At 41.6% G+C, this 288,358-nt stretch overlaps 1 protein-coding gene across 1 annotated transcript; it reads right to left on the bottom strand.

Annotated features, from left to right (window-relative positions):
* Positions 1 to 68,987: 68,987 nt before the first annotated feature.
* Positions 68,988 to 281,585, bottom strand: TMEM47 (transmembrane protein 47). The gene is made up of 3 exons (XM_073664713.1): positions 280,816 to 281,585; positions 162,357 to 162,497; positions 68,988 to 72,831 (listed from the first exon to the last, which is right to left on the bottom strand). The coding sequence occupies exons 1-3, from the start codon at positions 281,033 to 281,035 to the stop codon at positions 72,653 to 72,655; spliced, it is 540 nt and encodes a 179-aa protein (XP_073520814.1). The 5' UTR covers positions 281,036 to 281,585; the 3' UTR covers positions 68,988 to 72,652.
* Positions 281,586 to 288,358: the final 6,773 nt, after the last annotated feature.

Below are 288,358 nucleotides of genomic sequence, written 5' to 3'. Positions count from 1 at the left end.
TTTTCAAAATGTTTGCCAAAGTTCTGATATTTTTACAAATAAATGCTAAAAAGATTGTCCTAAATTTACCACTTATATAAAGTACAATGTGTCCCGTAAAAACAATTTCACTGTGATATGCTGAAGGATTCCAGAGTTATTACCACATAAAGTGACACTGATCAGATTGAAAAAATTTGGCCTGGTCATTAAGGTCAAAATTGGCTTGGTCCCTAAAGGTAAATTTTATGTTCTTTTCTGTGTGTGTTTTTTTAAATTTACTGTAGGGACTGACAAGAGACAATGAGGACCCTTGACATGAGTGGCGAGCCCGCATATTTTGGCCAAAATATCAACCAATACCACATGCATTTTATACATCTTTTTCATCTTTATTGCTCACGTTTTATCTTCTGTGTATTAAGAATTAAATATCAAAGTCTTGCTCTTATTTTAACACTCAAGGTGTTTTTTTTCCTTGAAGCATAAATAAAAAAATAGTCCATTGATGAAATTAGAACCATTTCACATTTTGACAATAAAAAGAAGATAAAAGCCGGTTTGAGAAATATGGATATAGTAATTTCCATTTTATGTACAGCACTGTACAAAAGTTTTAGGCAGGTGTGGAAAAAATGCTACAAAGTAAGAATGCTTTTTTAAAACCAAAGAAAATTGAAGTTTTACTAGTTTATTTTTATCAATTAGTAAAATGCAAAGGGAATGATGTAAAGAGAATTTTAAATCAAATCAATATTTTTCTTCAGATAGTATTAAAAGGGTTTTCCCACGAACAAAAACATTTTTTAATCAATACATCTTGGAGTAATAATAAGTTCCACAATTTGATGCATTTAAATAAAATACTCCTGTGCTGAGATAATCTTATATATGTGCCCCTGCTGTGTACTGTGTAATGGTTGTGTCTCATTGTGCAGGAATAGAGTCTGATCATACCACAGCTCCTGGACAGAGGAGGAAGTTAAAACGTATGCAGACGTTACAGCATGGGATCACAGCTTATTCATTTTGTGAGGTAAAGCATTTCCCTGCCTGTTTTTAAACAATGTTTTACCTCAAAGAAAGTATCAGCTGCGATCCCATGCTGCAATGTCTATATACTCCTTTGCGTCCTCCCCTGCCCAGGAGATGTGGTATGATCAGACCATGTTTCAGCATGGTTAGACACAGCCATTACATAATACATAGCAGGGGCACATTTTAAGATTATCTCAGCACAGGAACATTTTATTTAAACACATCCAATTGTGGAAATTATTATTATTCCAAGGTCTATTGATTAAAATGAACTTTTGTTCATGGGACAACCCCTTTAAGTATTCTAGGCACAGGGATTTTGTAGGATTGAAGTCAGGGATATGAGTAACCAATTATGCAAACATAATTTTTCTATGTAGTTTGAAACACAGTAATTAACTGAAACAGAAACAGATGTGTAGGAGACTAAAAACTGGATGAGAAACAGCCAAACTGTGATACAAAGATGGGATTGTGGAAGAAGGTCTCATGACACAAGACATTCTCCATGACAAGACTGAGTACAGTGACAAGACACAAGTTAGTTTTACTGTATCAGCAAGTTCTCTTTCAGGTAAAGATTTCAACGCAGATTGGAGTTTCAGGATGTGTTTTTAATGCGCATTTGAAAAAAAAAACATTAAATGGTCAACCTTGAGGACAGTGATGTAGTGGTCGGGGAAGAACATTTACTGTAGCAGATAAAAGACACATCAATTTTGCTTACCTTGAAAATCAGAAAATATCCTGCAGTGCCATCAGCTCCAATCTATCAGCAAATGTCCTTCATGAAAAAATTGTGGCCAAAAAAGCTATACCTTCAAGATGGAAAAAAGGTAAAGCAAGTCAACAATGCACAAAAACATAGGAACTGATGAGCATAAAAATGGCAAAAAACACTCTGGACTTTGAAATATTTGGCAGTAACAGAAGGCAGTTTGTTCATTAAAGGATTGAAAAACAGTATACTAATGAGTGTCTACAGACAGCAGTGAAGCATAGTGAAGGTTACTTGAACAACTATAAATACACAGCCAATGACATTAAGAACTATCTTCTGCATAAAGAAGAACAAGAAGTCCTGGAAGTGATGACATGGCCCCCACAGAGCCCTGATTTCAAGATCACCAAGTCTATCTGGGATTACATGGAGAGATAGAAAGATTGGCGCAGGCCTACATTTTCTGAAGATCTGGGATTTGTTCTCTATGATGTTTTGAACAATGTTCCTTCAGAATTTCTTCAAAAACTCTGTGCAAGTGTGCCTTGAAGAATTAATTCTGTTTTGAAGGCAAAGGGTGGTTGCAACCAAATATTTACTTGATTTAGATTTCTCTTTTGTTCCTTTATTTAGCATTTTATTTATAGTTAAAAGTAAACTATTAATGCTTCTATTTCTTCTAACATCAATGAAAAGATTCTGTAAAACTTTAAATGATTGGATTTGTATGTTGTCTAATGTGAGAATGGTAATATGGCAACTGTGGTAATCACCTAAATTTTTTTGTTTCTTCTTCTCTAGGGCTATTTAGTTTAACAAGTAAATGAATATATTATTTGATTTATTCCAACATGTAAATATTCTGTATAACTGGGATGACAGGAACTTGAGATGTGCTTAGAGATGAGTGGGTCAATCCAAGGAGGATGAAATTTGAGAATAATTTCCCGAAATCTGCGGTTTCATGTGCATTCAAACATTTTGAGATTCGATTAAAAAAGATAAATAAATAACATGCTCGAAACCATTTTCCACACTGGGGAAGCATCAGAGGGTAGGCAAACATAATTTTGCGTTACCGGGCGGGCCTCCCATAATGCCCTATGGAAATGGCATCAAGGAGATTATCATACCTTGTACAGTGAAGGTCAGTATCTGGGCCACCTGAGATCTCCAATTCCCAGTGGAGCACAGTTGTTTTCCATCTTCAGAGTAACTTGGTAATTCTCACTCTCTACTGTACAGTGTAAGCTCTTATGATCAGCAGGGTCTTCTCTCTCTCTCCTCTCCTCTACTTGTATTTTACATGCAATTACAAGCATGGTATTGAGATCCACGCAAATTTATTCGCCACAAATCAAATTTGGGGGAAATTTTGTCGAAGATAGCAAATTCGAATTTCAAAAGATCTGATAATCTCTAGATGTACTTATTCACAGCAAAGCATTAAACATGTCTCATACTTGACTTTCTCTAATTTAGGAACCTTTATAGCATTTTACACAATGTGAATTCTGGCACCCTCTGACACTTGACTCATGCCTATCTATGGTTGCTGCTCAATACACTTATGGGTGCAGCGAGAAGTGGTCATGCACAGGCAGAAGCCAGGTATCGGAGTGTGCCTGCAGTGTGCCATAACTGTAGAAAAAAAGACATGAACTTCACATCTAAAAACCATACTTTGATCTATTGCTGCTAAACAAAAAATTACAAAACTGAACATGAGGTTCTTAGTTTGAATTTCTTTAGAAGAGTGCTACCGCAGCCACATTGTCTGCACTCCCTCACTGTCACTATGAGAGCACCTCCAAACTCAACTAATGTTAGAGCACAGATGCAGACAGGAGACACAGCCTTCGCTCTTGGATTTGGAAACATGTCAATCACTATAAGATACCGAATTTATTATGCAAATAGGAAGGCGTGGCAGTACACCAAGGCATAGGTCATACCAAGGGTACACAGAAGTGCCCTGAGTTGCATATCAAATAAAATTTGATTTTTAATTAAATATTAAGTTAAGCTAAACATGCCTATTATGATTTAAATAGGTGCTGGCCCCCCTATATAAATGTTTAAGAGGTTTTATTGCTATTTTGGGGGTGACAGATGCCCTTTTTTTTCTACGTGATATACTGCATCACATAGGGTTCATTATCTAGACCTTCCCTGTTTCTTCTGCTTCCCTTTGTGGAGATGTAGTCATCTGAATAGCTTCCTAGACAACTTGTGATCATTAAAATGGTTCAATAAAATAAATATAATAACACATTTCATGTATATTTAGAGGGATCTAGAATTCTGAACTTAATCCTGAATGCATGATTGTGTGCACGATCATAATGCTTTTATCATTACCACTCTCTTTCAGTCAAGCATAAATCTCAATTTTTCTCTTTTTGCTTTCCTATTTTAGATATGATCTAAAAGATGTTTTTATGTCATCCTACCCAGTAAAAATAGTAATGATTCTGTATGTATAATACAGTAATGTACATAGATACAGTACAATAATGTATACAGCTCTTTATACAGTATATACCAGTTTGACATCCCTGCGGATATATGATGTCACAATGAACTGCAAAATTACCTCAATGAACAGTCCTGTGGGCCAGTGAAAATCCATACCAACTCAGGTTTTGAAAGCTGAAATATCAAGATATAAGGAGAGGAGAATTAATACTGCTAACTTTTTGAACACATTATTTATCTTTTATTGTCTGTTGTTGCCTAGATGTTAGCTTGTAAATCCAAACCCAACCTTAACCTATAAAAAAAGAAGACTCTTGGAATGATATGCTGCAAAAATGGAATGCCATGCAAAAACACAAAGGGCTCTCTAGACCTAACAGGAAATTGTTTTATGATGGCACAGGATGATCCCTGAAAGAGAAGGTGACTTTGTGTCCTCCACAGGAAATTGCAAAGTCCTAATTTTTGGCCACTGGAGTACCACTATGATAGAGCATGGTATGGACATCTAGAATGATCTTTGCACTGATTTTAACAAAATATTAATAAAAAGTGCCACAAATAGCTACAGTGGAGGAAGAAATATTTCTAATTTAGCTTTACTGCACTCCAAAAGACCTATGGGGAGGGCATAGATGTAGGCTTAAAGGGAATCTGTCACCAGGTTTTGCAACCCAATCTGAGATCAGCATAATGTAGGGGCAGAGACTTTTTCGAGTCTAACAATGTGTCACTTACTGGGTTGCTTGCTGTCATTTTGATAAAATCAGTTTTATCTGCCGCAGATCTTCCAGTTCCCTGAGTGCTGTTTTTTTTTTTTACCCAGCCCACACCACTAATTAACAGCTTTCTGTGTACACTGTGCATTGAGAGAAAGCTGCAAAACTGTGCTGGGGTTATACAGAGCTCATGAATATGGCATGGCAGCAGGTTTACTAATCCTATAATGATATTCTCCTGTTGATAAACAGTGATTTTATAAAAAAAAATGCAGTAAGCAACCCAGTGAGTGACATATCCCTGAAACTCAGCATCTCTGTCTCTACAACATGCTGCTCTAAGATTACGTGGCAAGAACCTAGTGAGAGTTTCCTTTTAAAATGGCACCTTCATGCCTTTGATTAACGCATAAATTGTGCTAGGTGGGCTTAATCTGTATATATAGGTTTCAATAATTGTATAATTTGTGGTTCCTAATATATTTTTCCCAATAGTGCAAAAAATATCCTCTGAATAGAGAATTACATTACATAGTTTTCCTGATAAGAGCAGTTATAGGTTATTTTAACAAAGTTTCAAATATTAAAGCTATTTTACTAATAGTAGTGTATGAGGAGATTGTACTATTTGTAACTTCTGAAATAAGAGATTTGACTTACAGTAAGATTTGACATAACCAGAAAGAATAAAAGCGACATTTTAATCACTGATTAGCTCTTATTGCAGGGGAAAGCAGATGGCTAGTCTTCATTTCTTCTGCAATGACTCTACCCAAGAAATGACCCATTAAACAACTCTCATTGATTTCAATGTGATCTCTGGGTAATACAGGAACAAGACAGGAACTCCAGATGTAGACAAAGTTTGCAGAACCTCTTGCTCTGCTCAATTAACCTCCATTATGATTATTTTGGGCTGTCTTTGGGCAAGACTAAAAGTCCATTACTTTTGCTTTGGAGCACAACTAACCTACACTGAAATGGCCCAGGATTAGAGTTTACTCAAATACCATCCAATTAAACAAGTTAGAGGCCAGTGAACCCTTGAATACAGCAGTAAAGACCTTATAGCAAATGGAAAAGATAGATAAAATATCAATGTCAGTGCAAGTACAGTTTGTGAAGACAACCAAGAGCAGCAAGAATGATACTTGCCATTTTCTTATTATTCCTCTGTGATAATTCAAATCTATTAAACGCTAAGATGCCATCATCTATTCTGAGTTTGGCACTTCAAGGGGTTTTACAGAGCGAGAGGGCTCCGTGATTTTCCTTGGTCAGCCAAGTACCGAATTAATTCTGCTTTAGTTTGTTGTTGCATGCAGAAGCATCTGACATAATACAGACAGCAATAGAATAGTAGCAATAGCAATGTATTACTAAATAAAAGGATCACTGAGTCAAATCCCCTAGTAAGACACAAAGAAATGTAAAAAATATCAAATAATATGTATCTGTATGTCTGCAACAAAGCATTAAATGATACCTCTGTTCCAGCTCTTTTACACCACTAAGCAGATATTTACACCAAGCCTACATACATATTTAGTCAGTGCTTAAAAGGAATCTGTCAGTAAGTTTAACCCCCACAATCCGCATATATGGTCATGCAGGTCTCTGAAATATAAATTCCTCAACACCTTTATATTTTCTATCTTTTGCTGCATTCCTAAGAAATTAACATTGTAATTAGTGATGAGTGAGTATGTTCTGTTAACCCTTTCAGCGAGCATGCTCGGGTGCTCGCCAAGTATCTTCAGCGTGCTCGGGTGTTATGTTTCAGTCACTCCGTGTTCATGATTTGTGACTGTTTGACATGTGAAGAATGCCTAAGAAACAGGCATTCCTCACATGTATTAAAGCTGTCAAACAGTCGCAAATCGTGAGCATGGAGTGACTGAAACATAACACCCGAGAACGCTGAAGATACTTGGAAAACACCCGCGCATGCTCATAAATCTCGAGTAACGAGCATGCTCGCTCATCACCAATTGTAATCTGTACATATGTGAGGTGTTTAGTGGTCTGGGCATGAAAGAGCACTTCCCGAACCTCTGCCCCCCAAGGTTGTTTCCGTTGTCCAGCACAAGCCTATAGCTTCTTTGATAGCTCGCTGTCTGTGTGATGTCAGGTGCCATGCAAGGAAATAAAAAAATAGTCATTAATCAAGCTTAAGAGGCTGGTGCTAGGTGAGGAAACATCCTCATGAGAGAGAGGCTCAATATGTGCTTTACCATCCACAGAACAGTTAATGCCTCATTTGCATATGAATGAAAATGCTAAATTCTCATAAATATAGCAACAATAAATATAAATGGATTTAACTTTCAAAAACCTGCATGCTCATATAGTTGGTTGTAGGGGCTTGATCATAGTGACCCTTGCTTATTGCTCAGATGCTGTCCTTTTTGTTTCCACATTGTTGCTTCCTCTACCCCTTCACCAAGCTTTGTCTTTTTTTTCCTCACTCTTCATTTAATCGGTGACATGGCTCTATGTGTTAGTCCTCCCTTTCTCTTTCATATTTTATATGTTATCCTTCTGTCTGGTTTTAATCCCGTCCTACACATAATCTTAATTCATGTTTGAGAAATTTTCCATTACTGGTATTTCTAATGCTTAATTTTTTATAGTTAAGCACACTGTCTCTGTTTCCATATTTGTCCTATCAACTCTTTATGGTAGTATTTCTTGTACTTTGCACACATTGTTTTTTACTTTCTCTTTCTTTCTGTCTTCCAGGCCTCCCTTTGAATGTTTTGAATTTGAACGCCAAACCCTCAGAGCGGGCCTTTTCTTTTTCTTTTTTCTCTTTTTCTTGTATCCAAGGCCTCCTTTTGAATTTGACCCCCCAACCCACCCCTCAGTGGGTTGGTTGATAGTAAGACCATGGGCCTGTACACTGATGTAATATCCCAGATGGAGGGGTTAGCAGTGCAGTGAAAAGCAGCTCCTCTCAAACCAGACCCCTGATAATGTCTCTCTGTCTGCAGTCTGAGGTGAGGGGCATGGTGGGAGTGTGGAGGGGGCATGGCCTGCTCCCTGCTAGTAGCCCTGCAGTGAAGGAGACAATATCAGGGGGCTGGCTGCTACTAGAAGTCAGGGGGTCATGCCCCCGCTATGCCCCCTCACCTCAGACTGCAGACAGGGAGACATTATCTGGGTGCTGGTGTACAGGAGCCGCTTTTCACTGCACTGCTCACCCCTTTGTCTGGGCCATTATAGCAGTATGCAGCTTCATGCTGTTACTATTAGACAGTCTCCTGATAATATCCATTTCTCTGTAAAGAACAGGGGGTATGGCCATACCCCCTCTTCTCAGGCGGGCTGTTACTCACAGCGGGGAGCTGAACATTGGTGTGTGACGTATTGTCCCAGATGGGAGCGAGAAGCAGTGAGGAGTAGCGCCTGTCAAACTGAATTGCAAGTGTTCTAAAGATAATAAAAGTGCAATATGTATCTCATCTTTATAGTTTATGAGGACAGGGACAGTACATTTTTTGTATCCCTGGAGTACCCCTTTAATGTCTTGATGCGCTCTGTAGATTTTGGGCCTATCCAGTTAACAAGCAAGTCCAGTTTTTCCTTGTCTGTGAGGTTAAGATCTTGGATTACAGTTTGAAAGGTTGACTTTCAGGTTCTATAATTTTTGGCATGGTCGTCAAACTTTAAGTGGCTGTGATGTATCAGGACGAAATGATGTGGCATAAAGGTCAAGCTGCGGTTTAGTCTCTTGAGGGTCTGCTGGCTTTGGCCTAAATTGTGGGTTAGTGTTGGAAGTTACCTTGTCAGTAGTAGGTGGTGACATTGCCTTGCAGATAAATCAATGTGGTATATTGGAGGTGGTGCTGGTACAGATGGTAAGTGTCTTAGTATGTAGTTAGTAGTGCTATCAGCTGGATCTTTCACTTCTCCTGGAATGAGGCAGACCATATGAGCATCTTGACCTAGTGCTTGTTCAAGGACTTTCATTTGGCTTCTGCTTCTTCCCTTTCTGCTTGGAGTATTTTTAATTGGGCCTTCATCTCTGCTTCCTGACTTTTTAATTGGGCTTTCATCTTTTCTTCCTGCCTTTTAATTGGGCTTCCATCTTGCTTTTTTGGGCTTCCATTTCTGCTTTCTGGCTTTTCCTTTTGGTTTATATCTCCGCTTCCTTCCTAGCAAAGGAGCATCTAACTATAGCTTCCTCTGAATTTGCATGCATTTTCAGTAGCTTGTCAGACAATGTTGACTTCCTAGAGTGAGATGATCTGGAAGATTGAGATATGATTTTGGTGGAACTTGTATGATGTGACCTAACCTCTTGGAGGTGTGTGATGCACACTTCTGCTTTATACTGGGAATCTCATACTAATGCAGTGTTTTCATGGAGTAGAGTCTCCCTTTCAGCTAGCTCTGCTGTGGCATCATCCATGTCAGAGTTACTCAGGAATGCAATGTACTTTGCAGTCGCTCGTAACGATCATAAGCGGCAGATAAGCTATTCAACATTGCAATTAAATCTTCTGTGTCACTATTAGAGCGTGGAAGTGCTGCTAAAAAGTGTTCAGCTCTGTACCATAAATCATCTAGGTTGTCGAGGAATTAATTTATGATTGTCTCTAAATTCTCTCTGACCTTTGGTGTTGGTTTAGTTACACATTTGGGACGTATGCCATGTTCTGCGTTAAGTGTAGAGCTTGTTCCCAATGCATCTGTGTTGTTAGGAACATGATGCATTTGCCTCACAGAGGGATCCACTGAGCTTTTCATGGACATTGCTTAGCTAAGATGGCGGACAGCTCTTGGCTTGCTAGAAGACTTTGCATATGCACACAGACACTGTAGATTTAGGTCTCCTGTTACTATTCTGCCACTGAGGTATATAGGTGAGATGCGTCTGAAGAATGTGACCACAGATCTCTGTACAAGCAACGGTATATAGGTTACTCGCTGTCATCTTTTCACTAGACTGACAAGCTGCTTGTGGATAATCCAGGAATAAAGATGTCTTTAGGTAGTTTATTCACAGTACCTTGACAAATGATGATGCTGAGATGTCTAGGGAAGATGAAGGGATGAGGATGAGGTAGAAGATGGAAGTTGGAAAATAGAGGTAACAGGAGAATCCTGTTTCCAGCTCCGATGCATGCTTCTAAAGCTGCAATACATGCATTACACGTCATAGGTTGTGTTACCCTCTTTGGTGTGGGCTGCGCCGATGAACCTACACCTTTTCTGGCACATGACAGCTGATCTGATCAGCTGGCATACGCCCCTAACAACCGTGGGTGGAATCGCGATCCACCCGCGGCGGTTAACTAGTTAAATTGCAATAATCAGAGAACAAGACTCAAGGTATAAAAACTATGCACACCCACAAAATAGAAAGGATATATCAAAAAATCTTTATTAATCAAAATGTAACAAATGACCACAGACACAAAAAATATTTAACAGCATTTAAAAGTAGGCAAAGTATTGCACTACACAATTGCAGAAAAAAAGGGGGGGGGGGTATTAGTGTGGTAACCCAAAACAATAAATCCCCTTTAGGTTGCAGGTATATTGAACATCATTTGTCATATCCCAAAGTACAAAGCAAACATAGCTGTCAAAATTGCCATGACATCTATATTATTTACAAGATAACACACAAAAGTATAAATAATGGTAAAAGTCTCCCTGTGTAGTCATATCATGAAATGATATGTGCTAAGGGAATGAATTCGGATAGTTACCTGCCGGCATTGAAGACCCTACGCGTTGCGCTGCTGGACCGTAGCTTCGTCAGGGGTAAACTGTCAGTGGGCACATATGCTTTTAAGTACTGTGTCCAATTTAGTGTGACCTTTTACAGGTGAGAGCCCATGGCATAGTATGATTTCGGCGTCAGAGTAGGACGCCGGTCGACCGCTTCCTGTATCAGATGCGTTCCCAGGCAATGCTTTGCATACTTTTAAATGCTTTTAAATATTTTTTGTGCCTGTAGTCATTTGTTAAATTGTGATTAATAAAGATTTTTTGATATATCCTTTCTATTTTGTGGGTGTGCATAGTTTTTATACCTTGAGTCTTGTTCTCTTATTATTGCAATTTAATCTCGCCAGGTTACTGTAGCACCCCGCCCACCTCCCTTTCTCATTTTTGAAAGGTTAACTAGTTGACTCGAGCAAACCGGATGTGCATCTTAGCTACGCCCATCGGCACCAGTGTCACATGACCACGGATCGCCGATGGGATGGCATGATAACCAAGGGACTGCAGGAGACCCCTGTGGTTGTCATTGCCGAACAGCAATGAGCATTTTTGTTACACAAAGCAGGGCTGCTGCCTTGCTATATGTAACCCAAGCGATCAGAAGATCACAGCTTCTAGTCTCCTATGGAGACTATTAAAGGAAGTAAAAAGTAAAAAAAATAGTTTTTAAAAATATTTAAAAAATGTAAAAAATATAAAAGTTCATATCACCCCCCTTTTACCCCATTCAAAATAAAACAATTAAAACAATAAAAAATAGACATATTTTGTATTGCCGCATTCAGAATCGCCCGATTAGTGATGAGCGAATATGTTCTATTAACCCTTTCGGCGAGTACGCTCGGGCCGAGCTCCGAGTATTTATAGCTGCTTAGTGATATGTTTGAATTGCTCCTGTGTGCATGATTTGCAACTGTTTGACAGTTTTATTACATGTGAGGAATGTGTAAGAAATAGACATTTCTCACATGTAATAAAACTGTCAAACAGTTGCAAATCATGCTCACAGGAGCGATTCAACCATATCACCGAGCAGCTATAAATACTCGGAGCTCGGCCCGAGCATACTCGGCGAAAGGGTTAATAGAACATACTCGCTCAACATTACGCCCGATCTATCAAGATATAAAAAGAACTAATCCATTTGGTAAATGGCGCAACGGGGAATAAAAACCATAATGGCTGGTCAGTTTTATCATTTAGTGAACATGGTAAAAAAATAAAAATAATTGTGGAATTGCACTTTTTGGGCAATTTTACAGCACTTTTTTTTCCCGCTTTCCAATACACTGTATGGTAAAACCAATGGTGTATTTCAAAAGTACAACTCGTTCCACAAAAAACAAGCCCCACCTGGCCATATTGATGAAAAAATAAAGTTATGGCTCTGGGAAGAAAGGGAGCAAAGAACAGAAATGCAAAAACGGAAAAACCCATGGTCCTTATGGGGTTAATAAGCATAATAATGCAATTAAGACATTATAAGTATGTCCTAGTGATATTTGTAAGCTCTGCAAAGATGGCTGGACAGAACTTTTACAGTCATGTTGTACTTGTACATAAAGAAACAACTCCATATAACAGTGTATTTCGACATATATAAGAGGTAAAATAAAAGTCAAGAGATTTTTTTCCTACAAAATTATTGCAATTAATGAAAAATTATTTCAATAAGCACACTCTTTAAAACACTTTTTTAAAATAAATGTCACATACAAAAATAAACAGCCTTATTTGGTATCCCTGTAATTGTAAGACCCCATACAAACAGGTTATTTATGGGGATTGGTAAATGGTATAAACATGCTGTGATTTTTATTTTTTATCCATCAAATCTGTCAAAAAAATTTAACACAACATGCTTAGCAAAATTGGTAAAATGGCACTTAAAAATGAAAACTCGTCTCACAAAAAAAACCTTATATAGTAAAAGATATGCACAAATAAAAAAAGTATGGTTTTACAACTATGAATGAATGAATAAAAAAAATCTGAACAAGCACATCACAAAAATGCAATTGTGTATGTATATTTTGTATGTATATATTAATTTCATTTATGCTTATTTGCATGTTATGTTTATATGTGTGCATATGCTTGCTTAATGCTTACATTTGTGTATATTTTGTATTAGCATGTGAACATATTATAATAGTGTACCAAATGCAAATATTTATGTAAAAATTACTTGATGGATGGAGGTGGCGCAAGTCCTGCACATTAGCCCTGCTCTGATTCACTATGAAAAAACAAAACAGTGGAATTGCTAACTCTGTGATATTTTGATTGACTATAAAAGTCTAAGTGTAGAAATAATGGGATCTGACACAGGGCACCATGTTCCAGAGCTAAAAATAGGGAGGAGATGGAACTGAGTAGAGAGCAAAATATTCCTATAAACTGTAAGGTTCTCTAGTGATCTTTATTTTCCACCACATTTCTATGAATATCAATCCCTACGTAAACATTTTAATGTGAATAGAATATTCTTGCTCATAAACTAATGCACTTATTGTCCAGGCAAGAAGAACTATGAATATTTAAATAGGTGCTGAATAGAAATGAGTGAATCTTTTAAAATTAGAATTTGACAAAATTGACAAATTTTCCCCAAAAATTTGTTTTGCCACAAATCTCATTCTCAAAAATCTCAAAAATTCGATTAGTCTTATTAATCTCCAAGTGAGCTCAACTTACCTGGCTAGAAAAAAAATGAATCATAACTGGTGGTAACCAACAGCTGTATTCAGGTGACATGTAAGACTCTAATATTGGACTACTGCAACAAGGAAGTGTGCAAAAAATATATTTTTTACAACATGCACACTTTGTCAGCTAAACAGTAGCATTTTAGTTTCTGGAATGTGGAGATTTTTCTTTTGTCTTTTAAAATAAATGATGGCTTCTCCATCTCACAAGCACACTTTCTCTGACACACAAGCTTTCTGGCAGAATCAAAATTAGGACAGGTGGGTATTAAATTAGCATTCTTGTTTTCAGTGTGTTAAAAATAAAAAAAAAGTTGTTGTAAGATGCTGTTACTGCAGTATATCACAGATCCATCAATGCATAGTCACACTGACTATGCAGGTACAGAACCTGCATAGTCACACTGACTATGCAGGTACAGAACCTCCTTATTAGAGATGAGCGTTGTTCTACTCGAACTGTTCGCCAATCTCAAATTCGAGCTGTTTTGGGCGGTGTTCGAGCCGTTCGGCGAACACGAACAATTTGAGAAAAATTCGGCTGTTCGAGGTTATGTTCGATAACTGTTCGTGCACCAAAATCATAACTGGATTTTTTCTCAGTAATGATGAAAATTAATGTTAATACGCAGTTTGAGTGTACAGCGGGGTGGGGGGAGGGGCAGGGGATGGATCTCTGCAGGAACAATGAAGATCTCCATTTTTTTTTCTCTTTCCCGCATTTGCAGTGGGGAGGTGCAATCTGTCAGCCTATCAGCAGCGCACACACGGAGCGAAGAGCTTTTTTTCACACAAGCAAGGGCATGTGTCATTGGCAGTGTATGTCACATGTCCTTGCCCTATAAGACCAAGCCATTTTCCCCGTCGCCACCATTTTCTCACTGCTGCAGCTGCATGTTAGACGGCACCGCTGTTGCTGTGTGCGCTATACCTTGTTAATTTCAAGCCAATTTGCGCACAAATCTACAGATAGCTTGGGAGTAGGGAATAGTTGTGATTGCAGTCCTTTTAAGGACTAGGTTACAGCATTTCCTACGACTTTTATCAGGCAGGTCTGTGCTCTTAAATAGATAGATTGTGGGAGTAAAGACTAATTGTAATTGGAGTCCTTTTCAGGACTAGGTTACATCAGTTCCTATCAGTTTTTGCCAGGCAGGTCTGTGCCAGTGCTGTGCAAGTTTTTGTCACAGCATTTGGCTGAATCTAGCAAAACTAATCCTTTTTGGCCTATTGCAGAGTGTGTTAGTCAGTGGAGAAGCCTATCTGTGTTGCAAGATATACCACCTGTGTATAGAATACCAATTTTTTTACTGCATGTAGTGAAGTAAAATCTTTTGGGCATAGCATCATTCTATTAGTCCATCTATACTGACCTCCATCAGGTTGCAAATTGAATATAATTTTTTTCTGCATCTAGCTCTGAAAAAATATTGGGCTTCTAGCTGTGTGTGGGACTTGTTCTATTAATCCATCTATACAGACCTCCATCAGGTTGCAAACTGAATATATTTTTTTCTGCATCTACCTCTGAAAAAATATTGGGCTTCTAGCTGTGTGTGGGACTTGTTCTATTAATCCATCTTTACAGACCTCCATCAGGTTGCAAACTGAATATATTTTTTTCTGCATCTACCTCTGAAAAAATATTGGGCTTCTAGCTGTGTGTGGGACTTGTTCTATTAATCGATCTATACAGACCTCCATCAGGTTGCAAACTGAATATATTTTTTTCTGCATCTACCTCTGAAAAAATATTGGGCTTCTAGCTGTGTGTGGGACTTGTTGTATTAGTCCATCTATACTGACCTCCATCAGGTTGCAAACTGAATATATTTTTTTCTGCATCTACCTCTGAAAAAATATTGGGCTTCTAGCTGTGTGTGGGACTTGTTCTATTAATCCATCTATACAGACCTCCATCAGGTTGCAAACTGAATATATTTTTTCTGCATCTACCTCTGAAAAAATATTGGGCTTCTAGCTGTGTGTGGGACTTGTTCTATTAATCCATCTATACAGACCTCCATCAGGTTGCAAACTGAATATATTTTTTTCTGCATCTACCTCTGAAAAAATATTGGGCTTCTAGCTGTGTGTGGGACTTGTTCTATTAATCCATCTATACAGACCTCCATCAGGTTGCAAACTGAATATAATTTTTTTCTGCATCTACCTCTGAAAAAATATTTGGGTTTCTAGCTGTGTGTGGGACTTGTTCTATTAGTCCATCTATACTGACCTCCATAAGGTTGCAAACTGAATATAATTTTTTTCTGCATCTACCTCTGAAAAAATATTTGGCCTTCTAGCTGTGTGTGGGACTTGTTCTATTAGTCCATCTATACTGACCTTCATCAGGTTGCAAATTGAATATAATATTTTTCTGCATCTAGCTCTGAAAAAAATGTTTGGCCTTCTAGCAGTGTGTGGGACTTGTTCTATTAGTCCATCTATACTGACCTCCATCAGGTTGCAAACTGAATATAATTTTTTTCTGCATCTACCTCTGAAAAAATATTTGGGCTTCTAGCTGTGTGTGGGACTTGTTCTATTAGTCCATCTATACTGACCTCCATAAGGTTGCAAACTGAATATAATTTTTTTCTGCATCTACCTCTGAAAAAATATTGGGCTTCTAGCTGTGTGTGGGACTTGTTGTATTAGTCCATCTATACTGACCTCCATCAGGTTGCAAACTGAATATATTTTTTTCTGCATCTACCTCTGAAAAAATATTGGGCTTCTAGCTGTGTGTGGGACTTGTTCTATTAATCCATCTATACAGACCTCCATCAGGTTGCAAACTGAATATATTTTTTTCTGCATCTACCTCTGAAAAAAATATTGGGCTTCTAGCTGTGTGTGGGACTTGTTCTATTAATCCATCTATACAGACCTCCATCAGGTTGCAAACTGAATATATTTTTTTCTGCATCTACCTCTGAAAAAATATTGGGCTTCTAGCTGTGTGTGGGACTTGTTCTATTAATCCATCTATACAGACCTCCATCAGGTTGCAAACTGAATATAATTTTTTTCTGCATCTACCTCTGAAAAAATATTTGGGCTTCTAGCTCTGTGTGGGACTTGTTCTATTAGCCCATCTATACTGACCTCCATAAGGTTGCAAACTGAATATAATTTTTTTCTGCATCTACCTCTGAAAAAATATTTGGGCTTCTAGCTGTGTGTGGGACTTGTTCTATTAGTCCATCTATACTGACCTCCATAAGGTTGCAAACTGAATATAATTTTTTTCTGCATCTACCTCTGAAAAAATATTTGGCCTTCTAGCTGTGTGTGAGACTTGTTCTATTAGTCCATCTATACTGACCTTCATCAGGTTGCAAATTGAATATAATATTTTTCTGCATCTAGCTCTGAAAAAAATGTTTGGCCTTCTAGCAGTGTGTGGGACTTGTTCTATTAGTCCATCTATACTGACCTCCATCAGGTTGCAAACTGAATATAATTTTTTTCTGCATCTACCTCTGAAAAAATATTTGGTCTTCTAGCTGTGTGTGGGACTTGTTCTATTAGTCCATCTATACTGACCTCCATAAGGTTGCAAACTGAATATAATTTTTTTCTGCATCTACCTCTGAAAAAATATTGGGCTTCTAGCTGTGTGTGGGACTTGTTGTATTAGTCCATCTATGCTGACCTCCATCAGGTTGCAAACTGAATATATTTTTTCTGCATCTACCTCTGAAAAAATATTGGGCTTCTAGCTGTGTGTGGGACTTGTTCCATTAATCCATCTATACAGACCTCCATCAGGTTGCAAACTGAATATATTTTTTTCTGCATCTACCTCTGAAAAAATATTGGGCTTCTAGCTGTGTGTGGGACTTGTTCTATTAATCCATCTATACAGACCTCCATCAGGTTGCAAACTGAATATATTTTTTTCTGCATCTACCTCTGAAAAAAATATTGGGCTTCTAGCTGTGTGTGGGACTTGTTCTATTAATCCATCTATACAGACCTCCATCAGGTTGCAAACTGAATATAATTTTTTTCTGCATCTACCTCTGAAAAAATATTTGGGCTTCTAGCTCTGTGTGGGACTTGTTCTATTAGCCCATCTATACTGAACTCCATAAGGTTGCAAACTGAATATAATTTTTTTCTGCATCTACCTCTGAAAAAATATTTGGGCTTCTAGCTGTGTGTGGGACTTGTTCTATTAGTCCATCTATACTGACCTCCATAAGGTTGCAAACTGAATATAATTTTTTTCTGCATCTACCTCTGAAAAAATATTTGGCCTTCTAGCTGTGTGTGAGACTTGTTCTATTAGTCCATCTATACTGACCTTCATCAGGTTGCAAATGGAATATAATATTTTTCTGCATCTAGCTCTGAAAAAAATGTTTGGCCTTCTAGCAGTGTGTGGGACTTGTTCTATTAGTCCATCTATACTGACCTCCATCAGGTTGCAAACTGAATATAATTTTTTTCTGCATCTACCTCTGAAAAAATATTTGGGCTTCTAGCTGTGTGTGGGACTTGTTCTATTAGTCCATCTATACTGACCTCCATAAGGTTGCAAACTGAATATAATTTTTTTCTGCATCTACCTCTGAAAAAATATTGGGCTTCTAGCTGTGTGTGGGACTTGTTGTATTAGTCCATCTATACTGACCTCCATCAGGTTGCAAACTGAATATATTTTTTTCTGCATCTACCTCTGAAAAAATATTGGGCTTCTAGCTGTGTGTGGGACTTGTTCTATTAATCCATCTATACAGACCTCCATCAGGTTGCAAACTGAATATATTTTTTTCTGCATCTACCTCTGAAAAAATATTGGGCTTCTAGCTGTGTGTGGGACTTGTTCTATTAATCCATCTATACAGACCTCCATCAGGTTGCAAACTGAATATATTTTTTTCTGCATCTAGCTCTGAAAAAAATATTGGGCTTCTAGCTGTGTGTGGGACTTGTTCTATTAATCCATCTATACAGACCTCCATCAGGTTGCAAACTGAATATATTTTTTTCTGCATCTACCTCTGAAAAAATATTGGGCTTCTAGCTGTGTGTGGGACTTGTTCTATTAATCCATCTATACAGACCTCCATCAGGTTGCAAACTGAATATAATTTTTTTCTTCATCTACCTCTGAAAAAATATTTGGGCTTCTAGCTCTTTGTGGGACTTGTTCTATTAGCCCATCTATACTGACCTCCATAAGTTTGCAAACTGAATATAATTTTTTTCTGCATCTACCTCTGAAAAAATATTTGGGCTTCTAGCTGTGTGTGGGACTTGTTCTATTAGTCCATCTATACTGACCTCCATAAGGTTGCAAACTGAATATAATTTTTTTCTGCATCTACCTCTGAAAAAATATTTGGCCTTCTAGCTGTGTGTGAGACTTGTTCTATTAGTCCATCTATACTGACCTTCATCAGGTTGCAAATTGAATATAATATTTTTCTGCATCTAGCTCTGAAAAAAATGTTTGGCCTTCTAGCAGTGTGTGGGACTTGTTCTATTAGTCCATCTATACTGACCTCCATCAGGTTGCAAACTGAATATAATTTTTTTCTGCATCTACCTCTGAAAAAATATTTGGGCTTCTAGCTGTGTGTGGGACTTGTTCTATTAGTCCATCTATACTGACCTCCATAAGGTTGCATACTGAATATAATTTTTTTCTGCATCTACCTCTGAAAAAATATTTGGACTTCTAGCTGTGTGTGGGACTTGTTCTATTAGTCCATCTATACTGACCTCCATAAGGTTGCAAATTGAATATAATATTTTTCTGCATCTAGCTCTGAAAAAATGTTTGGCCTTCTAGCAGTGTGTGGGACTTGTTCTATTAGTCCATCTATACTGACCTCCATCAGGTTGCAAACTGAATATATTTTTTTCTGCATCTACCTCTGAAAAAATATTGGGCTTCTAGCTGTGTGTGGGACTTGTTCTATTAATCCATCTATACTGACGTCCATCAGGTTGCAAACTGAATATAATTTTTTTCTGCATCTACCTCTGAAAAAATATTTGGGCTTCTAGCTGTGTGTGGGACTTGTTCTATTTGTCCATCTATACTGACCTCCATAAGGTTGCAAACTGAATATAATTTTTTCTGCATCTACCTCTGAAAAAATATTTGGCCTTCTAGCTGTGTGTGGGACTTTTTCTATTAGTCCATCTATACTGACCTCCATCAGGTTGCAATTGAATATAATATTTTTCTGCATCTAGCTCTGAAAAAATGTTTGGCCTTCTAGCAGTGTGTGGTACTTGTTCTATTAGTCCATCTATACTGACCTCCATCAGGTTGCAAACTGAATATATTTTTTTCTGCATCTACCTCTGAAAAAATATTGGGCTTCTAGCTGTGTGTGGGACTTGTTCTATTAATCCATCTATACAGACCTCCATCAGGTTGCAAACTGAATATATTTTTTTCTGCATCTACCTCTGAAAAAATATTGGGCTTCTAGCTGTGTGTGGGACTTGTTCTATTAATCCATCTATACAGACCTCCATCAGGTTGCAAACTGAATATATTTTTTTCTGCATCTACCTCTGAAAAAATATTGGGCTTCTAGCTGTGTGTGGAACTTGTTCTATTAATCCATCTATACAGACCTCCATCAGGTTGCAAACTGAATATAATTTTTTTCTGCATCTACCTCTGAAAAAATATTTGGGCTTCTAGCTGTGTGTGGGACTTGTTCTATTAGTCCATCTATACTGACCTCCATAAGGTTGCAAACTGAATATAATTTTTTTCTGCATCTACCTCTGAAAAAATATTTGGGCTTCTAGCTGTGTGTGGGACTTGTTCTATTAGTCCATCTATACTGACCTCCATCAGGTTGCAAACTGAATATAATTTTTTTCTGCATCTAACTCTGAAAAAATATTTGGCCTTCTAGCAGTGTGTGGGTCTCATTGTATTAGGCCATCTATACCAAGCTCCACCAGCTTTTCAATTAATAATAATTTTTCGCTGCATCTAGCCCTGAAAATAATTTTTCTTCCCAATAGTGGTAGCAATAGAAATATGGGGCGCGCTCCTGGCTTACAAAAATATACGCTTCATAACAAAAAACACCAGCTTAGCGCACTGCATTAATAAGATGGCATCATCGTCTCTCCCAGTGCTAGGCCTACTACCCAGGCTAGCATTCCTGTGCCTAAAACACAATGTATGGGTCCGCGCTAGCCACTATGCTGAGGGGTCTAAAGCTGCTGCTAACGCTTTGTAACAATTCAATTGGCAGATTTTCACAGAGCTCTTCCACAACGCCCACCCATCGTGACAACAGTTGCCCACCTTACCTATGGGATCTAGTGGCGAATAGTTGATGCCATTAATCAGAGCGTCAGTTGCCCCGTCGACGTGGCAAGCATACGGTAAGGCATGGGAAGAGTGGACACGACTAGTAGCAGGCAGACGGGTTGACCAATGTGAACAAGCCAGATCACAAGTCACCATAGAATTTCTCCACCAGCTAATGATGAGGGGCATATCAGGGGCGTCAGCGCAGCGGTGTCTGACCGGAGTAGCATTTCACTTCCAACTACTGAATTGGGGAGATGTGACAAAGATTCATCATCAGACAATCCATAAAAGGGTGGAAAAGGGGTCAGCCAAGTCAGGAGTGTAGACGTCCCGTCCCGTGTCACTAAAACTGATTTCTCACATCATATCCCTAACACCATTAACATGACACTCACAATTTGAAGCAACACTACTGTCTACTGCATTTGTGATCGCCTTCTTCGGGGCGCTATGCATAAGCGAATTAGTCCCTCAATCCAAAATTAGCACCAGTGGAGGCTTATTACACCAGGACGTAGTCATAGGCAATAATGCAATACGTCTACGCATACACAAATCAAAAATGGTTCCAGCGAGCAGGGGCACTTGGGTACTTCTACAACCCACAAACGGTACACTGAGTCGGGTAACAATAGTAAAACCATATCTAACCATCAGATCACAAAGTAATTTGTTCCTATCACACATTGATGGGACGCCATTATCAAGATACCAGTTCCAAGCTATATTTAATAAATGCATAACATCGGCAGGGAACCACCCCAAAGATTACGGGACACACTCATTCCGCATAGGCGCGGCCACAGAAGCAGCAAGAGCAGGACTTTCAGAAACGGAAGTTCAGAGGATAGAGAGATGGTGATCCACGTGTTTGGCAAGATACATAAGACTGGACTTGTTATCCTAACGTGGTTTGTTTCTTTTACAGGTGACGCTAAGCCAGCAGTGTGGGTGATAGGCCACTCGTATATATATTGGGCAGATTAAAGGGCGAAAGTCCGCCCAGGCGGGAGGAAATTAGAGTTTCATAACACATATTTCAACTGGAGAGGTATTAGAGGCCTGCTATGGCCACAGGTACTAATGGAGGTAATCAAGGTAGGGAGAGAGGCAAGATGTCTGGTCATCTTAGTTATACAGGCCGGGGGAAACAACCTAGGTCATCACAAGAGCGCATAACTAATGGCAATAATGAAACTAGACACTGAGCGCTTCAGAGAATTTTTCACAAAACTAGCTATAGTATGGTCAGAGATTGTGCCGATAGCGGTATGGCAAGGTGCGCGAGACATCACGGCCATCGAACGGACAAGGCGGGTAATAAATATTCGGATGGCAAAATTTAGAAGAGACAGAGGCGGTGTAGTGGTACGACACCGACAACTGGAAGGAGATAAAGCAGGCCTCATACGGCCCGACGGTGTTCACTTAATGGATATTGGACTGGACATATTCCTGTCAGGACTCCAGGACGGAGTGGAACAAGCGTTAAGAGTGATGGGTGGGGGTCAGAGTCCTGCATACGAGTACGCAGGATCCTCCGTGGCCTGGAAATAGAAAGGACATGTTGGAGAGTTACACTTGTTGGCCAAGTTGCCGGAGTGGAGACCCAGGGCATGCTGCAACAAGCTGAATTATTTTAGAAATAAAATGTCTTTCTAATGGAATGAGTATAAAGAGTTAATAAAGCTGTGACCGATCCTCACCCATCCAGTTGTAAGAGTTACATTATTGTATTGTCAAGGAAAGGGGGGCGGTAGGGGGGCTGAGCGTCTGGGTTTGGTTGGGGGTCCCCACAGTCTACCTAGGCTAGATGCATTTAAAAATTCTTATTAGATACACAGGCGGTGCAGCTTGCTTCGCAGCTGGGCTACTACGCCCAAAGTATTGCCTAGGCTAGATGCAGTTAAAAATTCTACGCTGACTAGCAGACACTGAAGATTTGGAGCAGACCTCTGAGTAAACAGCTCTTCAGACTCAATCATCTGTGTTACCCCAAGCCATAGTGTATGTAGTTTCTTACAGTTAAAAGGGGGGGGGGCGACCCAACCCACCTGGAATTGACGATGCCAACGTCACGTAAGACACAGCAAGGGGACTCCAAAAAGAGTTTCCATTTTTTCCCAAAATTGTGGCACAGACACCACTTAACCCTAGAACGCATACCTGGGGCCTCGCAGTCCCGCCCTGTTAATTGTTTTCTATTTTCTGCAAGATTACTTTAGTTAGAATTTTGAAACTCTAGGTATTCTTCATGTATATAGTTGTTTGTCATTTGAGTTTGAGTTATTCAATGTTATTTGCACACGGGCCTAAAAGGCCCCAGGTATATGAAAGTGTAGATTTTTATGGTCATGCGTTCTAGGGTTAAGTGGCATCAATTGTCCCACAGTTGCTTAAAACGGTTGGTGAGGTGATATTACCAAATCCTCAAGCTTTTAGCCTCCCAAGGATAACACAGGATTAGAAAAGTCCTTGCGAATCCATGATTTGTTCATCTTTATGAACGTGAGTCTGTCTACATTCTCAGTGGACAGCCGCGTGCGCTTATCTGTCAGCACACCATCAGCAGCGCTGAACACACGTTCAGAGAGAACACTGGCTGCAGGGCATGACAAGATCTCCAAGGCGTGAGTGGCGAGCTCCGGCCATTTTTCCAGATTGGAATACCAAAATGAGCAAGGGTCCAGTGACACAGTCATGGCTTCGATGTTCACTTGGAGATACTCCTGCACCATCCTCTCTAGGCATTGACTATGTGTCAGACTTCTTGTCTCCTGTGGCCTTGCAAAGGATGGTCTAAAAAAGTGGTGAAACGATTTCACAAAATTGCTGTTACCAGCAGATACTGTGTTACTGTTACGGTTTGAGTGATGAAGACTCGACAGTCCCGCGGTTGGCAAGTTAAAACTGTGAGATTCACTTCGTGCGCCACTGGTGTTTTGTGGAAAAGCACATGTAAGATTCTGCAACAGCATCTGCAGATACTCCTGCATGCGTCAATCCCTTTTTATGGCAGGAATTATTTCGGCAAATTTACTTTTGTACCGGGGATCTAAGAGTGTGGCAACCCAGTAGTCGAGATTACTTCGAATTCTGCAATCTGAGGGTCATGTTGCAGGTAGTGCAGCAAGAAGGCACTCATGTGTCTTGCGCATCCAGGAGGACCAAGTCCTTGTTGTGTTGGTAGCGAGGTAAGAATCATGCTTCTTTCCTCTGCCCTCTCCCCCCAACCTCGCACAACAGAAATGTGATCAAGGTCTCCCACATCTGATGAGTCTTCCATGCCCATCGCCAGTTCATCCTCCACTTCTTCCTCGGCTCCTGCACCTTCCTCAACAGTTTGGCTGCTACCATGCGCCCTGTTTAATCCCTCTCCCCCACCCTCCCATGCCTGCCTCCTTGGTGCTGCCAACCGTCTGGACCTCTTGTCCGACCACCTGACTCTGAATTCTGTTTAATGTGTGCTCCAGCATGTAAATCACCGGAATAGTTATGCTGATAATGGCATCGTCGTCAGCACTAAACATCTTCGTCGCCATTTCAAAACTGTGTAGAAAGGTGTGTGGCGCCCCTGAGGGTGCAGTCACCACAGAGTTACTGCATCTCACCCAGAGGTGTGGTATCTCACCCTCAGGTAAGGAAGGCGTATGACTCGGGACCCTAACACCTGCATCCAACACATACCCGCAGTGGGGTTAGGGCGAGATTGCTCCTAAGGGAGAGCACAGTACCAGGTCCCTAGCTGGTGGGAGGATCCTATGTAGTGGGTGCTTAGGGGAGCAGCTTAGGGGAGCACATGACAGGGAGAGTATAAATAGGAAGCCATCTTAGAAAGAGCAAGCCAGTCAGAGGAGAAAAAGTGACAGGAGCAGAGGCTCGGCATGAGCTCTGCTCCGGAGGCGGGCCTAGCCTGGGAGGCCCAGGACTGAAGGAGAGAAGAGAGGAGTGGGAGCAGGAAGGCTCCAGGAACCGAAGGGACCCTAGGGCTACGGGCCGTGCAGAAGGCCACCTGTACTCCCGCTGCTACCAGGAGGTAGAGGGGTCAGGCCAGATAAGGGGAACCGGTCCCTCAACTAGAGGAGAAACAGCAAGGCTCAACTAGAAACTGGAGGCTGCAGCATTTCATGTACTGCAGGCAAAAGTCCACACCAGTCTCACTAAGAAGGTAGCCACATAGGACCCAGGGGACGGAACACAAGTAGCCCGCCAAGGCCCGAGGATACCGGATAGAAGTGTCACTGGGTGTGAGGTGCAGGGAGAAGGCCAGAGAAAGGACACACAGAAGGGGGTCCTGCTAAGTACTCCGGAGCTATCTGGGGGTGGACTGAGCCCCTCACTGAGTACGCACAGCACGACGGGTGAGATAGCTCTGGTACCTGTAATCTGGACTGCAACAACTGTGAGTAAAGATCTTGGGACTGCATCACACGGACTCTGTGTTCATTACTGACTCCCTGCACTACAACCACCATCATCCACCCACACTACCCTGAAGCTACACTCTTCCTGTGGTGAGTAATAATACCATTGCAGCAAAACCACCAGCTTCAGAGGACTGTTCCGCAGCGGCGGCCCCTTTGGCCGCACTCCACAGGTGGCGTAGTCGGACATTATAAAATCCATATATACAAATTACCATTGGATTGACCGCCCTGGGTCACGGACCGGGTCACCGCCACAGTGACTACAACCCCCAGCGTCTACCGGCCCGGCTCCGGGTACCCCACGGCCCAGGGGGCGAGTCAACTTCATAGGTCCCTGATCTGAGACCACTCCTGCTGTGTGATTTGCCCCACCTCTGGATCTCGTTGGCCCAGGCTATACGTCAGAAACTATTGCACCAGGGCTTGTCGGTGCTGCCACAGTCGCTGCAACATGTGCAGAGTTGAATTCCACCGTGTCGGCACATCGCATTTCAGCCGGTGAACTGGCAGGCCCAACGACTTCTGTAGAGATGTAAGTCGTTGAGCTGCGAGATGCGAACGGCGGAAGTGAGCACACAGCGACCGTGCCCTCTGCAGAAGGCCATCTAGTCCGGGATAGTGGGCTAAAAATTTATGGACAACCAGGTTCAACACGTGAGCCATACAAGGCACGTGTGTAACATTGCCCCGGCGAAGGGCCGCACCCAGGTTTGCAGCATTGTCGCACACGGCCTTCCCTGGTTGCAGGTCCAGTGGAGACAACCATTCATGAAACTGGGTCTCCAGAGCTGACCACAAGTCCTCAGCTGTGTGACTCACATTTCCCAGACATTTCAAAGTAAACACTGATGCCGTTGAGCCCTGCTGCCAGCATAGTAAGGAGGTGCGCAGTTAGAAAGCAGGTGGCAATACCAGACAGGCTTTGGGTGCAGGTGGAGGACCGAGAGGAGGTTGAGGAGGCAGAAGCAGTGGAGGAACTTCTAGATAAAGAGGATTGACGTACAACTCGCGGGGACGGCAAGACTTGGACAGCGGCCCCTTGTCCTGCTGTCACCATAGTTACCCAGTGCCCTGTCAGCGACATGTAACGCCCCTGTCCATGCCTACTCGTCCAAGTGTCTGTGGTGAAATGCACCCTGTCACACACAGAGTTTCTCAAAGAAGCGGTGATGTTGTGTGCGACATGCTGGTGGAGCGCAGGCACACCTTTCTTTGAGAAGTAGTGCCGACTGGTCATCTGGTACTGGGGCACTGCGACGGACATAAGGTCTCAAAAATCCACTGTGTCCTCCAGGTGGAAAGGCAGCATTTCTGTAGCCAACAGCTTGCAGATGGTGAAATTCAACCTCTTAGCTTTCTCATGGCTAGGAGGAAATGGTCTTTTACTTGTCCACATCTGAGGGACCGAGGGCTGGCTGTTGTGCTTTGACGGGGTTGAGTAGGGTGTCCCTGGCAAACTGCCGGTCTGTGAGGAAGATGCAGGCGGACATGTTAGGTTGCCTTGATCCAAAGGTGGTGCTCTCGATGTCAGAGAGCTCTCAACACCAGCAGGTGTTTCCACTTCCCAATGAACTGACGACCTGCCAATCACACTGGCTGTTGCAGGTAAAGAGGTGGCAGGTCTGCGTCCAAAACCATGTGTGACTGCTGTCCCCCCAGTCACAGAGGATGAAGAGGCCGCGGATGCACAAGATGGGGCAGACGGTGGTTGGCCCAGCCTGCTAGGCCGCATTGTAGCACAGTGAGCTTCCCACTGCAACTTATGCTTCATATCCATGTGACGGTACATGCATGAAGTACTCAAACTATGGATTTTTTGGCCTCTACTTAGCTTTTGGTGACAAATATTACAGATAACATGAGTTGGGTCATCCTTATCGATCTGAATAAATGCCCAGGCTATGCAAGGCTTAGAGCCCATGCGACCTGAAGAGCCACTACGACTTGTGGTCAGAGGTGGAGTTGTGGTTGAGGATGCAGTTGTTGACGTGCTTCCAGTACTCCGTCTCTGTCCAGGAAGGCGCAACCTAACCTCGTCGTCAATAGCATCTGTGACGCCCCGCTGCGCTTGGTATCACAGATCCTAGAAGAGTGTATTGATGGAATCCTCCACAAGAGGCCCCCATAAACATTCACACATCTCCACCTTCCACCTCAGACCAGCAGAGGGAGCCCGTTAGGGATATAAATAGGGAAGGTGGAGCTAGGCAGTTCAGTTCCTCTGAAGAGTTCCTGCAGTAGAGAAGCCTAAGAGAGGTCAGTCTGCAGTGGAGTTCAGTCTAGTCTAGAGAACTCAGTTAATAGTTCAGCAGTGGAGCACGAGGCTCCTGCTAGCTAGATTCAGGGAGCCCAGATAGAGCTTAAGGTGTGCCGGCGTCATAAGATCGGTGAAGCGCGGCAAGCTGCCGTTAGAGTGTATAGCCTATTGAGGGCCCGAGTAGGCCGAAGGCGAGTGGCGAGTTAGTACATAAGGGGCAGAGGAGCTTAACCAGCTCACCCCGAAGCATTTACCGGACACCGGATCCGAGCTTACCGGGATCTCTATGACCCAGTAAGGCATAACCGGAATCCATGGAGAACTACAAGTCCCAGGATCGCTAAGGTGCTGATACGTAACAGAGCCAGGAGACGCTTAGGCCCCGCATACTGGGAGCGTGAACTTCAAGAGAAGGCCCTACCACAAGGTCAGCCAGCGCAGGACAGAGACAAAGTTAGGCCTAGCTCCAGGCAGGTCAGAAAGTTACTGCGCATAGGCAAGAAACAGGAGGCCCTACACCCGCTCATTGGGGAGGATCCTGATATGCACCCTTCACCCTACAGTGCTCCAGGATGTGCCTGAATTTCCTCCAGTAAAAGGTACTGAAGTGACTACCGTGTCCGTTTCCGTTCTTGCTCTGACCCAGCTGTCTCTCGCCTGTCCTGCATTCCCCCTGCATACGCTGCCCTGAGACCTAGCTCCACCTGTGGGGAGCTATACCATCGAGCTGCCTTATCACGGGCCTCAGTGGACTGCTGCAGCGCTGGTGCATCTCACCAGATACCACAGGTGGTGTCACAAACTCTTATAAAATTAACAATTATCCACCCTTTTAAAGAGTGACCCCAGGGTACGGGCCAGGGAGCCGACAACCACGACATCCCAAAGGCCAGGCAAAGGCCCGGGTGACCTCATCGACTGGCTGACTGTGGGTTGACAGTAAGTGGGATCTCCAACCTTGTCATCATCACCCTGTGTGTTATCACACCCGTCGTCCTCAAAGCCAACCTCTTCCTGCCCTGACCGAAAAGTCAAGTTGTCGCTCCAATCAGGTATTTGAGTCTCGTCATCGTCTTCATCATTGTCTCCACCAACAGGAGTTACAGTTTGGGAACGAGGGTCTACATTTTGCTCAGAACCTTCTTCATCTGGTCCTGGATCCGACTTATAAAGATTCTGGGCATCAGTGCAGATCATTTCCTCGTCTGGATTAACAGAAGCTCTGGAGCAGACCTCCGTTTCCCAGGCTATAGTATGAGTAAACAGCTGTGCAGACTCAACCATCTGTGTTACCCCATACTCAGACGGGCAGCTGGAGACTTGGGAGCTGTGAGGAAGCAAGTGCGATTGGGGTGACACCTCTGAGGACTGGAGTATTTGTGATGTTGAAGTTGAGGTGGAGGAGAGCCCACTTGAAGGAGCACTTGATATCCGCTGAAGCACCTGCTGTTTTTGTGCCTCATCTGGAATTTGTAGCGATGGGCGTGTCCGTAACAAAGGGATCGTATCACATTGTCCACGAAAAGAAGTCGACATGTTAGTTTGGCTGGAAGATGGTCTTTCTTCTGCAGATGTTACTCCCCCCCCACCGCGGGGGGCTCGACCCACCAGCGGACAGGCACCAGTATTAGGAGAGGGGGGCTGGCCGTCAGGGTCCACCGCGGCTCTGGCACAAACCCGGCGACACGGAGGTGGCACGGGCAGGAACGGACTGGCCGTGTCGGCTTCTCACTTTTTGGATTTTAGAAGGGCATGACATGCCTATATCTGTGTCTCCCCCTCCTTTTACTCCTCCACCTCTTTTATTTTCGCATGACTATATGTACTTGTCACTTTTCCATGTGTTAGTTATGTCTTCTGAGCAGTTTGTCAGCTTTTGGACACCTTTGAAGGTGTTTTCTATGTGTTTCTATGTGTTCTTGTTTGCCTGCCATTGGTTTTAACGGTGTTCGAAGGTGTTCAATGAACAGTTCGACGAACAGTTCGGCGAACACACGGGTGTTCGACGAACCGAACCGAACTCGAACACTACGGGGGTGGCTCAACACTACTCCTTATCACTTGAATCTTTGGATTATTATTATACACAAACTGCCACTCTCATTTTAATGAGCTCCAGCATTGCAATCATATTCAAGCCTTTTTCTATCCAAGAAACCTATAATAGAATGTAGGAAATGTATGAAATAATAAATAGTGCAATGAAGCACCAGTTCAAAGCAGACATGAACCAATGAAACCTATGTGTAATGAGCTGTGTTCTCTGACCGCTTATCCCTAGGTTGTAAAATCCTAAAATGGTGCTGCTTAGCCTACTCGCATCTTTTATGATGGCTGTGATAGTTGCCCCCTGATTGGCTGTGCTAGACTATTTTATGTGATAGCTGCAAGGCATTATGGGGAAGCGCACTCTCAGACTACTGAACTCTTCTGGAGCATGTGAAATAGCACTGGTCAATTTTTTTTTTTTCGATTCTCGCAAATCGAAACGCAAATAGTTTGAATTTGCGGGGCCTGCGAACTTCAGGAAATTCAACTCGAAGTCAATGTATAGTGGATCATTCCATTCATCTCTAGTGCTGAACAAGCAAACAATGTTAATAACATCACCAAAAAAAGTAAAAGTGACGTAAAATCAACAATAAAAACCTGTCTGTAGTTGCTTTCTGATTTACTAAAATATACGTTTTAATTGTATTTCCAATTAAAGCCTAGAGATAATCAACTTTAATTAGAACATGGCATATTGGATAACTATTTGAGAACAGACATTTGGTTTATACTGCGTCGCAGCAAGAACTAATGATTATTATTGATTTGAAGTAAAAAACTATAGAACAATCTGTAGCTTATCAGCTGTTACCAGCCGAGAAAGATGTGGGTGGTCATTGCAATTAATAAGATTTAATCAGTTTCTGGTACATACAGCAGCTTAATATTTGTGTCAAAGTATAAGTGGTTGAAGTACTTGAACCAATTAATGTCTAACGTTCAATGCATTTTATTATTTTATCCTGTCATATAGGCAAACTACTTAATGACCTTCGTTTATAATCCTGATTAGAGTGCCAAAGAAGGAACATTGGCCAAACAAGGCTTCCCCAAATATAAATATCAAATTGACAGGGGTTGCAGAAACCGGACCTGAGAGGTTAATAATTATTAGTGTTGAGCGAGTATGTTCTGTTCCGAGTATGCTCGGGCCGAGCTCCGAGTATTTACAGCTGCTTGGTGATATGGTTGAATCGCTCCCGTGTGCATGATTTGCAACTCTTTGACAGCTTTATTACATGTGAGGAATGTGTAAGAAATAGACATTCCTCACATGTAATAAAGCTGTCAAACTGTTGCAAATCATGCTCATGGGAGCGATTCAACCATATCACCGAGCAGCTGTAAATACTCGGAGCTCGGCCCGAGCATACTCGGTGAAAGGGTTAATAGAACATACTTGCTCAACACTAATAATTATGTCTTTTTCTAGATCGCATCAATCCACTGCAAATCAAGTTCATGTCAAATTTTGTGATAGTTGCAGATCCCAGCAAATTTGAGAAATTTGCGACTCGATTCATGTGACTTGCTAAAAAAATGCCCTTCTCAATTTCACACAAAGTATAAATTTGCATAAGTCACAGAAGACTGACATCACCTAAGGAAATCTGAGGCTTCCCCATGATGCAGCTATTACATTACATGGTCATGCCCAGCCAATTTGGGGGATCTATCACAGCCACTATATAAAATTAGAAAATAAAAAGCAGAAATACTGGCACTGCTAACATACCCTTCAGGAATGCATTTAGGCAATCATTAATTGTGGATTGCCAGATATCGTGGTACTCAGTTTGAGATGAAGCAGTACAAAATTGTGAGCAAAAGAGCATGAAAAATTGAATAAGAGGTGCAAACAGCTTACTTACCTCCTTATGTCTCCTCTCCTCATGTGACGACCACAATAAAGTGCTGCTTTTTCACATACCAGTGGTGAGTGCCGCTCTTATTCAATTTTTCATGCCTTTTTGCCCATAACTATATAAAATTTAAAATTAGGTAGGGAAAGCAGTGGTCATTTTAAGGGTTTACAGTTGATGTCTAGGAGGTCAGAGCATATGTTAAGGATCCGGGTGGTGGAACCTCTGTGCTTTGATGCAAGGAGGGACCAGATGGGCCTAACTAGGTGCCTACTCGGACTGACCTAGGTCACACGGCGGCTTAGTCGACTCCGTGAACCAAGGAGGGACCGGGCAGGTGGACCAGGTGCTACTCTGGGACCGACCTTGTGTGAGAGCAGGTGACCCCCACGGATCAGATGACAGGAGCTGACCGGTACAGCGGAAGAGCACGGCAGGTAGGCTGGTGGGTAATCCGAGTAGATAAACAGGCGGGTACAGCAGATAGCCAGACAGGTACTCCGGGTAAACGAGCAGGCGGGTAAGGCAGATAGCCAGGCAGGTACTCTGGGTAAACAAGCAGGCGGGTATGGCAGGTAACTTGGCAAGTGCTCCGGGTAGGCAGGCAGGCGGGCACGGCAGGTAATCTGGCAGGTGCTCCGGGTAAGCAGGCTGGCAGGCACGGCAGGTAACTGGCAGTCTGGAGGACACGGCTGATAGACAGGAGGTGCTTAATATAGGGGCAGTCCTGCGGCCATTGGCCGGGGACTCTTTAGACGGCGCGCATGGCCCCTTTAAGAGGGAGCGCGCGCCCTAAGCATAGTGCCCCAGGAGCTGCGCGCAGTGCGCACCTTAGCAGCGGGAGAACAGGAAGACGCCGGACCGAGACCGCGGCGGTGAGGGGAACGGCGTCTCTGCCCGGCAAGAGGCAAAGACGCCAATGCTACAGCATACATCTCATCATTACAGATTGGGAGAAAAAGGCCTAAAACATAGTTCTATAGAACATAGAAAATGTGAGAGGTAATCTCACTCTGATCGGGAGATTCAGAAACTGCAGAATCTGTGGGACTGTGAATTGATAGATCTGTTATATACTTCAGTAAAGCACCTAAGTGACATTATTTCTTCATTATTTATGCACTACAAGCAAGGAGGGAAGTTTAAGTCCCCTTAGTCCTAATTTTCCTATTGAAGGGAAAAAAAAAGAAACCAAGGCTTGTCTGTTAGAAAAAATGTGTTTAGCCACATCTTTTTTGCATTTGTTATACATTTCTTGTTGGAGTTTTTTTTTTAAACTAAAGAAAATTCCTAACATTCCAGTGTATGTGTTTTAAAAAGTTTCACATTTTTTTCACACTTGTATTAATAGTCTAGTACTACACTTATACACACCACAACATACAATGGCCTGTTGCAGGTGCTGTATTCTGGTACTTAACGCCCTACTATTCCTAAAAGGGATGTGACATTTATTTATTTATTTTTTTAAGTATACATTTTACTTGTACCTATTTTCCAAGTCCAATTGAGCAAATCTGTATCCTATACCCTACAATAATGCGGTGTGCTGATGCTGCATGTTCCTTTCGTATACCTACCTAGCAACATAGCTTTATTTCAGTTTAAAAATTTTTTTTTATAAAGAGGGAGATTAAAAAAGAAAAAAAAGAAAGAAGTTATGGTTTTGCATATCAGTTTTATTAGCCCGATTTAACAACCGTACCCAACACAATAATGCTAAGGGCTGTTGCTGCTTCTTCATTTCCGCACATGTACCTGGTTACAACATTTTGGTAAGGTGGGGGGTAACAAAGTTTATGATTAGGATAATTAAATAAAAATATGAATATACATTTTTATCTTTACCTGTTTCACTAGTTTTGCAACTGTATACCCCACAACTATACTGTGGGCTGTTTTTACATTTGGATGCCTGCTACGTACCTAGCAATGTTTTATACATTGTTCATTTTGGCAAGTGGGATTTAATTTGCTTAGCATAATATCTAAAAAGAAATTACACTAAATGAAGACATTTGACTAAGCAGTAGAGATGAGCGTTGTTCTACTCGAACTGTTCGCCAATCTCAAATTCGAGCTGTTTTGGGCGGTGTTCGAGCCGGTCGGCGAACACGAACAATTTGAGAAAAATTCGGCTGTTCGAGGTTATGTTCGATAACTGTTCGTGCACCAAAATCATAACTGGATTTTTTCTCAGTAATGATGAAAATTAATGTTAATACGCAGTTTGAGTGTACAGCGGGGCGGGGGGAGGGGCAGGGGATGGATCTCTGCAGGAACAATGAAGATCTCCATTTTTTTTTCTCTTTCCCGCATTTGCAGTGGGGAGGTGCAATCTGTCAGCCTATCAGCAGCGCACACACGGAGCGAAGTGCTTTTTTTCACACAAGCAAGGGCATGTGTGATTGGCAGTGTATGTCACATGTCCTTGCCCTATAAGACCAAGCCATTTTCCCCGTCGCCACCATTTTCTCACTGCTGCAGCTGCGTGTTAGACGGCACCGCTGTTGCTGTGTGCGCTATACCTTGTTAATTTCAAGCCAATTTTCACACAAATATACAGATAGCTTGGGAGTAGGGAATAGTTGTGATTAGTCCTTTTAAGGACTAGGTTACAGCATTTCCTACGACTTTTATCAAGCAGGTCTGTGCTCTTAAATAGATAGATTGTGGGAGTAAAGACTAATTGTAATTGGAGTCCTTTTCAGGACTAGGTTACATCAGTTCCTATCAGTTTTTGCCAGGCAGGTCTGTGCCAGTGCTGTGCAAGTTTTTTTCACAGCATTTGGCTGAATCTAGCAAAGCTAATCCTTTTTGGCCTATTGCAGAGTGTGTTAGTCAGTGGAGTAGCCTATCTGTGTTGCAAGATATACCACCTGTGTATAGAATACCAATTTTTTTACTGCACCTAGTGAAGTAAAATCTTTTGGGCATAGCATCATTCTATTAGTCCATCTATACTGACCTCCATCAGGTTGCAAACTGAATATAATTTTTTTCTGCATCTAGCTCTGAAAAAATATTTGGGCTTCTAGCAGTGTGTGGGACTTGGTCTATTAGTCCATCTATACTGACCTCCATCAGGTTGCAAATTAAAAATAATTTTTTTCTTCATTTAGCTCTGAAAAAATATTTGGGCTTCTAGCAGTGTGTGGGACTTGTTCTATTAGTCCTTCTATACTGACCTCCAGCAGGTTGCAAATTGAATATAATTTTTTTCTGCATCTAGCTCTGAAAAAATATTTGGGCTTCTAGCGGTGTGTGGGACTTGGTCTATTAGTCCATCTATACTGACCTCCATCAGGTTGCAAATTAAAAATAATTTTTTTCTGCATCTAGCTCTGAAAAAATATTTGGGCTTCTAGCAGTGTGTGGGACTTGGTCTATTAGTCCATCTATACTGACCTCCATCAGGTTGCAAATTAAAAATAATTTTTTTCTTCATTTATCTCTGAAAAAATATTTGGGCTTCTAGCAGCGTGTGGGACTTGTTCTATTAGTCCATCTATACTGACCTCCATCAGGTTGCAAATTAAAAATAATTTTTTTCTGCATCTAGCTCTGAAAAAATATTTGGGCTTCTAGCAGTGTGTGGGACTTGGTCTATTAGTCCATCTATACTGACCTCCATCAGGTTGCAAATTAAAAATAATTTTTTTCTGCATCTAGCTCTGAAAAAATATTTGGGCTTCTAGCAGTGTGTGGGACTTGGTCTATTAGTCCATCTATACTGACCTCCATCAGGTTGCAAATTGAATAAAAAAAATTTCTGCATCTAGCTCTGAAAAAATATTTGGGCTTCTAGCGGTGTGTGGGACTTGGTCTATTAGTCCATCTATACTGACCTCCATCAGGTTGCAAATTAAAAATAATTTTTTTCTGCGTCTAGCTCTGAAAAAATATTTGGGCTTCTAGCAGTGTGTGGGACTTGGTCTATTAGTCCATCTATACTGACCTCCATCAGGTTGCAAATTAAAAATAATTTTTTTCTTCATTTAGCTCTGAAAAAATATTTGGGCTTCTAGCAGTGTGTGGGACTTGTTCTATTAGTCCTTCTATACTGACCTCCAGCAGATTGCAAATTGAATATAATTTTTTTCTGCATCTAGCTCTGAAAAAATATTTGGGCTTCTAGCGGTGTGTGGGACTTGGTCTATTAGTCCATCTATACTGACCTCCATCAGGTTGCAAATTAAAAATAATTTTTTTCTGCATCTAGCTCTGAAAAAATATTTGGGCTTCTAGCAGTGTGTGGGACTTGGTCTATTAGTCCATCTATACTGACCTCCATCAGGTTGCAAATTAAAAATAATTTTTTTCTTCATTTAGCTCTGAAAAAATATTTGGGCTTCTAGCAGTGTGTGGGACTTGTTCTATTAGTCCTTCTATACTGACCTCCAGCAGGTTGCAAATTGAATATAATTTTTTTCTGCATCTAGCTCTGAAAAATATTTGGGCTTCTAGCGGTGTGTGGGACTTGGTCTATTAGTCCATCTATACTGACCTCCATCAGGTTGCAAATTAAAAATAATTTTTTTCTGCATCTAGCTCTGAAAAAATATTTGGGCTTCTAGCAGTGTGTGGGACTTGGTCTATTAGTCCATCTATACTGACCTCCATCAGGTTGCAAATTAAAAATAATTTTTTTCTTCATTTATCTCTGAAAAAATATTTGGGCTTCTAGCAGCGTGTGGGACTTGTTCTATTAGTCCATCTATACTGACCTCCATCAGGTTGCAAATTAAAAATAATTTTTTTCTGCATCTAGCTCTGAAAAAATATTTGGGCTTCTAGCAGTGTGTGGGACTTGGTCTATTAGTCCATCTATACTGACCTCCATCAGGTTGCAAATTAAAAATAATTTTTTTCTTCATTTAGCTCTGAAAAAATATTTGGGCTTCTAGCAGTGTGTGGGACTTGTTCTATTAGTCCTTCTATACTGACCTCCAGCAGGTTGCAAATTGAATATAATTTTTTCTGCATCTAGCTCTGAAAAAATATTTGGGCTTCTAGCGGTGTGTGGGACTTGGTCTATTAGTCCATCTATACTGACCTCCATCAGGTTGCAAATTAAAAATAATTTTTTTCTGCATCTAGCTCTGAAAAAATATTTGGGCTTCTAGCAGTGTGTGGGACTTGGTCTATTAGTCCATCTATACTGACCTCCATCAGGTTGCAAATTGAATAAAAAAAATTTCTGCATCTAGCTCTGAAAAAATATTTGGGCTTCTAGCGGTGTGTGGGACTTGGTCTATTAGTCCATCTATACTGACCTCCATCAGGTTGCAAATTAAAAATAATTTTTTTCTGCATCTAACCCAGCCAATAGTTTTGGCCTAATACCACAGTTTGGCCACTCAGCTCTGCTCGGTTACCATCCATTGTTTTTTTGTGCAAACAACTCCAGAGTTGTGAATTAGTTAACCACCAAAATGAGTGGAAAAAGGCCTGCTGCTGGTGGAAAGGGGAATAGGCGTGTTGGGAAGGGGAAAAAAGTTTGTGTCCGTGGGGTAGGTGCAGAAGAAAGACCATCTTCCAGCCAAACTAAAATGTCTACTTCTTTTAGCGGACAATGTGATAAGATCCCTTTCTTACGGCCACGCCAATCGCTACAAATTCCAGATGAGGCACAAAAACAGCAGGTGCTTCAACGGATATCAAGTGCTCCTTTAAGTGGGCTCTCCTCCACATCAACTTCAACATCACAAATACTCCAGTCCTCAAAGGTGTCACCCAAATCGCACTTGCTTCCTCACAGCTCCCAAATCTCCAGCTGCCCGTCTGAGTATGAGGTAGAACAGATGGTTGAGTCTGCAGAGCTGTTTACTCATACTATAGCCTGGGAATCAGAGGTCGACTCCAGCGCTTCTGTGAATCCAGACGAGGAAATGATCTGCACTAATGCCCAGAATCTTTATGAGTCGGATCCAGGACCAGACGCAGAAGGTTCTGACCATAATGTAGACCCTCATTCCCAAACTGTAACTCCTGTTGGTGGAGACAATGAGGAAGACGATGATAAGACTCAAATACCTGATTGGAGCGACAAGTTTAGTTTTTTGTCAGGGCAGGAACAGGTTGGCTCTGAGGACGACGGGTGTGATAACGCACAGGGTGATGATGATGAGGTCGGAGATCCCACTTACTGTCAACCCACAGTCAGCCAAGAGATGAGGTCAGCAGAGGAGGTGGAGGAAGATGCTAGTGACGACGAGGTCAGGTTGCGCCTTCCTGGACAGAGACGTAGTACTGGAAGCACGTCAACAACTGCATCCTCAAACACAACTCTGCCTCTCACCACAAGTCGTGGTGGCTCTTCAGGTCGCATGGGTGCTAAGCCTTGCATAGCCTGGGCATTTTTTCAGATCGATAAAGATGACCCAACTCGTGTTATCTGTAACATTTGTCAGCAAAAGCTAAGTAGAGGCCAAAAAATACATAGTTTGAGTACTTCATGCATGAACCGGCACATGGACATGAAGCATAAGTTGCAGTGGGAAGCTCAGTGTGCTACAATGCGGCCTAGCCGGCCGGGCCAACCGCCGTCTGCCATATCTTGTGCATCCGCGGCCTCTTCATCCTCTGTGACTGGGGGGACAGCAGTCACACCTGTTTTGGGGCGCAGACCTGCCACCTCTTTACCCGCAACAGCCAGCGTGATTGGCAGGTCATCATTTTCTTTGGAGGTGGTAACACCAGCTGGTCTTGAGCGCTGTCCGACATCGATAGCACCACCTTTGGATCAAGGCAACCTAACATGTCCGCCTGCATCTTCCTCACAGACCGGCAGTTTGCCGGGGACACCCTTATCAACCCCGTCTAAGCACAATAGCCAGCCCTCGGTCCCTCAGATGTGGACAAGTAAAAGACCATTTCCTCCTAGCCATGAGAAAGCTAAGAGGTTGAATTTCACCATCTGCAAGCTCTTGGCTACAGAAATGCTGCCTTTCCGCCTGGTGGACACAGAGGATTTTCGAGACCTTATGTCCGTCGCAGTGCCCCAGTACCAGATGCCCAGTCGGCACTACTTCTCAAAGAAAGGTGTGCCTGCGCTCCACCAGCATGTCGCACACAACATCACCGCTTCTTTGAGAAACTCTGTGTGTGACAGGGTGCATTTCACCACAGACACTTGGACGAGTAGGCATGGACAGGGGCGTTACATGTCGCTGACTGGGCACTGGGTAACTATGGTGACAACAGGACAAGGGGCTGCTGTCCAAGTCTTGCCGTCCCCACGAGTTGTGCGTCAATCCTCTTTATGTCAAAGTTCCTCCACTGCTTCTGCCTCCTCAACCTCCTCTCGGTCTTCCACCTGCACCCAAAGCCTGTCTGGTCATGCCACAAGCTTTCTAACTGCGCAGAAGGGATCCTGCACACCTCCTTACTATGCTGGCAGTAGGGCTCAACGTCATCAGGCGGTTTTTACATTGAAATGTCTGGGAAATGTGAGTCACACAGCTGAGGAGTTGTGGTCAGCTCTGGAGAACCAATTTCATGAATGGTTGTCTCCACTGGACCTGAAACCAGGGAAGGCCGTGTGCGACAATGCTGCAAACCTGAGTGCGGCCCTTCGCCGGGGCAATGTCACACACGTGCCTTGTATGGCTCACGTGTTGAACCTGGTTGTCCAGCAATTTTTAGCCCACTATCCCAGACTAGATGGCCTTCTGCAGAGGGCACGGTCGCTGTGTGCTCACTTCCGCCGTTCGCATCCCGCAGCTCAGCGACTTACATCTCTACAGAAGTCGTTGGGCCTGCCACTTCACCGGCTAAAATGCGATGTGCCTACCCGGTGGAATTCAACTCTGCACATGTTGCAGCGACTGTGGCAGCACCGACAAGCCCTGGTGCAATACGTTCTGACGTATAGCCTGGGCCAACGAGATTCAGAGGTGGGGCAAATCATGCTGGAGGAGTGGTCTCAGATCAGGGACCTATGCACCCTTCTGCACAGTTTTGAAATGGCGACGAAGATGTTTAGTGCTGACGATGCCATTATCAGCATGACTATTCCGGTGATTTACATGCTGGAGCACATGTTAAACAGAATTCGGAGTCAGGTGGTGGCACAAGAGGAGGTGGAGGAAGTAGAGGAGGAGGAGTTGTATGCGGAAGGGCTAACATCTGCAAGGTACAGACGGTCGGCAGCACCAAGGCGGCAGGCATGTGAGGGTGGGGGAGATGATTTTACCAGGGCGCATGGTAGCAGCCAAACTAGTGAGGAAGGTGCAGGAGCCCAGGAAGAAGTGGAGGACGAACTGATGGAAGACTCATCAGATGAGGGAGACCTTGATCACATTTCTGTTGTGCGAGGTTGGGGGGAGAGGACAGAGGAAGGAAGCATGATTGTTACCTCGCCACCAACACAACAGGGACTTGGTGCTCCTGGATGCGCAACACACATGAGTGCCTTCTTGCTGCACTACCTGCAACATGACCCTCGAATTGTGAGAATTAGAAATAATCCTGACTACTGGGTTGCCACACTGTTAGATCCCCGGTACAAAAGTAAATTTGTAGAAATTATTCCTGCCATAGAAAGGGATGCACGCATGCAGAAGTATCAGCAGAGACTGTTGCAGAATCTTACATGTGCTTTTCAACAAAATACCAGTGGTGCACGTAGTGAATCTCACAGTTCCAACTTGCCAACCGTGGGACCGTCAAGTGTTCAGCACTCAAACCGTAACAGAACCACAGTATCTGCTGGTAACATCAATTTTGCGGAATCATTTCACCACTTTTTTAGCCCATCCTTTGCAAGGCCACAGGAGACAAGAAGTCTGACACATAGTCAACGCCTAGAGACGATGGTACAGGAGTATCTCCAAGTAAACATTGAAGCCACGACTGTGTCACTGGACCCTTGCTCTTTTTGGGCTTCCAATCTGGATAAATGGCCGGAGCTAGCCACTTACGCCTTGGAGATCTTGTCATGCCCCGCAGCCAGCGTTCTGTCTGAACGTGTGTTCAGCGCTGCTGGTGGTGTGCTGACAGATAAGCGCACGCGGCTCTCCACTGATAATGTAGACAGACTCACGTTCATAAAGATGAACAAATCATGGATCCGAAACGACTTTTCTACCCCTGTGTCATCCTGAGGAGAGTAAAAGCTTGATGATTGGTTAAAATCACCCTACCAACCGTTTTAAGCTTTCAAATTACTAATCATGTTTATCTGTATCTTGACTGGAAAATAATTTGGGCTTTGTAGCAGTGTGCAGCACTGATCCTATTAGGTCATCTATAATAAGCTTCACCAGATTTAAAATTAAAAATAATTTTTAGCTGCATCTAGCCCGGAAAATAATTTTGGGGCTCTGAGATGCGCAAGACACATAATTGCCTTCTTGCTGCACTACCTGCAGCATGACCCTCATATTGTCAGAATTCGAAGTAATCATGACTACTGGGTTGCCACACTCTTAGATCCCCCAAACTTTTCGATCAACCTTTTCATTTTAATAAAGACCAAAAAAATGGTCATTTTTGAAATTATAAGCATTAGCAGGTTGTTAGAAACTGAAATCAAACAGTTTTCAACTCAAAACTTTATTCTAGGTGATGTTACATTTTCACATAGGACCCCTTGTTCGAAAGGAGCTTCTGAACTCTCTCGTCCATTGAATTTGTCAGGTTTTGGATGGTTTCTGCTTCAATTGTTTTGCATGAGGACAGAACACCCTCCCAGAGCTGTTGCTTAGATGTGAACTGCCTCCCGCCATCATAGACACTCCTTTTAATGATGCTCCAAAGGTTCTGAATGGGGTAGAGGTCAGGGGAGCATGGGGGTCACACCATAAGTTTGTCCCCTTTTATGCCCATATCAGCCAGAGATGCAGATGTTTTATGTGCAGCATGAGATGGTGCATTATCATGCAGAAAAATGATCTTGCTGTGAAATACACGGTTCTTCTTCTTGAACCATGGCAGGAAGTGCTGTTTGAGAAAATCCACATACATTATGGAGTTCATCTTTAGCGCCTTCAGGGATCCTAAAGGGGCCGACAATCTCTCTCCCCATGATTCCAGCCCAAAACATTACTCCACCTCCTCCTTGTTGGCGCTGTAGCCGTGTTTGCGTGGGGTGTCCATCAATCAGCCATCCTGCACTCCATTCATCTGGACCATCAAGCGCTGCACGGCACTCATCCGTGAACAAAACAGTTTTGAAATCAGTCTTCATGTAATGTTTGGCCCACTGGAGCCGTTTCTGCTTGTGTGAAGTGGATAGAGGAGGTCGACAGGATGGCGTATGCACAGCTGCAAACCTCTGAAGGACCCTGCATCTTGTTGTTCGGGGGACGTTGGAGGCACAAGCAGCTTCAAAAACTTGTCTGCTGCTATGACAAGGCTTTTTTGCCGCTGCTCTTTCAACCTGACGTAATTGCCTGTAGGAAAGAGTCCTCAATTTGCCCTTATCAGCACGCACACGTGTGTACTGTGAATCAGCTACATACTTCTTGATTGCCAAGACACTTCATCCTGATCATCGCACAATGTTGATTGTAGTCATGCCTTGACCTAAACACTCCACAATTTGTTGCTTTTCAGCAGCCGACACATCCTTTTTCTTTCCCATTTTGGCAGAAAATGTAGGCTGCTTAATAATGTGAGAGAGCCTTCTTAAGTAGTCTTGCCTTTCATTGGACACACCTGCCAAACTAATTAGCACAGGTGTCTGCAATTGCTTACAGTGATATAAAGAGCCCTGACACACATCACCATCAATGAGTTTAACTGACAAACAAACAAATTCTTCCCTTATCACTCCTAAACACTTTTTGCATAATAATTTGGAACGCGGTGTACATGTGCTTTTCCACAAAACACCAGTGGTTCACGTAGTGAATCTTACAGTTCTAACTTGCCAACCGTGGTCTGTATGGAATTGTTCAATAAAGGGCCCAAAATTAAGATAACATAGATGGGAGAGGTCTCTATGAATAGGAATTCCTAAGTATTTGATACCCTGTGAGGGCCAGGCAAAGGGAAAGTTGGACTGGATGGAATCCTATATGGATTTAGGGAGGGAGACATCGAGGGCCTCAGACTTCACTGCATTGATTTTAAAATTTTACCATGTAACAAAGTGATCTATTTCAGCCATAACAGCAGGGATGGATATATGTGATTGAGTGATATATACTAGGACATCATCAGCAAATAGAGAGCACTTGTACTCGGTGCCTCCCACCTCAATCCACCTAATATTGGGGTTATGGCGAATTGATGAGAGCAGGTGCTCCGTCACTAGGATGTATAAGAGAGGGGACAGAGGACATCCCTGCCTTGTCCCATTGGTGATTGTGAAAGGTGATGAAAATGTTCTGACGCACCCCCTGGGCCTTGGGACACCCGGAGCCGGACCCTTTTTGGTGGATGCTGGTGGTTGTAGTCTTCTTGGCGGCGATCCGGTTCCGTGGCTCAGGGCGGTCAAACCAGTGGCGGAACTATTTATGTGGTTTTGATGTTTAAATGTCCGACTACGCCACCCGTGGATTGCGGTCAGAGTGAACCGCCGCTACAGGGCAGACCGCTAAGGCTGGTGTTGTGGGTGCAGCAGAGCATAGCATAACTCCCCACGGGAGGAGTATAGCCTCAGGGCAGTGTATGCGGAGGATGGGGGTGATGGTGCAGGGCAGCAGCAGTAACGACACGGAGTCAGTGATGCAGTTCAGGGCATTTACTCACAGTTCTTATTATCCAGACCACGTCTGCAGGTAACGGCTGCCCACGTCGTACTGTGCTCACCAGGTGAGGGGCTCAGACAACTCCCAGATAACTTTGGAGCGCTTCACAGGACCCCCTTTGTGTGTCCTTTGTCTGGCCTTTCTTACCAACACTTCTGTCCGGCTGCCTCGGGCCTCCTCTTGGTAAACTTGGCGCCAGTTTCCCTGACCCTATGTGGTGCCTTCCTAGCGGGTGGAGCAAGGGGCTGCGCCACATAAAATGTCAGAGCCTCTGGTTTCTAGCTGAGGGTCGTTTCCTGCCTCCACTAGTTCGGGGACCGGTCTCCCCCTTTGGCCTGACCCCTCCACGCAGGTGGATTCGGGCGTGCGGTGGCGACTCGCCCGTCCGCACCCCTGGGATCCCTTCATTCCTCGTTCCTGGAGCCTTCTCCGCTCCTCTTCCTTCCTTCTCCCTCTTCCAGGCCTGGGCCTCTGTTACTAGGCCCGCCTCCGGAGCAGAGCTCATGCAGAGCCCCTGCTCCCTGCCACTTCTGCTCAGACTTCTCTGCACTGAACTAAGATGGTGCCCACCTTTTATACTCCCTTCTCAATGCACCCAGGAACTGCTTCCTCCCTGCTCCTGCACTGCAGGGTTCCCCTTCCTCAGTGTTCCCTCCCCCCACTCCAGCCAGGGACAGGGACTGTCGTGCCCATCTCAGGGGCATACTGGTCGCCCTGCCCCACGGCAATGTGGTGTAATTCATGCAGGTGTCGGGTCCTGATCCACACTCCATCCTTATCTGAGAGTGAGATATCACACCTCTGGGTGAGGTGCAATACGTCTGTAGCAACCGAGCCCTCGGTGCTACAGTTCCATTTATCTTCAGCCTAGGTGACGTATTGTGATACAGGGCCGTGATTTTGGCTATAAAAGGGTCCCCTAGACCCATACCCCAAGCTTTTTAAGAGAATCATATATGGCGTGCCAGGAGACTCTATGGAATGCTTTCTCAGCATCCAACAAGAGTATCTACTTACAAATTTTTAACTGCATCTAGCCCAGGAAATACTTTGTGCCTAGTAGCAGTGTCTGCTAGTCAGCGGATTATCCCGGCTGTTAAGCAAGCTACACCACCTGTAGTTTGGACACTTAATTTTTTCAAAGGAAATGCTTCGGGACCAAGGGATACTCAGTGAAGAACATCAGGAGGCACCCCAAGGCATAGGGGCTGCGACTGGCACTAGGATGCCTTGCGGTGGACAGCCGAGCTCGATCCTTATAAAAGCTTTTTAACTGCAGCAGCTTTAGTGGACGCTACTGGAGCTGGAATTACGCGGCTGCTGGCATGAGACTTGCCCTCCAATAGATCCTTGTAAATGGATTTAAAGTGTATTCATTCAAATTAGAGGGACAATTTAAATTAAAAAGCTTAGAGCTGCCTCCACCACAGGGGGGCTCTCTCGACCCACCAGCGGACAGGCACCAGTATTTGGAGAGGGGGGCTGGCCGTCAGGGTTCACCGCGGCTCTGGCACAAACCCGGCGACACGGAGGTGGCACGGGCAGGAGCGGACTGGCCGTCTCGGCTTCTCACTTTTTGGATTTTAGAAGGGCATGACATGCCTATATCTGTGTCTCCCCCTCCTTTTACTCCTCCACCTCTTTTCTTTTCGCATGACTATATGTACTTGTCACTTTTCCATGTGTTAGTTGTGTCTTCTGAGCAGTTTGTCAGCTTTTGGACACCTTTGAAGGTGTTTTCTATGTGTTTCTATGTGTTTTTGTTTGCCTGCCATTGGTTTTAACGGTGTTCGAAGGTGTTCGACGAACAGTTCGACGAACAGTTCGGCGAACACACGGGTGTTCGACGAACCGAACCGAACTCGAACACTACGGGGGTGGCTCAACACTACTAAGCAGGTCTATTTTGGTGTAAATTTTTAAGTTTGCAAATTGGGCATGTACACGCCACACTGACACTACAGCTGTTGCTGCATTAGGTTTCTGGTCCGTCATGTGCTCACTGTATAACATTTCTTTAGATTACTTTGTTTTTTCAGATTTGGAAATGTTTGATTAAACTTTATACTTTTATCCAAAATGTATGGTAAATGAAAAAGTGGCACTGGCAATGGACATGGTAGTGTGATAGAAAACAAGTTCCAATATCAAAGCTAAATATGATGGAGCTACTAGCATAATCACCAGCACTGCTGGCACCGGCCAACACTGGCAATAGTAGTACCAAATGCAGGTCACAACTAGCCTCATTTGCCTCTGGCAAGTGTACTATTGGGGAGAAAGTGCAGAGAGTGTATTGGAATATATGTCACATTGCTCATCTCAGTCACAACAGGATGATTAATTTCTGACAACAACACAGTCAGCTTGAGTCAGTGTTCTGTTTAGTCCACCTTCTCCACCATAACATTTAATATTTCACATTGCTAAATTTCAATTCTGCTAATGACACCTGTAATTCTTCCGCCCCTTAGTCCTCTAAGCCACAGCACCTTGGGGTCAAAAGTAAATATTTCACTAGAACAACTTCTTGCAATTGATTTATTTGGAAAAGATGAACAATTAGCATTTGTACTCCGATGACATGGAGTCAGAGAAGTTTGAGAAGATTCAAGTGCCTAGCGTTGTTGCTGGCTCTGCAAGCCTTGATGATATAGGGCAATGGCAGTGGTAATGGCCTTCTGAGCCTGGGCAAACCTCAGAGTGGGGATCAGGTAGGGGAGGGGTGGGGACAAGGACCTCAGAACATTTTTTATAGAGAGGTAACTGTTGGTCTAGTGAGAGATAATAATTCTGTGGTAGACAAGACCAAGGAGCCATGTAGGGGTGAAGTATATGTAGAGTTTGCTCGCCTCTGCAATACACACCAGAAGCCACATAAGGCTAAAAGGTCTTTTGCCGATAATATTGCTACTTCTGTTGTTGGCTCAGGAGCAGGTGATGTCACATATGCTTTTGGTGAAGGAGACTTAACAGCTACTGAAAGCTTGGTGAGTCATATATATTGGCATTACGGGTGCAGGAATTCTTTTGCAAGTTGTCAACTGAGGAGTAGTGTTGAGCCACCCCCGTAGTGTTCGAGTTCGGTTCGGTTCGTCGAACACCCGTGTGTTCGCCGAACTGTTCGTCGAACTGTTCGTCGAACACCTTCGAACACCGTTAAAACCAATGGCAGGCAAACAAAAACACATAGAAACACATAGAAAACACCTTCAAAGTTGTCCAAAAGCTGACAAACTGCTCAGAAGACACAACTAACACATGGAAAAGTGACAAGTACATATAGCCATGCGAAAAGAAAAGAGGTGGAGGAGTAAAAGGAGGGGGAGACACAAATATAGGCATGTCATGCCCTTCTAAAATCCAAAAAGTGAGAAGCCGACACGTTCAGTCCGCTCCTGCCCGTGCCACCTCCGTGTCGCCGGGTTTGTGCCAGAGCCGCGGTGAACCCTGACGGCCAGCCCCCCTCTCCCAATACTGGTGCCTGTCCGCTGGTGGGTCGAGCGAGCCCCCCTGTGGTGGAGGCAGCTCTAAGCTTTTTAATTTAAATTGTCTCTCTAATTTGAATGAATACACTTTAAATCCATTTACAAGGATCTATTGGAGGGCAAGTCTCATGCCAGCAGCCGCGTAATTCCAGCTCCAGTAGCGTCCACTAAAGCTGCTGCAGTTAAAAAGCTTTTATAAGGATCGAGCTCGGCTGTCCACCGCAAGGCATCCTACTGCCAGTCCCAGCCCCTATGCCTTGGGGTGCCTCCTGATGCTCTTCACTGAGTATCCCATGGTCCCGAAGCATTTCCTTTGAAAAAATTAAGTGTCCAAACTACAGGTGGTGTAGCTTGCTTAACAGCCGGGATAATCCGCTGACTAGCAGACACTGCTACTAGGCACAAAGTATTTCCTGGGCTAGATGCAGTTAAAAATTTGTAATTAGATACTCTCGTTGGATGCTGAGAAAGCATTCCATAGAGTCTCCTGGCACGCCATATATGATTCTCTTAAAAAGCTTGGGGTAGGGGTCTAGGGGACCCTTTTATAGCCAAAATCACGGCCCTGTATCACAATACGTCACCTAGGCTGAAGATAAATGGAACTGTAGCACCCTGAGGGCTCGGTTGCTACAGAGGTATTGCACCTCACCCAGAGGTGTGATATCTCACTCTCAGGTATGGATGGAGTGTGGATCAGGACCCGACACCTGCATGCATTACACCACATTGCCGTGGGGCAGGGCGACCAATATGCCTCTGAGATGGGCACGACAGTCCCTGTCCCTGGCTGGAGTGGGGGGAGGGAACACTGAGGAAGGGGAACCCTGTAGTGCAGGAGCAGGGAGGAAGCAGTTCCTGGGTGCATTGAGAAGGGAGTATAAAAGGTGGGCACCATCTTAGTTCAGTGCAGAGAAGTCTGAGCAGAAGTGGCAGGGAGCAGGGGCTCTGCATGAGCTCTGCTCCGGAGGCGGTCCTAGTAACAGAGGCCCAGGCCTGGAAGAGGGAGAAGGAAGGAAGAGGAGCGGAGAAGGCTCCAGGAACGAGGAATGAAGGGATCCCAGGGGTGCGGACGGGCGAGTCGCCACCGCACGCCCGAATCCACCTGCGTGGAGGGGTCAGGCCAAAGGGGGAGACCGGTCCCCGAAACTAGTGGAGGCAGGAAACGACCCTCAGCTAGAAAGCGGAGGCTCTGACATTTTATGTGGCGCAGCCCCTCGCTACACCCGCTAGGAAGGCACCACATAGGGTCAGGGAAACTGGCGCCAAGTTTACCAAGAGGAGGCCCGAGGCAGCCGGACAGAAGGGTTGGTAAGAAAGGCCAGACAAAGGACACACAAAGGGGGTCCTGTGAAGCGCTCCAAAGTTATCTGGGAGTTGTCTGAGCCCTTCACCTGGTGAGCACAGTACGACGTGGGCAGCCGTTACCTGCAGACGTGGTCTGGATAATAAGAACTGTGAGTAAAGGCCCTGGACTGCATCACTGACTCCATGTCATTACTGCTGCTGCCCTGCACCATCACCCCCATCCTCCGCATACACTGCCCTGAGGCTATACTCCTCCCGTGGGGAGTTATGCTATGCTCTGCTGCACCCACAACACCAGCCTCAGCGGTCTGCACTGCAGCGGCGGTTCACTCTGACCGCAATCCACGGGTGGCGTAGTCGGACATTTAAACATCAAAACCACATAAATAGTTCCACCACTGGTTTGACCACCCTGAGCCACGGAACCGGGTCGCCGCCACGAAGACTACAACCACCAGCATCCACCAAAAAGGGTCCGGCTCCGGGTGTCCCAAGGCCCAGGGGGTGCATCAGAACATTTTCATCACCTTTCACAATCACCAATGGGACAAGGCAGGGATGTCCTCTGTCCCCTCTCTTATACATCCTAGTGTCGGAGCACCTGCTCTCATCAATTCGCCATAACCCCAATATTAGGTGGATTGAGGTGGGAGGCACCGAGTACAAGTGCTCTCTATTTGCTGATGATGTCCTAGTATATATCACTCAATCACATATATCCATCCATGCTGTTATGGCTGAAATAGATCACTTTGTTACATGGTCAAATTTTAAAATCAATGCAGCGAAGTCTGAGGCCCTCGATGTCTCCCTCCCCAAATCCATATAGGATTCCATCCAGTCCAACTTTCCCTTTGCCTGGCCCTCACAGGGTATCAAATACTTAGGAATTCCTATTCATAGAGACCTCTCCCATCTATGTTATCTTAATTTTGGGCCCTTTATTGAACAACTCCATACAGACCACGGTTGGCAAGTTAGAACTGTAAGATTCACTACGTGAACCACTGGTGTTTTGTGGAAAAGCACATGTACACTGTGTTCCAAATTATTATGCAAAAGGTGTTTAGGAGTGATAAGGGAAGAATTTGTTTGTTTGTCAGTTAAACTCATTGATGGTGATGTGTGTCAGGGCTCTTTATATCACTGTAAGCAATTGCAGACACCTGTGCTAATTAGTTTGGCAGGTGTGTCCAATGAAAGGCAAGACTACTTAAGAAGGCTGTCTCACATTATTAAGCAGCCTACATTTTCTGCCAAAATGGGAAAGAAAAAGGATGTGTCGGCTGCTGAGAAGCAACAAATTGTGGAGTGTTTAGGTCAAGGCATGACTACAATCAACATTGTGCGATGATCAGGATGAAGTGTCTTGGCAATCAAGAAGTATGTAGCTGATTCACAGTACACACGTGTGCGTGCTGATAAGGGCAAATTGAGGACTCTTTCCTACAGGCAATTACGTCAGGTTAAAAGAGTAGCGGCAAAAAAGCCTTGTCATAGCAGCAGACAAGTTTTTGAAGCTGCTGGTGCCTCCAACGTCCCCCGAACAACAAGATGCAGGGTCCTTCAGAGGTTTGCAGCTGTGCATACGCCATCCTGTCGACCTCCTCTATCCACTTCACACAAGCAGAAACGGCTCCAGTGGGCTAAACATTACATGAAGACTGATTTCAAAACTGTTTTATTCACGGATGAGTGGCGTGCAACGCTCGATGGTCCAGATGGATGGAGTGGAGGATGGCTGGTTGATGGACAACCCACGCAAACACGGCTACAGCGCCAACAAGGAGGAGGTGGAGTAATGTTTTGGGCTGGAGTCATGGGGAGAGAGATTGTCGGCCCCTTTAGGATCCCTGAAGGCGCTAAAGATGAACTCCATAATGTATGTGGATTTTCTCAAACAGCACTTCCTGCCATGGTTCAAGAAGAAGAACCGTGTATTTCACAGCAAGATCATTTTTTGCATGATAATGCACCATCTCATGCTGCACATAAAACATCTGCATCTCTGGCTGATATGGGCATAAAAGGGGACAAACTTATGGTGTGACCCCCATGCTCCCCTGACCTCTACCCCATTCAGAACCTCTGGAGCATCATCAAAAGGAGTGTCTATGATGGCGGGAGGCAGTTCACATCTAAGCAACACCTCTGGGAGGGTATTCTGTCCTCATGCAAAACAATTGAAGCAGAAACCATCCAAAACCTGACAAATTCAATGGACGAGAGAGTTCAGAAGCTCCTTTCGAACAAGGGGTCCTATGTGAAAATGAAACATCACCTAGAATAAAGTTTTGAGTTGAAAACTGTTTGATTTCAGTTTCTAATAACCTGCTAATGCTTATAATTTCAAAAATGACCATTTTTTTGGTCTTTATTAAAATGAAAAGGTTGATCGAAAAGTTTGGGGGATCTAAGAGTGTGGCAACCCAGTAGTCATGATTACTTCGAATTCTGACAATATGAGGGTCATGTTGCAGGTAGTGCAGCAAGAAGGCACTTATGTGTCTTGCGCATCTCGGAGCCCCAAAATTATTTTCCGGGCTAGATGCAGCTAAAAATTATTATTAATTTTAAATCTGGTGGAGCTTAGTATAGATGGCCTAATAGGATCAGTGCTGCACACTGCTACAAAGCTCAAATTATTTTCCAGCCAAGATACAGATAAACATGATTAGTAATTTTAAATCTGGTGGAGCTTATTATAGATGGCCTAATAGAATCAGTGCTGCACACTGCTACAAAGCCCAAATTATTTTCCAGCCAAGATACAGATAAACATGATTAGTAATTTGAAAGCTTAAAACGGTTGGTAGGGTGATTTTAACCAATCATTAAGCTTTTACTCTCCCCAGGATGACACGGGGGTAGAAAAGTCATTTCGGATCCATGATTTGTTCATCTTTATGAACGTGAGTCTGTCTACATTATCAGTGGAGAGCCGCGTGCGCTTATCTGTCAGCACACCACCAGCAGTGCTGAACACACGTTCAGACAGAACGCTGGCTGCGGGGCATGACAAGATCTCCAAGGCGTAAGTGGCTAGCTCCGGCCATTTATCCAGATTGGAAGCCCAAAAAGAGCAAGGGTCCAGTGACACAGTCATGGCTTCAATGTTTACTTGGAGATACTCCTGTACCATCGTCTCTAGGCGTTGACTATGTGTCAGACTTCTTGTCTCCTGTGGCCTTGCAAAGGATGGGCTAAAAAAGTGGTGAAATGATTCCGCAAAATTGATGTTACCAGCAGATACTGTGGTTCTGTTACGGTTTGAGTGCTGAACACTTGACAGTCCCACGGTTGGCAAGTTGGAACTGTGAGATTCACTACGTGCACCACTGGTGTTTTGTGGAAAAGCACATGTAAGATTCTGCAACAGTCTCTGCTGATACTCCTGCATGCGTGCATCCCTTTCTATGGCAGGAATAATTTCTGCAAATTTACTTTTGTACCGGGGATCTAACAGTGTGGCAACCCAGTAGTCAGGATTATTTCTAATTCTCACAATTCGAGGGTCATGTTGCAGGTAGTGCAGCAAGAAGGCACTCATGTGTGTTGCGCATCCAGGAGCACCAAGTCCCTGTTGTGTTGGTGGCGAGGTAACAATCATGCTTCCTTCCTCTGTCCTCTCCCCTAAACCTCGCACAACAGAAATGTGATCAAGGTCTCCCTAATCTGATGAGTCTTCCATCAGTTCGTCCTCCACTTCTTCCTGGGCTCCTGCACCTTCCTCACTAGTTTGGCTGCTACCATGCGCCCTGGTAAAACCATCTCCCCCACCCTCACATGCCTGCCGCCTTGGTGCTGCCGACCGTCTGGACCTTGCAGATGTTAGCCCTTCCGCATACAACTCCTCCTCCTCTACTTCCTCCATCTCCTCTTGTGCCACCACCTGACTCCGAATTCTGTTTAACATGTGCTCCAGCATTTAAATCACCGGAATAGTCATGCTGATAATGGCATCGTCAGCACTAAACATCTTCGTCGCCATTTCAAAACTGTGCAGAAGGGTGCATAGGTCCCTGATCTGAGACCACTCCTCCAGCGTGATTTGCCCCACCTCTGGATCTCGTTGGCCCAGGCTATACGTCAGAACGTATTGCACCAGGGCTTGTCGGTGTTGCCACAGTCGCTGCAACATGTGCAGAGTTGAATTCCACCGGGTAGGCACATCGCATTTTAGCCGGTGAAGTGGCAGGCCCAACGACTTCTGTAGAGATGTAAGTCGCTGAGCTGCGGGATGCGAACGGCGGAAGTGAGCACACAGCGACCGTGCCCTCTGCAGAAGGCCATCTAGTCTGGGATAGTGGGCTAAAAATTGCTGGACAACCAGGTTCAACACGTGAGCCATACAAGGCACGTGTGTGACATTGCCCCGGCGAAGGGCCGCACCCAGGTTTGCAGCATTGTCGCACACGGCCTTCCCTGGTTTCAGGTCCAGTGGAGACAACCATTCATGAAATTGGTTCTCCAGAGCTGACCACAACTCCTCAGCTGTGTGACTCACATTTCCCAGACATTTCAAAGTAAAAACCGCCTGATGACGTTGAGCCCTACTGCCAGCATAGTAAGGAGGTGTGCAGGATCCCTTCTGCGCAGTTAGAAAGCTTGTGGCATGACCAGACAGGCTTTGGGTGCAGGTGGAAGACCGAGAGGAGGTTGAGGAGGCAGAAGCAGTGGAGGAACTTTGACATAAAGAGGATTGACGCACAACTCGTGGGGACGGCAAGACTTGGACAGCAGCCCCTTGTCCTGCTGTCAGCATAGTTACCCAGTGCCCAGTCAGCGACATGTAACGCCCCTGTCAATGCCTACTCATCCAAGTGTCTGTGGTGAAATGCACCCTGTCACACACAGAGTTTCTCAAAGAAGCGGTGATGTTGTGTGCGACATGCTGGTGGAGCGCAGGCACACCTTTCTTTGAGAAGTAGTGCCGACTGGGCATCTGGTACTGGGGCACTGCGACGGACATAAGGTCTCAAAAATCCTCTGTGTCCACCAGGCGGAAAGGCAGAATTTCTGTAGCCAAGAGCTTGCAGATGGTGAAATTCAACCTCTTAGCTTTCTCATGGCTAGGAGGAAATGGTCTTTTACTTGTCCACATCTGAGGGACCGAGGGCTGGCTATTGTGCTTAGACGGGGTTGATAAGGGTGTCCCCGGCAAACTGCCGGTCTGTGAGGAAGATGCAGGCGGACATGTTAGGTTGCCTTGATCCAAAGGTGGTGCTATCGATGTCGGACAGTGCTCAACACCAGCTGGTGTTACCACCTCCAAAGAAAATGATGACCTGCCAATCACGCTGGCTGTTGCGGGTAAAGAGGTGGCAGGTCTGCGCCCCAAAACAGGTGTGACTGCTGTTCCCCCAGTCACAGAGGATGAAAAGGCCGCGGATGCACAAGATATGGCAGACGGTGGTTGGCCCGGCCGGCTAGGCCGCATTGTAGCACACTGAGCTTCCCACTGCAACTTATGCTTCATGTCCATGTGCCGGTTCTTGCATGAAGTACTCAAACTATGTATTTTTTGGCCTCTACTTAGCTTTTGCTGACAAATGTTACAGATAACACGAGTTGGGTCATCTTTATCGATCTGAAAAAATGCCCAGGCTATGCAAGGCTTAGCACCCATGCGACCTGAAGAGGCACCACGACTTGTGGTGAGAGGCAGAGTTGTGTTTGAGGATGCAGTTGTTGACGTGCTTCCAGTACGACATCTCTGTCCAGGAAGGCGCAACCTGACCTCGTCATCACTAGCATCTTCCTCCACCTCCTCTGCTGACCTCATCTCTTGGCTGACTGTGGGTTGACAGTAAGTGGGATCTCCAACCTCATCATCATCACCCTGTGCGTTATCACACCCGTCGTCCTCAGAGCCAACCTGTTCCTGCCCTGACAAAAAACTAAAGTTGTCGCTCCAATCAGGTATTTGAGTCTCATCATCGTCTTCCTCATTGTCTCCACCAACAGGAGTTACAGTTTGGGAATGAGGGTCTACATTATGGTCAGAACCTTCTGCGTCTGGTCCTGGATCCGACTCATAAAGATTCTGGGCATCAGTGCAGATCATTTCCTCGTCTGGATTCACAGAAGCGCTGGAGTCGACCTCTGATTCCCAGGCTATAGTATGAGTAAACAGCTGTGCAGACTCAACCATCTGTTCTACCTCATACTCAGACGGGCAGCTGGAGATTTCGGAGCTGTGAGGAAGCAAGTGCGATTGGGGTGACACCTTTGAGGACTGGAGTATTTGTGATGTTGAAGTTTATGTGGAGGAGAGCCCACTTAAAGGAGCACTTGATATCCGTTGAAGCACCTGCTGTTTTTGTGCCTCATCTGGAATTTGTAGCGATTGGCGTGGCCGCAAGAAAGGGATCTTATCACATTGTCCGCTAAAAGAAGTAGACATTTTAGTTTGGCTGGAAGATGGTCTTTCTTCTGCAGATGTTACTGTTGCTTTAACACCTACCCCACGGACACAACCTTTTTTCCCCTTCCCAACACGCCTATTCCCCTTTCCACCAGCAGCAGGCCTTTTTCCACTCATTTTGGTGGTTAACTAATTCACAACTCTTGAGTTGTTTGCACAAAAAACAATGGATGGGAACCGAGCAGAGCTGAGTGGACAAACTGTGGTATTAGGCTAAAACTATTGGCTGGGTTAGATGGAGAAAAAAATTATATTTGCAACCTGATGGAGGTCAGTATAGATGGACTAATAGAACAAGTCCCACACACAGCTAGAAGCCCAAATATTTTTTCAGAGGTAGATGCAGAAAAAAATTATATTCAGTTTGCAACCTGATGGAGGTCTGTATTGATGGATTAATAGAACAAGTCCCACACACAGCTAGAAGCCCAATATTTTTTCAGAGGTAGATGCAGAAAAAAAAATATTTTTAATTTGCAACCTGATTGAGGTCTGTATAGATGGACTAATAGAGAAAGTCCCACACACTGCTAGAAGGCCAAATATTTTTTCAGAGCTAGATGCAGAAAAAAATTATATTCAGTTTGCAACCTGATGAAGGTCAGCATAGATGGACTAATAGAACAAGTCCCACACACAGGTAGAAGCCCAAATATTTTTTCAGAGGTAGATGCAGATAAAAATTATTTTTAATTTGCAACCTGATGGAGGTCAGTATAGATGGACTAATAGAGAAAGTCCCACACACTGATAGAAGGCCAAATATTTTTTCAGATCTAGATGCAGATAAAAATTATTTTTAATTTGCAACCTGATGGAGGTCAGTATAGATGGACTAATAGAGAAAGTCCCACACACTGCTAGAAGGCCAAATATTTTTCAGAGCTAGATGCAGATAAAAATTATTTTTAATTTGCAACCTGATGGAGGTCAGTATAGATGGACTAATAGAGAAAGTCCCACACACTGCTAGAAGGCCAACTATTTTTTCAGAGCTAGATGCAGAAACAAATTATATTCAGTTTGCAACCTGATGGAGGTCAGTATAGATGGACTAATAGAGAAAGTCACACACACTGCTAGAAGGCCAAATATTTTTTCAGAGCTAGATGCAGATAAAAATCATTTTTAATTTGCAACCTGATGGAGGTCAGTATAGATGGACTAATAGAGAAAGTCCCACACACTGCTAGAAGGCCAACTATTTTTTCAGAGCTAGATGCAGAAAAAAATTATATTCAGTTTGCAACCTGATGGAGGTCTGTATAGATGGATTAATAGAACAAGTCCCACACACAGCTAGAAGCCCAATATTTTTTCAGAGGTAGATGCAGAAAAAAAATATATTCAGTTTGCAACCTGATGGAGGTCTGTATAGATGGATTAATAGAACAAGTTCCACACACAGCTAGAAGCCCAATATTTTTTCAGAGGTAGATGCAGAAAAAAAATATATTCAGTTTGCAACCTGATGGAGGTCAGTATAGATGGACTAATAGAGAAAGTCCCACACACTGCTAGAAGGCCAAATATTTTTTCAGAGCTAGATGCAGAAACAAATTATATTCAGTTTGCAACCTGATGGAGGTCAGTATAGATGGACTAATAGAGAAAGTCCCACACACTGCTAGAAGGCCAAATATTTTTTCAGAGCTAGATGCAGAAAAAAATTATATTCGGTTTGCAACCTGATGGAGGTCAGTATAGATGGACTAATAGAACAAGTCCCACACACAGCTAGAAGCCCACATATTTTTTCAGATGTAGATGCAGATAAAAATTATTTTTAATTTGCAACCTGATGGAGGTCAGTATAGATGGACTAATAGAGAAAGTCCCACACACTGCTAGAAGGCCAAATATTTTTTCAGAGCTAGATGCAGATGAAAATTATTTTTAATTTGCAACCTGATGGAGGTCAGTATAGATGGACTAATAGAGAAAGTCCCACACACTTCTAGAAGGCCAAATATTTTTTCAGAGCTAGATGCAGAAAAAAATTATATTCAGTTTGCAACCTGATGGAGGTCAGAATAGATGGACTAATAGAACAATTCCCACACACAGCTAGAAGCCCAAATATTTTTTCAGAGGTAGATGCAGATAAAAATTATTTTTAATTTGCAACCTGATGGAGGTCAGTATAGATGGACTAATAGAGAAAGTCCCACACACTGCTAGAAGGCCAAATATTTTTTTAGAGCTAGATGCAGATAAAAATTATTTTTAATTTGCAACCTGATGGAGGTCAGTATAGATGGACCAATAGAGAAAGTCCCACACACTGCTAGAAGGCCAACTATTTTTTCAGAGCTAGATGCAGAAAAAAATTATATGCAGTTTGCAACCTGATGGAGGTCTGTATAGATGGATTAATAGAACAAGTCCCACACACAGCTAGAAGCCCAATATTTTTTCAGAGGTAGATGCAGAAAAAAAATATATTCAGTTTGCAACCTGATGGAGGTCTGTATAGATGGATTAATAGAACAAGTCCCACACACAGCTAGAAGCCCAATATTTTTTCAGAAGTAGATGCAGAAAAAAATTATATTCAATTTGCAACCTGATGGAGGTCAGTATAGATCGACTAATAGAAGAAGTCCCACACACTGCTAGAAGCCCAAATATTTTTTCAGAGCTAGATGCAGAAAAAAATTATATTCAATTTGCAACCTGATGGAGGTCAGAATAGATGGACTAATAGAATGATGCTATGCCTAAAAGATTTTACTTCACTAGGTGCAGTAAAAAAATTGGTATTCTATACACAGGTGGTATATCTTGCAACACAGATAGGCTACTCCACTGACTAACACACTCTGCAATAGGCTTTGCTAGATTCAGCCAAATTCTGTGAAAAAAACTTGCACAGCACTGGCACAGACCTGCCTGGCAAAAACTGATAGGAACTGATGTAACCTAGTCCTGAAAAGGACTGCAATTACAATTAGTCTTTACTCCCACAATCTATCTATTTAAGAGCACAGACCTGCCTGATAAAAGTCGTAGGAAATGCTGTAACCTAGTCCTTAAAAGGACTGCAATCACAACTATTCCCTACTCCCAAGCTATCTGTAGATTTGTGCGAAAATTGGCTTGAAATTAACAAGGTATAGCGCACACAGCAACAGCGGTGCCGTCTAACACGCAGCTGCAGCAGTGAGAAAATGGTGGCGACGGGGAAAATGGCTTGGTCTTATAGGGCAAGGACATGTGACATACACTGCCAATGACACATGCCCTTGCTTGTGTGAAAAACAGCAGTTCGCTACGTGTGTGCGCTGCTGATAGGCTGACAGACTGCACCTCCCCACTGCAAATGCGGGAAAGAGAAAAAAAAAATGGAGATCTTCATTATTCCTGCAGAGATCCATCCCCTGCCCCTCCCCCCACCCCGCTGTACACTCAAACTGCGTATTAACATTAATTTTCATCATTACTGAGAAAAAATCCAGTTATGATTTTGGTGCACGAACAGTTATCGAACATAACCTCGAACAGCCGAATTTTTCTCAAATCGTTTGTGTTCGCCGAACGGCTCGAACACCGCCCAAAACAGCTCGAATTTGAGATTGGTGAACAGTTCGAGTAGAACAACGCTCATCTCTACTGAGGAGTCTTAAGGATTCAACAGGCTCTTAAGAAGGAAAATAAGCCTTGGACATCCAGTCTCGCATAGAGTAGGAACTACAACTCTCTATCAGCACATGAAGCAACATTACCTGCTCATGTGGGAAAAGTAATCAAAGTTGTCCTCCAACCCCTACTCCTCACATTGATTTTCCTTTTAGCCAGTCAGCATCATCATACCTAATTGATATCATCATCAACATCGACGTTGTCCACCACTACTGCTTGCCGCACTCAGAGTACTCCTCCTTCTCCTTTGCCATCGCACTTCCAGATATCCATCTATGATTTCGTGTCAAAGAAGCAGGAGAAAATGGAAACAGGGATAATACACGAGTTTCATTGCCCACTGGGTGATTGTCTTCAGTAGCAGAAATAAACCACAATAACCAGGACAGGATGTGAAGCCTCCGCGACTAGGAGCTACATCTCTTTCCATTGCCAGACAGCAGTTATCTATGTATTCTGCATCCTCTTCCATGGAAATTTTCCCATCCCCAACAACCACAGGGCACCGCGTTGATTTCACACACCACCATTATTGTTTATGCAAGGTAAAGTGCTGCCAAGTGGTTTTACTGCTTGAAAGCTATACAGTTGACAAGTTTCTGCTGTGGATCAAGAAGCAAGTCTCCCATGGATTGCTGTCTGTCAACTACAACTGGGCACTATCATGAACCCAAATGCCTTGAACAATTTGGACAAAGAAACTCATGCTCCCTGAATGGTGCATGATCTCAATATAACCATGCAAAATTTCTTAAATATCTTTCTTAAATAAATATCTTCATATTTATCTTGGAAAAAAACACAAACCAGGATGCACTAAGGGAAGGAAGAAGAACAGCAACTTGTACATGTTCATTGCTGCCCTGGGGAAGTTGGGGACTCTGAAGGAATTGAATTCCAAATTGAATTACCAGTGTAAGCTGCGTTCCCTCCATGGCTGAAGCCTATCAATAGTACAGGATAACCAAGAGACCACTCTCCAATACCAGCAGAATCATTGCTCTCCCATATATGCCACTGCTAAGACTAGAACAAGGAAAACAAAAGAAAAGAACCACCGAACGAAAATGTACATAATTTGAAATGAATATTGGAATCCAGTCTCTGGCATAAAATCCAATGTTGGAGATCAGCACAAGGACCATGAATGGCAGACCATTCGGTATAATTGCACTAAAGAAGAAAAGAGAACAACCGAATATCTGGTCCCTAAGTAAATTAATGGAGGGACAATTTATAGATAATAGAATACCTTTATTAACATAGTGGTACACCATAAAAGGAGAGAATTACGTACGCAGATAAGCATATATATTACTTCAAAATTAGACATAAAAGGAACCAATTAGGACAAAAGGTCCTCTATCCATCCTGTCCTCTAAGTAAACAAAAAAGAAAATAAGGAAACAGATAATACATAAATATCACAAAAAGAGGGGGGAAGGGGGGTGGAGGAAGGGAGGGGGGGGGGACTGGTAGGGTACTCGGGCACAAGGGAAATGCTATATGATCATATAACCTATATGAGGAATGAATATGGCAATGCTACAATATCATATAGGAAAAAATATATACAGAGTATGTCAAAAATATACCAAACACATATATATGTAGTCATACAGGTACGCTACGCGGCTGGCTTATTACCTACAGGTATGAGATGACTTGAATGTTTGGTATATCAACCTTTGGACCTCTGTCCATTCTCCCTTATTTGTTGGACAAACTTTATTCCTGGCACTTATACCTTTCTTGGGACATATGACTACATATATATGTTTTTGGTATATTTTTTACATACTCTGTATATATTTTTTCCTATATGATATTGTAGCATTGCCATATTCATTCCTCATATAGGTTATATGACCATATAACATTTCCCTTGTGCCCGAGTACCCTACCAGTCCTTCCCTTCCCCCCCTCCCTTCCTCCACCCCCCTTCCCCCCTCTTTTTGTGATATTTATGTATTATCAGTTTCCTTATTTTCTTTTTTGTTTACTTAGAGGACAGGATGGATAGAGGAACTTTTGTCCTAATTGGTTCCTTTTATGTCTAATTTTGAAGTAATATATATGCCTATCTGCGTACGTAATTCTCTCCTTTTATGGTGTACCACTATGTTAATAAAGGTATTCTATTATCTATAAATTGTCCCTCCATTAATTTACTTAGGGACCAGATATTCGGTTGTTCTCTTTTCTTCTTTAAGACTAGAACAAGTATGACTACAGTATATTTGGCATCATGGACTAGATGTTTTATTTGCCATTGCACCAACCCTACACATACCAGCAGAAACTTACTTGCTGAACAACCAGGGTTAGTTGTACCTGAATGCTGAGCCCTAATCCCATGCACTTCAGGGTCAGCAGACTCAACCAATAGCAAGAACTGGTCCAGTTAGCTATGGGCATACTGTTAGAACCCTCCTGTTTGTTTTTTCTATCTTGTGGTTTGCGGTCACGTGACCATCTGCCTTTATATTCCAGCTCTACCCTTCTGGCTGTGCTGGACTTCAGTGTTTTACTGTTTCTCTAGCCTGGTGCTTCTGTGCCTTTCTCTGTCAAGTTCGCTTGGTACTCTGGTACCTCTAGTACTTTTTTTCAGTTTGTCTTTTTGTGTTCTGCAACAACTTCTATTTAGGAGGTGTCCCATTTTTGTCCCAGTCCTTAGTTCTTTTAGGGATCCCTCCCTTAAATCTATAGGTCTTCGTTCTGACTAGCCGAGGACTAAGGCGGATCTGTTCACTAGGAACAGGCAGCCCGCTACATCGTAGGGATTCAGCTTAGTCTTACTGTAGGGACAGCTTTTCCCTATCTTTCCTTAGTACGTTGCAGATCATAACAGTAAGTCCAGCCCAAAAAACTAAAAGGAAAGAAATTCGGGGATCAGTATGGTTTCCGTCCAGGATTTGGCTTAACGCCTGCAGGGATTGTCTCTGGAGGTGGCCGAGCTTCAGCAACACGTGAGTAGCTGTCCTGGAGCGCATTTTGTAGAACCCAAGGTAGGACAGCCTGATGCTTTTTAATGGTAAATTACAAGATTTTTTTTTCTTTAAAAATGCTTGTTTGTTATATTTTCGTTTGAGACCAAGATCCTCTGGGAATGAATCACAGTGCATTGGTTTTATTATGTCACTTGTGCGCAATGAACCACAGGGGTGGGCCTTTTCTCTCCAGCCTAATGATCCGTGTTTAAGGTCTGTTGAAGAATTTTTTTCTGCTATGGGACTATTATATGACGATCCTTATCGAATCTCATCTGCTGAATCAGAACTTAGACGTTTGAATCAGGGGTCAGATGATGTTGAAAATTATTGCACACACTTCAGGAGATGGGCTTCAGAAGTTAAGTGGAATGATACGGCGCTGAGATGTTTATTTCTTGCAGGTCTAAGTGAAAGGGTTAAGGATTTGCTAATTGCATTCCCTGCACCTGAGACTCTGCAGGAAGCTATGCAGTTAGCTGTTCATATAGACAGGAGACTGAGGTGCAGGCTCAATGAGGTAAAGACTCCTGTAATGTCAGGTCCTAGTCCCCAGAAAATCTGCTCTGACGGCAGGGAACCGATGGAGGTTGTGGCGATGTCACTCCGCTCTCAGGAAAGAGACCGGAGATTCGCCGAGGGATTCTGTCTTTATTGTGGCAAAGCTGACCATTTGATTAAGTATTGTTAGCGTCGTTTAAGTAAAGAAAAAAAAAAGGTCAGTTACGCCCGTATAGCTTGTTTACGCTCTGCAGGAGTGTTTCTTTCTGGGAGTACTACTCTGCAGGGAGATTTGATTGAATTTCAGGTATTTGTGGATTGTGGTTCAACACTTAATGTGATTTATAAAGGGCTTTTGGAAAATCTTAAATTGAAATCTAAACATTTGTCATCACCTATTTCTGTGGTTGCAATTGATAACACTCCTTTGAAATGTATTACTCACAAGACTGCTGCATTTCCCCTCACTATCAATGGAGTTCACCAAGAAATTTTGGACTTGGTTGTTTTGGATAATTTTCCCTCTCCAGTTGTTCTAGGATTGCCTTGGTTAAGACTGCACAATCCTTTATTGGACTGGTCTACTAATGTGATTAAGTCTTGGAGTCCGAAGTGCTATGATAAATGTTGTAATGGTTGCATTGCAGCTGTGGAAGAAGGGGAATTACCGGTACCTAGTCAAGATTTTTGGAGGGTTTTTTCGGAGGAGGAGTCGCAAGTTTTACCTCCTCATAGGGATTATGATTGCGCCATTGAGTTTGTTCCAGGTGCTACTCTTCCCAAATGTCGCTTGTTTAATCTGACAATCCCTGAAAGAAAGGCCTTGGAGGAGTACATAGAGACTAGCCTGGCTGCTGGTCACATTAGACCTTCTAAGTCACCTGTGGCAGTTGGATTCTTCTTTGTTAAAAAAAAGGACGGCGGTTTACGTCCATGTCTGGATTTTCGTGAAATTAATAAGATTACAGTACGCAATTCCTACCCATTGCCGTTAATTCCTGACTTGTTTAACCAGTTAGTGGGAGCCAAGTGGTTCTCCAAAATTGATCTCCGGGGGGCATACAATTTGTTACGTGTGAAGGAGAGTGATGAATGGAAAACTGCTTTTAACACTCCGGTAGGTCATTTTGAAAATCTGGTGATGCCTTTTGGTCTTACCAATGCACCTGCATTTTTTCAGAACCTTATTAATGACATCCTGAGACCTTTGATTGTTAAGAATGTGGTTGTGTATTTGGATGACATTTTGATTTATTCACCAGATCTAGAGTCCCATTGGTAGAGTGTACGTGAAGTTTTGCAGTTATTGAGTGATAATTCACTCTTTGCTAAGCTGGAGAAATGTGAGTTCGCTGTGCAGAAAATTAGTTTTTTGGGCTACATTGTCTCCAGCGAGGGCTTTGAGATGGACCCTGTGAAGGTTCAGGCTGTGCAGGAATGGCCTAGGCCTATTGGTTTGAAATCTATACAGAGATTTTTGGGTTTTGCCAATTATTACAGGAAATTCATTAAGAATTTTTCTGTAATTGTTAAACCTCTAACTGATCTCACCAGGAAAGGTGCGAATACGGCCCAGTGGACTACTGAGGCCATTGAAGCGTTTGAGTATCTCAAAGAGAGGTTCAGTTCTGCCCTTATCCTTATGCAGCCTGATGAGACCAAGCCTTTTTTTGTCGAGGTCAATGCTTCATCGGTGGGGGTCGGAGCAGTTGTGTCTCAGGAGAACAAGGATGGAGTACAACCTTGTGCCTTCTTTTCGAAAAAATTTTCGGAAACCGAACTGAATTATGATGTTGGAAATCGGGAGTTGCTGGCTATTAAACTTGCGTTCGAACATTGGCGTCATTTTTTGGAAGTCGCTAGATTTCCTATTCAGGTTTTCACAGATCATAAGAATTTGATCTATCTGGATGCTGCCAAGCGCTTGAATGCTCGTCAAGCTAGGTGGGCAATTTTTTTTTCTCGGTTTCATTTTATGTTACCTATATCCCTGGTTCTAAGAATGTTAAAGCCAATGCTTTATCTCGCAGCTTCTCTCCTACGGTCGGTGCCGAGGAGGAGGAGAGCATTTTACAGAAAGGAGTTGTGGTGGCATCTTTGGACTCCTTTTTGGAGAAAGGGATTCTGAATGCTCAAGATGATGCTCCATCTAACACTCCCCATGGGAGGTTGTTCGTGCCTAGAGCCTTTAGGAGAGATTTGTGTGTAGGTCATCCCGGAGTTTCGGAGACTAAGAGACTTATCAGTTGCAGTTTTTTTGTGGCCTGGATGGCAGAAGGAAGTCATCAAGTGGGTGCGTCAGTGTACTGTGTGTGCTAGGTCAAAGGCTTCATATACTCCTCCTGCGGGGTTGCTTTGCCCTCTGGAGGTTCCTAGTGCACCTTGGATGCATCTCACTATGGATTTTATTACTAATCTTCCTGTGTCCGAGGGTTTTACTCCCATCTGGGTGGTCGTGGACCGTTTTAGTAAGATGTGTCATTTGGTTCCATTCATTAAGTTGTCCTGCGCCAAGATACTCGTTAAGGCGTTTGTTAAGGAGATTGTCAAGCTCCATGGCGTTCCCACGGATATTGTTTCTGATAGAGGACCTCAGTTTGTGGCTCGCTTTTGGCGTGCTTGTTGTGACAGGTTGGGAGTCCATTTGTCATTTTCGTCTGGTTATCATCCTGAGTCGAATGGACAGACTGAAAGAAAGAACCAGGATGTTGAACAGTTTTTGCATTGTTTTGTGGGGGACAATCAAGAGGTGTGGTCTGGGTTTCTGCCTCTCGCAGAATTTGCTCTTAACAATCATACATCCTCCTCTGCGGGGTGTTCTCCTTTTTTTTGTTGTACTGGGAGACATCCGCCTTTTGGTTCGTTCTCCAAATTGGGGTCGGCAGTGCCGGAGGAGGAGAATTTTTCCGGTGATTTGGAGAGAGTTTGGACTAATGTACGTTGTAACCTTCAAGAGGCTAACAAGAAGTCCAAGAAGTATTTTGACAGGAAACGTAAAGAGGTTTTGTTTACTGTGGGTGACATGGTTTGGTTGTCCTTGAAGAACCTGCGGTTGAGGATTCCCTCTAAAAAACTGGGTCCTAAGTTTGTGGGTCCATTTAAGGTGTTTCAGGTTGTTAACCCGTCTGCTGTTAGGTTGGATGTCCCTACTTCCTGGAAGATTAATCCTGTGTTTCATGTTTCCATGTTGAAAAAGGCTGACGCATCTGATAGGGACGCCACTGTCAAAATTCCTCCTGTGGTGGAAGACGGCGAATATGAAATTTCTTGTATCTTGAATTCTAGATGGCATAGAGGGAGATTACAGTATCTTGTCTCCTGGAAGGGTTTCGGTCCCGAAGACAACTCCTGGGTAAGGACGGAAGATGTCTCTACTCCTAGGCTTGTTAAAGCTTTCCACAGGAGGTTTCCAGATAGGCCTGGGCCTGGAGGATCCGGAGGATCCTCATAAAAGAGGGGGTACTGTTAGAACCCTCCTGTTTGTTTTTTCTATCTTGTGGTTTGCAGTCACGTGACCATCAGCCTTTATATTCCAGCTCCGCCCTTCTGGCTGTGCTGGACTTCAGTGTTTTACTGTTTCTCTAGCCTGGTGCTTCTGTGCCTTTCTTTGTCAAGTTCGCTTGGTACTCTGGGACCTCTAGTACTTTTTTTCAGTTTGTCTTTTTGTGTTCTGCAACAACTTCTGTTTAGGAGGTGTCCCATTTTTGTCCCAGTCCTTAGTTCTTTTAGGGATCCCTCCCTTAAATCTATAGGTCTTCGTTCTGACTAGCCGAGGACTAAGGCGGGTCTGTTCACTAGGAACAGGCAGCCCGCTACATCGTAGGGATTCAGCTTAGTCTTACTGTAGGGACAGCTTTTCCCTATCTTTCCTTAGTATGTTGCAGATCATAACACATACTCTCATGTCCAGCCTCCAGTGTACTATCAAAGAGAGTATTGAATGCGGCCAGTGGTGAAAAACATTACATTTGTCAAAATAAATCAAGCATGGGTAAGTGCAGACCTTCTAGTAAATGTCTGCAGTCACTCTATTTGTCTGCAGACTTCTGAATCCTTTGAGCGTGCGCACCACAATCTGTCAGGATTCTCTGGTGTTACCAGTGTGAGGAGGCAGTCACATGACTGCATGAATGCAATTTGAATACATGCAATTACATGCCAACTAGACATTTTCGACATCGCTCAATACTAGCGAATTGAGGGTTGTTGAGCAAGTCTAGTTGGAATGTGGCAGGAAGTATTTAAATCACATACTTGCAGTTAGGTTACTACTGACTCTCAATCTTCATCTTCAAAGAATCCTGATAGTGTGCAGTACTGTAATGATCCAGAAATCTGCAGTCTCATAGGGTGACTGCAGACATTCCTCAAGAATCCAGACAACCGCTTTAAAAGGTTCTTTGCTCATCTTAAAATAGTATAATTTAAAGAATATCTAGTATGAAAACTTAAAATAAAGAAAATGGAAAAATCCTGTAAATAATATGCCCCTAAAAGGGCTACCCCACAAACCATAATCTTCAGATAGTGGTCATATATATAAATTATATCAATCCAAATGTGCTTACTTTTTTAAACAAAATGCCACATTTTCCATTTTTCTGGTGTTCACATTGCTGTCCTTACTTTCTGATTGTATTCAGAAAATGTAAGCGTGCAGTGTGTCACACGCTGCTTATTGCTGCTTTTCCACCATTTTCTGTAATGTTTGTCAATCCACTGATGTTGATTTTTATTTGTATGTGTATTGTATGTGGCTTCCTAGAAAAATATTTGCTGATGGCAATAAAATGACTTCTACACTGGAAAGGCAGAGTGGAGTGCAGAACAGATACTACAGCTGGCACAATAAGGGCAAATGCAATGCAAGGGTTGGGCATGGGACAATGGTACACTGATAACTTTTTATATAGGCATATATTGAAGTACATATAAGAAACTTTACAATATCTATTTAAAGGGAACCTGTTAGCACAAACTAACTGTTCAAACCAAGCACTGGCAATTGGCGCAATCTTGATATAGCCAAGCTTTTCAGTGCACCTTCCCACCTACTTGTTTTCCATTTCTCTCAACTTCTTTCTGATGCCAGTAAAGCAAATCTGTGAATTAATGAAGAAGGGGTGGGATGAAGATAGTTGGAAAACAAGTAGTTTGGAAGGTGCTCAATAGTGTTGAGCGAATTTGTTCGGTATTTTAAATTCGGGTTCATGTTCAGGGTTCCGGCTTGTTCACGCCAAATAATCGGCTACGACCACCAACATCCCAGATTTGCCACGCTGTCACGCAGATAACATCCTTTTAAAAGAAAAAAAATCCACAACTACTTACCAGCTTGAAATATATTTTATTTTATAGACAGAAATGAAATCTCTAGGCACAGTATTAGGCATTAAAAGAACACAGAGGCAATAGGTTAGTGTGTACAGTTCTGTACAAAAATACAGTCTGAATAAATTACATTGCTAGCTATAAGATTGGACTTCACTTACCAGTCAGTTCATTGCATGTTTAATATTATACAGTCACATGCTATTCCGTATATATATCATGTTTTAAACACATAATCTTCTCTATAATTTTTTTATTTGTACAAAAATTTAACATAGTTGTGCAAGAGTTTAAAGCAGGATATGCAATACTGGCACATAAACATGATTAGCCATAGAAATTGGAATCAATAATGAAGCCCCGATTGCTGTCATTGTTGTGACAATCTGGATTTATTGTATAAAACTAATTAAGAATTTGATGTGTTTTAAACTCTAGAAAGTATTTCAGGTCAAAAACAAAAACAAGACCGATAAACATACCAACTGGAAAATTTACAGGGAAGCATACAGCTAATCTAATGTATAACATACAGTGGCTGAATGGTCAAGATACAACAGTAGTTACAAGGGTGCTTCACCATCCACCCTTTTGCATACAATCTAGCTTTCTTAAATTTAAAGCAACATTTACTACTTTTCCAAATACCTATTTTCCCTTTATTCAACTATATTTCACATAGAATAAAACAAAGTTTAAAAAACAAGCTTAACTTTAGTTCATAATTTTTTTAAGTACCATATTACTTTAAAAAACTAAGTAAATGTACCAGATATAATGAATAATTTATAAATATTTTTTTTTTTCATAAAAAAATGATACACAGTAGTGTTATAAGCATGTAAGTGGATGATGCCGTTAATTTTTAATAACAAGAATATTTTATAGTTTTATTTATGGTGAAATTTTAGGGTATTCATAAAAGCTCTATATTCTCTTGTGTAATGGAGTTGAAATTGGCTCTTAGACAGTAAGTAGTAAAAAGATAAATAAAACACTTCTGTGCAAGTAAACAATGAGCAGAAGACATATTAAGATAAAAGCATATAAAAATATAGTGATGTTAACCAAGAAGTGAGGTGAACTGACTGTGGTTCATTTAATTCCGAATTGTTTAATGTAATAATTGTGAAGCTAAAATAGTAAAGATTGCAATGGAGAAACGAGGCTAAAGTATGTAATATATTTACTACTTCCTAAAGATCTGACACATTTTACACACATTTATCATCTTTACAACCCTTTTCCACTTACAACACTTTCATAGCAATACATTTTTCCAGCATTCTTGGAAACGGGTCATAATTACTCCATATATCTTGTGATAAGAGTTATCTTTGTCCTATCTTGTATTATATACTGTATTCATCCCATATCTACAGATTTCTTATAATGGTTCATAACATCAGATTTATTTCTATAGTGTTGCTGTGTTCCTTCTCTAAAGTGCCTTTACAGTAATACTAATGTAAAATATATTTAAGTAAAAGACTAAATCAGTGAGGTATATCTATATATTATGAATTAATAATTGTGCATGAAACTTATTGCAAAACTTTTTAAGAAGATACATTTACTTTAGTTCAGTTTATTAGTCCAATGGAAATCCACAAATCTAGTTTTAATGTGCAATAGGCTGATTAGGATATATAGGACCACAAGAACATAAATTTATACCTGATATCACATCCACGGATGGCATTCTGCCATGGACCAGAGTAGTCTATGTTGCCTTGAACCCTAGGATCAAATGAATGTGCAACATGTAACAGAATGCTAGTCCCTCAACTAGCAGGACCGAATTCCAAAATTACCCATTCAAATGTTCCCAACTTAAACTACATAGATTAAAGTGATGTCCAATCTGAACCAGCTGGTAGTTGGTAAACTTTTTCAGAGAGGAGGACAAGCCCTTTAATAAGGGTTTTATGTCACTAGAGGTTTCAACCGTAGACGTAATGTTTAATTCTAATTATTTTAAATATTTGTCAACAACTAAACTGTAAAAATGAATGGTGTGAAATCCACTGGGAAAGTTTAGTGTGTATACAACAGTTGATAAAGTTGTTAAAGGGGTTTCCCACAAACTAAAGTTCATTTTATAAATTGTCTGTGTCTGACCGTGTACGGAACATACCACATCTCCTGAGCAGGGGAGGAAGCAAAAGAGAATACAGACATTACAGCAGGGGATCGCAGAGGATTCATTTTGTGAGGTTAAATATTGTTTAAAAACAATGAAATGTTTTACATCACAAAATGAATCCTCTGCAATCCCCTGCTGTAATGTCTGTATTGTCTTTTGCTTCCTCCCTTGCCCAGGAGATATGGTATGTTCTGTACAAGGTCAGACACGGACAAGTTTTGAAATTAACTTTTGTTCGTGGGAAAACTCCTTTACAGTTAAGAAACTGAGTAACAATAATACAATTACACTTAGGTTATACTTTTGCTTTTTCTCCGTAGACTAAATTGTATTATTGTTTACTTTCACCTTTTAGCTTTTTATTTCCTCTAAATATCCTTCATAAAAAATAAACATTTTTATATTTGACAGTCTCACAAATATGATATAGAATTTTTCAATATGTATTATAGGCACAAAAAATAAAAGCTAATTATATGAAACTAAAGGCAAGTTCGCTGTATGTGCTCTCTTTGATTTATATTTATTTCTGTAGTCTCTGTATATCTTTAAGAATTCATATTGTACCACATCATGACCAAAATATCAAAAAATATTCTGTGCTTATTCATCAGAGGACACTTAAAAGTACACATGGGAGAAAACAAATGTTGTATTTATTAGGCATAACCCATTCTCTAAAACACCACTGTTTCTACCCATATAAATCTGGCATAACATTCATTATGTGTTGGCAAATGCAAATTACCCTGACTAGTCAAGAGGGCATCTCTTTACTGAGAGAAATCAGGCACCATACACTTTATTCATGCTCCCATGGGTGAAGTTGACATCCTCTTCACTTTTTGCAATGTTTTTTTATATTTTAGCTTTATTTTTTAATCTTGTTTTTTTTAATTTATCTTTTTTTGCATTCATTTTATACAGTGTGCACCCCATAGGGTCTAACAAAAATTTTGGGAGGTGTATTATCATACTAATACATTTTTTATTGCTAATTTTCCCAGTAAACGGGGCTTGTATGTTAGTCCCAGTAACAGTATAAATTCAGCCTCCAGTCTGCATAGCAAAGCTGACAGAATCTCCTAGGACCCAGTATCTCCTGCTCCCTCCCTACACTCAGTGATAACAGGATACATGGGTGTATGGTGGGAGCACTCATAGCACTTCCTAATCTGTATGCACAGCTATTGTTCTGTGCTGTGTATAGAGTGATTAGGAAGGCAGAGATTGTAATAAATTTTCCTGTCTTCTCTATTGGGAGCCCACCTATGTTTGACAGCCAATTCCCTGCCCCATAGTGGCACAATCAAAAATGCCAGCGTAGAGTAAAGTCAATGGGTGTTCCAGAAGCAGTTAAAGTGTATAGTGCCATACTCCCCACAGTTTCCTTTTAATAAATAATGATATTAATTAATTTTATTGGATACAGTGCCCAGTACTATTATTTTGTCATTTTTGGCAAAGGTTAATTTAATAAACATTAAAAGAGAAATTATATTTCATCAGATCTAGAGATCAGTCTATTGTGGCAGTTTAGCATCCCCAGTGCATGTGATGCATACTGTATATACTTCAAAACGCAATGTTAATATAGACATAGTATTCCAGGGCAAACATCTATAGCACAAGGAAATCGTTATTATCAGTTAACATAACTTGGGCATTGTCTTTATTCAATTAATTGATATTATTTCTTATGTTGTACGTTCACTTGACATCTTCTGACCTTCACTGAAATATATGAAAAGACATCATTGGTGGAGGTCTTTGAAATTTTACCTTTACTGTATCCAATGATATTCTTCTTACATAAATTTGTATGCTCTTATTTGACATTTGCTACAATAAAATGCTTCTACTTTCAATAATATGGATGTGGATCAATTTTCTTCCAGTGTTGTTTTGCTTGGAAACAGTACCAACACACACATGTTGCAATCCGCCCTTTTAGATTTGGTTGTGCCTGATATTTTTTGACATATAATATAGACCTTGCTACATTTGTATGCATGATAAGTTGATATAAGGCATCTATTTTTGTCTGTAACCTTAAACCAGTTCAAATTGCTGATATCAGTAATTTTGCCCTTTACTGATTGGGAAGCTAAATGCTAGATACATGACATGAAAATATTGATTTCAAGTAGGGCATACAAAATTGTAGGGTTGCTCTTGTTATGAAAGGTTATAGTGATAAAGAAGACAAGTCGGTTCTTTTAATAATTTAGAAATAATTGAATAGACTTAAGGAACCTAGACTTAACAGCATCACTTAAAAATGTATCATAGACTAAGCCTATCAACATTTTCTTGTATTTAAAAGCATTTTATTGGTGACATTTTAATAAAACAACCCAAGCTGGGGGTCGTCTGCATTGACTTTCACAATGCAAAGAGCTGTTAACAAAATAAAATGAAATTTGGCTTAATAATAATAATTAGTTGTCCATTTCTTTAAATGGCTGGTATGTAACAGTACATTTCTTTTCCATTTTAATGATAGCAGGACACGTAATCAAGCAGACTTTGCTTTAAAAAGGGTTTGTCTTGATTAGACATCCTTTTAAGGTTAATAAAATGTAAAATGTAGATTTCAAAAACAACGAATTCATTGCGCTACTTTATTGAATGAATTCATGGTAGAAGCAGATGGCAATAGTTTCTTACTAAATTCTCTGAATCTTTTTTTTAGCTATGCCTATCTGACACTTCTGACTAAATGTAACATTTATATCTATTAAATATTGTGGACATATATTTTTCAGTTTTTCTTGTCTAATGCAGTCTTGGAAACTATCTATTTAATGTGTATTTTGTCAATCAATCTGGAATAAACAGAACATTAATATATCAACTGATTCATTCTGAAGGTTTAATTATATGAAAATATATGGCTAGTCATCTCATCAACCTTAAGGAAATAAATTGCAACTCTTGATAACTATAAACAGCGAACTGTAACTATGTTCATAAATCTATATGGATTTAAAATACTGCAAAATATTCTCTAAGGAAAATGGTACATTAATATAGTGTTCATAGGTAATCCTTCAGCTACAGTATATACTTTCCTTGAAAGAGGGTTGGTTGCTTAAAAATACTTGTGACTTTCTAGGCATTCTCATAGGTTTAACTATTATCTAGTTTTCACAGTTCAAAAGAAACCCATAAATCTATTTTTATTTTATTTTCATGGAAAACAGATGTCCGTTTTTTATATTCTGTGCAAAGGTGAATTTCATTTAGTAATTACATGCATGTTCCTTCAGATGTTGAAAAATGTGGCTAAACCGTATACTTTTATTTAGTGAACACTTTATGATGAAGATAAATTTTGCATCTTGCACATTAACTTTCTTTTTTTTCTACCTCTGTAATTTCACAGCATTTGTTTTCTATATAACTTGGTCCAAGAAAATAGTGACCTCAGTGATATGACAAGGGTTAAATTATGCATTTTCTTTCTGTTGCATTCCAGAGAAAATTGGGCATCCATCGCCGTATTAATTTCATTACACAATTTATACTGTAATCGCCTTTGTGTTATTTCTTCTACATCCAACAAACAAGTTTATACTGGTACAAATTGCAGCAATTAGCTATGGAGTTATTGGTTATTCATTCCATTCTTTTTAGCTTTCATTTATTTTTCTGCATTTTTTTTTCTTTAGAATGCTTGTAAAGCCTGCTATATTATTGGCAGCCAAAAGGTAAAGGGAGATTAAATCAACTGAGCCGACTTTGTGATGCTCCATGTGTCTTCTAGAAAAGGGATGTACAAAAACTCGAGTAAATCTATTGTTTCATTATTGTTTCCTCAGACAATTAGTAGTAGTCCTCATAATTCTTCGGGTTCAAACAGTAAAGTATGGCGCCTCCAAATGAAAATATTGTTGCACCCCATGCTAAGCCATAGCCCCAATTGAATTCATGATAAATTTTTAGTGTGACAGTTTCAATAAATTTGATTGGATACAGGACAAGACCACATACTTGAAGGACAACTGCAAGACAAAAGAAAAAAAGAAGTTAAATTAACATTAGTACGGTCAGCATACAATATAAATGTGAATCAAGCAAAGCCAAAAATCCTACAACAACTATGAACTTTTCCTGTAAAATGTATGCTATTTTTTACATTAAAATGCATGATAACTTACATAAAAAGCAATAAGCTCATACTGTCTATTGGAAACCTTCCCATTACTAGCAGTAAAGGGATACAGGGATCAATCTAAGCATTTACAAGCTCCTATGATTTGAACCTCTAAGTTTAGCATAGGAAATCTTGAAAATTGAATGATTCTTATCATAAAAATATGTTAAAGAATTATGATGTAAAATCCTACAAGAAATAGTAACCAAAGCTTTAGCTAAAATTGATTAAAATAGATTGTTTAGAGGTTATTTATTAACACAAAGTTATCCATAATTTTCAGGCATCTAATAAAATGCTAAAGAGCAGCTGGCAACTAAATAAGTATAAGCAACAATAGATTACTAGATGAGCTTTTTAGATGCCCCAAAATTATGGGGTGATAAAACTTTATACATGTGCAATACAAATGACTGTGAACATAGGCAAAATATTTCAGACAGCATAATAGCACTTTTATTAGGCTTTCATAAAAGCAAAGCAAACCCTTATCACCTCCTGCCGCATCCAACTCAAAAATATTTACAGAATTCATCCTTTCCTCAACCCAGAATCTATAAAATGCTAGCACACACTCTCATCATCTCCTGCCTTGACTATTGCAATATCCTTGTTTGTGGCCTCCAGAACACTCTTAAATTTCTCCAGTCTGTCCTTAACTTCACATACTAAATAATCCACCTCTCCCCCCAATACTCTTCCGCCTATCCCTTCGCTAGCCTCCAATTCCTTAGTGAATCCAGTTTAAACTAGTAACAATGACTGTCAACAAAGACTGTCCATAATCTGTCTCCTCCATGCATCTCCAAACAAATTTCCCAATACCTTCCCACACACATTCTCTAGTCCTCACAAGACGGCCTTCTCTCCTCTGCTCTCGTATGTTCCTTACTCAATTGCCACCAAGATTTTTCCTGAACATCCCCCATCCTCTGGAATTAAGTCAAGTTGTCTCGAACATTTGGAATCTTTAGACTCGATCTGAAAATGTGTCTCTTCAGAACTGCCAACAGCCAGCAATAACCCTACTGTCACCTCACCAACACTGGAGCTGCTGCAAACTCCTGACCTACTGCGTCTTCCCCATTACCCTGCAGATTGTAAGCTTGTTATGGCTGGGTCCTCTCCCCTTCTGTACCATTCTTATAGTTTTTTTTATTTAATTTAATGTATGTTATATGTATGCAACCCTCTTCACGTGTACAGCACTATGGAAATAAGCAGGGGATAACACTATCCCTTTAAAGGTATTGCTTAGTCCTTAAAAGGGGACCCTAAATATAGCAATACTTTAGTCAATTAAAAATATTTATTATCAAATAGTGCAAGGTAAAACTGAACTTTCAATGTAATAAAAAATCATAGACAACATAGTGTAAAAAAGCCTGTCAAAAATACATGTGTCTCTGCATTAAAAAGTAAAACAATATGGCAGTTACAAATGTATTTTTTTTAAACTAACACAACTGTTAACTATACACCCTGAAGAAGCTAGTTAAGCTGCTGATACATGTGGGGACCTTTTCATTCACATGAATTGATGATAGACCGTGTGGTTATGATATACTGGGTGACTTCCGCTGAATGTTTTCAACCTTCATTTATATGTTACACTTCTCTTTTATGCTGCATTGATTTTTGCACATTATGATTATTTATACGGTCTCTGAAAATCCTTCTCCCAGCAGGGTTTTCTTTCCTCCATCTGTATATATTTGCATGTATCCAATGTATCCCTGTGGGAGCCAGTGGACTTTATTGTAAGTCATGCCTGGTTGGTCATGCTCCTGGTACATGCTTCTGAATCCTGTATGATGTCTTTTCTCATGTGCATATACATTTTTTGTGGAAATAAAATTTGCTACAGTTTTCAACTAGAAAGTATTGTTTTGGATGTGACTTCATTCTGATGGTGTGTCTTTGGTTTCTGAGTACCAATTAAGTTTCTCAGTCATTTATTTGTGCACATCATACATTTTTATTGTTTGGATTGTTATACACTCCTCAACATTGATATTTCAATACCAAGAAGGAAAAGTTGTTAATCCCTTTACAACCCAAGGTGGTTTGCACGTTAATGACCTGGCCAATTTTTACAATTCTGACCACTGTCACTTTATGAGGTAATTACTCTGGAACGCTTCAACGGTTACCCCTGATTCTGTTTTTTCATGACAAATTGTACTTCATGATTGTGGTAAAATTTCTTCGATATCACTTGCGTTTATTTGTGAAAAAATTGGATATTTGGTGAAAATTTTGAAAATTTTGCAATTTTCAAAATTTCTATTTTTATGCCCTTAAATCAGAGAGATATTTCACACAAAATAGTTAATAAATAACATTTCCCACATGTCTACTTTACATCAGCACAATTTTGGAACCAATTTTATTTTTTTTATTAGGGAGCTATAAGTGTTAAAAGTTGACCAGCGATTTCTCATTTTTCCAACAAAATTTACAAAACCATTATTTTAGGGGCCACATCACATTTGAAGTCACTTTGAGGGGTCTTTATGACAAAAAATACCCAAAAGTGAAACCATTCTAAAAACTGCACCCCTCGAGGTACTCAAAACTACATTCAAGAACTTTATTAACCCTTCAGGTGCGTCACAGGAATTTTTGGAATGTGGAAGAAAAAAAACTTTTCACAAAAATGTTACAAAAGACCCAATTTTTTTTTTATTTTCGCAGGGGTAACAGGAAAAAATGGACGCCAAAATTTGTTGTGAAATTTCCCCTGAGCATGGAGATACCCCATATGGGGGGAAAAAACACTATTTGGGCGCACGGAAGGGTTCGGAAGAGAAGGAGCGCCATTTGACTTTTTGAATGTAAAATTTGCTTGAATAATTAGCGGACACCATGTTGCGTTTGAGGACCCCTGATGTGCCTAAACAGTGGAAAACCCCCACAAGTGACACCATCTTGGAAAATAGACCCCTCAGGGAACTTATCTAGATGTGTGGTGAGCACCTTGAAACCACTGTTTGGGCGCATGGAAGGGTTCGGAAGGGAAGGAGCGCCATTTGACTTTTTGATTGTAAAAATTTTAAATTTGCTTGAATAATTAGCAGACGCCATGTTGCGTTTGGAGAGCCCCTGATGTGCCTAAATAGTGGAAACCCCCCACAAATGACACCATCTTGGAAACTAGACCCCTCAGGGAACTTATGTAGATGTGTGGTGAGCACCTTGAACCCCCAGGTGCTTCACAGAAGTTTATAACATGGAGCCGTAAAAATCAAATTTTCACATTTTTCCCACAAAAATGTTTTTCAGCCCCCAATTTACATTTTCATAAGGGTAACAGGAGAAATTGCACTATGCAGTTTGTTGTGAAATTTCTCCTGAGTAAGCAGATACCCAATATGTGGGGGAAAACCACTGTTTGGGCATACAGCAGGGTTCGGAAGGGAAGGAGCACCATTTGACCTTTTGAGTGTAAAATTTGCTTGAATAATTAGCGGATGTGCCCCTGATGTGCCTAAACAGTGGAAACTCCCCACAAGTGACACAATTTTGGAAACTAGACCCCTCAGGGAACTTATCTAGATGTGTGGTGAGTTCCCTGAACCCCCAAGTGCTTTACAGAAGTTTATAACATGGAGCCGTGAAAATAAAAAAAATCTAACTTTTTCCACAAAAATTATATTTTAGCCCCAATTTTTTTATTTTCACAAGGGTAAGAGGAGAAAATTGACCTCAAAAACTTTTGTGCAGTTTCTCTTGAGTACGCCAATACCATATATATGGGGAAAATACAGTGTTTGGGCGCACAGCAGAGTTCAGAAGGGACGGAGCTCTGTGTGATTTTTTTAATGGAAAATTGGCTGGAATCGAGAGCGGATGCGATGTTGTGTTTGGAGAGCCCCTGATGTGCCTAAATAGTGGAAAACCCCCACAAGTGACCCCATTTTGGAAACTTCACCCCTCAAGGATTTTATGAAGAGGTATAGTGAACATTTTGAACCCAGAGATACGACACAGAATTTGATAACATTAGGTCATCATATTGAATAAGTTGTCATTAATCTTGAGTGCAAGTGCTCGCTACTTGAGTTTGCATCGGGTACTCTGGTATGCACCATGTATCGGGTTGGGGTTGGGGTTAGGGTTAGGCTAGGGTTAGGGTTGGGATTTTTTACAAAAGTAAAAGAAAAAAAGAGGATGATATGCGAATAGTGCTGAGCGCAAGTGCTCGCTACTTGAGTTTGTATCGGTTGCTCGGGTATCGCGGGTGCTCAAGTGACATGCTCGAGTCCCCACCCACATGTTTCACGGTTATTAGACACCCCCAAAAAAAAACCTTAGCACAACCCTAACCCTAGAGTTTTTACACCGTTTCTCGTGTGGTATAAGTGATTAGACAACTTTATTCTTCGTGCAGGTGCAATTACAGCGACACCAGCAATATATCGGGTTTTTATGATTGACAGCTGTCACACACTAGAAGACGCATTTTTTTTGTAAAATCTAGTTTTTGCATCGCCATATTTTGAGAGCTATAATTTTTCCATATTTTGTCCGACAGAGTCCTGTGATAGCTTCTTTTTTGCAGGATGAGTTGACGTTTTTGTTGGTGCCATTTTCAGGCACCTGACATTTTTTTATCGCTTTCTATTCCGATTTTTGGGAGGCAGAATAAACAAAAACCAACAATTGAGGAATTGTTTTTTTTTAACATTTTTTATGCTGTTCTGCGTGTGGTAAAATTGATAAGGCAGCTTTAGTCTTCGGGTCAGTACGTTTACAGCGGTACTACATTTATATCATTTTTCTATGTTTTGGCACTTTTACACAATAAAAGCTATTTTATAGAAAAAAATATTTTTTTGCATCGCTTTATTCTGAGAGCCATAACTTTTTGATTTTTCAGCTGATGGAGCTGTATGGCAGCTTGTTTTTGCGGGACAATATGACATTTTCAGCGGTACCATTTTTATTTATATTTGTCTTTTTGATCGCGTGTTATTCCATTTTTTGTTTGGTGGCATGATAATAAAGCACTGTTTTTGCTTTGTTTTTTGTTTTTTTTTTTTTACCGGGTTCACTAAAGGGGTTAACTAGTGGGACAGATTTATAGGTCAGGTTGTTCCAGACGCGGCGATACCAAATATGTGTACTTTTATTGTTTGTTTTTTTCTCATAATAATATTTATTGATGGGTACATTATATTTTTATTTTTGGTGGATTATTTTTTTTTTTTTTTTTTTATATTTTTACACTTTTTTTTTTCATTTTTACTTTTTTTACTTTTATTCTTTGTCCCACTATGGGACTTTCACTTTTTTTATTCTGATCGCCTGTATAGCATAGGGATGGAGCACCATCCCTGTGCTACACAGGCTGTCAGCGCTGCAGATGCAGAAGATACTTTGGTCATGCACTGCGCATGACCAAAATATCTTCCTGCTGTCTGGTGACCCGGATGTTGTCATGACGACATCGGGTCATCATAGCATCATAGCAACATCCGAGAAGCCGCCGCAGACATCGCTGGACGCCGGCAGGAGAGGTGAGTATCTTCAGCACCTCCCCTTGCCACCGCAATGCTGCGATCGACTTCGATCTCAAAGAAGTACTATACTTATCAGGCTCTTAAGTCCCAGGGTGCAGATACATATTAGTACGTCTTGGGCTTTAAAGGGGTTAAATTATGGAAATCATATGATCAATAGACATGCTAATGATATGCCAATGATACAAAAATGGAAACTAAATTTTCATCTCTCACACATCTAAATGTCACAATGTTATGATGTGAGTCTCTAGAATGACATCAAAGTTGGAAGACCTTATGAGAAATGAAGCACTGGAAAAGAATGTATGCAACAGGGAAAGGAGTAAAGAAGATGCACAGGGGACTTAACGGATGGCTGCGGAAATGGCAAGACAGGTGAGCTGTGAGGTGAATACTTTTTTATTTTACATTCTAAATTTATTATGCTCTGAGGTCATAAGAAGCCCCAGTAAATATGGATCACGGCATTACTGGAGTAGGTGCACATGAAGGGTACAAAACCAATGATATATAATGTGAAAACTTGGTACTCATAAATATGCTTAATAGATTTTTAGTTGTATTTGGAGTAACACAAGTAGAGAAATAAAGTAGACGTTTCAGTCACAAACAGGACCTTCATCAGTGTAGTCCGACTGCACAGGTGAAAAAGGAGGAAGAGATAGAAGGATTCAGTGTCCAAAAGAACCTTGCTCCCAGTCCTAGAGATAAAAAAAAGGTAAGATGGTATCAATGAACATGGTAACCACCATTTGTTCCTGTGTGACAGAGGACACTGTGAGACACTGAGTCCTTCTATCTCTTCCCCCTTTTTCACCTGCGCAGTCGGAGTACATTAATGAAGGTCCTGTTTGTGACCGAAACGTCTACTTTATTTCTCTACTTGTGTGACTGCAAATACAATTAAAAAATCTATTAAACATATTTATGAGTGCCAAGTTTTTACATTATATAAGAAGCAACAGGACATGACAATGAACATTCAATTTGCAAAGAATAACTTCACTGCAAATCAAATTTTGCTGTAAACTCTACTTCTTGGCATAATCTTGGCATTGAATCTTGGCATGTTTTCTCAAGTTAATATCCATTCGGTCTCCTACTAGTGTAATTGACACTTAACACAGCAAGCCACTAAAAATATCAAGATATTTTGCTGCAAAGTGGTGTGTCAAGTGAGAAAATGCTACATCTATAGAATCAAGAAAACAGTGGCCAAGTCCAATTAGAACAGAAAACGTTCCTACCCACTTAGTAGCTATAAACCTGAAGACTGTTTACTCTGTTATATAATACAGGGAATGTAGAGTGAAGTAGTAGTCACTTTCACTTTAATAAGGACAAAAACATACTTTTCTCACACAAAAGGGAATCAAACTGCAGCTAAGAAATTGACACCCTAAAATATCATAGTTTCATAAAGGTTAACCCTGCTAAAATGCTTAAAATAGTTTGGGATGTGAAATTTAGAGTCTAACTATTTATATGCACATATAGCTCTTTCAAACAACAGACCAGCAATACCTTTACATAGCCAGTCCGTTAGTGGGAAGTCAGCATTAGACTTAATATGCAATTGAGACTGCAGATCTGAAGCCTCTGTCACTTCAGCTCTATTCCCTGGCCAGTGCAGCCTCCTCCAGCTTGACTGACAGTTCCTTTGTCTAAAGTTACACACCACAGAGCTTGTCAGTAAAGCAGGTAGAGACTTACTTTCTAAGCAAAGGTATTGCTGGAATTGTCTTTGACATAGAATTAGCCTGGGGGTGGGGGTGAATCCTGCTGATATATTCCCATTAAGCTTGATTCACAATGCCATATGATGTTTTACTCATTATCCGAAAACTAAATTGAACTACCATATTTTTGGACTATAAGACGCACTTTTTTCCTCCAAAATTTTGGAGGAAAGTGGGGGGTGCGTCTTATAGTCCGAAAATATAAGATATATACTATGGCTGTGGGTGCTGGGGCACGTGGGGGGAGAGGGTGATGAGCAGGGCACAGGAGGCAGCAGTTGCCTGCTGCAGCCTACAATGTGCCCGCTACTAAAGAAAATGAATATTCACTGCTCCCCACGCCCAGCGCGGCTCCTGCTTTGCTCGGTGGTCATGTGTGCCTGCTTTTAAAGATCATGAATATTCACTACAACCCACTCCCATGGGAAGTAGTGAATATTCATGCTTTTTAGTAGCGGACACGAGACTGCAGAGCGCAGCAGGAGCGGCGCTGCGGGTACAGTCTGCGTGCTATTAAGGAGAGTGAATGGCCACTGCTCCCCACGTACACAGTCCCAGCATGTGGAGCAGTGACTATTCCGGCAGAGCATCTTACAGTGTGAGGGCGCATGGCAGGGACGGCATACGTGGCTCACAGGATGAGATGAGTGTCGGCAGCAGAGCAGGATGCAGCACTCGAGCAGAGAGGAAGTGAGTATAATTGTTTAATTTTTTGTGTGCAGCATGATGGGGATCAGGGGGTGCCTTACATACCAGGATGGAGGGGTGCCAAGCATACCAGGAAGAGGGATGAGGGGTGCAATGCATACAAGGATGATTGATGAGGGGGGCCATACATACCAGGAAGAGGGATGCAGAATGCCATACATACCAGGATGAGGGATGAAGGGTGCCATACATACCAGGAAGATGTATGAGGGGGCCATGCATACCAGGATAAGGAGTGCCATGCATACTTGGATGAGGGGTTCCATGCATACCAGGATGAGGGATGGGGTGCCATACATACCAGGAAGAGGGATGAAGAATGCCATACATACCAGGATGAGGGATGAAGGGTGCCATACATACCAGGAAGAGGGATGATGGTGGCCATACATACCAGGATGAGGGGTGCCATGTATACTTAGATGAGGGATGAAGGGTGCCATGCATACCAGGAGGAGAGATGCCATGCATAACAGGATGAGGGGTGTCATGCATACCAGGATGAGGGGTGTCATGCATACCAGGATGAGGGGTTCCATGCATACCAAGATTGGGGATCAGGGGGTGCTATGCATACCAGGATGGGGGATTGGGGTGCCATGCATGATAGGGTGGGGGATTGGGGTGCCAGGCATACCAGGATGGGGATGAGGGGTGCCATACATATCAGGATGGGGATGAGGGCCACGTACACAGGATGATTGGACCATATATACCAGGATGGGGGACCATATATACCAGGATGGGGGATTTTAACAGAATTGGGGGACATTACCCCTATAACAGTGTCAGCAGCAGACTCCCTCCCCTTTAACAGTGCATCATGACCATATTTTTTGCTTACATTTTTTTTCTATTTTCCTCCTTTAAAACCTATGTGCATCTTATGGTCCTGTGCATCTTATAGTCCGAAAAATACGGTATATCCTTCACAATGTTGAATTCGAAAAGTAAGGTCCAGTTGTTTTAATCAGGTTTCAAAATTTATAAAGTATGACTTTCACCACTTTTAACAGTAAACCCAAACTCAATCGGAAATCCAAACTGACATTTGCTGCAAAGGACCAACCACTGTTGTTTTTCTTACTTAAACTGAATTGCACATTAACATTTTTGTAATTCAAAATACCTTTTTTGTTTTTCAAAATACCTTTTTTGTTACATATTCACAACATCACCCAATTATTTTTCCCCAGTTGCATGTTTCTAGCATCAGCAGGATCTCTAGTTTTTCTTCTGACAATTTTCTCAACAAAACTATATAGCTTATACAAAAGTCTTAATATAAGTGGAAACTTTCATTGGAAAATGATACATTTGGTATACAGAAGTTGAACTTCTTGCCTAACTTGGTAATGCAGAATGGATTAAAATAGATAAGCTCTGTCCTGCCTTGTATGTTGACATATGATTTTAATTTGATATGGCACTCTAATAACTCACTTCCCAGACTCTCAGCTTTATCTAAAGAAGCTTATTGAAGTTCTGGGTATTAAACTAATCTCCTAATGTCCCACATCAGTTTTCACTTCTTCATTTGATCACCTCCAGAGCTCTACATATGTTTATCATGGGTTATACAAGTTCTATATTGGGAATCATGCCTATAACTATTTAATTTATCAATCATAACCAGCCGTTGAGCTTTTTTGCCCAAAGGAAAGAGGAAAGTCTAAAGGGATGATAAGTGTAACAGAAAGAGTTACATCTTTATTTTTTAAAAAGAACGCATTAAAAAGTAATAAAAGTTGAAACTCAGTCTTAAAAAGAGCTGTTCAGTGGAGAAGACTAATTTCTAAGCATCCTATTAGGGGATCCTCAATATTCAGGTATCGAGGAAGTATTAAGCGTCTAAAAAATAGATCTCTCAATGACCAAGCCTATTGGGTTTAAATAGGTAATACTTAGTTTATCCGTTGATGGTGCTGCCAATTTGAACATTAACTATCATGTTTCTATTTTACAACTGAATGCTGGGGCCCCAGAAAATGACTTATTGCAATGGTCTCCTATTATCCAAAATGGGTCCCCAAAAATAACAGCCCCTAAAGAGTAACTATTACAATTTTTCTTCCATATGTAAATAAAAAAAATGCTGTGTTTGTGGCATTATAAATTTCCATCCTGCTCTTGCATAAAAAACTTCCAAATCACAGTTCACAAGTCAAAAAAAATGAGAATTTAATATTTGTTTGAATTTACATATCTTGACTTCTTGTCCCAACGGTACAAAACACAAACTTCATTAATATTGATGACTTGTATTACAAACAAGCTTGTCAGATCAGCAAATGTTTTAATGTCAGTATACTTTGGTTGAGGCTTTTATTTAGTCCTTAATGTTATAGGGCATTTCTAGCAAATAACATCGTTTGCAAGGATTCTGGTGGATAATGTTCTTCCAAGGTCACAAACAATGTTCATAGGTTTAAATGGTTTTATAAAAATGTAGCTTAGGAGTAATTTTTTACAAATATTTTATTGCCATTACATAGTCCAACACTATCTTGTCAGAATTAAAAGAAAGATGTAATAAAAGAAGCTAAATCATGTTATTTCCATCCAACTGTGAGGAACATTTTAAAAATGTTATTAAAACAAATCTATCTTGGCTTGTGACTGTCAATGTGGTTTAAACTCACCATGAACAAGAAAATTATTACTTTGAACTGATAAGAACTGAGCAACACAAAGCTTTTTATGCAAAGTCTATTAAAGACAACTTTATATTCACACCTGCAAATGTTGTAAAGATGTGCATTCAGCATTAATACAGCATCATTATGGACTCATTAAAATACAATTTTCTTGTTGGAGACTTAATTTTTTGTTTCTTTACTTTTATAAATCCCCACATGTGCAATGCCTCTTTACTTTTGCTTACTTACTTTTTACGAAAAAAGAAAAGAAAACCTGCAACGGTCTTCTAACTTCATAATTCAAACATATTTTGCCACTATTTTTACTAGATATGAGCTGATCTCATGAGATTCAAATTCGCAAAATCGCATGGATTATACTAAGAAATTTGATTTGCAGCAAATTTATTCTTTGAAAATAATTGAAATGTCCCTTATTATGCTATGAATTCTGGAGAGATCCCAGTGGATAATAAACGTAAGATGCAGAAAAAAAGAAAACCCACTGGTACTTGCCTCACCACTCGGCTCCGCTGCTCACTGTTCTTTCTACCTTCACTGCACTCTGAAACAATCAGGCCTATTTGAGGCTAGAAGTTCTGGCCTAAAGTCCACATCTATGCGAGGATTTTCAGCTGCAACTAGGAACTTTGCACATTCTTGTTGTAAGGTAAAGGTGACCATACAATGCATAATCTAGGCCAGGACTTGAGATCGGATGTCCCAGACCTCATCGTGGCCAGAAGTCCTGACCTATTGGGAAGATGCCTGGAGTTCCAGTACACAGTGGCAGTAAGAAACGTTTCCAAGGAACAAATAGAGAACAGCAAGCAGCAGAGGGGGACTTACAGGTGAGCGGTGAGATACTGGTTTCTTTTTTTTACCCTTTTGCCAGCACTGTATTGTTCAGCAAAATGGTGGTCTGCTAGCCGCCATTTTGCTGAATTTTTACAAAGTAAATTACAAAAAATCTGCATTCTCAAGAATATGGATTTTTGTAAAATCTGAATAGACTTAAATTCTACTTAAATACATTTTCCCAACTCTAATTGCTATTAATGTTTTAAGGGAATGTCCACATACTGTGTATCACCATATTGTTTTTTACTTCAACATTCTCTCCTGATTACACGTTTAATAAATATTTAGAATGGTTTTAGCTTATTTTTTTTCTTTATATACAGAGCTCCAAATTATTTGAATAGATTCAGAGCTATGTAAAAGCTTACTGGATGCTGTTTTATTGAAATACAGTGTTAAGATGATTAAGATTAAGTTCTTATGTTCCCGTTAATGTTCACAGCCAGAATACAAGGGTTTGGCACTACTATCAACATACAATTTTGGATCTATGAATATTTTTTGAAAAATGCTGTTTAAAAGAAATACATAATCAGAAAACAACCTAAACAAAGTTTTTTTTAATATACTGTACAGTACTGTGCAAAAGATGTATGCTTTAAAAATTAGAAGTGTTAATAGTTACATGGCCCCAATGGTCAGACCTAGATCCTTTCTTTTGGACTGTGTTATCTAATGAGTCTGTGCACTGGTCTTTGAGAAAGCAGGAGGAAGAGGGAAGATGGAAATAAAGATAGTGATAGGAAAATGAAAAAAAAAAGTTGCCTATTTTTTTGTTAAAATAAATCTAGCATAAAAACCTGATTTAAATGAGAGTTAATTTTCTGGTGATAGCTATTAGTATTTACTTTAAGGGCCACTAAAAAACTAGACTGACAAAAAAAGCATTTATTTTGCTAATAGTGTTACTTGCTCTTTTTCTCACCCAAAAGCATCCTAAATATGTAGTATGCTTTTCTGACTTCCTTGGGCATATGACCACACTCTTTTGCTATAACTTGTATTGATAACTCATTTGTGAAGTGCTACACCTCCCATAGGTTGCTTCTGTGGGGATTTCAACAAGTTGCTTCCTAACACAGCATTGGCAATAATAAAGTGCCTGAGTATCAGTTCAGTTCAGTTTCTGCCTTTATCCTCATACTGTAGATTCCAATACTGATTTACTATGTAGAACTTAGCTCTTTTCTTGGACTTTAAGTATTACAGTTTTCAATTTTGCCTTAGTCCATTATAAATGAGCTTTGGCCCAGAGAAGAAAGCAGTATATATAAACTGTGTTAAAAAAAATTTCTTCTTTGCATGATAGAGCTTTAAAGGGAACCTGTCAGGTCCCCGTGCACCCGCAACAACCAGCAGTTGTGTCTACCAATCTAAATTCCCTGCTTAACAGTCCCTTTATTACATTGGACACATAAACAGATCTTTAGAAAAAGTATTTCTAAAGCCCATTTATGATATGTAAATTAACCCTTTGACTAGTTGATGGGGTGTTAGTTTCCCTAGACTAGTCGGCCCACTTATCATAGTATCACGCCCCTGTGAGCATCAGAACATGACTTACAAGAGCCGGCATCATTGCCAGAGCTATACAAATCTTGCACATGTGCGCAGCATCTTTCCCTCATTGCACTGATCCTCTGAAGCCGGGTGTACGCGTCCTGGCTTCAGAGACGTGAACTGCTCTTGATCGGAAGTCTTCCAACCGATAGAATACTTAAGAGTGGTTGCAGAGTGAGCAATCGAGGTAATTATTTTAACAAACGGGTTGTCACGGGTGTGTTGCCACGAAGATCGTCACGAGTACACAGCCTGATTTCTCGCAGCTGACTTGTTGGTGCTTTGTGTTTCTCGGCAGTGAGGGAGTTAATTCTCTCTCTCTCTCTCTGGGCTAGATGAGGTCCAGCCTCGCCCAGCTGCAATCAATACTTCTGTAGTGAGACTCCTTCATATACCTGCTGGTCTGTTTGGGAGGTGTCGGTGAAAGCATTTCATTCAGACTGACAGAGCGGATCGTGGTGTTTGGAGTTGCTGAGATAAGTGTATTTGGAAGTGTTTTTTCCCTTTCCTCGCTTTATCATTTATCTCCTTTCCCGTTGGTTTTCCCTCTGTTGTAGTTGAGTAGTTGTTTGTATGCAAGGTGGTTTTGGTTTTTCCCTTGTACTGTCTCGTTCGTCTAAATACTGTGTTTGGGCATATTATTTCTTGTTCCCTTTGGTTGTGATCGGGGTCCTTCTCAGGACTAGATTACTGAGGTGCAGGGATCTTCAGGAGGTAGGGGTTACGCTGGCGGCCTGGACCTCTGTACCTTTAACAGTACCTCCAGGTTGAGGGATTAGTCAGGGCCCCAGCTTAGGGTCAGCTTAGGCCCCCTACCTCCAGTATACAGAGACAGCGTGACACGGGTTGACTGTAGTACCAAGATATGTTATTGAATTTGAGTTTATACAGATTAGAAAAACAAAGTCTTAAGGATGATCTTATCACTGTGTACAAATAAATAAACAGACTTGAAAGTTTGTGAACCATTCAAAATTAGCCATATTTCTACATAAACGTGACCTAAAACTACATCAGATTTTCACACATGGTCTAAAAGAAGAAAAAAAAGAGAACCAAATTAACAAATTAGTAAAATAAATTAGACTTTGTCATTTTTTAAATGAGGAAAATGATTAGATATCATATATCTGTAAGTGGAAAAAGATATTTGAACCTTAAGGATTAGCAGATAAATAATAATAATAATAATAATAATAATAATAATATAATTAAATATTATAATATCAATAAATAATATAAATAGTTAATAATATAAATTATTATAATTTACAAAACATTTTTTTAGGGATCTTTTAACTTTTGAAGTGACTTTGGGAGACCTATATATTTGAATAAAGTAATATCATTTCAAAAACAGCACCCCTCAACATATTCCAAACTGCTGTCAGGAAGTATATTAACTCTTCCGGTGTTTTTCAGGAATTAACACAGAGTGGAAAGACGGAAATGAAAATTTATATTTACACCACTAAAATGTTGCAAACATCAGAATTTGCCAATATAGCTGGCAGACTCTAAGGCCATCACTTGGCCTTGGATTGCCAAGGCAACCATCTGGAAAACACAATAGTGATTTCACACTGCCAACAGGGTTAAAGAGTGAGCCCCCATGGTCTCTTAAACATATAGCTGTCACATATAGCTGTCACAATTTACAGCAGCGTCTAGGAAGTTAAATGACCATAGTCATTATTAACACTGATCGTGGCTAATGCAGCAGGATGTGAGCTATAGTGTACAGCTGATAACTGCTGCATTTTCACCTGTTGGATGGATGCTATTCTCTTATAAATCACGTCAGTAAAAGGCATATTGCTGGTCATTGAGGGGTTAAATTGTCAAATTGGGGACACATACACCCCACACTAACATTTCGGGCAGGCTGTTGTAGAATCATCCTTTTTATTAGTCATGTCAATTCTGCTATTGTCTATTATTTCTGGCTGATGTCATATTTTTATGAGATTGGCTTATTGTCTCAAAAAAGTTTCGAAACAACTTAAATATCATCATTGTGTTCAAAATGTATGCTAAATTCAAATGTGGCATGGGCAATGGACGCAGTAGTGAGATAGAAAAAATAACTAATGTCATGGATAAGTATATTTTAGCTGATAGCAGTACAAGGAGGGACCAGAGGGGCATGACTAAGGGCCTACCCAGACCAACCCTGGCTACACGGTGGCTTAGTCGACTTCGTGAACCAAGGAAGGACCGGGAAGGTGGACCAGGTGCCACTCTGGGACTGACCTTCTGTGAGAGCAGGAGACTTCCACGAGACTGACAGCTGAAGCAGACAGGCACGGCTGATGAGCTGGCAGATGAGCACGCCAGGTAGGCAGGCAGAAGGACAGGCCTGCCTGTCCGTTGACTATCTTCTACACTATTCTGCTTCCTCTGGTGTCGGTGACCACTTTCAGCTGAGCTCAGCTTCCTGTTCATCATGTCATATGTACGGTAGTACTGCGGCTGCTAGGGCTGCCATTGCTGATTCTAACAGGCCATACCATTGCACACCTGAAGTATCAGGTCCTTGAACAATTCCCATTTACTAGAAGGGGTGGCAACAGCATCAAACAACTTAAGACCAGAGATGCATTCTGGATTCATTCATTACAGACATTAAAACCCAAAGGGTTAAATCTTGATTTTGACATGTCCAGTTTTTTATGAGATTTTTCATGAGATTTTCATGAGATTTTATGAGATTTTTCATTTAAAGACTCATAAGTTTTCCAGTCTACTCTCCCATGTATAGTCATTCCATTAATTTCATGTTTTCTATTTCAGATACGTTAGTGCTCCATCCCACAAGGTATATTATTTCTTCTTCATCATTCCATCCCATTTCTTTATTTTTACCACCTTTGTCTTTTTATCCTTTCCCCATGGACCTTGTATACCACTGTCTCTTCCCTTTCCTCTTATTTCTATTACATTCCTCCCCACTGTTTTTTGCCTATTTTCTTTTGGCGTAGTGTCTATAATTGTGGTCATTACTAACAGTCTCTCTTATTTGCAGCAGGACCGTTTGAGGATGAAGCCCAGCCTAGCACTGACAGCCCGCAGCACCTCCCACACTCCCTTGTGTTCCACTGTGCATTCCAGCACACATCACTTCTGGTCAGGCCCACAGGAAATTATGTAATGGTGCGTCACTTGTCTCTGCCCACTCACAACACGAGCTGGGAACGTCCCCAGCCTTCTGCACATGGAACTAGGAAGTGAATCCCAGACTCCTTCTCTGTATAATGCACCACTTTACCAGGCACACCAGTGCAAATCCTATGGGTATTGAATCCTTACTTCCCTAGCACTGTTACATGCAGTGTTCCATATGTAATCTGGTAAGTGCATCTTTATATCACACTCGCTTGATTTCTGTTAGAGGTCAGTTTGTATGTACCCTGTGGCTCATCTTAATGTCTTCTTTTTCTATCATGTTTCTATCAAGTAACTGACATATAGTACCTCTCATGTGGATTTGTCTGTTACTATCTCAAGGTTATTATCCACTAAGTGCACCATAGCTGTCTATTGCATTTAAGTTTTCAACAGACCCTTTTCTAAATCCCCATCTATGCTACTATATGCTAGGGGTACTTTTCCCTTTCCAGTGATCCTTAAAATTACTTTCTGTACATATCCATTGAAATGCCGTGTGCATAGTTTCAGAGACCCATACATACTTTTTAATCTTTTTTTTCTTTCATATTCAAATTTTTGTAAACATGACATCAATTCTTATACAGATGTTTTATTTCTGCAAGTTTTCCTACATGATGTTTTTCCTTTTATACAAGGTGGACGCAACCATTATTATGTACATATGTGTATATTACTGTGAATCTTTTCGGAAATTTCATTGTATATTTCACTGAAACATATACTCGGATTTCTAAGATGGTAATTTTTTTTCTGTTTTTTTTCTGTTTGTTTATTATATCCCTAAAGTCTGAAGAAGGTCCTTTCGACCGAAACTTCACTATGTTTGGATTGCTTTGCTAATAAATCTGAAATTATTTTCTTATTTCACTGCAACCTGATGAGTGCCGGATTCCAACCTGCCACACACCTCCTTGACTTCCCCATCCTAATTCTCTACTTTGCTGCTCCTTCTGCAGCCACTGCACAAATGTGCCACCCACACATAAGAAAGTGGGTAATAAAGCAAGACAATGATTCAAACCACACAAGTCATTCTACAGGGTGGGCCATTTATATGGATACACCTAAATAAAAAGGGAATGGTTGGTGATATCAACTTCCTGTTTGTGGCACATTAGTATATGGGAGAGGGGAAACTTTTCCAGATGGGTGGAGACCATGGTGGCCATCTTGAAGTCGGCCATTTTGGATCCAACTTTATTTTTTTCAATGGGGAGAGGATCTATGGGCTTATTTAGATGTCAATGATTATTCTCATATGCAAAAAATAGTCTAAGTGTTATCAGTGTTTCTTAAAAGAGTTTCATCAGAGTTTGGACAATGTCTAAGCTTTACCATCAGAATTTGGTCAGCGTTTCATCAGTTTTTCTCAAATGAAAAAATTAACAGATGGATGTTTCTCAAGTTTTCATTTCAAACAGTACAAGAAAAATGGATAGCTCTCAGACACACCCTTGCATTGGCGAGTTTGATCTGAAACACAGATCAAAATCAGACATGTCGTCTAGAGATGAGTGGATCAGGCGAAATTCAAATTCGCCTGTATGCGTGGATTTTCCTGGGTAATAAAAAAGTTTAATGTCCATTATTATGCACTGAAAATCAATCCTTCTACACAACTTATCACTCACCTACCTCTCTGGCCTTTTTGCTCCTCACCATGACCCGTCAAGTTGTCATCATATATTCTGATTGATGCTACTCATTAAAATCACCGGGACACTCACTCTTGGCAGATGAGGCCTTTGTGGATTCTGTGCAAGCACCCATAAGGTTACGGAGTTATGATGTCATAATGTGCACATGCATAGAAATGTTTTGGGCCTTATCAAGGTCGGAAGTCAGGTCTACCATGAGAGTAGAGTTAGGAGGATTTCAGCACGAGTGTCAGAGATCAGAAGATGCAATGAGGACCAGACTTGTTTCTTATTTTTTAACATTTTGATGGCCCTGCATGTTTCAGAAAAATGGTGGCCAGTTGCCGCCATCTTTTTGAATCCACACAGAACCCAATTACCAAAAATCCGCATTTTGGTGGAGGCAAATATTTTTAAAATTCGACTACAGTTCAATTCTACTCAAATATATATTTGCTAATGTTTCCATGATTTTGTGCACTGTAAAAATACATGGACTTTTGAACAGCTCCACAGACTATAATCCGTACTAGTCCTATCCCTGAAGACCATGGCTAGTACTCATGATAAAAACTGAAGTCTGACTGAGCTCTAAAGGAGAGAAAGTTTCCTCATCACAGACATTCTTCCCTGTACAGGACAATGGAATTTTCTGCCATACCATGTTGACATGTTCAATTCATTGAGCAGAATAGAGGAGGGTCTGGATGTCCTTCTTGAAAAATATAATATTACAGGTTATGGGCTATAGATTTAATGGGACGTTGATCAAGGGAACTAGTCTGATAGTCATATATGGAGTCAGAAAGAAATTTTACCTAATATGTGACAATTAGCTTCCGCCTCATTATGTTTTTGCTTTCTTCTGGATCAAAATATTTGGTTTGTAAGTTGAATTCAACGGACTTGTGTTTTCATTTTTCGTCCTTAGCGGATATGCAATTATGAATATAAGGGTTTCGGTAAATTGAATCAGGGTCTCAAATGAAAGCTGCGCTAGACCATTTTGTTTTCTGTAATCACTCTTTAGGTTTTATTTTTGTTTAGCTGAGCTAATGGCTTGGAAGATAAAACATGACAATGCAGGAACAGTTTGTTGGAAATCTATCATTTAGATTATTTTTTAATAAGGAAAACCAGCAATTTAGTTTTTTTTTCTAATCTGTTTTTTAATTTTTGTATTACATATTTTATATACTTATGGGAGTGGCTATCTTTTCTATGCTTTAGATAACATCATTTTGAGGTATACTTTACAACAGCTCCTTGGATCATAGACAACAATTCTCATTGGCTTCGAATAATCAAAACGTTTATGCTAGGCAAAGAGCTATGAAAAGTCACAATTTTTTAACGCAATGTGAGGCTGACCAAAATTTTGCTACTTTTGCCATTATTATGCCATTTCACCCAGCTCAAAGTGGACCGAGTTGGGGCAGAATTGGAGAGTGACAGGGCATGGTGACCCCCATTCATAAAATTCATGATGAGCACTGATATTCCTTATGCCATAAATATTTGTGGCAAGGCGCAAAACACTTCAAACCTCGCCTGATTCATTAGGAGTTGTGGACCTCTTATTGAATGAGGCACCTTTAACTCCACCCTGATCTTAATGATTCAGGGCATTTAACTTCTATGACAGAGTCTTTTGGACATGCTCTGTGATCTGTATAAAGGTCACTGAGCAGCAAGAATAGAATGTGAGCTACGACTGTCAATTAACTGTAAATGGAGGATCCTGTGTTACATATAAACATATATAGAGAGAGAAAGAGATATGTATATTGATACATATGTGTATATACTGTAAGAAAGCACTAGTCATCATAATGGGGAATACTCGCTTTGCTGCGACAATCAATGCACACGTGCAATGTCTTTCCGTTTTTAAACAATGCTCAGCAGTTTATTACTTCATAAACCACAGTTCACACAGTCCATCTTAGTCCGCCACCGGCATGTTTACACACTTAACATCCGGGAGTCTCTCAAGTAGCAGATAGGCCCAAGTGGCCCAAGTAACAGCCTTCAGCAAGGTAATAAAATAGCAATGTCCATATTAATGTCCATATAACACAGGGTATTACCTTTGCCGGGTTTAGCTGTCTCAGTCCATTACTCCGCCACCACTGTGGCTTTGCGGCTTCCCAGGTAGGGGTCTCCAGCCGGCGTTCCCTCAAAGACCACTGACATCCACACAAGATCCAGGCTCTGCCTTTCAGGACTCTTCCTCAAGCCTCTGCCTTCCAAGGCCACTAGCATCCACACAGGATCCAGTCTTTGCCTTTCAGGCTGCCAGGCTTCACTCGGCCTCACTAGGCCTCTCACAAACAGTGTCCCACACACACGAAGCACAGGCCTCACGCCTCACACCGAACACACCTGTCTCAAATTACCAGGGTTTATATATCCTGTGCACACACACACACACACATACTGACAGGACCTTAACTGTGTGCATAAGGACCTGTGTGATGTCACGGTCATGTGACCAGTCAGTTAAAGGGGAAGGTACATGGTGAGGTAAAACACATCCTGGACCATTTACAGTAATGCTAGCAAGCTGCTGCATTACATATCCCTCCCCTCTGTTCAAACTTGTGGGGTTGAACACATAATATACACAATCACCTCATATCCCACAGCTCATACAGAGACCATGTACTTGTCAATTGCGCTGTTCAGCCCCTGGAATATTAGTCAATGACATTAGCCCATTCCTTAGGGACCTACCATTTGTCACTGTCACTGACTTCGTCAGGTCACCTTTCCGGGTCGTAACCTTGTCAGAGCTCCCCCGCTCCCAGCGGTCAATTGTAACCTTGTAAGGTGTCCCCAGCTCCCAGCGGTCAGTCGTAACCCTGTCACGTCTCCCCCGCTCCCAGCGGTCAGTCATACAGCGGTGTGACTCACATGCCCTGGTATCTAAGGTCCGGTTTGACTCTGTAATGTCCCGTCCTCTATTGGGTCGTTTGTATGGGCTGCTCAAACCTGAGTTACTGGAGGTCTCACTACCTCTAAACCCACGCCCACTACTCTCAGGACATCTTGAAAGGTCCCTAACTTTAGCTGTATCTGTTCTGTTATTTAGGGGGCCCTTTCTTTGTCGGGTCTCACTATTTCTAGACGGCTGCCACCTTCTGCCGCTCAGGCGATGTTGCCTTTCCGTTTGTAGTCTGGCGAGATTCAACTGTTCTACCTCTCGCAGGTAGGTCACTCTGTACTCGATCAGCATGCGTATATATGCCAGTCTTTCTTCCGTTCCTACAGCAGAGAATGACACCATGCCGTCTTCATCTGGTATCCAGTCATGACGATCACGTGAACTGCTTACTTTCACCACACCAGACTTCGTGACCATCATCTGCATGGCTCGACCCTTTCTCCCAACGAGCTTTCTCACCAGAAAATGAGGCACCCGGATGACCTCTTCGCGTAGACTGTGAGCTTTTCTCCTAAGCTCCAGATGTCTAACGGCTTGTTCCGTCTTCAACCGGAGAAACCGCTTCGTGCGAATACATCGCCAGTGCATGTCACTTAGGATAGCCACCCTCTTCACTGTGACTTCGGTCGTGGACAGGACCACCAGCTGTTTAGCTTCTGAGGTCAAGTACACCTTACAGGCTCCCACGGCCTTCTTAAACTCCTCATGCATGGACTCACTGGTGCATTCTTCCCTCAAATCCTCGGGTATATCTACGAGGCACTTGTACCGAGACATTTCGGTCTCACCAGTGGTTTCCAGACGATCAACCAGCTCAGGTTTCAGGGACAACTGACCTCCAGCTTTTTCACCCTATATGCTTTCCCTGAGTTGACTCACAGCTACAACTTCACGAATTTCCGTCTTGACCACTTCCATCTCATATTTATCTGTGGTTAACACTCTCTTAGTTCTCCTCAGGTCGACTCTCTCTTGGTATAAGGGAGTGAGTGCAACGCGTTCGCCCTTTTCCTTCTCCAAGAAGGCCTCGTTCACTGAGTGATACTTTGTCAGGCGACTTTTCAGCCCGGAAACTTCTTCCTCTAGCTCCGCCACTTGCCTCTCAGCGGCCCGTCTCTGAAGCTCTTCCTGCTTCAACTGCTCTTCCAGCAGCAGAGCTCTCTCAGACCTCTCTGTCTCCAATGCGCCCACTCGGCTCTCAATAGCCAGTCTCTCACGCTTCTCTTGCGTCCACTGGGTTTGTAGCAACTCCTTGAGCTGCTTGATCTTGGCTCCGACATCCATCGAACCCTCCGAGCCCACATCACTCGAGGAGGTATCTGCTTCATACCTCCCATCACCAGCGGTCAACTCCTGGCCCTGGTCTGTGGCTTTTCCGATGGACTCCTCCATCCTCTCTCGCTCAGCTTCCATCTTGCTGACTGTTTCCTTAAGGTACGTCTCTGCCTTCTGGAGAGTATCACAGGACATCTGTAGCTCCTTCACCTGAGCTTCCAGATCTAGGGTCTTTTCCCTGAGAGATCATAATTCTCCTCACGGGTGTCTTGCAGAGTGGTCTCAACCACTTGGCGCACTTGCTCTGCACCCGCCTTATCCTCCTCTAGTTTTTTCTTCACCTTGAGGAGATCCTCATAATCTCTCTTACTCTGTTGCAGTTCCCTACTGCGTTCACCACACTCCTTCTTGGAGTCACACAGCTCCTGGTTGAGCTGTTTGCGCAGTCGTTCTAGGGTTTGTTCACGCCCAGAAACTTCATGCTGCAGTGCCTCTTTGAGGGCAGACAGCTCTAACTGTACCAGGGAGAAGCGATCTTTCACCTTGCATAACTCATCTTCACACACCGCTCTGTCAATCTCTAATTGAAAAACCTCCTCCTTGATTTTGCGGCGGTCCTCCTTAATTCCGTAGAACATTTCCTTCCAATGGTTAATTTCCTCGTTGCTTCCCTCCAGGTCTCGCTGCCAGTTTCTCATAACCTGGTATATTTTCTGCTGTTCAGATTCCAGGTTCAGCGGGTCTGAGGACACGTTCCCCAGGTTTTCCCTTAGTTGCTGCATGTCACTCTGATACTGCTGCCTGATAGGCTCCAGCTATTGGTCATGACTGGCCGCCTCCTCTTTCAGGGCTGTCAGATCCTTCTGACTCGGTACCGTACCGGAGGTTGCTACTGGCAACATCACCTCCTCTTCTAACTCTAATGGAGGATCCACCCTTAAAGCAAAGGAACACAGCACTACATTCTTTTTATTTTGATTTTCAGCCAAGTCTACAGGAGCAACCTTTTTGTGGCCCTTGCGCCGTCGACGACAAGAGGGGGACTCTCTCCCCTCGTCTAGCCCCTCCTGACTGAACTCACTTTTTACTTTCATAGTGTCACAGTCAGCTACGGGGTCTGTGTCACTCCCCATGGTGTTGTGGACTAACAGGTCACCTCCCACTTTGACGTCACCCCCTTCTACTGGAGTTCCCCCGTTGCCAACGGTCACATTGTCATTTTTAGGAGGTACCAACCCACAACCAGTAACAATTTCCTGTTTCCTGCACTCTACGCTGTTTTGAAAATCCGCTCCTTTTTTAGACTCCGCCCCCTTTTTAACAACCACACCGACAGGGTAATTTTTAGAAAAAAAAATCAGCAATAGTCTTAGGACTTAGTTCACAACAGCTCTTACCACCTCCCCGGGCACTCTGGGACAACACTGGTGCCCCCGGAGAGTTCATAGAATGGTCCACTGCCGCCATTCCATATGGTGCCCACATCTCCTGTGGTTCCTGCACCATGTCCAGTTTCATGTCCAGTAGACGCTTCTCATATATGCGGTCCGACTCATCAGACCCATTTGCTGCTCTGTTCACAGCCATCGCGGTGCACTGTTCACACCAGAACTTCACCGCTCTTCCCGGAAAATTTTCGTGGCACCGCCGAACCACAGCAAAACCGGATTTGAGTGCGACGACAACCTTCGCAACCCCGCCGAGTTGCAGCCAGATGCTTTAAACTTCGTGAGCCCCGCCGAGCCACAGCAAACCAGGTTTGAGTGCGACGCCAATCTTCGCAACCCCGCCGAGTTGCAGCCAGATGCTTTACCACACTCGTCGACCTGTGTCGTTGCCCCTAGCAACCGGACTGCAGTTGCCCCTAGCAACCAGACTGCAGCTGCCCGCATTCTCGAACCATATGTAAGGAAGCACTAGTCATCACAATGGAGAATACTCGCTTTGCTGCGACAATCAATGCACACGTGCAATGTCTTTCCGTTTTTAAACAATGCTCAGCAGTTTATTACTTCATAAACCACAGTTCACACAGTCCATCTTAGTCCGCCACCGGCATGTTTACACACTTAACATCCGGGAGTCTCTCAAGTAGCAGACAGGCCCAAGTGGCCCAAGAAACAGCCTTCAGCAAGGTAATAAAATAGCAATGTCCATATTAATGTCCATATAACACAGGGTATTACCTTTGCCGGGTTTAGCTGTCTCAGTCCATTACTCCGCCACCACTGTGGCTTTGCGGCTTCCCAGGTAGGGGTCTCCAGCTGGCGTTCCCTCAAAGGCCACTGACATCCACACAAGATCCAGGCTCTGCCATTCAGGACTCTTCCTCAAGCCTCTGCCTTCCAAGGCCACTAGCATCCACACAGGATCCAGTCTTTGCCTTTCAGGCTGCCAGGCTTCACTCTGCCTCACTAGGCCTCTCACAAACGGTGTCCCACACACACAGAGCACAGGCCTCACGCCTCACACCGAACACACCTGTCTCAAATTACCAGGGTTTATATATCCTATGCACACACACACACACACACACACACACACATACTGACAGGACCTTAACTGTGTGCAAAAGGACCTGTGTGATGTCACGGTCATGTGACCAGTCAGTTAAAGGGGAAGGTACATGGTCAGGTAAAACACATCCTGGACCATTTACAGTAATGCTAGCAAGCTGCTGCAATACAATACATATAGTCATGGCAGAAAGTGTGGGCACCCTTGAAATTGTTCCAGAAAAAAATGAAGCATTTCTCCCAGAAAATTATTGCAATTACACATGTTTTGTTATACACATGTTTATCTCCCTTGTGTGTATTGGAACAATACAAAAAAAAAACTGAGAAAAAAGGCAAATTGGACATAATTTCACATAAAACCTGAAAAATGGACTGGACAAAATTGTTGGTACCCTCAACTTAATATTTGGTTCCACACCCTTTGGAATAAATAACTGCAATCAATCACTTCCTATAACCATCAACAAGGTTCTTACACCTCTCAACTGGAATTTTGGACCATTCTTCTTTTGAAAACTGCTCCAGGTCTCTCATATTTGAAGGGTGCTCTCTCCCAATAGAAATTTTAAGATCTCTCCACAAGTGTTCAATGGTATTTAGATAAGGACTCATTCCAGGCCACTTCAGAACTATCCAGCAATTTGTTTAATCCATTTTTGGGTGCATCTTGAAGTATGTTTGGGGTAATTGTCCTGCTATAAGACCCATGACCTAGGACACTGTGACGGTGTCCTTCTTTGGTATCACACAATCAACAGAGCGAGAGATGAGTGAACAGTCCCAAGAACCTTTATTACATGCAAACAGAAAGGTCCATAAAACAATCTACCACACAGAGGATGAACTAGTCCAGGAACACAAATACAGTCCAGTAACGGGATAAATGCTCTGAAAGAGGAGAGTCACAATTCTCCCCTTAGAGATCAATATGGCAGAGCGACTACAGATACTCCTCCATATAACCTCCTCTAGCAGTATTTTCCAGGATAATCTGGGTTTCTGCAAGTCTCTCCGGGGTGCTGGCCTTAGCATCAGCTCCCTACAAAGAATCTATCTTACGTGACTCGCTCCAGCTGGCAACAACAGTCTTTAAGATAATTCCTCATATCCAGATGACAGATCCCTCAACCATCGTCCATGTATACAGCCCAGCTGGCAACCCATCTCCAAACTCCATAGGCCATCCATCCATGAGCTCCAGGACCTCGGCCTAGATCCTCGCCCCTCGACGTCACTCCACCAATTCTCTGACTAAACATGTGGCTTCTTGACCTCCCTCTCTGGGATCAGCCACCAGAATGGGCAGAAGTGTTCACACCCTTCCCCTTAAACATTTGCTTTTAGCTCAAAGAGTGAAAAATATCCAGAAGCCCATCACCTGGGACTGCATGTGAGACCCCTGTGGTGACGGTTCCGCTGCATCTACTGTCCCCATCAACACAATGGGACTAGTACCTGGGAGAACAATGGAATGACTGCATTCCTTGATTAAATAATCTTGGGTCTGGCCTTATGTATGCATAAGATCCAGCCCGCACATCTTCCTCTGCTTACTGTCACAGAATGGAAACATTGATTCCTGAGGCTGAACTGATGAGCAAAACATCTCTAATAAAACACAGCAATAAGATTGACGTCACCAGTGCTCTGTGCTGGAAAAAATCTGCATCCCATAGAGCTGCAGACTCCGCCCTACGTGCATTGGTCCAATAGTCTTTAGAACAAGGCCAGCTCCTTACAGAAACAAACCCAGCTTTCTGACACTGGGCACTACATTGCAACCCAAAATCATTTGGTAATTTGTCAGATATCATGATGCCTTGCACACAGTCAAGAGGCAGTAAAATAACCCCAAAACATCTTCGAAACTCCACGATATTTGACTGTAAGTACTGTATTCGATTCTTTGTAGGCATCATTAAATTTTTTGTAAACAATAGAATGATGTGCTTTACCAAAAAAGCTCTATCTTGGTCTCATCTCTTCTCATGACACTTTCCCAAAAGGATTTTCGATTACTCACGTACATCTTGGCAATCTACAGTCTAGTTTTTTATGCCTCTGTGTCAGCAGTGGGGTCCTCCTGGGTCTCCTGCCATTGCATTTCATTTCATTCAAATGTCAGCGGAAAGTTTACACTGACACTAATGCATCATTATCCTGCAGGATAGCTTGAATGTTTTTGGAACTAGGCTGGGGCTGCTTATCCACCATCCGGACTATCCTGCATTGCAACCTTTCATCAATTTTTCTCTGCCATCCACATCCCGGGAGATTAGCTAGAGTGCCATGGGTTGTAAACTTCTTGATTATGCACCGTGGACAAAGGAACATCAAGATCTCTGGAGATGGACTTGTAACCTTGAGATTGTTGATATTGTTAAACAATTTTAGTTCTCAAGTCCTCAGACAGTTCTCTTCTCCTATTTCTGTTCCCCATGCCTAATGTGGCAAACACAGGCACACAATGCAAAGATTGAGTCAACATCTAAACTTTTTATCTGGTTTCAGGTGTGACTTTCATATTGGCCACACATATTACTTGGCACAGGTGAGTTTGATCCAGCATCCTATACTAGAAACAAAGTCGTTTACTCACAATTTTGAAAAATTCTTCTTGCTCCCATACACCCAAAGTAATTAAATATGTGAATAACAAAACATGTGTCTTTGCAGTAATTTTTCTGAGAGAAATACTTCATTTCTGGAACAATTTCAAGGGTGCCAACACTTTCGGCCATTACTGTATATATATATATATATATATATATATATATATATATATATATATATATATATATATATACAGTACAGACCAAAAGTTTGGACACACCTTCTCATTTAAAGATTTTTCTGTATTTTCATGACTTTGAAAATTGTACATTCACACTGAAGGCATCAAAACTATCAATTAACACATGTGGTATTATATACTTAACAAAAAAGTGTGAAACAACTGAAAATGTGTCTTATATTCTAGGTTCTTCAAAGAAGCCACCTTTTGCTTTGATGACTGCCTTGCACACCCTTGGCATTCTCTTGATGAGCTTCAAGAGGTAGTCACCGGAAATGGTTTTCACTTCACAGGTGTGCCCTGTCAGGTTTAATAAGTGCGATTTCTTGCCTTATAAATGGGGTTGGGACCATCAGTTGTGTTGTGCAGAAGTCAGGTGGATACACAGCTGATAGTCCTACTGAATAGACTGTTAGAATTTTTATTATGGCAAGAAAAAAGCAGCTAAGTAAAGAAAAACGCGTTGCCATCATTACTTTAAGAAATGAAGGTCAGTCAGTCTGAAAAATTTGGCAAACTTTGAATGTGTCCCCAAGTGCAGTTGCAAAAACCATCAAGCGCTACAAAGAAACTGGCTCACATGAGGACCGCCCCAGGAAAGGAAGACCAAGAATCACCTCTGCTTCTGAGGATAAGTTTTTCCGAGTCACCAGCCTCAGAAATCTCAGGTTAACAGCAGCTCAGATTAGAGACCAGGTCAATGCCACACAGAGTTCTAGCAGCAGACACATCCCTACAACAACTGTTAAGAGAAGACTTTGTGCAGCTGGCCTTCATGGTAAAATAGCTGCTAGGAAAGCACTGCTAAGGACAGGCAACAAGCAGAAGAGACTTATTTGGGCTAAAGAACACAAGGAATGGACATTAGACCAGTGGAAATCTGTGCTTTGGTCTGATGAGTCCAAATTTGAGATCTTTGGTTCCAACCACCGTGTCTTTGTGCGACACAGAAAAGGTGAACGGATGGACTCTACATGCCTGGTTCCCACCGTGAAGCATGGAGGAGGAGGTGTGATGGTGTGGGTGTGCTTTGCTGGTGACACTGTTGGGGATTTATTCAAAATTGAAGGCATACTGAACCAACATGGCTACCACAGCATCTTGCAGCGGCATGCTATTCCATCCGGTTTGCGTTTAGTTGGACCATCATTTACTTTTCAACAGGACAATGACCACAAACACACCTCCAGGCTGTGTAAGGGCTATTTGACCAAGAAGGAGAGTGATGGGGTGCTACGCCAGATGACCTGGCCTCCACAGTCACCAGACCTGAACCCAATCGAGATGGTTTGTGGTGAGCTGGACTGCAGAGTGAAGGCAAAAGGGCCATCTAGTGCTAAGCATCTCTGGGAGCTCCTACAAGGTTGTTGGAAGACCATTTCCGGTGACTACCTCTTGAAGCTCATCAAGAGAATGTCAAGAGTGTGCAAAGCAGTCATCAAAGCAAAAGGTGGCTACTTTGAAGAACCTAGAATATAAGACATATTATTAGTTGTTTTACACTTTTTTGTTAAGTATATAATACCACATGTGTTAATTCATAGTTTTGAAGCCTTCAGTGTGAATGTACAATTTTTAAAGTCATGAAAATACAGAAAAATCTTTAAATGAGAAAGTGTGTCCAAACTTTTCGTCTGTACTGTATATATATATAAACATATATATATATACAGTACAGACCAAAAGTTTGGACACACCTTCTCATTTAAAGATTTTTCTGTATTTTCATGACTATGAAAATTGTACATTCACACAGAAAGCATCAAAACTATGAATTAACACATGTGGAATTATATACTTTCTAGCAGCTATTTTATCATGAAGGCCTGCTGCACAAGGTCTCCTCTTAAGAGTTGTTGTAGAGATGTTTCTGCTGCTAGAACTCTGTGTGGCATTGAACTGGTCTCTAATCTGAGCTGCTGTTAACCTGCGATTTCTGAGGCTGGTGACTCGGATAAACTTATCCTCAGAAGTAAAGGTGACTCTTGGTCTTCCTTTCCTGGGGCGGTCCTCATGTGAGACAGTTTCTTTGTAGCGCTTGATGGGGTTTGCAACTGCACTTGGGGACACTTTCAAAGTTTTCCCAATTTTTCGCACTTACTGACCTTCATTTCTTAAAGTATTGATGGCCACTCGTTTTTCTTTACTTAGCTGCTTTTTTCTTGCCATAATACAAATTCTAACAGTCTATTCAGTAGGACTATCAGCTGTGTATCCACCAGACTTCTGCACAACACAACTGATGGTCCCAACCCCATTTATAAGGCAAGAAATCGCACTTATTAAACCTGACAAGGCACACCAGTGAAGTGAAAACCATTTCCGGTGACTAGCTCTTGAAGCTCATCAAGAGAATGCCAAGAGTGTGCAAAGCAGTCATCAAAGCAAAAGGTGGCTACTTTAAAGAACCTAGAATATAAAACATGTTTTCAGTTGCTTCACACTTTTTTGTTAAGAATATAATTCCACATGTGTTAATTCATAGTTTTGATGCCTTCAGTGTGAATGTACAATTTTCATAGTCATGACAATACAGAAAAATCTTTAAATGAGAAGGTGTGTCCAAACTTTTGGTCTGTACTGTATATATATATATATATATATATATGTATATATATACAGTACAGACCAAAAGTTTGGACACACCTTCTCATTTAAAGATTTTTCAGTATTTTCATGACTATGAAAATTGTACATTCACACTGAAGGCATCAAAACTATGAATTAACACATGTGGAATTATATACTTAACAAAAAAGTGTGAAACAACTGAAAATATGTCTTATATTCTAGGTTCTTCAAAGTAGCCACCTTTTGCCTTGATGACTGCTTTGCACACTCTTGGCATTCTCTTGATGAGCTTCAAGAGGTAGTCACCGGAAATGGTTTTCACTTCACAGGTGTGCCCTGTCAGGTTTAATAAGTGGGATTTCTTGCCTTATAAATGGGGTTGGGACCATCAGTTGTGTTGTGCAGAAGTCTGGTGGATACACAGGTGATATTCCTACTGAATAGACTGTTAGAATTTGTATTATGGCAAGAAAAAAGCAGCTAAGTAAAGAAAAACGAGTGGCCATCATTACTTTAAGAAATGAAGGTCAGTCAGTACGAAAAATTGAGCAAACTTTGAATGTGTCTCCAAGTGCAGTTGCAAAAACCATCAAGTGCTACAAAGAAACTGGCTCATATGAGGACCGCCCCAGGAAAGGAAGACCAAGAGTCACCTCTGCTTCTGAGAATAAGTTTATCCGAGTCACCAGCCTCAGAAATCGCAGGTTAACAGCAACTCAGATTAGAGACCAGGTCAATGCCACACAGAGTTCTAGCAGCAGACACATCTCTACAACAACTGTTAAGAGGAGACTTTGTGCAGCAGGCCTTCATGGTAAAATAGCTGCTAGGAAACCACTGCTAAGAACAGGCAACAAGCAGAAGAGACTTGTTTGGGCTAAAGAACACAAGGAATGGACATTAGACCAGTGGAAATCTGTGCTTTGGTCTGATGAGTCTAAATTTGAGATCTTTGGTTCCAACCACCGTGTCTTTGTGCGACGCAGAAAAGGTGAACGGATGGACTCTACATGCCTGGTTCCCACTGTGAAGCATGGAGGAGGAGGTGTGATGGTGCTTTGCTGGTGACACTGTTGGGGATTTATTCAAAATTGAAGGCATACTGAACCAGCATGGCTACCACAGCATCTTGCAGCGGCATGCTATTCCATCCGGTTTGCGTTTAGTTGGACCATCTTTTATTTTTCAACAGGACAATGACCCCAAACACACCTCCAGGCTGTGTAAGGGCTATTTGACCAAGGTGGAGAGTGATGGGGTGCTACGCCAGATGAGCTGGCCTCCACAGTCACCAGATCTGAATCCAATCGAGATGGTTTGGGGTGAGCTGGACCGCAGAGTGAAGGCAAAAGGGCCAACAAGTGCTAATGCTTCTCTGGGAACTCCTTCAAGATTGTTGGAAGACCATCTCCGGTGACTACCTCTTGAAGCTCATCAAGAGAATGCCAAGAGTGTGCAAAGCAGTCATCAAAGCAAAAGGTGGCTACTTTGAAGAACCTAGAATATAAGACATATTTTCAGTAGTTTCACACTTTTTTGTTAAGTATATAATTCCACATGTGTTAATTCATAGTTTTGATGCCTTCAGTGTGAATGTACAATTTTCATAGTCATGAAAATACCGAAAAATCTTTAAATGAGAAGGTGTGTCCAAACTTTTGGTCTGTACTGTATATACACATACATATATATATATATATTTATATATATATACACACATATATATATATATATATACACATACACACATACATAGATACATACACTGTGTGCAGAATTATTAGACAAATGAGTATTTTGATCACATGATACTTTTTATACATGCTGTCCTACTCCAAGCTGCATAGGCTTGAGAGCCAACTACCAATTAAGTTAATCTGGTGATGTGCATCTCTGTAATGAGGAGGGATGTTGACTAATGACATCAACACCCTATATAAGGTGTGCTTAATTATTAGGCAACTTCCTTTCCTTCGGCAAAATGGGTCAGAAGAGAGATTTGACGGGCTCTGAAAAGTCCAAAATTGTGAGATGTCTTGCAGAGGGATGCAGCAGTCTTGAAATTTTCAAACTTTTGAAGCATGATCACCAAACAATCAAGCGTTTCATGGCAAATAGCCAACAGGGTCGCAAGAAGCGTGTTGGCTAAAAAAGGCACAAAATAACTGCCCATTAATTGAGGAAAATCAAGCGTGAAGCTGCCAAGATGCCATTCGCCACCAGTTTTGCCATATTTCAGAGCTGCAACGTTACTAGAGTATTAAAAAGCACAAGGTGTGCGATACTCAGGGACATGGCCAAGGTAAGGAAGGCTGAAAAACGACCACCTTTGAACAAGAAACATAAGATAAAACGTCAAGAATGGGCCAAGAAATGAGAGTGACTCTTGATGGGCCAGATGGATGGGCCAGAGGCTGGATCAGTAAAGGGCAGTGAGCTCCACTCCGACTAGTGTTGAGCCACCCCCGTAGTGTTCGAGTTCGGTTCGGTTCGTCGAACACCCGTGTGTTCGCCGAACTGTTCGTCGAACTGTTCGTCAAACACCTTCGAACACCGTTAAAACCAATGGCAGGCAAACAAACACACATAGAAACACATAGAAAACACCTTCAAAGGTGTCCAAAAGCTGACAAACTGCTCAGAAGACATAACTAACACATGGAAAAGTGACAAGTACATATAGTCATGCGAAAATAAAAGAGGTGGAGGAGTAAAAGGAGGGGGAGACACAGATATAGGCATGTCATGCCCTTCTAAAATCCAAAAAGTGAGAAGCCGACACGGCCAGTCCGCTCCTGCCCGTGCCACCTCCGTGTCGCCGGGTTTGTGCCAGAGCCGCGGTGAACCCTGATGGCCAGCCCCCCTCTCCCAATACTGGTGCCTGTCCGCTGGTGGGTCGAGCGAGCCCCCCTGTGGTGGAGGCAGCTCTAAGCTTTTTAATTTAAATTGTCTCTCTAATTTGAATGAATACACTTTAAATCCATTTACAAGGATCTATTGGAGGTCAAGTCTCATGCCAGCAGCCGCGTAATTCCAGCTCCAGTAGCGTCCACTAAAGCTGCTGCAGTTAAAAAGCTTTTATAAGGATCGAGCTCGGCTGTCCACCGCAAGGCATCCTACTGCCAGTCCCAGCCCCTATGCCTTGGGGTGCCTCCTGATGCTCTTCACTGAGTATCCCGTGGTCCCGAAGCATTTCCTTTGAAAAAATTAAGTGTCCAAACTACAGGTGGTGTAGCTTGCTTAACAGCCGGGATAATCCGCTGACTAGCAGACACTGCTACTAGGCACAAAGTATTTCCTGGGCTAGATGCAGTTAAAAATTTGTAATTAGATACTCTCGTTGGATGCTGAGAAAGCATTCCATAGAGTCTCCTGGCACGCCATATATGATTCTCTTAAAAAGCTTGGGGTAGGGGTCTAGGGGACCCTTTTATAGCCAAAATCACGGCCCTGTATCACAATACGTCACCTAGGCTGAAGATAAATGGAACTGTAGCACCGAGGGCTCGGTTGCTACAGAGGTATTGCACCTCACCCAGAGGTGTGATATCTCACTCTCAGGTAAGGATGGAGTGTGGATCAGGACCCGACACCTGCATGCATTACACCACATTGCCGTGGGGCAGGGCGACCAATATGCCCCTGAGATGGGCACGACAGTCCCTGTCCCTGGCTGGAGTGGGGGGAGGGAACACTGAGGAAGGGGAACCCTGTAGTGCAGGAGCAGGGAGGAAGCAGTTCCTGGGTGCATTGAGAAGGGATTATAAAAGGTGGGCACCATCTTAGTTCAGTGCAGAGAAGTCTGAGCAGAAGTGGCAGGGAGCAGGGGCTCTGCATGAGCTCTGCTCCGGAGGCGGGCCTAGTAACAGAGGCCCAGGCCTGGAAGAGGGAGAAGGAAGGAAGAGGAGCGGAGAAGGCTCCAGGAACGAGGAATGAAGGGATCCCAGGGGTGCGGACGGGCGAGTCGCCACCGCACGCCCGAATCCACCTGCGTGGAGGGGTCAGGCCAAAGGGGGAGACCGGTCCCCGAACTAGTGGAGGCAGGAAACGACCCTCAGCTAGAAACCGGAGGCTCTGACATTTTATGTGGCGCAGCCCCTCGCTACACCCGCTAGGAAGGCACCACATAGGGTCAGGGAAACTGGCGCCAAGTTTACCAAGAGGAGGCCCGAGGCAGCCGGACAGAAGTGTTGGTAAGAAAGGCCATACAAAGGACACACAAAGGGGGTCCTGTGAAGTGCTCCAAAGTTATCTGGGAGTTGTCTGAGCCCCTCACCTGGTGAGCACAGTACGACGTGGGCAGCCGTTACCTGCAGACGTGGTCTGGATAATAAGAACTGTGAGTAAAGGCCCTGAACTGCATCACTGACTCCGTGTCGTTACTGCTGCTGCCCTGCACCATCACCCCCATCCTCCGCATACACTGCCCTGAGGCTATACTCCTCCCGTGGGGAGTTATGCTACGCTCTGCTGCACCCACAACACCAGCCTCAGCGGTCTGCCCTGTAGCGGCGGTTCACTCTGACCGCAATCCACGGGTGGCGTAGTCATACATTTAAACATCAAAACCACATAAATAGTTCCGCCACTGGTTTGACCGCCCTGAGCCACGGAACCGGGTCGCCGCCACGAAGACTACAACCACCAGCATCCACCAAAAAGGGTCCGGCTCCGGGTGTCCCAAGGCCCAGGGGGTGCGTCAGAACATTTTCATCACCTTTCACAATCACCAATGGGACAAGGCAGGGATGTCCTCTGTCCCCTCTCTTATACATCCTAGTGACGGAGCACCTGCTCTCATCAATTCGCCATAACCCCAATATTAGGTGGATTGAGGTGGGAGGCACCGAGTACAAGTGCTCTCTATTTGCTGATGATGTCCTAGTATATATCACTCAATCACATATATCCATCCATGCTGTTATGGCTGAAATAGATCACTTTGTTACATGGTCAAATTTTAAAATCAATGCAGCGAAGTCTGAGGCCCTCGATGTCTCCCTCCCCAAATCCATATAGGATTCCATCCGTTCCAACTTTCCCTTTGCCTGGCCCTCACAGGGTATCAAATACTTAGGAATTCCTATTCATAGAGACCTCTCCCATCTATGTTATCTTAATTTTGGGCCCTTTATTGAACAACTCCATACAGACCACGGTTGGCAAGTTAGAACTGTAAGATTCACTACGTGAACCGCTGGTGTTTTGTGGAAAAGCACATGTACACTGCGTTCCAAATTATTATGCAAAAAGTGTTTAGGAGTGATAAGGGAAGAATTTGTTTGTTTGTCAGTTAAACTCATTGACGGTGATGTGTGTCAGGGCTCTTTATATCACTGTAAGCAATTGCAGACACCTGTGCTAATTAGTTTGTCAGGTGTGTCCAATGAAAGGCAAGACTACTTAAGAAGGCTCTCTCACATTATTAAGCAGCCTACATTTTCTGCCAAAATGGGAAAGAAAAAGGATGTGTCGGCTGCTGAGAAGCAACAAATTGTGGAGTGTTTAGGTCAAGGCATGACTACAATCAACATTGTGCGATGATCAGGATGAAGTGTCTTGGCAATCAAGAAGTATGTAGCTGATTCACAGTACACACGTGTGCGTGCTGATAAGGGCAAATTGAGGACTCTTTCCTACAGGCAATTACGTCAGGTTGAAAGAGCAGCGGCAAAAAAGCCTTGTCATAGCAGCAGACAAGTTTTTGAAGCTGCTTGTGCCTCCAACGTCCCCCGAACAACAAGATGCAGGGTCCTTCAGAGGTTTGCAGCTGTGCATACGCCATCCTGTCGACCTCCTCTATCCACTTCACACAAGCAGAAACGGCTCCAGTGGGCCAAACATTACATGAAGACTGATTTCAAAACTGTTTTGTTCACGGATGAGTGCCGTGCAGCGCTCGATGGTCCAGATGGATGGAGTGGAGGATGGCTGGTTGATGGACACCCCACGCAAACACGGCTACAGCGCCAACAAGGAGGAGGTGGAGTAATGTTTTGGGCTGGAATCATGGGGAGAGAGATTGTCGGCCCCTTTAGGATCCCTGAAGGCGCTAAAGATGAACTCCATAATGTATGTGGATTTTCTCAAACAGCACTTCCTGCCATGGTTCAAGAAGAAGAACCGTGTATTTCACAGCAAGATCATTTTTATGCATGATAATGCACCATCTCATGCTGCACATAAAACATCTGCATCTCTGGCTGATATGGGCATAAAAGGGGACAAACTTATGGTGTGACCCCCATGCTCCCCTGACCTCTACCCCATTCAGAACCTTTGGAGCATCATTAAAAGGAGTGTCTATGATGGCGGGAGGCAGTTCACATCTAAGCAACAGCTCTGGGAGGGTATTCTGTCCTCATGCAAAACAATTGAAGCAGAAACCATCCAAAACCTGACAAATTCAATGGACGAGAGAGTTCAGAAGCTCTTTTCGAACAAGGGGTCCTATGTGAAAATGTAACATCACCTAGAATAAAGTTTTGAGTTGAAAACTGTTTGATTTCAGTTTCTAACAACCTGCTAATGCTTATAATTTCAAAAATGACCATTTTTTTGGTCTTTATTAAAATGAAAAGGTTGATCGAAAAGTTTGGGGGATCTAAGAGTGTGGCAACCCAGTAGTCATGATTACTTCGAATTCTGACAATATGAGGGTCATGCTGCAGGTAGTGCAGCAAGAAGGCACTTATGTGTCTTGCGCATCTCGGAGCCTCAAAATTATTTTCCGGGCTAGATGCAGCTAAAAATTATTTTTAATTTTAAATCTGGTGAAGCTTTAGTATAGATGGCCTAATAGGATCAGTGCTGCACACTGCTACAAAGCCCAAATTATTTTCCAGCCAAGATACAGATAAACATGATTAGTAATTTGAAAGCTTAAAACGGTTGGTAGGGTGATTTTAACCAATCATCAAGCTTTTACTCTCCCCAGGATGACACAGGGGTAGAAAAGTCGTTTCGGATCCATGATTTGTTCATCTTTATGAACGTGAGTCTGTCTACATTATCAGTGGAGAGCCGCGTGCGCTTATCTGTCAGCACACCACCAGCAGCGCTGAACACACGTTCAGACAGAACGCTGGCTGCGGGGCATGACAAGATCTCCAAGGCGTAAGTGGCTAGCTCCGGCCATTTATCCAGATTGGAAGCCCAAAAAGAGCAAGGGTCCAGTGACACAGTCGTGGCTTCAATGTTTACTTGGAGATACTCCTGTACCATCGTCTCTAGGCGTTGACTATGTGTCAGACTTCTTGTCTCCTGTGACCTTGCAAAGGATGGGCTAAAAAAGTGGTGAAATGATTCCGCAAAATTGATGTTACCAGCAAATACTGTGGTTCTGTTACGGTTTGAGTGCTGAACACTTGACGGTCCCACGGTTGGCAAGTTGGAACTGTGAGATTCACTATGTGCACCACTGGTATTTTGTGGAAAAGCACATGTAAGATTCTGCAACAGTCTCTGCTGATACTCCTGCATGCGTGCATCCCTTTCTATGGCAGGAATAATTTCTGCAAATTTACTTTTGTACCGGGGATCTAACAGTGTGGCAACCCAGTAGTCAGGATTATTTCTAATTCTCACAATTCGAGGGTCATGTTGCAGGTAGTGCAGCAAGAAGGCACTCATGTGTGTTGCGCATCCAGGAGCACCAAGTCCCTGTTGTGTTGGTGGCGAGGTAACAATCATGCTTCCTTCCTCTGTCCTCTCCCCCCAACCTCGCACAACAGAAATGTGATCAAGGTCTCCCTCATCTGATGAGTCTTCCATCAGTTCGTCCTCCACTTCTTCCTGGGCTCCTGCACCTTCCTCACTAGTTTGGCTGCTACCATGTGCCCTGGTAAAACCATCTCCCCCACCCTCACATGCCTGCCGCCTTGGTGCTGCCGACCGTCTGGACCTTGCAGATGTTAGCCCTTCCGCATACAACTCCTCCTCCTCTACTTCCTCCACCTCCTCTTGTGCCACCACCTGACTCCGAATTCTGTTTAACATGTGCTCCAGCATGTAAATCACCGGAATAGTCATGCTGATAATGGCATCGTCAGCACTAAACATCTTCGTCGCCATTTCAAAACTGTGCAGAAGGGTGCATAGGTCCCTGATCTGAGACCACTCCTCCAGCGTGATTTGCCCCACCTCTGAATCTCGTTGGCCCAGGCTATACGTCAGAAGGTATTGCACCAGGGCTTGTCGGTGCTGCCACAGTCGCTGCAACATGTGCAGAGTTGAATTCCACCGGGTAGGCACATCGCATTTTAGCCGGTGAAGTGGCAGGCCCAACGACTTCTGTAGAGATGTAAGTCGCTGAGCTGCGGGATGTGAACGGCGGAAGTGAGCACACAGCGACCGTGCCCTCTGCAGAAGGCCATCTAGTCTCGGATAGTGGGCTAAAAATTGCTGGACAACCAGGCTCAACACGTGAGCCATACAAGGCACGTGTGTGACATTGCCCCGGCGAAGGGCCGCACCCAGGTTTGCAGCATTGTCGCACACGGCCTTCCCTGGTTTCAGGTCCAGTGGAGACAACCATTCATGAAATTGGTTCTCCAGAGCTGACCACAACTCCTCAGCTGTGTGACTCACATTTCCCAGACATTTCAATGTAAAAACCGCCTGATGACGTTGAGCCCTACTGCCAGCATAGTAAGGAGGTGTGCAGGATCCCTTCTGCGCAGTTAGAAAGCTTGTGGCATGACCAGACAGGCTTTGGGTGCAGGTGGAAGACCGAGAGGAGGTTGAGGAGGCAGAAGCAGTGGAGGAACTTTGACATAAAGAGGATTGACGCATAACTCGTGGGGACGGCAAGACTTGGACAGCAGCCCCTTGTCCTGCTGTCACCATAGTTACCCAGTGCCCAGTCAGCGACATGTAACGCCCCTGTCCATGCCTACTCGTCCAAGTGTCTGTGGTGAAATGCACACTGTCACACACAGAGTTTCTCAAAGAAGCGGTGATGTTGTGTGCGACATGCTGGTGGAGCGCAGGCACACCTTTCTTTGAGAAGTAGTGCCGACTGGGCATCTGGTACTGGGGCACTGCGACGGACATAAGGTCTCGAAAATTCTCTGTGTCCACCAGGCGGAAAGGCAGCATTTCTGTAGCCAAGAGCTTGCAGATGGTGAAATTCAACCTCTTAGCTTTCTCATGGCTAGGAGGAAATGGTCTTTTACTTGTCCACATCTGAGGGACCGAGGGCTGGCTATTGTGCTTAGACGGGGTTGATAAGGGTGTCCCCGGCAAACTGCCGGTCTGTGAGGAAGATGCAGGCGGACATGTTAGGTTGCCTTGATCCAAAGGTGGTGCTATCGATGTCGGACAGCGCTCAACACCAGCTGGTGTTCCCACCTCCAAAGAAAATGATGACCTGCCAATCACGCTGGCTGTTGCGGGTAAAGAGGTGGCAGGTCTGCGCCCCAAAACAGGTGTGACTGCTGTCCCCCCAGTCACAGAGGATGAAGAGGCCGCGGATGCACAAGATATGGCAGACGGTGGTTGGCCCGGCCGGCTAGGCCGCATTGTAGCACACTGAGCTTCCCACTGCAACTTATGCTTCATGTCCATGTGCCGGTTCATGCATGAAGTACTCAAACTATGTATTTTTTGGCCTCTACTTAGCTTTTGCTGACAAATGTTACAGATAACACGAGTTGGGTCATCTTTATCGATCTGAAAAAATGCCCAGGCTATGCAAGGCTTAGCACCCATGAGACCTGAAGAGCCACCACGACTTGTGGTGAGAGGCAGAGTTGTGTTTGAGGATGCAGTTGTTGACGTGCTTCCAGTACTACGTCTCTGTCCAGGAAGGCGCAACCTGACCTCGTCGTCACTAGCATCTTCCTCCACCTCCTCTGCTGACCTCATCTCTTGGCTGACTGTGGGTTGACAGTAAGTGGGATCTCCAACCTCATCAACATCACCCTGTGCGTTATCACACCCGTCGTCCTCAGAGCCAACCTGTTCCTGCCCTGACAAAAAACTAAAGTTGTCGCTCCAATCAGGTATTTGAGTCTTATCATCGTGTTCCTCATTGTCTCCACCAACAGGAGTTACAGTTTGGGAATGAGGGTCTACATTATGGTCAGAACCTTCTGCGTCTGGTCCTGGATCCGACTCATAAAGATTCTGGGCATCAGTGCAGATCATTTCCTCGTCTGGATTCACAGAAGCGCTGGAGTCGACCTCTGATTCCCAGGCTATAGTATGAGTAAACAGCTCTGCAGACTCAACCATCTGTTCTACCTCATACTCAGACGGGCAGTTGGAGATTTGGGAGCTGTGAGGAAGCAAGTGCGATTGGGGTGACACCTTTGAGGACTGGAGTATTTGTGATGTTGAAGTTGATGTGGAGGAGAGCCCACTTAAAGGAGCACTTGATATCCGTTGAAGCACCTGCTGTTTTTGTGCCTCATCTGGAATTTGTAGCGATTGGCGTGGCCGTAAGAAAGGGATCTTATCACATTGTCCGCTAAAAGAAGTAGACATTTTAGTTTGGCTGGAAGATGGTCTTTCTTCTGCAGATGTTACTGTTGCTTTAACACCTACCCCACGGACACAACCTTTTTTCCCCTTCCCAACACGCCTATTCCCCTTTCCACCAGCAGCAGGCCTTTTTCCACTCATTTTGGTGGTTAACTAATTCACAACTCTGGAGTTGTTTGCACAAAAAAACAATGGATGGTAACCGAGCAGAGCTGAGTGGCCAAACTGTGGTATTAGGCCAAAACTATTGGCTGGGTTAGATGCAGAAAAAAATTATATTCAATTTGCAACCTGATGGAGGTCAGTATAGATGGACTAATACAACAAGTCCCACACACAGCTAGAAGCCCAATATTTTTTCAGAGGTAGATGCAGAAAAAAATATATTCAGTTTGCAACCTGATGGAGGTCAGTATAGATGGACTAATACAACAAGTCCCACACACAGCTAGAAGCCCAAATATTTTTTCAGAGGTACTGTAGATGCAGATAAAAATTATTTTTAATTTGCAACCTGATGGAGGTCAGTATAGATGGACTAATAGAGAAAGTCCGACACACTGCTAGAAGGCCAAATATTTTTTCAGAGCTAGATGCAGAAAAAAATTATATTCAGTTTGCAACCTGATGGAGGTCTGTATAGATGGATTAATAGAACAAGACCCACACACAGCTAGAAGCCCAATATTTTGTCAGAGGTAGATGCAGAAAAAAATATATTCAGTTTGCAACCTGATGGAGGTCAGTATAGATGGACTAATACAACAAGTCCCACACACAGCTAGAAGCCCAATATTTTTTCAGAGGTAGATGCAGAAAAAAATATATTCAGTTTGCAACCTGATGGAGGTCAGTATAGATGGACTAATACAACAAGTCCCACACACAGCTAGAAGCCCAAATATTTTTTCAGAGGTACTGTAGATGCAGATAAAAATTATTTTTAATTTGCAACCTGATGGAGGTCAGTATAGATGGACTAATAGAGAAAGTCCGACACACTGCTAGAAGGCCAAATATTTTTTCAGAGCTAGATGCAGAAAAAAATTATATTCAGTTTGCAACCTGATGGAGGTCAGTATAGATGGACTAACAGAGAAAGTCCCACACACTGCTAGAAGGCCAAATATATTTTCAGAGCTAGATGCAGAAAAAAATTATATTCAGTTTGCAACCTGATGGAGGTCAGTATAGATGGACTAACAGAGAAAGTCCCACACACTGCTAGAAGGCCAAATATTTTTTCAGAGCTAGATGCAGAAAAAAATTATATTCAGTTTGCAACCTGATTGAGGTCTTTATAGATGGATTAATAGAACAAGACCCACACACAGCTAGAAGCCCAATATTTTTTCAGAGGTAGATGCAGAAAAAAATATATTCAGTTTGCAACCTGATGGAGGTCAGTATAGATGGACTAATACAACAAGTCCCACACACAGCTAGAAGCCCAATATTTTTTCAGAGGTAGATGCAGAAAAAAATATATTCAGTTTGCAACCTGATGGAGGTCAGTATAGATGGACTAATACAACAAGTCCCACACACAGCTAGAAGCCCAAATATTTTTTCAGAGGTACTGTAGATGCAGATAAAAATTATTTTTAATTTGCAACCTGATGGAGGTCAGTATAGATGGACTAATAGAGAAAGTCCGACACACTGCTAGAAGGCCAAATATTTTTTCAGAGCTAGATGCAGAAAAAAATTATATTCAGTTTGCAACCTGATGGAGGTCTGTATAGATGGATTAATAGAACAAGACCCACACACAGCTAGAAGCCCAATATTTTTTCAGAGGTAGATGCAGAAAAAAATATATTCAGTTTGCAACCTGATGGAGGTCAGTATAGATGGACTAATACAACAAGTCCCACACACAGCTAGAAGCCCAATATTTTTTCAGAGGTAGATGCAGAAAAAAATATATTCAGTTTGCAACCTGATGGAGGTCAGTATAGATGGACTAATACAACAAGTCCCACACACAGCTAGAAGCCCAAATATTTTTTCAGAGGTACTGTAGATGCAGATAAAAATTATTTTTAATTTGCAACCTGATGGAGGTCAGTATAGATGGACTAATAGAGAAAGTCCGACACACTGCTAGAAGGCCAAATATTTTTTCAGAGCTAGATGCAGAAAAAAATTATATTCAGTTTGCAACCTGATGGAGGTCAGTATAGATGGACTAACAGAGAAAGTCCCACACACTGCTAGAAGGCCAAATATTTTTTCAGAGCTAGATGCAGGAAAAAATTATATTTAGTTTCCAACCTGATGGAGGTCAGTATAGATGGTCTAACAGAGAAAGTCCCACACACTGCTAGAAGGCCAAATATTTTTTCAGAGCTAGATGCAGAAAAAAATTATATTCAGTTTGCAACCTGATGGAGGTCAGTATAGATGGACTAACAGAGAAAGTCCCACACACTGCTAGAAGGCCAAATATATTTTCAGAGCTAGATGCAGAAAAAAATTATATTCAGTTTGCAACCTGATGGAGGTCAGTATAGATGGACTAACAGAGAAAGTCCCACACACTGCTAGAAGGCCAAATATTTTTTCAGAGCTAGATGCAGAAAAAAATTATATTCAGTTTGCAACCTGATGGAGGTCTTTATAGATGGATTAATAGAACAAGACCCACACACAGCTAGAAGCCCAATATTTTTTCAGAGGTAGATGCAGAAAAAAATATATTCAGTTTGCAACCTGATGGAGGTCAGTATAGATGGACTAATACAACAAGTCCCACACACAGCTAGAAGCCCAATATTTTTTCAGAGGTAGATGCAGAAAAAAATATATTCAGTTTGCAACCTGATGGAGGTCAGTATAGATGGACTAATACAACAAGTCCCACACACAGCTAGAAGCCCAAATATTTTTTCAGAGGTACTGTAGATGCAGATAAAAATTATTTTTAATTTGCAACCTGATGGAGGTCAGTATAGATGGACTAATAGAGAAAGTCCGACACACTGCTAGAAGGCCAAATATTTTTTCAGAGCTAGATGCAGAAAAAAATTATATTCAGTTTGCAACCTGATGGAGGTCAGTATAGATGGACTAACAGAGAAAGTCCCACACACTGCTAGAAGGCCAAATATTTTTTCAGAGCTAGATGCAGGAAAAAATTATATTTAGTTTCCAACCTGATGGAGGTCAGTATAGATGGTCTAACAGAGAAAGTCCCACACACTGCTAGAAGGCCAAATATTTTTTCAGAGCTAGATGCAGAAAAAAATTATATTCAGTTTGCAACCTGATGGAGGTCTGTATAGATGGATTAATAGAACAAGACCCACACACAGCTAGAAGCCCAATATTTTTTCAGAGGTAGATGCAGAAAAAAATATATTCAGTTTGCAACCTGATGGAGGTCAGTATAGATGGACTAATACAACAAGTCCCACACACAGCTAGAAGCCCAATATTTTTTCAGAGGTAGATGCAGAAAAAAATATATTCAGTTTGCAACCTGATGGAGGTCAGTATAGATGGACTAATACAACAAGTCCCACACACAGCTAGAAGCCCAAATATTTTTTCAGAGGTACTGTAGATGCAGATAAAAATTATTTTTAATTTGCAACCTGATGGAGGTCAGTATAGATGGACTAATAGAGAAAGTCCGACACACTGCTAGAAGGCCAAATATTTTTTCAGAGCTAGATGCAGAAAAAAATTATATTCAGTTTGCAACCTGATGGAGGTCAGTATAGATGGACTAACAGAGAAAGTCCCACACACTGCTAGAAGGCCAAATATTTTTTCAGAGCTAGATGCAGAAAAAAATTATATTCATTTTGCAACCTGATGGAGGTCAGTATAGATGGACTAATAGAGAAAGTCCCACACACTGCTAGAAGGCCAAATATTTTTTCAGAGCTAGATGCAGAAAAAAATTATATTCAGTTTGCAACCTGATGGAGGTCTGTATAGATGGATTAATAGAACAAGACCCACACACAGCTAGAAGCCCAATATTTTTTCAGAGGTAGATGCAGAAAAAAATATATTCAGTTTGCAACCTGATGGAGGTCAGTATAGATGGACTAATACAACAAGTCCCACACACAGCTAGAAGCCCAAATATTTTTTCAGAGGTACTGTAGATGCAGATAAAAATTATTTTTAATTTGCAACCTGATGGAGGTCAGTATAGATGGACTAATAGAGAAAGTCCGACACACTGCTAGAAGGCCAAATATTTTTTCAGAGCTAGATGCAGAAAAAAATTATATTCAGTTTGCAACCTGATGGAGGTCAGTATAGATGGACTAATAGAATGATGCTATGCCCAAAAGATTTTACTTCACTAGGTGCAGTAAAAAAATTGGTATTCTATGCACAGGTGGTATATCTTGCAACACAGATAGGCTACTCCACTGACTAACACACTCTGCAATAGGCCAAAAAGGATTAGCTTTGCTAGATTCAGCCAAATGCTGTGAAAAAAACTTGCACAGCACTGGCACAGACCTGCCTGGCAAAAACTGATAGGAACTCATGTAACCTAGTCCTGAAAAGGACTCCAATTACAATTAGTCTTTACTCCCACAATCTATCTATTTAAGAGCACAGACCTCCCTGATAAAAGTCGTAGGAAATGCTGTAACCTAGTCCTTAAAAGGACTGCAATCACAACTATTCCCTACTCCCAAGCTATCTGTATATTTGTGCGAAAATTGGCTTGAAATTAACAAGGTATAGCGCACACAGCAACAGCGGTGCCGTCTAACACGCAGCTGCAGCAGTGAGAAAATGGTGGCGACGGGGAAAATGGCTTGGTCTTATAGGGCAAGGACATGTGACATACACTGCCAATGACACATGCCCTTGCTTGTGTGAAAAAAAGCACTTCGCTCCGTGTGTGCGCTGCTGATAGGCTGACAGATTGCACCTCCCCACTGCAAATGCGGGAAAGCGAAAAAAAAATGGAGATCTTCATTGTTCCTGCAGAGATCCATCCCCTGCCCCTCCCCCCACCCCGCTGTACACTCAAACTGCGTATTAACATTAATTTTCATCATTACTGAGAAAAAATCCAGTTATGATTTTGGTGCACGAACAGTTATCGAACATAACCTCGAACAGCCGAATTTTTCTCAAATTGTTCGTGTTCGCCGAACGGCTCGAACACCGCCCAAAACAGCTCGAATTTGAGATTGGCGAACAGTTCGAGTAGAACAACGCTCATCTCTAACTCCGACTCAAATGCCAGCAAGGTGGAGCTAGGGTACTGGTATGGGCTGGTATCATCAAAGATGAACTTGTGAGACCTTTTTGGGTTGAGGATGGAGTGAAGTTCAACTCCCAAAACTACTGCCAGTTTCTTGAAGATAACTTCTTCAAGCAGTGGTACAGGAAGAAGTCGGTATCGTTCAAGAAAAACATGATTTTCAAGCAGGACAATGCTCCATCACATGCATCCAACTACTCCACAACGTGGCTGGCTAGTAAAGGTCTAAAGGAAGAAAAAAAATTGAACTGGCACCCTTGTTCACCTGATCTGAACCGCATAGAGAACCTGTGGTCCATCATAAAATGTGAGATCTACAGGGAGGGAAATCAGTACACCTCTCGGAACAGTGTCTGGGAGGCTCTGGTGGCTGCTGCATTCAATGGTGATCGAAAACAGATCAAGCAACTGACAGAATCTATGGATGGAAGGCTGTTGAGTGTCATCATAAAGAAAGGAGGCTATATTGATCATTAATTAATTTGTTTTTTGTTTTTGCATGTCAGAAATATTTATTTCTAAATTTTGTGCACTGATATTGGTTTACCTGGGGAAAATAAACAAGTGAGATGGAATTATATTTGATTTTTATTAAGTTGCCTAATAATTCTGCACAGTAATAGTTACCTGCACAAACAGATATCCTCCTAAGATAGCCAAATGTAAAAAAACCCACTCAAACTTACAAAAATATTAAGATGGATATTTATGAGTCTTTTGGGTTGATTGAGAACATAGTTGTTGATCAATAATAAAAATAATCCTCTAAAATACAACTTGCCTAATAATTCTGCACACAGTGTATGTGTGAGTTGTTACCTTAAATTGTAACTTTGCCTGTTTTGGCTGGTGAAAAGTGATCTGTACACAACAGGTATTATCAATCTAATAGTAAGATTTTTTTTAACATAATGAAAGAGTCAATTAAAAAAAGTGACCTTTTTTAAAAACTGTTTACAATACAAATGTAATTAAAATAATAAGTCATTTTCTGATGACAATCTCACTAAAAAGAAAAAAAAAACAGATTTTAGAGCTAAAAATACTGGTTATATCAATGCATGAAGGTATTAAGATACGTTCTTTAAATACATTTTAGTGACTTTTTCTATATGCCTTTGGCATTTGGCTTGTAACATTTTATCATTTCATTTCAGTAAATGAATAGAACTCAGCAATACTGTGACAGTATGAATCTAAAACATTTCAGGCATGTTAAATCCCAATCATAGTAATTCCTTCAAGAAAAATATCCAGTCCATTATCACAATAGGCATTTTATCCACAATTTCACTGGACAAATACATTTACAGATACATATTTGTTCAAATGCATAAAACTGAGGGTTTGTTCATTCAGCTACTGTATGTACTCTGGAATTCTTTGACATTTGATTTTCTTTGAGAGAAGAAAAAAACACAAGTAATGAAAATATGTACAGTAAGTTTCAATAATCTTTGACAAATCTACAAACATTATAAATGTATTTATTTTATATGTATGTATTGCAATCTAATACCACAAACAGATCTTAGGCAAAGCAGTCTTTTGTTTGTGATCTCAAAATGTTGCATCTCCCATACAATACATAAAAAAGCCTTTCCATTTTCCGAATTTCTTGTGTTAACTATAGTCAGCTTACAGGGAAAAGGTCATATATATTTATCATGGTGAGATGACATTTACAATAAGAAAACAAAGTCAGATTTTCTTAAATTAGGAAAATATTTGACCACTTAAAGGGTAACTACTATACTTTCAAGCAACATACCAGAATACGCAATATCTATATATTAAAAATAAAACTATTTCTTGTGTACCGTATTTTTTTTTAGCTTTTCCCTAATTTTAATTTGCAATTGAGCACATGGGTGGAAACTAACTACTATAACGTATCCCATACACTAAACACATAGAAAGGGCTTTTCCAGCTTTTTTCCCCTGTTCCCTCTTTTTAAATTTTTCTCAGAATCTGGTCTCTCTTACTCATCTGTCTCCACATACTCCATGCACCCCATAGCACTTGGTAACTATACTTAGATACTGGGTGATGACCGGCTCATGCAACTTGATTTAACCACTTCGCGACACAGCCTGTTTTTGCCTTCGTGGCCAGGCCAATTTTTTCAATTCTGACCACTGTCACTTTATGACGTAATTACTCTGGAACGCTTCAACAGATTCCCCTGATTCTGAGACTGTTTTTTCGTGACATATTGTACTTCATGATAGTGGTAAAATTTCTTCGATATAACTTGCGTTTATTTGTGAAAAAATGGGAAATTTGGCGAAAATTTAGAAAATTTTGCAATTATCAAACTTTGAATTTCCATGCCCTTAAATCAGAGAGATATGTCACACAAAATAGTTAATAAATAACATTTCCCACATGTCTACTTTACATCAGCACAATTTTGGAACCAGCATTTTGTTTTGTTAGGAAGCTATAAGGGTTAAAAGTTGACCAGCGATTTCTCATTTTTCCAACAAAATTTGCAAAAACATTGTTTTAGGGACCACATCTTATTTGAAGAGACTTTGAGGGGCCTTTATGACATAAAATACCCAAAAGTGACACCATTCTAAAACTACACCCCTCAAGGTGCTCAAAATCACATTCAAGAAGTTTGTTAACCCTTCAGGTGTTTCACGGGAATTTTTGGAATGTGGAAGAAAACAATGAACATTTAACTTTTTTTCACAAAAATGTTATTTTAGACCCAATTTTTTTATTTTCACAAGGGTAACAGGAAAAAATGGACTACAAAATTTGTAGTGCAATTTCTCATGAGCGCGCTGATACCCAATATGTGAGGGAAAACCACTGTTTGGGTGCACTACAGGGTTCGGAAGGGATGGAGCGCCATTAGACTTTTTGAATGCAAAATTTGTTTGAATAATTAGCGGACGCCATGTTGCGTTTGGAGAGCTCCTGATGTGCCTAAACAGTGGAAACCCCCCACAAGTGACACTATTTTGGAAACTAGACCCCTTAGGGAACTTATCAAGATGTGTGGTGAGCACCTTGAACCCCAAGGTGCTTCACAGAAGTTTATAATATTGAGTTGTAAAAATACAATTTTCACATTTTTCCCACAAAAACGTTTTTCATCCCTTAATTTTGCATTATCATAAGGGTAATGGGAGAAATTGCACCATGAAATTTGTTGTGCAATTTCTCCTGAACACGCTGATACCCCATATGTGGAGGAAAATCACTGTTTGGGTGCACGGCAGGGTTTGGAAGGGGAGGAGCGCCATTTGACTTTTTGAAATTTGCTTGAATAATTAGCGGACGCCATGTTGCATTTGGGGAGTCCCTGATGTACCTAAACAGTGGAAACCCCCCACAAGTATCACCATTTTGGAAACTAGACCCATTAGGGAACTTATCTAGATGTGTGGTGAGCACCTTGCACCCCCAGGTGCTTCACAGAAGTTTATAATATTGAGCTGTAAAAATAAAACTTTCACATTTTTCCCACAAAAAATGTTTTTCATCCCCTAATTTTGCATTATCATAAGGGTAACAGGAGAAATTGCACCATGAAATTTGCTGTGCAATTTCTCCTGAGTATGCCGATACCCCATATGTGGGGGAAAACCACTATTTGGGTACACTGCAGGGTTCGGAAGGGAAGGAGCGCCATTTGACTTTTTGAATATAAAATTTGTTTGAATAATTAGCGGATGTCATGTCGCATTTGGGGAGCCCCTAATGTGCCTAAACAGTGGAAACCCCCCACAAATGACACCATTTTGGAAACTAGACCCCTTAGGGAACTTATCTAGATGTGTGGCGAGCACCTTGCACCCCAAGGTGCTTCACAGAAGTTTATAATATTGAGCCATAAAAAGAAAATTTTCACATTTTTCCCACAAAAAATGTTTTTCATCCCCTAATTTTGCATTATCATAAGGATAACAGGAGAAATTACACCATGAAATTTGTTGTGCAATTTCTCCTGAGTACGCCAATACACCATATGTGGGGGAAAACCACTGCTTTGGTGTACGGCAGGGTTCGGAAGAGAAAGGAGCACCATGTTGGCTGGGATAGGTTGCAGGCACCATTTCACATTTGAAGAGTCGCTGACATGCCGAAACAGCAGAAACCCCCACAAGTGACCCCATTTTGTAAACTACACCTCTCAAGGAATTCATCTAGGGAAGTAGTGAGTATTTTTTAATTTTTAAATTTATACCATTGGGCAGTGAAGAAAACATAATTATATTTTTACCACAAAAATATGTTTTACCCTCAGATTTTACATTTTCACACAGGGCAATGGGTAAAAATGGTGCCGAAATGTGTCACACAATTTCTTCTAAAAGTGGCAATACCCCATATGTGGCTGTATCGTACCGCTTAGCTATACGGCGAGATCTGGGAGGGACGGAGCGCTATTTGACAATTGGAGAACAAATTATTGTAGAATAGGCATTTTGATTTGGGAGCACAAAATTTTCTGAATTTCTTTTGAGGGGCAAGGGCCATTTCACTTTTCCAGAGCCTTTCTGCTACCAGCAACTTGGAAGTCCCTTATATTTTTAACAGATAACGGACCTGAGTGGGGACTAGCTTTTTTTGAGGACTGAGTTGCAGCTTTTATTGGGAACATTTTACGTAACATTTATCCGGCGCTCTAGGCTGAGCACTTACATCGGGGTTTCCATCTAAATTTCCAAGTGATGTAATTCAGATGAAACCCCAGCGGGATCCATTCACTGTAATGAGGCAGCAGAGTTACTCTGGACTCCGTCTGGCCTCTGTTTAGCGGTGTCCTTTTTTTCAGAAGTGCACAAAACTGTGGCCAATCTCACTTTTATGCACGCCTAAAAAAACTGACACCGTGGGATCACAGGCCAGACGGCATCCACAGTGGCCTATATCTGCCTCATCACAGGGAATCTTCCGTCATGGGTTCCGTCTGAATCACCTATTTCAGAGATTTGCATGGAAACTCTGGTGTAAGTGCTCAGCGCAGCGCGCAGGATAAATGTGAGCAGAGCCTTACTGCGATCTTTGGGAGACATAATAAACAAATCAGCAGCAGGTGAACAATTGGTTTTATTTATTTTTTATGCCGTTCCTCGTGCGGTATAAGTGATGAGATTACTTTATTCTTCGGGTTGGTGCGATTACAGAGATACAGATTTATATCAGGATTTTATGACTGACAGCTGTCACACACTAAGAGATGCTTTTTTTGCAAAATCTAGTTTTTGCATCACCATATTTTGAGAGCTATAATTTTTCCATATTTCGGCCAACAGAGTCATGTCACAGCTTGTTTTTTACGGGACGAGTTGACATTTTTATTGGTACCATTTTTGGGTACGTGACATTTTTTGATTGCCTTCTATTCCATTTTTGGGAGGTAAAATTAACAAAAACCAACAATTCAGGAATTGTTTTTTGAGTTTTTTTTTATGCCGTTCTGCTTGTGGTAAAAGTGATAAGGCAGCATTATTCTTCGGGTCAGTACGTTTACAGCGATACTACATTTACTGTATATTTTTTTATGTTTTGGCGCTTTTACACAATAAAACAATTTTATAGAAAAAATATTTTTTTTGCATCGCTTTATTCTGAGAGCTATAACTTTTTTATTTTTCGGCTGATGGAGCTGTATGGCGGCTTTTATTTTGCGGAACAAGATGATGTTTTCAGCAGTACCATTTTATTTCCATTTTGCTTTTTGATCGCATTTTTTCCACTTTTTGTTTGGCGATATGATGAAAAAGCATAGTTTTTTGCTCCGTTTTTTATTTATTTTTATTACGGTGTGCACAGAAGGAGTTAATTAGTGTGACAGTTTTAAAGATCGGGTTGTTTCGGATGCGTCGACACCAAATATGTGTACTTTTTTTGTTTTTGCATAAATATACGCATTTATTGGTTTAATATTTTATTTATTTATTTTTATTTATTTTGTGATTTTTTTTAACAGTTTGAAAACATTTTTTAGACTTTTTTTTTACATATTTACTTAGTCCTGTATGGGACATTAATTTTTATTTTTCTAATCACTGTTCTCATGCAATGCAATAGACATGTATTGCATTGCATGAGAACTTTGCTGACAGTTTCACAGTCAGTGTCTCCTGCTAGACTTCAGCTGCAGGCTGAGTCTAGCAGGACACCATACATGGCAGATCCGGAGGCGGTCATGTGACCTCCGGCTGACATGACAACGGCAGGTCCTGTCAGACATCAGGGGGCCATCAGAGAGGTAAGAGGATGACCCGCTCTCCTCTCACTATCTTCTAAATGCCGCGATCACTATAGATCATGGCATATAGAAGATAGCAAAGGGTTAACATCATTGGGACCTGATCCAATCAGGTCCCAATGATGTCCCCTGTCAGAGCTGTCGCTCTGCACCACAAACGCAGCGCTTGCAGGACCCTGGGGGTCCTGAGGGCTGCGGGACCACCGACCGTTCATAAACGTCGGTGCTGCACAGAGCCCAGGCAGCGCCAACGTTTATGTACAGTGGGCGGTTGGGAAGCGGTTCAAATGCCCTAATTATTATAATGATGACTGGACCATACATGACAAGCTCTTTCAAATTAATGTGTTCCCAATTTCCTTTAAATTGTAACCTTGAAAGCAGGACCCTCACTCCTTCTGCAGCTGTTGAGCTGTGTTACTTTGTAATCTTTTTATTTTCTGTACATGTCCCCGCTTAATTATAAAGTGCTGCGGAATATGGTGGTGCTATCTACATAAAACTATTATTATTATTATTATGTTTTTCCCTTTGGAAGCACATAGACAGAAGTAGCAGAGGTATAGAGGGCAATATACAGTAGTACTGACCACTGTAGCTGTGAAGTCAGCTTTGGCAAAGCTGTTAAAAATCTGCATGATCTGTTTCTCTTCTTCTAACTCTGTTTCTCATTATACTCCTCTCTTCTCCTCCTCCTCCTCACTTCCGTCCTCATAAACTTCAATATGCTGTGCACCCCAACACCTCAATGTACTGGCAGTCTAATTTGTCTTGAGGTATGTTTTAAGTTTGCAAGTTAAACACTGTCATTGTGTCTTAAAGTAAGCCAAAAGTAATCTTTTTTGCAATACAAGCTTACATTACAGGTACGAATCTAGACATACACACATTCGAGCCTCTGACAATGATAGTGAACATTACTATTACCACTGGAATAACATGATTAAAGAACTGGACAAGAGCAGGGCCACGAGTTGAGGAGAACAGGAGAAAGGCAAGCTTACAGCTGTAAGTTGATCAAAAACTGTTCATTTTTCATCACTGCAGCTAATTTCACTAAGGAGTAATGCGAGCCTTGGAGAGATTGCTCTCTCCCTACACCCAGCAATCATATGATTGCTGGATCCAGAGAAAGAAGCACAGACAGTGCTTCCTACATTGTATACACAGTGCTTGTTCAGCATTGCATATATACAGATCAGGAAGCCAGATATGGTAAGAAGTCATCTATGAGGGGTCTGGCTGTGTCTAATATCCCTGCTCCTGCAGCAGCACAATCTTGTGCAAGCAGCTTATTTTGCATTGACGTTTTGGAATGTCGGCGCAGGGTAAAATGTGGCCCCTACATTTAATGTTTATGGGCGGTCTGAAGGTTGTTAAGTCAATCTAGTATATAAACATATTAATGAGGATCTCTGAAAGAATCTTCATCCAGAGACATGTTTGAATACAAGCTGGTCAGTAAGGGAGAGACCACCACTACCAATTGCTAGAGTAAAAAAGCAATGAGATTGAATCTCATATACATTTTTGAGCTCAGGTACTTAAGTATTTCTGAGCTAGGTTCATGCTGCCTTAGTGTTGTGTATGAGTGTATGTATGTCACATACAGTGGTGGCCAAAAGTATTGGCACCCCTGCAATTCTGTCAGATAATACTCAGTTTCTTCCTGAAAATGATTGCAATCACAAATTCTTTGGTATTAATATCTTCATTTAATTTGTCTTCAATGAAAAAACACAAAAAGAATTGTCCTGAAGCCAAATTGGATATAATTCCACACCAAACCTAAAAAAGGGGCTGGACAAAAGTATTGGCACTGATTGAAAAATCATGTGATGCTTCTCTAATTTGTGTAATTAACAGCACCTGTAAATTACCTGTGGCACCTAACAGGTGTTGGCAATAACTAAATCACACTTGCAGCCAGTTAACATGGATTAAAGTTGACTCAACCTCTGTCCTGTGTCCTTGTGTGTACCACATTGAGCATGGAGAAAAGAAAGAAGACCAAAGAATTGTCTGAGGACTTGAGAAACAAAATTGTGAGGAAGCATGAGCAATCTCAAGGCTACAAGTCCATCTCCAAAGACCTGAATGTTCCTGTGTCTTCCGTGCGCAGTGTCATCAAGAAGTTTAAAGCCCATGGCACTGTGGCTAACCTCCCTAGATGTGGACGGAAAAGAAAAATTGACAAGAGATTTCAACGCAAGATTGTGCGGATGGTGGATAAAGAACCTCGACTAACATCCAAACAAGTTCAAGCTGCCCTGCAGTCCGAGGGTACAACAGTGTCAACCCGTACTATCCGTCGGCGTCTGAATGAAAAGGGACTGTATGGTAGGATACCCAGGAAGACCCCACTTCTTACCCCGAGACATAAAAAAGCCAGGCTGGAGTTTGCAAAAACTTACCTGAGAAAGCCTAAAACGTTTTGGAAGAATGTTCACTGGTCAGATGAGACAAAAGTAGAGCTTTTTGGGAAAAAACATCAACATAGAGTTTACAGGAAAAAAATAGGCATTCAAAGAAAAGAACACGGTCCCTGCAGTCAAACATGGCGGAGGTTCCCTGATGTTTTGGGGTTGCCTTGCTGCCTCTGGCACTGGACTGCTTGACCGTGTGCATGGCATTATGAAGTCTGAAGACTACCAACAAATTTTGCAGTATAATGTAGGGCCCAGTGTGAGAAAGCTGAGTCTCCCTCAGAGGTCATGGGTCTTCCAGCAGGACAATGACCCAAAACACACTTAAAATGGTTTGAGAGAAAGCACAGGAGACTTCTAAGGTGGCCAGCAATGAGTCCAGACCAGAATCCCATAGAACACCTGTGGAGAGATCTCAAAATGGCAGTTTGGAGAAGGGACCCTTCAAATATCAGGGACCTGGAGCAGTTTGCCAAAGAAGAATGGTCTACAATTCCAGCAGAGCATTGTAAGAAACTCATTGATGGTTACCGGAAGCGGTTGTTCGCAGATATTTTGGCTAAAGGTTGTGCAACCAAGTATTAGGCTGAGGGTGCCAATACTTTTGTCTGGCCCATTTTTGGAGTTTTGTGTGAAATGATCAATGATTTGATTTTTGCTTCATTCTCTTTTGTGTTTTTTCCTTGCAAGCAAACTAAATGAAGATAATAATACCAAAGAATTTGTGATTGCAATCATTTTCAGGAAGAAACTGAGAATTATCTGACAGAATTGCAGGGGTGCCAATACTTTTGGCCACCACTGTATATGTGTATATACAAACTGCATGTTGTTTCTACAAATGCTGTTAAAAGTTCTGTTTTTTCGTGAGAAGTAATGCTCTGGTTGTAATTGAGAAGTAATGAAAAATACAGTTAATCTTATTGCTTCGGTTTGTGCTCCAGATCTCTTTACCCCTAGCAATGAAACTGCACATAGTTTCTGTGGTTACGGTTTGTTTTAATTATCTCCTTGAACAGAGATCTACTAAATTAAAGTATTCTACATATATTGTATGAATTTTATATAAAATAAAAAATATATACCATATTTTTCAGACTCCAAGATACCTGAATGTTGGATGCACGCAGGTTTAGACAACAGAAAAGATGAAATAAATATTTTATACTAAATAACCCTTCCCTGGAAGCCTAAGAAAGTGGAGGGGATAAAGTCAATACCTTGTTTATATTCAAGTAGTAATAACAGCAATAATATTGTTAATAGTAAAGATACTGTTACCATTTTAGTTCTGTTGTTTAAGCAGATGAGATCATTCTATGGTCAGGTATTAGCTATACTCAGAGACTAGGTTGGGGTATAATTACATATGGGGGTATGGTATGTGTATATACTATGGATATAGACTTAAGCTTGGTTTATATGAAATCTGTTAGCTGTACACTATACACACAACCATTTGCATGATTACAGATGGCGGTAGTGTGTAGCAGCCATGCCCCTAAGGCAGGGATGGGAAATCTCCGGCCCAGGCTGATTATGGCCTGCGATGTCCCAGGAATGCAGTGCTAAGGCTGAGGATCGCAGAGTTCAGGCCGATGGCTAGCAAAATGTCGTTCGCCAACCTTTTAATTGCTCCTGGCACTGCATGCACACACACAACTGAATGCTACAGTGCACGCAATGAAAGAATACATCACATGTGCCAGCGTCAGGACATCTTATGTGAGCGGAGTCATCACACTCAGCTCTCCAATCCCACCGACGACAACAATAGCAGCAGCAGCCCCAGTCACTCTTGTGATGTATATGTCCCAGCCACTCCTGTGATGTATATACCCCTAGAGCCTCCTGTGATGTATATGCCCCTAGCGCCTCCTGTGATGTATATGTCCCAGTGTCTCTTGTGATGTGTATGTCCATAGCATCTCCTCTATATGCACACAGCCTCTCCTGTAATGTATATGACCACAGCCCCTTCTGTGAAGTATATGCCACCAGCCCCTCCTGTAATCTATATGCCCTGTCATCTGCTATGGTGTACAGTATAGACGAAAAGCTTGGACACACCTTCTCATTTAAAGATTTTTCTGTATTTTCATGACTATGAAAATTGTACGTTCACACTGAAGGCATCAAAACTATAACTTAACACATGTGGAATTATATACTTAACAAAAAAGTGTGAAACAACTGAAAATATGTCTTATATTCTAGGTTCATCAAAGTAGCCACCTTTTGCTTTGATGACTGCTTTGCACACTCTTGGCATTCTCTTGATGAGCTTCAAGAGGTAGTCACCAGAAATGGTCTTCCAACAATCTTGAAGGAGTTCTCAGAGATGCTTAGCACTAGTTGGCCCTTTTGCCTTCACTATGAGGTCCAGCTCACCCCAAACCATCTCAATTGGGTTCAGGTCTGGTGACTGTGAAGGACAGGTCATCTGGCGTAGCACCCCATCACTCTCCTCCTTGGTCAAATAGCCCTTAGACAGCCTGGATGTGTGTTTGGGGTCATTGTCCTGTTGAAAAATAAATGATGGTCCAACTAAACGCAAACCGGATGGAATACCATGCCGCTGCAAGATGCTGTGGTAGCCATGCTGGTTCAGAATGCCTTCAATTTTGAATAAATCCCCAACAGTGTCACCAGCAAAGCACCCCCACACCATCACACCTCCTCCTCCATGCTTCATGGTTGGAACCAGGCATGTAGAGTCCATCCGTTCACCTTTTCTGCGTCGCACAAAGACACGGTGTTTGGAACCAAAGATCTCAAATTTGGACTCATCAGACAAAAGCACATATTTACACTGGTCTAATGTCTATTCCTTGTGTTCTTTAGCCCAAACAAGTCTCTTCTGCTTGTTGCCTGTCCTTAGCAGTGGTTTCCTAGCAGCTATTCTACCATGAAGGCCTGCTGCACAAAGTCTCCTCTTAACAGTTGTTGTAGAGATGTGTCTGCTGCTAAAACTCTGTGTGGCATTGACCTGGTCTCTAATCTGAGCTGCTGTTAACCTGCGATTTCTGAGGCTGGTGACTCAGATAAACTTATCCTCAGAAGCAGAGGTTACTCTTGGTCTTCCTTTTCTGGTGCGGTCCTCATGTGAGCCAGTTTCTTTGTAGCGCTTGATGGTTTTTGCAACTGCACTTGGGGACACTTTCAAAGTTTTCCCAATTTTTCGCACTGACTAACCTTCATTTCTTAAAATAATGATGGCCAACTGATGGTCCAAACCCCATTTATAAGGCAAGAAATCCCACTTATTACACCTGACAGGGCACACCTCTGAAGTGAAAACCATTTCCGGTGACTACCACTTGAAGCTCATCAAGAGAATGCCAAGAGTGTGCAAAGCAGTCATCAAAGCAAAAGGTGGCTACTTTGAAGAACCTAGAATATAAGACATATTTTCAGTTGTTTCACACTTTTTTGTTAAGTATAAAATTCCACATGTGTTATTTCATAGTTTTGATGCCTTCAGTGTGAATGTACAATTTTCATAGTCATGAAAATACAGAAAAATCTTTAAATGAGTAGGTGTGTTCAAACTTTTGGTCTGTACTGTATATGCTCTGGCATGTCCTGTGATATATATGCTTCAAGCGCGTCCCGTGATGAATATGCATCCAGCCACGCCTGTGATGTACGTGCCCCAAGCCTCTCCTGTGAAGTATATGCCCCCAGCCCCTTCTGTAATGTATATGGCCTGAGCCCCTCCTGTGATGTATATGCTCCCAATGTCTCCTGTGAAGTATATGCCCCAAGCATCTCCTGTGACGTATATGCCCCGAGCCCCTCCTGTCATGAATGTGCCCCCAGCATCTTCTGTGATGTATGTGCCCTCAGTGCCTCTTGCGATGTATATGCCCCAATGTCTCCTGTGAAGTATATGCCTCAGCCCCAGCATCTCCTGTGATGTATATGCCCCAGCGTATGCTATGTGATGTACATGCTCCAGCGTCTCCTATGTAATGTATATGTTACAGTCCCTATGTCTCCTGTGTAATGTATATGCTGCAGCCCCAGTGTCTCCTAAGTGATGTATATGCCGCATCCCCTGTGTCTCCTATGTGATGCATATATAGTAGTCTGTCTCTCCTATGTGATCTATATAGAGCAGTCTCAGTGTCTCCTATGATGTGTATAGTGCAGACAACCCACTGCTTGAGTTCTTGAAATGTTACATGAGCAGTGATGAATTTTCCACTGTGAGTAGACCTGCGTTGTAATATACATCTGTGTTCACAACTTACTGCTGCAAGTTCTTTTCAACATGCATTGCAAGGAGTCAATTGCACTACAGACCGAAGCAAATCTGGAAAAGCAGTTGAAAGCAACAACATAAATTTCAAGTTTATAATTTTGTACAGCCCCTGAGTGACAGTCTAAATATCCAAATGGCCCCTTGCAGAAAAAAGGTTCCCCAGCCATGCCCTAGGAGTAAGGTAGCCAGCTGCCCTACATTTTAAAGCTTACGCCCCCCCTCCTTAACATTCACTTCCAACTTATTGTGCACTGGTTTTCTGTTCAGGGTATCTTGACATCTGCAACTCAAGAAGGAGAATTGTGTATGAAAGGCAGTATCTGCTGACACAGGCAATATAAACCCTTGTCTGGAGAAGAACTTCAGGAAAACACAGAGTACATTAAATCTGGGGAGCCTTATCTGAAGAAAGCTCACACTGACTTCAGTAATGCAAGGTACAAACATACATAGCAGGCCCCTGACTGATAAGATTGCTGTGGGAGCTGCCAGGCCAACTGGCTTCTGCCCAAGTATAAAATAGATTGAACACCAGCAGTCCCAGATGATCTGGAAATCTAATCCCAGGGGGTTGCAATCTCATCATCTTTTATAATGATCAGGCGATATGGTATATGTTGCAAATCAAACTAGCAAAAAGAAATTGAGCTTGGGCACTATATATAATTATGTTTTCCCTTCACTTTTTTTAGCTAATAAGTGATAAAACATCAGGCGTGTTTTACAAAGGATATGCTACTTGCAATTAAGTCAAGTGAATATTTCAGGATTTGGTTACTCAGTAAATAATAAATGATTTAGATAGATCGATTTCCTTGCTGAGAGCACCTGCAGTGATTTATATCAAACTAAATTAATCAGTAGTACAGGAGACAAACATACACTAGTTCAAAGAATAATTGAAGACATTTTACCACCTGCTGTCTTGTAAGAAAGGTAAATAATTAAATTACATCTTGTATATCTTTTGCTATTTACATCTATTAAAGCATTTACTAGGTTGCCTTTTTAATAAAATAGCAAAATAATAAGTATGCATACAGCCAGAGGTTGCAATAACGCCAGTATAGACATCATTGAAGCCTCTGTAGGCAATTTTACGCGCTGGTAAAAGTCTCATGCATTTTGCTATGCATTAAACTTCCATATAAAGGAGTGGCCGGAATTCAAATTAAGACATTGGTTCTTATAAAAGTTTTTTATTGTCAATAATAAATTACTGGTATTTTGGGCAGGTCTTATCACTCGGATGTAACATGAAACTGAGATGATCAGCTCCCTGTCTTAAAGTGGGCACTGTGTTCAGTAGCTAGACACAACTTGATGAAGCTTCCTTCCTGCATCTTGGCCACTGTCATGGATTCCCGTGACTGCTTAGTGATGTGCCTCCAGCAGTATGAAAAAAGGAGCATTTTAGTAGGACACGATCTTTGTTCTCCTAGCAATTGTCAGTGAGCAGACCACTTTTAATATTAGTCTGAAGTACTCTGAAAGCCAGGAGGCATTTTACTGCTATTATCTATGACCTGCTAACAGGGAATGCTAGGATTACACAAATTATGCTACTCCAGTTTTCTCCAAAGACAGTTAAAAAGGAAAAAATACAAAATAGTAAAAGAAAATAACAATAAACATTAAAACTAATGTAAACTTTGTGACGATACAGCTTAAAATCTTAATAAGTCAGACGTTTAGATTTGTTAATCCAAGAGAAATACACTATTATCTTTGTGTATTTATGTGCCTTGTCAATAAGGACAGACCAGTATTTGTATAACCCTGATTGTTATCCCCTCTTGAGTTTGGAAACAATGATGTTTGCTAATATGCTAATTACATATTGAACTAAAAGTCAGCTGAATGTTGGTTTAAAGAGCCCACTGTATACCAACTATGTAAATTGATTAGCTCAAACAATGAGATCTGAGCGCTGCCCTTTCCCTCAACCTGTGACTGATGACCTTACACAGATGTAAATATAAACAGGGATGTCTGTAGTGCTACAAGCAGAATCAATGAGCACCAGAAAGACTTTACTAGAAGAATGAGAGACATCCTTCAGGACAATAGAAGGATTGCATGGCGGCTCCATCAAAAGAGACACAGATTTGGATTCTACATGATTCCGGTCTAAGGATATCGGCCCTGACTGGAAAGATATGGATCTGCTCCATTGACCATCAGAGAAACTATGAAGTCACCTGGTTCCATGGATATGTTGCTTGAGGTTGCCAGAAGGGACCCTCCCGTCACCTGGAACCCATGGAGACATTCGGAGAAGCCAGATTAGAACCCGCTGGTCATCTGGCCCCATGGAAACTCTCAGAGAGGCCAGGGTGGGACCCTCTGGTCTCCTGGCCTTTTAGCTTGATGGACTGCTAGCTTCCTAAGCTTGCCGCTACCTTCTCTCTGTGGGGCCCACCAGAAGGGGGGGCCAATGGTTGAGGTAGTTGGCCCTGGAAGTCCCAAAGTCACAACTGTTCTATCCCAGGCGGGCGGAGCAGAAGGGTGAGACTGTGTAATGTTGTACCTTCTTGGGTATTTGCTGGGACTGTTCTGTGTGTTTATTGTCCTATTTTGTGGTTCAATAAAATATTGCCACACTTTTTTTACCCTCACCCTGTGTTGTCTGAGTAGATTTATGCCCACGGAAGACCCCAGGTCTTCACAAATATTAGTTAAAAAAATAAAAACCCTGTAATTAATAAGAATCTGTCACCAGGTTCTTGTTACCTCATCTGTGAGTATGGATGTATTACTTACTTTGCAAGATGCAGCAGCTGTGATACAATCAGAGTTTTACCTGCTGTAGATGTGGCAGTGCTCAGAAAGCTTACACCGCCCACACCACTGATTAGCAGCTTTCTATGAACATTGTATAATGACAGAAAGCTACTAATCAGTGCTGGGGGTGGAGCTGGACCAGGAGGTGCAGGCAGCTAGTCCGGCAGTGATAATCTCCTGCTGTTAAAACACTTATTCCATTTAATCTTCAGCACACAGCCTAGTAAGTGACATATTGCTGAAATCAGTGTCTCAACCCCTACCTCATGGTGCTCTCAGATTACATAGCAAAAAACAGCTGACAGATTCACTGAAACAACTTTTTCTAACCCACTCGCATTCTCACAAACTTTTCTGTGACACAAATGCATTTTATATGGATACATGTAACAATGCACTCACATAACAGAATAAGGTACATCTTAAATCATATCAACATGATTTGGGATGATAGATCTAGCCCCTCTATATCTCCCCTTACTCATATAAAAAACATTTTGATACACTGTTACTTTGTGGACTTTTAAGTTCAGAACTGCATTAGAGTCTTCCTTACAGATCGGGCCAAAATGATCCGACAGAAATTGTCAGACAGAAATTCAACTGACCAGATTATATTCAATGGAGTCTGTTGGGCACTGCTGGTATCTGTCATAAGGCATTGATGGCATGGTGGTAATGTAGATGTGATCAAATTAGGAAACCTGCTCTTCTTTAGTGGTGTGTCTGTCAGTTTAAAAGAACTGCAGGCAAAAACTCTGACATCAAAGTAAGAATATCCTCTTTTCAATCAACAGTTATGAAATATTTATTACTTGGAGTTTGGTTAGAACCATGGCTTCTGCAGGCTGAGGGATTGACAATGGTCTGACTAAAGCTGATGTGCAGTTGTGACACTTATTTTCCTATATCTGGTATCACTTTTGCCTGTGGAAGACGCTTGAGTTCTATGCCGCTGTCACTGTTATTGTGGGTTTGGTGGGGTGCAAGGGTTTGCAGGGTAGGTTGCAAAGGTCTGTTATTATCACTTAGTTTGAGGAATTTCAAGGGTCTTCCACTGTTGCTGTTATTAAATTTGGGGTTTGTGAGGGTCCACTGATATTACTAAATATGGTGAATATGTGCATGAAAGAATTCATGCAAGTGATGAATGTGCGTATTATTGCATTCCTGGGTGTGGTGAATGTGTGTATTATTGCATTCATGGGTGTGGTGAATGTGTGTATTATTGCATTCATGTGTGTGGTGAATGTGTGTATGATTGCATTCATGGGTGTGGTGAATGTGTGAATGATTGCATTCATGGGTGTCGTGAATGGGTGTATGATTGCATTCATGGGTGTGGTGAATGTGTGTATGATTGCATTCATGGGTGTCGTGAATGGGTGTATGATTGCATTCATGGGTGTGGTGAATGTGTGTTTGAGTGCATCTCTGTATGTTGTAAAAACTTAAATGTTTACTTACATTTTTTACACACCGGCCTAAAACAGTACTGTTTATCTGTGGCTGCCTGGTTGATTATTACAGTATTATTTAGTATATGATAAAGCAGCCCTAAAACTTATATATTCCTTAGTATTACAAATTTGAGATATTGAAATGTCATTACTCCACATTGGCAAAAACATACTAAAAATACTAAGAGGAGTATTTTTTACTCTGCTATAGCAAATGTGTGATTTCTGTATACAGACAATGTACTTATTGCAAAAATAAATGAATTATAAAGTACAGGAATTGGGGGGTGGGCTAATGTAACAAAGGAACATTACAGTACTTTTATTAAGGCACTGATAACATCACATTTTCTAACTCCAATTAACATATACTATATGGAGCAAAGTATTGTGATACGTTTCTTAATGAGATGCTATGATTTATTTTTAAATATGAAGTACTACTTAAGATGTCTCACGTATCGGTGTGGGTCTGGATCCAGAGACTCCAACTGGCTGCTTAGCAAGTTATGCTAAAACACGCAGTTTGTACAAGTCAGAAGTATGTCGGCTCAATTGAAAGTCTATGTGCAAAGTCTATGTGCTTATACTCCACTTTCTTAACAGCAAACAAATAATTAACTTGAGTATTAATTAAGATTGTGCATAATGGGGTTCACCACGAATATAGAAAAAATAAATAATAAAAGAAATGCATCATTATGAATAAATTCCTAAATATCCTTATCTAGCAAATCATTCATTTTGATTTGGGAGGTAATCCCTGTAGTACAAGGGTGGGCAATTAATTTTCCCATGGGGCCACATGAGAGACCGTGACGGTTGTGTAGGGCTGAACCAATAGGCTGAAATAATTTTACTCAATATTAATATTAACAAATTAATTACAATTCTAATTATTATTTTATATTTATATTATCGCTAGTGTTGAGCGATACCTTCCGATATCAGGAAATATCGTATCGGATTGGATCGGGCCGATACCCAAAAAGTATCGGATATCGCCGATTCCGATACCGGAAACCAATGCAAGTCAATGGGACACAAATATCGGAATGAAAATAAACCCTTTCTTTCCTTGTAGGTTAATTCTACATGAAGTAAAACAACTAAGAATAATGTAGAATGACATGAAAAGCCGGCAATTCATCAGCGGCATTCACCGGTACCCGACAATTTACAACAGAAAGAATAGAGCTTCACACATAGATTAGATAGATAGAAACATGTCAGTCACATATATATGAAGTACAGTGACAGTGTTGCTTACTGTACTTGTCATTTAGTGTAAAGGATTTATTAAAAAAAATATTAGTGTTTTCGTGCACCGTCTCTTTAAAAAAGCCGGCCGGCAATTCAGCATCTGTACCCGACAATTTATAACAGACAGAATAGAGCTTCACACATAGATTAGATAGATAGAAACATGTCAGTCACATATATAAGAAGTACAGTGACAGTGTTGCTTACAGAACTTGTCATTTAGTGTAAAGGATTTATTTAAAAAAATAATAGTGTTTTCATGCACCGTCTCTTTAAGAAAGCCGGCCGGCAATTCAGCATCTGTACCCGACAATTTAGAATAGAAGGAATAGAGAATCACACATAGATTAGATAGATAGAAACATGTCAGTCACATATATATGAAGTACAGTGACAGTGTTGATTACTGTACTTGTCATTTAGTGTTAAAATAAAGGATTTATTTAAAAAAAAATTGGCGTGGGGTTCCCCTTAATTTTAGGCTCTAGCGGAGGTTAAGCAGACAGCTGGGGCAAATGTTTGAAGCCTGGGAAGGGGGTAATACCCACGGAGCTTCCCAGGCTACTAATATCAGCCCCCAGCTGAATACCTAGCCTTTACTAGCTATTAAAATGGGGGACCCCCCAAAAAAAATGACGTGGGGTCCCCCCTAATTTAATAGCTAGCACAGGCTAGGCAGACAGCTGGGGGCTGATATTAATAGCCCAGGAAGGGTGCCATGAATATTGGCCCCCTCCCAGGCTAGAAACACCAGCCGTCAGCCGCCCCAGAAATGGCGCATCCATAGGATGCGCCAATTCTGGCACTTAGCCTCGCTCTTCCACGCTGCCCTGGTGCGGTGGCAGGGGGTAATAGGGTTGGGGTTGATGTCAGCTTATAATGCCAGCTGACATCAAGCCCAGGTTAGTAATGGAGAGGCGTCTATAAGACACCCCCATTACTAACCCCATAGTCAAAGTTAAAAGAAAACACAAACACCCAGAGTAAAGTCCTTTAATTGAAATAAAGACACAATTCTTTATTGTTCTAAATTAAACCATACTTACCATCACGCCCATTCCAGCTGAAGCCAACGATCTCCTGCAATAAAAGAAAAATAATAAAGCAACCTCATCCTTACCTTTCGATGGTTCCCAGGACAGCTCCAGCTCTGCTACATCGAGATGACAGGCTGGACCGCAGCAGAACGCTGCCATCCAGCCTGTCATCCCGCAGACACTGAGAAGCGCAGGCATGCTTGCGCTCCTCAGAGTGTCTCTGTGACGTCATCCAGATGAGCCGAGTTCATGTCCAATGAACTCAGCTCACCTCATGCACGTCACTGACAGCGTGGGAAAATTCTCCTGCACTCAGCGCTTCAGCGTGAGAATTCTCCCACGCTGTCAGTGACATACATGAGGTGAGGTCATGTCCAATGAACTCAGCTCACCTCATGCACATCACTGACAGCGTGGGAAAATTCTCACGCTGAAGTGCTGAGTGCAGGAGAATTTTCCCACGCTGTCAGTGACGTACATGAAGTGAGCGGAGTTCATTGGACATGACCTCGGCTCATCTGGATGCCGTCACAGCCAGACACTGAGGAGTGGAAGTATGCCTGCGCTTCTCAGTGTCTGCGGGATGACAGGATGGATGGCAGCGTTCTGCTGCGGTCCAGCCTGTCATCTCGATGTAGCAGAGCTGAAGCTGTCGTGGGAGCCATGGAAAGGTAAGGATGAGGTTGCTTTATTATTTTACTTTTATTGCAGGAGATCGTTGGCTTCAGCTGGAATGGGCGTGGTGGTAAGTATGGTTTAATTTAGAACAATAAAGAATTGTGTGTTTATTTCAATTAAAGGACTTTTTTCTGGGTGTTGTGTTTTTTTAAATACTTTACTAGAAATTCATGGTGGTCATGTCTAATATTGGCGTGACCCCATGAATTTTGGGCTTAGGGCCAGCTGATAATGCCAAGCTGGCCTTAACCCCTTTATTACCCAGTGAGCCACCGCACCAGGGCCCTGGATGAGTTGGGTACAGCGCCAGAAGATGGCGCTTCTATGAACGCGCCATTTTCTGGGGCGGCTGCGGACTGCAATTTGCAGCGGGGGTGGCCCAGAAAGCTTGGGTCTCCCTGCGCTGCGGATTCCAGCCCCCAGCTGCCTAGTTGTATCTGGCTGGGCACAAAAATAGGGCGAAGCCCCACGCATTTTTTTTTAAAATTATTTCATGAAATTCATGGAATAATTAAGAAAAAAAGGGCTTCCCTATATTGTTGTGTCCAACCAGGTACAAATAGGCAGCTGGTGGTTGGGGGCAGCCCATTCCTGCCTGCTGTACCTGGCTGGACACAAATATAGTGCGAAGCCCCACGTCAATTTTTTTTTAATTATTTCATGAAATAATTTTTTTAAAAAAGGGCTTCCCTATATTGTTGTGTCCGGCCAGGTACAAATAGGCAGCTGGTGGTTGGGGGCAGCCTGTTCCTGCCTGCTGTACCTGGCTGGACACAAATATAGGGCGAAGCCCCACGTCAATTTTTTTTAAAATAAGTCCTTTATTTTAACACTAAATGACATTTGAGGAGTTAATAAAGATGCAGTCCCTAAATTATTATTTATTTTTTAATTAATTTTTCCCAAAACTTTTGACGTGGGCTTCGCCATATTTTTGTATGCCAGCCAGGTACAGCATCCAGCTTCTATGAACGCGCCATTTTCCGGGGTGGCTGCGCACTGCAATTTTCAGCGGGGGGAGGGGGGGGGCAGAAAGCTTGGGCCTCCCTGCGCTGCAGATTCCATCCCCCAGCTGCCTAGTTGTACCTGGCTGGACACAAAAATAGGGAGAAGCTTCACGTATTTTTTTTTTTTAATTATTTCATGAAATTCATGAAATAATTAAGAAAAAAAGGGCTTCCCTATATTGTTGTGTCCAACCAGGTACAAATAGGCAGCTGGTGGTTGGGGGCAGCCCGTTCCTGCCTGCTGTACCTGGCTGGACACAAATATAGTGCGAAGCCCCACGTCAATTTTTTTTAAATCATTTCAGGAAATTCATGAAATAATTTAAAAAAATTGATGTGGGGCTTCGCCCTATATTTGTGTCCAGTCAGGTACAGCAGGCAGGAACGGGCTGCCCCCAACCACCAGCAGCCTATTTGTACCTAGCCGGACACAACAATATAGGGAAGCCCTTTTTTTCTGAATTATTCCATGAATTTCATGAATTTAAAAAAAAAAAAACGTGGAGCTTCGCCCTATTTTTGTGTCCAGCCAGGTACAACTAGGCAGCTGGGGGCTGGAATCTGCAGCGCAGGGAGGCCCAAGCTTTCTGGGCCCCACCCGCTGCAAATTGCAGTCCGCAGCCGCCCCGGAAAATGGCGCGTTCATAGAAGCGCCATCTTCTGGCGCTGTACCCAACTCATCCAGGGCCCTGATGCGGTGGCTCACTGGGTAATAAAGGGGTTAAGGCCAGCTTGGCATTATCAGCTGGCCCTAAGCCCGAAATTCATGGGGTCACGCCAATATTAGACATGACCACCATGAATTTCTAGTAAAGTATTTAAAAAAAACACAAACACCCAGAAAAAAGTCCTTTAATTGAAATAAACACACAATTCTTTATTGTTCTAAATTAAACCATACTTACCATCACGCCCATTCCAGCTGAAGCCAACGATCTCCTGCAATAAAAGAAAAATAATAAAGCAACCTCATCCTTACCTTTCCATGGCTCCCACGACGGCTCCAGCTCTGCTACATCGAGATGACAGGCTGGACCGCAGCAGAACGCTGCCATCCAGCCTGTCATCCCGCAGACACTGAGAAGCGCAGGCATACTTCCACTCCTCAGTGTCTGGCTGTGACGGCATCCAGATGAGCCGACAATGAACTCGGCTCACCTCATGTACGTCACTGACAGCGTGGGAGAATTCTCCTGCACTCAGCGCTTCAGCGTGAGAATTTTCCCACGCTGTCAGTGACGTGCATGAGGTGAGGTCATGTCCCATGAACTCGGCGCACCTCATGCACGTCACTGACAGCGTGGGAGAATTCTCACGCTGAAGCGCTGAGTGCAGGAGAATTTTCCCACGCTGTCAGTGACGTGCATGAGGTGAGCTGAGTTCATTGGACATGACCTCGGCTCATCTGGATGACGTCACAGAAAGACACTGAGGAGCGCAAGCATGCCTGCGCTTCTCAGTGTCCGCGGGATGACAGGCTGGATGGCAGCGTTCTGCTGCGGTCCAGCCTGTCATCTCGATGTAGCAGAGCTGAAGCTGTCCTGGGAACCATGGAAAGGTAAGGATGAGGTTGCTTTATTATTTTACTTTTATTGCAGGAGATCGTTGGCTTCAGCTGGAATGGGTGTGGCGGTAAGTATGGTTTAATTTAGAACAATAAAGAATTGTGTCTTTATTTCAATTAAAGGACTTTTTTCTGGGTGTTTGTGTTTTTTTTAAATACTTTACTAGAAATTCATGGCGGTCATGTCTAATATTGGCGTGACCCCATGAATTTCGGGCTTAGGGCCAGCTGATAATGCCAAGCTGGCCTTAACCCCTTTATTACCCAGTGAGCCACCGCACCAGGGCCCTGCATGAGTTGGGTACAGCGCCAGAAGATGGCGCTTCTATGAACGCGCCATTTTCCGGGGCGGCTGCGGACTGCAATTTGCAGCGGGTGGGACCCAGAAAGCTTGGGTCTCCCTGCGCTGCAGATTCCAGCCCCCAGCTGCCTAGTTGTACCTGGCTGGACACAAAAATAGGGCGAAGCGCCACACATTTTTTTTTTTAATTATTTCATGAAATTCATGGAATAATTAAGAAAAAAAGGGCTTCCCTATATTGTTGTGTCCGGCTAGGTACAAATAGGCAGCTGGTGGTTGGGGGCAGCCCGTTCCTGCCTGCTGTACCTGGCTGGACACAATTATAGGGCGAAGCTCCACATAATTTTTTTTTAATTATTTCATGAATTTCCTGAAATAATTAAAAAAAAATTGACGTGGGGCTTCACACTATATTTGTGTCCAGCCAGGTACAGCAGGCAGGAACGGGCTGCCCCCAACCACCAGCTGCCTATTTGTACCTAGCCGGACACAACAATATAGGGAAGCCCTTTTTTTCTTAATTATTCCATGAATTTCATGAAATAATTAAAAAAAAAAAAACGTGGAGCTTCTCCCTATTTTTGTGTCCAGCCAGGTACAACTAGGCAGCTGGGGGATGGAATCTGCAGCGCAGGGAGGCCCAAGCTTTTTGCCCTCCCCCCCCCCGCTGAAAATTGCAGTCCGCGGCCGCCCCGGAAAATGGCGCGTTCATAGAAGCTGGATGCTGTACCTGGCTGGCATACAAAAATATGGCGAAGCCCACGTCAAAAGTTTTGGGAAAAATTTATTAAAAAATAAATAATAATTTAGGGACTGCATCTTTATTAAGTCCTCAAATGTCATTTAGTGTTAAAATAAAGGATTTATTTAAAAAAAAAATGGCGTGGGATCCCCCATAATTTTAGTCTCTAGCGGAGGTTAAGCAGACGGCTGGGGCAGATGTTTGAAGCCTGGGAAGGGGGTAAAACCCACGGAGCTTCCCAGGCTACTAATATCAGCCCCCAGCTGAATACCTAGCCTTTACTAGCTATTAAAATGGGGGACCCCCCAAAAAAAAATGACGTGGGGTCCCCTCTATTTTAATAGCTAGCAAAGGCTAGGCAGACAGCTGGGGGCTGATATTAATAGCTCAGGAAGGGTGCCATGAATATTGGCCCCCTCCCAGGCTAGAAACACCAGCCGTCAGCCGCCCCAGAAATGGCGCATCCATAGGATGCGCCAATTCTGGCACTTAGCCTCGCTCTTCCACGCTGCCCTGGTGCGGTGGCAGGGGGTAATAGTGGTGGGGTTCATGTCAGCGCCAGCTGCCATGAAGCCCAGGTTAGTAATGATGGCCGTCTATATGACACCCCCATTACTAACCTACAAAGTGTTAAAAAGAAAAAACACACTACACCCAGAAAAAAATAATTTATTTGAAATAAAACACCATTTTATTTAATTCTTAGTTTACTAAAAAAAAAATAGTTACCTGTCCACGTTCCTGCGCTGATCTCCCATGCACAGCTGTCACATCTGGAGATGGTGACAGCTGTGCATGGCTGCTGTAAGCTCACGCTGCCGGGAACACGTCCGCTCCCGGCAGCGGGAGCCACTGACTGAGGTCACCGGAGTGCATTCAGGCAGCGCAGCTCCGGAGACCTCCTTTACGGCAGTGCTGTACCGTGGGAATTTCTCACGATACAGCAGTGCCGTAAAGGAGCTAACCGGAGCAGCGCTGCCTGAACTCCGGTGAACCCTTACGGCCCCGTCATTCTAGCGGCGGCAGCGGTTCAGAGCGGTCACATTCTATGTGGCTGCTCTGAACTGGAGATCTTCGTGGGACACTCGTGGACTACTACGGAGGGGTAAGGATAAGGTTGTGGTTTATTATTTTATATTTTATTACAGGAGATCGATGGCTTCGGGGAATTAGGTGTCTTGGTGAGTATAGGTGTAGTTTTTTATTTTTTACTTTATTTTAGGTGGCGATCGGCGGGGACAGGTAATGTATGAACTAATTTCTTTTAGGTAACCACTGGCCACCAATGACATGTATCTAACATTTATTGGGGACACAGTAGGGCAATTTAAATAGCAGGATCAGGCTGATGGGAACTACTGCTCCCATCGAGCTGATCCTGCTGGCAGGAGTGGACGGGGGACAGACATAGGCCGATGGGAGTAGTAGTGTCACATCGGCCTATGTCTGCCCGCACACACACCCGCACACACACCCGCACACACACCCGCACACACACACCCCGCACACACACACACCCCGCACACACTAATCATGACGGGTCCGGGAGGTGAGGCTGACCTGTGCGGCCGTGGGAAAGTTGATGTGAGTTCATGCAGTCAAGCATGAACTCACATGAACCCTCTGAGGGCACCGCGGCTACTTCAAATGAACAGCTGATCGGCATCACCTGATACCTCAGCTGTTCATTTGAAATAACCGGCGGGAAAGCGCAGCACAGAACGGGAAAGCCGGCGGTGAAGTCTTTTCACTGCCGGCTTCCCCGCCCGGGTCCTTCGCTCCTTGGTGCTGCGCTCCCCGCCCGGTCCTAATTTACGATCGGGATGGGAGGTGGCGAGGGGAGCGGAGGATCGGGGTGGGAGGCTGCGGGGAAGCAGTATGGGGCTGCGTGATTGTTTAAAAGCCGGCGGCTTTTTACCGCGCGCCGGCTTTTAAACAATCAGGAGAATTCTCCCACGCTGGGATGGCATTCTGATGACAAGCTGGATCGCAGCTGAGCGCTGCCATCCAGCTTGTCATCCTTCAGAGACACTGCAGAGCGCAGGCATTATGGGAACTTCCGATTCCGGTATTCGATATTATAAAAGTATCGGAATTAAGTATCGGAATTCCGATACAGTGAATATCGGCCGATACCCGATATTTCAGTATCGGAATGCTCAACACTAATTATCGCCTAATATTGAGCAGAATTAAGTATGCTGACATTCCCCTATATACAGCATGAGCCCCCACACAGTCCCCTATATACAGCATGAGCTCCCAAACAGCCTCCCTGTATACAGCATGAGCCCCCACATAGCCTCTTATATATAACATGAGCCTCCACATAGCCTCCTATATACAGCATGAGCCCCCACACAGCCTCCCTATAAACAGCATGAGCCCCCACATAGCCTCTTATATATAGCATGAGCGTCCACATAGCCTCCTTTATACATGTAAACATTCCATACACATTAAAAAAAACATACTCGTCTCACTCCTGTTCCTCCGACGCTCTACTCCTGTCTCCTATGCACTGATTGTCAGCAGCAGCAGAGCAATGAAGTGATTTGAATAGGAGGTGTATGTGCAGTACCCTGCGGCAGCCACTACAAGTAGACATCCTGCTCCGCAAGTAAATAATTCTGATAGCAGCTGATCAGCGGTGGTGCAGGGTGTCGGCCGTTCAGACATTGATGACTTATCCAAAGTGACCCTTTTAATGTAATTACTAATTACCTCGCAGTAAAATACTGATGTGATTTACTAACTAAAAGTATAAAAGAATGTATTTAGAATTGAATTTTCTTACTTACTTTTTTCTATTCCCTATGTCGCTAGACATGTTTATTCTGCTAACCTACATAACTAGTGTGGGTTATATATCTTCTATGTTCATAAAAGCCTTTTCCATAAGACATGTTAGGACAAATTGATGTCACAGCGGCTGGCCTCCATTCAGAACCATATGTACAAATCAGAGCAAGAAGCAGCTCACAAAGAAAGACTCTCATTATGTTAGATCTAGCTTGTCTATGTAATACATGGTCGGCCATTTGGTGCATAGCTAACATGCCATACTACATTATACCAGATGTCTGTTCCCAGATATATTGCTTGCTGCAGTTTCACTAGGGGTTCTTGAAAATGGAGCCGTGGTGAAGAGCAGCTATTTACATGCAGAGCATGCATTTGTTTCAGTAATCACTGGAAATAAATGTTTGTATATTGGTTTCAAGATAAGACCGAACTGAATTACGGATTAAGCATAGTTCATGTGTTTAACACTTTTGCTTGTCTGAAAGGTTTTAAAATCTAGGCTAAAGAACGGTAAATTGTGGACTATGCTTATACCGTATAACTAAGCATGGTTAGCTTAATATATAATTCATTGCCTAACAATCCATGTCAGCATGTCATTCAAGGACAAACTAGAATTTATTTATTCCGTGTGAAATAAGAACAAGCCACACAACAGGCTATTGAAAGATTGTATCTTTTCATCAGTGAACTTCCCAAGAAACAGTTTAGAAAATGCATTGTACTACAAAGAAATGGGCTTAGTAGCACATTGGGAAGAAACATTGCACTGCTAAATACTTCCTCAGGAACAAATACACAATACCACTAAACTCTAATATAATAAAGTATAATCTACTGGAATAAAAGGAAACTTGGTTCCTTTATGAAATTTCAATTTTCTTTGTTAAGGATAATGAAAGCTGACTGGAAATGCAATCATACACTGAATAAACAATAATAATATAGGAAACTTAATCTATGATCACAATATGCTTTTCTTCATTTTTGCATAATTCTGCAGTGAGTTATGTAATAAGTAATATATAATTCACTTTATCTTTACTTCCTTTTTACATACGCATGCACACTCAGAAATGCTAAAAAATACAGGCAAATTATTGAGCAAAAAATTAAAATCAGTGACCGTTAAAGTGAATTTACTAATTACAATGGAACCCACTATAAGATAAGTTAAGATGCAGTTCTTCAAATTGATGCATAAAAAGGAGAAAAAATTAGTAAAGTGTAGGGATCGGTGCGATTTTGACAAAGGCCGCATTATGATATCTAGATGACATGTGTATCATGCCAGGTCTTGTGGGTGTTCCTGCAATGCAGGCCCGGCGTCAGCACCTGGGGCACCCGGGCTAGTGCCGGGGCCCTGAGAAAGCAGGAGGGCCCAAGGGACAGCGTGGGCGGGGGCACTCGCTCCTGGGCCGCCACCCACATGCTTTAAACTCTCCCTGTTCCTCTGCTGCCCGATGTCTTACGCCTCTTCTGACTCTGTGACGTCTCAGGACAGAGGGCGCGATGACATCACTACAGTGCACCCTCTGCTCTGAGCTGTCACAGTGCAGAGAGCTGGAAGACCCTGAAGAAACAGGACCTGTGGCCAGTGAGGAGGGGTAAGTATTTGAATTTTTTTATGTATGGAGTATTATATGGGGGCCCATTATGTATGAAGCAATATATGCAGCCCATTATGTATGGAATATTATATGGGTCCATTATGTATGGAGAATTATATTGGGCCCATTATGTATGGAGCAATATATGGGGCCCATTATGTATGGAGCATTATATGAGGCCCATTATGTATGGAGCAATATATGTGGCCCATTCTATATAGCGCATTATTTGGGGCCCATCCTGTATGGAGCACTATATCGGGTCCATTCTGTATGGAGCATTATATGGGGTCCATTATTCTGTATGAAGCATTATATGAGACCCATTATTTTGTATGGATCAATATATGGGGTTCTTTATTCTGTATGGAGCATTATATGGGGTTCTTTATTCTGTATAGAGCATTATATGGGGTCCATTATGTATGGAGAAATACAATACAGACCAAAAGTTTGGACACACCATCTCATTTAAAGATTTTTCTGTATTTTCATGACTTCGAAAATTGTACATTCACACTGAAGGCATCAAAACTATGAATTAACACATGTGGAATTATATACTTAACAAAAAAGTGTGAAACAACTGAAAATATGTCTTATATTCTAGACTCTTCAAAGTAGTCACCTTTTGCTTTGATGACTGCTTTGCACACTCTTAGCATTCTCTTGATGAGCTTCAAGAGGTAGTCACCGGAAATGGTTTTCACTTCACAGGTGTGCCCTGTCAGGTTTAATAAGTGGGATTTCTTGCCTTATAAATGGGGTTGGGACCATCAGTTGTGTTGTGCAGGAGTCAGGTGGATACACAGCTGATAGTCCTACTGAATAAACTGTTAGAATTTGTATTATGGCAAGAAAAAAAGCAGCTAAGTAAAGAAAAACGAGTGGCCATCATTACTTTAAGAAATGAAGGTCAGTCAGTCCGAAAAATTGGGCAAACTTTGAAAGTGTCCCCAAGTGCAGTTGCAAAAACCATCAAGCGCTACAAAGAAACTGGGTCACATGAGGACCTCCCTAGGAAAGCAAGACCAAGACTCACCTCTGCTTCTGAGGATAAGTTTATCCGAGTCACCAGCCTCATAAATCGCAGGTTAACAGCAGCTCAGATTAGAGACCAGGTCAATGCCACACAGAGTTCTAGCAGCAGACACATCTCTACAACAACTGTTAAGACGAGACTTTGTGCAGCAGGCCTTCATGGTAAAATAGCTGCTAGGAAACCACTGCTAAGGACAGGCAACAAGCAGAAGAGACTTGTTTGGGCTAAAGAACACAAGGAATGGACATTAGACCAGTGGAAATCTGTGCTTTGGTCTGATGAGTCCAAATTTGAGATCTTTGGTTCCAACCAACTTGTCTTTGTGCGACGCAGAAAAGGTGAACGGATGGACTTTGCATGCCTGGTTCCCACCGTGAAGCATGGAGGAGGAGGTGTGATGGTGTGGGGGTGCTTTGCTGGTGACACTGTTGGGGATTTATTCAAAGGCATACTGAACCAGCATGGCTACCACAGCATCTTGCAGCGGCATGCTATTCCATCCGGTTTGCGTTTAGTTGGACCATCATTTATTATTCAACAGGACAATGACCCCAAACACACCTCCAGGCTGTGTAAGGGCTATTTGACCAAGAAGGAGAGTGATGGGGTGCTACGACAGATGACCTGGCCTCCACAGTCACCAGACCTGAACCCAATCGAGATGGTTTGGGGTGAGCTGGACCGCAGAGTGAAGGCAAAAGGGCCAGCAAGGGCTAAGCATCTCTGGGAACTCCTTCAAGATTGTTGGAAGGCCATTTTCGGTGACTACCTCTTGAAGCTCATCAAGAGAATGCCAAGAGTGTGCAAAGCAGTCATCAAAGCAAAAGGTGGCTACTTTGAAGAACCTAGAATATAAGACACATTTTCAGTTGTTTCACACTTTTTTGTTAAGTATATAATTCCACATGTGTTAATTCATAGTTTTGATGCCTTCAGTGTGAATGTACAATTTTCATAGTCATGAAAATACAGAAAAATCTTTAAATGAGAAGGTGTGTTCAAACTTTTGGTCTGTACTGTATATGGGGCCCATTCTCACTTGTATGGATGAGTGCGATCCAATTCTCGGATGCACTCGCAGCATGCTGGGATTGTTTTCTCATGTCGAATCGGCATCGCAGATCTGCACTGCCCCATAGTATAACATTGGACCGAGTGCTATACGATAAAACATCAGATAGCACTGGGCCGTGTTATACGCCAGTGTGAGTGAGCCCTTATATTGTAAATTGATAAATTGCAGAACAACAGCTGTCATTTATTGTGTCACTTGTCCCTACATATTTATTTATATTGGTTTTACATCAGGAGAATTACAGGTTCAAATCTTGGAACACAGAGTATGAAAAACACCAAGGCAGAATGATGTATACGTTCCACAGAGAGTGAAACCTTGGTAAAACTTAAAGTGTACTTATCAGCTTTGTGTGGATTCCTTTTTCACTTGCGTAGTCACTCGCAATGGGCAGTCAATTGGATATGACTTACTAAATTTGACTAATTAAAAAAATATCTTAAGCACCTTCTAAATGACCTGACTTTTCAGCAGAAGTCAGGTCTGAACTTCTGTGTTAAGTCATCCTGGTGTGCTGAGTGGAAACCCCCAATCCTCTACAGCATTAGATGATTAGGTGATTATGGTTTGTGTATACTCCAATGGAAGTAAACTTGAGGTCTAAGGCTATGTGCCCACGTTGCAGAAATGAAGCAGAAAATTTCTGCTTCATTTCTGCAAGTCCTCTCCCGGAAAAACGCATGCGGAATTCAGCAAGCGTTTATCGCACGTTTTTCGCGCGTTTTCGACATGCGGAATTGCCTTGCGTTTTTTCATGCATTGAATAAGGCAATTCCGCTTGCGGAAAAGCAAAATTAATGAACATGCTGCGGATTTTTGAACGCAGCATAAACACTGCAGAAAAATCCGCAGATGGGCATAGAACTTGCGGATTCTCATTGGGGACCATGGGGTGCGGATTACCAAGCGTTTTACAAGCGTTTCCGCTTCGTAAATTCCGCATCAAAAACGCTTGTAATCGGCAACGTGGGCACGCAGCCTTAGTGCTACTTTGGTCAGTTTAAGCAATTTTTTGTTGATAATATATTGGTCAATATGTCCCAATTTTCCCAAAAATCGAGTGCATTCCTTTGGAATTACTGCTTTGAGAGACATTTATTGCATGACTGATTTTAACAATGAGGAAAAGGAGATTGAAAAAGATTCTTTGTAAGCACAAGAACCTAGATTCAATAAATGTAAAGGTGTGTTTCACACAGATTATTAGAATATCATCATGCTAAATCTTGAAGTATAAAGACTCCCATTGAAAATATAAACTAATTATAATGGCAATTAACTATTTCATAGCAAGATATATGCTATTGTGATTCACTTATACATCATCACTTTTGGTCGTGATTTTGCTCATATATTGTGTTTTAATAGTTTGATGACTACAAATGCATGTTTACTTGGTCTATTACAGTGCCAGCCAAAAGTATTGGCACCCCTGAAATTCTGTCAGATAATACTCAGTTTCTTCCTGAAAATGATTGCAATCACAAATTCTTTGGAATTATTCTCTTCATTTAATTTGTCTTCAATGAAAAAAACACAAAAAGAATTGTCCTAAAGCCAAATTGGATATAATTCCACACCAAACCTAAAAAAGGGGGTGGACAAAAGTATTGGCACCCTTTGAAAAATCATGTGATGCTTCTCTAATTCATGTAATTAACAGCACCTGTAACTTACCTGTGGCACCTAACAGGTGTTGGCAATAACTAAATCACACTTGCAGCCAGTTAACATGGATTAAAGTTGACTCAACCTCTGTCCTGTGTCCTTGTGTGTACCACATTGCGCATGAAAAAAAGAAAGAAGACCAAAGAACTATCTGAGGACTTGAGAAACCAAATTGTGAGGAAGTATGAGCAATCTCAAGGCTACAAGTCCATCTCCAAAGACCTGAATGTTCCTGTGTCTTCCGTGCGCAGTGTCATCAAGAAGTTTAAAGCCCATGGCACTGTGGCTAACCTCCCTAGATGTGGACGGAAAAGAAAAATTGACGAGAGATTTCAACGCAAGATTGTGTGGATGGTGGATAAACAACCTCGACTAACATCCAAACAAGTTCAAGCTGCCCTGCAGTCCGAGGGTACAACAGTGTCAACCCGTACTATCCGTCGGCGTCTGAATGAAAAGGGACTGTATGGTAGGATAACCAGGAAGACCCCACTTCTTACCCAAAGACATAAAAAAGCCAGGCTGGAGTTTGTCAAAACTTACCTGAGAAAGCCTAAAACGTTTTGGAAGAATGTTCTCTGGTCAGATGAGACAAAAGTAGAGCTTTTTGGGAAAAAGCATCAACATAGAGTGTACAGGAAAAAAAAGAGGCATTCAATGAAAAGAACACGGTCCCTACAGTCAAACATGGCGGAGGTTCCCTGATGTTTTGGGGTTGCTTTGCTGCCTCTGGCACTGGACTGCTTCACCGTGTGCATGGCATTATGAAGTCTGAAGACTACCAACAAATTTTGCAGCATAATGTAGGGCCCAGTGTGAGAAAGCTGGGTCTCCCTCAGAGGTCATGGGTCTTCCAGCAGGACAATGACCCAAAACACACTTAAAATGGTTTGAGAGAAAGCACAGGAGACTTCTAAGGTGGCCAGCAATGAGTCCAGACCTGAATCCCATAGAACACCTGTGGAGAGATCTCAAAATGGCAGTTTGGAGAAGGCACCCTTCAAATATCAGGGACCTGGAGCAGTTTGCCAAAGAAGAATGGTCTACAATTCCAGCAGAGCATTGTAAGAAACTCATTGATGGTTGTTCGCAGTTATTTTGGATAAAGGTTGTGCAACCTAGGATTAGGCTGAGGGTGCCAATACTTTTGTCCGACCCTTTTTTGGAGTTTTGTGTGAAATGATCAATGATTTGATTTTTGCTTCATTCTCTTTTGTATTTTTTCCTTGCAAGCAAATTAAATGAAGAGCATAATACCAAAGAATTTGTGATTGCAATCATTTTCAGGAAGAAACTGAGTATTATCTGACAGAATTGCAGGGGTGCCAATACTTTTGGCCAGCACTGTATATACTGATGCATTTTGTGTAGATTTGTGTCATGTCACCTCTTTATCACTCACACCATTCACCACTGTTTTAGCGTAGTATAACGTGGTATAATGCAGTACTATTTATCCCCATACTCATATATTTCCACTTCAGTCTAGCTGAAGTTTATGTATATCATTTTTTCACACACACTTATCCCCAACACTCAGCCATTAACACACACCTTTCACATTTATTTCACAACTTTTCACTCAGTCATCACCTTTTCACCTCATTCACATATACATCCGTTATGTGTCTAATGTGGTTAAGGTGAATAGAAAGCAAGTTATATGTATACTGTATTTACCTGGTACCAGATATGGAGGTGAATTCTCTATTTAGCCATCACATTCTGGTACAGACTTAATGGGCTTCTTTGAATCATCTCTTAAGGGGAGTTTGTCAACCCAGGCTGAGAGTATAGACTAAGCACACAGCTTTTAGAGAATATGGTCCCAATAAAAATCATACCTCTAGTGTTCTAATGGCTGACTCAGTTCTGTAGAAACTAAAATATGCTATTAAGGTGCTCGTTCCGCCCACTGCAGTTGCATACCCCGTCTCCATCTTTTGTGATTGACAACACTGACTTGACTGGAGCAAGCACTGTGCAGAGAGAGCTCAGGCAAGCCAATCATTGTCAAAACCAGTATTGAGGGAGGGAGCATGCAAAACCAGCGTGCGGAACAGTGCACTGAGTCTCTTGGTCATTCCAAAGGTACACCAATCACCCAAATTAGCATAGTTCATTAAACCTCTATTTTTTCAAAATTAAGGCAATGATTAGAGTATTAAAATGCGATTTTTATAGGGGCCTATATTCCAAACAAGTTGATATGCTTAGTTTATACTGCCAGTTTGGGTTGACAGACTCAATTTAACTGTCTATTTTATGTATACTGTCTCCCTAAGAGGTGCTCTGTGTATACCATCTTTAAAACCCTTTAAAAATATGAATGGGCTAAGTGTGCCTGTCTGCTCATGCACTGGGCAAGCTCTCCAACACTGCAAACAGTGCTGCCATGTGCACTTGATGAACAGGTAGTGGGTGACAATGCGGACACCGGCAGCGTTTAGACAGGCACTTGGTAGGATGGCAGATGTATTTTTTTTTATATCTTTTGGTCCATGTAAGTGATTGCGGATATTTAAAGGGGTTCTCTGAGAAATTTAATAAAATAATTAAACAAATAATACACATTTAAATATTGAACATTTTTCTAAATACCATTACTTAACAAAAAGGTATTCTTTATATACTGCACTCTTGTCAGTATTTCAAAGATGGCAACTGCCATCTACCTCGTTGTGCAGTCCGTCCTAGATTTCAGAAGAAACGGAGTAGTATGGGCTGCTTGAAGCAGGAGACAGACGCACTAAAACTGTCAGGTTGACTTAGATGGATATTCATTCTCAGTCAGCTAAAGAAAGGTGTTAATCTTCTCCTTTAGTCCTCTACGCACAGTGTCCTGTCAGGCTGACTGAACAGAGGAATGTGAGTTCACACTGCTTGACATGACGCTGCTCTGACATGACTTCTGTGTCGAGCAGATGCTCTTCACTCAGCTCGTTCTACTGTGTGTCCTCTGAAATCTAGAACGGGTTGTCATTGATGGTAGTTACAATTTTTACCAAAGTGCAGTAGAGAAAGAATACCTTTTTGCTAAATAAAGGAATTTAGAAAAATGTTTAATATTTAAATGTGTATGATTTATTTTATTACATTTCTCAGAGAACCCCTTTAATATGCTGCACTAGTAATAGGTATTTAAAATAATTAAAAAATATTTCTGTAAATACATAAAAACATTAGAGAATTGTATGATGGAGATGCGAATAGTACATGTTTAAAAAAACTATTTTGATTTAACAAAACTAACTTGATTTAACATTTTGTCACATTATTTTCAGGGGTATCATCATAAACAAAAAAGGCTATAGTGGTGTAGTGGTGTGCTTTACACCACTATAGCCTTTTTAGTTTATCTCTTTGTTAGGGATCACGTACACATGTGGTCAAAATTGTTGGTACCCCTCGTTTAATGAAAGAAAAACACACAAAGGTCACAGAAATAACTTGAATCTGACAAAAGTAATAATAAATTAAAAATCTATGAAAATAAACAAATGAAAGTCAGTCATTGCTTTTCAACCCTGCTTCCACAGAATTAAAAAAAAATTAAACTCATGAAATAGACCTGGACAGAAATGATGGTACCCCTGAAAATAATGTGACAAAAGGGACATGATAAATCAAGTTGTGTCCACTAATTAGCATCACAGGTGTCTGCAATCTTGTAATCAGTCAGTGAGCCTATATATAGGGCTACAGATACTCACTGTGCTGTTTGGTGACATGGTGTGTACCACACTCAACATGGACCAGAGGAAGCAAAGGAAAGAGTTGTCTCAGGAGATTAGAAAGAAAATTATAGACAAGCATGTTAAAGGTAAAGGTTATAAGACCATCTCCAAGCAGCTTGATATTCCAGTGTCTACAGTTGCACATATTATTCAGAAATTTAAGATCCATGGGACTGTAGCCAACCTCCCTGGAAGTAGCCGCAGGAGGAAAATTGATGACAAATCAAAGAGACGAATAATACGAATGGTAACAAAAGAGCCCAGGATAACGTCTAAAGAGATTAATGGTGAACTTCAAGCTCAAGGAACATCAGTGTCAGATCGCACCATCCTCCGTTGTTTGATCCAAAGTGGACTTCATAGGAGACAACCAAGGAGAACACCATTGTTAAAAAAAAAATTCCAGACTGGAATTTGCCAAACTACATGTTGACAAGCCACAAAGCTTCTGGGAGAATGTCCTATGGACAGATGATACAAAAATGGAAGTTTTTGGCAAGGCAAATCCCCTCTATGTTCACAGACAGAAAAATGAAGCATATCAAGAAAAGAACACTGTCCCTACTGTGAAACATGGAGGAGGCTCTGGTATGTTCTGGGGCTGCTTTGCTGCATCTGGCACAGGGTGTCTTGAATCTGTGCAGGGTTCAATGAAATCTCAAGACTATCAAAGGATTCTAGAGAGAAAGGTGCTGCCCAGTGTCAGAAAGCTTGGTCTCAGTTACAGGTCATGGGTCCTGCAACAGGATAATGACCCAAAACACAGCTAAAAACACCCAAGAATGGCTAAGAGGAAAACATTGGACTATTCTGAAGTGGCCTTCTATGAGCCCTGACCTACAACCTATTGAGCATCTTTGAAATGAGCTGAAACATGCCGTCTGGAAAAGGCAACCTTCAAACACGAGACAACTGGAGCAGTTTGCTCATGAGGAGTGGGCCAAAATACCTGTCGAGAGGTGCAGAAGTCTCATTGACAGTTACAGGAATCATTTGATTGCAGTGATTGCCTCAAAAGGTTGTTCAACAAAATATTAAGTTAAGAGTACCATCATTTCTGTCCAGGCCTATTTCATGAGTTCAATTTTTTTTTAAATTCTGTGGAAGCAGGGTTGAAAAGCAATGACTGACTTTCATTTGTTCATTTTCATAGATTTTTAATTTATTATTACTTTTGTCAGATTCAAGCTATTTTTGTGTCCATTGTGGGTTTTTCTTTCATTAAACGAGGGGTACCAACAATTTTGACCACCTGTGTATGTATGTGTAATACATGAAGTTACATATCACCAGTCGGTGTCTTCATCTGCTTTCAATCTTATTCTGGTCGCTCTGGCATATTTAACAGATTTTGTATTCCGCCGCATCGCTGTGTGTTGCAGAAGTCACTTTTCTCAATACAAGTCTATTGGACTCAGATCCAGGCTACAAAGCCACATTCTGAATTCCCATATTGGATTTGCATTGAGAAGAGTTAAGTGACCTCCGCTTCACACAGCAACCACTATGTGATTTGGCAGGTTACAATTGCAGTCATGCGGTGCCAGAACCGGGGCTGAAAACTGGTGAAGAGTCGAATATGGCTACCGGTGAGTATGAAACTACATGCATTACATTCACACACGTGATCCCTAATTGTGGGATAAAAAAGAAACGCTGAAGGGGTGCTTTAATGAAAGCTATTCACTTTATTCACAGTATATATTTGTACAAGTGTTTTTATTGGTAGCTAGAAAATAGTCACTGGTGTAACTGAAGGAGAAAAAAGAAAATCCAACAACACACTTTTGTGAAAGTAATTTTAATATAATTGCCCTTTTCTCTTTATTTTAAGCACAATATTACTGTATCAGATGGTCTTTTGTTTTTCTTTTATTCAGCATCTTATTTATCTAGTGCTTAAGTGACTTTTCTTCCTAGTTAGTCACTTATACTGTAACATGTTCTTTATATTCTTTTCTACTATCACATTTGTCCTGGATCATTGCTGATCTTCTTTAGGCATGATGTACATGGCAGTGCTATTACTGTAGCAGACTGATTGGATGTATATCTAGGTACTGTATTTTAAGACACTATTGAAGTCCATGAGCGCTAAATTACAGGATTATGGAAATATACATGAGCGTGCCGTCAACAGAACTGACTCCTTTAAATACAGTTATATGAAAAAGTTTGGGCACCCCTCTTAATCTTAAGCTTAATGTTTTCTTAAAATTGGTGTTTTTGCAACAGCTATTTCAGTTTGATATATGTAATAACTGTTGGACACAGTAATGTTTCTGCCTTGAAATGAGGTTTATTGTACTAATAGAAAATGTGCAATCTGCATTCAAACAAAATTTGACAGGTGCATAAGTATGGGCACCTCACCAGAAAAGTGACATTAATATTTAGTAGATCCTCCTTTTGCAAAAATAACAGCCTCTAGTCGCTTCCTGTAGCTTTTAATGAGTTCCTGGGTCCTGGATGAAGGTATTTTTGACCATTCCTCTTTACAAAACAATTCCAGTTCAGTTAAGTTTGATGGTCGCCGAGCATGGACAGCCCTCTTCAAATGATCCCACAGATATTCAATGATATTCAGGTCTGGGGACTGGGATGGCCATTCCAGAACATTGTAATTGTTCCTCTGCATGAATGCCTGAGTAGATTTGGAGCGGTGTTTTGGATCATTGTCTTGCTGAAAGATCCATCCCCTGCGTAACTTCAACTTTATCACTGATTCTTGAACATTATTGTCAAGAATCTGCTGATACTGAGTGGAATCCATGTGTCCCTCAACTTTAACAAGATTCCCGGTGCCGGCATTGGCCACACAGCCCCAAAGCATGATGGAACCTTCACCAAATTTTACTGTGAGTAGCAAGTGTTTTTCTTGGAATGCTGTGTTTTTTTGCCGCCATGCATAACGCCTTTTTGTATGACCAAACAACTCAATCTTGGTTTCATCAGTCCACAGGACCTTCTTCCAAAAAGAAATTGGCTTCTCCAAATGTGCTTTTGCATACCTCAGCCGACTATGTTAGTTGCGTGCCTGCAGAAACGGCTTTTTTTGCATCACTCCCATACAGCTTCTCCTTGTGCAAAGTGCGTTGTATAGTTGACCGATGCACAGTGACACCATCTGCAGCAAGTTGAATAATCTTTGTTTTCAGATCATTTGACAGTTGTTTTGAGGAGCCCATGATGCCACTCTTCAGAGGAGATTCAAACAGGAGAACAACTTGCAAGTGGCCACTTTAAGTAGCTTTTCTCATGATTGCACACACCTGGCTATGAAGTTCAAAGCTCAATGAGGTTACAAAACCAAAAAAAGTGCTTTAGTAAGTCAGTAAAAAGTAGGTAGGAGTATTTAAAACAAGAAAATGATAAGGGTGCCCATACTTATGCACCTGTCAAATTTTGTTTGAATGCAGATTGCACATTTTCTGTTAGTACAATAAACCTCATTTCAAGGCAGAAACATTACTGTGTCCAACAGTTATTACATATATCAAACTGAAATAGCTGTTGCAAAAACACCAATTTTAAGAAAACATTAAGCTTAAGATTAATAGGGGTGCCCAAACTTTTTCATATAACTGTACATATTGGCTAGAACCTGTAAACTTCCCAAACTTCTTCAACTTACACATCCATGGTCTAGTGCTACAAATAATATTACCACTTACTTCAGCTCTTCCTGGTGCCACTCTGGCCCCACGGCGACATCTTGTGATCGCAACTTCTGACTTGATAGGAAGTCAGAGGTAACAGTCACAAGTTCTCATTGTAAGTCTATGAGAGCCTTGTTCTGGCCTCGTTCTAGCTCTCATAGACTTACATTGAATTATGACTTTCAGACTGCCCAGCAAACACTGGAGCAATTCGGTAGGTCACAAACTGCTGGAGCCCGTCAGGAGCGGCACAGGGAAGAGCTGAAGACGGCAGCTGGTAAGTATAAGACAAGGGGCAGAGAACTTAGATTAGTAGCACCCACTTCAGCGCTGTAGTAAAAAAAATGCTGGAGTGGTGCTTTCATTATTTTGAATAATTCCTCAGCCATTAAACCTCACAGGTCCTTAGTCTTTGCTATTTTTCGGCAGTACTGAATGACATAATATAAATGTGACATCACTGCTTCACCTGATATGAATGTGACAGAGATGTCACTGTGGAAGGCTCTGACATCACATCATGTGCAGCAATAATTGGTCTCTTTTGACATTTTAAGCATATTTAGAAATATTTTTATATCCTAAAAATCCTGTTTTAGTGAATTATTTTATACACCCTTTTCTGCTATAAAATACAGAAAAATATTTAAGTAAATAATGTTCAATTGATTTAAAACTTTCCTGGAGATTTGATTATAGCTCAGTTTAAATCTATTGACCAAGCAGCAAAAAGCCAATCCTGGATAAGTGTGATTAATACTTGAAATGTCTAGGAAGCTGCTAGAAAAGAATAGATGTTCTTTATGTAGAATTAGGAAAGGGCTATATTTAGAGCCAATCCTGCCAGGCATTGTTGCTTCAAGGGCTTGCACTTACAAATTCATTTCTCTGTCTCAAGTGGTTAAAGGAGTCACAACAAAAGCAGAAAATATGTGAATAGAAAATGAGAAATGCTGTCAACTACAGCAATGTCGCTTTCAGTAGAGATGTATATGCATCTTTACTCTGTAGAAATCTGCAGAATTTATTTTTAATAGTCTCAGGTTATATCAGGTTTCCATTTTAAATGTAGCAAGCCCTGTTATTAACCTAAATTATCTTGCCTTTAGCTGTAACATTATGAGGAGCAAAATTTAATTTAACTACTGAAAAAAATCTTTATTCTTCAGATCATAAAGATGTTATTGTTTTTTGTTTTTTTTTAAAAAAAAGGAAACAAACTGTGGGAGCATTTACAAGAGAACGACATACAATACATAACCAACTTTTTATTTATATAGATCCATAAGCCAGGTGACCATTGGCTTCCATTTTATGAACTATAAAGGGCCATAAAAAGATTAAAAAATATAAAAAAAACATTATGCCCACCTTACCGCTCATCTCTCTGGCCTCTCCACTCCTTACTTATATTTAACATGCTTTGGGGATCTGAGAAAACCCTGGAGCACAATATGAGACATTAAATTCGCAAAGAATAACTCCTCTGCTAATCGAATTTCCCAGGAAAAGCCATGTGAGCAGGTGAATTACATTTTTTCCTGATCAGCTCATCTCTACCAATGAGCAAACACAATGCAACAAACCCAGTTAATGATACAGAAAAAGAGTAAGACAAGCCTGTAAAGCTTGGCATACACTAGAGATTCAGAATTATTTCTAGCAGCCGGTAGGACTGCTTCTTACAGCACAAACGATAATGACAGATGCCAACTGATGTTCATAAGCTTTGTTGCATTTTTATTTCATTGTCGCATGCAGCTAACAATTCTTTCACTGAAAGCTCAATCTGCATTGTATCAATACAAGCCCAGACCAGTCCCCAGATCATGGCAGAGAATAATCAGCAATTTTTTTTAACTTATGGCATTTCATCCATAATAACGTTCATAGACCCTCACAGTCCAACCGTAAACAAGTCATTTCAAAAATGTTCATCCGAAATCCATAATATTTGGCTAGCTTGACAGTATACCATTATACCATTATATATATACATACACACACATAACACATAATTAAATAATACCACTCAGCAATCCACCATAGAGTAAGAACTATAAACATTAGACAACATGGCAATTACTGATTCTCATTGGCAGCCTTTCTGTGCCTTTTTTCCACTAGGTGGAGCTCTGCTTCTCAATCAATATTATGCAATTAGCACCTAATGGTACACCGCAAACTGACATGGATTCATGACAAGTACAGGTGAAGCTCATGGTTTTTATGTGTTTCATCTGTATGTGCCAGCCACAAACTGAAAATTGTCTTGCTGTGTGGTTTGCGGTCATGTGGCACACTATAATGGAAGTCCAGCCTAAAAAGATTACTTCAATTTTAGCTGATAATAAGTGTAATATATATGTATATATATATATAATCTTTAAATCTTTAAATGAGAGGGTGTGTCCAAACTTTTGGTCTGTTCTGTATATATATATATATATATATATATATATATATACAGAACAGACCAAAAGTTTGGACACACCCTCTCATTTAAAGATTTTTCTGTATTTTCATGACTATGAAAATTGTACATTCACACTGAAGGCATCAAAACTATGAATTAACACATGTGGAATTATATAGTTAACAAAAAAGTGTGAAACAACTGAAAATATGTCTTATATTCTAGGTTCTTCAAAGTAGCCACCTTTTGCTTTGATGACTGCTTTGCACACTCTTGGCATTCTCTTGATGAGCTTCAAGAGGTGGTCACTAGAAATGGTTTTCACTTCACAGGTGTGCCTTGTCAGGTTTAATAAGTGGGATTTCTTGCCTTATAAATGGGGTTGGGACCATCAGTTGTGTTGTGCAGAAGTCTGGTGGATACACAGCTGATAGTCCTACTGAATAGACTGTTAGAATTTGTATTATGGCAAGAAAAAAGCAGCTAAGTAAAGAAAAACAAGTGCCCATCACTACTTTAAGAAATGAAGGTCAGTCAGTGTGAAAAATTGGGAAAACTTTGAAAGTGTCCCCAAGTGCAGTTGCAAAAACCATCAAGCGCTACAAAGAAACTGGCTCACATGAGGACCGCCCCAGGAAAGGAAGACCAAGAGTCACCTCTGCTTCTGAGGCTAAGTTTATCCGAGTCACCAGCCTCAGAAATCGCAGGTTAACAGCAGCTCAGATTAGAGACCAGGTCAATGCCACACAGAGTTCTAGCAGCAGACACATCTCTACAACAACTGTTAAGAGGAGACTTTGTGCAGCAGGCCTTCATGGTAAAATAGCTGCTAGGAAACCACTGCTAAAGACAGGCAACAAGCAGAAGAGACTTGTTTGGGCTAAAGAACACAAGGAATGGACATTAGACCAATGGAAATCTGTGCTTTGGTCTGATGAGTCCAAATTTGAGATCTTTGGTTCCAACCACCGTGTCTTTGTGCGACACAGAAAAGGTGAACGGATAGACTCTACATGCCTGGTTCCCACCGATAAGCATGGAGGAGGAGGTGTGATGGTGTCTGGGTGCTTTGCTGGTGACACTGTTGGGGATTTATTCAAAATTGAAGGCATACTGAACCAGCATGGCTACCACAGCATCTTGCAGCGGCATGCTATTCCATCCGGTTTGCGTTTAGTTGAACCATCATTTATTTTTCAACAGGACAATGACCCCAAACACACCTCCAGGCTGTGTAAGGGCTATTTGACCAAGAAGGAGAGTGATGGGGGGCTACGCCAGATGACCTGGCCTCCACAGTCACCAGACCTGAACCCAATCTAGATGGTTTGGGGCGAGCTGGACCGCAGAGTGAAGGCAAAAGGGCCAACAAGTGCTAAGCATCTCTGGGAACTCCTTCAAGATTGTGGGAAGACCATTTCCGGTGACTACCTCTTGAAGCTCATCAAGAGAATGCCAAGAGTGTGCAAAGCAGTCATCAAAGCAAATGGTGGCTACTTTGAAGAACCTAGAATTTAAAACATATTTTCAGTTGTTTCACAATTTTTGTTAAGTATATAATTCCACATGTGTTAATTCATAGTTTTGATGCCTTCAGTGTGAATGTACAATTTTCATGGTCATGAAAATACAGAAAAATCTTTAAATGAGAAGGTGTGTCCAAACTTTTGGTCTGTACTGTATATATATATATATATATATATATATATATATATATATATATATATATATACGGTATACACACATATACAGTATATATTTATATACACACATATACACACACATATATATATACACACACACATATATATATATGTATATAATATATGATAAGTAATAATGATTATTATAATATTCAATATTTCTACTACTGAATGAAAAGTTCTGTGGATGCCACTTTGCCATCAAACTTACCTGCAGCAAAAAGCATGACAGCCACCGGTCTGTAGAAGCGTCTGCGAGAACCCACACAGATGGAGACTAAGCCAATAAGGAATGCAATAAGTATGATGGCAGCGCCACCAAGTAGTAAGGCAAGGGTTGCAATCTGCCAATCTAGAGAAGAGAGAAAACATGTAAAGCATGAAAAGTCATGATAATTTTACTACTTTTCCATCATTTAAATATCGTTTAAAAATATACGTAAAATATTGTGACATCCAGTTATTGTTGTTTGCAACTGTACAAGTAAAGTGATATACAATATACTGCTATTTTTTTTACACTTTCTTAAGAGAAATACAGAATGATCTAACCAACACTTGCTATAATCCTTGCTATAGTTCATATATGCAATGTTTTTACTACCTCTTTCGAGAACAGTATTATGTAGGGAAAGAGACCCTGATTCCAGCGACGTATCACGTACTTCACTGGGTGCAGCAGTTGTGATACAATCAGAGGTTTCTCTGCTGTAAATGTAGCAGTGATCAGAAAGCTAACACCACCCACATCCTGCTTTCTATGTACATTGTATATTGACAGTAAGCTGCTAATTAGTGCTGGGGGTGTGGTTGGACAAGGAGGCAGCTAGTCCTGCAGTGATAATCTCCTGCTGATAAAACACTTATAGTATAAAAACTACTGCACAAAGCCTAGTAAGTGACACATCACTGAAATCAGTGTCTCAGCCCCTACCTACTGTGTTCTCAAAGGGATAAAGGAGAAAAAAGAGGGGAGTGTTTATATCTTTATTTAATACATTAATAAAATACCATGTTGTAAAAAGGACATCAGAAATGGCAACACACAGAGGAGAGGAAGGGTTCTGCACATGAGCAGGTAGTCAAATAGTATAATGTTAAGGGCCAGTGGGACCAAAACATGGACAGTATCACATATCAATCATTTATAGTCATACAACAGGCAAATATCACCATGGATCCTGCCAAAAGCTTTGTCCCTATGTATTAGTACCATATATCTGAGATCAATAGGGCTGGACATAGGTGACAACAACCTGTTCAAGATTATATCATGCGTACAACCGTCACCAATCTGACTGAAAAAAATGTCCCTGTTATAAAGAGATCTTACCCATGTTGCAGAAGGGCCTCCTGTGAGGTGCAGGCGGAAAGTGTGGGTTCGTGACGCGCGTTTCATGTGCTAGTCTCACGCTTTCTCAAGCTGCTGATAGATTCCCTTTAAGATGCATTTACTCCATTCAATTTGTAAATATTAGCCTATCGGCCGCCATTTAATAGTCTGTTTACGCAAGCAAAGGATGTCAGAGTTGCTTCTGAAACGCTTTGCAATACTTGTCCATCTCTTTCCCTGTACCCCCACTGGGATATGTCAACTTTTAATGGAATTGTAAATTAAGGAATATTTTTAATGGAGCTGGAATACCCCTTTACTTTTTCTTGAATGTCTCATGTCTGGTCAGGACGAACGTCCGTGCTCCCATCCCCGAGGCTACCACAGGTGAGCTGGCATTTTCCCTACAATATTTACACAGGCAGATGACAACCCTTCAGATATTAATTCAACGATCTCTAATTGATTATTCAGTGAGCCTAAGTTGCCATTGTTCTTTGTAGTGCAGTTTATACAGGACAACATGCTGCCGAGAACAAAGATCTTTTGTGCCGCACAAAAGATCATTTGAACCAATGAATGAGCATATTGCTTGCTCGGTGACTGATCAGCAGTCTAAATTATAAAGAAATAAAGAGTTCAGAAAAATGCTTGTTCATTTATTGTAGTCTAAGTGGGCCTTTATACACGGAAGGGTGTCAATCACTGATTAGGACCACTATCTTCCTCAATCAGAAAACATTAATTAGTTTATCTTACTTGGGAAGACCACCCTCTTAGAAAACAACTTTACGTTGCAATTTTGGGTGGTTGTCTCATAGAGGACTCAATTTAGGTAAAAGTGTTATAATATATACTATATGTATATCGATGGATCAATTTGTCTGAAGTTTAATTTATTAAAAAAAATCAGGAATAAAATCAGAAAAATAGATCAAAGTTTGAAGATGTACTGTACAAACAATAAAAATAATGCTTGTAAGAAAGGGGGAATAAATTAGAAAAAAATAAATAATGAGGTGAAATACATGAAATACAGAAAATAAATAACAAAAACATTTATATTGCTTGTACAATACTATTTTACTGTATGGAAACAAAATGTACAGTAATTACTGCACAGTTTCAATTTTCGGTATGGTAGAGCAGAAAAATGACAACTATTAGAGCTCATTCCTGGGAAAGAATTTACAATGTAAACTATGCCAATTTTGTTCTGAATAGAAGTAAATCAATTTTAAGCAGAGATGCATTCTGGCAGCCTTAGACAACCAGTGCATACATGAGTTATAACAGGCAGAAAATAAAACAACAGAGACATTATTTCCACTGAAATGGAACTCTCAGAAAGAGAAAAATATATGTCAGAAAAGTGTTAAAGGCTGTATCCTACAAGTTCCCTGCTGAGAACATTCACTGCATGTTTTTCCAAGAGGCAGAATAAGTAATAAAGTCTGCTGCTAACTGCAATCAACTCAACTGCAACTTAAAGTATTATAGAAAATGTATTTGTGGAGAAAATACATCTTTGCTAGATTTAAATGCTACAAATATGGGACATGGAGATACTTTTTTATTTTTAAATTATTGTAACAAGGAGGTGTTTTGATTCATTAGTCCTTAGCTTTAATGGTGCAGTACATCCTACAGGGGATATATCTTATTACTTATATGCTGTACAATATTTACCTAATTGCAGTGATTCATGTAACTCTGCTTTCCCAAAAATGGAATGACAAATTTCGAAGTCAAACATTTACATGTTGTAGACCCTTAACTAGTACTAGCATTACCCTTTACTCCATGTTGCTACCTGCTGTATATACTGAAGTGCCTTTTACAGCATAGATTTCACCCTATATTATGTAAGCAGATTATTTTATTTATTTTAATAGTAAATAAATTATTCAAAGAGGTTCTAATATTGGAAAGTCTACAATCTTAGATTACAATATTAACTGTGACAGATTAAAGAGAGCTTGTCTGTTTCTGCAGGCCCCCAAAACAGCCACATCTTTATATGTCTTTATATGAAATCTTTACATACTGTATTTTTCGGACTATAAGACGCACCCCCCCCCCCAAATTTGGGAAGAAAATGGGGGTGCGTCTTATAGTCTAAATGTAGCTTACCAGGAGGCGGCGGGGTCACAGGAGGCAGGGCCGCCGCTGCTGGAAGATAGCGGCGGCAGGAGTGGGATGATACTGTGGGCCCTGAGCTGGGAGGAGAGTGTGTTCCGGCGGTGCGAGGCAGCAGACATTGACCTCTAGGCGGTTGGCTTCAGGAAAATGGTCGCCAGTGTCAGCGCATGAGCAGACTGAAATCTCGGCTCAATGACGAGCATAAATCTCAATCTGCGCATGCGCCACCTCTGACAAATATTTCCTGAAGGCCACCGCTGGGAAATCAATGGCTCCTTACTCACACCGCCGGAAAACCCACGAATCCCAGCCCAGGGCATCACCCCACTCCTGTCGCCACCAGGTTCCTGCAGTGGTGACCCTGCCTCTTGTGACACTGCTCCACCGCCGACGCTCCCCCCCCCCCCAGTATGCTAAATTCAGTCTACAAGATGAACTCCCATTTTAACTTTAAAAATCTTTTTTTACTAATTTCTTCTTCTAAATTTGGGTCAGTCTTATGGTCCGATGTGTCTTATACTTCCAAACAAGCCCATTTTTGTGCTTTATAGATGTTTTAATCTCCATAAAATCAACTGGGATTGCAATATCCTAATTAATGGGTGAATAGTCTTGAGGGAGTTGTTTTTCCTAGACTAATTTTTCCACTAATCATATTATCACGACCCTGTGAGTCTAAGTCATATGGTTTACAAGAGCGTTCTCATCAACAGCTTTTTTTTAATTTTACACATGCGTGCAATGTTCTGCTTCCCTGGCAATGTGCAGTGAAGGTGGGTGTATGCTCCCCTGCCTCATCAAGGCACAGTGAATGCCCAGGATGGTGGCAGTGGTGCAGGACTCAGCCAGATATAAGATTATGAAAGCACATATGTAAGAAGTATATAAAGGGTTCAATAAAGATATGGTGGCATATTGGGGGCTCCCATAACCCATTTAAATTTGGTCAAGACAAGACAACCTCTAGTGGGAGAAATTTATTTTTCTATACTAGGGAATTACATAAATAACAATAAACTCAGGCAGATGTTATCCTTTTGCAAACAAAAGTAATAATAAAAAAGACTGGTAAGGAGCTGCAAATCTAGTCTAAGTTCTGACTTTAGAGAGGGAGATATGGTCATTTTAAAGGCCCTCATACACATTAGATAGCTGGGGGCTAAACAACTGTTTGGTTGACATCTATATCTCCCAACTTCCCCATATAAAGGAATGTATGGATTGGCCTATCTATGAGCAGTCTATCTTCACATCAAGCAAAATCATTGACAGACAAACAAAATAATAGAACTAAACTCAATGGGCCAAATCCTTTGTGTCACTGACATCATCTGGTCAGGAGTGACTCGGGAGACCCCCATACACATTAGGTGGTTGAAGGATTCCGCCAAAATTAGCTAATTCAGATGATTCTTATTTAATACGTATAGGAGCCTTAAGATAGCTTATTTATGCTTATAAATCAATGGGACTGTTGTGTAAGTTTTGGGTACACCTTGGAGGCTGGAGGCTGAGTGCCTACAACTGCATATCTCCTAACATTTGATCCCAAAACAAATTTTTAGGACATTTTTTTAAAGCACTGCTCGCAACTTCACCATGATCACCCTGTGTGAGATTTTAGCTTACACATACTATTGCAAAACACTGCCCAAAATAGTGATAAATGAAAGAAGTCTGACATGATCATTAAATAATAAAAAGTAGAAGTCTTATGGAGAATACAGTAGTATATATGATAATATGTCCCAAAGGCCACTAATATACAGTTAGGTCCATATATATTTGGACAGAGACAACATTTTTCTAATTTTGGTTCTAGACATTACCACAATGAATTTTAAACAAAACAATTCAGATGCAGTTGAAGTTCAGACTTTCATCTTTCATTTGAGGGTATCCACATTAAAATTGGATGAAGGGTTTAGGAGTTTCAGCTCCTTAACATGTGCCACCCTGTTTTTAAAGGGACAAAAAGTAATTGGACATTTGACTCCAAGGCTATTTCATGGACAGGTGTGGGCAATCCCTTTGTTATGTCATTCCTAAGTAAGCAGATAAAAGGCCTGGAGTTGATTTGAGGTGTGGTGCTTGCATTTGGAAGGTTTTGCTGTGAAGTAAACATGCGGTCAAACATGCGGTCAAAGGAGCTCTCCATGCAGGTGAAACAAGCCATCCTTAAGCTGCAAAAACAGAAAAAACCCATCCGAGAAATTGCTACAATTTTAGGAGTGGCAAAATCTACAGTTTGGTACATCCTGAGGAAGAAAGAAAGCACTGGTGAACTCATCAATGCAAAAAGACCTTGGCGCCCACGGAAGACAACAGTGGTGGATGATCGCAGAATAATCTCCATGGTGAAGAGAAACTCCTTCACAACAGCCAACCAAGTGAACAACACTCTCCAGGAGGTAGGCGTATCAATATCCAAATCTACCATAAAGAGAAGACTGCATGAAAGTAAATACAGAGGGTTCACTGCACGGTGCAAGCCACTCATAAGCATCAAGAATAAAAAGGCTAGACTGGACTTTGCTAAAAAACATCTAAAAAAGCCACCACAGTTCTGGAAGAACATTGTTTGGACAGATGAAACCAAGATCAACCTCTACCAGAATAATGGAAAGAGAAAAGTATGGCGAAGGCGTGCTACAGCTCATGATCCAAAGCATACCACATCATCTGTAAAACACGGCGGAGGCAGTGTGATGGCTTGGGCATGCATGGCTGCCAGTGGCACTGGGTCACTAGTGTTTATTGATGATGTGACACAGGACAGAAGCAGCCAAATGAATTCTGATGTATTCAGAGCCATACTGTGTGCTCAGATCCAGCCAAATGCAGCCAAACTGATTGGTCGTCATTTCATACTACAGATGGACAATGACCCAAAACATAAAGCCAAAGCAACCCAGGAGTTTATTAAAGCAAAGAAGTGGAATATTCTTGAATGGCCAAGTCAGTCACCTGATCTAATCCCAATTGAGCATGCATTTCACTTGTTAAAGACTAAACTTCAGACAGAAAGGCCCACAAACAAACAGCAACTGAAAACCACCACAGTGAAGGCCTGGTAGAGCATCAAAAAGGAGGAAACACAGCGTCTGGTGATGTCCATGAGTTCAAGACTTCAGGCAGTCATTGCCAACAAAGGGTTTTCAACCAGGTACTAGAAATGAACATTTTATTTACAATTATTTAATCTGTCCAATTACTTTTGGTCCCTTTAAAAGCAGGGTGGCACATGTTAAGGAGCTGAAACTCCTAAACCCTTCATCCAATTTTAATGTGGATACCCTCAAATGAAAGCTGAAAATCTGAACTTCAACTGCATCTGAATTGTTTTGTTTAAAATTCATTGTGGTAATGTCTAGAACCAAGATTAGAAAAATGTTGTCTCTGTCCAAATATATATGGACCTAACTGTACATAAAGAGAGGCAAATACTGTAACTAATGGATGACAAATAAAATAAGAAAGACATCACTAGGTGAGAATTGGAATATTGTCAGACTAAAGAAATCAAACATACAGTAGCATGTCAGCAAAAAGCTAATCTGGCACCACATTTCAAAATACAAACTGAATACATGATTGAATACATCTCTTACACCTGATAACATTCAAAAAAAGAGTATACAACCTTTCTTGTATGGATTTTCAAAGTAAGTGCACTAGCCTCCTTACGTCTAACATATCTATTTATTAATAACCCTGCTGTACTGTTCGGGTCTATTTGACCCCAAAAAAAGTTTGTGAAGCTGCAGATATTTATTATGAGGATCTGCAAATAGTAGTGAGGCAAGTTTGTTTATGGATAGGTGTTGTTATTACGAGTGTTTTTTTTTATTATTTAATTTTTTTTTGTTTGAAATAATGATTGCTACATATGTACTGTTCTGGTCAATATAACCCGATAGTGTTTTATACAGATCTCCTGCCAAATTTTCAGTCACATAAACGATTTATAGTATCATTGTGGATTATCTATTGCATCTACTATTGTTCGATTTCTCCAGTTCTTGCAGGTCCGTGCGCTCCATACAATTGCAAGTTACTGCAGATGGATGGGCTTTGAGTACAGGTCTGTGCAGGTCTGTTTCACTGTAGTATATAAGCTCTTATTGCTGCTACACTGGTTAGTGTTTGTTGCGATTCTATTATTATTATTATTATTATTGTTAATTTATATATTGCTAGTTTATTCCACAACACTGATTTTATCCTGTGAAAGTGGTGAGTGTCCATTATTTCGAAAGTTGGATAAAAATGGGGCGAACACACCCATTGAGTGAAGCTGAATTGTAAAAGCTTGCCAACGCCTCATATTCTGAAGGAGATATCCAAATGAAGAAAATGTCTGAAGACGACGACCACATAAGTAGTGGGGAAAGTGATTGCAAAAATTCTGATTCTGGAGTTGAATTTGATGATGCAATACACCCAGACAACTAGTCAGAAGCAAGCAATTCAGTCTACAAATAAAAATGTCATTTGGAACTTGCAGCCTTCTGCCCAGGCAGGAAAATTGTCCTCTGCTAACATCAGATAATTCTCTAATAAGTAGCCGCTATTAGAGAAGTTTGGAATAAATGAATAGAGATTCTTCCAAAATTATACAATACTGGTGAAAATGTCACTGTGGATGAACAACTTGTGGCATTCCGAGGTAGGTGGCCATACAAACAAGAATCAGGGCATGGAAGTCATTTCAAATTTCAAGAATGGACGAAGAGGACAAAATGTGACATGTGACAACTTTTTTACATCGCACCAACTGGGGCAGCTGTTGCTAAAACGAAAACTTACAATGCTGGGCACTGTAAGAAAAAGCAAGTCTGGACTGCCACAAGGCAATTTACTGGAGATACGTCAGTGGTTTCTTACATTCCCAAAAAAAACAAACAGGTCATTCTGATGAGCACAATGTACCATGACAATGCAGTAAGTAGTCGAGATGACAAAAAGCCGCATATGATATTTCATTATAATTCCACCAAACGGGCAGTTCATACATGAGATCAACTAAGGCTATGTGCCCACGATGCAGAAATGCTCAGGATTTTTTCCTGAGCGTTTCTGCATCTCCCTGGCAGAAAAAAACGCATGCGGATTGTACATGCGGATTGTACATGCGTTTTCCTGCCAGGGAGAAGCGGATGTGAAGCGTTCTTCACTTTCATTTCCGCATGCGGGTTGACAAGCGCTTTCCAATCGATTTTAGCATCACTTGGAACGTGCTTGTCAACTTGGTCACACTATATAAATCCATGGAAACAGCATGGATTTATATAGTGTGACCCGAGAGAATGGTAAAAATAAATAAATAAATATATACTTACCCTCTGATGGCTCCCGCAGTCTTGCTTCACCGTCCCAGCTGCCGGCAGCGGTACACTGAAGGACCTGCCGACGTTAGCGTCGCGTGACCCATCACATGACTATGATGTCAGCGCAGGTCCTTCAGTCCATCGCAAACTGCCAGCAAGCAAGGAGGAGAGCACTGCGGGCCGCCAGAAGGTAAGTATATATTTATTTTTTATTTTATTCTTTTTTTTTACAGTTTCTATGGAATGCGCATCTACATATACAGTGATGCGTAATCCATGTGATCTAATGCAAGTCAATGGCGGCGAAAACGCAGCACTTCCGCAAAATAATTGGTAGTGCTGCGTTTTTTTCAGCAATGATAATCCGCAGCGGAAATTTCCGCAGCATGTGCACAGCACATGTTGATTATCATTGGGGAACATGGCAGGCCTTCTACCAAGCGGTTTTTAAGTGTTTCTGCAGCATTTTTGCCGCTGCGGAAACGCTTAAAAAACGCATTGTGGGCACACAGCCTAATAGTTACATACATAAGCAAACACAAAACCAATCGGTGGCCAGTGGTTTTATTTTATAACATTCTTGATGTGTCTGCCTACAGTGCATTAGTTTTGTGGCGTGAAATAAATCCCAATTGGAAAGCCAACAAACTGCATAAACAAAAACTCTTTCTGGAAGAATTAGGAAAATCTCTTGTTATGCCATCTAATTTAGGAAGGAAAGTAAAACCCCAAAGTGAAGGAGACGTAGCCATAGTAAACTGTATCCAGCAGCAGCTCAACAAAGCAAACCCACGGCCTCCATCAGCACTGGAAAAAGACTAAAACAAATATTACATGTTCTAGTTGTAGTAAATATTTATGTAAAGCACATGTGAGTTATTTCTGTGCAGAACGTAAGAATGCCTGAATATCAGTGAACATGTACAGCCTTTTTCTAAAAAAAATAAAGCAAACTGAAGTTTTGATTTTCATTTATTTTTTACCAACCATGTTCACATACAGTTAAATAATGCAACTGTTACCTTAGAGTAGTTAAATGTCAAAATTAACAGACTTTAATAGGTCGGGTCTTATTGACCCGAACAGTACAAGTGTATAGCCAATACGAACAGCATGGTTAAAGGCATTGATTTTTTGCAAAAAATCACTTTTTCAATTGAATTTCATTGAAAGCTTGCACTGTTAGACTCTGTGTGGAATTTTCTATTATTGGCTGTAGAATGAGTTACCAGAGAATCTGTCAGTGACCTCGTTCCGACTCTTTTTCCTGTCTTTAGTTGAGCTCCTCTCAGTTGATTTATGACCAAAGATTATATCAAAGTTGAATGTGCAGGAATATAAAGAGTCCCTAAAAAACAAATGGTGCAACATGTTTAATGAAACTGAATTGTTGTAATTTAGGTAAAAAAAAATGTCCCGACAGGTGTAAAAAAACTTTAATGTATGCAGTATGTATTGTGAATCTGGTGACCTATTTGCTTAAAGTACAAGAATACAATAATGCAAAATTGATATCTAACATAGGAAAAAGTATACAAAACTCCTTAAAGGGAATCTATCAGCAGGGTTTTGCTATATAATCTGACAGCAGTATGACATAAGGACAGAGATCCTGATTTCAGCGATATTTCACATAGTTTACTGGGTGCAGAAGTTATGATAGAGTAACAGTTTTCTCTGCTGAAGATCAAACAGAGCTCAGTTGTTGAGCTGTGTATAACCCCAACCCCACCACAGCTTTCTGTGTACATTGCAGTGACAGAGAGCTGCTAATCAGTGCTGGGAGTGTGGTTGGACTAGGAGGCACAAGACTAGTTGTCCTGTAGTGATAATCTCCTGCTAATAAAACACTGATTGTATTGAAACAGCAAAACACATCCTAGAAAGTGTCACATCTCTCTAACTATGCTCTCTGCTCCTACATTATGCTGCTCTGAGATTACATAGCAAAAACCTGGTGACAGATTCCCTTTAATGAAATAGAAATGCACAAGATTATCTTGATGAAAGATCTAAATAATTTTTCATGGAAGTAAAATAATTATATGTACAAAAGAAGCGAGTAATTGGAACTAAATGTTCACTATAAATATCCAGATGGGTCCATACTTATCACAAATTCTCATTAGTAACAGTAATAATTAGCTGTAAGCAGAGATATGCATTTGTCACATGCAATGTTAAGGTCCTCATTCCAAGAAACTGTGGGGTAACAAGCCCTCAAGTTATTCTGGTCACAGGTACACAATGCAGGACAAGATGTGTTGGCAATTGACACATAAAATTTTCAAAGCTAAAAGGCAAAACAGATGTAATGGCCCAAGGAAACTAAAAACTAAATAAAAAAATGGACAGAAAACATGTTAGCATATCTTTAGAAATGTATCATCGTGTGCCTCAAAAATCACTCAAATCTCATTAAAGAGAACATGTAATCAGGATTGTATACGTCAAACTAATGCAAAGCTGGTTTAATTCTGTACCTTGCTTGTACAAATGTTTTTGCAGTTTTAGAGAAACATATAGTTGAAACTGTATGCTAATGAGTTGTAAGTGCAGTGGGGTGAGCACTGCACTTACAGATCTCTTTCCTCTCTCTCTATTCCCCTCCTGCTTCCTGCCTCCTATCTCTGACAAGTCACCCATGTTTCAATGACCTGTCAGTCAGAGACAGGAGGCAGGTAGCAGGCAGGCAATAGGGAGAGAGGCAGGAGGCAGGCAGAGTGAGAGCGGCAAAAGAGCTGTAAAAGCAGGGCTCACCTCACTGCACTTAAACTCATTAGCATACAGTTTCAACTATGGATTTCCCTAATACAGCAAAACACATTTGTACAAGCAAGGATTTAATCAGAATTAAAGAGCCTTTACATACATGCCATTAGTTTGTGGTATAAAATCCTGGAGACAGGTTCTCTTTAAGAAGTGCATCTCTGATGGTAAAGTCCCATAAAGTTCTGAGATATACAGAGCCCTAGTGTGGCCCATAGATGTCTATAATTCCGTATCATTAATCTGTTTCTCTGATTAATACAAAATCTATTTCTCACTCATAAAAGTATTGCTTCTATTGAAGAATATGATTGCTATATGAGAACATCAGAACATCGGGTGCCAATTTCTACAGATGGTAAATGGAGAATATATAATATGTTTATATGATGGTGCAGATTTCACAACATCACTAAAGGGAATCTGTCAGCACATTTTTGCTACGTAATCTGAAGACAGCATGAGGTAGGGGTTAAAACACAGATTTCAGCGCTGCCTCTCTTATCAAGCTCCGAGGTTTTTTTCGCTTTCAATGATTGGTTTAGCACCAGGAGCTTATCATTACTCTATCCAGCAGCGGGAGCCTCCTGGTCCGACATGCCCCCTCTGTCTATGAACATCTATAATATAACTAGGGATGTGACCGTCTGTCCGAAGCCTCTTTAGACTGCGCCTGCGCAATGTGCCTGCGCAGTATGGCCCCAGACAGAAGGAACATATCCACATCCCAGAGAGGGATGAGGAGTGTGGCGCCTGAGATCGCGGTATGTGTAGGCACTGAACGCATACCGCAATCTCCAGCACCGTAAGCACATCCCTCTGGCAAAAACACCAATGGATCAAATACTTATTTCCCCCACTGTATAGAGCTTGGTGGAGTCAGGGTTAGCTTTTCAGCTCATTGCTAAATCTAAAAACTCTGTGTGAGAACGTCTGCACCCAGATGAGGTAGCAAAAACCTGGGGAAAAATTCCCTTTAAGAATAGTCGTGACTGATAAGAACAATACAGGAGAGACCAAGAGCAATAGCAGCCAGACAGTTATATTCCAGGCTTCTGACATAAGTATATGTAAAGGAATCAAAAGATAAGCAATTTCCTTCCTCCTCTAGCTTGTTTTTATTTTTTATAGTTGTCCCACTCTGGTTATATTTAGGTATTTTTATATTTAGGTATTTAGGTATTTATTAGTAACCACTAATAAAGTTCAAACAGAGAAACCATACTGTTTTTAACAGCATGCACATAAATGAGCAAAAGTCATTCATCCTGGGAATCAGTAAACCAAAGAAAATCCAACTCCTCATTACTAGATAAATAAGTGAGAAAAAAATATAAAGTTATTTAAAAAATATATAAAACAAAGCAATTAAACTACGCAGAATTTCAAATGACTATCAATCTATTTTATTTTAGAGATATTAACCCAACCTCACGACTGTTTTAAAGAAAAAAACTTATTGGTAACCCAAAGAAAGTAATAGAAATATTATTTCAGTTTCCTACACTAGACTGGAAAAAAATAAATAACATACAGACACTATTGGAGAAGATCCAGTTCATTTTAAAAACAATTGTAGGCGGGTGGACGGACCGTGTAGCTATAGTGCTGCTCATAACAAAAGGAGCCCCCCAGCTCCCCAGTAAATGCAACACAAAAAATGCAAGATAAAATAATATCTAAGAAAAGTGGACCCCAAACACTTTTATTTATATAGCATAACAAACATGGCAGGTACTCTCCCTTTCTGGGTCCAGCACTTGCTCTCCGCTGCTGCTCTGATCTCAGTGTCTTGGCTGTATCAGTAATGTAAATAGCTCATATCACCACTGCAGCCAATCTCTGAGCTCAGTGGCTCTGCCGATGTAGGTGACGTAAGCTTGGTGATTGGCTGCAGCGATGATGTGAGCTATCAACATGACGCCACCATTGCAGCCAAAACACAAGACCAAAGCAGTGGAAGAGAGTCCGTACCTATTCTTTTTATGTTACATAGATAAATCTGTTTGTGGGACACTTTTCTTACAGTCGAAAACCTCTTTAAGCTCAAGATGTGTTAAAATTGATGCAAAGGAAAGGTGGTCAGATGTATTTAGCAACCAATCTAATAGATGTTTTCATTTTCCAAAGAGCTTCTGAAAAATAAAGGCCAGACTAAATAGGTAATCTAATTTTGATTAATCTTCCTTTGTGTGGTGACATTGCTCAATGGTTGGTAATGGCTGTGAGAACTTAATATCTTGAGGCAAATGCTATGTCTACCTCTGCAAGACCTCTTGGTCTTGAACTATATAGTGTATAAATAACCTACCAGAGTATCAGCTGGACCACAAGCAGTGGAGATGAGAAGATTTTTATAAATTCGGTTTTGCCGAAGTTTCCTAAAAAATTTGATTTGTGGGGAATAAATTTGCGTGAATCTCAATATTGTAAAGGTTGTCATTGCGCAAAAAATATATGTGGGAAGAGGAAAGAGAGAGACAGAACCCTACAGACCTTAAGAGCCTACATTCCATAGGAGAGCGAGAGTACTCCACTGACCAAAAGAGCTTACACATTACAGGCAAGCGAGAGAGAAGACCCCGCTGACTATAAGAGCTTATTCTCTACAGGTGAGAAAAGACTCCGCTGACCATAAGAACTTATACTCTACAGGCGAGAAAAAACTCCACTGACCATAAGAGCTTAGTACAGGATAGAGAGATAAATTACCCTGCTGACCATAAGAGCTTACACTTAATAAGCAAGAGAGAAGAAGTGGACTCCATTGACCATAAGAACTTTCACTCTACAGGGGAGAGAGATCGAGAGCAAGAGAGACCGAAGACCCTGTTGATCATAAGAGCATACACTGTACAGAAGAGAGGACCCTGCTGACAATAAGAGATTACACTCTTCAGAAGAGTAATGTGGGAAATGGTGCCAGACAAGATTTTTATTTTTTTTTTGCAAACCACAAATTGAATCTCAAAATGTTCAAATTAGTGTGGAACCGCAAAAATCGGGAAATTCGACTCAACCTCGATCCTCCTCGGATTGATCCACTCATCTCTAATAGGCAGACCTAGGTTCTGACATGAAAATGGACCACAAAAGTCCAGCTGACTTTAAAACCTTAATGCTGCATTCACACACAGTGGCTGCAAACCACAGTGAAACAGCTGTCATTACAACATATTTTACAGGTGAAACATCTGTTTCTTAGCAAATGTAAAGAATCACTGTCATTATTTTTATTCTCTAAAACAGTGTAAATGTTAATGCAGTCTAGTGTATAAATGGGTTAACATACTCATTGATCAACATCTTTTCTGATGTACAGTGATGCTCCAGTCCTCCTCTGAGCCAGATGACGGCGATCACTCTGCACTCTATGTGACCCGGAAGTGGCTTTTACAATATATTTCGTCTTGACACTCCATAGGCTTACACTGTAAAAGTCATTTCCAGCTCACACATAGAACCCAGTGCAAGTTGGCAAGTCGGAAAAGCTGTCACGTGAGGACTGGAGCAGTGCTGGACGCGGGAAGACAGCAGTCAGTGAGTATATTAACACACTGACAATATACTACACTAACATTGACACAGTTTAGGGAATTAAAAAAAATCGTGAGTGTTTCTTTAAAACACCACTCCACCATTTTTTTTATTGCACCATTGGAGTGGTGCTTTAAATGTAATTCCCCAGCCCCCTGTCTCATACTCACCTGCTGCCGCCTTCAACCTTTTCCAGCGTCGCTCCCTGCCGGAAGCACCAGTGTTTCATGGAGCGCGCCGGAGGTGACTTTTCAATACATCTCTATGAGAGCCTTGTTTTGACTTTGTTCTGGCTCTCACAGAGTTGCATTGAGTCTTGTGATGTAACTTCTGAGTTACGGACAGTCGGAAGTTACGGGCACAAGATGGAGCAGCGGGACCGAAGCGGCATTGGTAAAAGGTGAAGCTGTCGGAGGCGAGTATAAAAACAGGGGAAGAGGGCTTACATTTAAATCGCCACTCCAGGTCTGAAAAAAAAAAACACTGGAGTGGTGCTTTAAGTACAGAGGAGCAGTGAAAAGACTGGAGACCATGGGCAACACAGCCTATGGGTTTATTCACTAATAACTAATAAGCTATAATAATGTCCTACAACAAGAATAAAGTTTACACTGGAGGTATAAGCAGATGTACACAAGAATTTTTTTACTGGTTTTATACGGTAATTTTGTATGTAGTTGCATTAAAACATTTGCTGATAGCTTTAGGATTGTAGCTGAAAATAATGTCAGTAAGAGAGGGGAAAATGATAATACAAGACAGTCTGACGGCAGTCGTATTTAACTGGCTCTTAAACAAAGGTTAACTTTTCAGATAAGAGCATTTAACAAAATTATGATAGCATAATGTGTCTATAAAGAGGAGGGCATATGCCAACTTTACATGTTATTTGTAATTTAATGGTATATGATCCTCCTGAGCCTATGTTAATGTTCAGTGTCCTAGACGGATATTATGTGAAGGCTTGTCCATAATTTTCTTCATTCATTTTTCATTCAGCCTCACATCTGTCTCTTTTATACTGCAGAACATAAAACGAATAGGAAAAGAGCTGCACATTTTATCTACCCTAAAGCTTTTCTTTGCAGAATGCAGTTTGGGAAGAATTCAATAATTGGTTTACGTGCTGTTGATTAGATTTTATTTTATTGCATTTTGGATTGTTCTTTCCACGTCATAAACCGAAACAGATGATGTAGACATTGCTGCTTTCTAGGCTGTGCAAACAATATAGCAATAATGGAGACAGAGCAAAAAGTGCACAATGAGCCCGCTCTAAAACAAACATAAGAAATATAGGAAATTATTCAGCATCTGGGAGGCTGAAATACATACAAACATATTTTCACCATTTATCTTGCCTTTGTGGTTGATGGAAAGGAAATCCCATTGAGCATGGACCAAATGCAAGGCATTATTGAAGCATTACCTATGAATGCAAAAGGCTTTATATTTAAAACTTGGCAAAATGTGCTGTATCTTGTAAAAGGGACACAATTATAGAAGTAAAATTATGGAGCGCTTTTTGTAATGTAGCAGTGTGATCTCATTATCTACCAGCTGGAATGCCCAGTGGACTGGAGTAAGTGGCTGGAATTACAATGTCATTCGCACAAGTGATAAGAGAAGAGAAAAGTGCATTAGAAATGGGTAACATTAAATCCTATATCACTACACAATTCAAGAGGTTAACGTGTAGTTCATCTCAGCTGTACCGCAGTGCTTTGGAAAGCATCACGTTCTTTTCTTAATAGGTAAATATGGAATAATCAGCTGAAAAAGACAAATAGAAAACTGTGCCTGTTAAGCAGTCATCAAAGAACTACTTCAATAGGAAAAAGGATATCAATACTAGTGTTAAGCGATATCTTCCGATATCAGGAAATATCGTATCGGATTGGATCGGGCCGATACCCAAAAAGTATCGGATATCGCCGATTCAGATACCGGAAACCAATGCAAGTCAATGGGACACAAATATCGGAATGAAAATAAACCCTTTCTTTCCTTGTAGGTTAATTCTACATGAAGTAAAACAACTAAGAATAATGTAGAATGACATGAAAAGCCGGCAATTCATCAGCGGCATTCACCGGTACCCGACAATTTACAACAGAAAGAATAGAGCTTCACACATAGATTAGGTAGGTAGAACCATGTCAGTCACATATATATGAAGTACTGTGACAGTGTTGCTTACTGTACTTGTCATTTAGTGTAAAGGATTTATTTTAAAAAATATTAGTGTTTTCGTGCACCGTCTCTTTAAGAAAGCCGGCCGGCAATTCAGCATCTGTACCCGACAATTTATAATAGACAGAATAGAGCTTCACACATAGATTAGATAGATAGAAACATGTCAGTCACATATATATGAAGTACTGTGACAGTGTTGCTTACTGTACTTGTCATTTAGTGTAAAGGATTTATTTAAAAAAATATTAGTGTTTTCATGCACCGTCTCTTTAAGAAAGCCGGCCGGCAATTCAGCAGCGGTACCAGACAATTTTTAACAGACAGAAGAGAGCTTCACACATAGATTAGATAGATAGAAACATGTCAGTCACATATATATGAAGTACTGTGACAGTGTTGCTTACTGTACTTGTCATTTAGTGTAAAGGATTTATTTTAAAAAATATTAGTGTTTTCGTGCACCGTCTCTTTAAGAAAGCCGGCCGGCAATTCAGCATCTGTACCCGACAATTTATAATAGACAGAATAGAGCTTCACACATAGATTAGATAGATAGAAACATGTCAGTCACATATATATGAAGTACTGTGACAGTGTTGCTTACTGTACTTGTCATTTAGTGTAAAGGATTTATTTAAAAAAATATTAGTGTTTTCATGCACCGTCTCTTTAAGAAAGCCGGCCGGCAATTCAGCAGCGGTACCAGACAATTTTTAACAGACAGAATAGAGCTTCACACATAGATTAGATAGATAGAAACATGTCAGTCACATATATATGAAGTACTGTGACAGTGTTGCTTACTGTACTTGTCATTTAGTGTAAAGGATTTATTTAAAAAAATATTAGTGTTTTCGTGCACCGTCTCTTTAAGAAAGCCGGCCGGCAATTCAGCATCTGTACCCGACAATTTATAATAGACAGAATAGAGCTTCACACATAGATTAGATAGATAGAAACATGTCAGTCACATATATATGAAGTACTGTGACAGTGTTGCTTACTGTACTTGTCATTTAGTGTAAAGGATTTATTTAAAAAAATAATAGTGTTTTCGTGCACCGTCTCTTTAAAAAAGACGGCCGGCAATTCAGCAGCGGTACCCGACAATTTATAACAGACAGAATAGAGCTTCACACATAGATTAGATAGATAGAAACATGTCAGTCACATATATATGAAGTACTGTGACAGTGTTGCTTACTGTACTTGTCATTTAGTGTAAAGGATTTATTTAAAAAAATATTAGTGTTTTCGTGCACCGTCTCTTTAAGAAAGCCGGCCGGCAATTCAGCATCTGTACCCGACAATTTATAATAGACAGAATAGAGCTTCACACATAGATTAGATAGATAAAAACATGTCAGTCACATATATATGAAGTACTGTGACAGTGTTGCTTACTGTACTTGTCATTTAGTGTAAAGGATTTATTTAAAAAAATAATAGTGTTTTCGTGCACCGTCTCTTTAAAAAAGCCGGCCGGCAATTCAGCAGCGGTACCCGACAATTTATAACAGACAGAATAGAGCTTCACACATAGATTAGATAGATAGAAACATGTCAGTCACATATATATGAAGTACAGTAATAGTGTTGATTACTGTACTTGTCATTTAGTGTTAAAATAAAGGATTTATTTAAAAAAAAAATGGCGTGGGGTTCCCCTTAATTTTAGGCTCTAGCGGAGGTTAAGCAGACAGCTGGGGCAAATGTTTGAAGCCTGGGAAGGGGGTAATACCCACGGAGCTTCCCAGGCTACTAATATCAGCCCCCAGCTGAATACCTAGCCTTTACTAGCTATTAAAATGGGGGAACCCCCCCAAAAAAATAACGTGGGGTCCCCCCTAATTTTATAGCTAGCACAGGCTAGGCAGACAGCTGGGGGCTGATATTAATAGCCCAGGAAGGGTGCCATGAATATTGGCCCCCTCCCAGGCTAGAAACACCAGCCGTCAGCCGCCCCAGAAATGGCGCATCCATAGAATGCGCCAATTCTGGCACTTAGCCTCGCTCTTCCCACTGCCCTGTAGCGGTGGCAGTGGGGTAATAGGGCTGGGGTTGATGTCAGCTTATAATGCCAGCTGACATCAAGCCCAGGTTAGTAATGGAGAGGCGTCTATAAGACACCCCCATTACTAACCCCATAGTCAAAGTTAAAGAAAAACACAAACACCCAGAATAAAGTCCTTTAATTGAAATAAACACACAATTCTTTATTGTTCTAAATTAAACCATACTTACCATCACGCCCATTCCAGCTGAAGCCAACAATCTCCTGCAATAAAAGAAAAATAATAAAGCAACATCATCCTTACTTTTCAATGGTTCCCAGGACAGCTCCAGCTCTGCTACATCGAGATGACAGGCTGGACCGCAGCAGAACGCTGCCATCCAGCCTGTCATCCCGCAGACACTGAGAAGCGCAGGCATGCTTGCGCTCCTCAGTGTCTCTCTGTGACGTCATCCAGATGAGCCGAGTTCATGTCCAATTCATGGAGCCACTGACTGAGGTCACCGGAGTGCATTCAGGCAGCGCAGCTCCGGAGACCTCCTTTACGGCACTGCTGTACCGTGGGAATTTCTCACGATACAGCAGGGCCGTAAAGGAGCTAACCGGAGCAGCGCTGCCTGAACTCCGGTGAACCCTTACGGCCCCGGCATTCTAGCGGCGGCAGCGGTTCAGAGCGGTCACATTCTATGTGGCTGCTCTGAACTGGAGATCTTCGTGGGACACTCGTGGACTACTACGGAGGGGTAAGGATAAGGTTGTGGTTTATTATTTTATATTTTATTACAGGAGATCGATGGCTTCGGGGAATTAGGTGTCTAGGTGAGTATAGGTGTAGTTTTTTATTTTTTACTTTATTTTAGGTGGCGATCGGCGGGGACAGGTAATGTATGAACTAATTTCTTTTAGGTAACCACTGGCCACCAATGACATGTATTTAACATTTATTGGGGACACAGTAGGGCAATTTAAATAGCAGGATCAGGCTGATGGGAACTACTGCTCCCATCGAGCTGATCCTGCTGGCAGGAGTGGACGGGGGACAGACATAGGCCGATGGGAGTAGTAGTGTCACATCGGCCTATGTCTGCCTGCACGCACAGACACCGCGCACACCCGCACAAACATCGCACAGACACCCCGCACACACACCCCGCACACACACCCCACACACATCGCACAGACACCGCACACACCCGCACAAACATCGCACACACACCCCGCACACACACCCCGCACACACACCCCGCACACACACTAATCATGACCGGTCTGATGGTCTGGGAGGTGAGGCTGACCTGTGCGGCCGTGGGAAAGTTCATGTGAGTTCATGCAATGCAGTGAAGCATGAACTCACATGAACCCTCTGAGGGCACCGCGGCGACTTCAAATGAACAGCTGATCGGCATCACCTGATACCTCAGCTGTTCATTTGAAATAACCGGCGGGAAAGCGCAGCACAGAACGGGAAAGCCGGCGGTGAAGTCTTTTCACTGCCGGCTTCCCCGCCCGGGTCCTTCGCTCCTTGGTGCTGCGCTCCCCGCCCGGTCCTAATTTACGATTGGGATTGGAGGTGGCGAGGGGAGCGGAGGATCGGGGTGGGAGGCTGCGGGGAAGCAGTATGGGGCTGTGTGATTGTTTAAAAGCCGGCGGCTTTTTACCGCGCGCCGGCTTTTAAACAATCAGGAGAATTCTCCCCCGCTGGGATGGCATTCTGATGACAGGCTGGATCGCGCTGCCATCCAACTTGTCATCCTTCACAGACACTGCAGAGCGCAGGCATTATGGGAACTTCCGATTCCGGTATCCGATATTGCAAAAGTATCGGAATTAAGTATCGGAATTCCGATACCGCGAATATAGGCCGATACCCGATATTACAGTATCGGAATGCTCAACACTAATCAATACACATTCTAGGTTGGTGAGTTTATCAACATTTTTACTGGCATCTCAATGGTATAAAACCTAACAAAAATACTTTTAAAGATATAAAAAACAGGCAAATGCTGTCTTCACACTAATGTTCTCTGATGTTTTCTATTCCCTTGTTTTACAGAACAATGAAGAGAAGCTTTTCCTTTATTGTTATTATTAATTTAATGGGATTTTTTTTTACAACAATCATTCCATCAGTTAGCTTCTGATACGATCCGTTTCGCACAATTTTGTCTTTGATTTTCTTTGCATTTCATTATTTTTGCAATCCTAACCAAAGCTATCCATTGCCTTTCATTACAATATACTATTCTTTCAGTTTTAATTTGCTACTATCAGATCCGATAAACATGTAAGTGAGGTGTTTCTGTGAATTGAGCTTCTGTCTATGCCTCCATTTATTTATTTATTTATTTCCAATAAAACTTACTGGAAAAAAAAGGTACTGAATAAAACCTAAAATATAATTTTACAGCTGTCTACCAGACACAGCTCTTACTATGGAAAGAAAGACGAGATTGATAAAAGTCATACAAATCAAACATTTTTTGGGAAAACCTCAACAGATTTTTTTAAACATCAATATGGAATTTTACCCAAGCAAGCATTAACCCCTTTACCGCAGTCATTTTCCGTTTTTTTTGCTTTTTTTTTTTCGTTTTTTTTCCCTTTTTACCAACAGCCATAACTTTTTTATTTTTCCGTCAATATAGCCGGATGAGGGCTATAATCCCAGCAGCTGCCACGTAATCCATTGTGGTTCCCACAACGTCCAGCGATTTTCTACTGCAACCTATGGAGTGTCGTTCTGAGAACGACATTTCAAAGGTGAAGTCAGTAACATCATCACCCATAAGACATGACCGCGAGTGAGAACGAGGCTCCATAGGTCACTACCGGTAATGTCTTATGGCGATGATGTTACTGAAGTCATTGCTCGTGATACATGACCACGTGTGATCTATAAAGCGTCGTTCTCAGAATGATGCTCCATAGGTTGCAGGAGAGAAGGGATGTTGTGGGAACCACAATGGATTACGTCGGAGCTGCTGGGATTATTTTTCATTAATAAATGGGTAAACTAGGGAATGTGTGGGGGAGTCTTTAGTCAGTATATGAATATATAATAATTTATCCGCACTATCTCTTATGCCATAAATCCATATAATAAAAACAGCAAATGAGATATCACCCCTGGAATAGTGAATCACATAAAAATAATTTTTAAACCATAAATCCCATTGCGCTAGAATGATAAACGTTTTATGTGCCAGAAAATCACCAGAACTGGTAATTTTCTGGCATATAAAATGTTTATCAATCTAGCGCAATGGGATTTATGTTTTAAGGAGTCTTTATTCAAAAAACTTTTTTTCCTGTGTGTGTCTTTTTATTTTTAAATACGTGGTTTGTAATGATGGTGTCTGATAGACGCCTCTCCATTATTAACCCATGGGCTTGAAGCCAGCTGACATTACACAACTGACATCAACTCCAAAAACGTTTACCCCTGCACCAGGGCAATTTTGAAGAGCCAAGGGTAAGCACCAGAATTGGTGCATCTAATGGATGCACCATTACTGGTGAGGCTGAGGGCTGGTCTTATTAGACTAGGAGGGGGCCAATTTGCATGGACCTTCCCAGCCTATTAATATCAGCACTAGCTGTCTGCTTCACCTTAGCCGGTTTTTAAAAATAGGAGGGCCCCTCACGTCATTTTTTTAGGGTCCCATTTTAAATAACCAGCGAAGGCAAAGCAGACAGTTGGGGGCTGATATTAATAGGCTGGGAAGGTCCATGGATATTGGCCCTTACCAGCTCACAGCACAAGACCAGCTCACAGCTGTGTGCTTTCCCTTGGCAAGTTATTAAAAAATGGGGGGACCTCACATCGTTTTTTTCATTTATTTATTTATTAACAGTTACAGTAAATTACACACGCAAGGAATTGCTCCACTTGGACCTCAGCCTCCTGGGTCAAGATCATTATTTTTTATATTTTTTTTATACAAAGTTATTTTAAGTAATTTCCCTATCCAAATTTGTTTGCAGGGCAATTGTCCTGCTCTTACCCCCATTTTGCTTCCTTTTGCAGCTCTCTAGCCCTTACTATGAACATTTTACAGCACCAAAGTTCAGGTTCCCAATGACTTATATGGGGTTTGGGTTCGGGATCAAGTTCAGGTCAAGTTATTGTACCCGAACTGAACTTTGAACTAAAGTTCGGCTGAACCCAATGAACCTGAACATCCACAAGTCCGACAAACCCTAGTCACAATTTACCAAGACCCATAAAAATTTTATTTTCTGGTCGATGGAGCTGAGTGAGGGCTTGTTTTTTGTGTAATGAACTGATGTTTTTGATGACACATTTTTGATGTAAATGCAACTTTTTTATCACTTTTGAATGCATTTTTTGGCCATTTTGCAGTAAAAAAAAACACAATTCCGGTGATTTGAATACATTTCTCATTATTGTATTTACCATTTGAATTAATTTAATATTTTGATTAATCTGACATTTATAGACATGGAGATAATATATATTATTTGTTTATATTTAATAGGAGTAAAGGGGGTGTTTTCAACATTTATAATTTTTTTCATATTTTTAAAACAACTTTTTCCTTTTAACCAAATTTTTAAGTCGCCACAGGACTTGACTGGTATCTGTGATTGTCTGATTGCTTGTACGGTATTTTGAGTATGAAGTAAAGCTCGTGGTCTCATATGAACTTCAGCAGACCCCCAGCTGTCATATGCAATGCATTGGTACCCCATGATCACATGCCCTGATTTCCTTGCTTGGTGCCACACAGACAATGAACTATTAATCAAGCTGTAGATGCTGGCACTGGGCAGGGAAACAAACTCGGCAGGCAGAGACTCGTTAAGTCTATCATTCCCAGAGCACTTAATATATAAGAAAAAAAGAAGAGGAGAGAGAGTGCGCTATGTGAAGGACCAGATGGGTGAATTATAAAGTGTAGGAGGCCAAATTGGCCATTCGCCTAGAGGGGTTGTGCACCCCTGCACAAGCCTGGTAAGCGCCTTGAGGCTGGAGGACTGGTGCTCTCACCGCGTGCTGAAGACCACCGTCCGTCACTGCTACTTCCACATTCCTGGTCGTGGACCTCGTGACTGGTTGCAGACCCCGTGACTGGAAGCTAGTGGTGCGTCACTGCAGGTCCTCTAAGTTGGAGGTGGCAGCTCTGGTGCTACAGGTCCTCAAAGGGGTTGGATAGGGAGTTGTATAAACAACTATTGAGTGATCAACAGCTGCTCCTGCCGCCAACCCTCAGGGAGGGAATAGAAAAGGATAAAATGAGTAAAAAGCGGTCTATGAAGCGCTAAAATTGATCACCAAGGGGACAATGTTTAGGGCTAAAAAACTTTTAATTAGCCCTCTCCACAATGCGTTTTGATAGCCAAACTATCTTCATCAGGTGGTACACAGAGCACTTAATATGCCACTTCCCTATGATTTAAAATGATATTTACTATGGAATATTGCAACATATAGAAAATAAAATCCAAAGGTGTTGATGGATTAACAGCTCAAATTGATTAACTTTTCAAATGCCCAGTTTATATGTCCTTGCAGTCAAGTTGTACTTTGCTGTTTTAAAGCAAAAAACCTTGGCTACAGTATACCAATTATTGTTTCTCAAACTCAGAGTAGTGAATGTCTGAGATCCAAACCTGTATAACGTGATTAATGTGCCTCTTAGACTTTCCAAGGTCTATGCTTTAATAATTGCTATGGTTAAACTCTTATTGAACTAATATCACTGAACTGAAAACAATGTATTAGAAAAAAAATATTTCACTTTCATTGTCCGATCAATCAAAAAGAATGATTATTTCAATCAGTTTGCTGCATGCCAACATTCTCAGCATACCTGTCCGAATCTAGCTCTAGCAATACATACATACACCAGTAAAATAAGGAATGATAATCTAGATAAGTCCAAAATTTTGAGCTGATTGAATACATCATACAGTTTATTTTCTCCTGGTTAAAAGACAATTTTTCTATTACAAAGCTCCAAATCAACAGCTTCTATCTCATAGCCATGAAGCTAAATAAATCCAAACACCATACAGTCATTATTAAGTGGAGCTTATTGAAGCAACATTTAACCACTTTCTGCCACAGTCAATTTTTGCTTTGGTCTTTTCCTCCACTTCTTTCAAGGACCATTACTTATTTACTTTCTATTGAAATAGTTATATGAGGGCTTAGTTTTAGCTGGATGAGTTGCAGTTTTGAATGACACTGTTCATTTTACCACATAATGTACTGGAAAATGGAAAAAAAATAAAAGGGCACAAAGTGATAAAAAAAGAAGAAAAAAAATGCAATCCCACCACAGTATTTTTGGGTTTGCTTTTCTGGTGTAAAAATGACCTTATTATGTTGGTCAATTTGATAACAGAGACATAACATTTATGTATATCCATATACAGTACAGACCAAAAGTTTAGACACACCTTCTCACTTAAAGATTTTTCTGTATTTTCTTGACTATGAAAATTGTACATTCACACTGAAGGCATCAAAACTATGAATTAACACATGTGGAATTATATACTTAACAAAAAATGTGTTAAACAACTGAAAATATGTCTTATATTCAAGGTTCTTCAAAGTAGCCACCTTTTGCTTTGATGACTGCTTTGCACACTCTTGGCATTCTCTTGATGAGCTTCAAGAGGTAGTCACCGGAAATGGTCTTCCAACAATCTTGAAGGAGTTCCCAGAGATGCTTAGCACTTGTTGGCCCTTTTGCCTCCACTCTGCAGTCCAACTCACCCCAAACCATCTCGATTGGGTTCAGGTCTGGTGACTGTGGAGGCCAGGTCATCTGGCGTAGCACCCCATCACTCTCCTTCTTGGTCAAATAGCCCTTACACAGACTGGAGGAGTGTTTGGGGTTATTGTCCTGTTGAAAAATAAATGATGGTCCAACTAAACACAAACCGGATGGAATAGCATTCCACTGCAAGATGCTGTCGTAGCCATGCTGGTTCAGTATGCCTTCAATTTTGAATAAATCCCCAACAGTATCACCAGCAAAGCACCCCCACAACATCACACCTCCTTCTCCATGCTTCACGGTGGGAACGAGGCATGTAGAGTCCATCCGTTCACCTTTTCTGCGTCGCACAAAGACACGGTGGTTGGAACCAAAGATCTCAAATTTGGACTCATCAGACCAAAGCACAGATTTCCACTGGTCTAATGTCCATTCCTTGTGTTCTTTAGCTCAAACAAGTCTCTTCTGCTTGTTGCCTGTCCTTAGCAGTGGTTTCCTAGCAGCTATTTTACCATGAAGGCCTGCTGCACGAAGTCTCCTCTTAACAGTTGTTGACGAGATGTGTCTGCTGCTAGAATTCAGTGTGGCATTGACCTGGTCTCTAATCTGAACTGCTGTTAACCTGCGATTTCTGAGGCTGGTGACTCCGATAAACTTATCCTCAGAAGCAGAGGTGACTCTTGGTCTTCCTTTCCTGGGGCGGTCCTCATGTGAGCCAGTTTCTTTGTATCGCTTGATGGTTTTTGCAACTGCACTTGGGGAGACTTTCAAAGTTGCCCTATTTTTCGGTACTGACTGACCTTCATTTCTTAAAGTAATGATGGCCACTCGATTTTCTTTACTTAGCTGCTTTTTTCTTGCCATAATACAAATTCTAACAGTCTATTCAGTAGGACTATCAGCTGTGTATCCACCAGACTTCTGTACAACACAACTGATGGTCCCAACCCCATTTATAAGGCAAGAAATCCCACTTATTAAACCTGACAGGGCACACCTGTGAAGTGAAAACCATTTCCGGTGACTACCTCTTGAAGCTCATCAAGAGAATGCCAAGAGTGTGCAAAGCAGTCATCAAAGCAAAAGGTGGCTACTTTGAAGAACCTAGAATATAAGACATATTTTCAGTTGTTTCACACTTTTTTGTTAAGTATATAATTCCACATGTGTTAATTCATAGTTTTGATGCCTTCAGTGTGAATGTACAATTTTCAGAGTCATGCAAATACAGAAAAATCTTCAAATGAGAAGGTGTGTCCAAACTTTTGGTCTGTACTGTATATATGTATATTTTATGTAATAAATAAAATTGCAAATTTGTAAACAAAATCAATTTGGTATGTAATTCTCTGTTAATTGTGCTCTGTGACAGCGTCTTGTTTTTGCGTGGCAAGCTGCCATTTTGTAGAATTTTGAGGTACATACGCATTAATCACTTTTTATTACATTTTTTAGGGAGGTAAAGTAACTAGAAAACCACAATTTTGATGCTTTGATTTTTTTGTCTTTTCAACATTTACAGTTGAAGTTAATTAATTTCTTATGTTAATAAGTCAATCTTTTATGCAGAGGGCTATACCAAATATGCGTATTTTTAATGTCTTAATTTTCAAAAGGATAAAAAGGGGGAGGGGGTTCTTCAAATTTTTATGCATCCTTCAGTGGAATTTGATGGACATGTATCTTTTTAAACTAACTATATAACTATATTTAAAAAAACTTTTCTTTTCTTTGCTTCATTTTTTGTCTTCTTAGTGGACTTGAAACTGTCATTGTTTAATTTATTGTTTTATGTACTGGATTCATACTGTATTTCAGTAGAAAGTCAAATGTATGTTTTCCTTATAATGCCCAGTGCAAACATATTAACCTTATGCAGGCCTCTAACTGCCATCGGAATCCCACCATTACATTGCAGAGGAGGTGGTCGAAGGGTGGTAGTGCACATCTGAAGCAGCAATCACACTATTTAAATGCTGTTGTGTTGTTAGTTATTGACTGCGGCATTTAAGTAATTGATAGGAAAATATAAATTTGACTTTCTACTGCGATACAGTAGTACTGCAATATGTAGACCAAGCAATCAAACAATTGCAGCTTCAAGTCCCCTAAGAGCAAGTTCCAGTCGCTTAAATTATAGACAGATGCCGGGTGAATAAAACACAGTTCCTGAAAACAATCCAAACAGTGGAACCCAACATTTAACATACATGTAGCACACGAAAGGTGTTTTAAGGAATTACAATATTACTTGCCTAAAGGAAGGGTAGGGGGATGACTCTATGTTCGTTTCTCAATAAGCTGCTTGAAAGGGGTGCAACTGTAATGTCAGCAGTGCAGCTTCTTCTATGTTTACATTGCTCCTTCTACTTGCACACAGTATGATTAGTAGCAGCTGAGCTGGAAATTCAAAAGGATGGAATGATGCTGTAAATATCCAGTGCAGACGTTACTAAGTGTATGATGTATACCTTAACTTCAGCCAAGCACTTGATAGAGTAGCTCATGCTATCCTTATTGAAAAAATTAAGTATGGGATTGACAAGGCTACGGTTAGGTAGATTCATAACTGGCTCAGTGATTATACTCAAAGAGTGGTAATAAGTGGTTGCACATCCAATTGGAAGAGTGTTTCAAGTGGGGTACCACAAGGCCCCAGTGTTGTTCAAAGTTTTATAAATGATCTAAATAAGGGCACTGAAGGTAAAAGAATCAAATTTGCAGACGATGCAAAGCTAGGAGGGACGGCTAACACTAGAGACGACAGAGAAAGGATTCAGAAGGATCTAGATGAGTTTGAACAATGGGTGGCGACTAATAGAATGATATTTAACAGGGAGAAATACAAGACTCTACATCTGGGCAAGAAAAAAGAAAATTACAGCTACAGAATGGGAGGAATAGAACTTAACAATAGCATGTGTGAAAAGACTTGGGTATACTAATAGATCACAGACTGCACATGAGTCAACAGTGTGAAGCAGCAGCAAAAAAGGCAAACACAGTTCTGGGACGTATTAAGAGAAACATTGTATCTAGATCATGTGAAGAAATTTCCCCCCTCTATTCCTCCGTGATCAGACCTCATCTGGAATACTGTGTCCAGTTCTGGGCACCAGATTTTAAAAAAAGATAACGAAAAACTGGAGCAAGTTCAGAGAAGAGCTACCAGGATGGTGAGCGGACTGCAAACTATGTCCTACGAGGAACGGTTAAAGGAGCTGTCTACAAATATCTGAAGGATTGTCACAGTATAGACGGATCATCCTTATTCTCATTTGCACATGGAAACACAAGAAGCAATGGAATGAAACTGAAAGGGATAAGATACAGATTAGATATTATAAAAACTTTTTGACAGTGAGGGTGATTAATGAGTGGAACAGGCTGACACAAGAGATGGTGAATTCTTGTTCAATAGATTTAAATAGCAGGATAGGAAATAATTTCTGCACTCTCCAAAATACGACACATGAATGGTTGTCCTGAAGAAGGAGTCAGTGGACTCTGAAACACGTTGACAATAAGGCTGTGTGCCCACGATGCGGATTTAATGCATTTCCGCTTCGGCATTTTCGCCTCGAAAACGCATTAAAAACGCTTGTTAAGTTGTCTGCCATGTTTCCCAACATGTGCTGTGCACATGCTGCAGAAATTTCCGATTATCATTGCGGAAAAATCCACAGCACGACCATTTATTGTGCATAATCGCGGCAAAATCGCCGCCATTGACTTGCATTGAACAGCGTAACATCCGCGTGTATACATGTATGCATGCGGATGTTATGCGGTTCAATGCGCGGATGGTACCCGGGTCTGGAGAAGAGTAGACTCTCCTCCAAATCCGGGTATCATTATTAAAAAACGAATTAAAACGTAAAAAAAAAAAAACATTATACTTACCTCTCCGGCGGCCCCCGGTCTCCTCTCCTGTGGCATCCTCTGTCCTCGGCGTACCGCGGTGTTCTGAAAGGACCTGCGGTGAAGTCATTTAGTCATGTGATGGTCACGCGACATAAAACACATATCAGAAGTTCAAAATCAGACATTTTTCCATTTCATTTTGAAAAAATGAACTCGTTTAGAAATTGATGGTTGCAACACATCTCAAAAAAGTTTGAAAAGGGTTAACAAAAGGTTCGAAAAATAAGCAGTGCTAATGAAAAACAGCAAAACAAAGTCACATTACTGTGTATAAAAAGCATTAGGCACAGTCTTTCAGAGACAAAGATGTTCAGAGATTCAACAATTGTGAACAACTGTGTCTAAAAATTGTGGAACAATTTCAGAAAAATGTTTTTCACAAATCATTCTATGGGCTCAGAAAAACTTCCAGAAATCATTGTCTTTGAATACAGTTCGCCTTGCAATCCACAAGTGCAAGTTACAGCTCTATCATATAAGGAAGAACCCATATATCAACAGAATCAAGGAATATTGCAATCTTTTCTGGTCCAAACTTCAAATAAAAAAGATTGTGAAAAAATAGAAAACTATTCTGTGGTCAGATGAATAGAAATATCACATTTTTTATGGAAATCACGGATGCCATGACTGGCAGACTCAATAGGGGAGGGGCCATTCAGCTTGTTATCAGCACATAGTGCCAAAGCCTCCATCTCTGATGGTATGGGGTTGCATTAATGCCTATAGCATTGGCAGCTTACACTTCTTGAAAGGCACTATCCATGCTGAGAAGTAAATATAGGTTTTAGAATAACATGTGCCCCAACCCAGACATCTATTTCAGGGAAGGCTTTAATTATTTTATCAAGTCACTGCTAAACCATATACTGTGTCCATAAGAACAGCATGGCTTCACAGAAGAAGAGTTCGGTTGATAAACCAGTAGCTTACAGTCCTGACCTTTCACCAAGAGAAAACATCTGCCAATGTAAAGATCCTTTCCAAGATGGTGGGTAAACAAATTTGTTTCAAGCATGTCTAGCTCATTCAAAGTCACTTGTGGCAAGTAACAGGTGTGGGCAATATGAAAATCATACCTTGGGGTTGTTTTGCTGCCTCTGGCCCTGGGTGTCTTGACTATGAAGCACCCAGAAATTGATGGAAACAAAGTGCTGGAGAGTTCTGAAGTGGCCAACAACGAGTTCAGGTCTAAATCCCATTAAACACCTCTGCAGTGATCTTAAAATTGCTGTTGGGAGAAGGCACCCTTCAAATGAGAAACCTGGAGCAGTTTGCAAAAGAACAGTGGTTCAAAATTCCAGTTCGGAGGTGCAAGAAGCTTGTTGATGGTTATAGGAAGCGATTGATTACAGTTATTTATTACAAAGGATGTGCAACCAAATATTAAGTTGAGGATGCAAACAATTTTGCCCAGTCCATTTTTGAGGTGTATTTTGAGGTGTATTGTGAAAATATGTCCAATTTGCCTTTTTTTTTCCATTTTTTTTTTTGTGCTGTTCCAATACACACGAACAAAAAAAAACGTGTATATGAAAACGTGTGTAATTGCAATAATTTTCTGGGAGAAATACTTCATTTTCTGGAACAATTCCAAGAGTGCCAACACTTTCGGCTATGACTGTATACATATAGTCCTGTATAGACTGTATAGTCCTGTATAGACTGTATATACAGTACAGACCAAAAGTTTGGACACACCTTCTCATTTAAAGATTTTTCTGTATTTTCCTGACTGTGAAAATTGTACATTCACACTGAAGGCATCAAAACTATAAATGAACACATGTGGAATTATATACTTAACAAAAAACTGAAAATATCTCTATTATTCTTGGTTCTTCAAAGTAGCCACCATTTGCTTTGATGACTGCTTTGCACACTCTTGGCATTCTCTTGATGAGCTTCAAGAGGTAGTCACCGGAAATGGTTTTCACTTCACAGGTGTGCCCTGTCAGGTTTAATAAGTGGGATTTCTTGCCTTATAAATGGGGTTGGGACCATCGGTTGTGTTGTGCAGAAGTCTGGTGGATACACAGCTGATACTCCTACTGAATAGACTGTTAGAATTTGTATTATGGCAATAAAAAAGCAGCTAAGTAAAGAAAAACGAGTGGCCATCATTACTTTAAGAAATGAAGGTCAGTCAGTCCAAAAAATTGGGCAAACTTTGAAAGTGTCCCCAAGTGCAGTTGCAAAAACCATCAAGCGCTACAAAGAAACTGGCTCACATGAGGACTGCCCCAGGAAAGGAAGACCAAGAGTCACCTCTGCTTCTGAGGATAAGTTTTTCCGAGTCACCAGCCTCAGAAATCACAGGTTAACAGCAGCTCAGATTAGAGACCAGGTCAATGCCACACAGAGTTCTAGCAGCAGACACATCTCTACAACAACTGTTAAGAGGAGACTTTGTGCAGCAGGCCTTCATGGTAAAATAGCTGCTAGGAAACCACTTGTAAGGACAGGCAACAAGAAGAAGAGACTTGTTTGGGCTAAAGAACACAAGGAATGGAAATCTGTGCTTTGGTCTGATGAGTCCAAATTTGAGATCTTTGGTTCCAACCACCGTGTCTTTGTGCAACACAGAAAAGGTGAACGGATGGACTCTACATGCCTGGTTCCCACCGTGAAGCATGGAGGAGGAGGTGTGATGGTGTGGGGGTGCTTTGCTGGTGACACTGTTGGGATTTATTCAAAATTGAAGGCATATTGAACCAGTATGGCTACCACAGCATCTTGCAGTGGCATGCTATTCCATCCGGTTTGCGTTTAGTTGGACCATCATTTATTTTTCAACAGGACAATGACCCCAAACACATCTCCAGGCTGTGTAAGGGCTATTTGACCAAGAGGGAGAGTGATGGGGTACTAAACCAGATGACCTGGCCTCCACAGTCACCAGACCTGAACCCAATCGAGATGGTTTGGGGTGAGCTGGACCGCAGAGTGAAGGCAAAAGGGCCAACAAGTGCTAAGCATCTCTGGGAACTCTTTTAAGATTGATGGAAGACCATTTCTGGTGACTACCTCTTGAAGCTCATCAAGAGAATGCCAAGAGTGTGTAAAGCAGTCATCAAAGCAAAAGGCGGCTACTTTGAAGAACCTAGAATATAAGACATATTTTCAGTTGTTTCACACTTTTTTGTTAACTATATAATTCCACATGTGTTAATTCATAGTTTTGATGCCTTCAGTGTGAATGTACAATTTTCATAGTCATGAAAATACAGAATAATCTTTAAATGAGAAGGTGTGTCCAAACTTTTGGTCTGTACTGTATACAGTTAGGTCCATATATATTTGGACAGAGACAACATTTTTCTAATTTTGTTTCTAGACATTACCACAATGAATTTTAAACAAAACAATTCAGATGCAGTTGAAGTTCAGACTTTCAGCTTTCATTTGAGTGTATCCACATTAAAATTGGATGAAGGGTTTAGGAGATTCAGCTCCTTAACATGTGCCACCCTGTTTTTAATGGGACCAAAAGTAATTGGACAATTGACTCCAAGGCTATTTCATGGACAAGTGTGGGCAATCCCTTCATTATGTCATTCTCAATTAAGCAGATAAAAGGCCTGGAGTTGATTTGAGGTGTGGTGCTTGCATTTGGAAGGTTTTGCTGTGAAGTAAACATTCGGTCAAAGGAGCTCTCCATGCAGGTGAAACAAGCCATCCTTAAGCTGCAAAAACAGAAAAAACCCATCCGAAAAATTGCTACAATATTAGGAGTGGCAAAATCTACAGTTTGGTACATCCTGAGAAAGAAAGAAAGCACTGGTGAACACATCAATGCAAAAAGACCTGGGCGCCCACGAAAGACAACAGTGGTGGATGATCGCAGAATAATCTCCATGGTGAAGAGAAACCCCTTCACAACAGCCAACCAAGTGAACAACACTCTCCAGGAGGTAGGCGTATCAATATCCAAATCTACCATAAAGAGAAGACTGCATGAAAGTGAATACAGTAGGTTCACTACACGGTGCAAGCAACTCATAAGCATCAAGAATAACAAGGCTAGACTGGACTTTGCTAAAAAACATCTAAAAAAGCCAGCACAGTTCTGGAAGAACATTCTTTGGACAGATGAAACCAAGATCAACTACTACCAGAATGATGGAAAGAGAAAAGTATGGCGAAGGCGTGGTACAGCTCATGATCCAAAGCATACCACATCATCTGTAAAACACGGCAGAGGCAGTGTGATGGCTTGGGCATGCATGGCTGCCAGTGGCATAGGGTCACTAGTGTTTATTGATGATGTGACACAGGATAGAAGCAGCCGAATGAATTCTGATGTATTCTGAGCCATACTGTGTGCTCAGATCCAGCCAAATGCAGCCAAACTGATTGGTCGTCGTTTCATACTACAGATGGACAATGACCCAAAACATAAAGCCAAAGCAACCCAGGAGTTTATTAAAGCAAAGAAGTGGAATATTCTTGAATGGCCAAGTCAGTCACCTGATCTCAACCCAATTGAGCATGCATTTCACTTGTTAAAGACTAAACTTCAGACAGAAAGGCCCACAAACAAACAGCAACTGAAAACCACCACAGTGAAGGCCTGGCAGAGCATCAAAAAGGAGGAAACATAGCGTCTGGTGATGTCCATGAGTTCAAGACTTCAGGCAGTCATTGCCAACAAAAGGTTTTCAACCAAGTACTAGAAATGAACATTTTATTTACAATTATTTAATCTGTCCAATTACTTTTTTTCCCTTTAAAAACAGGGTGGCACATGTTAAGGAGCTGAAACTCCTAAACCGTTCATCCAATTTTAATGTGGATACCCTCAAATGAAAGCTGAAAGTCTGAACTTCAATTTCATCTGAATTGTTTTGTTTAAAATTCATTGTAGTAATGTCTAGAACCAAAATTAGAAAAATGTTGTCTCTGTCCAAATATATATGGACCTAACTGTATATAGAAAGTCCTGAAGGCTTTCCTGTAATGCACTACAGCAATCAGTTCACATACTCTAACCAAGCCAAGCAGATGAATGGAGGGACGACACAGCACATATAAATAATAAGGTCCAGACAGGGAATGCTATTTTACAACTGTTTACTATTTGGAGCTCAGAGGACACAGCATAAGGATAGAAAAAGGCCTAATGCGATTGTGGTGTATTATTTCAGTGCTGATGTACCAGATTGAAAATGGGTGTGATAATCTCAGTCCGTGAATACTTATCCAAAAATTCAAATGATAAAAGGAACTGATGTAGCTGTATAGTCACTTTGTATGTTTATATATTAATTTACCTTTGATATTTTGAAGTTACAGCACCTTAATAGCTGCATTATTTTTTTCATTTTTCACATAATGCAAGCAAGGATTTATAATAAACCCTCAATTGCTAATTATGCAACTAAAACCACTGAAAGTGAGTGCCATTCCTGCATTTTGAGATGTGCATGCAAGTTTTTTTTGTTTTTAAGAGAAATCTCCATAATCCTGAAACATAAACACAACTGTTCACCTACCAAAGTGTATGCATTGGTTAAAATAATTTTTTAGAACACTTCATTACTCTAATATTCTATATTGGATGCAGACACACGCTACCTGAATACAGCAGCCAGCTGCAGGTGTTTGCCTTTCGGACGAGATGTTACCTAGATATTCGGGTCTCTTTATATTTTGTAAAAGCACCTACCTATGGTTTTTTTCACCTTTAGTTAAATGGTCTCTTTTTATTTTTTTAATGTTTTAATCTTGAATTTTTGTCTAATTTATATACCATACATTTCAATGTCATGGCACAGCTACACCAGCCACACATTTCCCGGTAACCCACTGTGTTTCTCATTGATAGACTACTGTTTCAGCCAGGGGCTACCATTATTGGCCTAAACAGCCACACATCTCCTCGCCTGTCTTGTCCTAACTGTCTATCATGCGGCCCATGCCGCATCCACTTCTCAGCCACGCGTTTCCTGGCTAACAACTGTGCTTTATAGTGCTAGACAATACTACAGATGCTTAGAAATTCACTCTTTTGGGGGTACACTAGCATTAAACATCTCAGAAAGCAGTGCTATGGTGTATTACTAGTGCTAGTATTTTGTCTCTGTTTAATCATTTTGTGATTAGCAAAGCAGTTTCGACCCCCCCCAAAAAAAGAGATAATTTTTCAATCCTAGTTGAGAAACAATAACTTATTCAAGTTCAAAAAAGAACAACTGTTTTGTCATCCTCATTAAAGGTATAAATCTTGGACGGTTTGTGGCAAACTATCGCTTTTTGTTTAGTGAATTGCTAAACTGTTGATACTTCCCAAACAGGGATCAGTACTGCATCCAACTGTATGAAAATGCCACTTATACTTCCGCAGGCACCACTTGTGTATAATAAACAGCAGTAAGGCAGGCAATAGCCCCCAAACAGGGATAATTTGTGGAACGTTAATACAATATAAGTAGCCTAGCCTACAAAGCATGAAACTGCTGTGTGTGGTAAATAGGATGCTGGCTACAACCGCTTACCATCCGTTTTCCTGTAGCCCTAGTTGAGGTCTCTTGGACATTATAAAGGCTTTGCCTGCCTTATAGAGTTCAAAGCAAGTTCAATAGACTCCAAGGGGAACAATGAGTGTTATACACACATTTTCAGGCAATTAGAGATTCTCTAGTTATGGGAGAATTCGGCAAAGTCGGCAAATTCGAATTTCAAAAGATTTGTTCATCTCTAATATGAATAATAAACCGAAGTGCAGCCAGAAGACATACATAACAAAATAAAGATAACAGAATAGAAAAATAATAATTACAATAATCACATGCCACAAATGTTAATTTATAAAAAGGAAAACATATCAAGGAAATAAGGCTCAATTTTGAGGCTCAAAACAAACATCTGGTCCCTGAACAGACTATAAAGGCCGTAGCTGCACAACTAAAAACATCACCACAGATTTAACTCCCTAAAAGGACGTCAACGGGTTTCTCATACCTCCTGTGGAACAAAAGGGGAGGCCGCAACACACTGAAAACAAGGGACGAGGAAAGTATGAAGTAAAATACGAAAACCCAGGGTGAGAAACTAAAACATGTTCATATTGGGTAGTAAGGAAAAAATAAGGAAAACCCAAAATAAAAGGACAAGTAACCTCCCAGAAACTTAACAGTGAAAAAAGAAAAGGTGCTGGGAAGGAAAGAAAACAGACTCATTGCCTGAATACAACTGAAGTTTACCAAACAAGGTAAACCCCTTAGCTGAAGGGCTGGAACTCCTGAACACACATCCATCAAGAAGTCTAGCCCGTAAGGAAGTGCAGTGAAGGGTGAACATATGAAACCCCACTCAGCATGTTTCGGCAAACAAAACAAGAAAAAGAGAAAAACCTGGAGAGGAGCAAACCAAGAAGGAAAAATAAAGATAATAGAAACCATCAGCATTTGAACAAGGCAGAAAGGGCAATAGCTCAGCAGATAGAGGAACCGACGATGCAGCAACAGGTCACCGGACCAAATCCCCAAACGAGCCATGACTCTGTCATGAGGATTTTTGTACCTTAAACTAATTCCATGTATATAGAGGTGCTTTCTCAGGGATCAAGTCCATAACTTAACTGTAGAGACCTGTTTCAACATTATTCTCAAAATATATTGTTACAATTCTATGAAAATTAGCTAAAAGTACTTTGGGGTGGAACAATACACTGCAGCTTTCCTGCCTTTACTTTTCCTCTTGCCTCTTATGTCTGACAGGTCACTTTTGTTTCAATGACCTGCCTCCCCTGAGTTCTCAAGTGCCATAAGTGCCTGGTGCAGAACATGCGCAGTAAAGTCCTCATGATGTTGCTAGAACCAAAGTATTGATCTGTGTATACATTGTCCCCATCTGAGGAGATGAGCAGCATGCAAATATGCAGCATTGAAGAAATGTCAGCATCAGTTAAAGTAAGAATGACCTCACTGGTAGACAGTGGGCAGGGAATGTGGCAGGAGGGCAGGAGAGCTGTAATTTCAAAGCGCACTTGCAAAGCGCACTTGTAAAGCAGTCACTTTATGGACTGGTGAGCTGTGAAGTCAGTGAGGAAGGCTGTGAGGAAAGCACAGAATAAGAACCTGTAATATGTATATAATAGTAAATGTCACGAAAATATTGTCTTCAATAGGGATGAACGAACCCGAACTGTAAAGTTCGGGGTTCATACCAGATACCTAGTGTTCGTTGTTGAAGTCCGAACATGGACTTCTCCCTGAAATATGTGTTACTGTTTGGAGTTCGGATGCCTAATAAAGCTTGTTGAAAGGCTGCAGCACAGCCAATCAAAATGCTTTTAAGCTGTGGGCACTACCGGAGCCATCACAGCCATGACAAGTATTGGCATGGATGTAAATTGGGGGCGCCATCCGTGACTCAGCCTGTATAACCACCGGATAACAGGTGACAATGCTGCTCGAGTGAGGGACAGTGTAGAATAAATAAATAAATGAAAATAATAATGTGGGTTCCCCCCTATTTTTAATAACCAGCCAAGGGAAAGCAGACAGCTGTGAGCTGGTCTTATTATGCTGGGAAGGGGCTAATATCCATGGACCTTCCCAGCCTATTAATATCAGTCCCCAGCTATCTGCTTTGCCTTTGCTTGTTATTAAAAATGGGGAGACCTCCCAAAAAATGACATGGAATACCCCCTTTTTTTAATAATCAGCTGAGGCAAAGCAGATATCTGGGGGATGATATGAATAGGCTGGGAAGGGGCATGGATATTGGCCCCTTCCCAGTCTAATAAGACTGGCCTTCAGCCTCCCTAGAAATGGCACACCCATTAGATGCACCAATTCTGGTGCTTAGCCTCAGCTTTTCCCGATTGCCCTGGTGTGGTGGCAATTGAGGTAATGGGATTGTGGAGTTGATGTCATCAGCTGGCGCTGACATCAAGTCTACAGTTTAGTAATGGAGAGGCATCCATCAGACACTCCCATTACTAACCCAGTAGCCAAAAGAAATAAACAAACCTAAAAAAAATCTTCATTTAAAAAAAAATTCCTCAGCAATTTCCCTCTTTCACCCATTTATTAAGAAAATAAAAACACGGGTCCGCCATAGTCCAAATAGAGGTCTTACAATGATCCTCATTTACATCTTCCAGGACTGGAACACCAGGCACTGCTGGGTCTCACGTTGTACTCCACCAGGTATCATGGAGTACAGCGTGAGAGCCGGAGTGATGAGCGGTGACATGACAGCGAGGCTCCATAGGTCACTCTCGGTCATGTCTCACGGGCGACGACATTACTGACATCATCAGCCGTGAAACATGAGCACGAGTGACCTATGCAGCAGCCTTGAGAACAAGGCTGCTTAGGTCACTTGCGGTCATGTCCCCTCTCATCATTCCGGTTCTCACGCTGTACTCCGCGAGACCCAGCAGAATAGAGCGTGAGACCCATTCTCTAAATGCACCAGGGCAATTAGGAAGAGCCAAGGCTAAGCACCAGGATTGGTGCATCTAATTTCTGGGGCGGCTAAGGGCTGGTCTTATTAGGCTGGGAAGGGGCCAATATCCATGGACCTTACCAGCCTATTAATGTCAGTCCCCAGCTGTCTGCTTTGCCTTAGCTGGTTATTAACCCTTTTACCCCCGAAGGTGGTTTGCATGTTAATGATCAGGCCAATTTCTACAATTATGACCACTGTCACTTTATGCGATAATAACTCTGGAACACTTCAACGGATCCCACTGATTCTGAGATTGTTTTTTCATGACAAATTGTACTTCATGACAGTGAGAAAAAATTTATTTGATATGACTTGCGTTTATTTGTGAAAAAATCAGAAATTTGGTGAAAATTTTGAAAATTTCGCAATTTTCAAAATTTTCATTTTCATGCCCTTAAATCAGAGAGATATGTCACACAAAATAGTTCATAAATAACATTTCCTGCATGTCTACTTTACATCAAATTTTTTTTGTTAGGCAGTTATAAGGGTTAAATGTTGACCAGCGATTTCTCATTTTTCCAACAAAATTAACAAAACCATTTTTTTAGGGACCACATCACATTTGAAGTGACTTTGAGGGGCCTTTATGACAGAAAACACCCAAAAGTGACACCATTCAAAAAACTTTACGCTCAAAGTGCTCAAAACCACATTTAATAAGTTTCTTAACCCTTCAGGTGCTTCACAGGAATTTTTGGAATGTGGAAGAAAAAAATGAATATGTAACTTTTTTCACAAGAATGTTACTTTAGACCCAATTTTTTTTTATTTTTGCAATGGTAATAGGATAAAATGGACCCCAAAATTTGTTGTGCAATTTATCCTGAGCATGCAAATAACCCATATGTGAGGCAAAACCACTGTTTGGGCACATGGCAGGGTTCGGAAGGGAAAGAGCGCCATTTGACTTTTTCAATGTAAAGTTTGCTTGAATAATTAGCGGATGCCATGTTGCGTTTGGGGAGCCCCTGATGTGCCTAAACAGTGGAAACCCCCCACAAGTGACACCATTTTGGAAACTAGGCCCCTCAGGAAACTTATCTAGATTTTTGGTGAGCACCCTTAACCCCCAGGTGCTTCACAGAAGTTTATAACCTACAGCCGTGAAAATAAAAAAATCAAACTTTTTCCACAAAAGTGATATTTTAGCCCCAAATTTTTTATTTTCACAAGGGTAAGAGGAGAAAATGGACATCAAAAACTGTTCTGCAATTTCATCTGAGTACGCCGATACCCCATATGTGGGGAAAATACCATTTGGGCGCACGGCAGGGTTCAGAAGAGAAGGAGTACTGTGTGACTTTTAGAACGCAAAATTGGCTGGAATCAAGAGCGGGCACCATGTCGCGTTTGGAGAGTCCCTGATGTACCTAAACAGTGGAAACCCCCCACAAGTGACCCCATTTTGGAAACTAGACCCCTCAAGGATTTTATCAAGGGGTATAATGAACAATTTTTGAACCCAGAGGCACGACACAGTATTTGATAACATTAAGTAATCATATTGAATAAGTTATCATTAGTCTGGAGAACAAGTGCTCGCTACTTGAGTTTGTATTGGGTACTTGGGTATGCACCATGTATTGCGGGTGCTCAAGTGACATGCTCGAATCCCCGCCCCGCATGTTTCACAGTTGTTAGACACCCAAAAAAAAACATGCGGGGATCGCTCGTGCATGGCAGGCAGGCAATTTCTGCGAGTTTTTTTTGGCTGTATAACAGCCGCAAAACATATGGGGTGGAGCATATCTGTCGAGCACCCGCGATACTCGGTGCATACCCGAGCAATCGATGCAAACTCAAGTAACGAGCACTTGCGCTCAACACTAGTTGCCATATCGTCATCATTTTTTTCTTTAGTTTTGAAAAAATCCCAACACAACCCTAACCCCAACCCTAATACAACCCCAACCCTAACACAACCCCAACCCTAGCACAACCCCAACCCTAACACAACCCCAACATTAGCACAACCCTAACCCTAGCACAACCCTATCCTTAGTACAACCCTAACCCTAGCACAACCCTAACCCTAGCACAACCCCAACCCTAGCACAACCCTAACCATAGCACATTCCTAACCCTAGTACAACCCTAACCCTAGCACAACCCTAACCCTAGCACAACTCTAACCCTAACCCTAGCACAACGCTAACCCTAGCACAACTCTAACTCTAGCACAACCCTAACCCTAGCACAACCTTAACTGTAGCACAACCCGGGTTGGTACGATTACAGCGATACAATATTCATATCGGGTTTTTATGTTTGGCAGCTGTCAAACACTAAAAGATGCTTTTTTTTGCAAAGAATAGTTTTTGCAATAATTTTTCCGTATTTCGGCTGACAGAGTCATGTCAGGGCTTGTTTTTTGCAGGAAAGGTTGACGTTTTTCTTGGTACCATTTTCCGGCATGTGACTTTTTTTATTGCTTTCTATTTCGATTTTTGGGAGACAGTATAAACAAAAACCAACAATTCAGGAATTGATTTTTGGTTTTTTTTTATGCCGTTCCGCATGTGGTAAAATTGATAAGGTATCTTTATTCTTCAGGTCAGTACATTTACAGCGGAATCACATTTATATCTTTTTTTATGTTTCGGCGCTTTTACACAATAAAAACTATTTTATAGAAAAAATATTTTTTTGCATCGCTTTATTCTGAGAGCAATAACGTTTTTATTTTTCGGCTGATGCAGCTGCAGGGTGGCTTATTTTTTGCGGGACAATATGACCCTTTTATTGGTACCATTTTCAAGGCAAATAACATTTTTTAATTGCTTTCTATTCCAATTTTTGGAAGGTAGAATAAATAAAAACCAACAATTCAGGAATTGTTTTTCTGTTTTTTTTTATGCCGTTCTGCATGTGGTAAAATTGATAAGGCAGTTTTATTCTTCGGGTCAGTACGTTTACAGTGATACTAGAATTATATAGGTTTTTCATGTTTTGGTGCTTTTACACAATAAAAACTATTTTATAGAAGAAAAAAAAATTTTTTGTATCGCTTTATTCTGAGAGCTATAAAATTTGTAATTTTTGGCTGATGAAGCTGTATGGCAGCTTATTTTTTACAGGACAAGATGATGTTTTCAGTAGTACCATTTTTATTTACATTCATCTTTTTTATCACGTTTTATTCCACTTTTTGTTTGGCGGTATGATGATAAAGCATCGTTTTTTTGCTTTGTTTTTTATTTTTTTACCATGTTCACTAAAGGGGTAAACTAGTGGGATAGTTTTATAGGTCAGGTCGTTCCGGACGTGGCGATACCAAATACGTGTATTTTTATTGGTTTGTATTTTTTGGTTTGTTTTTTTTCATAATAATATTTATTTATGGGTACAGTATATTTTTATTTTTTTTGGATTATTTTTTCATTTTTTTAATATTTTTACAATTTTTTTTCTTCACTTTCTTACACTTTTTTTTACTTTTACACTTTGTCCCACTACGGGACTTTCATTTTTTGCAGGCTGATCGCTTGCACAGCATAGGGATGCAGCAGCATCCTTATGCTATGCAGGCTGTGAGCCCCTGCAGACACAAGTTAGGTAGAACGTGCACTGAGCACGATCTACCTAACTTGCTAATGCCTGGTGACCCGTCATCATAACATCGGGTCACCATGGCAACGATTGGGACCCAGCACACACAGCACGGGACCCCGGATGCAAGGTAAGAGGGGCGCTCTTACCGTTGCCTACCATGGAAATGCTGCGATTGACTTCGATCGCAGCATTTCGGATGTTAATGTGCCGGGAGCAATGCGGGACCGCTCCTGGCACATAATACTGGGTATCAGCTGTAAGAATCAGCTGACACCTGGCGGCGATCGCCCCACACAGCTTCTGTATGGGCGTGATCACATTGTGCGTAATTGTACGTCCCTGGTCCAGGGCACAGGAAAGTACTATTACTGACAATGTCAGTAAGGGGTTAAAAAAAGTGGGAACCCCACATCATTTTTTAGGGGATAATTTTTAATAACAAGCCAAGGGAAAGCAGACAGCTAGGGGCTAATATTAATAGGCTGGGAAGGTCCATGGATATTGGCCCTTTCCCAGCATAATAAGACCAGCTCACAGCTGTCTGCTTTCCCTAGGCCTGTTATTAAAAATAGGGTGGACCCCACGTTTTTTTCTTTTATTTATTTATTAACAAGTACAGTAAAATACACACACAAGGCACTGCCTCACTCCTCCACTTGGACCTCTGCCACCTGGTTAAAGATTATTATTTCTCTATCCACATTTGTTTGCATGGGCAATTGTCCTGCCCTTATCCCCATTTTGCGTCCTTTTTCAGCTCCTTAGCCCTTACTAGGTCCATTTTACAGCACCAAAGTTCGGATCCCTATTGACTTATTTGGGGTTCAGGGTCAAGTTTGGATGAAGTTCTGGTACCCAAACCAAACTTTGGACTAAAGTTCAGCCGAACCCGATGAACTCAAACTTCCACGCATCCGCTCATCCCTAGTCTTCAATATATCTGAGTAAAGATAAAGTGGCCAACCGCACTACCTCATTCTGCAGCCAGTAAAATACAGTGTAATACTAACAGTTCAACATTTTTTATGAAACCCAATTGCAAAAATTATTTTTAGCTCTAATTGCATGCATTTAGGTAAGAAAAAAATGTCTGTATCCTATTAGTATTCTGACAGATGTCAGTGTTTATTAGGAGTATACATTTTGTGAACTAAGGGCCCGATAAGGAGGAAAAGAGTGGCACATCCCCCAAAAAACTGAATCTTCTTTATTGCAGTAGGTATAAAAATGGATTAAAAACCTTTTGATAGCCTCATGATATCCATGAAAGACTGACAACTAAGAGATAGAAAACACAGACGCATCTTCACTAACTCCACATTCTGAGGAAGCCAAAACTTAAAAAAAAAGGATATGTGTAGGGATTTTCTTGCCCCTCACAGGGATTTTGTCTATTCACCTAATTATTTACTTCATTCCCCTGGACTGGTAATTATTTAATTTGTAGTTTTTTTCATTATTGGTACTGTGAACTCTGATACTGAGTTATTTCTTAAATACACATTAATGTATTTCCAGTTTATCATACCTTATTTGTGGTCATATTTTTTTGTAATATAATTGCTTATGTTCCCTGTGAGGGGGTCTAGTGTCGCATTATTTTAGCCTAGAGTGTTTTTCTTCTTACCACATTGTTTTGTGCGAGTTTTAATTGGCTTTAATTTGCATGCAATTGGTGTTTTTCGTATATAAAGTATTTCTTATAGGACATTTAATAGAAATGTTAATTTTATTTTCTGGGATGTGCCTTTTTCTAGTATACGTTCTTTTTTATTTTTCCAATGATTATTATACTTTACTATGAATTGGGCACTCCCCTTTATTATTGTGGTGCCCGCTTCCTTCAAACTAATTGTGACTGACATGTTTCCGGCATAACAATAATGCTCCTAACTCAAAGTTTATTAGGAGTAGTACGGATTATTAGGAGTATACATTTTGTGAACTAATGGCCTGGATACATTATTGCATTTTCGCCTGTTTGTCAATTTTTTTGGTGTTTTGTGCTTTTATTTTTGCTTGTGCTAAATTCATCTTTCTATTCCCATCTTTTTTAACTCTATTTTATGTGTTCATCTCTATTTTTATTTTGTTTCTTTCTTTTTTTAAGTTGTGTGGTAGATCGGCTCATTTGGTTGCACAGAGAGGTATACAGGAACACTGTCTCTTTAAATCTTATGCTGGGTTTATTAAGGGTGCTGCATAAACTACCGCAATGTTAGCAAAAACAAACACAGCTTTCTCGGCCTAACATGAAAAGCAAAACATAATGTATATCACAGTCCATATTGCTACGGGAAACCACCCGCTTCAGGAACAAACAACCCAAGGTTTAGCTTTCCTTCACATGACAAAACAGCTCAGAGCTTTCACCTCCAGGCCCTCCCCACACACAAATGCTCTAAAAGGCTTGGAGTTTATCCTCTGACCTCCTTCCTCTCTACAGGTGTTTAATCATCCTAGCACTCAATATGGCTGATTTACCCCTTATTCCTTCATGTGCTGGAACCTTTTTCCTATGTTTAATTACTGGAGCTAACACATTTTCCCTCCAGTACTTTGCCAGTGACTTTGTCACAGTTGAAACATTTTTCAGAAATGTCATCTGATCCCTCTTTGGAGTGATTTTATGTATACCAGAAATGTTTGAGCATTTATTAGGAAATGTAGGAAAACATGTACATTTTTGCTTTAAATGTTATAAAAATTGTTAAAAATATAAAAGAAACACAGTTTTTTACTTTTTTTGGGCAAAATTCATGAACCATGTGCCTCATTTTGATTTATCGGGCCTAATGTCTTAAACTTATTTTGGATTTTATCCAATCTAAGTTGTGTTGCACCTCATGGTCGACTCCATCTAATTGTGGAGATTACATTGTGCATGCATGTATGTTGGCGTATTTGTGTGTGTGTGTGTTACTAAACTATAAATTGTTTACAGCTTCTACAGTAGAAATCAGATGTCAATGTCATACAAATTAAATTAATTTACTGGACAACATTCAAGGACACTAACAGTAAATGCTGTTTTGTTATACTATTGATTCCTACAGACACACATTTCAGGGTAGTAAAAATCTGTTGACTGCAGTTATCAGCTGATTTTACAAATAATGGAAGCAGAATTGGCATTGCTGTTTCACTTCAATTTAACGAATGTTAAAGAATGGTTTAAATTGAATTATAGGTCTTAGTGGTAAGCTGTGATAGACTAAATATAAAAAATATACAATTATACTGCCGATCGCTGTTGATAACCACCATTATCAATCACTGACATCAGCAGTTAACCCCTTCACCCCCAGACGATTTTCTATTTTTCGTTTTCATTTTTTTCCTACCCTTTTTCCAAGAGCCATAACTTTTTTTATATTTCTTTAAAAATAGCCATATGAGGGCTTATTCTTTTTGCAGGAAGAGTTGTACTTTTGAATGACACAATTTTCCAGTACATCACAGTGTACTGGAAAATGAGAAAGAAAATCCAAGTGCAGTGAAATTGCAAAAAAAGTGCAATTCCACAATTGTTTTTTGGGTTTTTTACTTACCATGTTCACTATATGGTAAAACTGACCTGGTTATTATTTGTGTACATCATAAACAACAAATAACTTTTTCTAAATTAAGCTTGTTGCAATTGTATATATTTGCAGCATGATCACTAGTGTTGAGCCACCCCCGTAGTGTTCGAGTTCGGTTCGGTTCGTCGAACACCCGTGTGTTCGCCGAACTGTTCGTCGAACTGTTCGTCGAACACCGTTAAAACCAATGGCAGGCAAACAAAAACACATAGAAAACACCTTCAAAGGTGTCCAAAAGCTGACAAACTGCTCAGAAGACATAACTAACACATGGAAAAGTGACAAGTACATATAGTCATGCGAAAATAAAAGAGGTGGAGGAGTAAAAGGAGGGGGAGACACAGATATAGGCATGTCATGCCCTTCTAAAATCCAAAAAGTGAGAAGCCGACACGGCCAGTCCGCTCCTGCCCGTGCCACCTCCGTGTGGCCGGGTTTCTGCCAGAGCCGCGGTGAACCCTGATGGCCAGCCCCCCTCTCCCAATACTGGTGCCTGTCCGCTGGTGGGTCGAGCGAGCCCCCCTGTGGTGGAGGCAGCTGTAAGCTTTTTAATTTAAATTGTCTCTCTAATTTGAATGAATACACTTTAAATCCATTTACAAGGATCTATTGGAGGGCAAGTCTCATGCCAGCAGCCGCGGTAATTCCAGCTCCAGTAGCGTCCACTAAAGCTGCTGCAGTTAAAAAGCTTTTATAAGGATCGAGCTCGGCTGTCCACCGCAAGGCATCCTACTGCCAGTCCCAGCCCCTATGCCTTGGGGTGCCTCCTGATGCTCTTCACTAAGTATCCCATGGTCCCGAAGCATTTCCTTTGAAAAAATTAAGTGTCTAAACTACAGGTGGTGTAGCTTGCTTAACAGCCGGGATAATCCGCTGACTAGCAGACACTGCTACTAGGCACAAAGTATTTCCTGGGCTAGATGCAGTTAAAAATTTGTAATTAGATACTCTCGTTGGATGCTGAGAAAGCATTCCATAGAGTCTCCTGGCACGCCATATATGATTCTCTTAAAAAGCTTGGGGTAGGGGTCTAGGGGACCCTTTTATAGCCAAAATCACGGCCCTGTATCGCAATACGTCACCTAGGCTGAAGATAAATGGAACTGTAGCACCCTGAGGGCTCGGTTGCTACAGACGTATTGCACCTCACCCAGAGGTGTGATATCTCACTCTCAGGTAAGGATGGAGTGTGGATCAGGACCCGACACCTGCATGCATTACACCACATTGCCGTGGGGCAGGGCGACCAATATGTCCCTGAGATGGGCATGACAGTCCCTGTCCCTGGCTGGAGTGGGGGGAGGGAACACTGAGGAAGGGGAACCCTGTAGTGCAGGAGCAGGGAGGAAGCAGTTCCTGGGTGCATTGAGAAGGGAGTATAAAAGGTGGGCACCATCTTAGTTCAGTGCAGAGAAGTCTGAGCAGAAGTGGCAGGGAGCAGGGGCTCTGCATGAGCTCTGCTCCGGAGGCGGGCCTAGTAACAGAGGCCCAGGCCTGGAAGAGGGAGAAGGAAGGAAGAGGAGTGGAGAAGGCTCCAGGAACGAGGAATGAAGGGATCCCAGGGGTGCGGACGGGCGAGTCGCCACCGCACGCCCGAATCCACCTGCGTGGAGGGGTCAGGCCAAAGGGGGAGACCGGTCCCCGAAACTAGTGGAGGCAGGAAACGACCCTCAGCTAGAAACCGGAGGCTCTGACATTTTATGTGGCGCAGCCCCTCGCTACACCCGCTAGGAAGGCACCACATAGGGTCAGGGAAACTGGCGCCAAGTTTACCAAGAGGAGGCCCGAGGCAGCCGGACAGAAGTGTTGGTAAGAAAGGCCAGACAAAGGACACACAAAGGGGGTCCTGTGAAGTGCTCCAAAGTTATCTGGGAGTTGTCTGAGCCCCTCACCTGGTGAGCACAGTACGACGTGGGCAGCCGTTACCTGCAGACGTGGTCTGGATAATAAGAACTGTGAGTAAAGGCCCTGGACTGCATCACTGACTCTGTGTCGTTACTGCTGCTGCCCTGCACCATCACCCCCATCCTCCGCATACACTGCCCTGAGGCTATACTCCTCCCGTGGGGAGTTATGCTACGCTCTGCTGCACCCACAACACCAGCCTCAGCGGTCTGCCCTGTAGCGGCGGTTCACTCTGACCGCAATCCACGGGTGGCGTAGTCAGACATTTAAACATCAAAACCACATAAATAGTTCCGCCACTGGTTTGACCGCCCTGAGCCACGGAACCGGGTCGCCGCCACGAAGACTACAACCACCAGCATCCACCAAAAAGGGTCCGGCTCCGGGTGTCCCAAGGCCCAGGGGGTGCGTCAGAACATTTTCATCACCTTTCACAATCACCAATGGGACAAGGAAGGGATGTCCTCTGTCCCCTCTCTTATACATCCTAGTGACGGAGCACCTGCTCTCATCAATTCGCCATAACCTCAATATTAGGTGGATTGAGGTGGGAGGCACCGAGTACAAGTGCTCTCTATTTGCTGATGATGTCCTAGTATATATCACTCAATCACATATATCCATCCCTGCTGTTATGGCTGAAATAGATCACTTTGTTACATGGTAAAATTTTAAAATCAATGCAGCGAAGTCTGAGGCCCTCGATGTCTCCCTCCCCAAATCCATATAGGATTCCATCCAGTCCAACTTTCCCTTTGCCTGGCCCTCACAGGGTATCAAATACTTAGGAATTCCTATTCATAGAGACCTCTCCCATCTATGTTATCTTAATTTTGGGCCCTTTATTGAACAATTCCATACAGACCACGGTTGGCAAGTTAGAACTGTAAGATTCACTACGTGAACCACTGGTGTTTTGTGGAAAAGCACATGTACACTGCGTTCCAAATTATTATGCAAAAAGTGTTTAGGAGTGATAAGGGAAGAATTTGTTTGTTTGTCAGTTAAACTCATTGATGGTGATGTGTGTCAGGGCTCTTCATATCACTGTAAGCAATTGCAGACACCTGTGCTAATTAGTTTGGCAGGTGTGTCCAATGAAAGGCAAGACTACTTAAGAAGGCTCTCTCACATTATTAAGCAGCCTACATTTTCTGCCAAAATGGGAAAGAAAAAGGATGTGTCGGCTGCTGAGAAGCAACAAATTGTGGAGTGTTTAGGTCAAGGCATGACTACAATCAACATTGTGCGATGATCAGGATGAAGTGTCTTGGCAATCAAGAAGTATGTAGCTGATTCACAGTACACACGTGTGCGTGCTGATAAGGGCAAATTGAGGACTCTTTCCTACAGGCAATTACGTCAGGTTGAAAGAGCAGCGGCAAAAAAGCCTTGTCATAGCAGCAGACAAGTTTTTGAAGCTGCTTGTGCCTCCAACGTCCCCCGAACAACAAGATGCAGGGTCCTTCAGAGGTTTGCAGCTGTGCATACGCCATCCTGTCGACCTCCTCTATCCACTTCACACAAGCAGAAACGGCTCCAGTGGGCCAAACATTACATGAAGACTGATTTCAAAACTGTTTTGTTCACGGATGAGTGCCGTGCAGCGCTCGATGGTCCAGATGGATGGAGTGGAGGATGGCTGGTTGATGGACACCCCACGCAAACACGGCTACAGCGCCAACAAGGAGGAGGTGGAGTAATGTTTTGGGCTGGAATCATGGGGAGAGAGATTGTCGGCCCCTTTAGGATCCCTGAAGGCGCTAAAGATGAACTCCATAATGTATGTGGATTTTCTCAAACAGCACTTCCTGCCATGGTTCAAGAAGAAGAACCGTGTATTTCACAGCAAGATCATTTTTCTGCATGATAATGCACCATCTCATGCTGCACATAAAACATCTGCATCTCTGGCTGATATGGGCATAAAAGGGGACAAACTTATGGTGTGACCCCCATGCTCCCCTGACCTCTACCCCATTCAGAACCTTTGGAGCATCATTAAAAGGAGTGTCTATGATGGCGGGAGGCAGTTCACATCTAAGCAACAGCTCTGGGAGGGTATTCTGTCCTCATGCAAAACAATTGAAGCAGAAACCATCCAAAACCTGACAAATTCAATGGACGAGAGAGTTCAGAAGCTCCTTTCAAACAAGGGGTCCTATGTGAAAATGTAACATCACCTAGAATAAAGTTTTGAGTTGAAAACTGTTTGATTTCAGTTTCTAACAACCTGCTAATGCTTATAATTTCAAAAATGACCATTTTTTTGGTCTTTATTAAAATGAAAAGGTTGATCGAAAAGTTTGGGGGATCTAAGAGTGTGGCAACCCAGTAGTCATGATTACTTTGAATTCTGACAATATGAGGGTCATGCTGCAGGTAGTGCAGCAAGAAGGCACTTATGTGTCTTGCGCATCTCGGAGCCCCAAAATTATTTTCCGGGCTAGATGCAGCTAAAAATTATTTTTAATTTTAAATCTGGTGGAGCTTATTATAGATGGCCTAAAAGGATCAGTGCTGCACACTGCTACAAAGCCCAAATTATTTTCCAGTCAAGATACAGATAAACATGATTAGTAATTTGAAAGCTTAAAACGGTTGGTAGGGTGATTTTAACCAATCATCAAGCTTTTACTCTCCCCAGGATGACACAGGGGTAGAAAAGTCGTTTCGGATCCATGATTTGTTCATCTTTATGAACGTGAGTCTGTCTACATTATCAGTGGAGAGCCGCGTGTGCTTATCTGTCAGCACACCACCAGCAGCGCTGAACACACGTTCAGACAGAACGCTGGCTGCGGGGCATGACAAGATCTCCAAGGCGTAAGTGGCTAGCTCCGGCCATTTATCCAGATTGGAAGCCCAAAAAGAGCAAGGGTCCAGTGACACAGTCGTGGCTTCAATGTTTACTTGGAGATACTCCTGCACCATCGTCTCTAGGCGTTGACTATGTGTCAGACTTCTTGTCTCCTGTGGCCTTGCAAAGGATGGGCTAAAAAAGTGGTGAAATGATTCCGCAAAATTGATGTTACCAGCAGATACTGTGGTTCTGTTACGGTTTGAGTGCTGAACACTTGACGGTCCCACGGTTGGCAAGTTGGAACTGTGAGATTCACTACGTGCACCACTGGTGTTTTGTGGAAAAGCACATGTAAGATTCTGCAACAGTCTCTGCTGATACTCCTGCATGCGTGCATCCCTTTCTATGGCAGAAATAATTTCGGCAAATTTACTTTTGTACCGGGGATCTAACAGTGTGGCAACCCAGTAGTCAGGATTATTTCTAATTCTCACAATTCGAGGGTCATGTTGCAGGTAGTGCAGCAAGAAGGCACTCATGTGTGTTGCGCATCCAGGAGCACCAAGTCCCTGTTGTGTTGGTGGCGAGGTAACAATCATGCTTCCTTCCTCTGTCCTCTCCCCCCAACCTCGCACAACAGAAATGTGATCAAGGTCTCCCTCATCTGATGAGTCTTCCATCAGTTCGTCCTCCACTTCTTCCTGGGCTCCTGCACCTTCCTCACTAGTTTGGCTGCTACCATGCGCCCTGGTAAAACCATCTCCCCTACCCTCACATGCCTGCCGCCTTGGTGCTGCCGACCGTCTGGACCTTGCAGATGTTAGCCCTTCCGCATACAACTCCTCCTCCTCTACTTCCTCCACCTCCTCTTGTGCCACCACCTGACTCCGAATTCTGTTTAACATGTGCTCCAGCATGTAAATCACCGGAATAGTCATGCTGATAATGGCATCATCAGCACTAAACATCTTCGTCGCCATTTCAAAACTGTGCAGAAGGGTGCTTAACATGTGCTCCAGCATGTAAATCACCGGAATAGTCATGCTGATAATGGCATCATCAGCACTAAACATCTTCGTCGCCATTTCAAAACTGTGCAGAAGGGTGCATAGGTCCCTGATCTGAGACCACTCCTCCAGCGTGATTTGCCCCACCTCTGGATCTCGTTGGCCCAGGCTATACGTCAGAACGTATTGCACCAGGGCTTGTCGGTGCTGCCACAGTCGCTGCAACATGTGCAGAGTTGAATTCCACCGGGTAGGCACATCGCATTTTAGCCGGTGAAGTGGCAGGCCCAACGACTTCTGTAGAGATGTAAGTCGCTGAGCTGCGGGATGCGAACGGCGGAAGTGAGCACACAGCGACCGTGCCCTCTGCAGAAGGCCATCTAGTCTGGGATAGTGGACTAAAAATTGCTGGACAACCAGGTTCAACACGTGAGCCATACAAGGCACGTGTGTGACATTGCCCCGGCGAAGGGCCGCACCCAGGTTTGCAGCATTGTCGCACACGGCCTTCCCTGGTTTCAGGTCCAGTGGAGACAGCCATTCATGAAATTGGTTCTCCAGAGCTGACCACAACTCCTCAGCTGTGTGACTCACATTTCCCAGACATTTCAAAGTAAAAACCGCCTGATGACGTTGAGCCCTACTGCCAGCATAGTAAGGAGGTGTGCAGGATCCCTTCTGCGCAGTTAGAAAGCTTGTGGCATGACCAGACAGGCTTTGGGTGCAGGTGGAAGACCGAGAGGAGGTTGAGGAGGCAGAAGCAGTGGAGGAACTTTGACATAAAGAGGATTGACGCACAACTCGTGGGGACGGCAAGACTTGGACAGCAGCCCCTTGTCCTGCTGTCACCATAGTTACCCAGTGCCCAGTCAGCGACATGTAACGCCCCTGTCCATGCCTACTCGTCCAAGTGTCTGTGGTGAAATGCACCCTGTCACACACAGAGTTTCTCAAAGAAGCGGTGATGTTGTGTGCGACATGCTGGTGGAGCGCAGGCACACCTTTCTTTGAGAAGTAGTGCCGACTGGGCATCTGGTACTGGGGCACTGCGACGGACATAAGGTCTCGAAAATCCTCTGTGTCCACCAGGCGGAAAGGCAGCATTTCTGTAGCCAAGAGCTTGCAGATGGTGAAATTCAACCTCTTAGCTTTCTCATGGCTAGGAGGAAATGGTCTTTTACTTGTCCACATCTGAGGGACCGAGGGCTGGCTATTGTGCTTAGACGGAGTTGATAAGGGTGTCCCCGGCAAACTGCCGGTCTGTGAGGAAGATGCAGGCGGACATGTTAGGTTGTCTTGATCCAAAGGTGGTGCTATCGATGTCGGACAGAGCTCAACACCAGCTGGTGTTACCACCTTCAAAGAAAATGATGACCTGCCAATCACGCTGGCTGTTGCGGGTAAAGAGGTGGCAGGTCTGCGCCCCAAAACAGGTGTGACTGCTGTCCCCCCAGTCACAGAGGATGAAGAGGCCGCGGATGCACAAGATATGGCAGACGGTGGTTGGCCCGGCCGGCTAGGCCGCATTGTAGCACACTCAGCTTCCCACTGCAACTTATGCTTCATGTCCATGTGCCGGTTCATGCATGAAGTACTCAAACTATGTATTTTTTGGCCTCTACTTAGCTTTTGCTGACAAATGTTACAGATAACACGAGTTGGGTCATCTTTATCGATCTGAAAAAATGCCCAGGCTATGCAAGGCTTAGCACCCATTCGACCTGAAGAGCCACCACGACTTGTGGTGAGAGGCAGAGTTGTGTTTGAGGATGCAGTTGTTGACGTGCTTCCAGTACTACGTCTCTGTCCAGGAAGGCGCAACCTGACCTCGTCGTCACTAGCATCTTCCTCCACCTCCTCTGCTGACCTCATCTCTTGGCTGACTGTGGGTTGACAGTAAGTGGGATCTCCAACCTCATTATCATCACCCTGTGTGTTATCACACCAGTCGTCCTCAGAGCCAACCTGTTCCTGCCCTGACAAAAAACTAAAGTTGTCGCTCCAATCAGGTATTTGAGTCTTATCATCGTCTTCCTCATTGTCTCCACCAACAGGAGTTACAGTTTGGGAATGAGGGTCTACATTATGGTCAGAACCTTCTGCGTCTGGTCCTGGATCCGACTCATAAAGATTCTGGGCATCAGTGCAGATCATTTCCTCGTCTGGATTCACAGAAGCGCTGGAGTCGACCTCTGATTCCCAGGCTATAGTATGAGTAAACAGCTCTGCAGACTCAACCATCTGTTCTACCTCATACTCAGACGGGCAGCTGGAGATTTGGGAGCTGTGAGAAAGCAAGTGCGATTTGGGTGACACCTTTGAGGACTGGAGTATTTGTGATGTTGAAGTTGATGTGGAGGAGAGTCCACTTAAAGGAGCACTTGATATCCGTTGAAGCACCTGCTGTTTTTGTGCCTCATCTGGAATTTGTAGCGATTGGCGTGGCCGTAAGAAAGGGATCTTATCACATTGTCCGCTAAAAGAAGTAGACATTTTAGTTTGGCTGGAAGATGGTCTTTCTTCTGCAGATGTTACTGTTGCTTTAACACCTACCCCACGGACACAACCTTTTTTCCCCTTCCCAACACGCCTATTCCCCTTTCCACCAGCAGCAGGCCTTTTTCCACTCATTTTGGTGGTTAACTAATTCACAACTCTGGAGTTGTTTGCACAAAAAAACAATGGATGGTAACCGAGCAGAGCTGAGTGGCCAAACTGTGGTATTAGGCCAAAACTATTGGCTGGGTTAGATGCAGAAAAAAATTATATTCAATTTGCAACCTGATGGAGGTCAGTATAGATGGACTAATACAACAAGTCCCACACACAGCTAGAAGCCCAATATTTTTTCAGAGGTAGATGCAGAAAAAAATATATTCAGTTTGCAACCTGATGGAGGTCTGTATAGATGGATTAATAGAACAAGACCCACACACAGCTAGAAGCCCAATATTTTTTCAGAGGTAGATGCTGAAAAAAATATATTCAGTTTGCAACCTGATGGAGGTCAGTATAGATGGACTAATACAACAAGTCCCACACACAGCTAGAAGCCCAAATATTTTTTCAGAGGTACTGTAGATGCAGATAAAAATTATTTTTAATTTGCAACCTGATGGAGGTCAGTATAGATGGACTAACAGAGAAAGTCCCACACACTGCTAGAAGGCCAAATATTTTTTCAGAGCTAGATGCATACAAAAAATTATTTTGAATTTGCAACCTGATGGAGGTCAGTATAGGTGGACTAATAGAACAAGTGCCACACACTGCTAGAAGGCCAAATATTTTTTCAGAGCTAGATGCAAAAAAAATTATATTCAGTTTGCAACCTGATGGAGGTCTGTATAGATGGATTAATAGAACAAGACCCACACACAGCTAGAAGCCCAATATTTTTTCAGAGGTAGATGCAGAAAAAAATATATTCAGTTTGCAACCTGATGGAGGTCAGTATAGATGGACTAATACAACAAGTCCCACACACAGCTAGAAGCCTAATATTTTTTCAGAGGTAGATGCAGAAAAAAATATATTCAGTTTGCAACCTGATGGAGGTCAGTATAGATGGAATAATACAACAAGTCCCACACACAGCTAGAAGCCCAAATATTTTTTCAGAGGTACTGTAGATGCAGATAAAAATTATTTTTAATTTGCAACCTGATGGAGGTCAGTATAGATGGACTAATAGAGAAAGTCCGACACACTACTAGAAGGCCAAATATTTTTTCAGAGCTAGATGCAGAAAAAAATTATATTCAGTTTGCAACCTGATGGAGGTCAGTATAGATGGATTAATAGAACAAGACCCACACACAGCTAGAAGCCCAATATTTTTTCAGAGGTAGATGCAGAAAAAAATATATTCAGTTTGCAACCTGATGGAGGTCAGTATAGATGGACTAACAGAGAAAGTCCCACACACTACTAGAAGGCCAAATATTTTTTCAGAGCTAGATGCAGAAAAAAATTATATTCAGTTTGCAACCTGATGGAGGTCTGTATAGATGAATTAATAGAACAAGACCCACACACAGCTAGAAGCCCAATATTTTTTGGAGGTAGATGCAGAAAAAAATATATTCAGTTTGCAACCTGATGGAGGTCAGTATAGATGGACTAATACAACAAGTCCCACACACAGCTAGAAGCCCAATATTTTTTCAGAGGTAGATGCAGAAAAAAATATATTCAGTTTGCAACCTGATGGAGGTCAGTATAGGTGGACTAATAGAACAAGTCCCACACACTGCTAGAAGGCCAAATATTTTTTCAGAGCTAGATGCAGAAAAAAATTAGATTCAGTTTGCAACCTGATGGAGGTCAGTATAGATGGACTAATAGAATGATGCTATGCCCAAAAGATTTTACTTCACTAGATGCAGTAAAAAAATTGGTATTCTATACACAGGTGGTATATCTTGCAACACAGATAGGCTACTCCACTGACTAACACACTCTGCAATAGGCCAAAAAGGATTAGCTTTGCTAGATTCAGCCAAATGCTGTGAAAAAAACTTGCACAGCACTGGCACAGACCTGCCTGGCAAAAACTGATAGGAACTGATGTAACCTAGTCCTGAAAAGGACTCCAATTACAATTAGTCTTTACTCCCACAACCTATCTATTTAAGAGCACAGACCTGCCTGATAAAAGTCGTAGGAAATGCTGTAACCTAGTCCTTAAAAGGACTGCAATCACAACTATTCCCTACTCCCAAGCTATCTGTATATTTGTGCGAAAATTGGCTTGAAATTAACAAGGTATAGCGCACACAGCAACAGCGGTGCCGTCTAACACGCAGCTGCAGCAGTGAGAAAATGGTGGCGACGGGGAAAATGGCTTGGTCTTATAGGACAAGGACATGTGACATACACTGCCAATGACACATGCCCTTGCTTGTGTGAAAAAAAGCACTTCGCTCCGTGTGTGCGCTGCTGATAGGCTGACAGATTGCACCTCCCCACTGTAAATGCGGGAAAGAGAAAAAAAAATGGAGATCTTCATTGTTCCTGCAGAGATCCATCCCCTGCCCCTCCCCCCACCCCGCTGTACACTCAAACTGCGTATTAACATTAATTTTCATCATTACTGAGAAAAAATCCAGTTATGATTTTGGTGCACGAACAGTTATCGAACATAACCTCGAACAGCCGAATTTTTCTCAAATTGTTCGTGTTCGCCGAACGGCTCGAACACCGCCCAAAACAGCTCGAATTTGAGATTGGCGAACAGTTCCAGTAGAACAACGCTCATCTCTAATGATCACCTAACTAACTCATTCTGCATGCTAACTCAAACAAATTACCATATGCAACTCAGATATTAGATAATCAGATTCATTAAACTATGCACACATTTATAACTAGACTGTGGAAAATTGGTCTCAGTAATTTAAAAGCAAGGTGTTAATCATAAAATGACCTATTATTAAAAAGGTTTTTATTTTTTTATTTGTTACTTGTAATTTCATATATATATATATATATATATATACATATACATATATATATATATATATATATATATATATATACAGTACAGACCAAAAGTTTGGACACACCTCATTTAAAAACTTTTCTGTATTTTCATGACTTTGAAAATTGTACATTCACACTGAAGGCATCAAAACTATGAATTATATGAATTAACACATGTGGAAATATATACTTAACAAAAAAGTGTGTGAAACAACTGAAAATATGTCTTATATTCTAGGTTCTTCAAAGTAGCCACCTTTTGCTTTGATGACTGCTTTGCACAATCTTGGCATTCTCTTGATGAGCTTCAAGAGGTAGTCACCGGAAATGGTCTTCCAACAATCTTGAAGGAGTTCCCAGAGATGCTTAGAATTTGTTGGCCCTTTTGCCTTCACTCTGCGGTCCAGCTCACCCCAAACCATCTCGATTGGGTTCAGGTCTGGTGACTGTGGAGGCCAGGTCATCTGGCGTAGCACCCCATCACTCTCCTTCTTGGTCAAATAGCCGTTACACAGCCTGGAGGTGTGTTTGGGGTCATTGTCCTGTTGAAAAATGAATGATGGTCCAACTAAACGCAAACCAGATGGAATCGCATGCCGCTGCAAGATGCTGTGGTAGCCATGCTGGTTCAGTATGCCTTCAATTTTGAATAAATCCCCAACAGTGTCACCAGCAAAGCACCCCCACACCATCACACCTCCTCCTCCATGCTTCACGGTGGGAACCAGGCATGTAGAGTCCATCCGTTCACCTTTTCTGCGTCACACAAAGACACGGTGGTTGGAACCAAAAATCTCAAATTTGGACTCATCAGACCAAAGCACAGATTTCCACTGGTCTAATGTCCATTCCTTGTGTTCTTTAGCCCAAACAAGTCTCTTTTTCTTGTTGCCTGTCCTTAGCAGTGGTTTCCTATCAGCTATTTTACCATGAAGGCCTGCTGCACAAAGTCTCCTCTTAACAGTTGTTGAAGAGATGTGTCTGCTGCTAGAACTCTGTGTGGCATTGACCTGGTCTCTAATCTGAGCTGCTGTTAACCTGCGATTTCTGAGGCTGGTGACTCGGATAAACTTATCTTCAGAAGCAGAGGTGACTCTTGGTCTTCCTTTCCTGAGGCGGTCCTCATGTGAGCCAGTTTCTTTCTAGCGCTTGATGGTTTTTGCAACAGCACTTGGGGATACTTTCAAAGTTTTCCCAATTTATCGCACTGACTGACCTTCATTTCTTAAAGTAATGATGGCCACTCATTTTTCTTTACTTAGCTGCTTTTTTCTTGCCATAATACAAATTCTAACAGTCTATTCAGTAGGACTATCAGCTGTGTATCCACCTGACTTTTGCACAACACAACTGATGGTCCCAACCCCATTTATAAGGCAAGAAATCCCACTTATTAAACCTGACAGGGCACACCTGTGAAGTGAAAACCATTTCCGGTGACTACCTCTTGAAGCTCATCAAGAGAATGCCAAGAGTGTGCAAAGCAGTCATCAAAGCAAAAGGTGGCTACTTTGAAGAACCTAGAATATAAGACATATTTTCAGTTGTTTCACACTTTTTTGTTAACTATATAATTCCACATGTGTTAATTCATAGTTTTGATGCCTTCAGTGTGAATGTACAATTTTCATAGTCATGAAAATACAGAAAAATCTTTAAATGAGAAGGTGTGTCCAAACTTTTGGTCTGTCCTGTATATATATATATATATATATATATATATATATATATATATATATATATAAATATATAAAATTTTGCAATTTTCACACTAACCAAGCCTTATACTAGATTTATTATTTCTATTCTGCACAAACTACTTTTCTGCAATCATTATCACAACAGGCAGGATTACAATAACAGAGATAACTCCTTTATATACAGGAGATAATGCAAGATCCACCATTCATTATAGATGATAGTCACAGCTCACCTCCTCTCCTTCCCTAAGCAATGACCTTTGACCAGATTAGAGCAATCCTAGAAAGCTCTCCTGTCAATAAATTAGTGCCTCACCAGTGTACTGTATATCAATCTGAATGCCTGTATAGAATAAGAAATATGAGTCTAGTATTGGGCTTTTTATTCAGTGTGAAAATTATTATTATCATTATTTTAAACATCCACATTTTAAATAAAAATACATTTTAAATAAAACGCTTCTGTGCTTCTGGTTGCCTATTGATTTTATCAACAATGTCTAAAAATGAGTCTTTCATTATTTAACTAATACTCCAAGTTTTACACTTGGATCATTTTTTTCTAGCAATTTCAGACATTTTCTCTATATCTGTTTCTGAGAAAGCTATTATGCTTTAATATACATGTATATCCATTTACTACATATACTTCTATTGAGCAGAAAATGTGTTTAAGGGCTCGCACTCATCTGCGCTTATAAAATCAGTCCGATGCTGTTCTTGAAAAGTCGGACAAGTGTCAGGCAAGTGTCATGCGAGTGGAACGCGATTTTTATCAAAAAGCATCAGTATGACATTCATATGACATGCATAGTTAATCCTTATGCGATGCATTTTTAACATTAGCCTTTACATATAGTAATTCTCAAAGTAATTTAAAGATAGCTTTCTAAGTAAATTATCTTAAATACATAGATTCAGTGATGAGTAAAAGGGTAACAATGTTTTGAACTTTTGACTTTCAAACTCCATATCTCTATATCCACTACTGCTTTGAATGTGAGACTACCATCATTTATAGACCTTCATCTTGGCTATCTCATACATACATTTGACTTTCATCCATTTAGCATATGATTAGTTATGCATATTCTTTTCATGTCACTATATTGTTACTGTTTTGCTCCTGTTGGTGGAAAAATCTTTTTCTTCCTGTACACTACAAAATATAACCTGTTCTCACATTCCCTAATAGCTCAGTGTGTAATTAGGTTGATTCCCAAACGAAAGGTCACTGGTTCGAATTGAGAAGCATCCATGAAGATTTCCCAAGAAAAGAGAAACAGCATCATCCAGCTCACAATAGCTGTATCTCGGCCAAGAAAATTTTCAAACTTCATCATGTGAGTGCCATGATCATTGGAAGAATATGAAATGAAGTCCATTCATTCCATTCAAAAGCCAAGAGGTGGACGTCCAGGCAAAATATCAGAGTCAACAAGTCGGCTCATCACAAGGTCTATTAGTTTTGGTGTGACAAACATGGCAGTGTAGGCGAGTCGTATGCTTCATAACAGTGAGATCACGGACATCCATGCAAGGACCGTGCAACGCATGTTACACAAGTCTGGAATGGTGGCTCCAAAAAAGGTGAAGAAGCCTCGACTTCAATATCATCATAAGAAGTGTCGGCTCGAATGTGCAAAAAAGTATGAAAAGTGAACAGTAGAAAATTGGAAACGGGTGATTTTGAGCTATGAGACGAAAGTCAAAAGACTAGGCTCTGATAGGTGCAAATGTGTCTGGAAGAAACAAGGGAAAAAGGGGCTAGCAAATCGAGAAATTTAAGGAACTGTCAAGTTCGTTGGAGGAAGCCTGATGATATGGGGATGTTTCACAGCAAAAGACATGTTTGAATATGATCGAGAGCATGCCCAAAAGGATTCAGGCAGTGTTGAAAGACAAAGATGGATTTACAAAATACAGCAAAACAGTGACAATATAGTGACATAACAAGAATCTCTATAACTAATCATATGCAAAATAGTTACAAGGCAAATTTATGCATGAGATAGCCAAGATAATTATCTATAAAATGATGGTAATCTCACGTTCAAAGCAGTAGTAGATGCTGAGATATAGAGCCTGAAAGTAAAAAGTTCAAAACATTGCTACCCTTTTGCTCATCACAGTAGACAGATAGATATATAGATATAGGCGAGATATATAATCAGTGCTTTGCGTGTGTAGCTTACTGTACATTTTTTTAAGTAATAAATAAATGAAAGAAAAAAATGGCTTGGGCTCCCCGTTTTTAGTGTGTTTTTTTCACATGCATTTTCATCACGTTTTTGATGCTGTGGTTTTTGTCTCTTTTTGGTATGTCATGTTTTAAATAAAGATACTTCATTTTTTAAATGCACATTCGTTTATTACCTATAGATTTTCCACATCCAATGCAATTCTATGGAGAAAATCCGTAAATAAAACTCAGCGTTCTCACAAGGGAAGTTGACATGTTGCGGATTTGAAACATACACCATAGGTCAGTTTACGCTGAGTAAAAAAATGCACAGTGGGCCTGAGATTTCTATAAATCCAATGTGGCACCCCAGGAGTCCGGTTGCCACAATGGCATTGCCTCCCTCACAGGGGAAGATGTCATTCCTGGAAGCAAGGAGGGGTCCCCTTATCAGGTAACACCAGCATCCAACACTTTTCCTGGCTCCAGACCAGAAGGGGGAACTCTTATTCAGTTTCAGGGGAGCTTCCCCTTTAAATTGGGGCCTGGAGGTGGGGGTTAGGAGAGTCAGTTAGAGACAGAGGAGAGTCAGTTGGGGATGGAGGAGAGCGAGTGAAAGACGAGGGAGAACCTGGGGAGGGGAGCTGTGACCAAGCTTGCCCCAGAGAAAAGCGCCAGAAACCGGACACCGGAGTCAATGATTGCTCGGGTACTGAAGTCCCGGCAGCTAATTCCGGAGGGTAGAAGGCTGCAGGTCTCCTGGCCCCACCAAACACACGGCGGCTCAGCAGCATACTAGAGCCCGGAACCGCCACATAGGCGCAACATCTGTAAAAGGCTTGAGCTGCCTGCCATATGGGCTAGGATTAAACAATCACTCAGGAAAGAGAGCAGCAGCATAGCTTTAGGCAGCAGGGCCAAAGAGGACAACTCAGAAGGAACGCCTACAACCCCACCTGGCGAGGTGGATCCCAAATTGTTTCTAGGCTGCCCAGATCTCCATTACCTTCTGTTACCAGTGCCCCAGTCTGCACCATCAAACATCAAGTAAAGGTAGAGGAAACCACCATTCCTGTGTCGTCTGGTCATTATGTGCACCCTCAGTCCCACACCCCAACATCCACAATCCCCTACATAAACCGTACCAGTAGCCCTGGGGCCGCGCTCTACCCGTGGGGAGCAAATCCATCCCAGCTGTGTCACCAATGGCCCCAGCAGTCTCTTTGAGCAGCGGTGGCCACCTATAGCCGCATACCACTGATGGCGTAACAAAATATTTCCCCTAAATAAACAGTCCTTTTTATTGACCGCCCAGGGCCCCGGACTGGGTCACGCCCCTGTGACTATCCCAAGGAACCGAACGACACGGTAGCGACTACCCCACGGTCCTAGGGGACACGTCACCCATCCACTTTGCTGGAACTATAAGACTATGTGCACACAGTTTGGATTTGCAGCAGAAAATTCTGTTGCAAATCCTAATGTGTTGGAAAGAAAAACACTGCATAAAACAAGGACATTTTTACCACCTTTTTGCCATGTGGCTTTGACATGCCTTTTGTTGCATATTTTTCCCCTATAATTAGTATGGGTGAAATACGCTGCAAAATTTGACATGTTACAGATTTCGAATCTGTTGCAAATCTGCAAGTAAAAAATAGGCAACATGTGTATGAGATTTCAGAAATCTAGTTTACTTTGCTACTACTGTAAAAAGCTGCATAATTTCCTCACCAAATCTGTGTGGGAAAAAATACAACAAAAACGCAATGGGTGCTCGTAGTCCGAGATGCGTCTTTGGCAAAACTCATCAAAAACTCATCTTGGGCACACAGCCTATTTCGGTAGAGATCTGTATCTTTATGCTTTATCATTTCATAAAAATAGGTGAAAATATTAGTGAAAACCATATAGCTGGGAATAGTGGTTAACTCATATTTTCTAATCAAACTGTGATAACTAAGAAATGGCTATTATAAAAAGATGTTAAACATGAGGAATTACTAAACATTTTATTTATTTTAGGGAACATGCTTTTAAAGGATATCTGTCAGCAGGTTTTTGCTACGTAATCTGAGGACTAAGACACAAACTTCAGGGATGTGTCATTTATTAGGCTGTGTTCTGTTGTTTTAATACAATGAATGTTTTATAACCAGGCCCGGACTACAGCTCATGTGAGCCCTGGTCTGACCACGCCCCTCTATTGATAAGCAGCTTGCTGTCAATAGACAATGTACACAGAAAGCTGTGTTGTGGGCGGGGTTAGATTTCTGAGCTCTGCTACATGCTACATCTAAAACTGATAGTGTCACAACTACTGCGCCCAGCAAACTAAGTGATTCATCACTGGAAAAATGGTCTCTTTTCCTACATAATACTGCTCTCAGATGAGGTAGCAAAAACTTGATGACAGATTCCCTCTAACAATACAGACAGACAAATCAGAGTAAACTATTGTAGATGGTTTAAAATGTAAACTCTTTTAACACTTGATTATCACTTCATAGTTACGTAATGGGATAATGGGATATTCTGACAACCTTCAATGAAATATGAAATATGACAAATAAGTCTATGTGCCATTTCAAATATTTGATTCCAAACTGGAGACTTACAATTTATACATCAATTTACTAAATGCTTTTCTAGTCTGAGCCAGCATAATGATGAATGAACTGAATTATTTAGTCCTAAAATTGGTTTCTGCAAGTATAAAAGTCATTATACAATTAAATTTTATTGAATACGCAAGGTTTCCGCAAACTTTTATGTAAAAGATTCAATCATAGATACTGTATAAAATTACAATCTGAAGTCTGATATATGGAGTGTAATAGAATAAAAAAACAACAAATATAGAATATAAATTGTTAATTTATTTCACTTCTTAGAAACAGCTTTGTGGTGACGCTTTATACAAAATTACTATAAGGATACTACGTCTGAGTGTCTGCCTCCATTAGGCATACATGCCCTAAAATGATGCACAGAAGAGAAAGGGAGAAAAAGCGCGCTATGTGAAAGACCTGATAGGTAGATGTGATGGAAACAGCCAAAAGCCCACTCACCTATTGGAGTTGTGCACCCCTGCACAACTCCGGTGTTAGTGTGAGGATGGAAGGAGCAGGCACGTCTCACCGCAAGGTACAGGTAGCTTGGCACACCACGTGCCATGTGCTGCAGACCGCCGCTCGTGCTCACCGCTTCCAGGTTACAAAATTGCAGGCCACGTGTCCGCCCCCAGATCACGTGACTCAGGATCAGATGTGCATCACTACAGGTCCTGAAAGTTAGGAGAGTGCAGCCCCCAACCGCAGGCCCTGAGTTGAGCAGCCAAAGGGGAATTTTGTAGTGGGGGGATTTGAGAATGATTAACTAGAAGTTGCTCCTGCCGCTAACCCCCAAAGGGGGACTGAAAGTGGTCCAAATTGAATAAAATAAAAAAGCGGTCTATAAGGCGCTAAAAGAATGAACACTAGAGGTGAAAAATTTTTTAGGGCTAAAAAATAAATGTAATGAGCCCTTTCCACAATGCGTTTCAATAGTAAACTATCTTCCTCAGGTGGTATTGGGGGAGGTGAATTGTTCAGGAATAGCTCTATTTACTTTCACACTATGGGGTCTCCCATTCAGTTGCACAGGCATTATTTAATTTCACACTTCCCTGGGCCACAGGTATTGTTCAATCTCACATGTAGCTCAGCCAATGTTTACAATCTACATATCGCTAATTTAATTAAACTCTTCTTATACAAACTACCATCTCAGTGACAAAGACAAGATGGTAAAATAACAAAAATAAATGTGTTTCGCATACTGTTGTACTTGCTTATTTTAACTAAAAAAGCAGCAAAACCTGATAGCTATGTTCACACGTTTTTTTCAGCGTTTTTCACTGCGCATTACTTCCTATCGGTGAAAAAACGCTAAAAGAAAAGACATGCTCTATTTTCCAAAAAAGGCTGCAAAGCACAAAATATGCAACAAAAAAAACATGATGTATGAACAGAAAATTCTGGTTTCTCATAGACTTTGCTGGTACTGCAAAAGGCAGCTGGAAATCTGCATAAAAATCTGCATCAAAAACACTGAAAAAAACATGACGTGTGAACATAGCGTAAGTGGCCCAGACTTTGATTGGATCTGAATGATTTTTTCTGAGCAAGATAGAGTTGGGAATGTACACTGCTCAAAAAAATAAAGGGAAAACTGAAATAACACATCCTAGATCTGAATGAATGAAATATTCTCATTGAATACTTTGTTCTGTACAAAGTTGAATGTGCTGACAACAAAATCACACAAAAATCATCAATGGAAATCAAATTTATTAACCAATGGAGGCCTGGATTTGGAGTCACCCACAAAATTAAAGTGGAAAATCACATTACAGGCTGATCCAACTTTGATGTAATGTGCTTAAAACAAGTTAAAACAAGTCAAAATGAGTTTCAGTATTGTGTGTCAATCAGTGAATATGAATAGGGGTACCAGAGCGCCAATAACAGGGCAAAAATATTAAAAGGACTGATTTATTAATACACACAATGCGTTTCGGTGGACACAGCCACCTGATGAAGGTGGCTGTGTCCACCGAAACGCATTGTGTGTATTAATAAATCAGTCCTTTTAATATTTTTGCCCTGTTATTGGCGCTCTGGTACCGCTATTCATATTCACTGATTGTCCCTTTCCCCCTGTTGGGGTGAGGTAGAGCTGCCTTTAATCTATTGTTCTTTCACCTGTGGGAGCAATTTAATTAGAATTACTACCCTGGTTTTCCAAGCTGCGCTGCCCTAACCCCTCCGGAACGCTGCCGGGGGTGTTGGTGAAGCTGGGCGTCCATCTCGGCGTTACATGCTACTAACCTGACCACGTGATCCACCACCGAGAGATCAGGATCTGTGAACGCCACTGGAAATAGATGACAGCCACCAACAGAGTGGAGCTTGTGGAGCTTTACACTGGGGTTGTGCAGAGGTGCACAACTTCACAAGGTTAGTAGCCATCCCCACACCCTTCTAACAATTGCAATACTGAGTCACCCATTGCGCCTTGTTCTCTCCTCTCTTTACATATTCAGTATTGTGTGTGGCTTCCACGTGCCTGTATGACCTCCCTACAATGCCTGGGCATGCTCCTGATGAGGTTGCGGATGGTCTCCTGTGGGATCTCCTCCAGGATGGCACATCAATGAGAGCTGTGGCAAGAAGATTTGCTGTGTATGTCAGCGTAGTGTCCAAAGGCTTAAGGCGCTACCAGGAGGCAGGCCAGTACACCAGGAGACGTGGAGGGGGCATTAAGAGGGCAACAACCCAGCAGCAGGACCGCTACCTCCGACTTTGTGCAAGGAGGAACAGGAGGAGCACTGCCAGAGCCCAGCAAAATGACCTCCAGCAGGCCACCAATGTGCATGTGTCTGCACAAACGGTTAGAAACCGATTCCATGAGGGTGGTATGAGGGCCTGACGTCCACAGAAGGGGGTTGTGCTCACAGCCCAACACTGTGCAGGACACTTGGCATTTGCCACAGAACACTAGGATTGGCAAAGTCGCCACTGGCGCCCTGTGCTCTTCACAGATGAAAGCAGGTTCACACTGAGCACATGTGACAGACGTGACAGAGTCTGGAGACACCGTGGAGAGCGATCTGCTGCCTGCAACATCCTTCAGCATGACCGGTTTGGCAGTGGGTCAGTAATGGTGTGGGGTGGCATTTCTTTGGAGGGCCGCACAGCCCTCCATGTGCTCGCCAGAGGTAGCCTGACTGCCATTAGGTAGCGAGATGAGATCCTCAGACCCCTTGTGAGACCATATGCTGGTGCGAGTGGCCCTGGGTTCCTCCTAATGCAGGACAATGCCAGACCTCATGTGGCTGAAGTGTGTCAGCAGTTCCTGCAAGATGAAGGCATTGAAGCTATGGACTGGCCCGCCTGTTCCCCAGACCTTAATCCGATTGAGCACATCTGGGACATCATGTCTCGCTCCATCCACCAACGTCACGTTGCACCACAGACTGTCCAGGAGTTGGCGGATGCTTTAGTCCAGGTCTGGGAGGAGATCCCACAGGAGACCATCCGCAACCTCAACAGGAGCATGCCCAAGCGTTGTAGGGAGGTCATACAGGCACATGGCGGCCACAGACAATACTGAGCCTCATTTTGACATGTTTTAAGGACATTACATCAAAGTTGGATCAGCCTGTAGTGTGTTTTTCCACTTTAATTTTGGGGGTGACATCAAATCCAGGCCTCCATTGGTTAATACATTTGATTTCCATTGATGATTTTTGTGTGATTTTGTTGTCAGCACATTCAACTTTGTACAGAACAAAGTATTTAATGAGAATATTTCATTCATTCAGATCTAGGATGTGTTATTTGAGTGTTCCCTTTATTTTTTTGAGTAGTGTACATGCCATAAACTTCCTTAGCATTTGTACAGCACTCTCTTATCCTTCACCATCAAATTAGTAAACAAAACTTAGTGCACTTCAATGTGACCCAAGTGATGAAAACACAGAATAGAATCTCTATCCCAACTATAGCACTGACATTAACATACTGACCACCAATCTTTTTTTTATGTCATGATCGCAAGTCCCATATGAAACACTTCAATGCAACTTGCACACAACATGCAACTTGTCAGCAGCACACACTCACACACAAGTTGCCTAAGTGTTTTTGTTAAACAAATTTTCTGTTGCACAAAACTTGTGACCATGTAACCCTACCTTTACTGTGCGGTGGTGGTACTGTTTCTGTGCAGTGGTGTGGCTCAAGGCCAAGATGGCTTAGCTTGACAGCAGGACTGTTGTTAGAAACTTAGGTCACTTTCTCTACAGGTACTTAGGTGTAGCAGCGTCATCAACATGCAGTGCAGCTACATAGATCAATGCATAATATGCGGAGGTGAATTCCAGCTCTTTTTTTTACCACATGGTCAACTTTTGTTTTAGACAATACATGTGTTTTCCTTCTATTCTATGATTGTCTGATCTTCCTACATATTGACTTTTTTAAACTTTAAACTTTAAAGTTGCATGGAAATTCTTTAGAAAGTCTAGACAACGCAACCATTTACCTTGTTAATAGAAATAAACCAGAGTGTATGCAATAGAGAGAAATTACTTTAAATGTTGACTGGTATTTTCTCCTAAACCATCTGTCTTCCATGCTTAGAATAGTAATTCTGGATCTTGTGCAGCAATCTTCTCTATTAAGATAACAAGTACCCTGTAAGGTCATACAGCATTTGACTGGGCTCTTTATTTGCTGCAGTTCACTACAGCATGTCACCACAACATTATTAGCTGTTATGAAATGTCAGACAACAATCAGACAGCGAATACAATGACTGACACTGTTTTCTTCACAGTATATTGTTGACCGTGTCAATGAACTCGTGGGACCAGTGTTTTTTTTTGTTTTTTGTTTTAAGTGTTGGACAATCAGCAATTCCACCATTGTTTTTGCTGTACTGTGAACTAAAATGGCCATGATAATTTTATTCTGCGGGTCAGGATTAATGAACTCCTTAGATGCGGTGGCTGCTACATTGACATTGGCTGATGATAATGAAAGCATGCTTCTGAGCCTTTGCCATCCCCACACTGCACATTTATGACAATGAGCAGGAAGTACCACTCACCAGTATCATAGATGTATGGCTTGGTGCAGGAATTGATTGATCCTGTTCAAGTGATGTTTGTGAACACAGAATATAAACATGAAAAATAATGTTGCAGCCCAACCATTGGCTTTTTAATTACTTTAAAAATATAAAGCTGAAAACTGAGATGTGCATTTGTATCCAGTCTCCTGTAGTCTGATACCCATGAATAAAATCCTGAGTGGCCAAATGCCTCCAGAAGTCACATAATTAGTAAATTGAGTCCACCTGTGTATAATTAATTCTCAGCTGTACTGTGAAGGCCTCAGAGGTTTGAGAACATTAGAGAACAAACAGCATCACAAAAACAAGAAACACACCAGATAGATCAGGGATAAAGTTGTGAAGAAGAGTAGTTAGGTTATAAAAAAATAGCCCAAACTTTGAAAATCTCATGGAGCACTGTTGAATCCATCATACAAAAATGGAGTACGGCGTATAGCACAAATGAAAACCTATTAAGACATGACTGTCCATCTGAACTTACATCCTAAGCAAGGAGACTACTAATTAGAGAAGCAGCTAAGAGGCCCTTGCTAACTCTGCAGAGATCCACAGCTCAGGAGGAAGAATCTATCCACAAGACAACTATTAGTTGTATACTTCACAAATCTGGCCTTTATAGAAGAGTGGCAAGAAGAAAGACATTTTTCAAAGAAGCCATAAGAATGCCCAGTTTTAAGTTTACAAAAAGCCATGTAGGGGACACAGTTATCATGTAGACAAAGATGCTTTGATCAGATGAGACCAAAGTACAACTTTTTGGGATAAATCCAAAACATTATGTGTGGTAGAAATCTAACACTGCTCATCACCCTGAAAACATCATCCCCACTGTCAAGCATGTCAGATTTGTTTTCTCATTTTGTCTCTCATAGTTGAGGTCTACCTATGATGTCAATTACAGGCCTCTCTCATCTTTTTAAATGGGAGAACTTGCACAATTGGTGGCTGACTTAATACTTTTTTCCCCACTGTATAAATATAAACAGTTGAAACCAGAAGTTTACATACACTATATAAAAAGACACATATGCATGTTTTTCTCAAAATCTGACATGAAATTAGAATAAACCTTTCCCGTTTTAGGTCAATTAGGATTGCCATAATTTTTAATATTTGCAAAATGCCAGAATAATGAGAGAGAATGTTTTGAAGGGAATCTGTCACCCCACTGGGCGATATCAGACCTCTACTATGGCCATACAGGTGATAGAAAAGTAAATCTATACTTACCTGTATGGCCCATAGCAGAGGTCTGATTGCAGAGAAATCTGGTTTTATAAAGCCTGTTTTCCAGAGGCTTCACGAAAAGGGGACGCCAAGAAAACCCCTCCTATCTGCTTACTATTCCACTAAATCGCCGCCTCTGTGCTAAATTACCATATTCCCTGTGACGTGCCCTGCTCTGCTTCCCCACCCGTGCATGTGCAAAGCGCCGCTCCCATGTTTCCCTCTGGCTCCGTTTGGCTGCGTACTGCCAGCGGAGTAGGAGTCTCAGTGACTCACCGTCGCTTGCACAATACAAGGCTGCGGCGCAGAAAAAAAAAGTCCAGCATCCAATATGGGAAAAAAAAACATTTTTTTGAAAAACAACCTTTAATGAAAAATCTTTTTAAAAAAACATGAGAGGTTAAAAATTGGTCGGGGATGCAACCGCATGCATGGGTGCGACAACGCGTTTCGAACTGAAACTAGTTCTTTATCATAGTCTAAGCATGAGCACATGGTACCTCATGGTTGCTTAAATAGAGAAAGGAAATAGTGGGAGGAGAAAAATGGGAGGGACAAAGAACACGGAAATAGGGTTAATTATAAACCTTTGCATGATAATATATACAAAATAATACAAACTCAGTGTATATACATTACATTAAATCAGAGCGAATGTCCATTCCATTGGGGATTTTACTATTGCGTTTTAAAATCCATGCTGTTTCCTTAAATTTTAACAAGCGTGTTCTATCCCCACCTCTTTTTGGGGGAAGAACCCTCTCTATAGCAGTTACTAACAAGCTGATGACATCGCCTTTATGCATATATAAAAAAATGCTTAGACGCTCCTGACAAGCTGCGAGTAGTATTGTTTTGCCCATCATATATGTGCTCAGCTATACGTTTCTCCAGAGCACGTGTGCTGCACCCCACATACTGTTCAAGACATTTTCTACTTGTGATAACATATACAACAAACATGCTATTACAATTCATAAAGTCATAAATACAAAATTCATTATTATCCTTAGCAGAAACATTTTTTTTGTATTATCCATGTAGGGACACAAACCGAATGCTCTCTGTCCGCATTTATATGAGCCTTTGCTGGAGAGCCAGCAGCTAGTCCTACGTGTTGCAGCATTGGTGTGATCACTGGGAGATACTATGCTAGAAATTGTGGTACCACGTTTAGCCACAAAATGGCAACCTGTCCCCAAAATTTATTTCAATACTTTGTCAGTATATAAAATAGGAAGATTCTTTTTAATGATATTAACCCCTTTAAAGCCCATGACGTACTAATACGCGTCTGTACCCTGGGACTTAAGAGCCTGACCCGTATTAGTACGTCATGGCAATCGCGCCCGCACACAGGCTGTGACAATCAGCTGACACCCGGTACTATGTGCAGGGAGCGGTCCCACACCGCTCCCGGCACATTAACCCCTGCAATGCTACGATCGAAGTCGATCGCAGCATTGCGGTGGCTAAGGGGAGGTGATCGCAATACTCACCTCCTCTTCCGGCCTCCAGCGCTGTCTGCCGCGGCTTCCTGGGTGTTGCCATGACGACCCGATGTCGTCATGACAACATCCGGGTCACCAGACAGCAGGAAGATTTTTTGGTCATGCGCAGTGCATGACCAAACAATCTTCTCACTGTGCAGTGCTGACTGCCTGCATGGCACAGGGATGGTGCTCCATCCATATGCTATGCAGGTGATCAGAATAAAAAAAGTGAAAGTCCCATAGTGGGACAAAGTAAAAAAGTAAAAAAAACTGTAAGAAAGTGAAGAAAAAATGTTTAAAAAAATTGTAAATATATTAAAAAAAATAAAAAAATAATCCACCAAAAATAAAAATATAATGTACACATCAATAAATATTATTATGAAAAAAAAACAAACAATAAAAGTACACATATTTGGTATCGACGCGTCCGGAACGACCTTACCTATAAAATTGTCCCACTAGTTAACCCCTTCAGTGAACACGGTAAAAAATAAAAATAAAAAACTAAGCCAAAAACAATGCTTTATCATCATACCGCCAAATAAAAAAATGGAATAACACGCGATCAAAAAGACGAATATAAATAAAAATTGTACCGCTGAAAACGTCATCTTGTCCCGCAAAAAACAAGATGCAATACAGCTCCATCATCCAAAAAATCTAAAAGTTATAGCTCTCAGAATAAAGCGATGCAAAAAAATAATTTTTTCTATAAAAAAGCTTTTATTGTGTAAAAGCGCCAAAACATAGAAAAACGATATAAATGTGGTACCGCTGTAAACGTACTGACCCGAAGAATAAAGCTACATTGTCAATTTTACCACACGCGGAGCAGAATAAAAAAATAAAAAAATAAAAATTCATGAATTTTTTTTGTTTATTCTGCCTCCCAAAAGCAGGAATAGAAAGAGATCAAAAAATGTCACGCAGTTGAAAATGGCAGCAATAAAAACGTCAACTCATCCCGCAAAAAAACAAGCAGTCACATGACTGTCGGCCAAAATATGGAAAAATTATAGCTCTCAAAATATGGCGATGCAAATCTAGATTTTACAAAATATGTGTCTTTTAGTGTGTGGCAGCTGTCAATCATAAAAACCCGATATCATTCTGGTATCTCTGTAGTCGCACCGACCCGAACAATAAGGTCGTCTAATCACTTATACTGCACTAGGAACAGCGTAAAAAATAAACACTAGGGCTGGGGTTGGGATCAGGGTTGTGCTAATGTTAGGGTTGGGGTTAGGGTTAGGGTTGGGGTTGTTTTTTTTTTCAAAAGTAAAAAAAAAAAAAAAAAAAAGATGACGATATGGCAACTAGTGTTGAACGCAAGTGCTCGCTAATTGAGTTTGCATCGGGTGCTCGGGTATGCATTGAGCATCACGGGTGCTCGAGTCTCCGACCCATATGCTTCGCGGCCAAAAAAAACATGCGGGGATTGCCTGCCATGCACGAGCGATCCCCGAATGTTTTTTTGGGGGGTGTCTAATAACCGTGAAATATGCGGGAGGGGACTCGAGCATTTCACTTGAGCACCCGTGATACATGGTGCATACCTGAGTACCCGATGCAAACTCAAGTAGTGAGCACTTGCGCTGAAGACTAATGACAACTTATTCAATATGATGACCTAATGTCATCAAATTCTGTGTCGTACCTCTGGGTTCAAAATGTTCACTATACCCCTTCATAAAATCCTTGAGGGGTGAAGTTTCCAAAATGGGGTCACTTGTGGGGGGTTTCCCCTATTTAGGCACATCAGGGTCTGTCCAAACTCGACATGGCGTCCGCTCTCGATTCCAGACGATTTTGCATTCAAAAAGTCACACAGTGCTCCTTCCCTTCTGAACTCTGCCGTGCGCCCAAACACTGTATTTTCCCCACATATGGGGTATTGCCGTACTCAGGAGAAATTGCACAAAAGTTTTAGGGGTCCATTTTCTCCTCTTACCCTTGTGAAAATAAAAAAATTGGGGCCAAAACATCATTTTTGTGGAAAAAGTTAGATTTTTTTATTTTCACGGCTCCATGTTATAAACTTCTGTAAAGGACTTGGGGTTTCAAGGTGCTCATCACACATCTAGATAAGTTCCCTGAGGGGTCTAGTTTCCAAAATGGTGTCACTTGTGGGAGGTTTCCACTGTTTAGGTACATCAGGGGCACATCTGCTAATTATTCAAGCAAATTTTACAATCAAAAAGTCAAATGGCGCTCCTTCCCTTCCAAACCCTGCCGCGCCCAAACAGTGGTTTTCCCCCACATATGGGGTATCTGCTAACTCAGGAGAAATTGCACAACAAACTGCATAGTGCAATTTCTTCTGTTATCCTTATGAAAATGCAAAAGTGGGGGCAGAAAATATTTTTGTGGGAAAAATGTGAAAATTTTATTTTTACAGCTCAATGTTATAAACTTCTGTGAAGCACCTGGGGGTTCAAGGTGCTCACCACACATCTAGATAAGTTCCCTGAGGGGTCTAGTTTCCAAAATGGTGTCACTTGTGGGGGGCTTCCACTGTTTAGGCACATCAGGGGCTCCCCAAATGCAACATGGCGTCTGCTAATTATTCAAGCAAATTTTACATTCAAAAAGTCAAATGGCGCTCTTTCCCTTCCGAACCCTGCCGTGCGCCAAAACAGTGTTTTTTTTCCACATATAGGGTATCTGCTTGCCCAGGGGAAATTGCACAACAAATTTTGGGGTCCATTTTTTCCTGTTACTCCTGCGAAAATAAAAAAAATTAGGTCTAAAGTAACATTTTTGTGAAAAAAGTTAAATATTAATTTTTTTCTTCCACATTCCAAAAATTCCTGTGAAGCACCTGAAGGGTTAATAAAGTTCTTGAATGTGGTTTTGAGCACCTTGAGGGGTGCAGTTTTTAGAATTGTGTCACTTTTGGGTATTTTTTGTCATAAAGACCCCTCAAAGTGACTTTAAATATGATGTGGTCCCTAATAAAAATGGTTTTGTAAATTTTGTTGGAAAAATGAGAAATCGCTGGTCAACTTTTAACCCTCATAGCTCCCCAATAAAAAAAAAATTTGGTTCCAAAATTGTGCTGATGTAAAGTAGACATGTGGAAAATGTTATTTATTAATTATTTTGTGTGACAGATCTCTCTGATTTAAGGGCATAAAAATTCAAATTTTGAAAATTGCAAAATTTTCTAAATTTTCGCCAAATTTCCATTTTTTCACAAATAAACGCAAGTGATATCGAAGAAATTTTACCACAATCATGAAGTACAATATGTCACGAAAAAACATTCTCTGAATCAGGGGGATCCGTTGAAACATTCCAGAGTAATTACCTCATAAAGTGACAGTGGTCAGAATTGTAAAAATTGGCCTGGTCATTAACATGCAAACCACCTTGGGTTGTAAAGGGGTTAATAACTTGGTAATAATTAGCGCTAAAGTTAGTAGAAAAAACTATACCATTCTGTTCACAATCATTACCTGGTTTCCGCTTTTGTGACAAATGTTCTTTTCTGGTTTTGAAATTAGCTTTCTGTTTGGCCTTATCTAATATTTGTGGGGAATAGCCTCTTTTAAGAAAGCGTGTATCAATTTTACTGCACTCAGCCCCATAATCATGATCTAAAGTACAACTTCTTTTCGCTCTAATGTACTCATCCACTGGTAAATTATCAATAATCTGTCCCGGGTGATTGCTGGTAGCATAGAGCAGAATATTACCAGCAGTGGGCTTTCTATACAGGCTGCAGACCACCATCTCCTTTTTATAATCTCCTCATTACAATTATTATCATTAATGTAAGTTATGAATTGGGATATTTCTATTTCCTCACCACACCACACTATGATGACATCATTAATATATCTTGCATACCAATAAATCTTAGATATAAATGGATTTGAATTATTATATATGAATTTCTCTTCCCACCAATTCATATATATATTGGCCAAAGAAGGTGAGAATTTGGCACCCATTGCACATCCCCGACATTGTATATAATGCTTACCAATGAATGAAAAATAATTATGGGATCATAAAAAATTCATAACTTGCAAGACATATTCAGATTGTCCGAATATTCAGAATATTTTTTAAGTTGATCAAATACCGCTGCATTCGCTAAATCATGTGGTATGCAAGTATATGGAGAATTGACATCACAGGTCAACCAAATATAATCTCTTCTCCATTTCATCTCATCCATAATATTTAAAATATGTTTACTATCTTTAATGTAGCTCGGTGCTATAGTCACAATAGGTTGTAGTTTTTCATCCAGCCAACTCCCCAGTTGTTCCAGGAGCAATCCCACACCTGAAACGATTGGCCTGAAGGGAGGTGGAAATCTGCCTTTGTGTGTTTTAGGAAGAGCATGGAACAGGGGTGTGAGTGGAAAATCAGGATTGAAATATTCAACCTGTTTTTGATCAATTAAACCTGAATCCATTCCCTGTTGTAATAGTCTAGACAGTTTTTCTTTGATGATTCGTATTGGATCACAGTTTAAGCTGCGATAAGTGATGTCATCTTGCAGCATTTTTAAAATTTCAGACCTCGATCTAAGTCAACAACACATCCATCCTTTTCTGAGTTCTTTATTACTATATTGGTGCGTAGTACGCAGCCAAATGGGGCAAGAGGGATACAAAGTGCGCTCCATGGGAGCGGCGCTTTGTGCATGTGTGGGTGGGGAGGCAGAGATGGGCACGTCACAGGGCCTGCCACAGGGCCCTGTGGCGTGCAGGGGAGGGGGGGAATATGGTAATTTAGCACAGAGGCGTCAATTTAGGGGAATAGTAAGCAGATAGGAGGGGTTTGATTGCCGTCCCTCGGACACCAAGCCTCTGGAAAACAGACTTTACAGAACCAGATTTCTCTGCAATCAGACTTCTGCTATGGGCCATACAGGTAAGTATAGATTTACTTTTCTATCACCTGTATGGCCATAGTAGAGGTCTGATATCGCCCAGGGGGGTGAAAGATTCCCTTTAAGGCATTTTTATTACTTACTGCAAACTCTAAAGTTTACATACACTAAGATTACTAAGCCTTTAAACAATTCTGGACTGCCCATATGATGATGTCATGTGTTTGGAAGCATCTGATTTTTGGCAACATCTGAGTTAGAGACACACTCGTGGATGTATTTTAATGCACACCTGAAACACACTGATTCTTTGGGTAGCATCATGGGAAAGTCCAAAGAAATCAGCCAAGCTATCAGAAAGAGTATTGTGGACTTGCACAAGTCTGGCTCATCCTTGGGAACAATTTCAAGATACCTGAAGGTGCCTCGTTCATCTATACAAACAATTATCCGTAAGTACAAACAAGATGGGAATGTCCAGCCATCATACCACTCAGGAAGGAGACGGGTTCTGTGTCCCAGAGATAAACGTGCTTTGGTTCGACATGTGCATATCAACCCAAGGACAAGAGCAAAAGACCATGTGAAGATGATGGCGGAAGCTGGTAAGATTGTGTCAATAACCACAGTGAAACAAATATTATATCAACATCGGCTGAAAGGCCACTCTGCTAGGAAGAAGCCATTACTCCAAAAGAAACATCAAAAAGGCAGATTAATGTTTGCAAATGCACACAGCGACAAAGACCTTAATTTTTGGAGACATGTCCTGTGGTCTGATGAAACTAAAATGTAACTTTTTGGGCATAATGATCATTGCTACGTTTTGAGGAAAAAGGGAGAAGCATGAAAGCCCAAAAACACCATCCCAACTGTGAAACACGGAGGTGGCAGCATCATGTTGTGGGGTTGTTTTGCTGCAGGAGGGACTAGTGCAGTTCACTAAATAGATGGCATCATGAGAAAAGAAGATTATGTGGAAATACTAAAGCAAAATCTCAAGACATTAGCCAGGAAGTTATAGCTTAGACGGAAATGGGTCTTCCAAATGGACAATGACCTGAAGTATACTGCCAAAATGGTAACAAAGTGGCTTAAGGATAGCAAAATCCATGTTTTGGAGTGGCCATCATAAAGCCCTGATCTCAATCCTATTGAAAATTTATGGGCAAAGCTGAAAAGGCAGATGCGAGTAAGGCGACCTTCAAACCTGGATCAGTTACACCAGTTTTATCAAGAGGAATGGGCCAAATTCCGACCAACTATTGTGAGAAGCTTGTGGTGGGATATCCCAAACATTTGATCCAAGTCATTCAGTTTAAGGGCAATGGTACCAAATACTAATGAAATGTTTGTAAACTTTTGACTTTGCAGTAAAAAATAAAAATGCCTTAAAATATTCTCTCTCATTATTCTGGCATTTGGCAAATACTAAAAATTATGGTAATCCTAATTGACCAGAAATTGGAAAGGTTTATTCTGATTTCATGTCAGATATTGAGAAAAACATGCATATGTGTCTTTTTATATAGTGTATGTAAACTTCTGGTTTCAACTGTATATATATATACACACACACACACGAGTTGGAAACAGCAACAACCTACACAGGTATCATTAACTTTTCCCCAAAGAAATAAAAGAAACACAAGTAATGCAATAGCTTAAAAAAGCATGTAAATGTTTTAAAATTGGCTAATTCTAATTATCAAGGCATGAAATTACTACTTTACTCAAAAGATAATTTTCTGCACTTAGTCTCTAACTGATTTCAAAGATGGGTGAGCAATGAACGCTTATCTTGTGCCACAGACATTTTGTTTAGCGTTTAACTTTATTCATTAATTTTATGCTATATTTAAATGAATTGCAGTGTTATATTGCAAGGATTTAATTTATTTTACGGCAACGTTATACAGTAATTTTAAAATTTACTGCCAATTAAATTATAATTTTACATTTTCATCCAAAAAACAGATTTAATTGAACATAAATAAATTATGCAGTTGTAGTATATGTGCTGCTAAATATAATACCAAGAAATGAAAATTTAAAAGTTTTTCAGGCATGAGAGTTAATTACAAACTGTAAAGAAAACTTTATCGATATCATAGGCATTTTTTTTTCAGGAAAATCTTTTTTTATCTAATATTATAAGTGAATATTGTTTTCAGATGCTAATACTGAAATGTTAATGTATATACATCTAAACTCGAGTAAGATTAGACGGGTAGTCATCATTACTGCAAAAATATTTTGCAAATATCATCACACATTTTGCTGTAGAGAATAAAAGCTACTACTATTCCTAATAAAATTCTCTGTTATTTTACACCAGGGGTGTGGAACCTTTTTCCTGCCGCAGCCGCAGCTCCAATGTCTACTGTAGTCATACCACAGCCCCAATGTCTCCTCTGATTATACAGCCCTATCCCAATGTCTCCTGTGATCATACCCCAGCCCCAATGTCTCCTGGGCTTATACCGCAGCCCCAGCCCCAATGTCTCCTGTTATCATACCTCAGCCCCAGCCCTAATGTCTCCTGTGCTTATATCGCAGCCCCAGCCCCAATGTCTCCTGTGAGCATACCCTAGCCCCAATGTCTCCTGTGATTCAACCACAGCCCCAGCCCCAATGTCTCCTGTGATCATACCCCAGTCCCAATGTCTCCTGTGATTATACTGCAGCCCCTGCCCCAATGTCTCCTGTGATCATACCCCAGCCCCAATGTCTGCTGTGCTTATACCGCAACCCCAGCCCCAATGTCTCCTGTACTTATACTGCAGCCCCAGCCCCAATGTCTCCTGTGATCATACCCCAGTTCCACTGTCTCCTGTGCTTATACCGCAGCCCCAGCCCCAATGTTTCCTGTGCTTATACCGCATCCCCAGCCCCAATGTCTCCTGTGATCATACCCCAGCCCCAAAGTCTCTTGTGCTTATGCCGCAGCCCCAGCCCCAATATCTCCTGTGGCTGCTGTTCTGTCTTTGTGTGTAGGACTGGAGCGCACAGCAAGTACGGCCGCAAAGTACGTTCTGACACTGGCACTGGTCAGCGTCAGTAAGTAGTCCTTCAATGCATGTGTGTAACATCCCTGGCGGCGTGCTTGCATAGTGCATCACCTCCCACTACGCAAGACCGCAATTTTACCTGTCAGTCCAGCCTACCAACCTTGCTCCAGTTTATGCTGTGTGCATGTCTCTTGACTGACTGCTTAGGGCGGCGGCCCGGTTAGTTCCTGATTCTTATAGCTGCTGTGGGTGCACCCCTAATGCGTCTCCAGCCTATTGCTGTGAGTCACTGGATATTTAAACCCCCTCCACCCAGAAGAAGGTGCCTGAGCAACACCTTCACTCAGTTAGTCTTTGCTACTGAATTGCCAAGTCCTGTCCTGTTTCTAGTCTGTTTCCGCCATTCTTTAGGGGCTGCATAGCCAGACCTGTTACCTGTTACTTCTAGTCTGTTTCCGCCACTCTGGGGGCTGTATACCCAGGCCTGTTACCTGTTACTTCTAGTCTGTTTCCGCCACTCTGGGGGTTGTATACCCAGGCTCGTTCTTGTATCTCACTGCAGTAGCAGTTCCTGTCTGAACTGTATCCTAGCCTGTTACCTGTTTGTCTCTATGTCGGTACCTTCCCTTTTCCTGCAGCATCTGAACCTGCACCTAACTCCAACTCGTTGTCGCTTTATTTCTGTTTGTGAGTTTTGTGTCCACTCACTACTTCATAGGGAGTACCTTGTGTGTATCTGGTTCTGCTTGTCCCTTTTCCCTTCCTCCGTATATTCCTCCTGTGTTCTAGCCATCCTCCTGTATTTTCCAGTCTGTTCCATGTGAACAGAGCCCTGTCCTCTCTGCCTGCACCTTCAGCCCTGTTCGGCTCTGCTTGCCCACCGCTCCGGCGGCTTCCCTCTGCTCTGCCTTACCCACCGCTCTGGCGGTTTCTCTCTGCTCTGACTTGCCCACCACTCCGGCGGCTTCCCTCTGCTCTGCCTTACCCACCTCTCCGGCGGCTTCTCTCTGCTCTGACTTGCCCACCGCTCCAGCGGCTTCTCTCTGCTCTGCCTTGCTCACCGCACCAGTGGTTTCTCTCTGCTCTGACTTGCCCACCGCTCCGGCGGTTCCGCTCTGCCTTGCCCACCACACCTGCGGTTTTTGCTCCGCTCTGCTTGCTCACCGCACCAGCAGTTCATCTCTGCTCTGCCTTGTCCTCCGCTCCGGCGGTTTCACTTTACTCCGCTTGTTTACCGCATCTGCGGCTCTGTACCTGTCTCCCAGTCTGTACTGGACCCTATCCAGCCTGCGCTCCAACCTGCTAGTACCTCCCTGTCTGCACTCCAGCCGTGCTTGCCAGTATCTCCCTGTCTGCATACCAGCCGTGCTTGCCAGTGCCCACCTGTCTGCATACCTGCCATGCTTGCCAGTGCCCACCTGTCTGCATACCAGCCGTACTTGCCAGTACCCACCTGTCTGCATACCAGCCGTACTTGCCAATACCCACCTGCCTGTATGCCAGTCTAACCTGCCTGTTCCTGCATTCCCCTGTGTGGGTCAACAACTGTGACCGGGGTCTGACCTGGAGTCGCACCTGGTCCCTCTGCTCAGTTCCTCCTTAGTCCACGGAGTCGACTAAGCCGCCGTGCGACCTTGGTCGGATCGGGTTGATACTTAGTTACGCCCCTCCAGGCACTCCTCGGTTCATGGTACAGTGGGATCACTAATCACGCTCACGCCAGTCAGTCCGGGCGCGAGCGTAACAATGTGCATGCAGCATTCATAGTGAACGCTGTGTGTCCTTGCTCCCAGGTTAAGAAGGGTTTAAAGGGCCAGCAGCCGTGCTGGTCTGAGTACTGCAGTCCCCAGAAAATGTTATCGCGGGTCGCAGAACCAGTGTTTTACACCATTTCTCTGTATACGAATACTGGGCTTTATTCTGTTTCTATAACAACAGTCAATACTTGATGATGCTATCAGGGAATATGTTTTAGTTCTTGTGCTTTCTTAACAGACTCTTGAGAACTTAACTCAATGTCCATATAATCTGTATTATAATATTTTATGGTTATAATTCCTTATTATGTAATTTCTCTTACTTCTGGTCCATCCAGTGGCTCCAGTTCTGGTCCACCTTTTTGTTTAAAATTCAGCTTGTGTATTATTTTGTCTATTGATTCCATACTCTACTCCTCTCTACACTGAGACTTAATCCAGTGTCTCATCAGCTGTAACCAAATGATATTTTAACTGACATGCTACAATTTTTAGCATCTGCACCACATTGTGCCTTGCACCACTACGATGACATAAACTATCCACTTTGCAAGTTCACTATCTTCACAAGGGTATGTTTATACAGAGTTTTTTTGAGGGGGAAAGATTCAGCATTGTTTTCAATAGAAATTCAAAACAGAAATCAGTTTTTTCACTAAGGTTTTCAGCTTTGATGTGTTTTTTGATGTTTTTTCAACCTCTGTCTACATCCTTTTGGTTATGTTCCCATGGAATTTTGTATGTGGACTTTGGAGCATATGTTGCTCCAAAATCCACATCAAAGACCTCTACAAATATTCTTGGAATAAGCATCCTATTGACTTCAATATGAAAATGTTCCTATACTGCACATGGTATTGTTTTTTCTTTTGCAGGTGTTACTTCAGCGCGGTTAAAAGTAACATGTCAATTCTTGTGTCTGCTTAAAGAAAACCTCCAGGTTGAACACTGAATTATTCGAATAAGAAAAAGATGTCCAAAACACAAAAAATACTGAAAACATTCTAAAAAAAATGTTGTTTATGCAGTTTTTAAATGTGGACTTTTCAGGCAGTAAATAAACTTAAAAAACTCAATGTGAACATACCCTTTGACTTCCATGTAAAGATTGATGTGGATTGTATGATGAATTCACATGAAATTAGTGACTTACTTCTTTTTGTTTTACTGTCTGATAATGTAACATGCGTTTTCCATAGTTGCATGGCAGCTCTAAATAGGGCTAGCACAGAAAGGTTTTGCGCTAACTACTCTGACTATAGATTTCAGGGGAGCCCTAACTTATGCCCTTTAACACCTGTACAGGGTTGAGTACCTGAAGTACCCACTGGCTGGTGGATCGGGCTGGCAGAAATGGCCAGGTCTCTGGATCATAACCAAGAAAGACAAGAATAAAAAAAATCTATGAAAAACAGTAAAAACATGGGCTTAGGTAAATAAAGACAAAACAGGAAACCTATAACTGGCAACTCCCATCATTAGGCCACGGCCCCACTATCAGTATTTAGTCAGTATTTTTTCTCAGGAGTGGGAGCCAAAATCAGGGGAGGAACAATCAGAAAAAAAGGTATAATAGAAACAAGTCACCAATTCTGCATTTATCACCCACTCCTGGTTTTGGCTTCCACTCCTGAGAAAAAATACTGACCGAATACTGATAGTGGGGCCGTGGCCTTAAGCTGAGAGTTTTAGCAGGGTTTGATGCTGTTCTATTGGCCACAGCAAAGAGCTAATTACTTCTGTTGGACAGCACACACTCATACTGTCAGACTAAATGGTACTACAGTACTCAGCGGCACTAGCCTAAGTGGCTGGACAGAACCTGTGTCTTCTAGTTCTGATGTCTTCTCCATCACTAGAACCACCCACAGAATGAATAGAGTAGTGCATGGTGACAAAAGCAGACATATCAGGAGCAGGACCAAGTGGAGATGTGACAGATAATGAAGAACAATATAGTTTTCCCAAATAAATAGAAAATTTATTCCAAAAGTATTTTGAAGTGTCAATATTTTTTGACGGTGCTTTTGGAGCAGATTCTGCTCTAAAGGTAACATAAAAAAATACTGTGAACATTCTTTAAATAGTTACTTCCCCAACACAGACAATTTATACAATTTCAAGCTGCTTTCCAATTTAGTTTTTATTAAAATTGTGTAGAGTTCTCCAAATAAATAAATTTTTTTACAATTATTTCAATTCGAATTTTGTTTATCATTTTTATATTGCTCATTTTTTATCTTTATCTTTACTGATCGATGCCTAAGAGACTGAATACCACTGCAGTCTCGCAGCGATTACCGAACATGTGAAGTGCTTACAAGCTCTTTCCATTCAGCTTGCAAGCACTCTTCTCAAGCTGTCTGGATTGCTGATTGCTGAAGCTTCAGTCCTATTGCGATCTTCCAATGACACAGAAGCAAAGCAGCTTCATATAGCAACATTAGAGAGTGCACAGTTCAGGCCAGCCCTAAGTAGGAAGCTGGGGGGCTAAGTAGCAGTGTGCTCCTGCTCAATATGATACAAAAGTCCCATTAATATGAATGAAAAGCTTTCTGTGCTGCGGAATATGTCAACGCTAGAGAAATTAAAATTATTATTATTTTTGCATCCTCTGTATAAATCAATGGTATAGAATGTTTATCTTTAGTAATTTGAGGAATACACATAATCACACTTAGAACAATTGCGCTTATGCACTGGCCTTTGTAAGTGTTCTTTAACCCTTTCAAGGCCTATCCATTTTCCCCCACTTCTTTTAACAGCCATAACTTCTATATTTTTCCTTCATCTGAGGTTTGTTTTTTGCTGGACAAGTTGAAGTTTTGAATGATACCATTAATTTTACCATAAAATGAAAAACTAGGAAAATTAATGTGAAGTGAAAAGATGAAAAAAGCTCAAGTGGTGTATGGTAAAAATGACCTGACATTATGTTTCTCCTGATTGGAAAAATTACAGTGATTCTAAACTTAATCCCTTCACGACATATGACGTACATGTACATCATATGTCGTGTCCCTGCCTTTGATGCGGGCTTGCACACCGAGCCTGTATCTTACCCCGCAAATGATGGTTGATTTAATCAGCCATAATGTGCCTTTGACAGCGGACCAAAGCTCTGCCCGCAGTTGTTGACCTGTTAAATCCCATAGCAACATTTAACATGCGCCAGCATGGGGGTATGTCGTTCCATGCTCCCATCAGCGCACCCGTGACTTGATCGCGGAGCGTCGATGGGTTGTCATGACAGCTGGGGGTCTGCTGATAACCCCTGTGCCTGTCATTATGATCCTCCTGTGAACGCAAGCCCATGGCTGGAGTTCATAGAAGATTGTGATTTTCACTATATGCAGCACAAACGATCTGATGATCAGTAAAAGGAGAAAATACAAATACAGCAAAAAGAGAGAAAAAAAAGTTTTTTAAAAACATGAAAAACAAAACACAAGTTCAAACCACCCCCTTAAAAATAGAACAAATAAAAAAATACACATATTTGGTGTTGATGCATTTGTAAAAGTCCGATCAATATATACAGTAAATTAATCCAATTGGTAAATGGTGTAATGAGAAAAAAACATTATGAAGTCAGTTTTACCACATAGTGAACATGGTAAATAGAAAACCCCCCAAAAATTGGAATTGTAGCACTTTTTTTTTTACAACTTCAATACACTTGGAATTTTTTTCCTGTTTTCCAGTACACTACTTTTGATGATATTCTAATTAAGTGAGAAGCACTTGTATACATGGAAAAATCTGAGATTTAAGTAAAAAAGAATAAAGTTAAGCTGAATCTTTTCCATCAAATCTGATCAGCTCCTTCTTGTGTATGATATGCTGCCACTAGATCAGACAGTATTTTCAACATAACAGGATGACTTTAACACCACATAAAAATTCCATAGGCTTATAGATAAAAGAACATTCAATGAAAAAGTTTAAAGGAAATACTGCAATACATACAATCATGGCCGAAAGTGTTGGCACCCTTTAAACTGTTCCAGAAAATGAAGTATTTCTCTCAGAAAATTATTGCAATTACACGTTTTGTTCTACTCATATTTATTTCCATTGTGTGTATTGGAACACCACAAAAAAAAGAGGCAAATTGAACATAATTTTGCATAAAACCCCAAAAATGGGCCAGACAAAATTGTCGGCACCTTTCCAAAATTGTGGGTAAACAACTTTGTTCAAGCATGTGATGCTCGTTCAAATTCACATGTACAAAGTAACAGTTGTGGGCAATATAAAAATCACACCTGAAACCAGATAAAAAGGGGAGAAATTGACTCAATATTTGCATTGTGTGTCTGTGTATGCCACACTAAGAATGGAGAACAGAAAGAAAAGAGAACTCTCTGAGAACTTGAGAACCAAAATTGTTGAAAAATATCAACAATCTCAAGGTTACAAGTCCATTTCCAGAGATCTTGATGTTTCTTTGTCTACTGTGTGCAACATAATCAAGAAGCTTACAACCCATGGAGCTGTACCTAATCTCCCTGGACGTAGACAACAGAAATTGTTTTATGAAAGATTGCAACGCAGGATAGTCAGGATGGTAGATAACCTGCCCCAATCAGGTTCCAAAGAAATTCTAGATGTCCTGCAGGCTCAAGGTGTATCAGTGTCAGCACAAACTATTTGTTGACATTTTAATAAACTGAAACACTATGGCAGGAGGACCCCACTGCTGACATAGAGACATAAAAAAGTTAGACTGCAGTTTGCCAAAATGTACGTGAGTAAGCCAAAATCCTTCTTGGAAAGCGTCTTGTAGTGTATACAGATGAGACCAAGACAGACATTTATGGTAAAGCACATCATTTTACTGTTTACCAAAAATGGAATGAGGCCTACAAAGAAAAGAACACATTACCAACAGTCAAATATGGTGGAGGTTTAAAGATGTTTTGGGGTAGTTTTGCTGCCTCTGAAACTGGGTGCCTTGACTGTATGAAAGGCATCATGAAATCTGAGGATTACCAAAGTATTTTGGGTCGCAATGTAGTGGCCAGTGTCAGAAAGCTGGGTTTGCTTCCCATGGGTCTTCCAGCAGGACAATGACCCCACATATACTTCAAGAAGCACCTAGAAATGGATGGAAACAAAGCGCTGGAGAGTTCTGAAGTGGCTAGCAATGAGTCCGGATGTAAATCCCATTGAACACCTGTGGAGTGATCTTAAAATTACAGTTGGGAGAAGGCACCCTTCAAATATGAGAGACCTGGAGCAGTTTGCAAAAGTAGAGTGGTCCAAAATTCTACTTGAGAGGTGTAAGAAGCTTGTTGATGGTTATAGGAAGCGATTGATTGCAGTTGTTTATTCCAAAGGGTGTGTAACCAAATATTAAGTTGAGGGTGCCACCAATTTTGTACGGCCCATTTTTGAGGTTTTGTGTGAAATTATGTCCATTTTGCCTTTTTTTCTCTATTTTTTTCTGTTGTCCCAATACACACAAAGGAAATAAACATGTGCATTGCAAAACATATAATTGCATTAATTTTCTGGGTGAAATACTTCAAGGGTGCAAACACTTTCGGCCATGACTAACTAGTTAGGACATGTCAAAAATATAAAAACTAGCATGAAAATCACTTTAAGATATCCTGTACCCAGTATGTTGGCATAATACTTCATTAATTATAAAATAAACATGACATAATGACTGATATCAGAGCTAACTGTTATCCTGGCCAATGAAGAAAGTTTGTGAGCATGTCTTATAATATTATAGCACGGTGTGAGAAGTACTCTATATACTTGACATAATATTGCGGTGTGTTGTGTGAAAGAGTTAATATTGTACTGAAAAAAATGCATGTTTTTTTAACAAGGCTCATTTAATAGCTATAGGGTGAGAGGACCCTTGATCATTCAGGCAATAAAATCTGCTGGCCTATGCACTTTAAGCCAAACTGTCTAGCTGCTCCTGGAGGATTTACTAGATCATGAGCTATAGATTTCAGTATTGTTCTCCAGACATATTCCCTTTATTGTTTCAAAATAATTGCTCATGATGTTCCTCGGGCTCTGATTTCTCTTTTCTTAACTATCTTACACAGCAAAGTCTTCTTACAAGAGAAGGTACACTACCGTTCAAAAGTTTGGGGTCACCCAGACAATTTTGTGTTTTCCATGAAAACTCATACTTTTATTTATCAAATGAGTTGCAAATTGAATCGAAAATGTGAGTCCAGACATTGACAAAGTTAGAAATAATGATTTTTATTTGAAAGAATAATTCTCTCCTTCAAACTTTGCTTTTGTGAAAGAATGCTCCCTTTGCAGCAATTACAGCATTGCAGACCTTTGGCATTCTAGCTGTTAATTTGCTGAGGTAATCTTGAGAAATTTCACCCCATGCTTCCTGAAGCCCTTCCCACAAGTTGGATTGGCTTGATGGGCACTTTTTGCGTACCATATGGTCAAGCAGCTTCCACAACAACTCAATGGGGTTGAGATCTGGTGACTGAGCTGGCCACTCCATTACAGATAGAATACCAGCTGCCTGCTTCTTCCCTAAATAGTTCATGCATAATTTGGAGGTGTGCTTTGGGTCATTGTCCTGTTGTAGGATGAAATCGGCTCCATTCATGCGCTGTCCACAGGGTATGGCATGGCATTGCAAAATGGAGTGATAGCCTTCCTTATTCAAAATCCCATTTACCTTGTACAAATCTCCCACTTTACCAGCACCAAGGCAACCCCAGACCATCACATTACCTCCACCATGCTTGACAGATGGCGGCAGGCACTCTTCCAGCATCTTTTTCTGTTGTTCTGCGTCTCACAAATGTTCTTCTGTGTGATCCAAACACCTCAAACTTTGATTCGTCTGTCCATAAAATTTTTTTCCAATCTTCCTATGTCCAATGTCTGTGTTCTTTTGCCCATATTAATCTTTTACTTTTATAAGCCAGTCTCAGATATGGCTTTTTCTTTGCCACTTTGCCCTGAAGGCCAGCATCCCGGAGTTGCCTCTTCACTGTAGACGTTGACACTGGCGTTTTGCGTGTACTATTTAATGAAGCTACCAGTTGAGGAGCTGTGAGGCATACATTATGGAGTTCATCTTTACCCCTTCAGGGATCCCAAAAGGGCCGACAATCTCTCTCCCCATGATTCCAGCCCAAAACATTACTCCACCTCCTCCTTGTTAGCGCCGTAGCCGTGTTTGCATGGGGTGCCCATAAACCAGCCATCCTCCACTCCATCCATCTGGACCATCGAGATCATTTCATGCATGATAATGCCCCGTCTCATGCTGCATATAACACATCTGCATCTCTGGCTGCTATGGGCATAAAAGGGGACAAACTTATGGTGTGGCCCCCATGCTCCCCTGACCTCAACCCCATTGAGAACCTCTGGAGCATCATCAAAAGGAGTGTCTATGATGGCGGGAGGCAGTTCACATCTAAGCAACAGCTCTGGGAGGGTATTTTGTCCTCATGCAAAACAATTGAAGCAGAAGCCATCCAAAACCTGACAAATTCAATGGCCGAGAGAGTTCAGAAGCTCCTTTCGAACAAGGGGTCCTATGTGCAAATGTAACATCACCTAGAATAAAGTTTTGAGTTGAAAACTGTTTGATTTCAGTTTGTAATAACCTGCTAATGCTTAGAATTTCAAAAATGACCATTTTTTTGTTCTTTATTAAAATGAAAAGGTTGAAAACTCTGCTGTGCATAATAATTTGGAACATGCATTTTGAGTGCAGTTTGAGTTTTTTATTTTTTTAAAAATATACTGTTATCATAGGCAGTTTGTACAAAAACCTTTCAATTGTACTCTAATAGTTATTTGACTGGAAAATTACAATGACTGCAATTCATATAGGTAATTTGGGAAAATCTGAGAAAATATTATTTGCATAATAATTTGGAACACAGTGTATAGCCCCTTATGAAAGTGTTGTATCACCAGTATAACAAAATATTTTTTACCATAAAGTGAACATCATAAAAACAAAACCCAAAGAACAATGGTGGATTTTTTTTTAACTCCATCCCACTTGAAATTTCTTTTTACATTATTTTCAGTACATTATATGGCAAAAAGAACTGCGGTGTTAAAAACTATAACTCATTCCTCAAAAAAAAGCACTCATATGGCTATGTTCTCAAGAAAATAAAATACTTTTGGCTCTTGGAAAGCAAGTAAAAAACTAAAAAATAATGTATATGTCTCCAAAAGGTTAAATAAGGTTCTAATGTGCTACAGCTCAGGAGGTCATCGGTACTGGACAACAGCTCTGTAGAGGAAAGGAAATTAGTTAAAAATCTGATCATGGATCAGAATTTGTAACCTCTTGGGATCAGATCATTGTGCCTGCTGCTAGGATAATGTAGTAGAGCATGCTGATCTTCAAATGAATGGGTGACCATGAAATACGTGGTTGCATTCCCTTCTAAAGCAGAAGCAATCTTCATATCACATTCATGTGCTCTAATATTTCATAAGGTTAGGGTAGTCCATTCACAATTGACATTGTTACTAGTGATGAGCGAGCATGCTCGCCACTGCTCGGTACTCGCCCGAGCATCTCAGTACTCGAGATGTTCAGAGCTCGCCGAGTACTTTCGAGATGCTCGGGTGGGAGCTCGGGTCCCCGTCCTGCATGTTTGGCGCTATTTAGAGCACCAATCACGCAGGGATTGTCTGCCACTCACTGTAATGTCACAGCCATGGTGGTTGTGGCATTTCAGTGATTGCCCAAATCGATGGGAATAGTGCTCACAGCGAAACATGAAAAGCCGGCAATTCAGCAGCGGCATACACGGTACCCGACAATTTAGAACAGAAAGAATAGAGCATCACACATAGATTAGATAGATAGAAACATGTCAGTCACATATATAATAAGTACAGTGATAGTGTTGATTACTGTACTTGTCATTTAGTGTTAAAATAAAGGATTTATTAAAAAAAAAATTGGCGTGGGGTTCCCTGTAATTTTAGTCTCTAGCGGAGGTTAAGCAGATGGGGACCACCAGAAAAATGGTCGAGTTTCCCATAGACTTACATTGGGCTCGTTGCTCGGGTCGAGCACCCGAGTATTCCAATGTGCTTGACCCGAGCTTTGAGTACCCGAGCGCTTGCTCATCACTAATTGTTACATAACTTGCCCAATACAGTACTAAATTCTGTTACCATCCTTCAGCCAAGTGATACATTACGGTGGGTAAAACCTGCTGATCCTGCACCATGCTAGTCCCTTGCATGCTACATTTTTATGCTACGTTTCATATGCTGTGAATTATGCATACTTCCAGTACATGTTTAAACAATGTCATTTCTAAGTGAAGGTACTAAATATGGCAAAACCAAATTTATCATTTAAATTTTTTGTTATCTTGTTTGGATCATGATATTAATGTATTGCTTGCCTAAATCGCATAAATTATATTGTGATATCCAAACATTTTCTAAATGGCAAACTATGCCCTGAAATAGCTGATAAATAAACATATGCTGTATCATTGTTTTATCTGTATGCAATAATATTTGCATTATTATCAATAAACACTATTATGCTAATATAGAGTAACTACTACTACTGACAAGAATAATAATTCTACAATAATCATATTAACACAAATCAAAATCAAAAATATAATCTAAGTTCACATTCTAATTGTTTCAGTAAGAACAAATGTAATAAACAGCATACAGACCACAATATGGTGCGGTAGAGAAAGAGTAATACAGAAAGAGTTATGATGACTTTGAAACAGAGGTTACAGATTGAAAAGCTAAAATCCTACCAGAGGCTCATGACATTATGTACTTGCTGGGAATGATTCATTAGGTGTAATACTATAGCTGACATGGCAGGAAAATGCTAACCTTCCCATTTCTCAAAACCTTTCCCTCTGCTCTCACTTTTCATCTTGTATTTTTATTCATGACTCTATTGTCAAGTCACTGCGCATAATGTATTTTTTTCATAAATAAAACTGAATTCTAAAAAAAAAAAAAATAAAGAGAGTGTTAACCATGTTTCATGTTCTACAAATAGTAACATTTCACTTATTTAAAAGAAAAATCCACATTTTGGTTAATGAACAGAGTTCAACATTGATGTGATTGTTATAGATATACTAGTGTTCTTGTTTCACAAATAAATTAACCATTTTACACCTCCTTGAAATATGCCCAGCTTGCTATTTTTTTCCTTTGACGTAGTACAAAAACCCTGGAGGAAAATGATGGTATAAGAGATACCAGAATTTCTTAAGGGGTCATGGCTGATGAGCATTGTACAGGTGTAAAACTGTGCCCTATGGTGTATCCATCTCAAGAGAAAAACAACTGAGTAAAATATAACTGTTATTTGTGAACTCAGCTTTACAGATTCACACAAACTGTGCTATGATAGAGTAGGAACTCACTCGGGAAAATAGGTAACAAACTGAAAACTGCAACTGACCCTGCCAGTTCCTGTACAGACTAGAGATCCTGACCCGCAGTCCCCAATGTTTCTTGTGTGAGCAGAGATAGCCCTAACCACAGACTAAAAGATGGCAGCTTGGACCTATGCTCCCTGAAAGGCTGAAAAGTGCTTCACATTCCTCCTAAAGAACCGAGGGGCAGAGCAGAGTGAAAATTACCTATAAAAGGGAAAGTGTACTGAAAAAAGTAAAGATCCCACAGTGAGTAAGGTAAACAACAAATACAAAATAAAGTATAAAGTACTTACTGTTAGATTATATGCCGTCTACTTCCTAAAAAAGAAAAAGAAGGTAGGTGCAGAGTAAAGAAAAGAAACAGCAAGGAGATAAAGCCTAGCTGGAATTTCACTGACGGGCTTTAAGCTACAGCAAAATGGCTGAACATCTACATGAAACTATCACCAGCAGGAAATGCTAGCAGGGGGGACAGAATATAAAGCCGCACCTGAAAGGTGATAGGGCAGACAAATGAAAACACTTATGTAATGCTAAACAGACTGCAGTCAGAATAACAGAACCAAAACACCAGGAGAAAAGGGTGTGTCTGCTGTGGCTTGGTGGACAGAGAAGCTGACCACAAAACACAGGCTCAAAAGTTTGAACCCAGGAGCATAACACTGTGCAAAACAATTTATTGCAAAGTTATTACACATATTCCCTAATACCATATATAGAATTTTTTTGCTGCTTTCAGTAAACTACTTTATTGAGGCCGTTCCATCTGGGATATTTATCTCATATATAGTAGATACGCCATGGTATAAATATCCCACCAGTAGGACCTGTATCTACTGTATCATAACAGCAGAGCCTATGGGCCCACTCTCATGAAATGGAAATGTGGCCAAACATGTGAATTAATTTTTCTGGAAATTGAACTGCGATGCCCTGTTCTAAATAAGGATGCAGGTCTTATTGATCTGTTCATTTTTCAACATGCTATGAGCTCATATATGGACAAATATTAAACAGAGCAGAATTTGTAATTTGGCAAAACTGATATTACATAGTAAATAAACTTCAAAGGGATTTTATTTTTAACGGATTGGTTTTACAATCTAGTGGTCGGTGAACCCAATGATTGCCTACAGTGGTCTTGTGACATCATCACTGCAGCCTGTCCATGAGGCATCTTCTTTCCATTATACTGATGCTAAGGGCTAAAACTCTCATCTATCTGTACACACTTACACAGCCTATGCTATTCTCCTCCTGCACAAATCTATGCCTGTCTTTTCCTCCCTCTGTACTCTCTGATACAGAACAATTGGTGCTGATATCCCTAACAATGAAAGAAGGGTGAAGGAATGCAGAGAGCCCACACAGAAAATAACAGCGTGCAGTTGAATCTACATCAGAAGACACAGGACAGTCATCTTTGCTAAGCAGTTACTCTGATTTTATATCAGTAAAGTTGTACTACATTTTTAATGAAGACTATTAAGGAAGGTGCTTCATTAAGCATTTTGAAAGAAAACGAACATTTAAAAAATAGTGATGAGCGAGTATGTTCTGTTAACCCTTTCGCTGAGTATGCTCGGCCGAGCACCGAGTAGTTACAGCTGCTCGGTGAAATGTTCGAATCACTCCCCTGTGCATGATTTGCAACTCTTTGACAGATTTAATACATGTGAGGAATGTCTATTTCTTACACATTCCTCACATGTATTAAAACTGTCAAATAGTTGCAAATCATGCACATGGGAGTGATTCGAACATTTCACCGAGCAGCTCTAACTACTCGGTGCTCGGCCGAGCATACTCAGCGAAAGGGTTAACAAAATATACTCGCTCATCACTATTAAAAAATCAATGAAAAGGTGTCTTTAATGCATTATTTAGCTGTAAATACCAGAAACAGCCATAAAAAGGTAGGGTGCAAGGTATCAATTTGTCAAATTAATATTCCAATCAAGAAGCATAACCACAAAAATAGGGGAAATCAGATCTCAGGGAGCTGTGCTACTTTTTTGGTTGTTCTTTTTGATGGGATGTTAAGTTGCCAAATTTATGCATAGCACTCTCCATTTTCCTTGGTTGCTTGTGGTCTTTGCCCTGCTGAATATCCCAAAGGTATTTGGAATGTCTTAGATGGAGCAGCTGTGTACTTTACAAATGAATAGTTAAAGCAGTGTTGGATTTAGCATGAAGAGCAAGCATTAACACCTTCTACTCCCAGGTGAGCTCCCATTACAGTGTTACATTTTCCACTAGTGGAAGGTCAGCAGAAATTTTCTTCTTTGCAATGCAGAGGGTTAAAGTGCTGAGGGAACATATCAATACCAACTGTTGCACTCTCCAGTATGACACCGCAGGGTGTCTACATCAGCATGCAGATTGAGCACTGTCGCAACTGTCAAAATCTATTCGGGTGCTGCCTATAAAATACAGGGATTTCCAGGAATTATCTATTAGTGAAAATGAAGGTTTCCATTATGAACACTCAGAACTTCTGTATGTTGTTTTTTTTTTACCAAAGATTCCATTTATATTTGGGGGTAGTCACAGCAAACAATTCAAGGATAAATTCAGCTTTGATATTTCTCTTTCACATATACCATAGCTTTCAGAGTTGGTAATTTGTACCCCTGATAACACAGTATACTTCTAGAATGCTGCAGCACCATGAATAATTTGGTCCTGTCAATCTGAGTATTTAACATGTTATGTTATACATCAGTGAGTCAGAATAAATGGAGCTAACTGCCATGGCCTCAGGTCATTTTCTTAATTCTAATTCACACTCTCTTGGTTTATATGTTTGTTTCCTTTCATTGTGTACTAGACTTGTGTGATTTATCAAGATCTCCAAGAATAAATTAAATAACAATAAACTATGTTCTCAATCACATGTAATTTGTAAAGATCCATAGTAAATGTGGCTTACATTGAAATGTACTCAAAAATTGTTGTCGATACTGGGGCCTAGCCCAGATACTAAATGTTTTTACTGTTATGGCAATTACCTTCTAAAATAGCACTCGTTCTTGAAGGCATTCTTTGACTATACATGGATACATGTTATTGGCTCTGTGAAAGTACTGTACACGCTGAAACTTAAAGTGTATATATTTTACCTTCAGCAGCAAAAACCCAAGGTTTATATTCCAATATAACAGAATTGTTGTCATTAGCGTAGTTTTTCAAAACGAAACAATTACCATAATGGAAGGGGCATAGATTTAAGTATGAATATAAATGATCTGACTAAAAGTGAACCCTTCAGTCATATAATGCCGCCCAAACCATCAGCAGCATGAATTAGAGCCTGACTGCACAATTGTAGCCAGGTATATTTTTCTCTGAAATGTTCTGGTGATACTAGTCCGGTGCTGCCACTGGCTGGCTTTTCTTAGTATCACTGCAATGGACGATGGGAGAGACTGATCAATCACCTTTAGCGGTGCAGGGAGAATCTGTCCGGGAGCAGCGATGGACATGTCTTGTCTCTGCCTATGTTTCCCTGACCGTATCTTCATGCCGGAGCGTTTCAGAGAAAAATATACCTGGCTGCAATTTAGAGCCAGGTTCTTATTCTTGCAGGCCATGGTTTGGCTGCATGAAATGACTACATATTTCTTTATTCTTATTAGGTGATGCCACAGTAGCTCAGAAAAAGTTTATTCCACTTCCATTATCTTGCCAAGACTTGTGGAGCATTGCTGTTTTGATGCTGCAGAGGGCATGGTACAGTAGGATTATCATGTTAAGGCCACGGCTCCACTATCAGTATTTGGTCAGTATTCGGTCAGTATTTTTTCTCAGGAGTGGGAGCCAAAACCAGGATTGGGTGATAAATGCAGAATTGGTGCACTTGTTTCTATTATACCTTTTCTCTGATTGTTCCTCACCTGGTTTTGGCTCCCACTCCTGAGAAAAAATACTGACCGAGTACTGACTAAATACTGATAGTGGGTTAAGGACAACAATTCTCATTAATCTTCTTCTGTCCCATAGACATTGCCTCTGTTTGTATTTGTCTGCATGTCCCTCTATTATTACTAGGTGTAAGGTTGTGCTGTAATTACTAGGAAAAGGCAGGCTGGTTGGCAGTCCGTATGGTTCTTGTGGTGCACGTGGAGGAAATGCAGATCAAACCAAGCAGGATCCCGGCACTCACATGTGAAATAATTAGCCATTTACTGTTGTCTCAACATACAAGTCATCAGATGTTTCAGCCCTTCCTGGGCTTTTTTTCAATAATAGATTATGGGCGGGGAAAATCGTGAATATTTCGTATTTACGTACGCTTGACTTGCCGACGCGCAACTATAAATTTTCCGGGGCTTACAGCAACACAACGGGGCAATGCCCAGCAAAAAAAGTTACATATCCTGAAAGGGCTGCCCAAGCCCTATTTCAGAATACTATTAGTATGGTACACAGATACCAAGATTTTACATTTAAGTGATAGTTTGAGGCACTATTATTACTATTTCTATAATTTGTAATATTGTTTACTATGTGCCAGAAGTACAGTAGACCTTTGAGCATCAAAGAAACTGCTCCATCAATTTTGTGAAGATTTCTGATCAGATCTGATGACCTGAAAGAGCGTCATATGGTCAGAGCTGACCAGAAGCTCTCATTCCTGTCTCGTCTACCAAAATCTTTTTAGTCACCTGATCGTTTATAATTTTATACATTGAAAGGCATGCATAGGAAAGGTTATCCAATGACAAAATGCGAACAGGATATTATTAAAGTTTTAGAACCTGATAGTAAATTTAATTAAATCTTGCCATGAGGTCTAATAAAAAAAGAATCACAGCACTTACCCATTTCGTCTTCAAAAGATTTATTTATTCAATAAAAATGACACTATATATACAGCGGCTTGGAGCAAGCTCCCTTCCATACGTACAGCGTGACGGCCACATCACATGTTACGCTTCATCCATTAAACTTTGAAGAGGAAATGAGTGAGTGTCATGATTCTGTTCTCATACCTTATAGCAAGATTAATATAGACTATACTGGATTGTGCTATAATGGGCACCATCTGAATCTCAACTGAGCCACACAATCTGTTAGACAGACATTTGTATGAGGAAGGGATAACCTGTTTCACTGGACTAATTTAAAGGAGTTGTCCACTAAATGGACAATGTCTACTCAATCCCCATATTTCCCCCTTTTAAAATAATAACACATAGTCACCTCCGATTCTGATGCAGTTCCAGCATTGTCGGTACTGGCTCTCCCGGGGATCACTTGACATTATTATGTCATGCGATCCATGCGGCCAATCAACAGCCGCATCACTCTCTCCGCCTTCAGATGAATCACATACATCCTGAGGAAGTGAGAAAGCAGCAGCTTTCACTTCCTCCAGATGTATGTGATTTGTCCAAAGGAGGAGATAGTGAAGCCAGCATTAATTGGCAGCAGGGATCACATGACATAACAATGTCATGTGATCCCCGGGAGAGCCAGTGCTGACACTGCTGGAATGGAGGTGAGTATAGGTGTTATTATTTTACAAGGGGGAAACATAGGGATTAAAAAGAGGTTGTCAGAGTAATGGACAACCCCTTTAAGGGGAGTGTGTCAACACAGATTGACTGTTCAAACCAAGTACAGGCGCTCGGTGCACCTTTAGCATGGCCAAACATTTAAGTGAACCTTCCCACCTATTTGTTTTCCATTTGGCAGCACTCTGCAGGGTGGAGATAGCTGGTAAAACAAGAAGATGGGAAGGTGCACTTAAATGTTTGGCTATGCCACGGGTAAACAGTCATTCTGTGCTGACAGACTCCCTTCAATGTTTTAGTGCCACCTCGTTTTCTCTCTTGAATGTTGTGCTAAATTTAGTTAACAAACTTTGAGACTGCAAATGTTGGAGAAAATAACACTTTAATTCCAGTGTTTAGTTTCTATGAGGATGACAGTGAACTATTTAGACTCTGATATAGTACACTGCCAAATTTTAGAAGCTCATAGAGAATACTCTGAATAAGGCACATATGTTAATAAAAAGATGCCAAAAACTGCAAATGTAGCCCGAGGGACAAAGAATAGCGAAGTTTTACTAAGTTTTGCTTGTTTTAATTATGGAAGCATACATATACTAAAATGCAGGTTTATGAAACAGTAAAATCTGGAAATCATGGCAAACTAATCTTCAAACTATTAAAATTATAACATTAATTGCTACTTGTCTACAATTTTCCAATGTGATAGAGATAGCAGTTTCCTCAGAAAATGCATCAAACACGTTGTGTTCTTTTGTGCAAAGGACAGTTGTGGACAGATGGAAGGCAATATAGCTGCAGTATCAATTCAGTTTATAGATTTACCATGTTAAAGGTAACATATAGAAGTTGTCCACTGCTTGGACAACTTCTCATACCCCACGTGTGCCCCCAATAAAATAAAAAGCTTATACTCACCTCCGTTGCTGGTGCCGTTCCTGAAGTGTCGGCACTCGCTCTCCTCAAGGTTCCTGTGCTGTTGCTGTAACACGTGATGCCGGCGCCCAATCAGCGCTGGCGTCGCTGTCCCCGCCTATGTACGGATTGAACAAGAAGAGGAAGTCAGAGATGAGCCACAGCACAGACTTCCTCTTCATCTTCGATTTGTCCGAAGGTGGAGACAGTGACGCCAGCACTGATTGGGTGCCGGGGTCACGTGTCACAACAACCGCATAAAAGCCCCGGGACCGCGAGTGCTAACACCGCTATCAAGGGAGGTGAGTATGGACTTTTTTATTTTATCGGGGCCAAACATTTACTTCAAGAAGGGGCTGCCCAAGTAGTAAACAACCCCTTTAATTCTGGAGCAAGTTGGCCAAAAAACTCTTAAAACATGCCTTGCACTACATTCTTGTGTGTCTCCCAACAAGACTGTGCAGTCTCATGTGAAAGGGGTGCAATACTTCAGTAAAGAGCATGACTAAATCTGAATGTGCCATGGTACAAAAACACAAAAAACTTTTGGAGCAAATTCCTGGCACAAAGTAAGCCAACTAATGGAGGGGGGGTAAACTTAGCCTATGTATGCTCCCCATTTATCAAATAGCATGACCCAGTGTGTTAAACTTGGCACATTTTAAGTCAAATTTGAGTCTTTAAAAATTAGACAATTTGCATAAAACTGTCCTAGTGTTTGTTTGCAATCTGTTGCCTTGGGGACATACAAGTCTGCATATAAATCGAAGCCAAGATCTTCCTGTTCTGCTATGGCAGAGTTAGTGTCGTTTACGGGTGTTAGTAGAAACCAACATATTACGGGACTGACTTCAATATTAAATTTACATGCAAAAAAATGAAAGATTAATACATTTTATAATTTGATAATAATGATAATTCTCTTAGCCTCGAAACCATGGGTGCCAGATCCTGTTGGTCATTGACAGCAATAATGAAGAAACAGTGGGATTGTCGGCAAATCCACTGGTAAAATCATGAATCTTTGTTTCAAAAACAATAAAAAAGTGATCCCATAAAAAAGAAAAACTGACGCGCTTCTGGCATGCAGTGCGCCTTTAATTGTAGTTAATCACAAAAATCATGGGAAAACCTTTTAAAATAAATAAGACCAATCATATGGGAACCCATATAATTAGTGATGAGCTACATATGTGTACATTTATAATAGCAAGCTAAATAATAATAATTGTTTGATATATGTAATAAATTAAAAAAGAATCATTTTTGAAGTTCATGATTTTACCGGTGGATGTGCAGATAAATAATCACGAAGGAAAAGGGGGTTTAATTTACATATTAGACCCAAAGATTCAGAAATTATACCCCTAGTTTGCTAACAGGAGCATTGGGGTATCATTGAAAAACAAATATTGCTATAAAATTGAGTTGGCTTTTTTTCTTTAATTCATCTGCATTATGCATATAACTTTGGAGCTTGTGGTAATGTCATCATTATTTTATTTTATAGTAATATGACTAGGACACTCTGCCATGCATACTAATTAGCAATAGCTGTATAGACCAAGCATAACTTGCTCTCCCCTATGGGAACTAACACCAGTACTGGATCCCCAGGCTTAAATTGTCTCACTTGAGCCGGCCGATTATACCCCTTGGATTTTTCCTCTTGGTTTTTGAGGAGGCGCTCTTTTACCTGTCCCTTCACTTTGGTTCCACAACAAATCATTATGCCTAGCCCCTTGCGTAAACGGATTTTCGGCTCCCGTCTCCTGGAGAACCTCATTTAGCCCATAAGTTCCAGAACAAAGTAAAATCTCGACCGATAAGAATAGCAGGCAACAAGTCCTTGACCACACCTATTTGAGGGACACGGAACCACAGTCTGTATGTATTTCAACTTGGGCCATGGGATAGTTCTTTGCATCTCCATAGATACACCTTCCCCCCACCCCCTTTCTAGGGACTAGCACATGCGTAAGTGTTGGCATCCAGCAGGGCAAGGTCATAGTACGCTTTCTTCGGTTCCTGAGTAGGGAACCTAGTTAGGACCTCTGCCCATTGCTCTGGGGGCAGTTTCTCTCTATCAGACACCCTCTCAAATACAGTCAGGAAAGCCTTGACATTGTCCTTCATAGTCATGTTCTGTAAGGTCTCCCATACCATTCGCCTCACCTGGATACCTTCACTTTGGCTGGTGGGTGCTGTCATTTCCTTGACCCGGACATTTTCTGCCAGGAAAGCCATCTGCTGCTGATGCTGTTTTTGAACCTGCTTTATCTGCTGCTGTTGCTGCTTCTGAAACTGCTGCTGTTGGTCTAATTGCTTAAAATACTCCTCCATACTTTCAGACTGTATTCACAATGCTGTAGCTGCCTTTACCCAGGACTTTCAATTTTTACACTGCAATCGACTGTGGTCTCTGGGACTTCACACCCGCATATCATCCACCAATTGTAGGGATTCACGTTCTCAGGTAGGCATTAGGTAGGGTTCACACAGGCACTGGTTTCTTGGTTTAAAACAATGTGACATTTATTTTCACTGGTTGCACAGCAACGAAAAACAAAACAATAAACACAAAATTCCTAGTCTTGTCTAGGTGCTAACTAAACAAAATAGTCCCAGTTTGGTCAAACACAACAGCTATTGCCCATAGCAACCACTGATACTTACAGCTTGAGGCACATGGCCTGTGCAGTCCCTTCTCAGAGAGATTCTGGTTTGTCTCTCTCTCCAACTCCAATACAATCCACTCTGACCAGCTTCCCCCAGATGACTAGTGTGAACACCTCACCTGGTTATATGCAGAGCCAGCCAGGTGCAAATATAATCAGAGCCTGTAGAGCTAGGAATTAACCCTAGCCTACCTAACTTTGCTACAATATATACAAATATTTTTACAGGGTTTTCCAGTTTCAGAAAATACTTCTCCCCCAACTGCAGTTTGCTTTAAAAAATAATCTGTCCTTTACTCACCCTCCACTGGGTCCAGCACTGAGACTTTGACACTGCTGCTGTTATCTCTTATTGTCTGCAGCGCTGACATCACATTAACACCAGGGCAGCCAATCAGTGAGTACAACGGGTCAGAGTGTCTCATGTCTTCAACTAGGGAAAAGCAGCTTAGATTAGTTTTTGGCTGTAGTGCTATCGAGGTGATGTCAGCACTGCATCCAATAACAGACACGGGCAGCAGCAGAGGAGACTCAGTGCTGGACCCATGGAAAGGGAGTAAAGCACAGTTGTATTTTTAAAACAAACTGAAGTCGTGTGACAGGGGTTTTCTGAAACTGAAAAACCCCTTTAAATGGCTTTCTTTTTTGCTCAGTCATACCTAGTAAACTACTAACTACTGAGAAAATGGATAGTGTTAGTGCAAGTATTGAACTGTACAACAGTATTGTATGCATGTTCATAATTTATGATTTAGTCATATGATGCTCACAATGTCTCTGTAAAGAAACAGAGAAATCATGTTACATCTTTAACTACTGTATTTTCTTTTACTATTTTTTTTGCATTAGTTCATTTATAATATTTTTCTATGTTAGGATTTTTTTTTAACATGCTGTTAAACTAACACTATTGTGGGGATCTATAAATAATCAGATCTTCGACCTTAACGGACCAAAGTTTTGCTACAATTTATTTTTTAACAAAAAGTCGCTTATTCATTGCAGAACACTTGAAGACTTTCATAGTTTCACATAGTTTTATATTGATTAACTAAGAATTGTCTAACAACTAGGGGCGGCATGGTGGCTTAGTGGTTAGCACTGCAGAGCTCGGGTCCTTGGTTCAAATCCCACCAAGGACAACATCTGCAAGGAGTTTGTATGTTCTCCCCGTGTTAGCATGGGTTTCCTCCCACACTCCAAAGACATACTGATAAGGAATTTAGACTGTGAGCCCCAATGGGGACAGTGCCCATAGTGTCTGTAAAGCACTGTGGAATTAATGGCGCTAGATAAGTGTGTAAACTAAATAAATAAATAAACAAACTAGTTGCACAGAAGACTTTATAAACAGGACTTTAAAAACGAACAATTGATGAAACATTTTTAGAAGGAAATGAGTTTTTGAAACATTCCAAAAATATTGGTACATGTAAGAAGAATATTACCAATAATATAAAAATCAAATTTTCTGAAATATGAGTAGTATTACTCTTTTGCAATATGCTATTAATTTAAACATTGAACTTAGAGGGTTTCCTGTTGGCCGCTCACAGGCATCACGTGACCCCGCGCTGACATCACGACAAGCGAGGCATGACTCAGCGCTGGGGTCCACGCGGTGGCTGCTGGGTTGTGGGCGGGGTCACCCCCCGCGTCACACCCGGCATCCACCGCGCGCTTTCCCAATGAATGGGGAGAGGCAGAGCGTGCAGTGGATGCCGGGTGTGAATGGGGAGAGGCAGAGCGCGCGGTGGATGCCGGGTGTGATGGGGGGGTAACCCTGCCCACAGCCTGGCATCCACCGTGGAACTAGGAAGACAGAGACCCCCGACTGCTGCCAGCACTCGTCGTGACATCAGCGGATGTCAGAGCCGGCTGCAGCCGGGGGTCACGTGACGCCTATGAGCGGCCAGTGATAGCGCCGCTCACAGGCATTATCAGCAACAGAAGGTATTTACAAGAAGTCTTAGGGGCCCTGGGGGCATACATTGGGGGGAGGGATATAAAGTAGTGGACAACCCCTTTAATAGTGATTGCAATCTCTTGCCAAACTTTAGTAACATATTATCATGATTCACACTTTTTTTTACAGGGGGGCAATATGAGGGCTTTAAAGGGAATCTGTCACCACTTTGGAGTTACTACTATGGACATACAGGGTATAGAAAAGTAAATCTATACATACCTGTATGGCCCATAGTAGAGGTTTGATTGCAGAGAAATCTATTTTAATAAACTCCGCTTTTCACAGGCTTGACATTCGGGGGACGCCAAGAAATCCCCGCCTATGTGCTTATTATTCCCCTAAATCGCCGCCTATATGCTTAGTTACCATATTCCCCCTCCCCTGCACGTCACAGGACCCTGTGACAGGCCCTGTGATGTGCACTGTGCTCCATGACTTACTGGGCATGCGCAAAGTGAGGGTCACATAGAACGCGCTTTGCTTCATCCCGGCCCCGTCTGCCTGTTCACTGCGCTGCAGGTTTTTATTGCGCAGGCAGCGGGAAGTGACAGTGCCCCCCCGGCGCCTGCACAATAGAACTCTGCGGCGCAGAGCACAGGCAGACGGGGCCGGGAGGAAGCCAAGCGCGCTCTATGTGAGCGGTGCTTTGCGCATGCCCAGCACAAGAGGGAGCACAGTGCGCGTCACAGAGCCCTATGACGTGCAGGGAAGGGGAGGAATATGGTGACTAAGCACATAGGCGGGGATTTGGAGGAATAATAAGCAGAGAGGCCAGGATTGTTTGGCGTCCAGGGGATGCCAAGCCTGTGAAAAACCGAGTTTATAAAGATAGATTTCTCTGCAATCAGACCTCTACTATGGGCCATACAGGTATGTATAGATTTACTTTTCTATAACCTGTATGTCCATAGTAGAGGTCTGATAACTCCAAAGTGGTGACAGATTCCCTGTAATACAAAAATGTTTTATGTTGTTTTACCTTGACAAATATTTTTTATAGAAATCTGGAAAACATTATACTTTAAAGTGAACGTATGCTGTATTTAGTGAGTTATCGCAGGCACATTATTGTAATGCATCAGTTATGTATGCATATACAGTATTCAGACAATAGTGAAGGGGCTAGTAGAATTCCTACTTGAGTATTATATTGTTTTTTTAGGTTAAAATATATACTTTCATTTCCCAGTCATCTTGGTTTAAACAACAGTACCTGAAAAAACCTACACAAACACGGGGAGAACATACAAACTCCTTGCAGATGTTGTCCTTGGTGGATTTGAACCCAGGACCCCACCGTGCTGTAACCTGTATGAATATGGATTTGTCCTTAATAATGTGGTTGTGTACAAAACTCGAGGCCACTTAAAATCTAAAACTTATAAGTGGCCGCGAGATTTGTACACAATCACATTAATAACGACAAATCCATATTCATACAGGTTACAGCACGGAGGGATCCTGGGTTCAAATCCCACCATGGACAACATCTGCAAGGAGTTTGTATGTTCTTCGCGTGTTTGAGTATGTTTCACTCCAAAGACTTATTTATAGGGAATTTAGATTGTCTGCCCAATAGGGACAGTGGTTCTGATGTCTGTAAAGCGCAATGGAATATGATGGCGCTAAATAATTGAGTAACAATAAACATTAAAAAAGTAAATCCTATTCCTGTAAGTTCCTAGTAAAAACCTCTTAGTGCGAGACTGGTGGATGTATCACATGACTCGCACCAGACTCGGCTCAGAACAGCCTGGCTCTGTCCCCCTGTGTGTTAGTTTTGCCAGGAGTAAGCTATTTCGCAGACCTGTCAGTGTAAAGTGTTACTCTCTGAACGTACAAAGTCACAGGGATTGTTACTGCTCTGTGATCACACAATGGAACTTGTGAACGCGTGACCAACAGATCAGCAGCCTCAATGGAGTGAAATACCATTTACATCACAAAGACAATCTAGAAAATAAATGGTTTTCTGACCAAATTTGAGAAGAATAGGTATTATTAAAAAGAAATAATGCGAGCCTTGATATATCATAAACTGTGATGGATGAGGACTACACATGCGGATCCCAGCAAGCTACTCACGAAAACAAACAACTTGTAATTGATACAACATGTTTGACTCTGTTATGGCAGCATGTGGTTTACTTCTATATGGAAAGTGGAAAATTTTCCAAAAAATGTACACATATGTGAATTTCATATAATTAAATATTATACATAGATTATTTCTATTTAATCTCCAAAAGTTGGAGATGTGCATTCACCTCTGTCTACACACTACTGCACCTCATAATGTTGCTTAAGATGCATGACAGAAATTGATGCCCCATAGAAATCGATCAACAGGTAGCAGCAAAGCACTAGCAGTAGCACCACCATGTATCCATGCTTACGACAACTCATATAGTGACAGATACCTGATACTGGTCGTAACCATGGATCCCAATAAATAATAATAATAATAATCCCTAATCTACTGTAATGCCCCGCACTTGGGGTAAGCGACATAGCGAATCAGAACTATACTACATTTTTAATTGGAGGTATTTCCTAATATTATTATTACACCTACTACATTTTGGGATAGGATCTTGGAGATGGGAATACCCCTTTAAGGCAAAGACGCCAAATCTTGTAAAAGGTACTCCATCCCTACTAATCCTATGTGGAGAATCCACTGTACTTCTCTACCCAGACAGTATTTCTGCAGGGGTCATTGCAAGGAAAATGTAGTTTTACATGGCAGTCATTCAAATGACTGGCCAATTATGTACTCTATGGACAGCTCAAGTCTGCCTGAAAGTTCTTTAACTATCCCATCTGTTTGAAACAACCCTATTCAGATGAATGGAGCAATTTTCTTTCCAGAAGTTTCTGTAACAAAATCTTTAGGGTCGATATTCATTCTAAGTGCACTTAGTTGTATGCAACCCAATGTCTTGCTTTAGACAGCACCTGCTGCTTGATCGGTCAAATTGTAAAATCATGATAAAAAATTGTCCATTTCTAGCCTCACCCTCAGGTTATCTGGATAAATTCTGAACTATTTTTTATATGCTCGTGTAAATCTACTCTCAGAGAGAGGCTGTGAGTTACTCAGTCAATTATAGTGTAAGTTCCCAGCTAGTGATGAGCGCAAGTGCTCGTTACTCGAGTTTGCCGAGGGTGCTCGGGTATGCACCGAGTATCGCGGGTGCTCGAGTGACATGTTCGAGTCCTAACGGCCGCATGTTTCGTGGCCGTTAGACAGCCATAAAACATGCAGGGATTGCCTGAAAACCATGGACAATCCCCGCATGTTTTGTAGCTATCTAACAGCCATGAAACATGCGGCTGCGGGGGACTCGAACATCTCACTCAAGCACCCGTGATACTCAGAGCATACCCAAGCACCCTCGGCAAACTCAAGTAACGAGCTCTGGTGCTCATCAATATTCCCAACTTTACACTATACTTTTTAATTCAGTGTTTCACTATTTTCAAGATTGATTTTAACTAGTTTTAAAATCTGTAATGTGTGCCATAAGTATACTCAGGCAAGGAAATCTAGAGCGGTATATCACCAACACAAATCTAGTTTCTGTCTAGCCATTATAATAGTTGCCTAAAGTGGTACCATTAGATAGATAGATAGATAGATAGATAGATAGATAGATAGATAGATAGATAGATAGATAGATAGATAGATACTGTATCGGCCAGCAAGACCATTTTTTTATATCTCTTTTGAAACATTGTTGCTCTTTTTAATTTGCCACTAGCCGGGAGTCTGAAATCTAAATGTTGATTTTTAATTGCTAAGCTGACATAAAAGAACAATGTTTGAGAAACTTTGCATTATTAATTTCAAGTTATTATTCAAGCTTAGGGCACGTCAACTGAATATGTATGTTAATGTTAATGTATGTTAATGATGACAATATTATCAGTAGACGTATTTTTACGCCATGTAAAGCACCCTGGGAGAATGTGGATGTTACAGATGTATTGATGCAAAGTTTGTCAATGTATTAATTGGTCAGGTAGCACAAGTCATAAAGAGATAATGCAATCATTGTAACTTCTCATGGGGTTAAGGGCAAAGCTACTTAACCCACCAACATATGACAATGGTATGAAAAAATCATTTAAAAAGAAAATTCAGCTCTGTTTGATCAGCAAATCATGACTTCACTCATTTCAGAAAAGCCTTCACATTCAAGATATGTTCCCATGTTGGATTTATGCTGCTAATATAATTGAGAAAATCTTGCAGGTAATCTCCTAATATTATCCTTTGCATTGCATATGAAATCTACAGGGCAGGTGAATTTACTCTGTGGATATGTTGCCACACATACAGGAGATTTCTTAAAATTTCATCAAAAATGCTGCTACTGTAAAACAAAGCCCATTTTACAACTAGAATTTAAAAAAACTATGATTTGCTATGTCGCAACATAACTAGCTATTCAAACTAGCTAAAGACGGCCAATGAAGCTCAATGAGCTATGAAATGTCGGGAAATATAGACGATGATAACAAACCTGGTATGTTCTAGACATAAAACTGTATTGCACAGTAGATTCTATGCTTAAAGGGTGTTTTCAAGATTCTGAAACATTTCGGAAAATCTTAGATTTAAATTGCCAAAAGAATATGCACAAAGCATTAAATTTACAAGGTTCCACCATTGTGACCCACAGGCCTTCTTCAGATGGGTGTATTTGCAGTCCGTCTATTGTCCGTGTGTGCAACAGTCAGCACACACATCATATGGACAAATTTTAGCTTATGAGTGATCTTCCACGCAGACCTGAAGTGTGAAGTACTGTTCCGGTCTATGTTACGGACCCTGCACCCATCCATAAGGCGGACAAGTGAACAGAGCTAGCAAAGACATAACCAGTCAAGTCCAATTTTTACAAAGGTCATCTGACTCTAGCCCTAGTTCCATGTTGCTAGTTATATTTGCTGTACATTTGCCAGCATATATAACTGACTATATATATAAATGATAAGTCATAAGATGCCACCAAGATAGTTATATATGCTATACATATGGCAAACATATATAGCTGGCAATTTATTAGCCAGTCATAGCATGTCACCGGGTCATAGGAAACAAGTTTTCTCATGAAGACAGGTCAAAAAGAATTCCTGCTTTTCTAACTCGGGAGCTCAACTTTTGTCACTGGGGAAACCACAAGCAACTACACATATATTCAATTGAATGTCTATCCATATTAATTATTGATGTGCAGGATCCTACTGATAACTTATAGACATCTACCTACCTAACCATCTAAAGAAAAAAAGATGAAGCAGTACCAGTCCCAGCAGTGGTTGCAAGCCCCTGGATATCTACTAAGGTCTACTAAAGTATCCATTCCAAAGGCTTTGTGACTGTTGAGATGAAATTTTGCTGCACATTGGCAAAGGAGTAGTCCATTTTTTTGGTTTCCTTTTCGGAATTTATTTATCTTCCTAAGACAGAGCCGTTTTTGCTAACACAGGTCACAAAACCAATGCACTTACAGGATGCAGCTGCCTAATCTAATAGTATGGGTGTCACTAATATGCTGTAATCCAGACACTGTGCACTACATCTGTGTCACTGGTGCCCTATGCAAGCCTATCTGAGTGCAATTCTAATACTAGGCAACCACCCCCTCCATGAACTGCTAGTGTGTGAGTAGGTGTTCCCTCAGGCTAAGTGCCCATGATGCAGAAATGCTGAATATTTTTTCTGCTTCTCCCTGGCAGGAAAAATGCATGCGGTTTTTACATGTGTTTTTCCCACCAGGTAGAAGCGTTTGTCAAGCGTTTTTGCATGCATTTCTGCATGCGGGTTATCAAGCGCTTTTCCAAGCGATTTTAGCATCACTTGGAAAAGTGCTTGACAACTTGTCCACACGCTATAAATCCATGCAACCAGCATGGATTTATAGTAGTGTGACCAAGTTAGTTAAAAAAAAAAGAATAAGAATGGCAAAAAATAAAGATTATGCTCACATTCCGATGTCCTCCCGGTGTTTTCTCTGCTACGTCCGGTGTCTTGGGCGGCTCGCGGTGGTGTGAAGGACCTGCGGTGACGTCACTGAGGCATGTGACAGGTCACATGACTCAATGACGTCATGGCAGGTCCTTCACAACACCGCGACCCATACAGCAGACCAGACGGAGGGGAGAAAACACCAGGAGGACATCGAAAGGTGAGTATAATTTTTATTTTTTATTTTAAATTCTTTTTTTTACAGTTTCTATGGTACCCAGGTCTGGAGGAGAGTCTCCTCTCCTCCAGACCTGGGTACCATCCGCACATTGAACCGTGTGATATCCGCTTGTGCAGATGCAGTGATGCGGATGTCACGCGGTCCAATGCAAGTCAATGGCGACGATTACGCTGCGTGTCCGCAAAATTGATGGACATGCTACGTATTTTTCCGCAATGATAATCCGCAGCGGAAATTTCCGCAGCATGTGCACAACACATGCGGATTATCATTGGGGACCATGGGGCACGTATTACCAAGCGTTTTTAAGCGTTTTCGCTGTGGAAATTCCGCGGCAGAAATGCTTGAAAAACGCATAGTGGGCACGCAGCGTCAGTAGTTTGCACCTGTGTTGCCTGCACCTTCATCAAGTGTGACCGCTGCATCCTGACTAGAGATGAGCGGTGTTCGACTAGAACTGTTCGCCAATCTCAAATTCGAGCTGTTTTGGGCGGTGTTCGAGTTGTTCGACGAACCCGAACGATTTGCAAAAAATTCGGCTGTTCGAGGTTATGTTCGATAACTGTTCGTGCACCAAAAGCGTGTCCTGCATGTCTGGCGCTATTTAGAGCACCAATCATGCAGGGATTGTCTGCCACTCACTGTAATGCCACAGCCATGGTGGTTGTGGCATTACAGTGATTGCCCAAATCGATGGGAACAGTGCCAACAGTGAAACATGAAAAGCCGGCAATTCAGCAGCGGCATACACCTGTACCCGACAATTTAGAACCGAAAGAATAGAGCTTCACACATAGATTAGATAGATATAAATATGTCAGCCACATATATACGAAGTACAGTGAAAGTGCTGCTTACTGTACTTGTCATTTAGCGTAAAGGATTTATCAAAAAAAATAATAGTGTTTTCATGCACCGTCTCTTTAAAAAAGCCGGCCGGCAATTCAGCATCTGTACCCGACAATTTATAACAGACAGAATAGAGCTTCACACATAGATTAGATAGATAGAAACATGTCAGTCACATATATATGAAGTACAGTGATAGTGTTGGTTACTGTACTTGTCATTTAGTATTAAAATAAAGGATTTATTATTAAAAAAATTGGCGTGGGGTTCCCCTTAATTTTAGGCTCTAGCGGAGGTTAAGCAGACGGCTGGGGCAGATGTTTGAAGCCTGGGAAGGGGGTAATACCCACGGAGCTTCCCAGGCTACTAATATCAGCCCCCAGCTGAATACATAGCCTTTACTAGCTATTAAAATGGGGGACACCCCAAAAAAAATGACGTGGGGTCCCCCCTAATTTAATAGCTAGCAAAGGCTAGGCAGACAGCTGGGGGCTGATATTAATAGCCCAGGAAGGGAGCCATGAATATTGGCCCCCTCCCAGGCTAGAAACACCAGCCGTCAGCCGCCCCAGAAATGGCGCATTCATAGGATGCGCCAATTCTTGCACTTAGCCTCGCTCTTCCACGCTGCCCTGGTGCGGTGGCAGGGGGTAATAGGGTTGGGGTTGATGTCAGCTTATAATGCCAGCTGACATCAAGCCCAGGTTAGTAATGGAGAGGCGTCTATAAGACACCCCCATTACTAACCCCATAGTCAAAGTTAAAAAAAACACAAACACCCAGAATAAAGTCCTTTAATTGAAATAAAGACACAATCCTTTATTGTTCTAAATTAAACCATACTTACTGTCACGCCCATTCCAGCTGAAGCCAACGATCTCCTGCAATAAAAGAAAAATAATAAAGCAACCTCATCCTTACCTTTCCATGGTTCCCACGACAGCTTCAGCTCTGCTACATCGAGATGACAGGCTGGACCGCAGCAGAACGCTGCCATCCAGCCTCTCATCCCGCAGACACTGAGAAGCGCAGGCTTGCTTGCGCTGCTCAGCGTCTCTCTGTGACGACATCCAGATGAGCCGAGTTCATGTCCAATGAACTCGGCTCACCTCATGCACATCACTGACAGCGTGGGAAAATTCTCACGCTGAAGCGGTGAGTGCAGGAGAATTCTCCCACGCTGTCAGTGACATGCATAAGGTGAGCTCATGTCCAATGAACTCAGCTCACCTCCTGCACTTCACTGACAGCGTGGGAGAATTCTCCTGCACTCAGCGCTTCAGCGTGAGAATTCTCCCACGCTGAAGCGCTGAGTGCAGGAGAATTTTCCCACGCTGTCAGTGACGTGCATGAGGTGAGCCGAGTTCATTGGACATTAACTCGGCTCATCTGGATGCCCTCACAGAGAGACACTGTGGAGCGCAAGCAAGCCTGCGCTTCTCAGTGTCTGCGGGATGAGAGGCTGGATGGCAGCGTTCTGCTGCGGTCCAGCCTGTCATCTCGATGTAGCAGAGCTGAAGCTGTCATGGGAACCATGGAAAGGTAAGGATGAGGTTGCTTTATTATTTTTCTTTTATTTCAGGAGATCGTTGGCTTCAGCTGGAATGGGCGTGATGGTAAGTATGGTTTAATTTAGAACAATAAAGAATTGTGTGTTTATTTCAATTAAAGGACTTTTTTCTGGGTGTTGTGTTTTTTTTAAATACTTTACTAGAAATTCATGGTGGTCATGTCTAATATTGGCGTGACCCCATGAATTTCGGGCTTAGGGCCAGCTGATAATGCCAAGCTGGCCCTAACCCCTTTATTACCCAGTGAGCCACCGCATCAGGGCCCTGGATGAGTTGGGTACAGCGCCAGAAGATGGCGCTTCTATGAACGCGCCATTTTCCGGGGTGGCTGCGGACTGCAATTTGCAGCGGGGGGGGGCCCAGAAAGCTTGGGCCTCCCTGCGCTGCGGATTCCAGCCCCCAGCTGCCTAGTTGTACCTGGCTGGACACAAAAACAGGGCGAAGCCCCACGTCAATTTTCTTTAAATTATTTCATGAAATAATTAAGAAAAAAAGGGCTTCCCTATATTGTTGTGTCCGGCCAGGTACAAATAGGCAGCTGGTGGTTGGGGGCAGCCCGTTCCTGCCTGCTGTACCTGGCTGGACACAAATATAGTGCGAAGCCCCACGTCAATTTTTTTTAAATTATTTCATGAATTTCCTGAAATAATTTAAAAAAATTGAAGTGGGGCTTCGCACTATATTTGTGTCCAGCCAGGTACAGCAGGCAGGAACAGGGCTGCCCCCATCCACCAGCTGCCTATTTGTACCTGGCCGGACACAACAATATAGGGAAGGCCTTTTTTTCTTAATTATTTCATGTATTTCATGAAATAATTAAAAAAAAAAGTACGTGGGGCTTCGCCCTATTTTTGTGTCCAGCCAGGTACAACTAGGCAGCTGGGGGCTGGAATCTGCAGCGCAGGGAGGCCCAAGCTTTCTGGGCCCCCCCCCGCTACAAATTGCAGTCCGCAGCCACCCCGGAAAATGGCGCGTTCATAGAAGCGCCATCTTCTGGCGCTGTACCCAACTCATCCAGGGCCCTGGTGCGGTGGCTCACTGGGTAATAAAGGGGTTAGGGCCAGCTTGGTATTATCAGCTGGCCCCAAGCCCAAAATTCATGGGGTCACGCCAGTATTAGACATGACCGCCATGAATTTCTAGTAAAGTATTTTAAAAAAACACAACACCCAGAATAAAGTCCTTTAATTGAAAAAAAGACACAATTCTTTATTGTTCTAAATTAAACCATACTTACCATCACACCCATTCCAGCTGAAGCCAACGATCTCCTGCAATAAAAGAAAAATAATAAACCAACCTCATCCTTACCTTTCCATGGTTCCCACGACAGCTTCAGCTCTGCTACATCGAGATGACAGGCTGGACCGCAGCAGAACGCTGCCATCCAGTCTGTCATCCCGCAGACACTGAGAAGCGCAGGCATGCTTGCGCTCCTCACTGTCTCGCTGTGACGGCATCCAGATGAGCCGAGGTCATGTCCAATGAACTCGGCTCACCTCATGCACGTCACTGACAGCGTGGGAAAATTCTCACGCTGAAGTGCTGAGTGCAGGAGAATTCTCCCACGCTGTCAGTGATGTGCATGAGGTGAGCTCATGTCCAATGAACTCAGCTCACCTCCTGCACGTCACTGACAGCGTGGGAAAATTCTCCTGCATTCAGCGCTTCAGCGTGAGAATTTTCCCACGCTGTCAGTGACGTGCATGAGGTGAGCCGAGTTCATTGGACATGAACTCGGCTCATCTGGATGTCGTCACAGAGAGACGCTGAGCAGCGCAAGCAAGCCTGCGCTTCTCAGTGTCTGCGGGATGAGAGGCTGGATGGCAGCGTTCTGCTGCGGTCCAGCCTGTCATCTCGATGTAGCAGAGCTGAAGCTGTCGTGGGAACCATGGAAAGGTAAGGATGAGGTTGCTTTATTATTTTTCTTTTATTGCAGGAGATCGTTGGCTTCAGCTGGAATGGGCGTGATGGTAAGTATGGTTTAATTTAGAACAATAAAGGATTGTGTCTTTATTTCAATTAAAGGACTTTATTCTGGGTGTTTGTGTTTTTTTTAACTTTTACTATGGGGTTAGTAATGGGGCTGTCTTATAGACGCCTCTCCATTACTAACCTGGGCTTGATGTCAGCTGGCATTATAAGCTGACATCAACCCCAACCCTATTACCCCCTGCCACCGCACCAGGGCAGCGTGGAAGAGCGAGGCTAAGTGCCAGAATTGGCGCATCCTATGAATGCGCCATTTCTGGGGCGGCTGACGGCTGGTGTTTCTAGCCTGGGAGGGGGCCAATATTCATGGCTCCCTTCCTGGGCTATTAATATCAGCCCCCAGCTGTCTGCCTAGTCTTTGCTAGCTATTAAATTAGAGGGGACCCCACGTCATTTTTTTGGGGGGGTCCCCCATTTTAATAGCTAGTAAAGGCTATGTATTCAGCTGGGGGCTGATATTAGTAGCCTGGGAAGCTCCGTGGGTATTACCCCCTTCCCAGGCTTCAAACATCTGCCCCAGCCGTCTGCTTAACCTCCGCTAGAGACTAAAATTAAGGGGAACCCCACGCCAATTTTTTTAATAATAAATCCTTTATTTTAATACTAAATGACAAGTACAGTAACCAACACTATCACTGTACTTATTATATATGTGACTGACATGTTTCTATCTATCTAATCTATGTGTGAAGCTCTATTCTTTCTGTTCTAAATTGTCGGGTACAGATGCTGAATTGCCGGCCGGCTTTTTTAAAGAGATGGTGCATGAAAACACTAATATTTTTTTTAATAAATCCTTTACACTAAATGACAAGTGCAGTAACCAACACTGTCACTGTGCTTCTTATATGTGTGACTGACATGTTTCTATGTATCTAATCTATGTGTGATGCTATATTCCTTCTTGTCTAAATTGTCAGGTACCGGTGTATGCCGCTGCTGAATTTGCCGGCCGGCTTTTTTAAAGAGAGTGTCTTCTGAGCAGTTTGTCAGCTTTTGGACACCTTTGCAGGTGTTTTCTATGTGTTTCTATGTGTTTTTGTTTGCCTGCCATTGGTTTTAACGGTGTTCGACGGTGTTCTAAGGTGTTCGACGAACAGTTCGACGAACAGTTCCTCGAACATCCCGGTGTTCGACGAACCGAACCGAACCCGAACACTATGGGGGTGGCTCAACACTAATCCTGACAGTGCATTAGTTTTGTGATCTGTGTTAGTAAATACAGCTGTTCTTTTTTCTGCTATGTCTTTTACATTTTTTGTGTCCTTATGTTGTGTTTTTGCCTTTGAATTTAGTATAGGGACTCATAAGACAATGAGGACCCCTGACGTGCGTTGCGAGCTTGTGTATTTTGTCCAAAATATCGATTAATACCTCATGTATATTATATTTTACTGCACATTTTTTTTCCATTTTTATGCAGGATGCAGCAAAGTCCATCAATGTTGTCCTTGTAAACTAGGGTGCCTGTCCCTGTGGGCTGCACTAATTAATATAGTGCTGGGTATCCCACCTAATCTAATAGTATGGGCGTCATTAATAGGCTGTAAGCCAGATACTGTGCACTACTCATGGGTGACTGACGCCCTGTACAAGCCACATCTGTATGAAATTCTATTGATAGACAACCACCCCCTCCATGAACTGGTAGGTTGTGAGTGGTTGTTTCATCAGGATTTTGTACTTATGTTGCATCTGCCTTTATCAAGGTTTGCTGCTGCATCCTGTAAGTGCATTAGATTTGTGACCTGTATTGGTAAATACAGCTGCCCTTTTTTATGCTAAGTTTTTTTTATTTATCTTGCTACAGAATATAGCTATTTTCTATCCTATCACCAATATTATCTGCCTTTTGCTTTGAACTCTTTGCTACCTTAGACCTCCTTTTTTCCTTCGAATTCAGCAGGCCATTTTATATACAAAGTAGCTATACTATTTATTTATTTTTGTCTTCTGCGACATATTGTTACAATAAAAACCTGGCATGGTCTGCACATACTAAATATTTAAAGTGCTTACTTGCAACCAGGATGGCTTGAGCTGTGTTTGCAGAGCAGCCACAGGAATCTGCCTTCACATAGCTGGTTTTAGGACGTTATTCCACAGCATACCAAATGGGAAAACAACTTGCACAAAACACCACTCAAACGGATTCAATTACTGTATGAGAACTTGAACAGAATCCAGCTGACAAATATGTGACCGTTCTCAGTGCTACCACATGAGGAGCTTTGGTTCAATAAGAAAGGAAATACACTGTGGTAACCATAGTAAGGACAGCGCTGGGTTTGGTATGTCTCTAGCTGTTTAATTCCATTTTCATCCTCAGATTAACCACAATCATTCTTTATTTTGGAAAGTTACGCAGGGCAAATTTTCTTTAGCGCTGCCATTTTTTTCTCATATCATTAGGATAAAATGGAGCTGAGTGGGGGCATAAAAACCCCACAACTGCCCCTTTATGCACCTTTTAGAAAGCCACAGATGTCAGACATAAAAGGTCTGTTCAGGCATAATTATTCATTTACTCAAGAAAAAAATGTTTTTTCTAATGACCTTGAAATGTCCAATATATTTCTTAGCCCAAAAACAAAGCTACTTGTGTAAAGTTTCACGGAAGTGAACGACAAAAAGATGAGTACTAATATACAGGGGTGTGGATAAAATCACATCTGTTTCTTATTAAGTGTGTGAAAAAGAAGCACTTTCATATTGTCTAGCAATTCCTTTGTTTGCCAGCACAAAAAGCAGACAGCTGACATGAATTGAGCCTTTAGAAATAGCATGAGGCACCTTGTATTCTCCACAACAAGCTTTGTCATGGCCTCTCAACTTATTCACATACAGTCTTACACAATCCCTCAAACACGCCTGCGAAAAAATGCAGCTGCTATCAAATGCAAATACTTCTTTTTAAGTCCTTTCCCATCTCAAGTAAAGAGAAAATGCATCTAGAGACCATGGATATTATAACAGAGAGTCAATGAAGTGGGACAACAGATGACACTTGATAAGGAGAATTTTCTGTACGTAGAATCCATAATCAAGTAAATGCTGTAGCCAAGCTTTAAAATTGCACAGAAAAACAACACTTAAAACCCTTACACTATCAATAAGCCAAGTAACAAATATGGAACCTATTTTTGGAGAAAACAAAAAGCTACATATTAAAAGATAAATATATATAAAAAAAGGGAAATCAAATATTCAATGACTATGAGTGAGAAATATAGTGATGGGCTTGGCAGTACTAACTTAGAAGACAGTTGGATGAGATAAAAAATTTTAATTCTGCGTTTTGCTGAGCATAATAAACATAATGTATATTATGAGTCTTCTATAAAAACTAATGATGCAGGAGCAGATGCAGAAGGAACCATTGCCAATGTATAGAGTAGAGCTAAACCCTCTGAGTGAATGTGCAACTGATAGATAAATCCAGCACTAATGGCAGCCTGGTTACACTCAGGATTCATGTATAATGAATGCATTTGCTTTACTAGAAGAAAATAAGCACTTTTGTTATTTTATTGTAAGAATCATATTCTCCATAACATGTAATGATGATGGCTTATGCTGCATGGAAGAGCATTTTACTATGTTGTGCCACTGGCTCTAAATTCACTAGGGGACCTGCTGTACCTGGCTGATGAATCATCTCATCTAAATAAGAATTTAAGGATAGATCAGACAAATAATATTGTTAATACAATCACTTGGACTACATACAACAGTCTGCCACAAAATAACTACATGGAAAAACACAATTTATCAATAGATTCCGGGAAGTGAAATTTATCATTGTGACAGGAAATAAACAATCGAATGTTAGATGATACACAAAGAAGATTCCAGCCTGGAAAAAGATTTGAGTACCACAGCATATCCACATGAGTGTGATGCGGAGCCAGTGGATTGAGGGTATTATATACAGGCATGTGATACTGTTACAGATTGTGGCCATCCAACTAATTGAAGGAATGCTGTGTGGTGGGCATATTACACTTTTCTCAAAAACTTATATTTACAATATCATGGTTAGAAGCATGTGACAAATGAATGTCAGGTCAATGTAGATGTGTTGTGATAATACACACCCTGGAACTGTTTGATCTCAGCATGTTACATGTATCATAAGAGAAATAATAACAATTCAGTGGACAAAGAGAACAGACTGACACCACCTCCAGCATACTTCACAGACATAAGACAGCCTAACTTAGGCACAGTCTTGCACCCTTGTTATCTGGATGTTGTCAGCTTATGGTGCAGCTCCTATAACCTGCAATACCAAGAAGTATACCTAGCCTGGTGTGGAGTGAGATCTGCAGAAGAGTAGGATGAGACCCCAGAAGAGCAGGGGAAAGTATAGCAAGTGTCACATAAGATAGCCTAAGTGAGACACAGTTTGGAACTTTCTGCATAAAAAACATTGCACCCTTGTTATCTGGATATCGTCAGCTTATGGTGCAGCTCCTATAGCAAGTAATACCCATAAGTATACCCAGCCTGGGGTGGAGTGTGATCTTCAGAAGAGTAAGATGTGACCCCAGAAGAGCAGGGGAAAGTATAGCATTTGTCTGATAAGACAGCCTAACTTAAGCACAGTGTGCAACTTTCTGCATACAAGACATTGCACCCTTGTTATCTGGATGTTGTCAGCTTATGGTGAAGCTCCTATAACAAGCAATAACCAAAAGTATGGAGTGTGATTTGCAGAAGAGTAAGACGAGACCCCAGAAGAGCAGGGGAAAGTATAGCAAGTGTCAGAAGCAGCTAGTGTATCTCCGGGGGCTGCTGTCTGGTGTGTAGGTAGCTGGAGGAGTAGCTCACCGCTCTGCAGGGTGGTATCACACTTCCAGTCGTTGCCTAGTTTCTTACAAGACTCCCATAGGGACAGGTAGTACTGGTTGTCCGCCGTCACCCAGGCTGGGCTCAGAACGGCTCCGATGTCCAGACACAGGGCCAGGAAGATGCACACAAGTCCCACCAGCTTCAGAGGGGTGAGCACCGAGGAGCGGACCTCCTCCATCCCGCTGGCAGAAGAAGCCATGACCCCCACCCAGGATCGGCAGAAAGGCAATGAGAAGAGGCTAGGATGCAGTGCAGGGAGAAGGAGGCACTGTAGACTGATGCCAAGCGAACTGCCAGGAAAGTGAGTGCAGGGCTGTGGGCAGAGAGCAGGTGGAGCAGGCTTAGTTGATGCCTTCTTTAGGAGCTAGAGCTGTTCTCTGCCTCCTTCCTCCGCGTCCCCCACTTGTTTCCCTGGACTGAGATGCTGCTGGCTGCTCCTTGCTCCAGGACAGAAGAGAACTGTTACCCAGTGACCTCCGTCTTTGCATAACTCCCTCCCTCCTTCCTCTCCTTTCTTTGCCTTTTTTCTTCTCTGCTTTCTCTCCTTCTCCTCCTGCTGGCTGCAAAGAGGGCACCGGCCAAACTGCTGACGTCACTGGCTGCTCCAGAGGAGGGACAGGCAGGGGAGCATGGTGACAATGAGAGGCATGTGGAGGCTGGAGGACAGGAGGCAGGAGGCTCTGTGCTATAGATGCTGTATCTGTGCCGGCTGCAGCTGCTGCTTGGCTGATCATTCCTGCCTTCTTCTAGTCTCTCACTGCTTGGATTGGAGTAGAATTAAGGTTACACATTTTATTCTGAGGCTTCAGTCTTGTTTGACAAGAGAGAATTTATTGTCCATTTATAAAAACTTTCACACAGTGTCTATAGTAGGTATGGAGTTAAAAATGTTAAAAGCACAACGTGCCAAGTTTCTAGTCATCAGACACCTTTTTTGTATACTTTATTATAAAATATGAATGTGTCAGTGTTTTAAAGTGTACAACATGTTCTACATCAAAAATGATTGGTATGCCATTTCCAGTAAAGGCTCATACAGACGACCGATTTCGCTCCATCCGATAAAATCAATCCGATTGTGCTAATCCTACTCTGATTAGAGAGTGATCCGAGTGTGATCCCATTTTCTCGGAGGTGGACAGAAAAATAAATAAAAAAAAAGTTTCTCCACCTCCATTCTGTCAGTTTGTGAAAGTCGGACGGCACACAGTTGTCATCCAAGTGCGGTCCAATTTTATACACAGACCCATTGACTTGAATGGGCGAGTACCCCAAGTCAAATTGTGCACTTGCATGTTGGCCTTTAGGTCGAAGAAAAAAATCAGGAATGTGCACAGCCCCAGAGAATAACATGGGTACAAGGGCTATCCGTCAAAACCACAGATAGTACCTGCCCAATTTATACGATTGTGTGCATGAGCCCTAACTTTAATTAAATTCTCTCTGTTTGTAAATGTTATTTTTTTCTTTACAAAACATTGACATTGTTGGAAAACAAATTTCCTTGATATTTTCTTGATATTATAATATAATTTTTCTGATCTAAATGTTACATTTAAATAATACCAACTTAGTTAAAAGTTTGCAGCTAAACCTTTAAAATCTTGTGTACGGACATGTATGTAAAGAAACAGAACTCGGTCCTTCATCGTTGGCACCAGAAATCTCAGCTCAAGAACTAAATTTCTAAATGTGTAGATTAAAAACATGTCAATACTTCATCAACACAGTTTAATCTAAATAAGACAGAAGAACAACCTTATAAGTAGAGATGAGCGTTGTTCTACTCGAACTGTTCGCCAATCTCAAATTCGAGCTGTTTTGGGCGGTGTTCGAGCCGGTCGGCGAACACGAACAATTTGAGAAAAATTCGGCTGTTCGAGGTTATGTTCGATAACTGTTCGTGCACCAAAATCATAACTGGATTTTTTCTCAGTAATGATGAAAATTAATGTTAATACGCAGTTTGAGTGTACAGCGGGGCGGGGGGAGGGGCAGGGGATGGATCTCTGCAGGAACAATGAAGATCTCCATTTTTTTTTCTCTATCCCGCATTTGCAGTGGGGAGGTGCAATCTGTCAGCCTATCAGCAGCGCACACACGGAGCGAAGTGCTTTTTTTCACACAAGCAAGGGCATGTGTGATTGGCAGTGTATGTCACATGTCCTTGCCCTATAAGACCAAGCCATTTTCCCCGTCGCCACCATTTTCTCACTGCTGCAGCTGCGTGTTAGACGGCACCGCTGTTGCTGTGTGCGCTATACCTTGTTAATTTCAAGCCAATTTTCGCACAAATATACAGATAGCTTGGGAGTAGGGAATAGTTGTGATTGCAGTCCTTTTAAGGACTAGGTTACAGCATTTCCTACGACTTTTATCAGGCAGGTCTGTGCTCTTAAATAGATAGATTGTGGGAGTAAAGACTAATTGTAATTGGAGTCCTTTTCAGGACTAGGTTACATGAGTTCCTATCAGTTTTTGCCAGGCAGGTCTGTGCCAGTGCTGTGCAAGTTTTTTTCACAGCATTTGGCTGAATCTAGCAAAGCTAATCCTTTTTGGCCTATTGCAGAGTGTGTTAGTCAGTGGAGTAGCCTATCTGTGTTGCAAGATATACCACCTGTGTATAGAATACCAATTTTTTTACTGCACCTAGTGAAGTAAAATCTTTTGGGCATAGCATCATTCTATTAGTCCATCTATACTGACCTCCATCAGGTTGCAAACTGAATATAATTTTTTTCTGCATCTAGCTCTGAAAAAATATTTGGGCTTCTAGCAGTGTGTGGGACTTGGTCTATTAGTCCATCTATACTGACCTCCATCAGGTTGCAAATTAAAAATAATTTTTTTCTTCATTTAGCTCTGAAAAAATATTTGGGCTTCTAGCAGTGTGTGGGACTTGTTCTATTAGTCCTTCTATACTGACCTCCAGCAGGTTGCAAATTGAATATAATTTTTTTCTGCATCTAGCTCTGAAAAAATATTTGGGCTTCTAGCTTTGTGTGGGACTTGGTCTATTAGTCCATCTATACAGACCTCCATCAGGTTGCAAATTAAAAATAATTTTTTTCTGCATCTAGCTATGAAAAAATATTTGGGCTTCTAGCAGTGTGTGGGACTTGGTCTATTAGTCCATCTATACTGACCTCCATCAGGTTGCAAATTAAAAATAATTTTTTTCTTCATTTATCTCTGAAAAAATATCTGGGCTTCTAGCAGCGTGTGGGACTTGTTCTATTAGTCCATCTATACTGACCTCCATCAGGTTGCAAATTATAAATAATTTTTTTCTGCATCTAGCTCTGAAAAAATATTTGGGCTTCTAGCAGTGTGTGGGACTTGGTCTATTAGTCCATCTATACTGACCTCCATCAGGTTGCAAATTAAAAATAATTTTTTTCTGCATCTAGCTCTGAAAAAATATTTGGGCTTCTAGCAGTGTGTGGGACTTGGTCTATTAGTCCATCTATACTGACCTCCATCAGGTTGCAAATTGAATAAAAAAATTTTCTGCATCTAGCTCTGAAAAAATATTTGGGCTTCTAGCGGTGTGTGGGACTTGGTCTATTAGTCCATCTATACTGACCTCCATCAGGTTGCAAATTAAAAATAATTTTTTTCTGCATCTAACCCAGCCAATAGTTTTGGCCTAATACCACAGTTTGGCCACTCAGCTCTGCTCGGTTACCATCCATTGTTTTTTTGTGCAAACAACTCCAGAGTTGTGAATTAGTTAACCACCAAAATGAGTGGAAAAAGGCCTGCTGCTGGTGGAAAGGGGAATAGGCGTGTTGGGAAGGGGAAAAAAGGTTGTGTCCGTGGGGTAGGTGCAGAAGAAAGACCATCTTCCAGCCAAACTAAAATGTCTACTTCTTTTAGCGGACAATGTGATAAGATCCCTTTCTTACGGCCATGCCAATCGCTACAAATTCCAGATGAGGCACAAAAACAGCAGGTGCTTCAACGGATATCAAGTGCTCCTTTAAGTGGGCTCTCCTCCACATCAACTTCAACATCACAAATACTCCAGTCCTCAAAGGTGTCACCCAAATCGCACTTGCTTCCTCACAGCTCCCAAATCTCCAGCTGCCCGTCTGAGTATGAGGTAGAACAGATGGTTGAGTCTGCAGAGCTGTTTACTCATACTATAGCCTGGGAATCAGAGGTCGACTCCAGCGCTTCTGTGAATCCAGACGAGGAAATGATCTGCACTGATGCCCAGAATCTTTATGAGTCGGATCCAGGACCAGACGCAGAAGGTTCTGACCATAATGTAGACCCTCATTCCCAAACTGTAACTCCTGTTGGTGGAGACAATGAGGAAGACGATGATAAGACTCAAATACCTGATTGGAGCGACAACTTTAGTTTTTTGTCAGGGCAGGAACAGGTTGGCTCTGAGGACGACGGGTGTGATAACGCACAGGGTGATGATGATGAGGTCGTAGATCCCACTTACTGTCAACCCACAGTCAGCCAAGAGATGAGGTCAGCAGAGGAGGTGGAGGAAGATGCTAGTGACGACGAGGTCAGGTTGCGCCTTCCTGGACAGAGACGTAGTACTGGAAGCACGTCAACAACTGCATCCTCAAACACAACTCTGCCTCTCACCACAAGTCGTGGTGGCTCTTCAGGTCGCATGAGTGCTAAGCCTTGCATAGCCTGGGCATTTTTTCAGATCGATAAAGATGACCCAACTCGTGTTATCTGTAACATTTGTCAGCAAAAGCTAAGTAGAGGCCAAAAAATACATAGTTTGAGTACTTCATGCATGAACCGGCACATGGACATGAAGCATAAGTTGCAGTGGGAAGCTCAGTGTGCTACAATGCGGTCTAGCCGGCCGGGCCAACCACCGTCTGCCATATCTTGTGCATCCGCGGCCTCTTCATCCTCTGTGACTGGGGGGACAGCAGTCACACCTGTTTTGGGGCGCAGACCTGCCACCTCTTTACCCGCAACAGCCAGCGTGATTGGCAGGTCATCATTTTCTTTGGAGGTGGTAACACCAGCTGGTCTTGAGCGCTGTCCGACATCGATAGCACCACCTTTGGATCAAGGCAACCTAACATGTCCGCCTGCATCTTCCTCACAGACCGGCAGTTTGCCGGGGACACCCTTATCAACCCCGTCTAAGCACAATAGCCAGCCCTCGGTCCCTCAGATGTGGACAAGTAAAAGACCATTTCCTCCTAGCCATGAGAAAGCTAAGAGGTTGAATTTCACCATCTGCAAGCTCTTGGCTACAGAAATGCTGCCTTTCCGCCTGGTGGACACAGAGGATTTTCGATACCTTATGTCCGTCGCAGTGCCCCAGTACCAGATGCCCAGTCGGCACTACTTCTCAAAGAAAGGTGTGCCTGCGCTCCACCAGCATGTCGCACACAACATCACCGCTTCTTTGAGAAACTCTGTGTGTGACAGGGTGCATTTCACCACAGACACTTGGACGAGTAGGCATGGACAGGGGCGTTACATGTCGCTGACTGGGCACTGGGTAACTATGGTGACAGCAGGACAAGGGGCTGCTGTCCAAGTCTTGCCGTCCCCACGAGTTGTGCGTCAATCCTCTTTATGTCATTTTTCCTCCATTGCTTCTGCCTCCTCAACCTCCTCTCGGTCTTCCACCTGCACCCAAAGCCTGTCTGGTCATGCCACAAGCTTTCTAACTGCGCAGAAGGGATCCTGCACACCTCCTTACTATGCTGGCAGTAGGGCTCAACGTCATCAGGCGGTTTTTACATTGAAATGTCTGGGAAATGTGAGTCACACAGCTGAGGAGTTGTGGTCAGCTCTGGAGAACCAATTTCATGAATGGTTGTCTCCACTGGACCTGAAACCAGGGAAGGCCGTGTGCGACAATGCTGCAAACCTGGGTGCGGCCCTTCGCCGGGGCAATGTCACACACGTGCCTTGTATGGCTCACGTGTTGAACCTGGTTGTCCAGCAATTTTTAGCCCACTATCCCAGACTAGATGGCCTTCTGCAGAGGGCACGGTCGCTGTGTGCTCACTTCCGCCGTTCGCATCCCGCAGCTCAGCGACTTACATCTCTACAGAAGTCGTTGGGCCTGCCACTTCACCGGCTAAAATGCGATGTGCCTACCCGGTGGAATTCAACTCTGCACATGTTGCAGCGACTGTGGCAGCACCGACAAGCCCTGGTGCAATACGTTCTGACGTATAGCCTGGGCCAACGAGATTCAGAGGTGGGGCAAATCACGCTGGAGGAGTGGTCTCAGATCAGGGACCTATGCACCCTTCTGCACAGTTTTGAAATGGCGACGAAGATGTTTAGTGCTGACGATGCCATTATCAGCATGACTATTCCGGTGATTTATATGCTGGAGCACATGTTAAACAGAATTCGGAGTCAGGTGGTGGCACAAGAGGAGGTGGAGGAAGTAGAGGAGGAGGAGTTGTATGCGGAAGGGCTAACATCTGCAAGGTCCAGACGGTCGGCAGCACCAGGGCGGCAGGCATGTGAGGGTGGGGAAGATGATTTTACCAGGGCACATGGTAGCAGCCAAACTAGTGAGGAAGGTGCAGGAGCCCAGGAAGAAGTGGAGGACGAACTGATGGAAGACTCATCAGATGAGGGAGACCTTGATCACATTTCTGTTGTGCGAGGTTGGGGGGAGAGGACAGAGGAAGGAAGCATGATTGTTACCTCGCCACCAACACAACAGGGACTTGGTGCTCCTGGATGCGCAACACACATGAGTGCCTTCCTGCTGCACTACCTGCAACATGACCCTCGAATTGTGAGAATTAGAAATAATCCTGACTACTGGGTTGCCACACTGTTAGATCCCCGGTACAAAAGTAAATTTGCAGAAATTATTCCTGCCATAGAAAGGGATGCACGCATGCAGGAGTATCAGCAGAGACTGTTGCAGAATCTTACATGTGCTTTTCCACAAAATACCAGTGGTGCACGTAGTGAATCTCACAGTTCCAACTTGCCAACCGTGGTCTGTATGGAATTGTTCAATAAAGGGCCCAAAATTAAGATAACATAGATGGGAGAGGTCTCTATGAATAGGAATTCCTAAGTATTTGATACCCTGTGAGGGCCAGGCAAAGGGAAAGTTGGACTGGATGGAATCCTATATGGATTTAGGGAGGGAGACATCGAGGGCCTCAGACTTCGCTGCATTGATTTTAAAATTTTACCATGTAACAAAGTGATCTATTTCAGCCATAACAGCAGGGATGGATATATGTGATTGAGTGATATATACTAGGACATCATCAGCAAATAGAGAGCACTTGTACTCGGTGCCTCCCACCTCAATCCACCTAATATTGGGGTTATGGCGAATTGATGAGAGCAGGTGCTCCGTCACTAGGATGTATAAGAGAGGGGACAGAGGACATCCCTGCCTTGTCCCATTGGTGATTGTGAAAGGTGATGAAAATGTTCTGACGCACCCCCTGGGCCTTGGGACACCCGGAGCCGGACCCTTTTTGGTGGATGCTGGTGGTTGTAGTCTTCGTGGCGGCGATCCGGTTCCGTGGCT

Source organism: Phyllobates terribilis, unplaced genomic scaffold (genome assembly GCF_046119375.1).
Source record: "Phyllobates terribilis strain yellow unplaced genomic scaffold, ASM4611937v1 Scaffold_2__4_contigs__length_985480577, whole genome shotgun sequence".
NCBI lineage: Eukaryota > Metazoa > Chordata > Amphibia > Anura > Dendrobatidae > Phyllobates > Phyllobates terribilis.
The sequence above is the reverse complement of the archived record's forward strand: the minus strand, read 5'-3'. Positions and strand labels throughout refer to the sequence as shown.

Coding starts and splice junctions, on each gene's coding strand:
- TMEM47 (XM_073664713.1), bottom strand. CDS start 281,035: ATGGCTTCTTCTGCCAGCGGGATGGAGGAGGTCCGCTCCTCGGTGCTC. Junction 162,498..280,815: donor TGATACCACCCTGCAGAGCG/GTGAGCTACTCC, acceptor TCTCTTCTCTAG/ATTGGCAGATTGCAACCCTT. Junction 72,832..162,356: donor TGTCATGCTTTTTGCTGCAG/GTAAGTTTGATG, acceptor TTTGTCTTGCAG/TTGTCCTTCAAGTATGTGGT.